At 35.0% G+C, this 288,358-nt stretch overlaps 2 protein-coding genes across 8 annotated transcripts in view; one reads left to right on the top strand and one right to left on the bottom strand.

The window, feature by feature from the left end:
• The window catches only part of LOC149800250 (uncharacterized), a 343,724-nt gene extending 307,462 nt beyond the window's left edge, over positions 1-36,262 (bottom strand). For both annotated transcript variants that reach the window (XM_089959830.1, XM_089959831.1), the window contains exons 1-2: positions 35,953-36,262; positions 10,299-10,447 (exon numbers count right to left, since the gene is read on the bottom strand). In XM_089959830.1, the coding sequence (XP_089815956.1) occupies positions 10,299-10,447; positions 35,953-36,153 (350 nt within the window). In that variant the 5' untranslated portion in view covers positions 36,154-36,262. The remainder of the gene's footprint in view (positions 1-10,298; positions 10,448-35,952) is intronic.
• A 12,232-nt stretch (positions 36,263-48,494) lies between these two features.
• On the top strand, positions 48,495-240,766 carry LOC149800249 (uncharacterized). Of its 6 annotated transcripts, XM_089959824.1 has the most exons (29): positions 48,495-48,859; positions 58,888-58,952; positions 62,485-62,570; positions 72,179-72,382; positions 76,336-76,405; positions 79,228-79,337; positions 82,396-82,486; positions 83,522-83,758; positions 86,035-86,111; positions 135,721-135,831; positions 139,068-139,182; positions 143,940-144,059; positions 145,408-145,605; positions 147,788-148,476; positions 150,437-150,546; positions 153,765-153,830; positions 155,082-155,194; positions 160,220-160,378; positions 162,512-162,526; positions 181,440-181,532; positions 186,231-186,302; positions 192,983-193,126; positions 197,896-198,230; positions 202,741-202,845; positions 203,854-203,984; positions 216,571-216,729; positions 226,038-226,181; positions 233,770-233,898; positions 239,872-240,766. In XM_089959824.1, exons 1-29 carry the CDS (start codon positions 48,679-48,681, stop codon positions 239,955-239,957), a joined length of 4,215 nt encoding a protein of 1,404 aa, XP_089815950.1. In that variant the 5' UTR covers positions 48,495-48,678; the 3' UTR covers positions 239,958-240,766. The 6 variants fall into 6 exon arrangements, with proteins under 6 accessions (XP_089815950.1, XP_089815951.1, XP_089815952.1 ...); XM_089959825.1 differs by lacking the exon at positions 162,512-162,526; XM_089959826.1 differs by lacking the exon at positions 186,231-186,302.
• The last annotated feature ends 47,592 nt before the right edge of the window (positions 240,767-288,358 follow it).

The raw sequence follows: 288,358 nt of genomic DNA, 5'->3' as shown, positions 1-288,358 counted from the left end.
TGATTAAGTTGAACCATCTGAAAATATTATTATTATTATTATTATCATTATTATTATTATTGTTATCAATGTTCTGTATAAGATTTACAGTCCTTCCAACAATGAATGTTTATTGTTATCAATGTTCTGTATAAGATTTACAGTCCTTCCAACAAAGAATGTTTATTGTTATCAATGTTCTGTATAAGATTTACAGTCCTTCCAATGTTTATTTTCTCTAATGGCTATGAATTATCTCAAAATAAGGGACATCAATATTTTTAGACGGTGCTGCAGGCAAGTAGGTCCCTTATCCGAACATTTTTGACTTTATCTCACATCGCAGGTCTAATGTTGTGCAGTAAGCATTTGACATTTGAATAACAAAAAGTATTAATTCATGCCTGAAACAACATGTGTCATGCCAAACTGTTTGCAGAACGGTGGGCATTATCATTCCTAGAAATAAAGATACAGGTAATTGAAATGCGTGGAAACACGCCACAAGGCATGGCAGCGCAGGACCTAAAAAGTGGTCACCACCATGCAAATTTAGCTACGTTTCTAGCAACATTTTACCAAAGACAACTATAAAACTGTAACCTATCATGGTAAGTTTATTTATTTCTGTTTCAATTATAATTTTTTTTATTATGTTGGTATTTGGATTCTAACAAAAGTTATCATCATGAACACGAAGCAGTGACCATAAATAATAATAATAATAATAATAATGGAAATAATAATGATGATGAAGATGATGATGATGAGAAGATGTTCTTACTGTTGTAGGGTTTAACACCATTTTTCAGCAAACAATAGGCTATACATGGTGGCCAGTATTAATGGTGGAGGAAGAACACGGGAAAACCCCGGAAAGAACCACTGACCCACGAGAAGCTACTGGCAAGTTTTCTCACATACCCACATTAGCTGAAACCGAGATTCGAACCCACGCAGACAGAGGTGAGATGGCAGCGATCCGTAACGGACAGCGCTTTAGACCACTTGGCCACTCGGGGCCCCATGAGAAGAATTAGAAGAAGAATAACAATAGCAAAAACAAACATTAACATGTGAAATTATGACAACAATACCAGGATTATTTGCAATAATAATAATAATAATAACAACAATATATGTACAAATAATAATAATATTATTATTATTGCTACTACTACTACTACTGCTACTATTACTGAAAAGATAATATAAGCACTGCAACAACATAACATTATTATCATTATTATTATTATTATTATTATTATTATTATTACTGAAAGGATACCAGAAGCACTGGAACAATAATAATGACAACAATAATATTAATATTAAGAACAACAACAACAACAACAACAACAACAATAATAATAATAATAATAATAATAATAATAATAATAATACATTGTATCTAGTGTAATTTCAATATCATCATGATGGTGGGTGTTGTTACAAAGCAGTACAAGAATACAATTACAAATCATCCATGTCAATATCTATAATTTAAAGTGATGTCTGGTTTATATCATGCATGTATACATAAAACACTGCAGACAGGAAGATAAATCACCAGTTCTGTTATTTACAACACTGTGCAAATAAAAGAGCATGAAAATTCCAAGATAGAAAATACACTATACAAATAGTCTTGAAAACATAAAAACACTAATTCTGGGCAAGTTATTATACCAATATATTTAAACACCATATTAACACTGTGACTGATCAATTTGCCCATATTAACACTGTGACTGATCAATTTGCCCATATTAACACTGTGACTGATCAATTTGCCCATTCTTTTCCAGGGAAATGTCTATAATACAGGTAACTTGCTTTTTCATTGAGGCAGGACAAGCAGGAGGCCATGAGTATCGGATGAACGACCTAGACCAAGTAGACCAGAAAAGTAAGAGACCTACTTGACTAAAGCACCGCCTTCAATATCTGGGAAAAGTAACTCACTGATGAGATCAGCAACAACTCTGAAATTATGATAAAAGCACCACAAACAGCACATTATATAGTAAATGGACCTAGAGATGTGAAATAGCAATGTGTCCCACTGTTCAGTCATGATGCATGACTGGTTTAAGTTTTATTAAAATATCTCCTGTGGTTCAAAAGTTATGCTCTAGACAAGGGTACATGTCAGTTACAGCTACCTTTGCTGCGACCTTCACCTTGAGGCAGAGGTTATGGCTACAGTACATGACACTTTGCCTATAATTATATAAATCTGACTAAAAAGTCATTAAAATATATTCTGGGGTACAAAACCTTTTCCAGACAAGAATACAAGTCACAAAATTAAATTCTGCTGTGTCCTGGACCTTGGTGAATGGGCATGGCTATAGAATATGTTATGATATTTAGTCAAAATACTTGGGCAAATTTGTATGCAAAGCTCTCTAACCACCACTAAGTTATGAGCCATACAAGAAAATGTTATCAGACAGACAGACAGACAGATGGATAGGTGCTCAATGGCATAAGATTGTATGCCATCTTTGTATATAACAAAAAGTTAAGTACTTCTTTAATGTTTCTGATTAAATTAAATTATTGCCAGTCATACTGAAAAGGCAAATACTCATAGAATATGTCAAAACTGGCAGGCAAATTTTAACTTCAGCTGGTAAATGCATTGTACCCAAAATAATTCAAGTGATATGACAGAGAATTCAAGGTTTCTCAATATAAATTAAAAAGGGATTCATGTTCAAGCAAATTGTGTTTACCTTGTGTAGCCTGGTGCAGGGTGCATCATCAAGCTGTAATAAATTTAAACTTATCCCAGTAAAACCCATTTGAAGTGAAGACATATAGCTGCATATGGTGTAGTTCTTCTGCACAATACATACCCTAATTCACCATCTCTAGACAATGTAGACCCTAATTCGACACCTCTAGAAAATGTATAATATAATTCATCAACTCTAGACAATGTAGACCCTAATTCACCACCTCTAGACAACTGAGACCCTCATTCACCACTTCTAGACAATGCAGACCCTAACTCACCACCTCTAGACAATGTAGACCATAATTCATCACCTCTAGACAATGCAGACCCTAATTCACCACCTCTAGACAATGTAGACCCTAATTCACCACCTCTAGACAATGTAGACTCTTATTCACCACCTCTAGACAATGTAGACCCTAATTCACCACCTCTAGACAATGCAGACCCTAATTCACCACCTCTAGACAATGTAGACCCTAATTCACCACCTCTAGACAATGTAGACCCTAATTCACCACCTCTAGACAATGTAGACCCTAATTCACCACCTCTAGATAATGTAGACCATAATTCACCACCTCTAGACAATTGAGACCCTCATTCACCACCTCTAGACAATGCATACCTAATTCACCACTTCTGAACAATGTAGACCTAACCTGCCATAAGCTTGTAAGAGATCTACACAATGTGCAATTATAGGCATGTTTTATACCAGAAAAAATTGATAGTCAATTCTTGCACCATAAAAAGATAGATTTTTTACTTAATGGATCTAAACTGCAGATAAATGCAGTACTCAAGACATCCCAAAATAATTTGCTTCAAAGCCTAATAGTCAAAAAATGTTTCAATACAGGGGAAATATTGTCCAGAAGATTAAAAGCATAGAATATATTGTGTTTACATTGTGGAGCATTTAAATATTTATTGATGACATTATTACACATTATATGTACATGCTTACATGCAATCTGTGAAGCAATAATACACCAGGTATTTATGGAAAGATTTATAATACGTAGCTCTTTCAAATGCAGATTTATACTTACATCTAACTTAATAATGAAATCCAAGAAGAAAAAAAACAACAACCCAGGAATGGTGAGCAAAATGCTCTCATTAATATACCCATGGGTCTCCCACATTCCATGCCAACACCCATGCTAAAAACATGTCTAATGCTGGTCTTCATCTAAATCTGTGAGGTTATTAGAAAGAATGGAAGGCAAGATGGAAGTATGTTGTTGTTGGTGGTGTTGTTGTTGTAGGGTTTAATGCCATTTTTCAGCACAAGATAGGCTATACATGGCAGCCAGTATAAATGGTGGAGGAAGAAACAGGGAAAACAACGGAAAGAACCACCAACCCACAAGAAGCTACAGGCAAGCCTTCTCATGTACCCATATTGGCCGAGCCCTAGACTCGAACCCACAAAGACGGAGGTGAGATGGTAGTGATCCATAACAGTGAGCACTTTAGACCACTCGGCCACTCGGGGCCCCAAAATGAAAGTGTGGATGGAAGGCAATAAAGAAGTATGGATGGAAGGTAAGATGGAAGGATGGAATGACACAATGAATCCGGTATATCATATCCCAGCATCATCCCAAAACATTCAAAAGATGAAAGGGTCAAAATGATAGCCACCATTTAAAGACATTGAATATATCATTCAGCAGTTCTATCATGATAAGACCAGAAGGACAGCATAATAAATTTGTCAAAAAGTAGGGCGGACAATGATATGCCCAGTAAGCAACTGACAAACTTTTTTTTAAATGTGGGATAGGCTTATCATTGAGCATGGGCTTATCATCAAGGATGGGCTTATCATTTAGGTTGGGCTTATCACTGAGCATGGGCTTAACATTGAGCATGGGCTTATCATCAGGGATGGGCTTATTATTGAGCATGGGCTTATCATTAAGTATGTGCTCATCATAAAGCATGGGCTTATCATTAGTATGGGCCAATCATCAAGCATGGAATTATCATCAAGCATGGGCTTATCAAGCAGGGGCTTATCATCATGGATGGGTTCAAACTCATAAAAAGGTCTCTGGGCCTAACTACACAATTCCCAATATGGAAGAAATATGTCCAGACTTGGGTTCAAACTCATTGCAGGTCTCTGTGCTGAACTCAATACCTGCCAAACAAATACCAGTACCATGGGAAAGTAATGGGATTGCTACATTCCACGCTAAACAGTATACCCACGAGCCACATGCAGACAAGCTAATATTCCAAACTAATTCATACAACAAACATCTGAATTATAACAGTAGTGTACATAAATACCTACAGCAAAGGCTACAGTGAAGAGCAGAAAAACTAGTAAGAATTATTTGGCATGAGTAAAGATATAATTCTTTTAGGCCACCACCCACCCACCCAAAAAAGTGTGTTTCATATGCACTGGTTTTAAAATTAAGGTATATAGGTATTTGTTTTTCTAAACATTAACTTAACAATAATTGGTATAAATATAATTTACTAAGCATTTCAAATTAATCAGTAAAACCAGCTTATTTAGATGCATTTCATGAATCTATTTTAACCTGGGCGAAAAAAATGCTAGGGTCAGCAATGAGAAACAGGGATAGCCGGCTGATCAGAAAGACATTTTTTTGCCTTATCAAAACTTTTTAAAACAAAAGATTCAAGTTTTAGAGAAGAACTACAATCTGTGTATTTTTGATCTTGTGCTGACTGTATCTCACTGACGGTTAAAACCCTCTTTTGTGTGCGTGTGTGATGGAATTTAACAAACTACAAAAGGTGTTTTTTTACAATAAAATGACACAAGGTAGATTTACATTTTTTTAAATGGACAAACAAAAATGCACAAAATTCAAAGTGCATCAAACTGACATTTAACAAATCTTAAAATATGACACCAGCATATTGACTTAATGGGTGAAAGGAACCAAAAATGACTTTTAAATAAAACAAAAAAATGTATTATTTAGGCAGGTGAACACCACTGAAAGTCGAAGGGTTTCTCTTTCATCTTCCAAGTAAAAGTAAGTGAATGTTTTAGTATCATCATGGGTTCTACTTAAGGTATTACCCTTTTATTGATCTGAATTGTTTATTACTGACTTGTACAATTTTCTAGTCACAGGCCAATGACCTAGAATTACTGTTTAAACTTGCTTATAAGACTATTCCAGCAGCAAAATGTACAGACCCAGATCAGCTGTCACATAATGCACCAGCAGGGCTGGGTCTGTGCAGTTTGTTGGAGCAATCAGTAGAACAAACAAAATAACATAGACCCTAATCTGCAATATGCTTCAGCAGATCTGGATCTTTTTTGAAGTCTGACTCAACTAATAAGTGAGTGAATATGGTATTCTAAATGATGAGAAAAAGAAGATAAAATTAAGATGCTACTAAATGCTACTTTACTGGTACCCTTTCATGTAGCCTGCTACAAGTCAAGCTGAATAGCTACAGTATATATTCGATTATAAATTTATTACCGTATATATTCGATTATAAATTTATTACTGTATATATTCGATTATAAATTTGTTACCGTATATATTCGATAATAAATTTATTACTGTATATATTCGATTATAAATTTATTACCGTATATATTCGATAATAAATTTATTACCGTATATATTCGATTATAAATTTATTACCGTATATATTCGATTATAAATTTATTACCGTATATATTCGATTATAAATTTATTACCGTATATATTCGATTACAAATTTATTACTGTATATATTCGATTATAAATTTATTACCGTATATATTCGATTAGAAATTTATTACCGTATATATTCGATTATAAATTTATTACCGTATATATTCGATTATAAATTTATTACCGTATATATTCGATTATAAACTACAAAGAACAAAGATGCTGATCTGCTGTATCATTATGCACAGATTTGATTCTGTTTTCCCTTTTCTACCGAGTACTCCTACCAAACTGCACAGAACCAGATCTGCTGACACATTTTGAGATGGCGGATCTGGGTCTGTGCAGTTTGTAGTTGGACTAGACTTGTAAGTGAGTAGAGATGGTAGGTTAAGTTTCAAAGTCAAAACCATGTGTGCATAAAAAGTTGCCAAATCGAGAAGATCGGTGTTAATTATCAGTTACTGAATAATAATACTGTTACTTTTCATGGGAAAATAGTGCCACTGCTCCGTCTAATCAGCATTGTCTCCCAACTTGACAAATTTAGGTCTGGGACTTCTGGGAAAATCAGTGACTATTCCTAATTTCTATGTCATTTTAATAAATCTGCAAACAATTCTTGATGTGCCAGTACACCATTTATACAAATGAAAACAGCATAGACCCAAACATGCCATTACAATGCACCAACTTATCTGGATCAATGTAGTTTCCTTAAGGAGCAATTAGCAGAACAATCAACATGGACCCTGATCAACTTGTACATTATGTGACTCGAGATCAAGGTCTATGTATGATGCAGCTGGACTCAAGTTAAAAGTGAATATATATGATATATAGTTTCAGTAAATTTGAATCTACAGAATCAGTTTGATCCTAGGACTGTATATACATGCATAACCAACTACAAGTTGCATAAACCCAGATCTGCCACTGCATAATGTGCCAGCAGACAGGGTCTATTTAGCTTGTAAGGCCCAATCAGATGAATAAGCAATGCGTACCCTAATGTGATAATATGGTCAATCAGGTTCTATGTTGCTTCCAGTTAAACTTTTATATAGAGGATTTTTTTTTCCAATGTTAATATTGGATATATTTCATCGTGTGCTACCAGATGCATGATACTTAATGACTGGAAAAGCCACAAGTTAAAATACATAGTTTTTGGTACAGCAAGTTAAAATGCATAGCTTTTGGTACAACAAGTTAAAATACACAGTTTTTGGTACAAGTTAAAATACATAGTTTTTGGTCCCACAAGTAAAAATACATAGTTTCTAGTCCCACAAGTTAAAATACATAGTTCTTGGTACCACCAGTTAAAATACATAGTTTTTGGTCCCACAAGTTAAAATACATAGTTTTTGGTACCACCAGTTAAAATACATAGTTCTTGGTACCACCAGTTAAAATACATAGTTCTTGGTACCACAAGTTAAAATACATAGTTCTTGGTACCACCAGTTAAAATACATAGTTTTTGGTACAGCAAGTTAAAATACATAGTTCTTGGTACCACCAGTTAAAATACATAGTTTTTGGTACCACAAGTTAAAATAACATTGGTCCCACAAGTTAAAATACATATTTTTTGGTCCCATAAGTTAAAATACATAGTTCTTGGTACCACCAGTTAAAATATATAGCTTTTGGTACCATAAGATGGAATATATCTGACATTAACATAAGAAAATAACATTTTCTTTTTACTGTACACCAAACTTGCTCCAGAATTTAAGTTTCGAAGATCAAAATCACTCTTCTGCATGACACACTAACCACTATCGACTTTTCATAAATTCACCTCAGTGTCACAGCCTGATCATATAAATATATGTGACTTAAGAAAATGGTTGACCATTGCTGTCACAGTGAATTAAATTTCTGTCATTTTGTATACAATGACTTAAGAAAATGGTTGACCATTGCTGTCACAGTGAATTAAATTTCTGTCATTTTGTATACAATGACTTAAGAAAATGGTTGACCATTGCTGTCACAGTGAATTAAATTTCTGTCATTTTGTATACAATGACTTAAGAAAATGGTTGACCATTGCTGTCACAGTGAATTAAATTTCTGTCATTTTGTATACAATGACTTAAGAAAATGGTTGACCATTGCTGTCACAGTGAATTAAATTTCTGTCATTTTGCATACAATGACTTAAGAAAACGGTTGACCCAATCTGTCACAGTGAATTAAATATCTGTCATTTTGTATACAATAACTTATGAAAATGGTTTATCCAATCTGTCACAGTGAATTAAATTTCTGTCATTTTGAATAAAATCTGACTCTATAAATAATGCAAGTCCAATTCAGCAATGCATCACAGTGGTTTTGTCTTTATTGTCAAGGAAGTAAGGGGAAATAACTTCAGAGATATGCAAACACTACCTAGTCATATCACCAATCCGATTTACTGGTAAAATCAGATCTCCTCTGTCCTACATGAAGATCTGACAGCGACTGCTTTGTGGTTATGTTCTGGTAACCTATCTTATTACCATAATTGGTCATTTTATCAACCAATGAAATGAAGTCATATATGTTCGTGTATGAAGATTTAATTCAAAGGTCACCAGAACATGACCCCTAAGCGGTCAACATCAGATCTTCACGTAGGACAGCGGAGATCTGGTTTTAATAAGACTGGTCATATTAATTTATCAGAGATTAATTTCCACATCCAAAATGTAAGTCATTTCTTTTTATCTGTTCTAGATTTAAAGACACTCATATTTGTTACTGTAGGTTTAACTTTTGTAGGCTGACACAATCAAGCACTGCATGGCATGATGGGAAATCTTACATTTTCAAGTGTGAAAATATAAGGATATATATGTCGCATGTGAAAATGTAGGAATGAAAAAAGATATCTAAAAATGTATTTCACCAAAAAGTCTCTCTATTTCACACTTAAGAATGAGTATACAGGGTATAAAATATTAAGCCATTAATCACAGTCATGTGACACTCACCCTTACTTATTGTCGCCTTTATGGATTTTCATCACAATTATGTTTTTTTCTTCTATTGTTTACATGTTTACTGTTCTGCAGACTCAATACAGCCATCCACACTAAAATACTTACTATTTCGACAATCATCAGATATCACTAAATTCCTTGGAAGAAAAATTTCATAATGAAGTGGTCTGTGGCGAATACTCCTATGTTTTTTTGTCTTGCTGTCAATGGTATTCAGAAAACTTTCTGGATAACAGTCAAGATTGTGTCTGCTGTGTTTGCTATCTGTGACATTACAAGTAATTTAGAATGTGTAGACTTGTATGAACTTTCCCAATGGGAACACAATTTCTTCTGTGCCTTATATTTTATCATGTAACCAGGGTGTATGTTAATTTTGTGAGATATCCCTTGAAAGGAATGTAAGTTCATGGCAGGGCAACATCCTATTAACAAACCAACCCCACCATGTCCCCACCCATAATCCTTTCATTCAAGCATCCATTTATACCTGTGGTTACCAAGGACTAATTGTCTTATTTGAGAGCATGACGGTTTCCCACTCTTGAACATCTGATCTCTGACTCATGACCATCTGGTCTCCGACTCACGACCATCTGGTCTCTAACTCATGACAATTTTGTCTCCAACTCATGACCATCTGGTCTCTAACTCATAACCATTTTTTCTCCGACTCATGACCATCTGGTCTCTGACTCATAACTATCTGGTCACCGACTCATGACCATCTGGTTCCAGACTCGAGACCATCTGGAGTCTTAATTACTTACTAGTGCTAACTGAAGAACATTCTTGTCACATTATGTCTCAATTTGTCTCATGCTTTTGAAATATAATGTTCACATATTAATTATTTGCAAAAATGTTTTCAGCCTCAACCATACAAGTACATGTACTTACCTCCATATCCGAAGAGTTAATGTGCGGAATGCACTTTGAATCAGCTGCAATGCTTCTGTATGGCAACCACATGTTACATCGTTCACAGACAGAATGTGGTCCCCAATTTTCAACTGGCCACACTGAGCTGCTTTACCTTCCGGAATCAGCTGGAAGAAGAAAAACAAGCACTGAATTATCTACAAAGCACTCAATGATTCAAACATTATTCGTGTAAACATTCATGTAAAATGAACATAAACTCTGAATAGACCAATCTACAAATTCTCCGAGCAGACATAAAAATGACCTTTGCGAGGCATACAAGGTCACCAAGGAAAATGTTTATTATGATTTTAAACAATTTTGGGAAATATTTGCTAAAATAAGCTAAATTCTATATATGGTTGTAAAAGTTTCTGTTTACCATAAAATGGGGACAAATTCTTTCATATTTTGTGTATTTATAAATTTTATAACACATCTGAACCCTATCAAGAGTTATGCACTGTTTTTCCCTATGACATCTGATGTTCAGCTCCTATTTTTGGGAGAACTGCTAAGAATGGGAAGGCACCTGGCAATGCAGATTAATGTTGCCTCTCACAAAATAAAGTTAACATACAATTACATGTCTTTCATCTATGTGGATTGACATTTATTTTTTCTCTTTTGGGAAACCACATGCTGTCTGAAGCTGACAGCTGAGAAAAATGACTTATTCTGTGAGCTAAAGAAATGTACTCGAAATAGAACAAAGTACACTTTAAAATACAGAAAAGAATTTTTGTAATGAATGCATTACTCTTTTCTGAAAATGCAATATGATATTTTTAAATATAAAAAAATAAAAAAATTTACTGCTTTAATTTTGAAGGCAGGGTTACAGTAGCAATCTTCTATGAGATGCACATCAGCAATTAGGTCAAGTAGTTTACTCTCAAACCCAAATCAACCCCTATATCCACATTACTCTCAAACCCAAATCAACCCCTATATCCACATTACTCTCAAACCCAAATCAACCCCTATATCCACATTACTCTCAAACCCAAATCAACCCCTATATCCAGAAATCTAAAGAAAGAATAGATTTTTAACCTCCCCATAGATTATATATTCGTGTTTTTATAACTAGGATTATCAGTGAAGAAAATCTTTATACTTTAAGGCAAAACCAAGTGGAACTGGAAATATTACAATGCGATGTAACTCTTACATAACCTTCAAGAATTAGTTGAATAGAGTATGACTTAAATAATGGTGCTAGGTGACCGTCTTTGACATAAGGGAAATTGAAAAACCCAAAGGATACCTCAATTTTGTCAGGGCAGCTACTTTTCCTTGCAAACATGGAAATGCGGTTGTACAAAATGACTACCTCCCCCAAACCCTAAATTACTTGTTGAACATTTGTCACAAAAATACATAGGCTTATGACAAACACTAAGTGAGAGAAGAATCATTTCTTTTTTCCAAATGTACTGACAATTTAATATCTCAGGTTCAATAAGGAAACAACATATTTGATTTGCCTAATATTAAGTAAAGAAACAAATTAGTTTTTAGAACACAGATGTAAAGCACCATAAAAGTTTTTTATTTTCCTTTCAAACTTGGTTTCACTTGCCCACTTCACACAAGCATCACGATTGCTGCAAGCTCAATCCAAGCTGTCCCTTTTGTTCAAAAGACAAAATGTTAATGCAGACCTCTAAAAGTAGGTCACTATGACCTATATCTTAAAGTGACAAGTTGAACTCAAGACATATTCTCCAATGTAGTTTCCTAGCTATTCGCAACTGACGTTTACTACGGGAGTGTGAAAAATCTCATTGTGACCTATAAAAAGCATCAATTATTATTACTCTAAATAATAGTACAAATCTCCCGCATTATAATGAAGCAGTCAGGGTCCATTACTGTGTTATCTACCAAACCATATTATGCTAAAAATGGCATTATCTATGGAATCATGATATACTGAGAACAGCGTAATATATAGAACTGTGGTATAGTGGGTACTATCAAAATGTTTCAAATAATGATGTTATGTAAAGGAAATGAAGATATAAACTAAGTTTCAACTTGTTTTCTTCCAACCAGATATATTGTTAAACATTGGTAAGATTTTGGTCTCGGGTTCCACAGTAGTACTGTTTTATATCCAGAATCGCATTATAAGGTGTATTATAATGGGGTGTATTATAATGGGGGAGATCTGCAACCTCCTTAAGAGTAAGACCCTCTTTTAGTTTATACTAGGCCATGAATTACTGGATTTTCCAAGTAAAATAATTTTTATAATTCACTAGACTGACTTGCAATAAATAATGTCACCACCATGTCGATAACAAGGTAACCATGAACTTCAAAGTTATTTTTAGATGTATAGGTGAGCAAGTGGAAATATGTCCACCTCTTGTTAAAGATGACTTAAGTTCAAATCAAGTAAGATGTGAATTTTTTTTTTTCTTTCTTAATGTGCTATTTTACTTTGAATTGGGATGGAGAATTATGTAACTGCTAATATTTTCTGTGTGAATAATTGCAAAATGCAGCAGAACATAAGCGGTAAACTGCTGACATCACAAAAGATCCATGTAAGAAATCTGCTACTTCAATCTGTTATAAAGAACATCTTGCTAGCCAATACATCTGAGCATCAGTAGAAAGAAAATTTACTTGAAACAAGTGAATAACAGATATATTTCACTCACTCTATGAAATATATGTAATTCACTCGTTTCTAGCAAATATCCAAGTATAATAAAGCATGTGATACATATAATGTTGCCATAATGAAATTAGATCACTGACCATATTCACATTATAACTGGAATTGCGTAAAAAAATTATTACAGAGGAGTGTTGTATTACCTTTTCTACTAGAGGCTACAGGCATGTCAATAATAGATGTAGAATTTTATTCCTTCAAACTCATTTCTTTTTCCATTTTGAGTATGTCACACACATGTGGGTGAAAAGGTTTTTCTTAAACTTAAATTTCTTATTCACAACTGAGAGAAATGAATCGCTAGATATAGTATGTCTTATTATAAAAGCTGATTAAGATTACAGTGCATTTAATTCCTGATTTATGATCACTGTTTTTTCTCGTGCTAAGATTCAGTTTATGTCACCTTCCAGATCAGTTCACCTTGATGCTTACCTGAGCATATACAAAACTATTGCAAACAAGCTGTTAACTGTAATGTGGGGATGGGGTTATGCTTACATGAAGAAAATAATGACACTAGATTAAATAGCAGACAGCAACTCCTGCCTACAATCACACCTAAAGACAAACCTTGCCAGAAAAATGTAAAAACCAATAGTTCCTTTTCTGTGCCTGATTCAATGAGGTTAATGCTTTTACAGGTAAAAGATTTGACAGTAATGCCAGTACAAAGCTATATTTGATAATTATAGCCTTAGTTTTGCCACCCCATTAAGCAGATTTATTGGGGGGAGCTGGGGAAAAGGAAGGGGTCAAATCTCATTGTAAAGTTTAATGTCCATTTTTTCAGTCAGGTTACTAACCAGATAGTGGCAAAGTACTGATGGTGCTTTTTATTGACTTTTGCTTAAGGTGTTTCATGTGACATACCAATGTACACTAAAGAAAAAGCTGGAAATGTAATCATATCCTGAAACTCCAAATTCAACAAATTTAAAAAAATACATTTTCTATTTCATGTAAAGTCTCGTATTAAATTTAGTTTCTATCAGGGATTCAGCCAACAAACAAGGATAGAATTCTGAAAAAAGAAAAAAAATGTAAACCTTTTATAAATTTATTTTGACACAATGGTGCAAATTAAACCCAACATAAAGCCTAATATAAACACCATTCATGATTCAATTATACTTGTATAATTTCAACAATCCAGCAATGGTTCGGAACTGGTTACAAGTGGACAGACAGACAAAGAGGCACATAATCACATAATACACACACACACACACACACACACACACACACACACATATGTACTTCATTTTTGTGGCTTTTAATTGTGACTTTTAACAAATTATTGACTACATCAAGGAAATGGGAGCTAAGTGATTTTCCAAAAGACACACAGAGGCAGCCAACCTGGATTGGCCTGGGCAAGTATAGAACCCACAACCCTTCAATTACTAGTCTAACCCTCAACCAGTTTTATAACCAAAATAACCTGGATTGGCCTGGGCAAGTATGGAACCCACAACCCTTCAATAACTAGTCTAACCCTTCAATAACTAGTCTGACCCTTCAATAACTAGTCTAACCCTTCAATTACTAGTCTAACCCTTCAATTACTAGTCTAACCCTTCAATAACTAATCTAACCCTTGCTAGGTACTGATGAATCAACTGACCTGCTTTAATCAGATGTTTACTTTCACAATATAGTTTTACATGTCCTAATTATTTTAATTATGTCAAATTATTTTGTCCCTTGAAACAATGAATGTCAGGTCATTTTTCAACTACGTATTAACCCATACCAACGAAGACCTAAAGTTCAGTAAAATCTCATTCCCCGGAAAGCAGATGGCTGGAACATCCATAGTCAACTATTTTTAGGACTCATCGGATTGTTTATACATGTACATGTACCAGACATACTATCAGAACCAAGAAAACCACATCGACTTGTTATCATTTAGTTTTTGTGTTTTCAACTGAAAAGTTCACTTGAAGTTATATTTATAATTGATACTTAGTGAAAATTTCGTGCAATTTGAATTAAGAATAATAAGGTTATAAAACGCTGAATTTATACATGTTACATCTGTACTGTATAAACATTGAAACTGTCCAGATGTCTAACCAGTGGGTAGCAGATGTATTCTTGGTCATTCAAATTGGTCATTCAAATTGGCACCTATGGCAGTACTCATTGCTGGAATACCCCATTTTAAAGCAAAAACACTTTAACTCCAAAAACGCAAACATATTTAGAAAAATCTGACAAATTTATATCGCTGTCCAAAACTCTAATGAGGCCATCAACATGTGCGCATAAATATGGGTATCAACAAAATTATCTACATCCAGTTGATTTTGCTTAATGATGCAAACAATGTTTTATGTATATATAAAAAAGTAAAATTCAAAAAGATTTTACAAAATATATTATAAATTTTAAAAGTTGCAGTAATGGCCTAAAGAGTCTAATGAGGTCAACCAGCCATGAGGACTAATTTTATTTATTTATGCAGAGTGACCTCTAAGCGATGATCTTGCTAATTTGCCTATTAGGACAGATGGACTGGTTGAGTGAAAGCTATCAAATCTTGTTAACAAGCCTGTTATGGCTGATAGACTGGTTCATTGACTTCTATCAAATCTTGTTAACACATTAACTCCTGGAAGGTTTGGCAATTTTTATCTGAAATTTTGAAAGCTATTTCTGAACACATCCTAAAACACCAACTTCCAATAACAAATTGCCTAGTTGTGTTAGAAACATGGTTTTCATTGGCTATTTGGCTCGCGCATGAGCAGAAGGGTAGAAGTTTTTTTTTTGCTTAACGAACCCATTATTTTCATATTGAGACCACTCTTTATTTCAAATGCCCATCTTATCCTACTTGTTGCAAAGGTTCATCTGTCTGTTTGCAGTTCATACTGGTCTGCCTTAGATCTGAGACCAAAAGGTCTAAAATCCATACACAAAATCAGATTCCAACCATGGGTAAATTTTGGGTAGAAAAAAAATCGGGTCCAAAAATTGAGATTTCTCCTTCTATATTTTGTAGTGCAACTAGAACTTCCAGATTATTTGGCATCATTGTAGAGCTACATCATCTACCTTTCTATAATTCCACCCATTTTAGTGTATCATACATGACCTCAACGCTACAGAGCTCGTCAGTAGGCTACTACCTCCTGCCATGTAAACTCATCACCAGGGTTAATGTGTTAATGAGCCTGTTAGGACAGATGGACTGGTTTCTAGTATATTCATACCCAAAAGGTTTCATACCCATGCAAGTGGTTTCATACCACATTCAAAGAGGTTTCATACCACATTCTAAGAGGTTTCATACCACAAAGTGGTTTCATACCATGTTCAAAGAAGTTTCATACCACATTCAAAAAGGTTTCATACCACAAAGTGGTTTCATACCACATTCAAAGAAGTTTCATACCACATTCAAAAAGGTTTCATACCACAAAGTGGTTTCATACCACATACAAATATGTTTCATGCCACATACAATAAGGTTTCATAAAAAAATCCAAAGAGGTTCAATAAAAAAAATTCAAAGAAGTTTCATACTACATACAAAGAGGTTTCATACCACAAAGTGGTTTCATACCACATGCATAAATGTTTCATGCCACATACAATGAGGTTTCATAAATAAATCCAAAGAGGTTTCATACCACATACAAAGAGGTTTCACAAAAAAATCCAAAGAGGTTTCATACCACATACAAAGAGCCAGCCAGAGGATTCATACCCTCCTAGAAAATATATATTTTTGTGTTTCTAGTTTCTTTGGCTGTTTTTTTTCATTCTGATATGAAAGGCAGATTGCAAATTCTAAATTAAACCATGGCTAATTTGACACGATGTTGGTATTATCATAATTTGAAGACAATAACAATGTTGATATTGTAACACAATGTACATTGCCCATCAATGAAAGATGGCCAACAAGAACAAAATACCATTAGAACAAAGTCACATCAGAATGAAAACAATATTGGTATCTTCACTTGATTTAACTAACGTTTTGTATTTGTTTCTCCACTTTAACTTAAAAATTGTATTTTGTTCCATATTTAACTTAAATCTTGTATTTTCCCCAGATTTAAATTTTTGTGAAAAACATTCAAAATAAATGCTTAAATTTGAAGTTTCGAATACAATTTATAAATCTTAAACCGTTTGCAACTTTTTGACATTTAAATCCAGCTTTGGATCGTTACACACAAGTTTTGCACTGTTATTCATAATGATTTTACATCAATATAATTTAAGTTTACCAGACTGACACAATCTTTTTGATCCAGTGCAATTTCAAGAGATTATTAGTGATGTGAGTTTTAAATAATTCCAGAAAAATCATATGATGAACCTTCCAATGCATGGGTACAAAATCACTTTCCTGAAAGTATGATACAATCATCCTTTGGGTACGAAACCTCCAATCCCTGGCATGTATGAACCTACTTGCAAATGGAAACACCTGCTACCAATGAAAACACCTACTACCAACGGAAACACCTGCTACCAATGGAAACACCTGCTACCAATCGACTGACATATGGATGCATGGCGTTAGGAACAGAACAAACAACACAGATCCTGATCTGCCAGCACATTTTGTGACAGAAAATTATGGACTATTTAGTTTGCTGTTGGAATAAACTAGTAAATTGGATAGTCTTGAAATGGAAACCAACAAATACCCTAAAGGGAAAATGCTATCATCTGGGTAGATATGCTGATAAGGTGTGGCCATTCCGCTTGGGAACAGAGCTATTTCAGAGTAGTACCCTTTTTACAAATATTTCTCATTATACAGTAACATGACAAGCTTGTTTATTTGTTGATAATCCATCAGGACTGAATGCCTTTCAGCCGAGTTTTTGGCCTTCAGTGTTTTGACTGCAAAGGGCGTCCAATATTGGCCAGACATCAGTTCACTTTCTACCTTCTTTTATCTAACATTATAAAAGCTTTTAGCATGATATGCACGTCATTACACTGCTGAAATGATTGACATTCCTTGGAAGGGTATATTTCAGGACAAATGATTGCAGTAGTCATGCTAATTCTTTAATAATATCGCTCTGAAAATTCAATCAAATGTGCAAAAGTCAGGTGATATATTTGCGAGCCCTACAATTTTTATATATATTTAAAAATCACTCATTTATTAGAAAATTTCCTCCTCTTCTTCAAAGAGACAGATGGTCGGGGGAAATTTCTACCCCAACTTTTCAATTCTAGAATATGCCTGCACTGTAGTTAAGTTTCACAATATAGAGGCATAACTAAATTCAATTCAAGCAGAAGATTACATCAATATGAAGTTTTCTTTGCAAGTAGTTAAATGGAATATACCTTAAATATTTCAATTAAGATGATTTTGGACCATATCAAACATCTTAATTTTAAGTCAAATGAATTTTATTTTTGATGGTTGTAAGTGAAATTAAATAAATGAACGTACAGTACAGTGTATCAACTGCAGGCTAATTTTTTCAGGATAAATTATTGGATGCACATCTCCATTACTATGGGATGCGTGTTAAAACTCTAAAGTTTTGCTGGGATACACATTTCTATGGAATATTGCCTAAAATTGGTCATGTGACTTACCTGGATACACATCTCTGTTACTATGGGATATTGCCTATTAAACTGGTTATGTGACTTACCTGCATATTCATCTCTGTTACTATGGGATATTCTCTAAAACTGGTCATGTGACTTACCTGGATACTCATCTCTTACTGTGGGATTGCCTAAAACTGGTCATGTGACTTACCTGGATACTCATCTCTTACTGTGGGATTGCCTAAAACTGTTCATGTGACTTGCTTTATTTGTCACAGTTCATAAGTTGAACCCAATGGCAAATTGCCCTGACCCAGATCTGCCATCACATAATAATGCACTGACCAATCTGAGCCCATGCAGCTTGTTAGGAATAATCAGTACAACAAATAACAAAGACCCTGAACTGAAAGCACCTTATGCAATGGCAGATCAGGCTCTGTGTTGTTTACAGTTAGACTTGATTTATAAGTGAAAATATATGATAAATCCTGTTCTACTGTTGGACACAAGTTTAAGAATTAGATGATATGAGCATGTAGGATGCTATGGAAAGCCATCTCCGACAAAAATACATCACTGAAATAATATACGTAAATTTAAAATAAACCAAGAAAACCAACAATAAAACAAACATGCTTGTAAAATAATAATAATAAATCTCAGACAATAAGATCAATACTCAAATAAAACAAACAATGCACAAACAAAGAAGACACATGTCAGCTGAAGCAAACAACATACCAATTAAACAAATTGGCGCCAAATTAAATAAACTGTATTTAATCAATAGTATCAATATTCAAACAAACGAGGCACAATCAAAATAGACATGTATCTATAAAAACAAACAACTTACCAATAAAACAAGCAAACTCCAAATGAAATAAATTATATTTAAACAATAAGATTAATAGTGAAATAAAATAAATGAGACACAAACAAAACAGACAAATGTCAACAAACAAAATATCAATGAAACATGCAAACGTCAAACGACGTAAACGGTATTTACATGAAAGAAACAAATACAAGCTGGATAAGCCTATGTGAAATGATACAAAGTAATAACAGACATGTCAATTAAAAAATGATACAAAGTAATAACAGATATGTCAATTAAAAAATGATACAAAGTAATAACAGACATGTCAATTAAAAAATGATACAAAGTAATAACAGATATGTCAATTAAAAAATGATACAAAGTAATAACAGACATGTCAATGAAAAAATGATACAAAGTAATAACAGACATGTCAATTAAAAATGATACAAAGTAATAACAGACATGTCAATTAAAAAACGATACAAAGTAATAACAGACATGTCAATTAAAAAATGATACAAAGTAATAACAGACATGTCAATTAAAAAACGATACAAAGTAATAACAGACATGTCAATTAGAAAATCCTCATACATATACAACACCCATGCAAAGACTGCTGGGAAATGAATGAAACACGATAATCAAATGATCAACTTTGTCGAAAGAATAGAGGACACCCCTGCAATGTAAGGGGGGTATTACAGCCAAGAGTGCAAAATATTTTAAAATGGCACATGATTTAGGAGAACAGGAGTTAACTAATGTTATAAGGCTTCTCAATGCAGCAACAAAGTTGTTTTCAAAAGGTAGGCTTTGTTTTGGTTGAAATTTGTGTGTATCCCTTGTTTTATTTGAATAATTATTTTACTGTCTGTGCCATAATTATTTTACAAGCATATTGGTATCAAGGTAGCTTTTCTTCATTTATTTTAAAGTTGCTTCAATTATTTCAATATATTTTTGTTGGCAACGACTTTCCATAGGATACTATATATAGTGTAAACTATACAGTGGGATATCATATATAGCACATACTGTACAGTGGGATATCATATATAGTGCATACTGTACAGTGGGATATCATATCTAGTGCATACTGTACAATGGAATATCATACATAGTTCATACTGTACAGTGGGGTATCATATATAGCACATGCTGTACAGTGGGATAATCATATATACCACATACTGTACAGTGGGTTATCATATATAGTTCATACTGTACAGTGGAATATCATATATAGTTCATACTGTACAGTGGAATATCATATATAGTGCATACTGTATAGTGGAATGTCATATATAGTTCATACTGTACAGTGGAATATCATATATAGTACATACTGTACAGTGGAATATCATACATAGTTCATACTGTACAGTGGGGTATCATATATAGCACATGCTGTACAGTGGGATAATCATATATACCACATACTGTACAGTGGGATATCATATATAGTTCATACTGTACAGTGGGTTATCATATATAGTTCATACTGTACAGTGGAATATCATATATAGTTCATACTGTACAGTGGAATATCATATATAGTGCATACTGTATAGTGGAATGTCATATATATAGTTCATACTGTACAGTGGAATATCATATATAGTACATACTGTACAGTGGAATATCATACATAGTTCATACTGTACAGTGGGGTATCATATATAGCACATGCTGTACAGTGGGATAATCATATATACCACATACTGTACAGTGGGATATCATATATAGTTCATACTGTACAGTGGAATATCATATATAGCACATGCTGTACAGTGGGATAATCATATATACCACATACTGTATGGTAGAATATCATATATAATTCATACTGTACAGTGGAATATCATATATACCACATACTGTACATGGGATATCATATATAGTTCATACTGTACAGTGGAATATCATATATAGTGCACATACACACACTATATATATATATATATATATATATATATATATATATATATATATATATATATATATATATATATATATATATATATATATCCACACCAATAAGAAATTGTCCTTGTAATCTGTGTAACTGTTTAATTATGCAGACCCGTTTTCCCATGCAACTTCCATTAAAATAGTTCTGAAATAGGAGTACATTGGTTTACAGTAGGTGGACTCACATATAGAGGTATACAATGCACCTTGACAACCACCATCAATCAAAGGCAGGATGAAGGCTTAGTGCTATCTAACAGAAAATCAACTATCCACCCACAATAAAAGCCAGTAACCTCCAGCTACCATTGATTGCAGTAATAAATATAAATTGAACAGTGAATAATGAAGTTTGACATACAGACCAACTGAGTTTTACAAATATCTGGTAATACACTTACAATACACTACATCATTACACTTGTTACACACATAATACACTGGTATGACACTGATAGTAACAATTACTATATATCATATTTTGGTATCCTTAGTAACATCGTCATGTTCTCACCATAAGATTTGTACACTCATATGGCTAATGATGTAAATAAACTTTTGGCAACTTTTGTTAGCTCACATACATCTAATTTGCCGGACCAAATATATACTCATAAGAACTGATTTCAGTAAGCAAGGCATTTACACATAATAAGAGTTTTTACATATTCATATATAATAGGAGATTATATATGTACATGTAACATTTTGTTTACACTGATGTCATGATTGTGTATGCAAATACCCACAATGCAATGCGCGCACACCTTGCACTGCCATTTTGAGTCACTAGCAAACCTTTGTCAACATTAGTCATCACGCATGTATGTGTGTCAGTGTGTGTGTGTGTATGTATGATTTGGATTTTTAACATAGCTTTAACACTGTTTCAGTCATATCGCTACGATGTCTGCAGTGTGACAGTTTTATAGTGATGTCTAGCACTGGGTCATCATGCCACAGTCTTGTAGCATGATGTCCCACCCAGTCACATTATCCTGACACCAGGCTGACCAGTCCTAACACTAACCTCTTAATGCTGAGCGCCAAGTGAGGCAGCTGTTAGTACCATTTTTGTAAGTCTTTCGTATGACTCGACCGGGGATCGAACCCACGACCTCCCGCGTCTGAGGCAGACACTCTAATAACTAGGCAACCGGAGCGGTAGTCATCATGTATATTCAAGATAAAAATCTGATTTAATTGGCAATAAGGATATTTACTTCATTGAAATGATACATAGATTATACTCGAAATTAAGTTCCTCGATAGCACAAAAGTAAAACTGAAGCTGGAAGCTCCCAGGCTTATATCGAAAGACAGAATAGTGAAGTTGAGCCATAATTATGCGATCAAACAGAAATGCAGTTATATCTGACAAACAGACAATATTGAGATTTTTTAAAAATATTTCGCATGTTGTCCCTAAGACTGTCATCTTGAAATTTAAATTTAATTGATCTTTATGATTGTCATCTTGAAATAATATTTCTGGACAATGATCTTTGGGATGCAATATCAGTTATGGAATTTTTATGTACAAATATGTTTTGCAAAAACAAGTACTTGTGCAAAAAGACAAGTGACAAACTAGTTTTAATTGGTACTGTCAAATACTATATTTGTGGTGGAGATGACAGACGTTGGATGATAATGAATGAAAGCGAGAACCGTTGAAGTTTCATCTTCACGAGCTTAACAGAACATGAATTTGTGTTGAATGTCAAAAGCGAGTATTCTTGAAAATGTTCTTAACAACCGGCTTTTTAACTTGAACGATAACCAAATAATTGTTATTAAAAACTGGCTTTTTAACTTGAACGATAACCAAATAATTGATTTCAACCCATGAAAATTGAAAACCATTACATGTTTTTACTTGTTTGTGTACCCATTTGTTTAGGTGTCTGTTTTATGGTGGATCTATTTGTTTATGAAAGAATAATAAAGATGTTGAAATTTCAATAGGGAGTTATTCATATATGTGCAGTATGGATTTATATATGTGTAATAGGCAATTATTCATGAGTAATAAACAATTATTCATGTGTAATAAGCAATTATTCATGTGTAATAAGCAAATATACATGTGTAATAAGTAATAAGGAGTTATACATGTATGTGTAATAAGCAATTATTCATGTGTAATAAGCAATTATACATGTGTAATAAATAATTTTAATTTAATATTATCTTCATCAAATCAAACAGAAAGATAATTTTATGTAAACTGATCAACACAATAATATTAGTCTCCATTATTCACATACCACTGCACAGATGGAAACTTATTATTTTTATTCAAGCATCCCAGAGGACATCACAAACCTGGCAAACAGGGGAAGGGGTGCTTATAACATCTATAGCAGGGTATTATTTGGACAGGAAATGAATCACTCCACACAGATGGATTGGTATGCATCTGAATAATAAACACCACAAATTTGAATTTTAAATAGTTATAAATCAAATCCCTTTGTACAAAATAAATTTTCTGTGTGCAGCATATCATACATATGTATCTACATGTTTACAAGTCATGTGATTTGGTTACAGGATAATTTTAATCAGCACTGCTAAGTATACGGGAAAGCAGACGACTTAAAATCAAATCCTGCAATTGGAGTACTTTATCTGCCATCATTACCACCTAGCTACCTACCAGATACTTCTCTCTGATTTAGGCTGTATAGATAGTATAGTCTATATCACCTGATATACAGAAAGGAATGCAGATTAACTATTTACTTTCCTAACTTATCCAAACACCTGCATGGCAAGAAATCAGAACCCTTAATTATTTAACATTAGTATCAAGATCTATCAAGTGAGTGTTGATATGAAGAAAACAAATAAATATTCTAAGAATCAAAAATGGGTATGGATAATTAACCATGTAGCTAGAGGATTGGGGGTGGGGTAAGAGGCAAGAAGTCATCAATTGCAAACATCATATTCTCGATTGCTGGACAGGACGTCTTTTACAACACATGAAGAATACATCAAATTGTACAGTTAAACAGGGCTTTAGATGAATACAGTCTACTCTCAATCATCTGTTCTTCAATTCATCTGACTACTACAGTGTAACAATATGACATATTTAATGAAGATCCTCTACTACAGTGTAACAATATGACATATTTAATGAAGGTCCTCTACTACAGTGTAACAATATGACATATTTAATGAAGGTCCTCTACTACAGTGTAACAATGACATATTTAATGAAGGTCCTCTACTACAGTGTAACAATATGGCATATTTAATGAAGGTCCTCTACTACAGTGTAATAATATGGCATATTTAATGAAGGTCCTCTACTAAAGTATAACAGAATGGCATATTTAATGAAGGTCCTCTACTACAGTGTAACAATATGACATATTTAATGAAGGTCCTCTACTACAGCATAACAATATGGCATATTTAATGAAGGTCCTCTACTACAGTGTAACAATATGACATATTTAATGAAGGTCCTCTACGAAAGTATAACAGAATGGCATATTTAATGAAGGTCCTCTACTACAGTATAACAATATGACATATTTAATGAAGGTCTTCTACTTTAGTGTAACAATATGACATATTTAATGAAGGTCCTCTACTACAGTGTAGCAATGTGACATATTTAATGAAGGTCCTCTCTAAATCTTACAATCCATCCTTAAGACAAGAAAGTTAATCCAAAATATGTTACAGGAAATGCTTCCATTAAAATGTTTCCAAGTGGGGGTAAAATTTATTTTAATTATGAAATACTGGGTGAAAAGAATTTCCAGCAATTCAAGATTTATTCCATTTTATTGTCAAGTCTTGAAACCATTTCTGATACTCATCAGCAATAACAACATTTTAAATAGCTGATGTTGTACACATTGGATGCGGGGACCCTACAGCAACAACAGCAATATTTTAAATAGCTGCTGTTGCACACATTGTATGCGGGGACCCTACAACAACAACAGCAACAACAACATTTTAAATAGCTGCCGTTGAACACATTGGATGCCAGCCTGGCACCATTTTTATTTAAGACAAAGTAGTAAAATTCTTTTGGTGAAAACCCCATGTCATAATGATTATCAGTTCAGGGTGAGCAGCGAAAACCCTGTGTCATAATGATTATCAGTTCAGGGTGATCAGGGAAAACCCCATGTCATAATGATTATCAGTTCAGGGTGAGCAGCGAAAACCCTGTGTCATAATGATTACCAGTTCAGGGGGAGTAGTGAAAACCACATGTCATAATGATTACCGGTTCAGGGTGATCAGTGAAAACCACATGTCATAATGATTATCAGTTATGGGGAGCAGTGAAAACCACATGTCATAATGATATCAGTTCAGCAGGAGCAGGGAAAACCCCTTGTCATAATGTTTATCAGTTCAGGGGGAGCTAGGAAAACCCCATGTCATAATGATTATCAGTTCAGGGGGAGCAGCGAAAACCCAGTGTCATAATGATTATCAGTTCAGGGGAACAGTGAAAACCACATGTCATAATGATTATCAGTTCAGCGGAAGCTGGGAAAACCCCGTGTCATAATGTTTATCAGTTCAGGGGGAGCAGGGAAAACCCCATGTCATAATGATTATCAGTTCAGGGGGAGCAGGGAAAATAAGATTTTTTTAAGACAGTTGTTAGGCCAGCAATATTTGTAGAACCAATTTCATTAGGAACAACAAGTTATCATAAGACGTCAACTGTTGATACAACCAAGGCATCATGGTGAAAACTCCATGTTGATACAGCCAAGGTATCATTGTGAAAACTCCATGTTGATACAGCCAAGGTATCATGGTGAAAACTCCATGTTGATACAGCCAAGGTATCATGGTGAAAACTCCATGTTAATACAGCCAACCATTTAGAGAGGAGTAGGGATAACAAGATTTTCAAGATATAACTTCCATTTAGAACTAGCAATAACAAACTTTTCAAGATGGCTTTTGAGGCAGCCATGATAGATATCAGATCAACACCATTTTTATTTTAAGACCAACTGGACATCATAAGAAGTCTTCATGTGAAGACCCCACATTAATATGACTTTCTGTTCAAGGAGAGTTGTGACTTCAAGATTTTTAAGACATGACTTTCCATTCAGGAGGAGCAGAAATAACAAAATGTCAAGATGGCTGCTTTGTTAAAACTCCCCTATATTATACAATTCTCCATTTTTCAAATGAAGTGCACATGTTACACTCCCCTTGCACCCACTTTTCATTTCAAAAACAGACATGGGCTTTCTGAGCTTTGAATGAATTAGGATTCAATGGCATGTCAGTACAATAAAAATAAAGGTAAAGTTTAAAACTCTGTCTTAATTTATGTATCAGCTAGAAGAAAAGAAGATGATTGCATGTTCAAGCGTGCATATTCAATGAAAGGAAAATGACAAAAATACATATCATTGTATATGACTATGCCACATTGCTCCTGCTTAGGGTTGGAAAGATGGCTTCAAATGTATTTGAAAGATCTGGATTTTTAAGATAGCTTTTCTTTTAAATTGAGTCATATCGCTATGATGTCTGCAGTGTGGCAGTTTACAGTGATGTCTAGCACTGGGGCATCGTGCCACAGACATGCAGCATGATGTCCCACCCAGTCACATTATCCTGACACCAGAACGACCAGTCCTAACACCAACACCTTAATGCTGAGAGCCAAGAGAGGCAGCTGCTAGTACCAATTATATATGTCTTTGGTGTGACTCAGCCTGGGTTTGAACTCGTGACCTCCTGCATCTGAGGTGGATGCTCTAGCCACGTTGTCCACTGGAGCAGTATGGTTTTAACTGATTTGATGTTTAATAACACATCAACACTTGAAAGGATATATTGTTCAAAGGCAATCAATGTTAAGTACACTTGCAAAAGACATACAATGGCAGCTGACCTGGTTTGGGCAAGATTTAAACTGGAGCACTTGTAGTTGCGAGTTTCGCATGCTAATCACTGTGATACTATAGTGCCTCCCAGGGTCTATTCTATGATGCAAAACTCCCAGGGTCTATGATGCCTCCCAGGGTCATTAGTGCCTGAGTCCCAGGTCTATTCTATGATGCAAACTTCCAGGGTCTATTCTATGATGCAAAACTCCCTGGGGTTTTTTTTATGATACAAAACTCCCAGGGTCTATTCTATGATGCAAAACTGCAAGAGCCAAGATAAACAAACTAACTGTGTGTGTCATATTTGCCAGCCTAACCTTTCTTAACTTTCAATTTTTTCTACATTTAAAAACTTCATTAATTTTTGTTTCAAATAAATTTTCTTCCCCACCCCAATTTTCAATTCCGGAATAAAAGGTGAATACCATGAATACAACGTTGTCGCTAATGAATTACAAAAATAAATGTATTTGTTGGATGTGCATGACGTAACAGCATGTAATTATAACCTTCATTCAGCTGGTGTGATGTTTAAAAGTACATCAACACATGAAAGGTTATACTGTACAACAACAGTCAGAGTAAAGTGTCTTGCTCAGAGGACACTCGAAGGCAGCCTGGTCTAGAATGGATTGAATTCTAATTAGCACACTAACCAATAAGCCACCACAAGTCCATCAAAAATCGACTACAGTTTGAATTTTCCATGAGTCCCTCATAAAGATCGAGCACAGTTTAAATTTCCCATTAAGTCCCTCATAAAAATCAACAACAATTTAAATTTACTACAAGTCCCTTATAAAGATTGACTGCAGTTTAAATGTCCCAAGTGCCCTTCATAAAGATTGTCTACAGTTTGAATTTTCCACGAGTCCTATACAAAGACTGCATATAGTTTAAATTTCTCAAGTCCCTCATAAAGATGGCCTACAGTTTAAATTTCTCAAGTCCCTCATAAAGATGGCCTACAGTTTAAATTTCTCAAGTCCCTCATCAAGATGGCCTACAGTTTGAATTAAGGTCAGAAAAAGAATCAGGTTCCTCATCCACTGACTTGACATTAAGAAGTTTCAAAAAAAGACTCTCCTAACCAAAGTACTACCGTAGGTCTGTGGAAAGAGAGTCTAAGATGTTGAATACTGGAACTGGAACTGATACATTAACAGAATGCAGCTGAACAGTTAACAGCACTGCCATGGTTAAGCATGCATCCTGTTTCTACATTCCAAGCAAATTCTATTATCCAACTAATTTTAAAACAATGTTCTCATTAGATAGTGTCAGAATAGCTCTTTTATCATTGGATGTATTGTGGGTTTTTTTTGTCTCTGGCGGCTTTGTGGAATTGTATGTGTTGTGGTTTTCTGTCTCAGGAGGCATTGTGGAATTGGATGTGTTGTTTTTTGTCTCTGGAGGCTTTGTGGAATTGGATGTGTTGTTTTTGTTTTTCTCTGGAGGCTTTGTGGAATTGGATGTATTGTGAGTTTTTGTCTCTGGAGGCTTTGTGGAATTGCATTTATTGCGGTTTTTTGTCTCTGGAGGTTTTGTGGAATTGATGTGGATGTTTGGTGTGGTTTATGTCTCTGGAGGCTTTGTGGAATTGCATGTGTTGTGGTTTTTTGTCTCTGGAGGCTTTGTGGAATTGGGAGTGTTGTGGTGTTTTGTCTCTGGAGGATTTGTGGAACTGGATGTGTTGTGGTTTTTTCTCTGAAGGCTTTGTGGAATTGGGAGTTTTGTGGTGTTTTGCCTCTGGAGGCTTTGTGGAATTGGGAGTGTTGTGGTGTTTTGTCTCTGGAGGCTTTGTGGAATTGCATTTGTTGTGGTTTTTTGTCTCTGAAGACTTTGTGGAATTGGGAGTGTTGTGGTGTTTTGTCTCTGGAGGCTTTGTGGAACTGCATGTGTTGTGGTGTTTTGTCTCTGGAGGCTTTGTGGAATTGTATGTGTTGTGGTTTTTTTTGTCTTTGAAGGCTTTGTGGAATTGGGAGTGTTGTGGTGTTTTGTCTCTAGAGGCTTCATGGAATTGCATGTGTTGTGGTTTTTTGTCTTTGGAGGTTTTGTGGAACTGGGAGTGTTGCGGTGTTTTGTCTCTGGAGGCTTTGTGGAATTGGGAACAGCAGAGATTACTCGTATGCAAAAGAGTTATATCTCAAGTTACAAGCCTCTACTCAACATAGACTACATGTGAGTTATTTATGGCCTCATCGTACAAATTCAGCTCTCCTATTAAACCCTTGGAAACATCATGACACCAAAATTTAATAACTTTAAAATTTCTAAATGCTCATGATCAAACCCATATTTACCAGTATCAATATATCCTTGATGCATGCTTCTGTATAGAGAAAACCATATGAGCCATGGCATTTTTGGATTTACATGTGTTTGAAACACGTTTTCAATTCTGCACCAAAGAGTCAGGTTTTTAATTTCAGTAATGGGTTTTCTTAGCTCATCTGGTAAGGGACTGAAATTCCATTGTCTCTTTTTTTTCAATTACAACTAGTTCTCAAATGATTTTGTTTACCAAAAAAAAATCATTATTTACCAGTCCTGGCCAGCCAAACCCATATACACTATTTTATGTTAACCCATTTGTAGATTGGTTCCCACTCTTCTATGTCATTAGACTACAATTCCTTATCTTCTCATCTCACACAGGTTCACAAGAGGTCATCAAAAACAATTCACTGTTACATATTTTTTGTTTGCTTTCCATTATTTATTTTAATATCATAAAATAGCCAATTAGTGAATTAAATTTACTGTGTATATCTAAAGTTTCAACTAACCATACAGATTGGCTACTGATTTTTTGCTCCAGTCTGCCATGAAATTAACTGGCATCAAACAAGCTGGCTGGTAGCAACAACCCCGGTGACCCTGATCTTTCATTGCATACAGTGCTGGAATCTCTGCATCTACGCAGTTTGTTGGGAGTAAACAACAAAACAAACAACACAGACCCTGATCTGCCATCATATTATGCTATGGCAAAACAAGGTCTATAGTTTCTTTTAAAGTTCAACGTGAATTTTAAGCAGGTATATACGGTATCTGCTATAAGACAAGTAATGAAGTAATGTTATCACAAGATAGCCTTCATTAACAACATACTTGTCTACCTGTACAAATAGGTATTTGTATAAAACCTGAAATCAAATTATCACACCACATACATGTACTGAAGTCCTCTCATCCATACAGCCTGATTCAATTTACATCAAGTTTGTAAAAAAACAAACAAGTTAGAAATCTTCTGAGATAAAGAATTTCATGGGTCATACAGGGCACTGTTAAAATACCATCTATTGGTTGTCGAGTGTTCAGAAAATATTAAGACGTTTTTAATACTCTATACATCTTGTGTATTCAAGTGTGATGAAACAGAAGAAGCCCCTTTCAACACTCCTTGGTTGTCATCAATACTACGCCAAAGCTGATAATGCTGGTTCAAACTGTAGCTAACCAGTCAAAAAACTATGTTATAAGGACCCAGTTCAAATTGTAACTAACCTAAACCAGTCAAACAAGGACCTGACTGTAACCAGTCAAAAAAAAATCTTTTAAGGACCTATTTCAAACTGTCACTAACCAGTCAAAAAAACTACATTACAAGGACCTGCTGCTAATAACCTATGCATTATATATAGAGTATATGCTCGTTTATGAGTTGAGTCAAACTGCAATTAACAATGATGATGATCTGTCAAATTTTAATGAAGCTGCTAATCACGGTCTATGTTCTTTGTTCTACTGATCACCCCTAACTAACTGCAACAACTCCGATTTTCTGCTGCATTATGTGACAGCAGATCTGGGTCTGTGTAGTTTGCAGTTGGACTTATGAGTACAGTCGGCTCCACTTAAATGCATATCGCTTAACTGCATAGATTGCTTAAGTGCATAGCAAACGTACAGTCCCATTTTATATTGTAAATACATGAATTCCGCTTAAATGCATACTCCGTTTATATGCATAGCTTGGGTCCGGTCCCGAGGCTACGCATATAAGTGGAGTTGACTGTAGTTGGACTTTTAAGCGAGTACATATGGTCAATTATGTTGTAAGGAAAACATTTTTAAGAACAAAAAAACTTATCAACTTTAAAAAGAAATTTTAAACAAATTTTGCCATACAGACCAAAGTGACATGCACTAACAATCTCATAGGATATCAAAAGGTTAAAGGTCATATTATTCATCTTGTGTTTTTCTTCCATAAGATGCATCCATTAAAACTTTCAAGTATTATTTCATGTCCATACTGTCAAGTATTATTTCACATCCATACTGTCAAGTATTATTTCATGTCCATACTTGTATGTATTATTTCATGCCCATACTTGTATGTATTATTTCATGTCCATACTGTCAAGTATTATTTCATGTCCATACTTGTATGTATTATTTCACGTCAATACTTGTATGTATTATTTCATGTCCATACTTGTATGTATTATTTCACGTCAATACTTGTATGTATTATTTCATGTCCATACTTGTATGTATTATTTCATGATCATACTGTCAAGTATTATTTCACATCCATACTGTCATGTATTATTTCATGTCCATACTTGTATGTATTATTTTATGTCCATACTGTCAAGTATTTTTTCATGTCCATATTGTCAAGTATTATTTCATGTCCATACTGTCAAGTATTATTTCTATACTGTCAATTATTATTTCATATCAATACTGTTAAGTATTATTTCATGCCCATACTTGTATGTATTATTTTATGTCCATACTGTCAAGTATTATTTCATGTCCATACTGTCAAGTATTATTTACTGTCCATACTGTCAAGTATTATTTCTATACTGTCAATTATTATTTCATATCAATACTGTTAAGTATTATTTCATGCCCATACTTGTATGTATTATTTTATGTCCATACTGTCAAGTATTATTTCATGTCCATATTGTCATGTATTATTTCATGTCCATACTGTCAAATATTATTTCATATCCATACTTGTATGTATTATTTCATGCCCATACTTGTATGTATTATTTCATGTCCATACTTGTATGTATTATTTCACATCCATACTGTCAAGTATTATTTCATGTCCATACTGTCAAATATTATTTCATGTCCATACTGTCAAATATTATTTCATGTCCATACTTGTATGTATTATTTCATGTCCATACTTGTATGTATTATTTCACATCCATACTGTCAAGTATTATTTCATGTCCATACTGTCAAGTATTATTTCATGTCCATACTTGTATGTATTATTTTATGTCCATACTGTCAAGTATTATTTCATGTCCATACTGTCAAGTATTATTTCATGTCCATACTGTCAAGTATTATTTCATGTCCATACTGTCAAATATTATTTCATATCCATACTTGTATGTATTATTTCATGCCCATACTTGTATGTATTATTTCATGTCCATACTTGTATGTATTATTTCACATCCATACTGTCAAGTATTATTTTATGTCCATACTAACAAGTATTATTTCATGTCCATACTGTCAAGTATTATTTCATGCCCATACTATCAAGTATTATTTTATGTCCATACTGTCAAGTAATATTTCAGGCCCATACTATCAAGTATTAATTCATGTCCATATTGTTAAATATTATTTCATGTCCATATTGTTAAATATTATTTTATGTCCATACTGTCAAGTATTATTTCATGTCCATACTGTCAAGTATTATTTCATGTACATACTGTCAAATATTATTTCATATCCAAACTTTCAAGCATTATTTCATGTTTATACTGTCAAGTATTATTTCATGTCCATATTGTCATGCCAAAACATGAGATTCAAGTCCATATCATGAAAAACCATTCAAACAAAGTTGTTAATTTTTACTGATTATTCACCATTACAAATAAGCTGAATTGCTAATGGCAGGTATGGTGCATCCTGCGAAGGCACTAAACACCTCAGCTCCAACTGTTCGGACATTATATCTACACATTTTGAAAGGCGTAAATCAAACCAAATCAAACCAGTGATAGTCTATAACAAATTATTGTGTTTATACTTGTAAATATTTCAATAGTGGTGTGATAATAATTTTAAAGAGGTACAAAGACTGACTGGTCAGACAAGTCAAATGACTGACTGGTCAGACAAGTCAAATGACTGACTGGTCAGACAAGTCAAATGACTGAGCATATAGTCATGACTTTCCATGACTGACTATACCCAAAGACAGTTTTACATTTTGAGATGAAATCCTCCAGGAAGAGTACATGTAAGAACATCTTCCAGTTAACAGTCATGTGTTGTTTGGTACAATACAATGAAGTGCCAACAACACAAACAAATGTGCCTGTCAAGACAATCATTTTCACTGTTTTAAAGTAGGCACCTGGGGATAAAAGTGGAAAAAATATAACAAATATTTCAAGGTAATTAAAAGTAATAGTTGATTGGTTATAATGAACCAATCATCAATCTTTTTTAATTTTCAACTGATTAAAACTGATTGTTGATTGGATATAATGAGCCAATCATCAATCTTTTAATTTTTGACTGAGAAAAACATATTGTTGATTGATAGTAATGAACCAATCAACAATGTTTAAATTTCCAAAATTACTAATCAGCGTCGAATCTGATTAAAATCAGATCTCCACTTTCCTAGGCAAACATCTAACAGCAACTGATTTGGAGTCATGTTCTGATGACCTTTGTATTAGCCACTACAAACACAACAATAAAAAACCTGAAAGTAAATCAAATCATTCAGAACACACTGAGGTGCTTCAGCCACACTGCTCAGTCTCCCAAATGCAGAGATATAAAACTTTATCTGATTGGCAGATAAAATTAGTGATTATGAACATAAAATAGGTCACCAGAACATAACCCCTAAACAGTTGCTGTCAAATCTTCACCGAGGAAATTGGAGATCTGATTTTAATCACACTGCATCAGTATGCATGCCATGTATATTTTCATGCAAGTCTGCGGATCAAACTGACGACTGTGAAGATCCATATCTGCTGTCAGATCATGCACCAGCAAATCCAAGTCTATGCAGTTTGTTAGGATTGATATGTGGAATAAACATAGACCCTGATCAGCTGGCACATTATGCAGTAGCAAATCAGGGTTTATTTTGTCTGCAGTTGGATCCAACATACATGTATAGGCAATTATACATAGAATGTATTTTTTTAAAACACAAACTCCTGCCTTTTACTTGTAAGATTTACTGTAAGCCTGCCATGTTAAGTGTTGCACTAATAAAACAAGACATAAATTTTCTGTGGCTAAAAACCTTCAAGGGACAAGTCCCATTTAGAGGAGAACATTCCAAGGGTTACATTCCTTTGTATCTCCCTGGGCAAACCAAGCACAATAACTACTGTACATTACAATAAAACAACATTTTCAAAAAGACAATTTATTAAGATTAATCACAAGCAAAACCCCGTATTAAGAGGCGAGTGTTTGGTCACCCTGCAAACAATGAAATGTGTTGGCTTGTGTTGGGGGATTTGGAAAAGAAAAGAAAATCTGGGTAGGAAGTGTTCTTGAGTGACAATTTTAGATACTCTCTTTCAATCTTGACGTAAATCATCAGTGAGTAATCCATATATATATATATATATATATATATATATATATATATATATATATATATATGGTACATGTAATATACACTTAAATTTTAACAAATCCTTATGTGGTGAAATAAAGATCAGACATATTAGATACAATGAAAACAAATTAATTCCGCTTTTAAAGGGTATCATTTGTCCAACAAATCAAACGCCTTTCAAGAATCATCAATTTATATAATGACAAACTACCCTCGTACTGGTACACAATAAAAAAAATTGCTACAATGGCCAATGCATATCTGTTTCATGTGCGACAAAGTTACCTTGCCTAGTGAAGATGGAAATGGGACACACCAAAAATATGACAAAATAGTGACTGAAGTAGTACTTCTAAAGAAGTGCTTCTATTAAATGTACTGCTAATATATTCAGTGCATCTTGTGATGATGATGATGATGATGATGATGATGACGACAACGATGATTACTGAAATGACTGAAGTCTTCATCGTTTTTGTTATTTGTTATAATTGTTGGAGATAAAAGAAAAATACATATAATATTTGCATGCAAATTCCCGTGTACAGAATGTTTAGGGTATTAATGATGAAAATTACTAAAAGCATCATTTTGGTGATAAAAGAAAATGAAAAAAGTGCCAGAGAACATCTTCGCTTTACTATTAGTATTAGAAATGATAACGTAAAAAAATAAACATCCATATTATTGTTGATGATGATGAGAGCGATGATGACAACCATTTCAGAAAATAAAAGTATCAAGTTGATAACTTTTCAGCTCATAAAACTGAGTATATTTTATAATTAAGCCTCCATTGTTTTATTAATATTATTATTATCATTATTTGCAAATATTTTTATGGGTTTAAAATCCTTGCCCATTTTTCAGGTGATATAAAAATAAAAAGTCCAGTGGTACAATAGTCTGAGAACAACTTGATGATGATGTTAATATAGTGATGATGGTAGCTTTGTTAGTGATTGGTCAAGCCATTAGTGGGTGATACAAGGACAATTCAAATTTAAAAAAAAACAAAATATACGGCCTCTATCTGGACAGTCATGATGAAGATATTAGGAACTGCATATAATAGTTACCTCTGATATCTGCACTGTGGGTCGCTCCTCAGACCCTCCACAAACAGTAAATCCCCACGGGCTCCCCCCTTTTAATACCACATCAAAAGTTTCAATCCTCATTGGGGCTTTCTGGGTTCTGTCTTCCCCATTTGGCGCCTCTTTCTCTTCATCGGAATCAGAACTTGTCTCCAAGTTAGAAATGTCCCCTTCTTCACTCATTTTGAATTGGCCTATCAGAGAAAACCTAACTTATCTTTCTTAATTTCCATCGTTCAGTAAAATTTCGTTTTGTCATTCAAGGTGTGCGAGTTACCCAGCGTGCTGTCGTACCTGCCGTGCAACAGGCGGAAGTTTATACTGAGGTATAATTTTGGACAGGGGTCTACCTATTATAGTCTGTTCCAACTAAATACTTATTTGGATATGGTCTTTATCCAACTGTTGGCAACGTGTGACATAAAGTTCAAGATTTCCAGTTGATCTGACGGTTGTAACGTGAATGTTATTTTATTTTGATTGGAAAGTGTTTGCTCGTAAACACGAATTCTCTTGCCGACAGAAACACATTAGGAGTAATTGACTCTGTGTGTGTGTGTGTGTGTGAGAGAGAGAGAGAGATTTGGATTTTTAACGTAGCTTCAACAAATTTTCAGTCATATCGCTACGATGTCTGCGGTGTTACAGTTTATAGTGACGTCTAGCATTGGGGCATCATGCCGCAGACACGTAGCATCATGTCCCACCCAGTCGCATTATCTTGACACCAGGCCGACCAGTCCTAGCGCAAACCTCAAAATGCTGAGTGACAAGCGAGGCAGATGCTAGTACCATTTTTATAAGTCTTTTGTATGACTATGCTGTGGTTCGAACCCGTGACCTCCCGTATCTGAGGCGGACGCTCAAACCACAAGGCCACCGGAGCGGTTGAGTAATTGACAGTATGCAGACCATGGTGCGGGCCGTGTTACTGGTCATGTGACTTACGCGCCTTGCATATACAGATGCAACACGACCACCCACACTGGGGCTGATCGTGACAGAATTTATACTCGTAAAGCACTGGTTGTGAGTGTAAGTTAACGAATGAGTCACTTTGTGGTGGAAGGAAATAATACTGCAACACGTGGTCATTAAGATGTACCAACATGCAAAGTTTCATCAGTGTGCATTACTGTTTGATTAGTCTAGAAGTAACATAGTTAAAGATACAGAAGCTGTAACAAACAAATGGCTGTCAATACATATTTCATTCGAGCGTAACAAATATGCCACAATGACCTGTATTTGTTATGATTAATTTACTCTTTTTCAGGGGTATCCACCTATAAATTTTCATTATTGTAGGTGAATAGGGTCAACAATATTGAATATGTAACAGACGAATAGCTAAAATAAATAAATATTGGGACAATTAGGTCACATTTACCTGGTTTTTATACAGTCGAGTTACTCCCCCGGAGATGTATTTACACAATTTTTTGTAATGATTGTAGACAAAGTTGAGGCCAAACTATTGACGTAATGGCCGAAATTCAGAAAGTAAAAAGTCGCCAAAAATAAGATCATTGTGACTTAGTTTGGGTACAGTCGAGTTATTTTCCTTAAGATTCGTCCACATATCAGTTTACATGAGTTTATTTGAAATGTGGTCAAAATATATTTAGAATGCGATAAACAAATAGCTTGAAAATGAAAAGTCACTTAAACTGAAAAAATTAGGTCACAGTTATTACTATCTTCAAAATTATCGAGAGTGTTACGGGCAAACAGTAGAAAATAACAAGTTTCTACACTGCAAAATTAGGTCACAGTTATTACTTTTTAGTATGGTTGTGTCAAAGCCCTTGAGATGCATCCACATACCAGTTATCATGCGTCTATGCAGTCTCGGTGAATCGCGGTAAAGCTCAAGCTCACCAACACAGACAATATACAGTTCTTCAGATAAAGGTTTCTCTGTTGTATGGATGGTTTTAAAACACTTGAAATCTTAATTCCAACAATATTTAAGTCTCAAAGTCAGTGGTCGTTCTCACAGTGACATTCTGAACGTATTCTTTCCCCAAGAAGTTTCAGAAATAGACACAGACAGCCAAACCATCAGTACAAAAAGACAGATATATTTTACATTTTCTGTAGAATGGCAAAAGTAGGCGTAATCTAAGTTGATGCAAAATTGGTTTTGTTTGTCATATGAACACAGGTCAAGTTTCGTGCACGGGAGAATCGAGCAACTATAGAATGTAGAACCATCATCAGCCACGGCGACAATGGAATTTGCATCTTTCTCTTGGTACAAAACTTGAAATATTTGTGATTGTTTTAATATACATGAACATCATACGGACTTGGGGTCGGCTTATTTGTATCATAGGGTATAATTTTCAAGATCTCTTATTTAGCCATCGTCCTGGAGGAAGTTGCAAACGCCTGATGTGTGCAAAGGATCTAAATGTTATTTGAAATCGCCATATTTATTTATTTAACTTTTCTTTATTAACAACCTTGGCATATATTGTGTTTCATATTTTCTTAAATAGATATTATATGAAAATTTACCGTATCATAATATTCATTTTCCAGTGTATTACTGCATTCTTAAGTAGATATTATATGAAAATTTACCGTATCATAAAATTCATATTCCAGTGTATTACTGCATTCTTAAATAGATATTATATGAAAATTTACCGTATCATAATATTCATATTTCAGTGTATTACTGCATTCTTAAATAGATATTATATGAAAATTTACCGTATCATAATATTCATTTTCCAGTGTACTACTGCATTCTTAAATAGATATTATATGAAAATTTACCGTATCATAAAATTCATATTCCAGTGTATTACTGCATTCTTAAATAGATATTATATGAAAATTCACCGTATCATAATATTCATATTTCAGTGTATTACTGCATTCTTAAATAGATATTATATGAAAATTTACCGTATCATAATATTCATATTTCAGTGTATTACTGCATTCTTAAATAGATATTATATGAAAATTTACCGTATCATAAAATTCATATTCCAGTGTATTACTGCATTCTTAAATAGATATTATATGAAAATTTACCGTATCATAATATTCATATTTCAGTGTATTACTGCATTCTTAAATAGATATTATATGAAAATTCACCGTATCATAATATTCATATTTCAGTGTATTACTGCATTCTTAAATAGATATTATATGAAAATTTACCGTATCATAAAATTCATATTCCAGTGTATTACTGCATTCTTAAATAGATATTATATGAAAATTTACCGTATCATAATATTCATATTTCAGTGAAAAGTACTTTGGTATTGACACCGGATATAACACCGCGGTAAACCGTTTTACCGCGCACCTGTAGTTCGCAGTTTTCATTCAGGAAATCCCAACATCCAGTTTTTTTTGGGGGGTGGGGTGGGGGTGGGTGGTCAATCTACGCTTTCAACCAAACGTAATCTTGAAAACAAATCAGTAATTTACATATTGTTCGCTTATTTTACAGTACAGCTAATCCAAACTTTAAACACAAAAGTGACACAACGCCAGAAATACTGTACTACATGCAATTCATGTTAAGAAACTCATGACTGTATTATAAATTCCTGGTGTTTTATTGTGTTAATATTAGGTACACGATGTTTTGGTTTAATAAGGCATATTTGCGTCCCCTGCATTAAGAGTTATCTTCTCAACGTTATAGATTGTATCGAACCTTGTCACCGCTCGCAACCCATCAAATAATGTAACATCTTATTCAGAATTTCTTCGATGGAATGGCACCTCTTATCTTCCCAATTAACTATGACGAAGATTTTTTTTTTTAAATTTTAATTTTACCATCGTTTCTACATTTTCACTGCTAGAGTTTATACTCAGATTCATTGGAATGCCGACATTGTTCTTAAATACTATTGTTATCATGAAGAAAGTTCGTAACATGAAACATGTAGAAGGGTTGTAAAAAGAAAACTTGCTTTTTTTAAATAGACATTTGCTTTTTCTCGATCGCCTAACCGCTGATAGGTTATGAAAATAATCTTTACTTACCTATCTATTCTATTTTCAAAACTGATTCTAAAGAAAACACGATATAAATAATACAAAATAACGATTATTGTTATTTACTATTGAAGTGAACACACGCGCGCGCGCGCACAACAACTCAAGTCTCTCTTTTTTTTACTCAGTAGCATGAGAATAGAGAAAAATTTTAGTAAAATGAAATCGAAGGAAATGCAGAAATGAGTAAGATTGATATAGTGAAGAAGAAAATAAATGAAAGTCAACCGAGTATGAAATAATAAAAATAAGGATAGATAACAGAATTTAAATTGGCATTTTATTGTATTATTTCTGTACAATGATAATTGATATCAACACAAAATTTTTATTTAAACCATTTTTTTCAAAACAAGTCACGTTCCGAGTGTTACGAGTATATGCTCTAAAAATAAGTAACAGAAAAAAGTGAAGAGAACATGCGTTGTAAAGTTCAACAAATAATATATTTCAAAGGCTACAAAGTAAAAAAAAAATAAGAAAAAAGAACTTACGGTATTGCGAATTTAATCTAAATTTTAATAAAAGAATTAAAACACAAGTCCTATCAATGAAAAGTTCTTTGTGACTCATAGTTCAAATCCCAATGGAATCCAAAATGGAATTCGATGACGTATGCAGTAGTCAGCAGTAGTCATTGTTGTACTGATGTGTCAACAGTCTCATGTTGAATCACAGAAAATATTATTCCAGTTTTTTTTAATTCCGTGTAAATTCTAGTAAAAGTTCCTTGTATAAGTTGTCTAGTTGTCCGAGAATTAACAGAGCACTTTAGTATTTCCAGGGAAAACAATCACTTGAAATTAAATAATTTGAAGAAAATAAAAATTCAGCCCCAAACTGGACACAACATAAAAAAAATAAAAAATAACGTCTCAAGTGTTAAGGCACGACTGATGGAATTCTTATCATAACATCAGTTATAAGACTAACTAAAACGCAAACAAAATTCCCGGATGGGGGTCAATAGTTCATCCTTCTGGGAAAAAAAATAGAAGTTTGTGTACGAATTAACACGTGCCTCACGTCACATAGTTCAGGTATGACCTTGACTCAACTGAATAAATCTTACTCTGAGAAAGAATTTTTTTTATTTAAAAACTTGATTACCAAAACTGTCACTGATTTTAAGGTCAGCGACTAGATACAACGTTTCTATTATTAAGTATTTACATAAATGAAATAAATTTTGAAGAGAAAAAAACAAGTTCTGTACAAATATTTCATTACAATAACATGTAATTGAATAAAAAATATTTAAAAACTAACAGAAGAACAATTAATTTAAATAGACATAACACCAGTAAAATTGTATACGAGTACATGAATTGCGTAAACACTGCATAAGAGAAAATTAGGTTTATGTACTCTATGATCAATGTGTAAGATAAACACAGGTTAATCTATTTAAAGCTTAATAAATCACACATATTATACGAGGAAATGAATTCCGTGATCATTAGGGGTACATAGGGATAATAATAATAATAATAATAACGAGGACTTTGTATAGCGCCTAATCTTTAGAAGCTCTAAGCGCTTAACAACATTAGACAACACCTATAACATAAAAAAAACCATATAATGATATTATTACAGAAAACAAACACCATGAAATTAGAAAACATAAAAACATGCTGTAAATATTTAAGGTAGGGAAGATTGTTAGGTCTTCAAGTTTGTCACACATCAGAAAGGAACCACTTTGTTAGGAACTAAAATATCCATTCTAGGGTTACATTAATTCTTATAATACATAAAACAACATTAATTTGCATTTTAAACGTACAGGGATGTCTGTTTTCATTATCACTGAATTAAACATTTGTATAATTCTGTGTTTCTTGTCACGACTATGGCGTTGGCTTACCAGCACGGGCAAAGGGAGGTAACCCATATATGGACAAATGATTGTAAATTCAACACAGCAACTCATTTTGGCGTTTTGCTGCACGAATTTAGCGATGAAACTATTGGAATAAAGTGCTTTGCCCAACGACACACACAATTAGCCGACCCAAACTTAATTGATGGTAGGATTCGAACCCGCAGCCTTTTGGTCTAGAATTCGACACGCTGTTTATTTATCTTTTTAAATCTTGTGTCAAAACATGAAAGGGCGGGTATATATTCTTAGCATCGAAAATGCTTTTTAATTACCAGTTACATAAGGATATAATTAAATGTATGTATGTATGTATGTATGTATGTATGTATGTATGTATGTATGTATGTATGTATGTATGTATGTATGTATGTATGTATGTATGTACTGTTACGGCTTTATGGTCTTACACTAAGTAACAGAAGAAGAGCGAAAACAAGTAAGTTTTCTCAAATTCAACAAATAATATACTTCTCTAGAATACAAAGTGAAATTGAACAAGTACTTATAGTACTGTGAAATAAATCTTCAAACGTGTTATCATCAGTCATAATGGAAAAAGCTCTAACTGAAATCCAATAGTGTTCCCAAAAATAGTTAAGCCAAAACCTATCTGTTTTATCACTGGTGCCAAGACGGAGGGCCTGTCGTGTACACTTCCCCATCGTCGACTTAACAACAACAACAACAACAACAACAACACAAATCTATATAAAAAAAACTCGGACACTCTGGGTCTGTCTCACACAGCGTCAACATGATGTCCCTTTATTCTCATCTTCCCGTCAAATTGCCTTGTACGGCATCATTTGCGGGGACAAAATCCACAAATACGCGCTCGTGCCTTAAAAGCCAGTTTCAAAGAAGTCTTACGATGGTTTACGGTGATAGCACGTCAATTACTGCAAGGCATCATTCATATTCCTCATCAAACCAAACGCTTTTTTGACAGAAACAATTAGCCTTGACGCAACTGGCTGATCCCCGCCTCGACACTCAAACCAAAAAGCAAATCATTTTGAAACCTGGAGGTAGCGGTTCTTTAGGAGGTGTCATCATTCGCTACCTCTTAAAATGGGATCATAATGCTCCCAAAGTCCTCCCCAAGAAAAATGCCGCTCCCAAAAAAGTCAAACGAACCCCAAAGAATAAAAAGCCCAGAGACGTCATCGATACCATTTGTGAATGTTGTTTGAATGTCTTGAAAAGCACGATAATTTTGTTTAAACACCAGACACAATTCTTAGCCAAACATCATCACGTTCTTCGCCAATTGGTTCAAAAGAAAATACACATTCGTCAAAAGAAAAAGACGTTGGTACAACGCGGAGGAATTTAGACCATGTTGTTAGGACCCTTGCTGAAAGGAGTATTGGGAACAATGTTGGAATGACTCATGGGAGCAGGATGAAAAGGACCAAGAAGTTAAAGGAATCTTTTGGGTCCAAAAATCTCAGACGTGACCATTGAAATCGAATGGAAGGACGAAAACTGGCTTTAATCCCTTACAAACGATGGATGGAATACCATCGTTGTCAAGAACAACGGACCCCGCATTTGCTTCCCAATCCTCATTTGACCGAGATGTCCCAGTTACAACACGAATTGCAATCGTTGACGGATCGCAGCGATTTGTCCTAAACAGAAAAATCGCAGAGATACGGTCAACTGTTGCAACGACTGCAACTCTTTCACTAGAAAGCTTTAGACGAAACAGCTCAGCCGACTCTGAAAGATTTTAAGACCCTGATGAAATGTGCATCACCACTACCCCCAGTGACCAAAGAGAAAAATTAGAAGAAGAAGAGTTTCAAACTCCACCAGAAAAAGTACTTAAGTAAACGGCACCAATAGAGAAAGTACGCAAGTTAACAACACCACCTACATCCAAAATTGGATGGATTAAAAAGATGATGGCCACCCCTTCTTCCTCAGAAGGAAAAAGGACAGAAGTGAAACAATAACCGATTGCCCTGTTCAGACATTCTCCTCCTCCACACCTATCGCTCGCATTACAAGCCAAGAAAATACCACACGACAAAAAATAGTAACAACAGTGAACAGTGGGTGACTTATTAAAAAAATGGAAAAGGTGTTAGCCAGCATTTACTACGATCCAGTTCATCTTGCAGGTTACGGAGGAGTTCAGAAATTGTATCGTGCTGTCTAACCCAACTAAAAAGTCTCCGTTTACCTCAAGTGCAACTATCGTTAGAAGAACAAGCCACGTACACTTTACACAAACCCATTCAACGACAATTTTCCATAAGTCTCATCCGAGTGGATAGCATCGATGATCAATGACAATCCGATTTAACCGAGGTCTCTCATTTGGCCACCTACAATCGTGGCTACAAATATTTGTTTTGTGTCATCTACGTCTTTTCCAAATGTTGCTGGGTCGTGTCTTTCACTTCCAAATCCAGCACTGAATTAGTGCGAGCCCTCAAACTGGTGTTGAAACAAAGTGGTCGTCATACTCTTCGATGGAAAACCGACAAAGGCACATAATTTCTGGACCAAGCTTTTCAAAAAGTATTCAAGAAACGTGGCATTAATTTTTTTCACCACCGAGAATCCCGAAACCAAAGCCAGAACGCGTGACCAAAAAATAAGAGGAAGTGTACAACATCGAAAGTATTCTCTAACGAAGAACCCGAAAAGTGGGAAAACGACGTGTCAAAGAAGTCAAAGTGCGCTGGAAAGGATATCCTCCCAGCTTTGATTCTTGGCTCGACTCATCGCAAGTCATCGACTATAGAAATAAGTGACCAACATGCCCTTCCACAAAACCTCAACCGCTACTACCGACGAAACCACACCTTCACCCAGTTCTTCTCTGCAAGATCTACAAAAGCAACCCTTGTGGGTGTTGTGTGGAGAACGTGTGCCTAAAACGAAAATCGTCTTTTTCTGTCAAATCTTTGTTGTTTATTGTGTCATCGGTGCTGCCGTTGCCAATTTGAGTTTTCAACAAGGAGACAAACAATTGTGGACCATTTTACTGAGTAGTTGAATCGATTACCTTCTTCCCAATCCTTCCCTGAAATACTCCTCTAACGGGAACAACGAGAGCCTTGCGTCCCACGTCAGTCGTCACCCCAACAACAACCACCACAACAATCTTTTAGATACTCCTCTGACTTCGAGAGACCCCTCGGACAGCAGCAGCTCTCTGGAATTATAAGCAACAACAACAACCAATTTTACTTGACGCTACCCAGTGACAGTTCCATGGAGATGTTTACCAACAATACTTGGTGTTGTTACACGGCCAAATCACCTTAGGCCATCCAATTAGATCACCAACCCACTGGGTAGTGGTTTTGTTGGAAATCATTCACCCTACACAAGTCCTAAATGTCATTCCAAATCAAGTGCAAATGTACTTGAATATGAATGTAGATTATAAAATGAGAACACAGAACTCACAAACTCAGAAGTGGACCTTTAACTTGATAATTCCCCCAGGCTATTATTTTAGCAGTCAACATTTGGTGAGCACGATTGCTACCAGATTTAATGCACTGTTTCTTAAAGCTTTGGAGAGGGACAAATAAGTGTCACCATTGAGTACTAGAATGTGGCTCGTCGATTATCGATGAAATTTTCGGAGGGTAAAGTGTTGTCCATTTTATTTCGTCCTGAATTGTTTGAGATTTTGCGCGGGGACATTGAGGGGAAGATGGCAATGATCAAGAAAAAAGAATGACCAGACTTTTCCGACAATGATTCTTTTACCAAGTTATTTTGTTCTCCGGTAGAACTGAATCAAGGACTCAATTTGATCTTTGTGTACTCCGATGTAGTGGAGTACAACATGGTGGGACACACCTTCGTACCGTTACTGCGTGTAATTCCTTTCAAAGTGGATTTTGCCACGGACGCTGAAGAGGAAGGTGGACATGCGGTCCATGTTTGCTTTGGGTTATGATATGGGTTTTTATATTTTTGGTATCAAGGGACGTTTTCCTTCACGTCCGTGCTTGACAAATATCAAAGGGAGCGCACGTCAGTCTGGCTGCCCATCTTTGATTCGTAAACTAAGAAGAATGAGTAACAGAATCACAAAACTCATGGAACTTCAGATGCACCTGGAGTATGCCAGGCACCTCTTAGACAAACTGGCTATGGAGGCCATAGAAGAAAGTGCGAGAATAGAAAAGGAGGAGGAGGAGAGGAAAAGAAGAAAGAGAAGGAAGAAAGATTCCTGCCTCACCTCATGCTGAGACCTCTGTGTGAGGTCAATCCTGATGTGAGGACGCTTCCACCACTACAACCAGCACGACAACCAGCACCACAACCACAACAACGTCAGCTACAGCCACCAGAACCAGTGTCAGAGATAAGGAGATATCATCATCCCCGACTGCAAAATAGAAGACAGAGGCAAGTCTTCACTATCCCACAAACTGAAGACTACGACGATGATGTCATTCAATCTGCCTTTGCGCTCCCAAGAACAAATGTAAATTGGGAGCAGGACTGGAGTTGACGTTGAGTGTGTGGGTCCAGGCCTGGGAGATGCCATAATTAGCCATGTGTATTTGATTTGGATTTGTTTTGAACGTAGCTTTAACAATTTTTCAGTCATATCGCTACGATGTCTCCAGTGTGACAGTTTATAGTGATGTCTTTTAGAAAGTAGGAGAAAAAATAAGAAGTTGACGGAGAAAAAGAAGAAATTAAAAGAACAAGAAGAAGAAAACCAAAGGCTTTTTTTCAGGGCCACTCATATGCCTCAAAAAGATATTTATTCTCTTTGCCTAAAAAAATTCCGGGTCTCGTGGGAACTTTCATCGCTGGACAGGGCCGTTGGCGAGTGGCGGGTAAATTTATAGTGACAGAGGAATCTTCCAGGTCCCGTAGGGACTGTCATCGGTAGAGAGTTCAGCCTCCCTGTATGCGTTACAATGGGTTTGAAGGTGATTTTCGTTCCTTTGTATTGTCTTCTCCTGACTATGAGTCAAGGCATATGGTTTATTTATTCAGTCAATATAGGCTAGCAGAGACAGAAGATACTCCGTCAGGTTTGGTCAAGAATATTTAAAGATGGTACAGGTTACGAACTTGCTGAACTTACTCGCCACCCGCTACCCACTATGCGCCACTCGATAGACCAGGTGAAGATACCTGCCACCCGCTACACGCTGAACTAGCTGAACTATATATATATATATATATATATATATATATATATATATATATATATATATATATATATATATATATATATATATATATATATATATATAGTTATGTATATTGGATTTAATTTATATTTGATTTTATTTAATTGCTTGTTTGTTAGTTTACAATTTTTTATATTATATTTTATTCCAGTAAATGCTACTGTAATGTAATATTGTTTACTGGATTTTATATTTTCCAGAAATTCAGTGTGTCGAAAACCTAATATCAGAACTTAGTACCTAAAAGCTGACCTAGTTCCTGACCTGATTTCATGATTGGAAGCAAATAACTTAAACAATTTTTAAAAAATTCTTTCTTAATGTGGGATTTATTGAGTGAAATCGAGGCTGCACTGGGAGTACGTGACTTTAAACATGTAAATAGCTTCTACATGTAAATAGCTTCCGGGTTTACCGGAATTTCGCAGTAACCAGATTTAATAGTGATGTTTTGCGATATAGTTTCAATTGGGCTTTTAAAGTTAAACAGTTATACGTCATGGCGTTTTTTTTTTTCTTTTCTGTTGTGACCAGTTGGAGTTATAGTTTTAATTTTTTTTCTTCCATTTATCTGGATTCTAAGAGATTAATTCTTTTCCATGCGAATATTTAAGTGCTCATATATAATTCTTGGACAAAGACATTTACTGAAATTTTATTTGGAATTCAAACACTGGATTATTATTTTCTTTGGTTCAACAAAGAACTGTTGACACTTGAGTACTATTACTGACTACGGCATACATTATCGCCTTCCATTTTGGATTCGTCGGGACTCGAACTCAAATTCATTACAACATTTTATTGTTAGGACTTCTAATTTTTAATTCTTGGATTATTCTTGTATATTTTTTTTTTTTATTTGATTCTTAAAACCGTAAGTTCTTTTTCTAATTTTTATCTTGTTCTTCTACGGAAATAAATTGTTTGTTAAATTTTATAAAGCTCGTTGTGTTTCTTGTTGCTGTGTATGAGAGCTTAACACGTAACTATATACATATATATATATATATATATATATATATATATATATATATATATATATATATATATATATATATATATATATATATATATATATATATATATATATATATATATATATATATATATATATATATGTATGTATGTATGTATGTATGTATGTATGTATGTGTGCGCCGTTGGCCTAAAATGCTTCATAACGTTTATATATATAGACACAAAATTTTATAACGGCGCACATTCATAACGGTTTATATATAACTGTGTGTGTGTGTGTGTAAAAACAAGTTATGAATTAAATGATGAACTATTTAAAACAAAAAGACACAGAAAAATATTTGCAAGAATTTATCATGGACCAAGGAATGAGATCGTAATCGACGTGCTAAGGGGACTAACCGTGGATTGGTATTAAGGGAGACAACCCTGATGGCCGCTCAAACGCAACTTCCTCTGAACCGCTGGATATGAAAACAGTTATATAGCTGTCAATCACACTGGATTATGCTTTGATCGTCAATTAATGTGTATTTCATGCTTCTTGTGGAATATATAATTCAATATTGACAATTTGACGAGGGCTGAATTGTGAGGTTTTAGTTTAGACTTATGGCTACATCGGCAGGGTCGTTAGCTTCCCAGTTCGGGGCAATTGGAGGGGGACATAGTCCAGCAAAAGTCCGGGAGTCACAGTTACGCACCACCTCATCCATTGACCTTGTGGAGCAGATCAGGAAGTTAGAGCTTGAAGGACTCAAGCTGCGCTCTGAACAACTGGGAGGAGGGGCAGGTAAGTTTCGGACGGCGTCTCCTTGTTGCCAGGTCATGACTGGGCATGTCTAAAGCTAATCCGCCAAGTTTAAAACTTGCTGCCCGATAAAATCAAATTTAGGATTGAGCTTTCTGATATTATTGATAACATTATGTTTTTTCATAACAACATATCCTCCAATAAAGTTATGAACTGTTTATACTGAGTTTTATGGCCCCCCCTCTCTCCACGGCCTGCCCGTCTAAAGACCCCAACGCTACCCCAAAACATCACAAGACTGTCCCAAAACACCCTCAACTACACTGGATGCATGCAAACAATTAATTAAAATTAAACCATAAAATAAAAACGGATCACTTTTGGTTTTTGATGATAAAACTAGTAAAATTCTGTAATAGTATAATTATCAAGCAGTATAGGTAGATTTTTTTTTCCATTGTCGGAATTAAACATTTTATTGTTGTTGAAATAATACAGACCAGGCAACAGATATGAGAAATTTAAAGAAACTACTGATTTGAAAAATCATATAGAAATACAATTACTATTCATGGCTGACACATTTACGATAACTTAATGAAATATGCAACTTTCACAGCTCTTTCTCTCTGTCTGTCTCTCTCTCAATGGATGGATGGATGGCAGATACATTCTAAGTAAACCACTTTTATATGACAAATAGTGGTACGCTTCATTAGCCAGTGTCATAGGTTGCCACATTAATATTTCTGAAATTCTTTAAAAGCAAATTAAATTTATCAGTAACAGAAGTGTTTGTTTTTATTTACTTGTGGCTGTGCAGTAAAGTTCTTAATTATCATGGTATCTCGATGTACTGCAAATGAAAGAAAGTCAGTATTTAGTTATTTTGCAGTGCCTTTGGTATTAATTTTTCCACCTGTAAAGGACACTCTTATTAAGTACTTCAAATCCAATGCACAAACGATAACTCTTCTGTCACTGTACGGGACTAGGCAATCAACTCAAAAGCATTTCTTCGATTTTTAGTTTACAAGTTTTGAATGTTAAATGATTTTTGTTCATTTGGAAAAAAGAATTTGAACAATGAAACATAATTTTAAGGTGATTCCAAGAGTCTTGGGGTATCTTGGGATGATAGTTCCCCTCCCCACCTCCCTCTTGCCCCATACCCAGCTGGTAATATAGAATAGTCACTATGCAACCTCCAGCTTGATGTAAGTAGTGATTAATGAAGGCAGAATTCATGAAAGCTGAGCTGTTAACATGCTAGGCTTGTAACAAGGATGGCACTTGGTTTGAATCCTACCATCTGATCTGAGATACTGCCGTTTGTCCATAGGCAAAGCACTTAAATTGCCATGCCAGTAATTAACATATTTGGTTTGCTGTGCAGTAATACACCAAGCACTGATACATATGTCCGAAGCATCTCAAATCTGATTTGAATAGAATTGTTTTGGATATTTTTTTTATCTGAGGCCATCAATATAAATCTACATCAAATGCAAACACACTGTTCTTTAGGGTCGTCTCTTCATGGATCAGGAATGTAGAATAGACCTGATGCCACCTCCCACATATTGTAAGAAGCAACTAACTGAGGCTGTAGTCACTTTTGTTCAGTGGCTAGTGTGCTGGACTCATGGCTGAAAGAGTGTATGTTTAATCCTGCCATTGAACTGGCCTGTGTTTGATCAGCCTGGTGCATCCATGGGCGAGGCACTTGTCTCCATTTTTCTCAGTTCTAAATAATGTACTGGTGTTGCTGTGTGATAAAAGATTACAGACAAAAACAAACCTTGATGCTCATTATTATCATACGTTAATAGTTGTATGGAGTTTTATTACATTTCATCTTCAGGTTTACTACAGTAAGATTTTATTATAAAAAGTACTTGCAAGGGATAATGCCCATTTTTCCTCTGATAAAGTATAGAGAATTATGCAATGGCAGATTAGGGTCTATATTGATTGTGTAATTTGATCCAACTTATGTGTAAGTATACATTGTAATTTATTCCACATGATGTAGGCATTGGAAATGGTTTAAGGAAATTATTTATTCTGCAAAAGTAAATGTCTGCAAATTTGTTATCTGAACTATGCATAAGTTTACATACAAAATATTGGACCTTCTTGAGAAGTTGGTAAGAGTTTATCTGTCAGATTACAAATATAAAAAAGTGTTTCGATGGATCTTTTGTTTAGACATCCATGGTAATACAACTCAGATCAGCCAGATGCATTCAAGGAGGAGTAAATTTTATATGCAGAATGTTTTGCAAGTTTGCCGCTCATCATCCCCCATAAAACTGACCCTGCCACTGTGTAAGAAACTTCATAGTCAACTAAATTATCTTAGTTAATACAGTTGTGATACTTCCCAATACTTTATCATAAGACAAGAAGCAAGCCAAATATTATTCTACAGTTATACTTAAAATTCCTATTAACAGTAAAATCTAATGTCCCTTTGATGTCAATATCAGTTACCACTAGTTTGTTTTTCGTTGATCAGATTTCATTTCCAGTGAATATTCATTCATTTTTTCTCATTCCTTTATTTTTTGTGAGTAGGCATGTTCAGCATTAGCCATATCCTTTGAGAGCCCCCCCCCCCCCATTATGACTTAATGATCTTGGCAAGATCATGAAAATTACATGAAGAGAGCAAAGTCTTTGCATGCAAGTGACCAGAAAATGTAACAAATAAAGATGATTGTGGACCTTCAATATGTCTAAAAGAAATAGAAAAAAACCATAGTAAAAAATGTGTGCATGTGTTTGGATTTTTAACATAGCATTGACAATTTGAGTCATATCATTATGGCGCCTGCATTGTGGCAGTTTATAGTGTGTCTAGCACAGGGACATCATTCTGCAGACATGTGACATCATGTCCAACCCAGTCACTTTATCCTGACACCAGGCCAACCAATCCTAACACTAACCAGTGTCAAAAAACTTTGTTAAAAAATGTCTCAGTGCACTTGATACCAAGAAAGCTACAGGACTTGATCAGATTGGTCCACGACTCATTAAATCTTCTGCCTTTGCTATTGTAGATAGCATAACATTCATAATTAATTTAAGTATTGTAACATCATCTGTCCCCAAAATATGGAAAACTGCAAAAGTAACTCCTATTCACAAATCTGGTTCTAAGGATGATGCTGATAACTACCAACCAATCTCAGTACTACCAAACTTGTCAAAATTGATTGAAAAACATGTCCATGTCTCATTCATGACATATTTAACCAAACACTTGCTGTTACACCCTAATCAATCAGGCTTTAGACAGAACCATTCCTGTGAGACTGCCTTGATCTCTCTAACTGATAAATGGCTTCAAGCACTTGACCAAGGTAGAATAATAGGAACTGTATTTGTAGATTTCAGGAAAGTTTTTTGACATGGTGGATCATGAAATCCTTTTGAAGAAACTGAAAATCTACGTGTGATGAAAGAACAATTAGATGGTTTACTTCGTACTTAAATGAGAGAACACAACATGTTTACATAAATAATGTTCTGTCTGAACCTGAAACAATTAGATATGGAGTACCACAAGGCTCAATTCTAGGTCATTACTATTCATTTTATTTATTAATGACCTACCACTTTTACTAAGAGACTCAATATCATCTACAGATCTCTATGCAGATGACACAACATTGTCAGACATCCAAAACACAAAGCATGAGCTCGAAATTTCTTTACAGCATGCTCTAAACAAACTGGAAGACTGGTGCACATGTAATGGCATGGTGGTAAATACTGGTAAAACTAAAATATTGCTTATCTTAACACGGCAAAGAAGGACAAATCTTGATAGTGATGAACTATGTCTGACATGGAAGGATACAAATCTGCAAATAGTCTGTCATGATAGGCTACTTGGTGTTCTGGTAGATAATAACCTATCATGGACTGAACATATCAAACATATCAGTAAAAAAGTCAATTCAGGTTTATGGCTTCTCAGTAGGATAAGACATTTTCTCCCTGAAGGCACAGAAAACTATTTTATAACAGTTACATACAACCCTATTTGGACTACTGTAGTACAGTATAGGGTAATTCAAATGATAAAAACATAGCAAAGCTGGCACATCTTCAAAAAAGAGCATTTGGGCTAATATCAATCCAGAAAGAAAGCAAGGAAAGTTTAGCTGGTAGGTTAAAAATATTACCTATTAAAGACTGAATCTGTTTGAGAAAAGCCAAATTAATGTACAGGATATCCAATAATAGTGCTCCTGAATATTTACAATCACTATTCCAGCATAGGCTACCTGGTAATACTCCCCAGCTGTGATCCATGTCTACCAAACAGTATAAAATTCCCAAACCAAATAAGGAGTTATTTAAAAAAAGTTTCCAATACTCTGGAACTCTGCTCTGGAATAGTATTCCAGTTGAGATTAGAAATGCCCACTCTATTTCCTTCTTCCAAACCCAATATATCCAGTGGCTTCAGAGATGCAGCTTAAATAAATGAATTCCTTTGTATGAGGGCCTCATGGTAGATTAGTTCTTAGCTAATTGTGTTACCCTCTTTAAATAAGGTCATTATTATTATTATTATTATTATTATTATTTTATTATTATTATTATTATTATTATTATTATATTATTATTATTATTATTATTATTATTATTATTATTATTATATTATTATTATTATTATTATTATTATTATTATTATTATATTATTATTATTATTATTATTATTTTTATTATTATATTATTATTATTATTATTATTATTATTATTATTATTATATTATTATTATTATTATTATTATTATTATTATATTATTATTATTATTATTATTATTAACCTCTTAATGCTGAGCACCAAGCAAGGCAACTGTTAGTACCATTTTTATTAGTCTTTGTTATGACTTGGCCGGAGTTCGAACTCACAACCTCCTGCATCTGTGGCAGAGGTTCTAATGACATAGGCCACCGGAGTGGTCACCATAGCGGTCAAGTAGCTTGCATTGTCAACTACGTAAATGCAGTTTTATGGTAAATTGTAGGCAATTTCAGAAACAACAATATCCATGAAGTTTCATGACTATGCACACAGCAGTGTCAGAGAAACCGAGCTACCTGCAAAAATCTAATGTTATTGAAGCATGAAAAGTAGTACCTTTTTTGCCAGTGAAGGCAAGTACTTTCCAGGATTAATACACCTATCGTGTTTCATAATGTACATGCAGCTGTGTCACAGAAACTGAACTAAATACAATGTTGAATGCCGACACCACCAACAACAGTGACAATACAATTGGAAAACCAATACCTTGTATTTATCTCATTCCTGTTTATGTGTGGTGTAGTTTGTCTTTGGGAGAAAGGTATGTGGGATCAGCAAAATATTCATTCCAGACCACAAATTTTGATCTTTTGATCTCACACCATTGCATAGGATTGATTTCACCTTTGCTTCACAGATGAGACAAAAACTAAAATCATTTACTTCCAAATCAGCAGAAAGAATGATTTTGAAATTGCTTTGGAATGCCATATGTACTTGCTTATAAGACATGTTGAACTGCAAACAGCACAGACCAAGATCTGCTGCCGCATCATGTGCTGGCAGATCTGGGTCTTTGTGGTTTGTTATAAGTAATCAGTAGAATAAACATCATAGATCCTGATTTGCAAGTGCATTATGCTACAGCAGATTTGGATCTTTGTTGTTTGCAGTTTGACTCCTATTGCAAGTGAATATTTTTTGGTAAGTCTTTGTTGTATTCATATGCCACTTAAGTCAAATTCTTTCTCTATTACAAAGAAAATATGAATACAGTATGAATGTGAACATGATTTTTCATTTATTACATAACCCCTTTTTCATGCTTCTATTTCTAGAACAACAGTCGGAATACAATTCAAAGGACATAGGACTTATTAAAATTTGATTCAGGAAAGCAAAACAAAATATTGAATGTGTGGACATTATTTGGATAAAATATAATTCTATTCTTGGTGTGTGATGTGCACCTTAGGACTAAATATCCATATCAAATGTCTTATTTTGTATGTAAAATTAAATGGGCATATAACATCAATATCAAATGCCATATTGTTGATGTGAGATTAAATTAATATACATGTATAAACATCCATCTCAAATGCCATATTGTTGATGTAAGATTAAATTAATATACATGTATAAACATTCATCTCAAATACTATATTGTTGATGTAAGATTAAATTAATATACATGTACATGTATAAACATCTATCTCAAATGCCATATTGTTGATGTAAGATTAAATTAATATACATGTATAAACATCCATCTCAAATGCCATATTGTTGATGTAAGATTAAATTAATATACATGTGTAAACATCCATCTCAAATACTGTTGATGTACGATTCAATCAGGATAATCAGACATGAAGAATTTAGTAAAAATGCTAGCTGGCTTGACTGAAATGTCCCAAAAATGTGTGGTTCTGGTAACACTGACAAAAAGGGTAGGAAGGTTGGTACTAAATTTTCTTAAATTACCTTTTCTTTTATCTGGGTCGTGTTAGTTCATATTACAGTATCCAATTTAAAGTTACCATTGCAGAGAAAAAATTGTGGGCAGTCTTTACTGATTTTTGTTGTTTTTGCATACATGATAACAATTATTGGAATAATGAATCATTGCCAACATTGTCAGTTTTGTTACTTGAGAAAGTCATTTGCATTGTGTCAGAAATTAAGATGGTAGGACAGTTCTCATAACAGTAATATTTATTTCAGGAAAATATGAAGCAGTAGTGTCAATATTCTTGCATTTTCTCCTATGACTTTAATTTACTGCATAGTGAAGTTATCAACAACAAATACAACTGTAGCCCAGACATCTCTTTCAATAATGGACTACCAACCCATCCATCCATTTCAGAATGAAGCATGATGTACCCAAAACCTATACATGCATAAGATTTTAAAGTTGCCAGTAGGCAAATTTTACTTGCTAGAAATGTGAATTATGTTACTGTTGTCATTCCAGGATTTGTAAACACTAAATTAAAATATAAAAAAAAACATGAAAGGAAAGGAGTATTTTTGTTTCATTTTGATTTTACCTTAGAAAATCAGGGCCCTATCTTTAATGAAATCCATTATACCAGATCAGAATTGCAACTGGGTTATTATTCCTTCCAAACCACTGTGAAGAGTTCAATATAGATCTATATATAGCCTACCTATGTTCCTATGGCGTCTTATGTTTTTGGACTGTGATGTAATACCATGCTTCGTGAAAACTTTTCTTTGCAAGTTTATTTTTATAAGAAATACCCAGGTACTGTTGTGAGTTCTACAGCATCAAACTGATGTGGTTTAGTTCAGTTTGTATGGTAAATCAGGAGACACTAATTAAATAAACAAAGCTGGACAAAATTTGTTACTTTATCTATAATGAGTGTGTGAAGTGAGTATAAACCTTGAACAGTTAATTATTGCCCAGGCTCCTCAGGTGACATGGATTTAATTTAAATAATTTTATACCAGAAAAACTGTGTCCCAGGACACTCCATTCATTGGCACAGCACATATTGTGTTATGTTTGTCATGCTTGCTGAAAAATACTGTCTACTGAGACAGCATAGCACTGGAAGTAGCCAATAAAACTTTTAAAGTAGCAGTGTATTTTCGGGGTGTTTTCGTAAAGTGGGAGCTAGGGAGAAGTCCAAATGTAGCCTGTTGCTATAGTGGATTTAGGTCTGTAAATTATCTGGTTATTGGCATTTAGGGAATGCAGTGGATACTCTACATATGGTTACTGGCACTTAGGGAATGCCCTGGATACTCTACATATGGTTACTGACACTTAGGGAATGCCCTGGATACTCTGCATATGATTACTGACACTTATGGAATGCCTTGGATACTCTGCATATGATTACTGGCACTTAGGGAATGCCCTGGATACATTACATATGGTTACTGGCACTTAGGGAATTCCCTGGATATTCTGCATATGGTTACTGGCACTTAGGGAATTCCCTGGATATTCTACATATGATTACTGGCACTTAGGGAATGCCCTGGATACATTACATATGGTTACTGGCACTTAGGGAATTCCCTGGATATTCTACATATGGTTACTGACACATAGGGAATGCCCTGGATACTCTACATATGGTTACTGGCACTTAGGGAATTCCCTGGATACTCTACATATGGTTACTGGCACTTAGGGAATGCCCTGGATACATTACATATGGTTACTGGCACTTAGGGAATTCCCTGGATACATTACATATGGTTACTGGCACTTAGGGAATTCCCTGGATATTCTACATATGGTTACTGGCACTTAGGGAATGCCCTGGATACATTACATATGGTTACTGGCACTTAGGGAATAAACTGGATATTCTACATATGGTACTGGCACTTAGGGAATGCCCTGGATGTATTACATATGGTTACTGGTGCTTAGGGAATGCCCTGGATACTCTACATATGGTTACTGGCACTTAGGGAATGCCCTGGATATTCTGTATATGGTTACTGACACTTAAGGAATTTGCTGGATACTCTACATATGATTACTGGCACTTAGGGAATGCCCTGGATACTCTACATATGGTTACTGGCACTTAGGGAATTCCCTGGATATTCTGCATATGGTTACTGGCACTTAGGGAATGCCCTGGATACATTACATATGGTTACTGGCACTTAGGGAATTCCTTGGATACTCTGCATATGATTACTGACACTTATGGAATGCCCTGGATATTCTTCATATGGTTTCTGGCACTTAGGAAATTCCCAAGATACTCTGCATATGATTACTGATACTTAGGGAATGCCCTGGATACTATACATATGGTTACTGGCACTTAGAGAATTCCCTGGATATTCTACATATGGTTACTGGCACTTAGGGAATGCCCTGGATACTCTATATATGGTTACTGATACTTAGGGAATGCCTTGGATACTCTGCACATGGTTACTGGCATTTAGGGAATGCCCTGGATACTCTACATATGGTTACTGGCATTTAGGGAATTCCCTGGATACTCTGCATATGATTACTGGCACTTAGGGAATGCCTTGGATACTCTACATATGGTTACTGGCACTTAGGGAATGCCCTGGATATTCTGCATATGGTTACTGGCACTTAGGGAATGTCCTGGATACTCTGCATATGATTACTGGCACTTAGGGAATGCCCTGGATACTCTAGATATGGTTACTGGCACTTAGGGAATGCCCTGGATACTCTACATATAGTTACTGGCACTTAGGGAAATGCCCTAGATACTCTACATATGGTTACTGGCACTTAGGGAATGCCCTGGATACATTACATATGGTTACTAGCACTTAGGGAATGCCCTGGATACTCTACATATGGTTACTGGCACTTAGGGAATGCCTTGGATATTCTACATATGGTTACTGGCACTTAGGGAATTCCCTGGATACTCTGCATATGATTACTGGCACTTAGGGAATGCCCTGGATACTCTAGATATGGTTACTGGCACTTAGGGAATGCCCTGGATACTCTACATATAGTTACTGGCACTTAGGGAAATGCCCTAGATGCTCTACATATGGTTACTGGCACTTAGGGAATGCCCTGGATACATTACATATAGTTACTGGCACTTAGGGAATGCCCTGGATACTTTACATATGGTTACTGGCACTTAGGGAATGCCTTAGATACTCTGCATATGGTTACTGGCACTTAGGGAATGCCCTGGATATTCTACATATGGTTACTGGCACTTAGGGAATGCCCTGGATATTCTATATATGGTTACTGACACTTACGGAATTCGCTGGATACTCTGCATATGATTACTGACACTTAGGGAATGCCCTGGATACTCTAAATATGATTTGCTACTCTGTTTCAGATTTGTTGTCATTTTAAAAAGTTTGGTAAGATGGAAAAGGTATATTGGAATGAATTGACCTAAAATTCCACCTATTTTTAAACTTTGGTATGCTTGATTTATTTGTAGCAAGGAGACTATATATGAATTGATGGAGATGTATGTATTATTTTTCAGGGATAACAGTAGGAAGTAATTTGGATGCTCTAGACCTTGGAATATCCAGTCCTGTGAAGACAGATGTAAGTTTTTTTTGGCAGAATTAACTGTGTGTGGTTTGGATTTTTAACATAGCTGTCATAATTTGTACAGTTATATCACTTCAGTGTCTGTAATAATTTTTACAGTTATATCACTACAGTGTCTGCAATGTGGCAGATTATAGTGATGTCTAGCACAGGAGCATCATGCCACAAAGATAGAGCATGATGTCTCTCCCAGTCACATTATCCTGACACCAGCCTGACCATTCCTCAAACTAACTTCATAATGCTGAGCGCCTAGCGAGGCAACTGATGGAACTATTTTTGTAAGTCTTTAATATGACTCAATCGGGGTTTGTACCTGTGACCTCCCACATCCAAGGTGGATGCTCTAACCACTTAGGCCACTGGAGCAGTCGACTTAACTCTAGTAATATGTCTATGTAGTCATCAGAAACTCTGATAATATGTCTATATAGTGTAATGTAACTCTAGTTGTATCTCTCTGTAGTACACTGTAACTGATAATATGTCTATTACCATGACTCTAGTTCTATCTCTCTGTAGCACACTGTAACTGATATGTCTATGTAGTGTACCATAACTCTAGTTGAATCTCTCTGTAGTACACTGTAACTCTGATAATATGTCTATGTAGTGTACCATAACTCTAGTTGTATCTCTCTGTAGTACACTGTAACTCTTATATGTCTATACAGTGTACCATAACTCTAGTTGTATCTCTGTAGTACACTGCAACTCTGATAATATGTCTATGCAGTGTACCATGTCTAGTATCTCTCTGTTGTACACTGTAACTCTGATAATATGTCTATGTGGTGTACCATAACTCTAGTTGTATCTTTCTGTAGTACACTGTAACTCTGATAATATGTCTATCTAGTGTACCATAACTCAAATTGTATCTCTCTGTAGTACACTGTAACTGATGATGTCTGTGTAGTGTACCATGGCTCTAGTTGTATCTCTCTGTAGTACACTGTAACTGATAATATGTCTGTGTAGTGTATTATAACTAGTTTTATCCCTCTGTAGTACACTGTAACTGATAATACGTCTATGTAGTGTACCATAACTCTAGTTGTATTTCTCTGTAGTATATTGTAACTCTGATGATATGCCTATGTAGTGTACCATAACTTCAGTTGTATCTCTCTTTACTACACGATAACTGATAATATATCTATGTAGTGTACCATAACTCTAGTTGCATCTCTCTGTAGTACACTGTAACTCTGATAATATGTCTAGTATGTAGAGTACCATAACTCTAGTTGTATTTCTCTGTAGTACACTGTAACTGATAATATATCTATGTAGTGTACCATAACTCTAGTTGCATCTCTCTGTAGTACACTGTAACTCTGATAATATGTCTAGTATGTAGTGTACCATAACTCTAGTTGTATCTCTCAGTAGTACACTGTAACTAATAATGTGTCTATGTAGTGTACCATATATCTATGTAATACACTGTAACTTGTGATAGGACATTGTCATTAACAATACTGTGAATATATTTTCACTTTGCAAATGAAAAAAATAAATTCTTTATTGAATTTTAATAAAATTGTTGGTTCCACTTCCTTCTGTTACATAGTTTAAGACCATTGAGTCATAACAACTGTAACTGGTAATGTGTCGATGTAGTTAATGTAACTGGTAATATGTTTGTGTAGTGTAATGTAACCATAGTAATGTCCTTAGTATACTATAACTTTACTAATACGTCTTTGTAGTGTACCGTAACTTTACTAATAGGGCTTTGTAGTGTAACTCTGATAATAAGTCAGTGCAGTCCATAATTCTTTTTTGGGGGGACAAGATTTCATCAGGTACTTCTATGAGAATGTACTCATCTTAAACTGTGGTACTGGTAATAGGAAACACAAGAACTAAAATAGATGGCAATTTTGACCTAATAATTACAAAGAACTGTTAAATGATATATATTACATATTATATTAAGATTCTCCTTCATTTTGACTTTTCATAAAACATTCTAGGGAATGAAAAGCATAGTCAGCTTGAGATTTTTCAGGAAAGAAGGTTTTTGTTTAGAATCTTTTTGTATACTCTCTAGTCTCTCTGCAAGTCCAGAGTACTTTTCTTTCCAATCTCACCAACTTAAGTCAGGGGTATTCAGATCTCTTTGGAATTCCTTTCACTAGATTTACCATCTTAAGTCATGGGCATTTGGAGCTCTGGGGGATTTTCTTCACTAGCTTTACCATTGTTAGTCATGGGCATTTGGATCACTGGGATTTTCACCACTAGCTTTACCAAGTCATGGGCGTATGGATCACTGGGATTTTCACCACTAGATTTACCATCTTAAGTCATGATCATTTGGAGCTCTGGGGGATTTTCTTCACTAGCTTTACCATTGTAAGTCATGGGCATTTGGATCACTGGGATTTTCACCACTAGCTTTACCACTGTAAGTCATGGGCATATGGATCACTGGGATTTTCACCACTAGCTTTACCACTGTAAGTCATGGGCATTTGGATCACTGGGATTTTCACCACTAGCTTTACCATTGTAAGTCATGGGCATTTGGATCACTGGGATTTTCACCACTAGCTTTACCATTGTAAGTCATGGGCATTTGGATCACTGGGATTTTCACCACTAGCTTTACCATTGTAAGTCATGGGCATTTGGATCACTGGGATTTTCACCACTAGCTTTACCATTGTAAGTCATAGGCATAAGAATCACTGGGATTTTCACCACTAGCTTTACCATTGTAAGTCACGGGCGTATGGATCACGGGGATTTTTTCCACTAGCTTTACCATTGTAAATCATGGGCATTTGGATCACTGGGATTTTCTCCACTAGCTTTACCATTGTAAGTCATGGGCATTTGGATCACTGGGATTTTCTCTACAAACTTTACCATTGTAAGTCATGGGTATATGGATCTCTGGGGGATTTTCACCACTAGCTTTACCATTGTAAGTCATGGGCATATGAATCACTGGGATTTCTCCACTAGCTTTACCATTGTAAGTCATGGTTATATGATCTCTGGTCAAGAATTGAAATATTGATTACTGATGAGTAGAAATAAATCCAGTCTAACAGTAATAAATGAGTAGAAATAAAACCTGTCTAATAAATAAAAGTAAATTTGCATCAGATTTATTCACTCTTTAAAAAAAATAAAAAATAATTCATAGAATGCTGGGATTTCAAAATGCTGGTTATCTCCCCTGTACTTTTTATTCTCGTATTTCAAAGTTAAGATCATCGATACATGACAGATATCACATAGACAATCCATCAAGATTATCAGTTTATCCAAACCACACCTGTGTCCATCGAATTTGCAAATTTTGTAAGTGTTCTGATTCATCTGTGTATCATTTTGTCTGAATATTTTTGTGTTGCACAGGAGTTAACCTAAACAAGAGTTACCATATAACAAGTTGCAGGCAGTGGGTAATGTGATAGGAGATTTCATACCATGTTGAACTGAAATTTTAAGCTCACACATTAACCGTAGGTATGTTATGTTTACTTTTAGTTTTTGTATTTTTCAGTCTCCAAAGTTTACATCCACGTCCCCCAGCTCCCTCTCAGCGCTAGTGGATATTGCTGCTGAGCAGAAGACCATCGATGAACTTCGGTCAGTCCAAATTAATCACAGTTTACTTTTTAGATGAGAAATATTGATGCAAAAGGAATGTTTCTGTTGGTTTCATTTTGCCCTTTTAGTAGACAATGTTAATATTCTAGGGTAGGAGATGAAGAATAATTTTTTGTGTGAAAATATTCACATTTTTATAACACTAATTGGTGACTCAGTTTTTACAGATTTCAGTTTTTAATCATGGATATTTAAAGTGTTTGCCTCTTGATGATGTGGTGTCTGCTAGATATATAAAATGTGATCTTGTTTGATTTTTTTATGAACCATTAAAATCCGGCATATTTTTTGTATCTTCGTCTGTACCTAACAAAGTCCTCTTGAAATCTCTTAGGTAAGTTATCAAAATATGAAATGATGATAAATTTATTGAAGTCGAGCAGATACGAGCAAATTTTCGGGATTTGGAAAATATCTACCATTTATACTCACCTATAAGTCAAGTCCAACGGAAAATGCATCATCATGGATCTGTAAGTCAAGTCCAATGGAAAATACATTGACATGGATCTGTAAGTCAAGTCCAATGGAAAATACATCGACATGGATCTGTAAGTCAAGTCCAATGGAAAATGCATCGACATGGATCTATAAGTCAAGTCCAATGGAAAATGCATCGACATGGATCTATAAGTCAAGTCCAATGGAAAATGCATCGACATGGATCTATAAGTCAAGTCCAATGGAAAATGCATCGACATGGATCTATAAGTCAAGTCCAACGGAAAATGCATCGACATGGATCTATAAGTCAAGTCCAACGGAAAATGCATCGACATGGATCTATAAGTCAAGTCCAACGGAAAATGCATCGACATGGATCTATAAGTCAAGTCCAATGGAAAATGCATCGACATGGATCTATAAGTCAAGTCCAATGGAAAATGCATCGACATGGATCTATAAGTCAAGTCCAATGGAAAATGCATCGACATGGATCTGCTGTTGCATAATACACTGGAAGATCAGGGTCTGGCTTGTTAAGAGCAATCATGAGATCAACAGCATAAACCCTGATCTGCCCAGTGCATTATGCAGTGGCAGACCAGGGTCTGTGTTGTCAGCACTTGAACCCAATACATAAGTGGGCATATATGATAGATTAGGAGTTTTGTATTTACTTTGGTGTTAACACCCACTAAATTATATAAAGCCTAGACCTATATCTACCATTTTATCATGGTCCAGAATGTCAAGGTCTAGAAGAGTTAATGCATGACTATGTATGTATGTAGAAAATACTGTCATCTGCTTCTGATTATTTGCAATCTCAAATTAAGTAAAGGAAAGAATGACAACTACAAATTTGTCTTTCACCTGGATTTAACAAGCAGTATAATTTCTATGTTTACGTGTGCAAAGGGATATAACTCTCAATCTTATGGTAATTTACGGAATTATTTGGCAGTTACTGAATAGGATGAACTGTGTCAGTCTGTTGTTGGAGGAAAATAGACTCAACCATAGTGTATGCAATATGGTGCAGTATTAGTAATGAAACCCCGTTTAGCATGAAATGCACAGACGATGCCAGTTTTAGGGCCACTCTGGTCACAGTCAGGTTAAAATTATAAATCAATGTACTGCAGACCTGCCAGCTCTTATGATTTTGCTGTAAGTCTTAAGAAAATTACCCTTCAAATACAGACTTATGGCATACTAGAAAAAACTACAGAAAATGATTGTTGCCAAAAAAATCGGGATAATTGGTTCATCCGTGTTTTATTTGGATCCGAGTTTCATCTTAGAATTAGTAAAATTAGTCAGGGAACCAGACTAACTTTACAGCAGCACCCCAGATGCTTTAAGTTGCACCTATTTGTTCATGCGAGGTGTCTGCATGATCAAACTGTTGATTATAGAATTTTTAAAAATTGCATCCAGAAAGTGATGCATGTTTGAGACAAAAGGGAAAATAAGCTTCTAGAAAAGTGTTAGTAATCAGCACAGAAGAATAAAAAGGAATATTCAGATTCTTGTGAATAAAAGCTGGCAAGGACACAATTACGTTTATTAGACATCACGTGCCGATTTGAGTATGTATTGTGGCAGGAGATATGATTGCTGTCATGTTAAATGTGAAAGAAGTTCTAAGAATTACATCAAGTTGAGAGATAGCAACAAGCACAAGCCATTGAGCTGCATAGGGTTTGGAATGAGAGTTTGTGCAACTGTACTAGTGGTAAATAAAGTCTACATGTCCTTTACAAACTTTTCAGTTGAACATAATGTATATCGTTGATGCGTCAAACTTTTAATTACATTTTCCAGCTTTACAATAGCAGTTATTGATATTTTGTTACACCTTACTGAAAACTGGTCACTCTTACGGTAAGAAATCAACTTCCTTACTGAAACGGACTTGTCAGGGTTGGCAGGTCTGGTACTGACTATGTTCAGTGCATATTTTATCACATTATAGATTTAAAATTGGTAGCGGGGGTACAAACAGATGGGGATTTATGTAAAAACTATACCTCATTTTGTAGTGGTAGATCTAGGTGTACACTGTTTGTAGTTGTTTATCACATATGTGTAAATATGGTAGAAAGATCAATTCCAATAACAAGGGCAGACAATTTTTGAAAATACTTGGTTTTCCATGGGCAACCAGCATTAAATAGCTGGTTGCCCAAGACATTTTTCTGGTTGCCCTGGAAGTTACTGCATCTGTTGATAAGACTGTTGTAATTATTCAACAACATCTGTCATATATATCCAGTCTTATTGTATGGACTAGACCATGACCTTCTGTCATATATATCCAGTCTTATTGCATGGTCTAGACTATGACCTTCTGTCATATATATCATCTTATTGCATGGTCTAGACCATGACCTTCTGTCATATATATCCAGTCTTATTGTATGGTCTAGACTATGACCTTCTGTCATATATATCCAGTCTTATTGTATGGTCTAGACTATGACTTTCTGTCATATATATCCAGTCTTACTGTATGGACTAGACCATGACCTTCTGTCATATATATCCAGTCTTACTGCATGGTCTAGACTATGACCTTCTGTCATATATATCCAGTCGTATTGTATGGTCTAGACCATGATCTTCTGTCATATATATCCAGTCTTATTGTATGGTCTTGACCATGACCTTCTGTCATATATATCCAGTCTTATTGCATGGTCTAGACTATGACCTTCTGTCATATATATCCAGTCTTACTGTATGGTCTAGACCATGATCTTCTGTCATATATATCGTCTTATTGCATGGTCTAGACTATGACCTTCTGTCATATATATCCAGTCTTATTGCATGGTCTAGACTATGACCTTCTGTCATATATATCCAGTCTTATTGCGTGGTCTAGACTATGACCTTCTGTCATATATATCCAGTCTTATTGTACAGACTAGACCATGACCTTCTGTCATATATATCCAGTCTTATTGCATGGTCTAGACTATGACCTTCTGTCATATATATCCAGTCTTATTGCATGGTCTAGACTATGACCTTCTGTCATATATATCCAGTCTTATTGCGTGGTCTAGACTATGACCTTCTGTCATATATATCCAGTCTTATTGTACAGACTAGACCATGACCTTCTGTCATATATATCCAGTCTTATTGTATGGACTAGACCATGAACTTCTGTCATATATATCCAGTCTTATTGTACGGACTAGACTATGACCTTCTGTCATATATATCCAGTCTTATTGCATGGTCTAGACTATGACCTTCTGTCATATATATCCAGTCTTATTGCATGGTCTAGACTATGACCTTCTGTCATATATATCCAGTCTTATTGCACGGTCTAGACTATGACCTTCTGTCATATATATCCAGTCTTATTGCACGGTCTAGACTATGACCTTCTGTCATATATATCCAGTCTTATTGTATGGACTAGACCATGAACTTCTGTCATATATATCCAGTCTTATTGCATGGTCTAGACTATGACCTTCTGTCATATATATCCAGTCTTATTGCATGGTCTAGACTATGACCTTCTGTCATGTATATCGTCTTATTGCATGGTCTAGACTATGACCTTCTGTCATATAAATCCAGTCTTATTGTATGGTCTAGACAATGACCTTCTGTCATATATATCCAGTCTTATTGTATGGTCTAGACCATGATCTTCTGTCATATATATCCAGTCTTATTGCATGGTCTAGACTATGACCTTCTGTCATATATATCCAGTCTTATTGCATGGTCTAGACTATGACCTTCTGTCATATATATCCAGTCTTATTGCACGGTCTAGACTATGACCTTCTGTCATATATATCCAGTCTTATTGTATGGACTAGACCATGAACTTCTGTCATATATATCCAGTCTTATTGCATGGTCTAGACTATGACCTTCTGTCATATATATCCAGTCTTATTGCATGGTCTAGACTATGACCTTCTGTCATGTATATCGTCTTATTGCATGGTCTAGACTATGACCTTCTGTCATATAAATCCAGTCTTATTGTATGGTCTAGACAATGACCTTCTGTCATATATATCCAGTCTTATTGTATGGTCTAGACCATGATCTTCTGTCATATATATCCAGTCTTATTGCATGGTCTAGACTATGACCTTCTGTCATATATATCCAGTCTTATTGCATGGTCTAGACTATGACCTTCTGTCATATATATCCAGTCTTATTGTATGGACTAGACCATGAACTTCTGTCATATATATCCAGTCTTATTGCATGGTCTAGACTATGACCTTCTGTCATATATATCCAGTCTTATTGCATGGTCTAGACTATGACCTTCTGTCATATATATCCAGTCTTATTGCATGGTCTAGACCATGACCTTCTGTCATATATATCCAGTCTTATTGCATGGTCTAGACTATGACCTTCTGTCATATATATCCAGTCTTATTGTACGGACTAGACCATGACCTTCTGTCATATATATCCAGTCTTATTGCATGGTCTAGACTATGACCTTCTGTCATATATATCCAGTCTTATTGCATGGTCTAGACTATGACCTTCTGTCATATATATCCAGTCTTATTGCATGGTCTAGACCATGACCTTCTGTCATATATATCCAGTCTTATTGCATGGTCTAGACTATGACCTTCTGTCATATATATCCAGTCTTATTGTACGGACTAGACCATGACCTTCTGTCATATATATCCAGTCTTATTGCATGGTCTAGACCATGACCTTCTGTCATATATATCCAGTCTTATTGTATGGACTAGACCATGAACTTCTGTCATATATATCCAGTCTTATTGCATGGTCTAGACCATGACCTTCTGTCATATATATCCAGTCTTATTGTACGGACTAGACCATGACCTTCTGTCATATATATCCAGTCTTATTGTACGGACTAGACGATGACCTTCTGTCATATATATCCAGTCTTACTGTATGGACTAGACTATGACCTTCTGTCATATATATCCAGTCTTATTGTATGGTCTAGACTATGACCTTCTGTCATATATATCCAGTCTTATTGCATGGTCTAGACTATGACCTTCTGTCATATATATCCAGTCTTATTGTACGGACTAGACCATGACCTTCTGTCATATATATCCAGTCTTATTGTACGGACTAGACCATGACCTTCTGTCATATATATCCAGTCTTATTGTACGGACTAGACTATGACCTTCTGTCATATATATCCAGTCTTACTGTATGGACTATACTATGACCTTCTGTCATATATATCCAGTCTTATTGTATGGTCTAGACTATGACCTTCTGTCATATATATCCAGTCTTATTGTACGGACTAGACTATGATCTTCTGTCATATATATCCAGTCTTATTGTATGGTCTAGACTATGACCTTCTGTCATATATATCCAGTCTTACTGTATGGACTAGACTATGACCTTCTGTCATATATATCCAGTCTTATTGCATGGTCTAGACTATGACCTTCTGTCATATATATCCAGTCTTATTGTACGGACTAGACTATGACCTTCTGTCATATATATCCAGTCTTACTGTATGGACTAGACTATGACCTTCTGTCATATATATCCAGTCTTATTGCATGGTCTAGACTATGACCTTCTGTCATATATATCCAGTCTTATTGTACGGACTAGACCATGACCTTCTGTCATATATATCCAGTCTTATTGCATGGTCTAGACTATGACCTTCTGTCATATATATCCAGTCTTATTGCATGGTCTAGACTATGACCTTCTGTCATATATATCCAGTCTTATTGTATGGTCTAGACCATGACCTTCTGTCATATATATCCAGTCTTATTGCATGGTCTAGACTATGACCTTCTGTCATATATATCCAGTCTTATTGTACGGACTAGACCATGACCTTCTGTCATATATATCCAGTCTTATTGTATGGACTAGACCATGAACTTCTGTCATATATATCCAGTCTTATTGCATGGTCTAGAATATGACCTTCTGTCATATATATCCAGTCTTATTGTACGGACTAGACCATGACCTTCTGTCATATATATCCAGTCTTATTGTACGGACTAGACTATGACCTTCTGTCATATATATCCAGTCTTACTGTATGGACTAGACTATGACCTTCTGTCATATATATCCAGTCTTATTGTATGGACTAGACCATGACCTTCTGTCATATATATCCAGTCTTATTGCATGGTCTAGACTATGACCTTCTGTCATATATATCCAGTCTTATTGTATGGACTAGACCATGAACTTCTGTCATATATATCCAGTCTTATTGTATGGTCTAGACTATGACCTTCTGTCATATATATCCAGTCTTATTGCATGGTCTAGACCATGACCTTCTGTCATATATATCCAGTCTTATTGTACGGTCTGGACCATGAACTTCTGTCATATATATCCAGTCTTATTGTATGGTCTGGACCATGAACTTCTGTCATATATATCCAGTCTTATTGTATGGTCTAGACCATGACCTTCTGTCATATATATCCAGTCTTATTGCATGGTCTAGACCATGACCTTCTGTCATATATATCCAGTCTTATTGTATGGACTAGACCATGACCTTCTGTCATATATATCCAGTCTTATTGCATGGTCTAGACTATGACCTTCTGTCATATATATCCAGTCTTATTGTATGGACTAGACCATGACCTTCTGTCATATATATCCAGTCTTATTGTACGGTCTGGACCATGAACTTCTGTCATATATATCCAGTCTTATTGCATGGTCTAGACTATGACCTTCTGTCACATATATCCAGTCTTATTGCATGGTCTAGACTATGACCTTCTGTCATATATATCCAGTCTTACTGTATGGACTAGACTATGACCTTCTGTCATATATATCCAGTCTTATTGTACGGTCTGGACCATGAACTTCTGACATATATATCCAGTCTTACTGTATGGTCTAGACTATGACCTTCTGTCATATATATCCAGTCTTATTGCATGGTCTAGACTATGACCTTCTGTCATATATATCCAGTCTTATTGTACGGTCTGGACCATGAACTTCTGTCATATATATCCAGTCTTATTGCATGGTCTAGACTATGACCTTCTGTCATATATATCCAGTCTTACTGCATAAAGTACATGTAACTTGTGATCAGTCCTGCAAATGAAAAGTGTCACACATGTTTACACACTTATTTAATCTATTTGAGATCAGCAAATAAAAAGATAAACAATTTCTTTTTTGTGGTGTGTTGTAGTCCAATGTTGTTGTTGTTCTAGGGTTTATGCCATTCTTCAGCATATGACAGGCTATACATGGCGGCCAGTATTAATGGTGGATGAAGAACCTGGGAAAACCCCAGAAAGAACCACTGACCCACGAGAAGTTACTGGCAAGCTTTCTCACATATCCACATTGGCATAATCTGAGACTCAAACCCATGCCGACAGAGGTGAGATGGCAGTGATCCGTAACGGTGAGTGCCCCATTGTAGTCCAATAAAACATTTCTCAGCGCTATGATGTCATCAGTCTGTAACCACCCATCAGTATGCATGTGGGTTTGGGAGCTGATTAATTACACTAGGTTTATCGTTGTCCATAGGCTTTCTAGTTGGCCATGCTAGTTCAGAAATTTATCTTAGTTTACCTCTTTACAGTTCACATTATTTTTAACCTGATATTATTCCTGCATCAAAACTACCAGGGAAATTTAAACTTCCCACATAGGATTTTTGCATAGCCAATAGCCATTATCCTACGAGCCAATATAGTATGTAAGAACAATTACAATTGGTTTCATTGTTACTACTGGCCATATTCCATTATCTAAAGTTAGCCAATGGAAACAACTGGCATATGCTCTATAGGAAGTTCCAGTTTCTTCAAATGTCCAATGGGAAAGAATACTATATAAATCATTGGCATTCAGTGTGTCAAGTCAAAGATGAAAGACACTACTATTTTATATTGCAGTGTTGACAAAAGACAAACATTCACAAGTCTTTTCTTTGAAGATTCACCCAGAAGTGCTGGTAGTACAGAGTGGTTACCTAATCAAATGATGAGTGGTTACCTAATCAAATGATGAGTAGCTGACACAGGTGGATTAGTGTGGCTACTTATCTGTAGACATAATCCAACACTCAAGTACACAATTATATAGAGATAATCCAGGTACCTTGTTATAGTTACCCACAGGGACAATTTAACATTCAAATGTTGTAAAAAAAATATATATAGGTTTTGGTTGCCTGATGGGTTTCATACTAAGAAAAATAGTTGCTTGGAAATCATTTTGTGTTGTCATGGGCAATGGATTTATCAGCCCCTGAACAGTAAGTTAATGACAGGAGGTCTGTTGTGTATATTCGTATTTGACAACTGTGCAAAGTATGTAGGTGTGGAATTCAACAAGTTTCAATGTACAGTACATGTACTCATTATAATCCTGTCCACAACAGCCATAAAGTACATGTATACCACCTTATAGTGAGAGTGCCTTATGATGAAGTACTTGATATAGTACTCAACTATAACACTCTCCATGGAAGCTATGGAGCATACCACCTTATAGTGAGACATATTGTAATGAAGTGCATGATACAGTGTTCCCTTATTATAATGCTGTTCACAGGAGCCATAGAGTATACCACCTTATAGTGAGACCATGTTATAATGAAGTGCATGATACAGTGTTCCCTTATTATAATGCTGTTCACAGGAGCCATAGAGTATACCACCTTATAGTGAGACATATTGTAATGAAGTACACGATACAGTACTCAACTATAACACTCTCCATGGAAGCTATGGAGCATACCACCTTATAGTGAGACATATTGTAATGAAGTACATGATACAGTGTTCCCTCATTATAATTGTTGTCCACAGGAGCCATAGAGTATACCACCTTAAAGTGAGACCATGTTATAATGAAGTGCATGATACAGTGTTCCCTTATTATAATGCTGTTCACAGGAGCCATAGAGTATACCACCTTATAGTGAGACCATGTTATAATGAAGTGCATGATATAGTTTTACCTCCACTTAATGAAATATAATCCATGACCATACATGTCTTATAATTATAATGAGAACTGTGCATTAATGAAGGCACGTATAAAGAGGGAGAACTATATTATTTACATTTTACTTGCAGACAACAGCTTGATGCTCAGCGGAGGGAATCTGAGCGTCTCCATCAGACTCTGCTTGGGGACAGATATTCCTCAGGTTCCTCCACGTCAGTACCTTTGTTTCGGATCTCTAGCAGCCCATCTCGCACTGGTTTCTCCACACTGCCTTCCACTGACTTGTTTTCCTCCAGACGAGGGACGCATTCAAATATAGAGACTGGACCGCCGTAAGTAGATGTCTGCACAACCAAGTGTTGAGTTTCAGGCGTGTTTCAAAACAGAAGTGAGAAGTAGATATCCCTTGTTATAACTTAATTTTGATCTAATAGTATGCTCCCCATGACCAAAATGATAACACTGTATAACAATAATGGTTGAAAGAAACAAGCTGAAGCTTAACATTATATCTTTAATTCGTTTGCAAAACATCATTTTTAAAAAAAACAATTGATATTTCCCACTGTACCCAATTTTGGTATATTACATTATTCTCATTATATCATGATTCCATGCATAATGCAGTTCTCACTACAACACAGTTCAGTACATAATGTAGAGAATGGTCTGCCAGCTCATTATAATACAGTTCAGTACATAATGTAGAGTCTGGTCTGCCAGCACATTATAACACAGTTCAGTACATCATGTAGAGTATGGTCTGCCAGCTCATTATAACACAGTTCAGTACATAATGTAGAGTCTGGTCTGCCAGTACATAATGTAGAGTCTGGTCTGCCAGCTCATTATAACACAGTTCAGTACATAATGTAGAGTCTGGTCTGCCAATACATAATGTAGAGTCTGTCTGCCAGTACATAATGTAGTCTGGTCTGCCAGCTCATTATAACACAGTTCAGTACATAAGGTAGAGTGTGGTCTCCCAGCACATTATAACACAGTTCAGTACATGATGTAGAGTCTGGTCTGCCAGCTCATTATAACACAGTTCAGTACATAATTTAGAGTTGTCTGCCAGTACATAATGTAGAGTCTGGTCTGCCAGCACATTATAACACAGTTCAGTACATGATGTAGAGTATGGTCTGCCAGCTCATTATAACACAGTTCAGTACATAATGTAGAGTCTGGTCTGCCAGTACATAATGTAGAGTCTGGTCTGCCAGCTCATTATAACACAGTTCAGTACATAATGTAGAGTCTGGTCTGCCAATACATAATGTAGAGTCTGTCTGCCAGTACATAATGTAGTCTGGTCTGCCAGCTCATTATAACACAGTTCAGTACATAAGGTAGAGTGTGGTCTCCCAGCACATTATAACACAGTTCAGTACATGATGTAGAGTCTGGTCTGCCAGCTCATTATAACACAGTTCAGTACATAATTTAGAGTCTGGTCTGCCAGTACATAATGTAGAGTCTGGTCTGCCAGCTCATTATAACACAGTTCAGTACATAATGTAGTGTCTGGTCTGCCAGCACATTATAACACAGTTCAGTACATAATGTAGAGTCTGCTCTGCCAGCTCATTATAACACAGTTCAGTACATAATGTAGAGTCTGGTCTGCCAGTAGATAATGTAGTCTGCCAGTACATAATGTAGAGTCTGGTCTGCCAGTACATAATGTAGCCTGCCAGTACATAATGTAGAGTCTGGTCTGCCAGCACATTATAACACAGTTCAGTACATAATGTAGAGTCTGGTCTGCCAGTACATAATGTAGTCTGGTTTGCCAGCTCATTATAACACAGTTCAGTACATAATGTAGAGTCTGGTCTGCCAGTTCATTATAACACAGTTCAGTACATAATGTAGAGTCTGATCTGCCAGCACATTATGTGAAGACGGGTCTGAATCTGTCCTGTTTACAGTTGGGAATATGTTATACACAAGACATTGTGTTAGATGTCTGCATCAGTACTGGTTGATATTGTCTGTCTGTCTGTCTGTCTGTCTGTACTTGAATGATGGATGCAGACGATATAGCATGATGAAAAACTTGTAGTGCACTATTTAAGATAAAGATTTTAAATCTTAAAATGCATTTTGGGTGCTTTGTATATATTTTCACTTTTTGGATTCTTGTGTTATAATGTCAAAGGCCTTATTGTATGCGGTTTTCTAGGTGCCACATTCCAAATAAGCTACAAACAGCACTAATTTCAAGTTTGTGCCAGTATAAAAAAAACCAACAATTGTTCCAGCTGGTCTGGATGTGACCAGTTTTGTCTAATGACACAAAAACCTAAAATTCTTTATATAAACTCAGGTACTTTGCCTTATGAGAAAGGGCAGGAATCATATACATCAATAACGGTTTGTTTTTAGCTGTACTTGATATACATCAATAATGGTTTGTTTTTAGCTGTACTTGATATACATCAATAATGGTTTGTTTTTAGCTGTACTTGATATACATCAATAACGGTTTGTTTTTAGCTGTACTTGATATACATCAATAACGGTTTGTTTTTAGCTGTACTTGATATACATCAATAATGGTTTGTTTTTAGCTGTACTTGATATACATCAATAATGGTTTGTTTTTAGCTGTACTTGATATACATCAATAACGGTTTGTTTTTAGCTGTACTTGATATACATTAATGATGGTTTGGTTTTAGCTGTACTGGTAATGGATCAGCACCGCTAATGGGATGGCCTGTTGTTTGTTCATTATTCAACATCTGTCCATCTGTTTGTACAAGTATGTTATCACTGGTCCTCTTAGTCTGCTTGGAAGATTGCAATGAAATTTTACACACACCTTTAATCTGAAGTAAAAATGGTTCTCCTTGATTGATCATATCAAGATAGGGTTTTCAGAAAAGAAATAAAAAGCTTTATATGATGTCTAGTTGGTCAAAAATGAAAATAGTGTTAATATGACATCCAATATGGCTGCCATGACAGCCATCTTTATAAGCTTGTTTTCTCCTACTCCTCGTGACTGGAAAATCATAAGGACTTGGCCACAGTGATGGCCATTATACAGATCTTGTTACTACTCAGTCCTGAAATGATGGCCATAATACAGATCTTGTTATTACTCAGTCCTGAAATGATGGTCATTAGGCATTATACAGATTTTGTTACTACTCAGTCCTGAAATGATAGCCATTATACAGATCTTGTTACTACTCAGTCCTGAATGATGGCCATAATACAGATCTTGTTACTACTCAGTCTTGAAATGATGGCCATTATACAGATCTCGTTACTACTCAGTCCTGAAATGATAGCCATTATACAGATCTTGTTACTACTCAGTCCTGAATGATGGCCATAATACAGATCTTGTTACTACTCAGTCCTGAAATGATGGCCATGATACAGATCTTGTTACTACTCAGTCCTGAAATGATGGCCATGATACAGATCTTGTTACTACTCAGTCCTGAAATGATGGCCATGATACAGATCTTGTTACTACTCAGTCCTGAAATGATGGCCATAATACAGATCTTGTTACCACTCAGTCCTGAAATGATGGCCATTATACAGATCTTGTTACTACTCAGTCCTGAAATGATGGCCATTATACATATCTTGTTACTACTCAGTCCTGAAATGATGGTCATTATACAGATCTTGTTACTACTCAGTCTTGAAATGATGGCCATTATACAGATCTCGTTACTACTCAGTCCTGAAATGATGGCCATTATACAGATCTCGTTACTACTCAGTCCTGAAATGATGGCCATTATACATATCTTGTTACTACTCAGTCCTGAAATGATGGTCATAATACAGATCTTGTTACTACTCAGTCCTGAAATGATGGCCATAATACAGATCTTGTTACTACTCAGTCCTGAAATGATGGCCATTATACAGATCTTGTTAGTACTCAGTCCTGAAATGATGGCCATGATACAGATTTTGGTACTACTCAGTCCTGAAATGATGGCCATGATACAGATTGTGTTACTACTCAGTCCTGAAATGATGGCCATAATACAGATCTTGTTACTACTCAGTTCTGAAATGATGGTCATTAGGCATTATACAGATCTTGTTATTACTCAGTAACAAGAAATATAAAAAATATTTAAAAAAATTACAAAAATTATATATATATATATATATATATATATATATATATATATATATATATATATATATATATATATATATATATATATATATTATTTTATAACAATACATCAATAGTTGGCTGATATATTTTGATGGTCTTCTATTTACCCTATTCCAGATCTCACTTGGAAAAGGCTTTGAAAGATTCTCAAGAACAAGTGACAGATCTACGCCGGAGGCTTGCAGAGGTTGGTTTTAAGTTTTTAAAGAAAGGTTTTGCAGGCTCCTTCATTTGATTAACTTTCATGCATGGTTTATGTCCTTGTTTGTTGTGACATATATGATATACAATCTATGTACCATGTATAGTGCATTCACTGTATGTACCATATAGAGCATTCATTGTATGTACCATATAGTGCATTCATTGTATGTACCATACAGAACATTCATTGTATGTACCATATAGAGCATTAATTGTATGTACCATATGGAGCATTCATTGTATGTATCATATAGAACATTCATTGTATATGCCATATAGTGCATTCATTGTATGTACCATATAGAGCATTCATTGTATGTACCATATAGTGCATACATTGTATGTACCATATAGTGCATACATTGTATGTACCATATAAAGCATTCATTGTGTGTACCATATAAAGCATTCATTGTATTTACCATATAGAGCATTGTATATACCATATAGTGCATTCATTGTATGTACCATATATAGCATTCATTGTATATACCATATATATATACATTGTATGTACCATATAGAGCATTAATTGTATGTACCATATGGAGCATTCATTTTATGTACCATATAGAGCATTCATTGTATATGCCATATAGTGCATTCATTGTATGTACCATATAGAGCATTCATTGTATGTACCATATAGTGCATACATTGTATGTACCATATAGTGCATACATTGTATGTACCATATAAAGCATTCATTGTATGTACCATATAAAGCATTCATTGTATGTACCATATAAAGCATTCATTGTATTTACCATATAGAGCATTCATTGTATATACCATATAGTGCATTCATTGTATGTACCATATAGAGCATTCATTGTATATACCATATAGTGCATTCATTGTATGTACCATATAGAGCATTCATCGTATGTACCATATAGTGCATTCATTGTATGCACCATATAGTACATTCATTGTATGTACCATATAGTGCATTCATTGTATGTACCATATAATGCATTCATTGTATGTACCATATAGTGCATTCATTTTATGTACCATATAGAGCATTCATTGTATGTACCATATAGAGCATTCAAGCATTCATTGTATATATATATATATATATATATATATATATATATATATATATATATATATATATATATATATATATATATATTGTATGAACCATTTATAGTACAGTAATACCTCGAACATTCGCGAGGTTAGGTTCCAGAAACAGTCGCGGATCAGGAGGAATCGCGAATGTTTGGTATGAGTCACTAAAAATGATAATAAATGCTTATTTCTAGGGTTTAAACCCTAAATATGACCCAAATCATGCTCCCAAAGCACTTTAATTTCATTTAAAAGTTAGCTTAATACATTACCCTTAAAAAGAGAAATAAATGGTTGACGTAAAAATAGAGTACAGTATTGCCTAATGGGTATTTGCCACACTAGCACATTTACAGTACGGTACATGTATACATGTATTAATTTTACCCCTATACTAATTCATTGGCTGCCGTTTTCTTTTGCACTCACAGTAAGGTAAAACCAAGTAATGAATGGGACTGTGAACTTAATGACTGACGTTTTCTTTGTCATTGTCAGGAAGGTAAACTAGGTAAACTTCATATGTCACAGAAGTCATATAACGAAGGTACAATTCAATAAAATAAAGAAAACATGTACGTAGGGGGTACCAATGAAAATTTCGTGAATCCGTGAATTTGCGAATCCAGAAACGCGAATGCACGAGGTATTACTGTACATACATTGTATTTACTATATATAGTGCATTCATTGTATGTACCATATATGGTATATTTTGTTGTATGTACTATATATTCTTTATTGTGGAATGTAGGTCTAGAGCAATGAGTAATAAGGATACTATTTGTTTTCTTTGTTATAGGTTATGCATTATGGATATATCTATGTAATTCATGGTACTTAATTGGAGGCCTTTGGTCTAAGACACTTGTCTTTATGCATCACTGACATATCACCTCTTTGTGGGTTTAAGTCTCTGGCTTGGCAAATGTTGGTATGGGCAATAGCTTGCCATTATCTTCCCATGGATGGTGGTTCTTCCTGGGGTTTTCCTGGATTCTTTCTCCACCTGTGTGTACCACCTGGATACACACATGATACAGGCCATGTTGTATAGCCTAAAATATGCTGTAAAATGACATTATGCCTATACCAAGAACAACAACGTCTGTTAGTTATTGTTTATTTCTTGTTTAGCTAGTGCAGATTTTTATATTAATCATGTCTATGGGCTGGATAAAACTTATTTATTATTCAAGTTTGTGGTATAAAAGTTCAGAATTTTTTCAACAGAAAATTTGTCCTTGAAGTTTACTTCAGCTATTATTTTCAGTTAACAGAATTATGTTTTATTTCTATTGGGTTACCTCCCATTACTGCATTTTACAGAAACTTTTGATAATTCCATGTTAAAACATTTGTCAGTACTTGATCGTTTCTAAATTGACCATTTCTACAGTCGCTTAGCATTGTGGGAAAGTATATTTTAAACAATATCACATGATTTATTTGGTCTCAATGACACTAGAGTAAAATGAGCCTAATTTTGCATTAAACAGAGGATACATTGCTTTTTGGAAGAAGACACACACACACACACACACACACACACACTTGTTAGGAAAGGTCTGAGTCTCATTTTAAGATACACACATGATACATTGCTTGTTTAGAATAGATTGATATTCACAAGTGTAAAAAGTGCTGTTACACCAGTGTAAAAAGTGTTGTTACACCAGCTGTAAATCTGAGTATGATAATTCAATATGTCTGCATGAATTGCAGTCCAATGAGATGAGTGAACAGCAGAAGAGACAATTCCGCCAGAACATTGAGGAACTGAAGGCAAAGTTGCAGGAATCATTCACCAACAGGGACTCACTGCTGGAGTTAAGGTAGGAGGGGCTGATTCTTCTCTGAGACACATTATATCATTTATACTCACTATTAAGTCCAACTGCAAACTGCAGAGACCCAGATCTACTATCACATAATGCACTGGTAGATCTAGGTCTTTGCAGATTGTTAGGAGTAATTGACAGTAGAACTAACAACATAGACAATGATCTTCCATCAAATTATGGTAGACCAGGGTCTGCGTTTTGCAGATGGACTCAGCTTGTAAGTGGGTATATATAGTAATCATTCTCAAATTCTGTATTAAGTTTTATCTCAACAGTACCAGATTTTATGCTTTTTTAAAATGGACAAATTTTGGTGTGTCATTAAGATGCATCTTCAAATTATTTTAAAGATTTTGTTTGGCTGCTTTTTTCATTTGGCATAAATTTTCTGTCAGTACTTGCAAGTTTAAACTATTGCCAAGTATTTGAGCTGGGTTTCATTCTTCTATTCCCCATATTTATCATCTCAGAAGAGTATTCTGTAAAGTTGAATCAGTTACTTTTGCATTTTTATGTCCTTGCATTTTTATAATCCTTGCATTTTTATGTCCTTGCATTTTTGTGTCCTTGCATTTTTATGTCCTTGCATTTTTGTGTCCTTGCATTTTTATAATCATTGCATTTTTATAATCCTTGCATTTTTATGTCCTTGCATTTTTATGTCCTTGCGTCCTTGCATTTTTATGTCCTTGCATTTTTGTGTCCTTGCATTTTTATGTCCTTGCATTTTTATAATCCTTGCATTTTTGTCCTTGCATTTTTATAATCCTTGCATTTCATTTTTATAATCCTTGCATTTTTATAATCCTTGCATTTTTGTGTCCTTGCATTTTTATGTACTTGCATTTTTATGTCCTTGCATTTTTATGTCCTTGCATTTTTATGTCCTTGCATTTTTATAATCCTTGCATTTTTATGTCCTTGCATTTTTATAATCCTTGCATTTTTGTGTCCTTGCATTTTTATAATCCTTGCATTTTTATGTACTTGCATTTTTATGTCCTTGCATTTTTGTGTCCTTGCATTTTTATGTCCTTGCATTTTTGTCCTTGCATTTTTATAATCCTTGCATTTTTATGTTCTTGCATTTTTGTGTCCTTGCATTTTTATAATCCTTGCATTTTTATGTCCTTGCATTTTTGTGTCCCTGCATTTTTATGTCCTTGCATTTTTATAATCCTTGCAATTTTATAATCCTTGCAAGCTGTTTGTAACTTTTGGATGAGATGATAATATGTGAGTCTTTATTAAAGATGTCAACAGGTACTTGCCCATTTATAATAACCCAGGTAATAAAATGGGCAACCAGGTACCTGGGTACATGCCCATTTATAATAACCCAGGTAATAAATTGGGCAGCCAGGTACCTGGATACTTGCCCATTTATAATAACCCAGATAATGAAATGGGCAACCAGGTACCTGGGTACTTGCCCAATTATAATAACCCAGGTAATAAAATGGGCAACCAGGTACCTGGGTACATGCCCATTTATAATAACCCAGGTAATAAAATGGGCAACCAGGTACCAGTTACAAATTTTAAAAAATGTTTCCAAGTTCAGATCAAAGAATCAAGAGCAAGCGAGACATATAATAACGATTACAGTTCAAGGCTCACGTCATGGGACTAATGGCTGCTGCACATTTATTCATCGTTAGACCTCCTTTTAACTTCCTTATTTTCTATTTATAATAACTGTACCACGTGTCACAGATTCATTCTATTTTGATACACACATATGCAGTGGACAATCTGATTTGAAAAAAAAAATGGCATCAGATATTAAGAGAAATGGGCTTTATTGATGTGACCCATGGATGTTATATGGACTTTATTGATGTGACCCATGGATGTTATATGGACTTTATTGATGTGACCCATTAATGTTATATGGACTTTATTGATGTCACTCATGGATGTTATATGGATTTTATTGATGTGACCCATGGATGTTATATGGACTTTATTGATGTGACCCATGGATGTTATATGGACTTTATTGATGTGACCCATTAATGTTATACAGACTTTATTGATGTGACCCATGGATGTTATATGACTGCAAAATGTTAGAGTTAAGGAATTTTGTTTAAACTTAAAAACATGTTGCATCTGGAAAAGGACAAATCAGTAGCACTTTACAGATTTTGAATTCGACAGTAATGTAATAATACATTCATAATTTGTGGACTTCATGACCATTTGCTAATATTAGACAAGTAGACAAGTTAAAGTGAATGTTATGCACGAATAATTTATAATTTATTAATTTGTTTTATTATGTACTCTCGTACCAACTATTAAGTACTAATCCACATGGATTTAGCCGATTTATGACAAGAATTTGAACTGCAGATCCAGGTAATTGCAAAAATAAATGTACATTTTTCATGCAGTTTTCGGTAAGTATGGCATGGTTGTTGTTCTAAAATTTAATACTAATATAGTCTATTCAGTTCTGGTTATTGACTGCTTGGGAGCTTAACTGTAATCAAGTAATTTCCAGGCAAAAATGATTGATTACTATGTACTTTTACAGTGGTGGCCAGGTACTAAACTGAATCAGTAAAAGATAATGTCGGGTGTAATGTAGGTAGGTGCAGATTTTTTCAGACAGGCTCAGCTTTCATTGTGACATGTGACATTCAGACTGGTTAAACTAGATCACATCTTTTGATTGACCTTATCCAAGTATGTCCATGTACTTTAACTATGATTTTTGTTGTATTTGTTTTTGGGGGCATGTAAATAATGACCTTCTAAAGGAATATGGATGTATTAGGATCCAAAAATAAAGTGAATAGTCACCATTTAAAGGTATGAATGTGTAATTAAATTCTAAAAAGTACACCCATTACTGAAATAGTACTGAATGCGTACATGACCTGCATGACTTTACTATAGAGACTGTTCTTCATACTGACTGACCTTTGCCTATACTGCCTTTTACTGTTACAATATTTGGTATTAACAAAATTTATATTAATGCACGGTTGATGTGAATGGTTGTGAAAACTAAAATATTTAAATTATATTTATTTCACAGACAAAAAGAATCTGCAAAACACGAGAGTCAGGTTGCTCAACTCCAGGCTTCATTGCAGCATCTTCAAGATAAATGTAGGGCACAGGAACAGGTAAGTACTTCATTAAGAAAAGAAAATGTAATAGCTGCATACTTTTAAGCTTTAGTTTGTCTTAGAGTACAGATAATGGTGATTCCAATGTTTGAACATTTGCCATAAATCTGTTATCAAATTGATCAAGCAAGTACTTTAGTATTCACTTGCAACTTTTTCAGATTCTCTATGACCTAAAACTGATATTAATAGTAAAAATAATCATTAAAAATAATGTGTCAGGTTTCATGCTAAAATCAGTTGGTTTGGTCACAATAAAAAAATTCTTTTATTCATTTTTGTTAACCTTCATTACTGAAATTAAGCATTTGTTGCATGTTATATTTTTTCCATGGAGAAAAGATCATGTCAGTATTATTCAACTGCATGATATTATCTATTCATAATTTCTTCAATAATTTGCATTTGGTCTGACATAACTTGCTGGGAGTTTGAAGCAATTAGCCAACAGTTCATAGTATAACCAATACTGAGAACCATGCTGTCTAGTCCGTTTCCAGCAGGAACTTGTAGATATTAGGAGAAATAGCATGCATCTTAATGAATATGATATCTATAACTGTTACCGATCAATGAAATGAAATTTGACTAGTCAAAATGTCAACAACCTGAATGTATTTTTCTAGGGGCAGAAAGTTTTGTAGGTATGGCTTGCAAGAAGGTATATATTGGGAAACCAAGCTATTTATTTTGTGGCCTTATTGTGTGTCAGTTTATTGTGAAATGTCTTTAGTCCTTATTTTTCATTAAGTTAGATATCTTTATCAACTAAATTCTCTCATAAAATGTTGTGATATCACAGTTTAATGTTGTACCATATGTTGGTTAATACCAAGATTTTTAATATTAATATTTTACTCTGCAGTGAGATGTCTGAAGTAACATAAGTTTTGTGCAACTTACATAGCAAATATTTACCTTTTGGAAACTTCCTTTTTGTGTCGGCTGAATGAAATGTTCAGTTGTATATCATGTTTGCATCTAATTAAAATGTACCAAAGAGTCTAAAGAAAACAAGCATCTAATTCACAGGCCTTGATAGAGGCAGGTAAGAAGGCAGATGGCTATCACAGGGAGAACTACATCACAGAGACAACCATCAACCAAATGAGGCTGATACTGGCTGACTGTGAACGACGCCGTAGCAAGCCCTATTTTGATAATGACCCAGTATCAGCACAGAATCCATCCATGTTGGTACACACCTTAGAACGATGCATCCAGGAACTGACAAGAGATGCAGAGGCAAGGAAAAGTCGTAGTGAAGAGGTTAGTTATCATCCTTATCCTTGCTGAAGAAAAAGGTGGAAACAAGGCATACCGCTGTGTGTGGATAGGATGAAAAAAATATCTGCTAAAATTAACAGTATTTGTTCCTCAAATTAGGGTGCTAAGTCCATGACACCTCTATTGATCATCAAGGATTGGAGCTTTCATCCTGACCACAGACATGTGGAAGGGTCTTTTCTTATCCCTTTACTTTTCGGAGAAGCAGTGGGAATTATATAATCTTGGCCATCCATGTTTGCATGTGTTAGTGTGCTTTTGTAATATCCCTAACTCCCCCTTGATCCTGGCTATCCATGTGTGCTTTTGTAATATCCCTAACTCCCCCTTGATCCTGGCCATCCATGTATGCTTTTGTAATATCCCTAACTCCCCCTTGATCCTGGCCATCCATGTATGCTTTTGTAATATCCCTAACTCCCCCTTGATCCTGGCCATCCATGCATGCTTTTGTAATATCCCTAACTCCCCCTTGATCCTGGCCATCCATGTGTGTTTTTGTAATATCCCTAACTCCCCCTTGATCCTGGCCATCCATGTGTGCTTTTGTAATATCCCTAACTCCCCCTTGATCCTGGCCATCCATGTATGCTTTTGTAATATCCCTAACTCCCCCTTGATCCTGGCCATCCATGTGTGCTTTTGTAATATCCCTAACTCCCCCTTGATCCTGGCCATCCATGTGTGCTTTGGTGTGTGTGCTTTTGCATTTTCCCTAAGTCCTCATATATAATGCAAAATAGAGACTTGAAACCATGGGACATGATTGGGGAGGGATCTGTACAAATGCATAAATGTTGGTAAAATTTTGGTCCACCCAATGGGGCAGGGCTTTGGGGTTCGGGTGGTTGTGATGGTTTTACATGAAGTTAAAATAATTTCTAAGTCCTACATATTTCAGATTTGGTATGTATGATCACTGACCAATATGTCAGCACATATCGGATGTGGTCTTGAAGGAGACCTAAGAGTCGTAACTTAGAACATTTGAGAGCCACACCCAATAACCAGAAATATACTTACTGAACATCAAATGACAAATTCAGATTTCCAATGGACTACTTAACTTTTGGCTTCTTCTTTACCCATCAGAAACTTAGCCCTTTGGGGGTGGGGTGGGTGGGGTTTGACAAAACAAGAAGTGCAGATATATGTGTTTTAGTATCAGTAATAAATGCAAGTTGCTATTGTGTAGTTGATAGTTTCCTGGATGCAAAATACCCCAACCATTTGACAAGAATTAGGGCAAACCAAAAGATTCTACAACACGAGATCACACTTGGTCCACCATGCCGATACCTTGCCCTTGCATATATATATGAACTGCCTTTGCTTCATGGGTTAATAATCAGTTTTGCTGCACTCCTTGTGTGTATTGTCTTCACAAATGTTTCAGTTTAAACCTAATCCAGAGTATTTCAGTTTTAATTGAATTCTTTTTCAATTTACTAATTGTTCTATGTTCAGCCTTGCATTTTTTCTAGGGTGTTAGCATACCAGTTTTGTTGTGAATTATTTTTAACTAGGGCAGGTGTTTTTTAAACAACATTCCTATCTTGGCCTTATTGAGTCTACCGACTAATTTTGATTCATTTTATTCGTCATAAAAAAAAATGCATACACTGGTCATAAAAAACTTGTACACATATGTGACGGTGTGTATTTGGCCCCAGGGTCAGGCCACACCCCAAGTGGCACAGCTGAGCAGAGGGTAATACAGTGGTGTGCCATTGACCTTGTTTTAGTTTTCAGTGTTCTCAACTTGATGGTGATCTATTAGATTTTAATTGTGCAAAAATGGAAGATATTACACACAGGGGTTTTAAACTGTCCAGCAAGACCAGGGCAGGTAAGATAAGATACTATTGTTTTCAGACCTGTCAGATAAAATAATCCAGCAAGTTGCTGACCATTCAGATGTATATTTAAGTGTTCTTTTCACTTCATCAGCTGGAGGGGAGCACCACAATGAAGTTAAACCTCCTGATATGTCCTACAATGCAGTTAAACCTCCTGATGTATCCCACAATGCAATTAAACCTCCTGATGTATCCCACAAAGCAATTAAACCTCCTGATATATCCCAAATCTTGTATTTTAATATTAAGTCAGCATTAATCATGTCTCCAAATGATACATGAATTTCCCCAAAATAACCATAATGTTGCATATATTTCTTCCTGACATATGTTGAGTACTAATTTATAATTGACACTATCCCAGTTAGTGAATATAAAATCAGGCATTTTATTTTGTAGTTGGAGAAGGAGCTAAAAGATCTGAAACAGGATATAAATAAGGACCAAGAGACGCTCACAAAAGAACACCAGCAAAAGTAAGTACTCAGTTATTGATACTGACCCGACATTAATTTGTTTATAGTACAGCATCCAACATCTTAATATGACCTTTGACCTTTTAATCATTCTACATGCAGTCTAGCAAGCATATTTCCTTGGATAAAAGTTTCATGTAAAGACAAAATGTTGGGGACATGATAAAATTCCAATGTTCAGTGAAGTGGATGTCTGATGTAGCATTTACGGCCATTCATTATCACCTGATTTTTTTAAAATACAGAATCTCATTGTGCAATAAGCCACGGGGGCCCTGAGTGGCCGAGTGGTCTAAAGCACTCACCATTCCAGATCACTGCCATCTCACCTCTGTCTGCATGGGTTCGAGTTCAAGGCTCGGCTAGTGTGGGTATGTGGGAAAGCCTGCCAGTAGCTTCTCATGGGTCGGTGGTTCTTCCCTGGGTTTTCCAGGGTTCTTCCTCCACCAGTTATACTAGCCGCCATGTATAGCCTATATTGTGCTGAAGAATGGCATTAAACCCTACAACAACAACAACAATAAGCCAGGTTTTTACTCAGACTTTCCATTTGTTTTGCACTTGTTTGTTTTTTTTGACCCTACACATCCAAATGCTTCACTTAATTTTCACTTTAAATGTGAAAAAGATTATCTTAATTCCATTCTTCTGAATATTTACTTTTTGTGTGATTGTTTTTTAATTATTTTCGTGATCATTATGAGATTAGAAATATGCCATTTGACTTAATTGTCCTTGATCCTCCTTTTAGAAATATGCCATTTGACTTCACTGTCCTTGATCCTCCTGTTAGAAATATGCCATTTGACTTAAGTGTCCTTGATCCTTCTGTTAGAAATATGCCATTTGACTTAAGTGTCCTTGATCCAACTGTTAGAAATATATTTGACTTCATTGTCCTTGATCCTCCTGATAGAAAAATGCCATTTGACTTCAGTGTTCTGGAAGCAAACTTATGACCCACATCCTAGTCATCTTATTGCATCTTAGATTTTTATATAAGGTTTTGATAAACAGAATTATTTATTTCCTCCTTTAAGTTCAGTCTCTTGATTATTTTTGCTGTTGTGTTCAGATATAACTTGAGGGGAATCATTCTTTTTAATAAACATTACTCATTGCAATTACAAAGCGCTCACTGATACTTTTGATTTTTGGGATTATTGTGATTTCATTTAATTACATTCTAGATTATATAATTATGACATATCAGGATTGTTGGCACAGCAACTTTTCCAATAATATTGACACATCAGCACATTCAATACTGGAATTCACTTAGAACACTATACTTTTGGACTTGTGATAGAACTTTTAAGATTATTTAGGACTTAATTCACAGTGTTTTAAGTTCCTTTAAAATTTTCAGTTTGTTACTTTTTAAGTTACTTAGTTTCAAACCATAGAGTTGTAACAGAAATTGAGAATTGTCTCAGATCTTAAACTTTTTAAAAACATTTCAGATATATTCAACGAGTGTTTTTTGAAATTTATATACACTTGGTTTCAGAATTTTCATTGACCTTGGTAAAGATGTTAATTTCACATAGTTGAGAAATTTTTAGTGAAACAACCAAGCTTTCACAAAAATGGAGAACTTTCTTAAATTCTATCCTGGAGTGTCTTGAGCTCGTCAGACATTATGCTCTTTCCGAAACGAAGGCTTCTTTAATGAAGCAAGAGTTAAGGAATGTTTTGGTTCAGTATTTGGTGGAAAAAATATCTTGGATGAAAGCATTTTTGGTTTGATTAGCAAGTCAGTAGTTTTCCTGAGCAGAAGCCCGTAAATAGTCTTAGATTCTGTCATTAATTCCTGGACAGAAGCCCATAAGTAGTGTTAGATTTTGTCATTAATTCCTGAGCAGAAGCCCGTAAGTAGTCTTAGATTCTGTCATTAATTCCTGGGCAGAAGCCCATAAGTAGTCTTAGATTTTGTCATTAATTCCTGAGCAGCAGTCCATAAGTAGTCTTAGATTTTGTCATTAATTCCTGAGCAACAACCCATAAACAATCTTAATTTTTTTCATTAATTCCTGAGCAGCAGCCCATAAGTAGTCTTAGATTCTGTCATTAATGCCCATCAGCATTCTTTGATTTTGAATCCACCAGTATACAAGTTTGTGACTTTTGTCACTCTTAACCACTGTTATGTCAAAATTCTCCCTTATGCAATTTCAGATCGTTGTCCTTTTCTGTGTCAAGAGTTGTGTTAGTACAGGGTAGCGTAGGGTAAGATGTCAACTCTGATGTTTACGTTTTGGTATCGCCGTCTTACTGCCTAAATAATGGCATTGTGTAGTGTATTCTGGAGTTGATTGACAATGGAATAAAAGGCTACATTTTAGGAAATATCTCACATACTACTGTAATTATCACTTAATTATTGATCTAATTGCTTCATTGTTTTGATAAAAAGTTAATTTCTCTCATTCTTTTTCTCCAAGTATCATATTTTCTATTCAAATGCTTGATTCGTTTGTAAATACTTTTCTTGCTGCCTATATTTGCTAGCATATATAACCAAGTATTGGCGAGATCGATGGCAGAAACCAGAGTGCTTTTAAAATAGTGGTATTCATCTAAATGACGAGGGACAATTTAACTTGTTCTATTTTGTGATTGCCTAAAACACTATTTGCAAACTTATTCTTTTGAGTTCATGCCATATAATACTTATTTATACAAATTGCTGTTCTAACAGGGGCTCTCATGCATAAATTATCAGAGGCTCTAATGCATAAATTATCAGAAATTTTACTTTGCTTTCATTTTCTGCTACATTCAAAATGTAGAAGAAATTTTGAATGAAGCTTGTGGTCAGTCTAATAAGACCCAAAATCGTATTTAAAGACGACCAAACTTCAATGTATATAGGGTTTTTATCATCTAAAAATAGAGCTTGATTATGTTGGACTTGACCTTGTCAAAAATTAAGCTCGTTTTCTACTTTACCTGAATCATTTATTTTTTTATAATATGTAAACAACTAATACATGGCTAAAATGTTCTCTATGAGTGTGGGTTAACTATTAGGATTATGTTCTTTGTCAGAGTCAATGACATTGTGTTTACCATGTTCTCTGGTAAACATCTGGAACCTGCTAGACAGAAATATTCCATTAGATAATATTTTATTTCAGAAAATGCTAATAGTGACCTCAGGTCAAATAGAGGACTATATAATTTTGTTTTACTAGAAATTACATATTCATGCTTTAAGATATGAGCAGGATCAATTGTATTATTGCTGTGTCCAGTAATTTATTTGGGCTAGAATTTATTTATTCAAACTATATATTCACTGGAAATACAAAGTGCTCATCAAAGTAACATTCATGGAAATAGAGACTTGAATTAATAGTGAGATTTCAAATAAGGATTTATTCTTGGATTGTATTATCAGGGATGGTCCTGGCTTTTAAAAAGCTGTCGCCAAAAAAATCGCCAACCTCAATATTTTGTTGCCAATTTTCAAAAAGTGTCGCCCAAAAAAGTAGTGTACATTTTTCCAAGTGTTAATTTAGTCTATTAATGTAACAGGCAATGAAAATTACAAAAGATGGATTAGTTAATACTTTAATTACAACAAGCATTAACAAAATGTTACAAACTGTTACATGAAGATCCGTCGCGATTTTAGGGCTGCCCACTTGTTGGATGCAGTTTCAAAGTCTAATTTTTCACATCTGTACATGCTAATTCTCATTAAATTCTTGAGAGATGAGATGCAGAGCTTATTTCTGATGTCAGTTTTTATGATTTTCATCTTACTGAATCCACGTTCACAGTCCTCAGTGCTGACATGTGACACCAGTAGCCTCTCAACAGCCCCCCCCCCCCTTTATGGCTAGCTTCACAAAGCTTGTAGCGAATTGCTTCCTAAATCCCAAGAATGATCACTGAATGCTGTATAAATTTTCTCGACAAGAAAAAAAAGGATCTCCATTCCCGCAAATGAAACTTACACGAGTCAACACCTGGCAATATTGGACCGTATATATAAGCGTAAATTCACACCCAATTTAGGGATTCTTTCACTCCTGTATTTTGAGAAATAAATAATTATTATTAATTATGCAAAACTGTTTTTTTTTTGCTATTTCTTGTTGCGGAGTTTAAGTCTCTGCAGCCGTAACACGGGACTGATGGCAAAAGGAAAAGATCAATGAGTAATATGCTGCACTGGCGACAGATGTAATTGTGATTGAGATTTTTTCCATTTGCTTTGTATTTATACACAGTAGTCGGTACTTCAAAGGTTATCAGTTTTCTATGAAGGTTCAGCAAAACTATTGTATTGGTATATGTATAAAAAAAACAGAAGGATTAGCCATACAATTAATTGTATCTGTTCTATTCGCGTCTTCAGAAGTTGGTCAGTTGTAGGTATAGTGCGGTAGCATGATTGACTGTGTCGCAGCATACAGTACTCAGCCCAGATGTCAGCATAAGCAGATTATGATGTAACAATGCACTGTAAAGATAGGGTTGTCAATAAGAACAAAGGATCGTTTGTGTAACAGATTGATTCCAATGCATTGCTTAGTCAAGTGTGGCTTCCTTTCGTTCTGGCTTTAAATTTATTCAGTCCAAATCCATGATTGTATGTACAAATTTAATAACCAAAAGGTATGTCGCCAAAAAAATCGCCAGATGGGATATTTTTGTCGCCAATAAGGAAAAAAAATCGCAATTTGCGACATTGGCGAAGCCCAGGACGATCCCTGTATTATTGTGATCCACGAAAAGGCTGTTGGTGCATCATCAGTACACGGGTAACCAGAGGCACATCAAAATTTCCAGCATTGCATTTATTGTTGTTGGGTTTAACAATATTTTTCAGCACAAGACAGGCTATACATGGTGGCCAGTATAACTGGTGGAGGAAGAACCCTGGAAAAGCCCAGGAAGAACCACCAACCACAAGAAGCTACTGGCAGGCTTTTCCCACCTACCCACATTAGCGCTTCTGTCTGTAATTATAGGATTATTTGCAATGCAATTCACAATACAATAGGTTCCTATTACATTTTTCACTTTTGTTTTCTAGGGGAATAAAATATTGTTTGAATTTAGAAAGTTTGCTGCTTCTTACTTTTTCTATTACTTAATTTAAGACCATAAGACCACAGAGACTTAATAAACCTAAGACATAAAGAACATGAGACAGGATGTTGATGCTTTCAGATCAATTTCTGTGATAATGAAAGGCTCTATACTGTTGTCAACATAATAATGTACTCTCTTTGAAGTAAAGCAGTTTTTATAAGCAATTTTAAAGTAGTGGATTAAGTGAGGAATTTATTGTGTAATTGGATAATAGGGGTAATCTCGAAGTGTTAAGGATTGAAAGTTTACATTATCACATTTGTTTCTTTCTCAAGGAAAAAGAAATTAAAAGGATGGGCTCTCTATCTGTGGATTTATATGGTAGACAAAAATACCCATATTATCAGTGCACTGTTTTTATGGTGCATGGGGTGGGGAGATGTGAAAACAAATGTGAATGCTTTGTTACAAAAAAATTGTATTAGATTGAAATCAGTGGAAAGAAATCTTGATTAAAAAAGCAGCATGTGGCATGAATTTGCTTTTATGTATTATCAACTTTATATTGCTATAGCTGCATGCACAGAAAATTAAAAATTCCATGACAATGGTGGCATGCACACATTTGGATAACTATTTCATATTGGCTGATAGCACAAGCATAAAAAGGAACTCTCTCAAAGTCTGTGAGTTTGATCTTGAAGATGGCACAATATAATGAGATGTGACACAGTAACGATGAGAGTACAACACATTGTATTGATGTGACACAGTAACAACGAGAGTACAACACGTTATATTGCTATGTATATCTATATTATGTACTTTCCATGATTACAAATTTTATTTAAGCTAATTGTCATGTGTAAATTAATGTTTAGGTAATTGATGTTTGTCCATGGTTGCAGGGTTGCACTTCAAGATAATATTTGTTAACAGTTTGACATGGCCCTTTGACCTTAGAAAGTTCAGGAAGTGAACTTATGAACCACATACTAATCATCTTATTATGAATTTTTTTATAAAGTACTCTTAAACAATAATTTCATTCCTCCTTTAAGTTCAGCCTCTGGATCTTTTTACTGTTGGGGCAATCCATTTAGTACGTATGCAGAAATCTGGCAAAGCTCCCCATATGCAAGCATATGCATCTGGGTTAACCCCCCTCCCCCTGTATGCATACATGCTAAATGGCTGGCCCCTTGTGTTTAGATATAATTTGAGAGGAATCATTTCTTAAAAAAATATTAATTGGAATTGCAAGATGCTCATTGATATTTTGGATTAAATTGCATTTTGGGGTTATTGTGATTTTATTTAATTACATGCCACATCAAAACTTTTGGCACAGCAGCTCATCCAAGACTATTGGCACATCAGCACATCCAAGACTGGACTTCATTTGGAATACTCAATACTTTTGGACTTGCGATAAAAACCTTTAAGATTACTTGGTATTTAATTCACAGTGCTGTAAGTTCCTTTTAAATTTTCAGACTGTAACTAAGAGAAATAAATTATTTATTGATTTTTAATAAACTTGTTGGTTTTGCTTTTTTGTGTCACTTGGTATAAGACCATTGAGTTGTAACAGATATCAGGGCTCATCTCAGACGTGAATTTGTATGAAAAAACATTTAAGATATATTCCAAAATTGTCTTTTGAAATTTTATTTGAATTCGTTTCAGAATTTTCATTGTCCCTGGTAAAGACTTTAATTTCACATATTTGAGAAATCTTTAGCGAAATGAAGAATCATTTACAATGTCATCTAAAATGGAGAACTCTGTTTTATCATCTAAAATGGTGAACTTTGTTTTAAATATCTATCCTGGAAGAGTTAGAATCTTTGAAGAAGGACAGGTTGCTTGAGCTTGTCAGATGTTATGCTCATTCTGAAACCAAGACTTCTTTAATGAAGCAAGAGTTAAAGAATATTTTGGTTCAGTACTTGGTGGAAAAAATATTTTGGATGAAAGCACTTGTAAATAACATTAATAAGTATGTGCTATTATGGGGAATTTTGAACCAGTCATGTTGAATGGTTATATATCATTCATTGGTGATTCTGCCACTCCAGTCCCAATTAAAATATTAATGACACAGGAGTTTGACAGTCTTTTATTATCAGTTATTTTACCTTTGTCAGTGAAGTCTTCTTCAAATGAAAGTGTTCTTGTACAGTGAATAGGATGAGGCTTTGTTAATGTTCCTTTCCATTGTGTCAGTTTGGAATCAGACTTTGACTCAAGACCTTTGACTGTCAGAAGAGGGAGTTCTTTACCCATTGAGATTATTCATTTAGTACTATGAAATGACCTAGCTGGAGATCACTTTGTGGTTAATTCACTTATGACTGACAAACATTATTTGGATCAGAAAGTTGATCCTGTTGAGATTGAAATCCCTGATTTATACCCAGCTTGTGCAGTTACTAGCACTATGGCAAAAAGAGCTCTTGAGAGCAATGTTGATCATTACATCATTATACTCCTGTGAGGTGGAAACATAAACAATTTTGTTATATAAATGTCTTAAAGGAGTATTTTGGTAGTGATAGCCCATTTAGCTATTCAGCCAATGTAATTGTGCCTCTCCTGCATAGTGAGGATATAAATGATGGAATGCAATCTGAATGTAGTGACTTGAGGTATGAACAATCATTGGAATTCAGAAACATTAAACAATCTGTTATCTGGACCACACAGAAATAATGAGCTAAAACAGCAGTGGTGTGAATATGAACACTTTTTCTGGATGTTCCAAGAAGAATAATCAAATGTACCATGATGTTGAGATGGTAAATTCTACGCCTGAAAAACGGCATCCATACAGGATGAGTCCTCTCAAGCAGGCATGTTTGAAAACAGAAAATCAGTATTTGCTGAAGAAAGATTTCATAGACCCAAGTAAAAATAACTGGAGTTCACAATGTATTCTGGTGTCTCAACCAGATAATACTTTCCGTATGTGTAAAAACTAAAGAAAAGTCAACAGTTACAAAAATGGATTGATTTCCAAAACCAGGAATTGATGACTGCATTGACAAAATTGGAAATGCAATATATCCCATATTTACCTTTTGAAAGGAATCAGACAAATTCTACCTCTGGAAAGAGGAAAAGAAACATTTGCAAGCCTGGATGAATTTTATCAATATAAAGTTATACTGTTTGGTATCTATAATGCTCTGTCAACATTACAGTATTTAATGAACATGATAAGCTAGATAATTGTGTTGCACATATCAATACATCATTAATTGCAATGATACCTTAGAAATCATTTGGAAAACATGAAAGTTTATCAGTTTAGGTAAAAGTGAGTTTTACTGTGCTGGTGTTAGATTTTTTAAAAATGTATTTGATTTTTAAGATATTGTATGAGATGGTCATGTTAAACCTGTGGAAGTTAAGGTCTAGGCTAGCTCAGAATTCCAAGTGCCTATCAGTTAAAAGAAAACTGAATGATTTTTTTTTTGGTATGACTTTAATTGCTGAATCTAACCAATGTACTGAGTGAGGAAACCAAGTTTCTTTAATCTGTCAAATGTCAAGGGACTTTGGATAAATTAAAGGTCATACTTAAGATGCACAAGTTTTACTTCAGAATTTCAGTCAGTTTAAAATGTATGTTCATGTCAGCAGTGTTGAAGGTTGGTGTATTATTGGTTCAAGAAGGCAAGGCTGGTGTGGATCATCTAGTGTGCTATATTTTTTAATATGAAAAAAGAAAACAAAAGACCACCAGACAAAAACTATTCCACATGAATGTTTAGTTGTGATATTGACTTTGTGATGCTTTGAAATGTATGTTAATTCAACTTCTCTGATTATTGTATTCAGTGATCACAACCCCCTTACATTTGTTAACAAGGTGAAAAACAAAAATTGTAAATTGTTGAGATGGAGTTCGATGTTGTAGGAATACATTGACATTAGGCACACAAAGGGTAAAGATAATTTGATTGCAGATGCACTTTTGGGTATATAGAAGTATTATATTGCTTTATTTTGTATAGAGATAATTTTAATTATTGTAGTAGATGTATGTTTGACTAATATGTAAAAGAAAGCTTTATTGTAAACATCTTTCTTTTTCTTAGAAGAGATGTATGTGTCTGCGTGTGTGTGTGTGTGTGTGTGTGTATATATAAGGCGAGGTATAAATATATCAATCTGGCATGCATAACTTTTATCCATGATCGTTGGTTGTTGTTTCCTTTTATGTTTTTTTGTATATATTTCTGCATTTAACTAGCTTGTACATGTAGTCACCTTGCAACAAATGGTTTTGGATGCGGGAGGTTGTGGGTTCGATCCATGGCTGAGTCATACCAAAGACTTACAAAAATGGTCTGTACATCTGGCACTCAGCATTAAGAGGTTAGTGTTAGGACTGGTTGGCCTGATGTCAGGATAATGTAACTGGGTGGGACATCATGCTACATGTCTGCGGCATGATGCCCCAGTGCAAGACATCACTATAAACTGTCATACTGCAGACATTGTAGCCATGTGACTGAGAAATTGCTAAAACTAAATTAAAAATCCAAACACACACACACAAATGGTTGTGTATTCACCCAAAGAAATACTTTTTTCTTATATGCTAATTAGGTGACAGTAACCTCTAGTTTATAAGCCTTTGGCACTGTTTACAATTTTGGTGGGAAACTTTCTTTAGGCTATGTTTTCAAACTTAATCTTGCTTTGACATCTCATGCTCCTGTGACTTGACAATGTTTGAACAGTGCTGATTTATTGTAATGTACTCCCCCTTTCCAGGGAATACATCTATACGACCACCAGGAACTATGACTATGTTTTCTAAACTGAAGCTTGCAGTGACTTCTCATGCCCATGAGACTGTAAAGTTTCAACAGATTGCTGTTAAACTCTCATATGCTCTCCCCGTCATAGGGAATATGTCTGTGTCATTACTAGAATCTATATTTGATGTACCATATGCTTTTCTATATTTGGTGTTTGCTGCATGTCAGTAAAGAAGCCCAATGTCTCTTGGATGCTCTTTTATGATTATTTAAAGTGTCATTTTTTATATTAAACTTTGAGATGCTTTCTCTCTTGGGGTATGAAATGTTTAAACCTTCTTCATCACAGTAATTGATGAAAATTACTTTCCTTGTCTTTAACTGTGATTCAGGGGCGTATTAACCATTAAGCAGACTAAGCACGTGTTTAGGGCATCAGGGCCAAAGGGGGCACCACAAAGTTGAGAAAAGGGTGAAAAGAAAAAAACGAATGAAGATTTGTAAAAAAAATAGTGATAAAACTAGTGCAAATTGATCATAATGTTCTATTTCTTGATCATGGTGCACCCTAGGGTTATCTTCCCAGGTGTACGTGGAAAGGAGGGGGGCACCAAGATTTGTCATTGCTTAGGGCACCAGTGAGCCTTAATCCACCCCTGCTGTGATTAGATGATTGAAGTTTGCATATTGAGAAAACGTGATGAGAGGACGAATCTAAAGGAGCCGACCTCATAATGTCCAGAATATGCCACTGTGACATACTTGTTCAGACCTCATAATGTCCAGAATAAGTCACTGTGACATACTTGTTCAGTTGCTCATGTTATTATTAATGTTTGTTTTAGCATCTCAGTCAGTGAGTAGAATATATGTTTGAAACTGAGAAAGAAATATTTTTGTTTTGGGTCAGATGCAAAATGCCAATTATTTCTTGTATAGTGTCTTTTATAATGGACATTGTAGTGACTTAAGAATTTTGTTCACATATATTAGGCTTACATTAATACCTTAGGTATACAGGGAATAGTTAATACCTTACATTAATACCTTAGGTATACAGGGAATAGTTAATACCTTACATTAATACCTTAGGTATACAGGGAACAGTTAATACCTTATAGTAATACCTTAGGTATACAGGGAACAGTTAATACACTATATTAATACCTTAGGTATACAGGGAACAGTTAATACCTTACATTAATACCTTAGGTATACAGGGAACAGTTAATACACTATATTAATACCTTAGGTATACAGGGAATAGTTAATACCTTACATTAATACCTTAGGTATACAGGGAACAGTTAATACACTATATTAATACCTTAGGTATACAGGGAACAGTTAATACCTTACATTAATACCTTAGGTATACAGGGAACAGTTAATACCTTACATTAATACCTTAGGTATACAGGGAACAGTTAATACACTATATTAATACCTTAGGTATACAGGGAATAGTTAATACCTTACATTAATACCTTAGGTATACAGGGAACAGTTAATACCTTACATTAATACCTTAGGTATACAGGGAACAGTTAATACCTTACATTAATACCTTAGGTATACAGGGAACAGTTAATACCTTACATTAATACCTTAGGTATACAGGGAACAGTTAATACCTTACATTAATACCTTAGGTATACAGGGAACAGTTAATACCTTACATTAATACCTTAGGTATACAGGGAATAGTTAATACCTTACATTAATACCTTAGGTATACAGGGAACAGTTAATACACTATATTAATACCTTAGGTATACAGGGAACAGTTAATACCTTATATTAATACTTTAGTATACAGGGAACAGTTAAAACCTTATAGTAATACCTTAGGTATACAGGGAACAGTTAAAACCTTATAGTAATACCTTAGGTATACAGGGAACAGTTAAAACCTTACATTAATACCTTAGGTATACAGGGAACAGTTAATACCTTACATTAATACCTTAGGTATACAGGGAACAGTTAATACCTTACATTAATACCTTAGGTATACAGGGAGTAATACCTTAGGTATACAGGGAACAGTTAAAACCTTACATTAATACCTTAGGTATACAGGGAACAGTTAATACCTTACATTAATACCTTAGGTATACAGGGAACAGTTAATACCTTACATTAATACCTTAGGTATACAGGGAACAGTTAATACCTTATAGTAATACCTTAGGTATACAGGGAACAGTTAATACCTTATATTAATACCTTAGGTATACAGGGAATAGTTAATACCTTACATTAATACCTTAGGTATACAGGGAACAGTTAAAACCTTACATTAATACCTTAGGTATACAGGGAATAGTTAATACCTTACATTAATACCTTAGGTATACAGGGAACAGTTAATACATTATATTAATACCTTAGTATACAGGGAACAGTTAAACATGGGAAAGGCTAAACTGGTCTTTTTGATGACCGGTTTGAAGGCAACTTTGGAACATAATATCTTATAAATATATGAAGGAGAAGAAGGAAAAAACTTGTGAAACATCCATTCGCTTTTGCCTTCGTCTGTTTTGTTTGCATGATTGTATACAATATGCATGTTCATTAGTAAAAATCATCATTTATGCTCTGATCATCGTTTACAGGTTGTGGTAGGGTCTCTGGAAAATGCATAAACGAAAAGAAAATTTTTGTAAAGTAAAACATTTTGTGTGCTGCAATAAATGTACCAGAAATGTAACACTTTCAATGATCTAAAGATTGGCTTATCATTTTTTTCAATAAATGTATTTGATTTCTGTCACTACATAGAAATTCCGAAATCGTAATTTTTCTTTGGATATAGTCTTCGTAGCCATTTTGTTTTAGGGAAGGTCAATGTTGACAAATTCTGATAACTGTTATACATGTATATATAAGTGCGTCAGGTGGCCAGTCTAAGATTTACTGCTGGAAAGAGTTTTTCCCCTTGGTAGTACCGTCTGAAAAGAATATTACAAATTATAACGTTAGATTTGATTCTAAGGTATTTCGGAAAAACTTTTCTCTTTTCCACAATAGAAATAAAGTTGACAACTGTTGTGATCAAGAACCCATTTGGTTTCTATGACAGAGCTAATATTAATTTAAAATATCATAATCATATATTTGCAATAGGCCCACACCTGCAAATGGATATAAATATTATTTACAAATTGCAACTTTATGAGTTTAGATTAAAGTTCTATTAAAGTCCAAAAAAGAAATAATCTTTAGATGGAAAACGGGGCGGCGTTCCCTGTTTCCATTAATCATGAAATATTTAAGTGTGTTAAGAGTTGTATTAAGGTGGAAAATTTAATAATCAATCAGCGATCAGTCTTGATATCTAAATAGTTTTGTTTAACACTTACCTGTGAAAGATATTTCTGCGGTATGTCTACTGGATATAATGGAAGAAAAAAAAACTACTACTAGGCAGATTATACCCCCCGCCCCATTTTAAACTCGGAAAGGGGTGGGGGTACAAACAAACAGGGAGGTATATTCCGAATGCCAATATTATATGTTCATATCTGTCTCCGTGAATTTTAAATTGTCGCAATAGTACTGTATACTGAACACGTTCTTTTGGCATGTACGTCACTTGTGCCTAAAGATAATAGAGTGTATTAGGAACTACTTTGTAAACGAACCATGCTCGCTCGTGTATTATACGCTTTAGGGTTTGGTTGATTAAATTTGTGAATGAACTATATAGTACAACTCACATAGCTCATGTACACTTTTTTGCAGCTATATGTGTCATTTTGGAGAATTTGGTTACATATAAATGATAGCTTTATATGACTTTTATTCACTTTATTTTGCGCTATGTCCATCAAAATCCCATTGAAGATTATTGTGTAAATTCCTCGAAAAGTGCTTAAAGGAAAATCAGTGATAACTTCGACATTTTTAGGTTCAGTCAAACAAGCGAGGTGATCCCGTTTAAAGTGGTTTTGGTCGCGCGCTATGATGTAAGACGGAACGCGCCTGCGGTTGGGGAGAAGTTGCACTACAAACAAACAGAAACACGAATATGTCATTAAAAAGAAAGCCTGGGGAAACATTGGCAGGAAGAAGTAAAAAAACGACCCCCAGTCCCCACAGAAAACATTAAAAAAACGGCATACAGATCCAATAAATTAGAGGCAATTTTGCAACTTCGTATGTATCTTCTGTATGGCTTGGAATGTCTTTAATTTAAATTCATACGTCATACCTATTTTTCCCATACAAATATGTGTTGGCATACACGTAAAAGATAGTAGAAACACGTCTGTCAATTCAGAATTATTTTAATTAATTTCCTTTTTCGTTCTCTTCTTTTTTCATTTTTTCATTCCACTCTCATTCTTATTCTGTCTTCTTCGTGCTCCGAGTCCTCCTTTACTTTTTTTTCCAGCAGCCCTCAATCTTTCCTTCGTTGTTGTTGTTGTGGGGTTTAACGCCATTTTTCAGCACACGATAGGCTATGCATGGCGGCCAGTATAAATGGTGGAGGAAGAACCCGGGAAAACCTCGGGAAGAACCACCGACCCACGAAAAGCTACTGGCAAGCTTTCTCACATACCCACATTAGCCGAATCCTAGACTCGAACCCACGCAGACAGAGGTGAGATAGCAGTGATCAGTAACGGAGAGCGCTTTAGACCACTCGGCCACTTGGGGCCCCTCTTTCCTTCGTCTTCTTTATATTGTTTTTCTCTATCTTGGCTCTGTGAATAGTACAGACACTTCAGTTTCATGATAAATTCCTCCACCATCCCAAAGTCGTCTATAACCTCTTGTTTTCCAAACCGCTACGGTGGCCTAGTGGTTAAAGCGTCCGCCTCGGATGCGGGAGGTCGTGGGTTCGATCCCCGGCCGAGTCATACCAAAGACTTACAAAAATGGTACTAACAGCGGCCTCGCTTGGCGCTCATCATTAAGAGGTTAGTGTTAGGACTGGTTGGTCTGGTGTCAGGATAATGTCACTGGGTGGGACATCATGCTACATGTTTGCGGCATCTTGCCCCGGTGCTAGACATCACTATAAACTGCCGGTTTGTTTTGAGTAAGAAAACCAAGTTTGATCTATTTTTGTCCACACGATTGTAAACATTAGTCATGTCCCTTCGTAAAAATTAATTAAAATAGTGTTAAGTAAAATAATCTATGTATGGCAGTAGATAATAGCTGAATTGTAGCACTTTCAACGTGCTATGAAGCTACTTAGAGTAGAGAAATATAACAGAACCGAGTTTTATTTCTAATCCAGAACGAAAATTCTTTTACAATTGTTCCAGAACTTATTTGTCTTTTTTAACACATTTCCTCAGTAAAATAGTTGAAATACTAAACGATGCAACGTGAAAGCTAAACCATTTACCATTCACTTACCATTATGACAGGGGACCAGTCTGTGATTATTGATGAAAGGAGTTTTTCCCCTTAGTAATGACATCTATAAAGAATATTACAGAAGAGAACTTTATATATGATTGGAAATTATTTCATCTTAAACTGATTCTTCTCTTCTATAGAAATAAGATTCATATATATTTTGGGGAAATTTTTCTTTAGATTTTATGATAGGTAGAATTTTAATTTAAAATTTAATTATTTTCTCTTTCGAATAAGCCCACACCTTTAAATGGATAGAAATGTTGTTTACAAAGTATATTGCTGGTGTGTATTTCTTTAATCGAGTTCGATCCCGATGAATGTAAAACAATTTTTAAATGGGATAGGGCGGCGTTCCTATTTCCAGATTTTTCGCCAGAAAGAAAAAGAAAAATTAGGCTAAGGCGAAAATTAGTAACATGAAAGATGCCCTTAACTTGACAAGTTTATGAGAGATTCTGTGAAGTGTAGATGCATGTTATCAATATAAAGTGATATTTGGTATGTTGTTGTTGGGTTTAACGCCATTTTTCAGCACACGATAGACTATACATGGCGGCCGGTATTAATGGTGGAAGAAGAACCCCGGAAAGAACCACAGACCCACGAGAAGCTACTGGCACACTTTCTCACATACCCATATGGTATGAAAAATTATTTCAACATGTTAAGTTTATTGAACACGATAAGATCTGGTCGAGATAATTGTGATTCGTATATCTACAATCAAATGAGTTATGCGACTTTATAAATTAGGTGGAAGTTAGTTTGCTGTGCTTGTGTTAGATTTTGTTTTAGGATGCATTGTGGGACATGGTCATGTTATAACCCTGCAAAAGCTAAGGTCAAAACTAGCTCTGAATTCCCAGTGCCTATCAGTAAAAAGCTGATGCAGTTTTAGGATGTGACTGGTTACTATCGGAATTTATTGTCAATCTTTTCTTTAATTGCTGAAACTATGCCCAATTTATTCAGTAAGAAAATCAAGTTTTGGGGCTGGTGGAGTATTGATTCAAGAAGACAAGGCTGTTGTGGGTCATGCAGTGTGCTATATTCGAAATAAAAAATAAACTAAACCAGCACAAGAGAAATTGTTCCATAACTGAGAAGGGATGTTTGGCTTGGATACAGACTTGGCAACACTTTGAAGTGTATGTTAATTCAGCTCCATCGCCAATTATTGTATATAGTAGTCACAGACCCTTACAAAATGAAAAACAAAATTAAGACATTGTTTAGATTTGCTTGATGAAACAGGATTTTACATGTAATTTGATTGCAGAATTTATGTGTAATTAATATACTTACTGTGCTGTCTTTATCCTAGCGGAATGAAAATAAGACACTAGGAAATGGACGCATTTTCATGTTCCGTTGACATACATTTGAATTTGTTGCAATGCGACGGTTGTCGTTGTGTGCCGAAGTAAGTTTAAGTAGGTTCATGTGGCGGATATGTTTCTTGAACGAAACGAAACGTTGCTTTACAGTTCCAATAGGCATAATATATCATTGACTTTTCTGCGTTTTACCAAACTGAAGTTACAGGCTCCGAAACGTGCGATTTTCGCTAATTTTGTCTCTTGGGACAAGTGTGAGCACATGTGGCAACCGGTGAAAAGACATACATGTACCATGTTTGCAGCTCTACGATACACCCCTTCTTTAATTACAGAACAGTGGTAGATGCAAGGGTAAGTTTTTACTTACCAATATCTCGATTAAACTTTAGGAAATATCAGAAGGAAAATCGAGAGTCATGGGTGGAAAGAAGTATCTGGAATTTACGTACCTTCCCTCTTATATAGTATGATAGAGAGGGTCCTATTTCAGAACGGGTCATGGGGGTGGGGGTAATCTAAGGTATTTTTATCACCCTGTATGATTTTTTTCCTTCAGATTATTGTGTGTTTTTTTCCATCTCAACATCAAACTCGCGTCGAGCACCTGTGATATATATGCCCCGAATTTTGGCTCTAAGAAAAACGAATTCTTTAATACCTTGTACCTAATTTTAGCTTGAGATTTTAACTGTGTCACAAATTCCAAATTAGATAGAATAAGATGTTTAGACAAATATAACGACCTTGCAATTCGAAATTTGAAACCATAATTTCTGAATTCCATCTTACTGATACTTTTCGCCACCTCTATCCGTCGTAAAAAACATATACATGGTATAAATTCTCTAAAGACACATCCCTCTCTACCTTAGCCAGTAGGATTGATCGATTTTATCAAAAAGAATCAAAGATTATATTTTGACACGAATTGTCTCATTTTACCAATACGATCATGACGCAGTTTTTCTATCCTTGTTTTGTAATTCTTCAATCAGCTTCGGCGGAAAAGGTTACTGGAAATGCAATAATTCACTTCAAAAACACACTGCTTTGCGAACTTTCATCTCCCAAGTGTCTGAGAGAGTTCAGGTTTCATACCTTTTCTTTAACGTTTTGGGATGAACTAAAAGCAAAAATTAAAGACGAACTTATTCGTTATTCCAAAGACTATTCAAAGCTCAAATATTCAGAGATAAAATTATTGAAGAAAACTTATTATTCTTTGAGAAATGAATATAATACGAACAATAGCCCCGACTGTCTCAACCAACTACTCGAACTATCTATGAGTATGAAATAATCCATAATGAATATTACCAAGGTTCTATTATCCGAAGCAAAGCCAAAATCCTTGACAATAACGAAAAACCCAGTAAATTCTTCAATCAAACTGAAAATAAACGAGGCATTAATGAGACTGAACATAACAACATTTCGTATAAGTCTAGTTCAGACATTTTTGTCATGGTTTCAACAGTTTTATTCTGAATTATTTACCAACGAACCAATCGATGAAACTGTTTGATGAATTTCTTCTTGACTTACCACGTATAACTGAAGCTTAAAATGAACTCTTTGTAGGACCCATCACTAAAGACGAAATATGGCTATCCATTAATGGCATGAAGAACGATAAATCTCCCGGACCAGACGGTCTGTCAAAAGAGTTTTATGTCACCTTTTTTGACATCCTTGGCGAGAATTTCGCAAAGCTTTATGATATGATAGTTGATACTGGTACTTTATCAGATTCTCAGAAGCTGTCTTATATCACTGTTCTTTGTAAAGACCCTCAAAACCCGACCAATACGAAAAACTGGAGACCTATCTGACTACTTAACTTGGACTATAAGATTATCAGTAATCGCCTTAGTAAAGTAATGTCAACAATTATCCATTTAGATCAAACCTGTGGGATGAAAGGTCATTCTATATTTGACAACCGCCATTTAATCCGAAATATTTGTGATTATTTAGACCAGAAACAACTACAATGCGCATTTATTTGCCTTGACTCCTTCATGATGAAAACCTTAGAATCCTTTGGATTTCACACTGATTTTATCAAATGGATTTCTATATTTTACACTGGAACCTTTCTCTATTTTACAAGGAGTTAGACAAGGCTGTAGCCTCTCTCCCCCTCTCTATGTGCTAATTTATAAGCCTTTTTCAGTCGAAATTCGGTCGAATAATGAAATTATAGGAAACAATATACCAGGTACAACGGAAACCTGTAAAATCTCCCTTCATGCCGATGACAGTACAGGATTTTGTTGTACCGACAAATCCATTGAAACGTATCTCTTCTGGGCAGAAACGTATTCAAAAGCTTCCGGAGCCAAAATCAATTTCAGTAAATCAAATGGAATGTTTTTAGGAAAATGGAAAGCTCGCAGTGATCACCCTTTCGGCATATCCTGGATTTAGAAACAAAATATGGTTGGTTTTCTTTTTGGACGCAATTTAACACATGATGATTATTGGCATACCAGCTCCAAAATACCTTGCACCTTTATAAAAGCCGAAAATTATCCATTGTTTCGAAGTCTAATATTGTCAGTCTTCTTTCTTGCAGTAAAATTTGGTACACTGCCACTGTAGTAGATTTGTCCAAACATTATATTACTCTCATGAATAGAAATATATTCACTTATTTGTGGGACTCTACTTTCAAGCCACTTGCACGTTCTGCCTGTTATAACCCCTTGAAAAAAGGCGGGTTAAACATCACAGATATAGAATGCAAATTAAGAGCTCTAAGACTACAACACATGCAAAAATTACTTGATGACAACTACAACGCCAAGGGTAAGCATTTTTCAAGATATTGGATCTGATTACAATTAAGGGCGTGTAACCCAAAATTAAGTTTAAACAAATATACACACACTCTGTATGTTCCCCAATTTTATAAAAATTGTTTAAATAGTTTTAAAGACTTTACAGAAAAGAACCCCAGTTTTACTTTTGGTACTGTCTCCACCAAAACCTTTTATCAATCAGACCTGAAAAACTTCGTTCTAGAACCAAAAATTCACAAAATTTACACTATCGATTTCACTATGGTGCGGAAAAATTTACACAATAAATTCCTTGACCCAATCACCAGAGATGTGTGTTTTAAAACCATCCACGATATTCTACCAGTAAACTATAACATGTTCCTCAAAAACATTTCCAAGTCCAAATTGTGTACGTTTTGTGGCGACAATGAAACAACAGATCATTTATTTTTTGGAAATTGATTTAGTGTTCCCTCTACAACGCTTTGTAATTAAATGGCTTAAACAGCTCTCACGAAACTCATTCAATACCTTTTACTCATTCTTAAAATTCGGTGTTCCCCCACAGGAGGCTTTGTTCCCGGAGCCGAAATTTGAGAATCTTTGCCTCCTCAGCCGAATAAAAATATGCCATCTGGAGCAAACGTGTTCGTGTCTATTTTTTTTCAAAGAAACTGTCACATTTAACACCCTTCTCGACTTTTTCCTTAACCGACTAAAGTGTAGAACACGAGCCGATTTTCAGAGATATCATGTCGACGAATTCCTCGACAGATGGTGTCTGGCCTTTTCTGTTCGCTATACAATTTTGAACTAGTTATTTATTTAAAGCTGATGAACGTCAACCACTATTCTTCTTCTTAGTTCCATGTGTTTTTACATGTCCGTTCAATACTTACCTCTCATTTATAACAATATATAAACATATTGAATCATTTTCAACACTTACCTTAAGCATTCCATGTCACACCACTCTCCAAATATGTAAATTTATCAACTGTTATGTATATTTAATTTAATTATATATGATTTAATATATATTTATTTCAGTTGAATTGTTTGTCAGTTTTGAATTTTGTTTTCATTATATGATATTGTAATGTAAATTTATTCACAGGATGATACTTTTTTCAGAAAATAGTTTGACTTTGACTGTTAGTTTATAAACACCAGGTGTTGATCTAATTCCTGACCTTGTTTCAAAATGTGTAGCGTTCACGTAAACAAGTTTTATTTTATTTTAAAATGATTGTTTGTTGTCGATGTCATGATGGGACTTAGGGTATAAGCTGTAAAAAATTATTTTTTATTTCTTATAGTAAAATGATTGGTTTTCGTCAGGGTCACACTGGGTGTACGTGACCATTAACACGTACGAAGTTTCTATACGCTTCGAGATGATGATCACGTGACCCCTTGTTTACGTTTAGAATAGGATATAACCTATGTTTTGGAGAATTATTCTCAGTAGAAGCTGGGCTGTTAAGCTGGAAGTTGTATGTTGTGCTGTTTGGAGTTATTTCAAATTACTTTGATTCAGAAGGATTAATTATGTTATTTTTCTGGAAAGTACATGTGCTTATGTGAAATTCTTAATCAAAGACAGTTCTTATAAAAAAAATTATTTTGATTTCCAAAACCGGTGTGATAATTCTTGTTTCTACAAGGAACTGTAGACTTCAGCACTGCAGATTGCAGCATACGCCATCGTCTTCCATCTTGTATTACTCTTCGGGATTCGAACTTGAAATCAGTCGGACATTTTGTTATTAGCCTAAACACGTGACACAATACATCAAATGCTTATAATTTCTATTTTCCTCAAGTATGTATAATTGATTCATGCTTAAAACGCGTATAATTGTTACAATTTTACGGAAAATATGGTTGTACAAAACTTTCAATATCTCTATTGTATCCTCTTTTCTAACGTATTTTAAAAAAATCTGTTTTGACATTATATTAGTGCGCCAGGAAGTGTGTTTGTGTGTATGAGTAAGCGTTCGTCCAACACTTACTTTTTATTTATTTATTGTATAATATGATACATGTCATTACTTGTACCTTTTGCCATTAATATTTATGAATAAACATTTATGAAAATTTAAAAAAATTTATCTTTAAATGGAAAAGGGCGGCGTTCCTATTTTCCAGTAAGAAGCGAAAATGTATGACGAGTTATATGACGCAGAAGTTATTTACATGGACGGATGGTTGATGTGTGTTGCTATTTAGAATTATTACCTGAAATAGAATTGCCAAGATTAGAATTATTACCTGAAATAGAATTGCCAAGATTAGAATTATCACCTAAAATAGAATTGCCAAGATTAGAATTATTACCTGAAATAGAATTGCCAAGATTTGAATTATCACCTGAAATAGAATTGCCAAGATTAGAATTATTACCTGAAATAGAATTGCCAAGATTAGAATTGTTACCTGAAATAGAATTGCCAAGATTAGAATTATTACCTGAAATAGAATTGCCAAGATTAGAATTATTACCTGAAATAGAATTGCCAAGATTAGAATTGTTACCTGAAATAGAATTGCCAAGATTATAATTATCACCTGAAATAGAATTGCCAAGATTAGAATTATCACCTGAAATAGAATTTGCCAAGATTAGAATTATTACCTGAAATAGAATTGCCAAAATAAGTAAAACTGAGTGTTTATGAGTGTAGCTATGGGGCAGTTCAGTCTTAAGCGGGGTGTGGATGGGTTAGAGCGGTATTTGCAGTCGTATGTTTTCTTTCATTGTTTATTTAAAAGATGGCACAGTCGATAAATACAAATATTTCTAATATTTGTCTGCCACTTTGACCAGCCTTCTTAGCTGAACCAACCTATCAAATAATTGTTCGTTTTCTCTTGCAAATTCAACATGGGTCTGTCCAGTTTCTTCCTTCCTTTCTTTCTTTCTCTTTTATTATTGTTTTGTTTACTGTTACCAAACCTTTGCCGATATGCCTCAGGTACCAAATCATAACTGTTCAAGATAGATTCCTTAACCTTATAATAATCATCACTTTGTTATACTGATAGTGAATTATATTATATACTTCACGAGCTTTGCTAGTAAATACACTTTGTAATAATAGGGCCCAATGCTGTCTTGGCCATTTCAGTTTTTCAGCAATTTATTTTAAAAGAAGAAAATAGTTTTTTATTTCTTTTTCCTTGAAATGGGGTACAAACCTAATATTTGTAGTAACATCAAAACCTGAATTTGTAACGTGGGGATGTGCATTTCACTTGTCAGCTCTAATTCCTTTAATCAAAATTGGAATTTTCTTTCTTCCTTTTCTTTTTCTCTCTGCTTCTGCATTTCTCTTTCTTCCTTTTCTCTTTCCTTTTTTATTTGCAGTAGCCTATATTAAGGGACACATGAGCTTCGCCGTCTTTTATTACCAGGTACTTTACCTTTGTCTGAGAAGTATTCTTCTAGTGAAAGAGTTCTTATTCAGGGGGTAGAGAGTTCTTTGTTAATGATCGTCTCAGTTGTGTCAGTTTGGCATCAGACTTTGTCTCAATACCCGTGACTGTGGGAATAGTGCTCTTATTACACACTGAGGGTATTCCTTTTATTGCTAGACAATGACCTAGCGTGATAATAAGTTGTGGTCAATCCTTTTTTAACTGACAGGCCTTGTTTGGATCAAAAAATTGATGCGGATGAGTTTGAAATCTCTGATTGATACCCTGCTTGTGCAGTTTCCAGAGCTATGACAGAATAGCTCTTGAGAATGATGTTGATCAGGAAATTATTCCCTTAGCTGATACATTTATTGGTCAGTCTCGTGATGAGGCCATTTTTGCTCCATGTATTTATCAAATCAAGAAGTATTTATCACAGAGATCCTTTTTTTTACTACACATTCTCTCTATTCTAATCAGGGTGACAAAAGACAATCACTCGTTGTCGAACAGGAACAAGGTTCTGAGATCTCATGGGGTTTTATTACTTCAGAGGACTAAGTTAACTTGAGGCAGACAAGTCCAAGTTTGTTATTTTGTGAAAAATATGTTGTGTTTATGACTACGCTAGGTACATGTGATGAGCAGTCATCTAATTATCCAAGTGTTGGTCCAAAGTCTTGTTGACAGGATATTCTTAGTCTAGTCCATCAAACTCCTTGTCAAGTCATTTAGGAATCAGTAAGACTTTTAACATGATATTATGTAAATTTTATTGGCCGAAAATTAAGAGTAATTTAGATTTACCGTAGATTTTGTCACACTTGTCAAAGGTAGGAAAACCCAATCATAGTGTACCTAAGGTTAATCTGCAACAAATTCCTTCATCTGACGAACGATTTAGTTGATGTATGTTGGATTGTGTCGGTTCCTTACCTAAGACCAAGGTAGCAAAGCATACTTGTTGACCCCAACGTATGCATCCACAAGATTTCCAGAGGCAATTCCTCTGAGAAATATCGAAACTAACACAATAGTAAAAAAAGTTGACAAAGTTCTTGACACATTTTGGCCTTCCCAAATCTGTCCAATCTGATCAAGGGTAAACTTTTATGTCTGGTATTCTCCATCCAGCTTTGAATGAATTATGTATACAACATTTTATTACCATGAAAATTAAGGGTCTTTAGAAAGATTTCATCAAACTTTGAGCAATATGATTCGATCGTATTGCTTTGGTACTGGAAATGATTGGAATGATTGGTATAAGGGCGTTCGTTTGCTTTTGGTTGTTGTCAGGGAATCAGTTAAAGAATCATTTGGTTTTAGTCCATTTGAACTAGGTTTTGGACATACTGACCGTGAACCGTTGAACTTATTAAATTAGAAACTTCTTTCAACCGAAGATTCAGACATTAATTTTTTTTTTGACTGTTTCTGATTTCAAATATAAGTTATCAAAGGGTTGTGAAGTAGCAATAACTAATCGTCACACTGTGTACTAAAAAATGACAGTAAGGTATGACAGAAATTCAAAGAAAAGGGTTTTCAGCCTCGTGATAGAGTTCTGTCTGTTTTGTCCCTACTTCAAGGTCCTCTCGATTATATACAATTGAAAAGTAAGCAAATGATATAATAACATTATTAGTAAGCAGAAGGCAGAAACAGAAACAACTGTTTGCAGTAGATATGTTAAAGGAGTATTTTCGTTGATATTGCCTAGTTAATCATTCAATCAATTTAGTTGTGCCCCTCCTACACAGCGAGGATGGAATCTGACTGTAGTTACTTCGGTATTCAGAAAAACTAATCAATCTGGACCGACCCGACACTTTCACATCTACAACCATTAAAAAATTCCAGTGAACTGAAACAGCTATTATGAGAATATGAGCACTTGTTTCCAGATGTTCCAACATGAACAAATAAAATCTACCATGACACTGAGAGAGTAGATTCTATGCCCGAAAAACCGCATACTCATAGGATGAATCCTCTCAAGCAGGACAATTGTTGTTGTTGTTGTTGTTGTAGGGTTTAACGGCATTTTTCAGCACAAGATAGGCTATACATGGCGGTCAGTAATAATGGTGGAGGAAGAATCCGGGAAAACCCTGGAAAGAACCACCGACCCGTGAGAAGCTACCGGCAAGCTTTCTCACATACCCACATTGGCTGAATCCTAGACTCGAACCCAAGCAGACAAAGGTGAGATGGCAGTGATCCGTAACGGAGAGCGCCTTAGACAACTTGGCCACTCGGGGCCCCTTCTCATGCAGGACAAAGAAATTCAGTATTTGCTGGAGAATGATTTCATAGAACCATGTAAAATTAACTGGAGTTCACCTTGTATTCTCGTGCCTCAACCAGGTAATCCTGTCCGTATGTGTACAAAACTCAAAACAAAAGTCAACAGTGTTACAAAAAGGGATTCATTTCCAATATTGAGAATTGATGACCGCATTGACAAAATTGGAAATGCATATATGTCACCATGTTTATCTTTTGAAAGATGAATTCTAGTCCTGGAAAGAAGAAAATAAATTTCATCGTTTGCAAATCCAGATGGACGTTACGAATATATAGAAATGCTTTTTGGTATGAAGAATTATGTGAACATTGTTGCGTTTATTGAACATGATAAGATCTGATCAAGGTGATTGTGATGCACACTTGGACGACGACATCCGTTACAACGATACAGGTGGCGCTCACCAGATAATATGTACTTTTGAGAGAGTGACGTATGTAAAGTGAAGTAGTTCGCATTTAAAACATGCACAGTGGAGAGAACGTTTGCATACCTCTATGCTACATTAATGTAATGTGGATGATATTTCTTTTGGATATTGTACTTTTGGAAATTTTACATGATTTAAGCACACTGCTAACTAAAATGACTGCTCCCTTGTGTTAAAAAATCAGTCTGAATTAGTCTAAAGTACACTATACATAGCAGCTATTAAAATAGGGAAAATGAATTTTGCCAGACTAGACAATACCAGCTTCTGAAAGTGCAATGAATGAATTACCAAATATATAAAATGTAAAAAAAGTTATCGGCTCTTTTTTATACAATTGACCTCTGAAGTTCAGGAAGTGAAAATGACCAAGTAGAGCTAGCACTTTTTTGAGAGGTGCACATTTGAAGTAAGGCCAAGCTGTATACTCTATAACCCATAGTACACCCATCAATCATACACCAAAATAAAGGGAATTAAAGGTTCTTTGCATTATACCTAAGATATACAAGGTCTTTTTTAAATAGCCAGTATAACCAGTGAGGAAAGCCGGGGACATTCTTTTTCTTTAAATTCCTAACCCTATGCAAAATGCGAAACTGTATAGCGCCACCACATGGAAAGATCACTTGGAAACCATTCGGAAGTTCTTCGATCGAATCAGTTTAGGTGAAATTGAGATTTGTCGTGATTGTGTTAGACTGAGTTTCTAGAACAGATTGTTTGACACGGTCATGTTAATCCTGTCGAAGTTAAGGTCAGATATATCTGTGAATTCCCAGTGCCTATTAGTAAAAAGCAACTTATGCGATTTTTTGGTGTGGCTGGTTATTGAAAATTTTGTTCAATCTTTTCTTTAATAGCTGAAACTGACCTATTTATTGAGTAAGAAAATCAAGTTTGATCTATTTTGGTCACATGATTGTAAACATTAGTCCTGTCTCTTCGTAAAAAATTTATTAACATAGTGTGAAGTAAAATAGTTCGTGTATGGCAGTAGATAATACGTATTTGTTGCACTTTCAACGTGCTATGAAGCTACTTAGAGTAGATAAATGTAACAGAACCGAGTTTTATTTCTAATCCAGAACGAAAATTCTTTTACAATTGTTCCAGAACTTATTTCTTTTTGAACACATAACACATTCCCTCAGTAAAATAGTTGAAATACTAAACGATGCAACGTTTGAATTTAAGTTTCACTTATTATTTTTTTACTTTAAGTTTTAGGTACGTGGACCGTGGCTTCATGTTGTTGTTGTTTTTATTTAGTTATTTATTTATTTATTTATTTTTAATGATAGATCGACGTTGAGAATTCTCAGAACTGTCATAGTTATATGTAAAATTATGACAGGGGACCAGTCTGAGATGACTGGTGCAAGGAGTTTTTCCCCTTAGTAATGACATCTACAAAGTTTACAGAAGAAATCTTTATATTTGATTGGAAAATATTTCATCGTTAAACTTACTCTTTTCTTCTATAGAAATAAGGTTGAGAAACATTGTAGACAATTTTCCTCTCAGTTTCTATGACAGTACGAAATTTAATTTAAAATTTTATTATTTTCTCTCTGGAATAAGCACACACCTTTATGGATAGAACTGTTGTTTACAAAGGATGTAGCCGGTTTGTCGAATCGAAATCTGAATAAATTTCGTATAAAATGTAAAATGGTGGTATGAAAAATTCTGACAACATGTTTATTTAACACTATAAGATATGGTCGAAATAATTGTATTTGTATATCGAAGACTTCGTCAGCTACAAACCTGGTACGATCACTTGGAAACCATTCGGAAGTTCTACAATCAGAGGAGTTATGCGACTTTATAAATTAGGTGGAAGTTAGTTTTATCGTACTTGTGTTAGATTTTGTTTTAGGATGCATTGTGGGACATGTCATGTTATAACCCTGCTCTGAATTCCCAGTGCTTTTCTGTAAAAAGCAACGGAGGCGATTTTTGGGTGTGGCTGGTTATTTGGATTTTTTTTCTTCTCAATCTTTTCTGTAATTGCTGAAACGTACCAGTTAATTGAGTAATTTTGTTTGATTGCTTGTTGTGGGGTTTAACGCTTTACATGGTGGCCAGTATTAATGGTGGAGAAAGAACCAGGGAAACCCCCGGAAAGAACCACCGACCCACGAAAAGCTACTGGCAAGCTTTCTCGTATACCCACGTAGGCCGAACCCGAGACTTGAACCCACGCAGACGGAGGTGAGATGGCAGTGATCCGTAACGGTGAGCGCTTTAGACACTCGGCCACCTTTATTGATTAGGAAAACCATGTTTGATCTATTTTTGTCCACACGATTGTAAACATTAGTCCTGTCCCTTCGTAAAAATTAATTTAAATGGTGTTAAGTAAAATAGTTTGTGTATGGCAGTAGATAATAGCTATTTGTAGCACTTTCAACGTGCTATGAAGCTACTTAGAGTAGGTAAATATAACAGAACCGAGTTTTATTTCTAAACCCGAACGCAAATTCTTTTACAATTGTTCCAGAACTTATTTGTCTTTTTTAGCACATTCCCTCAGTAAAATAGTTGAACTACTCAACGATACAACGTTTGAATTAAAGTTTCACTTATCATTATTTTGTACTTTAACTTTAGGTACAGGGACCGTGGCTCGTTATTGTAGTTGCTGTTTTTATTTTGTTTTGTTTTTGTTTGATTTTTTTAATTATTTTATTTTTACGATGGTTCGACTTTGAGAATTCTCACAACTGTCATAGTTATATTTAAAATTATGACAGCGGACCAGTCTGAGACTACCGTTGCAAGGATTATTTCCCCTTAGTAATGACATCTACAAAGATTATTACAGGGAGAAAAAAATATATATTTGATTGTTAAGTATTTCGTCGTTAAACTTACTCTTTCTTTAATAGAAATAAGGTTGAGATATATTGTTATTAATTTTCCTTAGTTTCTTTGACAATAAGAATTTTAATTTAAAATTTCTTTATTTGTCTCATTGGAATAAGCCAACACCTTTAAATGGATAGAACTGTTGTTTACAAAAGGCCGTGGCTGGTGTCTCGTTATCAAATCCAAATAATTCAAGAATTTAAAATAATCTTTAAATGGAAGTGGGCGGCGTTCCCTAATTCCAGATTTCTGCAATTAAAAAAATTAAAACAAGGGTTGTACTGGACGAAATTATCGATGTTTAACATGCCGTAAACTTTGATTAATTTACGGAAGATTCTGGCATATGCAGGTGTAGATACACGTTATCAGTATAAAGCATTATTTAATACGATAAGATCTGGTCGAGATAATTGTGATTCATATATCGAAGACTTCATCAACTACAAACCTGGTAAGATCACTTGGAAACCATTCGAAGTTCTTACAGTCGAATAATTTATGCAGAATTTACAGTTTAGGTGGAAGTTAGTTTTGCTGTGCTTGTGTTAGATTTTGTTTTAGGATATATTGTGGGGCATGGTCATGTTATAACCCTGCAGAAGTCAAGGTCGAGACTAGCTCTGAATTCCCAGTGCCTATCAGTAAAAAGCTGAATCAGTTTTAGGACGTGACTGGTTATTATCGGAATTTTTTGTCAATCTTTTCTTTAATTGCTGAAACTATGCCCAATTTATTGAGTAAGAAAATCAAGTTTTGGGGCTGGTGGAATATTGATTCAAGGAGACAAGGCTGTTGTGGGTCATGCAGTGTGCTATTTTTCGAAGAAAAAATAAAAGAAAACTTAAACTAAACCAGCACAAGAGAAATTGTTCCATAACTGAGAAGCGATGTTTGGCTTGGATACAGACTTGGCAACACTTTGAAGTGTATGCTAATTCAGCTCCTACGCCAATTATTGTATTTAGTGGTCACAGCCCCTTACAAAATGAAAAACAAAATTCAGAGATTTTTTAGATGTGCTTGATGTAACAGGATTTTACATATAGTTTGATTGTAGATGCATTTTCAGGTGTATAGAAGTACTATATGGCTTCTTTTAGTATATGTTTGTGTCTCAGTATCTTACTATGTAATTGCAATTAGTGTGGTATATATATGTGAGTAAGATGTACAAGAAAGCTTTATTGTATAAATCTTTCTTTTTCTTGATTGAGGGATTTGTATATGTATTTATTGAGTGTTTTGATTTTTATCGTTGAGTGTAGGTTGATGTTTGATTTTTGTATACGAGTGGAGATGTTTTAATTTTTATCTGTGAGTGTATGTTGATGTTTAAGTTAATTGTTGTTTGCTGATTGTTCTACATCTAACAGGCTTGTACATGTAGTCACTTTAAAAAATGGTTGTGTATCCACCCAAAGAAATACTTTTTTTCTTATATCCCAAGTAGGTGACAGCATTGTATTTAGTGGTCAGAGCCCTGTTGGTAAGCCTTTGGCAATGTTTCATTTTTGTTGGCTGGAAATTTTTTTTTAAAGACTACTGTTTTGAAATCTCTATCCTGCATGGACCTGTCATACCTATGTGACTTGAGAACATTCAAGCAAGTTTGAACAGGGTTCTGATTCATTGTAATGTGTTCCCCCTTCACAGAGAATACACCTATACGACCCCCAGGGACTTTTGGCTTGTTTCCTAAACTGAAGTTAAGCTTGCAGTGACTTCTCATTCCCATGTGACTCTAAAGTCTGAATAGATTCACTTCGATCTACCTTTCCTAAATTGCGATTATTGAAAGCGTCAATTTTTATGTTTAATTTTGCATTCTTTATTTGGGTATGTTTAGGCCTTCAATAATTCATGCAAATTACCTTTACTAATATGAACTACTTGAACAGTTGATTCTAGATGACAGAAGTTTTCTTGATGAGAGTATGCCTCAGTGGGAGCACACCTCATAATGTCCAGAATAAGCCAGTGTCACATACTCAATGGGAGCACACCTCAATGGGAGCACACCTCATAATGTCCAGAATAAGCCAGTGTCAAATACTCAGTGGGAGCACACCTCATAATGTCCAGAATAAGCCAGTGTCACATACTCAGTGGGAGCACACCTCATAATGTCCAGAATAAGCCAGTGTCACATACTCAGTGGGAGCACACCTCAATGGGAGCACACCTCATAATGTCCAGAATAAGCCAGTGTCACATACTCAGTGGGAGCACACCTCAATGGGAGCACACCTCATAATGTCCAGAATAAGCCAGTGTCACATACTCAGTGGGAGCACACCTCATAATGTCCAGAATAAGCCAGTGTCACATACTCAGTGGGAGCACACCTCATAATGTCCAGAATAAGCCAGTGTCACATACTCAGTGGGAGCACACCTCAGTGGGAGCACACCTCATAATGTCCAGAATAAGCCAGTGTCACATACTCAGTGGGAGCACACCTCATAATGTCCAGAATAAGCCAGTGTCACATACTTTGTCCAATTGCTAGTATTATTATCAATATTTATTTTCATTTTTTAGTCGATCAAAACAATTATACAGATACTTAATGTTTGAGACTGAAAAAGAAATGGGGGGAGGGCAGAGTCAGAAACAACATTATTTCTTGCTTAGTTTCTTTTATATTGGACTTCATAGTGAGTTTGCACATATTGTTCAATTATAGTACATAATACCTTATGTATACAGGAACAGTTACGGTCAGCAAAGGCTAATACTGAATTTTTTCACTTCATATCATTTGGTAAATGAACTGTACGAAGGCAACTTTGGAACATAATCTGCTGTTCACATATGAAGAAAAAAGGTGTAAAGCCAGCGGCATCACTAGTGGGTTGCGGAGCACACCGGTTGACACCATCAGAAGGGGTGACACCAAAATGACTGTATAAAATTTTCAATTTTTGTGCTGGAAGGAGGTCCATGGGGGTGACACCATGAGTTACTGCACTGGATGAAATGAACCCTAGTGATGCCACTGTGTAAAGCATATATTCTTAGTTTGCCTTGATCTATTTATATCCAAATGATTGTGAACATGATACATGTCCCTTTGTAAAAATCATCGTCGATGTTCATTGTGGGGTAGAAGTGGTTGCAGATACATGAAATATTCTGTTAAGTAGAATATTTTGTGTAGAGCAGTAAATAATAGCTGAAATGTGGCAAGCTACTTTGAGTAGGTAAATACAACAGTACCAAATTTTGTCTTTTTAACACATTCCCACACTAAAACAGTTAAATTATGAAACGATGGAACATTATGTCTAAAGTTTCACTCATCATTTTCTCCAGTAGATGTATTTCACTTAAGTGAGTACTTAGAAATTCCTGAATGGTAATTCTGTTTATTTTAGATGCAGTGTCTGTCACCATTGTTTTTTTATATTTTAGATGCAGTGTCTGCCACCATTGTTTTTTTTCTTCTTTCATTTTTTGTTATTTTTTTTCTTCTTATACAGAAGATTAAAGTTTACAAATGCTCTTTTACAAATGCCCCTCCCCCTTGAAATTAGCATTTTGACTTGAGATATGCTAAGGCATATGACTACAGCAAAACAAAATACATATACACACATATATCAACATGCATACTTATATATGTATGTAAAAAACAACTTATACATATATGCACACATAAACACACAAACCAGCATTTAGACACCTTATTTAAGTTTTTATTTTTGGCTTAAGAATCCATTTCAAATTATGACTTACTTAGATAAGTATTGAACTCTGGATGAACTAACTTAGATAAAGTCAGTCCTTACAACAACATCACAACATTGCACTCAAACCAACATAAAACAATGACTGATTATGGCTCCTCACTTTCAGCTCTTATGTAGTCTTCTAAGGTGCACGGGAAAAGAAACTTCCACTTTGACAAAGTGTCCAAAGTAGAGGGTTACTATCCCAGGTTCTCAGTGAAGGGAGAAACGTGGAACCTGGCCCATTATCTACCCGGGGCAAAGAGAAGAGAGTACAGTTTCACCTGGAGCTTTTGGGATAAAAAAGCTATAAAACATTTGACAGAACAGAATAAAGAATAACCTTGACTAAATTCTTTATTAATACAATATTATTTTTAAACAAACCCTTAAATATAACATGGGAGGACAGGGAGACGAGCACTAAAACATGGGTTTAGAACACAGGGCGTCATTTCTAAGTTTTAACCAGCCATAGATGCTGGGATGAGGCTAAGAGGTACCAACATAACAAAAGTGTGTCACTAGGTTTCAGGCAAAGGTGTATTATGCTAAGGGATGATTTATTTGTGGAATTTTTTACCAGCAAAATGTTGCCAGGATAAATAAAGCTGTGTATGCAACAAAAATATTTCTGGATTTGGTTTTTGGAGTCCTTCAGTGTTAAACATTGGGTGGGTGGGTGGGTGGGGTTTTTTCTTTCAAATTCGATGTTTTCTTTCATTGTTCATTTAAAAGATGGTACATTTGATAGATACAATTATTTTTGAACATCCATTTTGATTTATTCACGCTCTGTATCTCTCTTTGAAACTGGATTTTTTCCTCCCACAAATTAAGATTTTACTTCCTTTATACTATGGGATATTGCTTCCTTTATACTATGGGATATTACTTCCTTTATACTATGGGATATTGCTTCCTTTATACTATGGGATATTACTTCCTTTATACTATGGGATATTACTTCCTTTATACTATGGGATATTGCTTCCTTTATACTATGGGATATTACTTCCTTTATACTATGGGATAGTATGATAAATACAAGCTGTTGATTAGACATATTCAGAGTCTTCGTTTTATATTTTTGTTGTATGTGTACATACTGCCAGGATGCCACTCAAAAGTAATTGGAGTAATATTAATTAAATAAACCACATTCAGTAATCTGAAGCCAAGGACATTTTAATAATTGAACACATTATTTGGTAATGTTTTAATTAGAACAAATAATACTATAATTATCAATTTATTATTATTCTAATTACTTCTTCATTGTTTTGATTAAAAATTAATTTCCTTTTATCTTTTTTTTTTCTGAATACCATATTTTCTAATTCGGATCTGTTTGATTCCTTTGTAAACACTTTCTTGCTGCCTAACAGCCTGTACACTTGCTGTCACATATAACCAAGTATTTGAGACATCGATGGCAGAACCCAGAGTCCATTGAAAATAATGGTATTTACCTAAATGAATAGTCTGAGTTTCCTCTGACCCTTCCCATCCCATTGTATTTATTTAGCATTTCAGTTGGGGTGTGGGACCTGAGCCAATTGCTTGTTGTAAAGATGGTGGCAGTATAAAGTGGCCACTTATTAAAATGTGCCTGGCAACCTTTATTGATGTTACATTCAGTCATTCCTGCATGAAATTGATAGGAAAATGATTTAATGTTTAAGAAATTGCAATTATTATATTTATTTGGTGTTTAAACTTTAATCCAGACAGGTGAGATCAATCTACATTGTTGATGAAATTTTTGACCTGGTACTCTTCATTTGCATTTCTAGTCACTTGACTACTCAGATCTCATGACCTACATGTCTATGACATGAGAGGTCGAACAGTCCTATGATATCAACAATATACCCCTTTCTAGTGTTGCTGGACAAAGAAACAAAATGAAAATTTTAAATCAAAGTCACATACAGTTTGTAAAAGAAAATTCTCAACATGACTATTACAGGAATGACAAGAAACCTATTGCAGTAACTTGGACAGATTCATCAAGCATAGAGCAAGTGCCAGCAGTGGTTTTATTGTATCATGTGACTATTACATTGCCATCTCTCAGATCAACCCTGTGACAAGAGCGCATTTTTACAGGATTGCTGATAGCTACTGTTACATATGACATACTGGCTGAGGTCCTTGTGTCATTTTTGAGGGCCATGTAATTATTATCTTTGTTGACAATGAGGGAGAGCCAACCCTCAGAAAGGGACACATCCTAGAGTATTCATGAGGCAAGGTCTGTGACAGGGTTGACCATACTCTTGATGGGAACCTAAATCAGATCTTGCCTTTATGCCTCCATGCAAAGATGGAACAATGTAAACTGCTTAGCCAGTGAGAAAGTCTGAAGCAACAATACTCCATCCAAGGGGATAGCAGGAGGGTCAGCTGATAAGGTGGCGAGCACACCCACATTCATGATCCTGGAATGTGGCCATAGCTATCATGGTACCAATTGTTTTTCCATAGACCTTAATGCTGATGTTTGGAGAAATAAATATATTTTCTATCCTACTTTAGCATGCATGGCACACACTTTTCTAGACAGCAGTGTTAGATTGTCAATTTGACAAGGACAAAACCAGGTACTCCATTGCATTTAAGAGAGATAACTCTGCTGGAACTAGACAGGGGTAAGAGTTATCTAGTCACAACAGACACAGTTTCAGACATGTGTACCACATTTTAAAAAAAATCATAAAAAATACAAAATATCATCTAGATAGGAATTAACATAATCTCACATGTTGCCAGGAGGCACAAGTTTTATTTAACCCTAACAGAAAGTACAACTTTTACATAATGCACCAATCACAGCTAGTTTTGTTGTTTATTTCAAAATACAGTGTTCCCTACACCTTAAGCCACGCCCACCTGGACTTGCGCAATTGGTACCGTTATACCCATAGTGCTAGATGCTACTGCATTACTACATGTATTTATGAATTTGAACATTCTCCTATACATTTTTTCCTCAGCCTTGATATTGCCATTCTTTTCAGGTAGTAGTTACGGGGGTCTCTTTGGGGGTCAAACTGGGAAGAGAGGGATACATCATGATACAAGTTTGAAGATGTATCTAGATTTTTTAGGTGATATCATCAATAAGCATGTTAACACTAATGAGCACATCTCGCCTTGATATAGTCTGCACCATTCCAATAAAATAGATAGGGTAATGAGGACTGACATATGAAATAATTGGTTATCAGCTGCACTTACCTTTATAGAAGCACCCACTGGACCTTTGGGGTCACAGTCCACTGTATGTAAAGAAAGGTGAATATCAAATTGTCTACCTTTGGTACTTCCTACAGGGTTTCCTGAAACTGTAAAATCATATAGTGCAGATTTTGCCTCCTAGCTTTCGCTCACATGGACATTTACAGTTGTAATATGGCCACGTTCCTTAACAGTAAATGTGGTCTAATGTCTTATGCAAAAGTCTCCATAGCCATTAAAAAGATTGTTAAGTTGCTGCATCAACATAGACCATAGTAGCCACGTTTTGATGAGTAGAAGGCTATCACATGCCTCTAGTTTTATTCTTTTTGAGGTTTAGGGGATTAACCATGGTATCACTAGAAAGAGCTATTGTATTCATCTGGGTCTCAACTCCATCAGCCTTACCATTTGCTTATCTCCATACATCATTGTTTTTTTTGATAATTATAGTCTTTGATTGTCATGCCTTGTGGCTCATTAGGGTTAACAAAGAATTGTATTACATTATGCTATGGACATATACAAAAATTCTACCTGCATCCAAGGGATCAGTCTTGCTATCTTTGTTTTTTGAAACCTTTCCTTTGTCTTGCCTTTATCAGCATAAGATTACTGTAAGTTCATACTAGCCTGTGGTAGTTACAACTTGAGAACCTTCAGACTTGCCCACAGATATGATTATAACTGAGGTGATACCAAATGTGTGCCATGGGTTGGCCATTTAAATTGAGCTGCATTGTCAAAATTGCTAGGGAATCTCTATTGTCAAAATTACTAGGGAATCTCAATTGTCAAAATTGCTAGGGCATCTCTATTGTCAAAATTGCTAGGGCATCTCTATTGTCACGGAATATTTTATAGATTATACAATGGTGTAGGATAGAAAAATTTCAAATGAAGATTGGAATTTTATGTCATACTTAAGGCTTTGACGATATTTATCCAGAGGGTAAAATTTTCCTTTCGTTCATAGAAGCATAAGGAAGGATTGATTGTTTTTACATTTCTGAACTTAAAATGAGGGTCAAAGTTAAAATGGCATATTGTGAATGCTGACAGTTTTCAAATAGCAAAGCACTCATTAATAATTTCCATTACTTTAAGACAGAGTGTTTTTTTTTCATGTTACACTGAATAAAAAAACAGAGTAAACTTTTAATGATATTTAAACAAATTGTAGTTTTCAAAGGACAGTGGTTGAAACAGCTATGGTGTTAGCAATACACAGCATCAAAATTGTGTACTGCAGATTAACTGAGACACAAAATAAGGAAAACTGCTTTTCTTCAATGTCATGATTGTGTACACAAATGCACACATACGGTATTCTGCCCCAAATTTTTCTTCCCCAGCAAACCTTTGTCAGCATGATATGCATTAGAGATTTTAAAAAATCGTTGATAAGGGTATTTACTTACTTGAAATAATAAATAGATATCATCAGATTTATTGGTAAACTTCATAACCTGGTTGTGTTATAGCAGGGATCTCAAACTCAAACCACCCAGAGGGCTGCATATATGCATTTTCGAGTGCCCAAGGGCTACACCACCTTTGTTATCACTCATTACACCTTGTGATGCCAATCATTTTGTGGGCAACAGGATATGGCTTGGCAGGCTGCATGCAGCCTGTGGGTCACATGTTTGAGACCTCTGTTTATAACCTGGTGATTTGATAACCAGGATGTTTCTTGCCTGGTCATTTTGTAATTGGTCGTCTTACAAATGTTACTGCTTTATAACTGTTATTTTTGACATATTTATATATTTTTGCATAAATATAAACCAAATAACAAGAAGTTAGTACCAGATATTATACTGTTGCCTTGCTTATGCGATGTGGATGCCCCCTTGCCTAGAGTCATTTTGAAAAATGCGTCAAAGATTTAAAAATTATATATATTTAGAATATTATTGACTACTGAACATATTATATATCATTATAGTCTTAAAAAATGACACATGCAGATATTTAATTTATTTTATTAATTGAAATAAACAGTTAAAAAAACTTTCATCCTGAATTATATTGTTGGATATATTTGTAATAAAAATTAAACAAGACAAAAGCAGAACTCATTTACTTTCATTATAAAATATTAGAACATTACATTTTGAAACAATCAATAATTAAAAAGACAATTTACTTTGAAAATTTAGCTTTAATTATAAGTTGTTGAATTGATGCAAAAAATATAAATTTTGACCCCCTCCCCTCCAAGTAAAACTTGTAATAATTAAGATGGATGTGGGAAGGAAATTATGCCAGGTAGCAGAGGCCTGGCTAGGTTAGTTTTTACTGGGTCGGGTTTCTCCACTCCCATTTTGTCCAGTTTTCCCACCACCCCATTTTTGTGAACCATAATACAATGGTTTTATTTTTATTCCTGCCTGTGGGTGGGGGAACCTGACAAGATTAAATTTTTTCTTAAAACCCCATCAGGCCAGGTATTTCCAGGTAGTGCAGAACCTGGCCAGGTACCTGCCCATCCCAGATAGTAAAACTTATTGTCCTTGTTGGTAGTGATAACACAAATATTCATCACATTCAAGGACTCACTTTGATGTTGTTTGAAGTAGGAGCCAGTTCTAATTGGAAATGTTTACACTGGCATAGATCTTGTTTTAGTTTATTTTTTCTTCATGAAAAATCCTAGTGTAATCACTTTCATGAACACTGGAACACTCTGTACATTTGGACTTGTTATAGAACTTTCAGGATTATTTGGGATTTAATTCAGAATACTTTATGTTCCTTTTAAATTTTCACTTTGTATTTTAGGGAAGTAAATTATTTCTCAAATTGTACTAAAATTGTTCAGTTTGGTTTTTCTGTTACTTAATTTATCACATGGTCCGAGTTTCCTCTGACCCTTGTCACCCCATACACCCCAACATAAATATCCACATATCAAAAATGGGATGACAAGGGTCATAGGAAACTCTGACTATTTATCACAGAGTCATACCAGCAAGTACTATGCAATAAATGCACTGCCAAATAAATTTATTCCAATATATATATATGGTTTGCACATGTAGTCACTATGCAACTGGCTTGCACATGCAGTCACTATCCATTGTGTATACTTTTCTATTACACCTCAGAACTTAAGTTAGCATTGACTTTTCATGCCCCTGTGTGACTAGATTTGAACAGAATGCTGATTCACTGTAATGTGCTCACCCTTTCCACCAGAATCTGTGACTGTCATTCCTCAAATGTAGTGACATCTCATGCCCCTATGACTGTGAAACTTTGAGGAGAGTATTGTCCATGCAAGTCACTGTTATTAATATTCAGCTGTTGATTCTAGATGATTTAAGTTTGAGGAAACTTGATGAGAGGATTCTCCTAGAGGATTCTAGATGATTTATGTTTGAGGAAACTTGACAAGAGGATTCTCCTGGTGGATTCTAGAGGATTGAAGTTTGAGGAAACTTGATGAGAGGATTCTCCTAGAGGATTCTAGATGATTTAAGTTTAAGAAGACTTGAGGAGAGGATTCCTCTAGAGGATTGAAGTTTGAGGAAACTTGATGAAAGGATTCCTCTGGAGGAGCATAATATCAAGATATGTCACTGTGACACACTTTGCCCAATTATTATCAATGTTTATTTTCACATCTCGGTCAGTCAACACAGGGGCCCTGAGTGGCCGAGTCGCCTAAAGAAAGCGTTCTCCATTATGGATCACTTCCATCTCACCTCTGTCTGCGTGGGTTCGAGTCTCGGATTTGGCTAATGTGGGTATTGAGAAAGCTTGCCAGTAGCTTCTCGTGGGTCGGTGGTTCTTTCCAGGGTTTTTCTGGGTTCTTCCTCCACCATTAATACTGGCCGCCATGTATAGCCTATTGTGTGCTGAAAAATAGTGTTAAACCCTACAACAACAACAACAACAACAGTCAACACAATTATAGAGTCACTAAATGTATGAAACTGAAAAAGAAATTTAAAAAATTTTAGTCAGGGGCAAAAGGAACATTGTTTTCCTTAGTTTCTTGTTTACTGGATTTCATGGTTACTTTAGAATTTGTTAACATATAGTACTTTAATCCTTCAGGTATACTGGGAACATACAATACTTCAGGTATAGTGGGAACATGTAGTACTTCAATACTTAAGGTATACTGGGAACAGTTAAGCTTGGCAAAGGCTATACTGACTTTTTAAATTCTATATCATTTTGTAAATCAGCTGTATGAAGCCAACCTCAGAGCATAATCGGCTATATACGTTGTTAAAAAATATGTAAAACAACATTTTTTCTTGATCTACTATACATGTCTGTAAAAATAATCGTCTATGTTCATTGTTTACAGTTTGGGGCAGGGATGGTGGTGGATGGATAAAACAAACGATTTCTGTTAAGTACAACATTTTGTGTGCTTCAGTAGAATAATGTTGCTGAAATTTTGCACTTTCAGCATGTGATCAATCTACTGTTAGCACATAAATACAACGGAACCGTTTTTTTTCTCTCTCTCTCATCTCGAACGCCAGTTCTTTTATCCATTATACCAGTGCAGCTGTTCATTTTAACAGTCCCGCAACAAAACGGTTAAAACACGAAAATGTGCAACATTAGATCATAAGTTTTGCTTATCATTTTCTCCAATAAATGTATCTGATCTATATCAGCACGTAGAAATTCCCCAATCGACCGCACATCGGCCACTTTATTGACATTAGATACAGTGTCTATTGCCAGTTAGTTTTAGGAAAAGTTAAGGTTGAGAAATGCCTTTTTATACCTGTCGTAATTATATGTATAAGCGTGATCGGATACCAGTCTAAGCTTACTGGTGCAAATAGTTACTTCCCCTTAGTAAACCGTCTACATTGAATATTTCATGAATATTATTTTTTATTTGATTCGAAAGTAATTCATCATTGATGTTGATTTTCAATGCAAATAAAGATGAAAAATATTGAGAACACTTAACGCTTTTATTATGGAAAAATTTAATTTAAATTTTCTTATTCTTTTTTTATTGTATAGGGACACACCTTTATATAGATAGAAATATTCTTTACAAATTGTACAGGTTTTTAACACTTAATCATGTGCTGAAAATAATCTTTTTAGGAAACGCACGGTGATCACCGTTAAGTTTCCAAACTTTTCAAAATACAAAAGAAAATAATGTACATGTTAGCGAAGCAAATTGCTGAGCAAGAAGAGTTTAATTGTAGTATCTGGTGGACTCGTTATATTACCAACGCGAACATGTCATGTATATGTAAGATATGCCCAACTGAATAATTTAAATGCATTTCTGGATTTAGTTCGTGGGGTAGTAGATAAGCAATTTTAAGGGTGGGGGTATTTTTCATTCTTTCATTATTTACAATACAAGATGACACAATCAATAAAGACAATTAACTTAAAATACTTATTTCATTTGTTTTCTCAATCAATTTTGAAAATCTGTTAACTTCATATTCCCTAATATTTCGTCATGCATATTTTTTTTTTTTAATTTCCACAATTTAAGATTTTCTTTAATTTTTCTTCTATTGGATGGCACGATAAATACAAGCAGTTGTGAATGCCTACGCTCATGACACTTGTTTAATTATTTAATTTCAAAAGTGCATTTTCACACACACACACACTGCTACAGAGCTATTCAACTTCGTACATCAGAGAGTCTGACGTCATCAATTATTATTCGACTCTGTCACGCCAATCCATGAAATGCCAGATATTGGTACCCACATATTCACCATGGGTTACCAGAATTTAAAACACATGAAAGTACAGACAAGAATTTAAAACATGCTAAAGTTCTGATGAGAAAGATGTGATCATACTCTAAGTAAGGCTTACTTCTGTACAATGGAAAATTCCTTAAAACTGGAAAATTCAATAATACTTCAAAAGTTTGGTTGGAAGATAATTTCATTGAACCTGTATTATGTACAAGATAATGCAAAGCTCATGTCACTGGTCAGCTTTTAGAGAGGTCAGAGGATACAAAATGTAGTGAGACCAGGATGGTGGGTGTGCATGTGATCACTAAGGGTATTACAGTTTTAATGAAATTATCAAACTTTGACTTGTTAAATAAATATCTCATCATTTTCTGATTTCATTCAACATTTTGTTTAGTGTGTATGCAGATTTTTTAGAAAAAGTAGCTACTCTCATGTCAGAAATCATGAAAATTTATTATGCAGAAAAATTCAACTGAACTAGGTAAATGCATGCATTGAATTGACTAGCAATGGGATGGAGCTGATTCAAACACCTTTTCACTGAATCTCAAGTCAGATATTAGAGGTTTCTGATAATATTTCAAGAATGTTTAGTCATTGCTCCAACTAGCAGTTTTTAATATTTTAGCCACAGGTACCTTGTCAGAGAAAGCAGCACAGATCAATGCCATACTTGTACTGTGTGGGGTAAAAATGTCAGTACCGATGCAGGCAGCCTGCAAAATGGATTTTTGCCATCTTGAAATAGTGTCCCTGCTCACTGCCTGAAAAGGGGCCTAATAACTAAGATAAATTTGGTTTCATTATTCCTAATACTTTTTATCCTTGCTATATATTATAGACAGAAGATGACAAAGTCATCTGTCTGGTGCATGAAATGCTGTATGAATTTCTCCAATTGATTTTCTGCACATAATTGCATTAAGATCACTGATTCTAAATATAACTATTCTTCTCATTTGCATTTAAGTTTCTAAGATCTAAATATGCAGAGGTTGCCGTCTATGCCTAGAAAGCAGTGCCAGAATCATAACCAATTTATGTGAGAAATTTCAAGGAAAGTTTGTGAACAGGCAAAAGAGAGTGCAGATATGCTAGCACATAATCCACATCCCATGCGACTGCATTCTTAGGCAAAGTAGGTCTCTTGTTAAACATTCCTCTCATAAAACATTGTAACAATGGGTGTTGAGAAGAATGGATCCATGTCCCAAAAGTAGAAATGACACTAGCAGATTTGGTTCTATTTATAGCACTGTATTCTATTCCGTTATGAAGCTGCATGACAACACATTCCAAACCAAAATTTACTGTTAAGCAGAATGTATTAATCTGTTTTCTGTCACAAAAGCACTTCCAGTGCTGGAGACATGTAAACTCTTATAACTGTGTTAAATCGGTTACAAGGATGATAAATATCTTGAAGGAAACAAAACTATCTAAACACTTTCTTCAGTATTAGTATATTTTTATTTTTTTCGGTAAAGAAACATACTTCAACTTTATCCAGTTTTGGTATTCCCAGCTTCAGTTGCATCCCTGCCAGGCTAATTTTACTTCAGAGTAACCTAAAAACATGTCTCTTTGCTTCTGTAAGAATTTGAATTTACTGGAAAAAATATATCAGTGTAAGTAAAGTCAGACCAAAGCATTATGGCTTTAATTTATAGATTGTCTCTTGTTATGTATATCTATATTTATTGTAACTCCTGGTACATGATTTTATCTAATGTTTGTAATTTTTATTCATGGCTGTAAATTTTACTGATTTTCTTTAGGTAAACTTTGCCTATGTGACAGGGTCCGTTAAGAGCATATGTGTTGACAGTTACTAATAATAATCTTAATAATAAGACTTAATGATAATTTTGGGTTAATTTCTCATTGGCTGATGGGGTTTTGACAGTTCTGGAAGAATTCAGTAGGTTCCTATTGGTTGGGCTAGGTCCCATGAATAGGTAAGTTCAAGATAAAATGAGTAGTAAGATCCATCACATGGGGTATGTTGTGAAATATGGTCGTAATAGAAGGTGTAAATAAGGAGAGAACTGAACAGTCATGTTGATTCCTATTTTGGAGTCATCCTTGTTTATTGTATTCCTGTTGTTTGTTTGCAGATGTGTTTTATATTGTATTTAGATATTATTCAAGAGAAAAAAAATTGTTTGGATTGTTCAGTGGAAATATAAAGTGCTCACTATTTGGACTATAATATTTTTCTGCAACTATAGTGAGTTATTCAGTGGAGTTCTGGATGATGCCATGACAAGAGAACCAGTGAGGAAATCCTGGGAAATTCTTTTCTTTAAAAATCTAACCCTATGCAAAATGTGAAACTGTAGAGTGCCACCATAGCCTTGGATGGTTACATCTTGAGAACCTTCATGCTTGCCAGCGCACAATTTATTTGAGGTCAAGTCCAAGGGGACAGTCATGATTTGCCAGCTTGCTGGTCCCGACAGGTCCCCAGTTGTGTCTTTATCCTGTCTCATTAGCAATTTTGATGAAGAGATCACTTGCAAAATTAACCACTTCACTAGAGCATTTGTTGCTGCATAAAATAAACTCAAGGAGTCATTAATTTGGTTGTGTTCTATATTTAAAGCGAGAGTCATGCTGGCATCACTTTTTGAAACTTTTTTATCAGATTACATTTTAACAGCCTCGTTTTAGAGGTCTTTTCCAACTGGAGGCAGAATTTGCAGCCCATACATTATTGTAACATGTCTATGCTTTGGTTGCCTCATCTAGAGCACCTAATGGTTACCCATGTCAACGACCTTAAACAAACTCATATTCGTAATATCGCCTGCCGTATTCACCCTTCTGGTAATGCGATGCTGATGATTCTGTTAGCATCCAGGGCAGCCATTGTTATCTCAAATACTGGAAAACAACAGAGTCAGGAATCATTTCCCCATTGAGGGCTTCTACCACTATGGGTTTATCCTTTCTCACTTCCAGAGTAATAATGGATTCAAGATCCTCTCAGGATCATTTTGGATGCAGATTATTCCGTTTTGATATAATAGATGCCCAATTCTTGTGGTGCATGTGCAACCAAAATTGTTACAGACTTTTTTCACCCAGACTGGTAACATAACTCACCACATGTGGAGTGAAAGTATTTATCTAGGGCTTTGGCATGGTTATACGATGATCATCATCTCTCCAATTAACAAGTTTTGAAGTAGAAATGTTGTGTCCACCAACTGGTGTGGTCCCATTAAAATAATATGTCAAAGGAGGTCATCCATGAAAGATAACAACAAAGGCTGGGTGTAAATGGAGAACCATTTGGCACCAGTATGTCTGACACAGAAGTTTTTATTTTTCCATTGATGATAGACTTGTTTATTGAAAAGGTGAATAAAGTTATTGGAAAACTGCCTGTGGTTGTTTTATAGATCCTGCTTAGTGGTCAGATTGATAGAAACCACAGGGTTTCTTTCATCGGAAATTTTACAGCCTCCCATTGATACTGCCTTTCAAAGAGGGGCACTCTTGAAAGTGATAATAATTTCTCAGGACTCTACTGATCTCTTTGGTCACATCCAGATAGCCTTATGCAGCTAGAGCCATTACAGTTTGTTATCTCAAGCATGATGGAAGAATTTAATAGATTCACTGGGCTACACTGTGTAAGACATAGTTCATGAAACGTTTGGCTTGAGTAAAGTACATTAATATCAAATAGAACCTGCAATAGCATATTAGCATGAGAGTCTTGTCTTATTAATTCTAAATTAATGTGGTGCTGACCTGACATCGACAACATGGCCACTATCTAGCCACTCCTTTTCAATGGGAGGTCGTTTTGACATGGGCTTGTTCCTAAATGAAAATAATCATTTTGACATGGGGTTTGTCCTAAATGAAAATGGAAGGTCGTTTTGACATGGGGCCGGTCCTAAATGGAAATGGTCGTTTTGACATGGGGTTGGTTCAAAATGAAAACGGAAGGTCGTTCTGACATGGGGCTGGTTCTAAATGAAAATGGAAGGTTGTTTTGACATGGGGTTGGTCCTAAATGAAAATGGAAGGTCGTTTTGACATGGGGTTGGTCCTAAATGAAAATGGTTGTTTTGACATGGGGCTGGTCCTAAATGAAAATGGTCATTTTGACATGGGGTTGGTCCTAAATGAAAATGGTTGTTTTGATATGGGGTTGGTCCTAAATGAAAATGGTCATTTTGACATGGGGTTGGTCCTAAATGAAAATGGTCGTTTTGACATGGGGTTGGTCCTAAATGAAAATGGTCGTTTTGACATGGGGTTGGTCCTAATTGAAAATGGAAGGTCATTTTGACATGGGGCTGGTCCTAAATGAAAATGGTCGTTCTGACATGAGGTTAGTCCTAAATGAAAATGGTGCAAATCTTACATCTGATATGTCAATAAAATCTTGCTGTTGATACTTCCACTAAATAGATGGTCATATTGACCTGTTGTTTTCACCAACACACTTCTAATCATGTCTACTCCTAAATGAAAAATGGTGCCAATCTGGTATACACTGTGTCCCCATACAGCAGATAACTTGAAATTCTTTTTATGTCTGAAGAATATTAAAGATGTTTCCAATACTAAACAGTTACAAGGAAGAAATGGTCTAATATTGAATTCTTGGAAATTTGTTTTATCCAGTAGTGTCAGTCCATTCTAAAGACTCATTTCTTGTTATATAAAAATGATATGCATGTAATTGGATTACCCAATAAATATATGACATATGAAATCATACTACCAGTAAGCTATACTGTGCTTAACTAATGAATGTGAATATGCAATAAAAATTGTACAATATGTTTTGCTGTTAAAGTTAATTGAAAAGAAATATGCCAGAATAAAAAAATGCTGACAGTGATGTTTAAATATTTACTCCTCCTTTTTATATTAACATCTCACAGTACATGTATTTGGCACCGTTATATGTAATAGTACCATAGAACCTACCTTGAAAGACCACACCTTCTGTCAAAAAATTTTATTCTTACAAGACAGGTGGTTTCTTATTACAGGTTGTAGCAGTATATAATCAATAAATCAATGCATTGAAAATATGATTTCTTAACACAGGGTCTGTAGTGACTGGTCTTTCAAGACAGGTTTTACTGTTTTTTGTAATTGTTGTTTATTACACTCTTCACCTTTAAATCACCTGTTACTTTGCACCTGAAATATACCTTTGCACCTGAAATATACCTTTCCTACACAGAGAGGAGGAGAATGTTGGCCTGTTAAGGAGGTAAGGATAGAACAAACATTTAATCCTTTAACAAGTTTAATATTTTTTGTTTGGTTTGTTTCTCACCTGTAGCACTGAATACACTTGCTGATAATGTTGCTTTTGTTCGCAAGAGAATTAGTAGCTGATGTTTCACCATTAACTATTTTGATGTCTTATAATATTAACCATCGAAATCAATTCTTGCAAGTAGACATTTATTGATTGTCTGTATGGTTGTTGAGTGCTCTAGCTAACTTTACAATTTAAGTTTTTTAAATGCTAACCTCCAAGCTTTTGAAAAGAATTTGAACCAAGGCACATTGAAATAAAGAAAGATGGGGTAACTTGTGAACCTGTAAATCTCATATGGACTGGCATGAAATGGAGATTAGTATAACAGAGGTTTAATTGCTGGTTGATAAAATTTCATATTCATTGAAACAAAGGTCTGATATTTTTGTTATTACATATTTTAGAGAGAAAAAAATACAATTTGATTTGTTTAGAATTGTACAAAATGTCATTTCAAGTGTATGGCATCAGGACATGAAACAGGATTTATCCCAATAATCCACAGGATCACCATAATAAAATTGTATTGTTCCTGCTGAAATTGAATGATCCAGTGAAAATAATATAGTCAGTTCAGTTTGTAACTCAACATTTTGTATTCATTAATATAAATTCAAAACAGTAACAACTGTATTTAACAAACAAGACTCACTGAAAATTTTGTAAGTTCATATTCATTTTCTGAATATGATTCATTGCCAGATCTAGATCTATAAGGCCTAGTCTCTGGCCTTCTGCTTCATGGTCAGATCTAGATCCATAAGGCCTAGTCTCTGGTCTTTTGCTTCATCATCAGATCTAGATCTATAAGGCCTAGTCTCTGGCCTTCTGATTCATCATCAGATCTTGATTTATAAAGCCTAGTCTCTGGCCTTCTGTTTCATGGTCAGATCTAGATCCATAAGGCCTAGTCTCTGGCCTTCTGCTTGATCATCAGATCTAGATCTATAAGGCCTAGTCTCTGACCTTTTGCTTGATCATCAGATCTAGATCTATAAGGCCTAGTCTCTGACCTTTTGCTTGATCATCAGATCTAGATCTATTAGGTCTAGTCTCTGGCCTTTTGCTTGATCATCAGATCTAGATCTATAAGGCATAGTCTGTGGCCATCTGCTTGATCATCAAATCTAGATCTATAAGGCCTAATCTCTGGCCTTCTGCTTGATCATCATATCTAGATCTATAAGGCCTAGTCTCTGGCCTTCTGCTTGATCATCAGATCATGATCTATAAGGCCTAGTCTTTGACCTTCTGATTCATCATCAGATCTTGATCCATGATGCCTAATCTCAGGTCTGCTGTTTCTTGGATCAGTAGCATGCCACAGCCTGATGGCTTGTTTTGCATCTGGCAAGTTATGAAACACCACTATCAGTGTGATTCAACAAACAGTTTATAAAAAATTTACACCCATCAAAAATTCATACTGAAGTACACCACACACTTTCATATAATATTTTGGAATACTAGTGCAGAAAGTGCAAACATCACATCTTTCTTTCCTGTTATACTTCATCCATCCATATCCATTTTACCATAAGTTTTGGTGTTTTCTAAATATCTTCTTTCTTGTGTCATGCTTCATCCATTCATATCCATTTTAGCATAAGTTTTGGTGTTTTCTAAATGTCTTCTTTCTTGTGTCATACTTCATCCATTCATATCCATTTTAGCATAAGTTTTGGTGTTTTCTAAATGTCTTCTTTCTTGTGTCATACTTCATCCATTCATATCCATTTTAGCATAAGTTTTGGTGCTTTGTAAATCTCTTCCCCTGATCATATTTATGACCATGCTCTCTTGTCGTCTAATTTCTAATGTTTAGTGGCAGCTGTTCACCTTGCAAAAACTCAAACTTTGTTTTTTTTAACTTTACCTTTAATTGGCACTATATAGCCATTATTGTGCTGAGCTATTACAAACATGTATGCATACTTTTTAATTTTCACATCATGACATTTCAATGAATTTTTATAAACAATAATATAAATATTAAAATGTGTAATTCTGGATAAAACTTGACTTGACCAAAATGACATTTTATAATCAGCAGGTATACTAGTCTGCTGCCCTGTGTCATTTTTTTATCTTCCATATTGAAATCAGTGTTTGCAGCCAGTGCACCAGGCTTGTACCATGTATATGAATTCTGTTTTGACAATAATCACTAAAATTTGCTTGAAGTATGGGATAACACCAGTCTGTTTCTGCCAAGTGATTTATTATATTTTGCGAAGTGTAGGATGTTAGTAGGTATTTGGTTAACATAATTTACAGATAAATTAACCATCAAAGGGAATAGTGACTCACATTTTAGTTAATACATTTGACACAAGACCAATTGCCAAATGCTGTGATAGCAACTGGCAGAAATTCTCTGTGGATTAGTGATGGCTGGGATCTTAGTGATCCATTGGCAAAATCACTGATCTCAGGTTAGTGGATTAGTGTTAATTTCTAGGCCAGTGGCACTAAAAACTTGATGCTATGATGTTACAAAAAATCACTGACATCATGACCATGAGACATGAGAACTGATCATGTGACATATCACATGACCTCATTCCATCCAGTGAAAAACCATCTCTCATTAGAATGATGTAATAGTATGTTTTTATATCTAGTGAGTAAAGTTTAATAAAAAGTAAAAACTTTGAAGAATGGGCCTACATTTTCTTATCAGGTAATTGTATGGTTGCTAAATAAGGCGAGCCAAATGTTCCATAATTCTTGCCATTAGTGTGCAAAAAAAATTATAAATGTGCTAGGTCTGAGCCCTGTGGTTGGATAAATCAATTAAATGGATTTAGCAGTATTCAGCAAAGGATTTTGAACTCTGATAGAAATCACAAAGCCAGTCAATAAAAGGGAACCCTGCTTTTGTAAGACTTTAGTTTGTGTACAGTACCTTAATGTCATCCATTGTCAGAAGTCCTAGAAACATGCCAGGAGATTTATCCATATGCATCTTAACTTCATTATGAATACATTGTTAGTAAAACTGGCATGTTAGATCAGCAGGCTTCTATCGAGGAATTCATGTTTAAAAATTATTTAAAATAATAAATAAAAACCAGGTTGGATTTCATAATAATCTAATCACAGACAATCCTTTTAATAAGGTGATCATTGATGGTTCTTTAATCATCCCAGAACATTTTCTTGTTTCCATGACAATGAATTACTGAACGGCAGTTGTATATGAAAAGTTATTTTTTATCATTCCAGGATAGCTCAGATGACAACAGAGAATGATCGACAGCTACAGGCAGCCAATGAGAGAGCCAGTAATGCCCGTAAACAGGCAGCAAACCTTCAGTCTCAACTTGCCATGCTGCAGTAAGTACCTATGGTATTTAGTACTCACTCTTTGTGATCTACCACTACACTGTGATTAAAAATCATTAGATATACATATACCTTATGTTTCTTTGTGTCATCGCTACTATGACAGTTGGTTCTATGTCATAGTGTGTCGTATATTATTTATGGCATTACATTATAATGATAATAAATGTGATTGTTAGGTGGTAAAATTGAATGCATAATAAACACAAAATTTGTTTATTTAAATATCAAGCTTTTGTGAAAGCTAGCATATTTTGGAAAAGTTATGTATGGGTTTATTCTTATGTATCAGAGCTTGGAAATTGAACCCAGAATATTTGAGGAGCAAAGTATAAGTGTTAGCACTGCTATATCTTTTCATGTTTGAAAATAAGTGCTATTATAATCTTCATAGAATTGATTCTGTGTATGGCATGGATAAAGAAAGTTAACAGTTTTAATGTTTCGGCTTCCAGTTAGTGTTTAGGATGACAGAGAGTGTTAGTGTTTAGGATGACAGATAATGTTTAGGATGACAGAGAGTGTTAGTGTTTAGGATGACAGATAATGTTTAGGATGACAGAGAGTGTTAGTGTTTAGGATGACAGATAATGTTTAGGATGACAGATAATGTTTACGATGACAGAGAGTGTTAGTGTTTAGGATGACAGATAATGTTTAGGATGACAGAGAGTGTTAGTGTTTAGGATGACAGATAATGTTTAGGATGACAGAGAGTGTTAGTGTTTAGGATGACAGATAATGTTTAGGATGACAGAGAGTGTTAGTGTTTAGGATGACAGATAATGTTTAGGATGACAGAGTGTTACTGTTTAGGATGACAGATAGTGTTTAGGATGACAGATAATGTTTAGGATGACAGAGAGTGTTAGTGTTTAGGATGACAGATAATGTTTAGGATGACAGAGAGTGTTAGTGTTTAGGATGACAGATAGTGTTTAGGATGACAGATAATGTTTAGGATGACAGTGTTTAGAATGACGGTTTGCATTATGAGGGTCTTAAGACCCTATGAGTGTTATGTTATTGCAGTCTGTTCAAATCAGTACAAACTGACATATCTTTTCTGTCCAATAGCATTATGAATCTGTGTTACATTCATACATTTAATGTCTTTCTGTTATTGGGAAAATTAGGAATATATATGTTATATTCATACATGTAATGTCTTTCTGTTACTGGGGGAATTATGGATATATGTGTTATATTCATACATGTAATGTCTTTCTGTTACTGGGGGAATTATGAATATATGTGTTATATTCATACATGTAATGTCTTTCTGTTACGGGGGGAATTATGAATATATGTGTTATATTCATACATGCAATGTCTTTCTGTTACTGGGGGAATTATGAATATATGTGTTATATTCGTACATGTAATGTCTTTCTGTTATTGGGGGAATTATGGATATATGTGTTATATTCATACATGTAATGTCTTTCTGTTATTGGGGGAATTATGAATATATGTTTTATATTCATACATGTAATGTCTTTCTGTTATTGGGGGAATTATGGATATATGTGTTATATTCATACATGTAATGTCTTTCTGTTATTGGGGGAATTATGGATATATGTGTTATATTCATACATGTAATGTCTTTCTGTTATTGGGGGAATTATGGATATATGTGTTATATTCATACATGTGATGTCTTTCTGTTATGGAGAGCATTATGAATATACATGTTCATGCAGTTCATCTTTCTGTCACAGAGGGCGTGATGAATATACATGTTCATACAATTCATCTTTCTGTTACAGAGAGCATGATGAATATGCGTGTTCATACAATTCATCTTTCAGTTACAGAAGGCATTATGAATATATTTGTTGCACTCATACATTTTATGTCTTTCAGTTACATAGGGCAATATGAATATATATATATATATATATATATATATATATATATATATATATATATATATATATATATATATATTTATGTTATGTCTTTCTGTTAGAGGACATTATGAAAATATGCAGCATATTCATACATTTTATTTCTTTCTGTTACAGAGCGCAGCATGAAAATATGTATTACATTCATACATGTTATGTCCTTCTGTTTGAGAGGACATTATGAAATATATGTGTTAAATTCATTTTATGTCTTTCTGTTACAGAGGGTATTATGAATATATGTTATATTCATACATTTTATTTCTTTCTGTTACAGAAGACAGTATGAATATATGTTACATTCACACTTTTGTTTTACACAGCAGTATGAATATGTGTTACATTCCTACATTTTGTCTTTCTATTACAGAGGGCATTATGAATATACATGTATGTTACATTCACACATTCAATGACTTTCTGTTACAGAAGACAGCATGAATATATGTTACATTAATACTTTTGTTTCATACATCAGTACGAATATGTGTTACATTCCTACATTTTGTCTTTCTATTACAGAGGGCATTATAAATATACATGTATGTTACATTCACACATTCAGTGACTTTCTGTTACAGAGGGCAGTATGAATATGTTAGATTCACACAGTTAATATCTTTCTGTTACAGAGGGCAGTATGGGTATATGTATTACATTCACACATTTCATGTCTTTCTGTTACAGAGAACACTATCATGGATATATGTATTATATTCACACATTTAATGTCTTTCTGTTGCAGAGGGCAGTATGGATATATGTATGACATTCACACATTTAATGTCTTTCTGTTACAGAGAGCAGCATAGATTCACACATTTAATGTCTTTCTGTTACAGGGGGCAGTATGAATATATGTTACATTCACACATTTAATGTCTTTCTGTTACAGAGGGCAGTATGGATATGTGTATTACATTCACACATTTAATGTCTTTCTGTTACAGACAGTAGCATAGATTCACACATTTAATGTCTTTCTGTTACAGAGGGCAGTATGAAAATATGTGATATATTCATACATTTAATGTCTTTCTGTTACAGAGGGCATTATGAAAATGTGTGTTATATTCATACATTTAATGTCTTTCTGTTACAGAGGGCAGTATGAAAAAATGTGTTATATTCATACATTTAATGTCTTTCTGTTACAGAGGGCAGTATGAAAATATGTGTTATATTCATATATATAATGTATTTCTATTACAGAGGGCATTATGAAAATGTGTGTTACATTCATACATTTAATATCTTTTACAGAGGGCAGTATGAAAATATTTGTTACATTCATACATTTAATGTCTTTTACAGGGGGCAGTATGAGCAGCAGACGAAGATAAAAGAAGAAATGGTAAACGACCTTGAGAATAAGGTCAGACATTTACGTAATGAGCATTCAGAAGACCGAGTCAAGTGGCAGGAACAGGTATGGCAGTGTTGATGTCCAAATTTATCTGTTTGCCATTTAACCTATTTTACAAAAAATGTACATGTATAGGAAATACTAGACATTTTCTGGTATAACTCAAAGCTAATATTTCATGTTGATTCCATAGCTTTGTTAAAAAGTGTCAGTCACTTAGAAATTTTCGAGGTTTGGGGGGCGTTTTGAAAGTTGAAATTTATTTATGAATAAATATTTTGTTATTAGTTATAAAAAATGTTGATAATAACAGTGTTTTCTATTGTTAAGAAGTTCTTGTTATTGAAATAGGTTGATCGCACACAGCTGAAGTGGTTGAATTATGCATATTTTTGTTGTTCATCACACTAGTATCCAAGGTCAAAATGATTCATTGATGCATATATACTTATCAATAATTGTACCTTTATGATACATTGATGCACATATGTTTATCAATAATTGTACCTTCATGATACACACATTGATGCACATATGCTTATCAATAACTGTACCTTCATGATACATTGATGTATACATGCTTATCAATAACTGTACCTTCATGATACACACATTGATGCATATATGCTTATCAATAACTGTACCTTCATGATACATTGATGTATACATACTTATCAATAACTGTACCTTCATGATACACACAGTGATGCACATATGCTTATCAATAACTGTACCTTCATGATACATTGATGTATACATACTTATCAATAACTGTACCTTCATGATACACACAGTGATGCACATATGCTTATCAATAACTGTACCTTTATGATACATTGATGTATACATGCTTATCAATAATTGTACCTTCATGATACACACATTGATGCATATATGCTTATCAATAACTGTACCTTCATGATACACACATTGATGTATACATACTTATCAATAACTGTACCTTCATGATACATTGATGTATACATGCTTATCAATAATTGTACCTTTATGATACACACAGTGATGCACATATGCTTATCAATAACTGTACCTTCATGATACATTGATGTATACATGCTTATCAATAACTGTACCTTCATGATACACACATTGATGCATATATGCTTATCAATAACTGTACCTTCATGATACATTGATGCATATATGCTTATCAATAACTGTACCTTCATGATACACACATTGATGCACATATGCTTATCAGTAACTGTACCTTCATGATACATTGATGTATATATGCTTATCAATAATTGTACCTTCATGATACACACATGGATGCAAAAGGCTGAGAATCAATGCAAATTTTACTTGCCTTATACAAGTTATTTGAAATTTTCATCAGCATAATTTTTTTCCTCTTTACTTGTTATAGTGTATAAATATACTGTAATGTAGATTGTGTAGTGTCATACATATTTATAACTTGTCACAGACATATTGTTCACCCTGCTAGTATTCATTTTTTTTGTAAATATGAGTAAGAGATCACCATATTATAATATGACAAAGAGATCACCATATTATAATATGTCAAAGAGATTACCATATTATAATATGACAAAGAGATCACCATATTATAATTGACAAAGAGATTACCAGATTATAATATGACAAAGAGATCACCATATTATAATTGACAAAGAGATTACCATATTATAATATGACAAAGAGATCACCATATTATAATAAGACAAAGAGATCACAATATTATATGACAGAGATCACCATATTATAATATGACAGAGATCACAATGTTATAATATGACAAAGAGATTACCATATTATAATAAGACAAAGAGATCACCATATTATAATATGAGCAAGAGCTCACCATATTATAATATGACAAAGAGCTCACCATATTATAATATGTCAAAGAGATTACCATATTATAATATGACAAAGAGATCACCATATTATAATAAGACAAAGAGATCATCATATTATAATATGACAGAGATCACAATGTTATAATAAGACAAAGAGATCACAATATTATAATATGAGAGAGATCACCATATTATAATATGACAAAGAGATCACAATATTATAATATGATAAAGAGATTACCATATTATAATATGACAGTTATGTTTTAATTCGTGAAATCTTCTACTCATTAGAGTTATTAACCATTCATTTTTTTTGTTACTGAATAACTTTTTAAGATGGAAATTTTCTACTGTACAGCATTCCATCATTGCAATATGGTAGTTGGCAGTAATAATTTTTTCTGTTTTAAAGCAGATTTCTACTTTTTTGTTGGACTGAATCCCATTTTCCTTAGTATTATCTGTTGTTTTCTATCATTGCTGATCTGGTTTTTAAATAAAGTCTGTCCAGCCCCATTCACAGTAATTTAACCATCTCAAGATTATCCTTGAAATATTATTCATTCTGCTTGCTATTTAATAGACAATAGCTGTAAGTAAAATGTTCTGAAATTATTGATAGACACAAGGGCACAAAACATTTGGGTAATGGTTTGAAAAATGTGTGGAAATAGGAATGGCTTGAATGCAAAGTTGATGTAAACTTTATAAAGTTAATAAATCTGTAAGATAAATGAGTTACAGAGGACTAGCATTTAGTGATCTTGGCCAGAAAGACTTGAACTCCTATTGCTCTCTCTACAATCTAATGTGTTGAATGAGAAGGACTAGTATAAACTGAAGTTAGAAGATTACAGACTGATACCCTTCCTGAATTTATAAGGGACAATGTATAGATCACTGATAGGGAAGTGATGACATTGTTGCCAGATATCCTTGTCTGTCATTCATGGATTGTCTTTACTGAGTTGTTTTCATGGGCCACAAGTAGATTCATCCTTCTGTGTTAGGAATGATATTAAATCAGATCAGGGAAAATAAATATAGAAATCTACAGCTTGGTACATAACATCAAATATGGTTTGAAGGCATCAGGAAAATTGCAATATTTTAAGAAACATTTCTTACATGAGAGGACAGATGCAACCCTGTATGAAAATAGGTGAAATGCAAGTAGTCAATTTTAGGAGGAGCGTAAAAGGAAAAAACCCTCTTGTTGAGAAAGAAAGGAAAAAATTTAACATTGAGCTCCAAAATTAACACTGAGCCTCAAAATTAACATTTACAAAACAGAAAGCAAAATAAATCTTTTCGAGTCTGAAAAACATTAAGACTTTCACATCAGTATGAACAGGTTGTGTCTGATGGGGAAAAGACAAGTAAAGTTATGTCTATATTTTTATATATTTGATGTATATTTAAAAACTTTTACTCATAAAGCAAAAATTAACAAATTATTGTGACTGAATTATTGTGTGAACACTGTCATGCACATGTAATAACTTCAGCACTAATAATATTGGAGAACAAGTTGATGTGACAATGAACACTGTGAAATTCTGCAAGTGCTATTTGAAGTTATTTGTTATTTTTTTAATGATTTTTGTGTGTGTTTTAATAAAGTAAAAACTTTACAGAATGTTATGATAATAAGGGACACCAGAAGCAGTTTTGTTTTCTCTAACATCCACCATCACATTTTCTGGTGGGTTTTCTTTAAAAAAAATGGTGTGATCAAAAACCAGAATCATTCTGGGTTGGAATCTGTTAGTGCTCACCACATTATTTACCATTTCATGGTATAGTGGGAACAGTGTTATGTACCATAATCATGTTATATTGAAAACAGCATTGCATATGAAATTGTGATATAGTGAGATAATCAAACTTTGTAAAAAGGAAATAAAGGCATGATACTAAACTTCATGCAGTTTTCTTTCAACTCGTATTGTTATACTATGATGTGATTTCAGGGTCCATAGAGGTAATATGTGTTATAATGAAGTGTGTTTTAACAAAAGCAGAGCTTTACTTATGTTTGGGAGCCATGGTAGCTTCGTTGGTAGAATAATTGACTTGTAATCCAAGGGTTGCAGGTTTGATACCTGCCCAGACCAGCCTGTGGACTGTCTGTGTGTCCGTATAAAGGCACATGGTTTCCATTTCCTCAGCATGATGTAGCCAGTAGTATGATAAAAGTGTTTTTAAAACAACAGCAGCCTTTATTAACTTGGTTTTTATGTGTGTGAAAATATGTACATAGGGTGGGATGATGTAAATAAAACTGAAAATATTAACTTACTAGATAAGTATCGAATATTTTCAGTTAATAGTTTTAGGTTTCAGTCATATCAGTAAGTAAGAATGCTGTAAAATCAGTTTCAATGCATCTCAGCCAGTTTGAATTTTATACATCACGGACATTTTTAGGTCATAATCTCTGTGATGATGCTAACACATTTTCAAGAGAAAGAGGTTAAAGCATATCCATTTGATGTAAGCAAACTGCAAGGTGACAATTCTCTGTATAGATTCACTGAAGTGTTGAACCCCACCACTGAATAAACATCATGTTAATTAAGTCATCTGGTACACAAAAACATTGGTCATATAAATAATCCTGAAATTGCAAAATTACACTGTAAGTCCAGTATTATCAAAGCCATGGATAATTAGGAGTGATCTTTCACAAATTTTACCAGTTTGGGCTGCTTTCGTCCACTACACATCAAAGGTTACCAGCCTTCTGATTGCCCAGTCCATAAACTGTGACAAGTCCCTTTAGTGCCATGCAGTATCTGTAAATTTTTCTATGTATAACTCACCGCATTTGGTGAATGACATGTGACAGAAATGGACCAGGTGGTCCACCTCATATTTTATGGACTGATTGAGTTACATGAGATAAAGAAGAAACTTAAACATATGAAGTATAAGATGTACAGATATGTCTGTTTGTGCTTGTTACAGAAAGAGACCCTTGAGAAGTCCTTAGAACAGTTGCAGAAGGAGCTGACCCTCTTGAGAAGCAACAGAGATGAGACCTTAAGGAGCCAGGCAGCACTGGAAACCAAACTGGCAGAGCTACAGGTACTAACTAGTAACCAACCACAAAATGATGGTGAGGTCAAAGGTTAAATAGATGAGTCCATAACATGCATTCAGGCATGCAGAGAGTACATTCATCCTTGTGGTATTGATTTAAGCAAAAAAATCAAATAATGAACTGTTCTATGTGGTTAGCTTGGTGTCCTTGTTATAAACACCTCAGTATTAAAATTGATGAAAAGACATCAAATCAGAAGTCATAAACCTGGTAAAATATCAACATTATCAAATCTGTTCATTAACCCTTCTTTTTTCAGCCTTCGTAGCCCTTCATTTTGTCATTTAAATTTATATTTTGTGTAAACACACCTAGGATTATATCCCACCTGATTGAGCACTCCAAATAAAGACAAGAAGGTAACTGTCACTCTGAATAATCACATCTTAATGGACAAAAATAAAAAGTAAATACAGGTAAATTCCCTTTTCATGGACATAATAGAGCAGCTGGAGTGCTCATGACTTAATGAACAAAAGTAAGTCAGGGTAAAGTGTCTTTTCATGGCCACAAGAGAGCATTTGAAGAACTGGATTAATGGACAAAAGTAAGTCGGTTTAAAGTGTCTTTTCATGGCTACAAGAGAGCATCTGAAGTACTGGACTAATGGACAAAAGTAAGTCGGTTTAGAGTGTCTTTTCATGGTCACAAGAGAGCATCTAAAGTACTGGATTAATGGACAAAAGTAAGTCGGTTTAGAGTGTCTTTTCGTGGCCACAAGAGAGCATCTGAAGTACTGGATTAATGGACAAAAGTAAGTCGGGGTAAAGTGTCTTTTCATGGTCACAAGAGAGCATCTGAAGTACTGGATTAATGGACAAAAGTAAGTCAGGGTAAAGTGTCTTTTGATGGACACAGCAGAACATCTGGAGTGGATTTGAAATTTATGCCTGTCCATCTCATAGAAAATGATTAGCAAAAAGAATATGTGGTTATGGAAACTCATTTTAAATGAAACAATATTTGTTGTAGTTAGCACTTATACACATTCTGAAGTCAAGTAATGTGGCAGTAAAACTTAAGTGCACACCATTTACCCTCCATTTTGCACCACTCAAGCTGTCAGAAGTACCAGTTATACTGGAATTGAATGAAATGAAGACATTCTTTGGTATTTCCAGCTCAAGTTCATAATTTATTCAGGAATTATAAGCACGGGCTAAATGTTTTATAATGTGTTAGAAAATCCTTTTCGTGCAGCATACAAAATTTGTAAGAACTTTCCATGGAAAATGTTTAACATTCATCCAATATATGTACTACAGTGACATAAATCTGAACAATAATTAGACCTTTATGTTGATATACATGTTACAAGCCATCTTTCATCAGGGTGCATACGGCAAAGCAAGCCAGGAACTCGAGGAAGAGAAGAAGAATGTAAGCAAACACTGGGAACGGGAGGGTGAACTACGACTACGTCAGACAGACCTGGAGTCACGGCTGGAAGAGAAACACAGGGACATTGAGAGGCTTGAGAAAATGCTGAATATGGTTAGACAAGAGTGTAATGCTACAGTCTCGGAGAAAGTGAGCCTTTACAGGAAAATTTATTTTGTTTTCTGTTTCATGGAAGTGTTTTATTAGGCCTTGCTCAATGAAAGTGCAAAAGCTTTATAGTGATCTCAGTAATTATGCCTTACCATCCATTAGTCCATCTTACCATCCATCAGTCCATCGTTGCTTCGATCAGTCCATCTTACCATCCATCAGTCCATCTTTGCATGCATCAGTCCATCTTACCATCCATCAGTCCATCTTACCATTCATCAGTCCTTCTTTGCATGCATTAGTCCATCTTACCATCCATCAGTCCATCTTTGCATGCATCAGTACATCTTACCATCCATCAGTCCATCTTTGCATCCATCAGTCCATCTTTGCATGCATTAGTCCATCTTACCATCTATCAGTCCATCTTTACGTGCATTAGTCCATTTTACCATCTATCAGTCCATCTTACCATCCATCAGTCCATCTTTGCATCCATCAGTCCATCTTTGCATTCATCAGTCCATCTTACCATCAATCAGTCCATCTTTGCATGCATCAGTCCATCTTACCACCTATCAGTCCATCTTTGCATGCATTAATCCATCTTACCATCCATCAGTCCATCTGTACATCCATCAGTCCATCTTTACATCCATCAGTCCATCTGTACATCCATCAGCAATTTGATTTTGCAAGATAAATATACTGGGAATTGTTGGAGTTTGACCAGAATTGTTTTGTCTCTTTATTTCAATGAGACTTCAAATGAGTTTTTGATTTTGAACCTTCTAAGTCATTATTTAGAAGAGTTATGGCCCCTGATTGACCACCTCATAACTTTTGTTTCCACAAGATAACTTTACTGGACATGGTTTGATTTCAAGTAAGTTTGGCATGAAAATTTATATTCATGAGACCGAAACAAATTCCACATTATGTGTCAGCATGTACAGGATGTCTTTTCTTACAGCATTATATTGCTAGGGAATATTTTACATGCAGATGAGATGCCACTGAATGTTTTATTTTTGAGTTCTAGAACATAATTTTACTATGGATTGTTTGATTTCAATTAAATTTGGCTTGCAACTTGATATGCATGAAACCTTGAGTGACTTAGGTGATCAGTTTACCATGCCATGATTTACAGGAGTTATGGCCCTTGATTGTACATTTTCTCAACTTTAGTTTGCCCAAATTAACTTTACTAAGGATTTTTTATATTTTAAAAAAATTAGGCAAGCAGCTAATTGTGAAACCTTGAAATTCATTTAACTTGCAGTTTTATGGACCTCAGGTGACTGAGTAGTCCATGGTGCATGCTTTTTACAGATCCCTCACAAGTCATCTCTGTCTATGGGGATCAGATCTTGGTTTGACCAATGCAAGTATGTTAGAAACCTTGCCGTTACCTTCCTATGGGTCTGTGACCCTTCCTCTGATCTTTCTGGAGTTTTTCTTTACCAAATATATTGGCTGCCTTGTATACAGATGTTGCCAATTTTTTGATCCTGATTTTGGTTTTTGCAGAGGATCATCCAGAAATTCAAGCTTATTTTTTTAAGCAGCTTAAAATTATTGGAGTCTTGAACAGATTTTATTGCCAGAATTTTACATTATTATTACATAGAGTTAAGGCCCTTTACTCATAGAAATCCCGCATCCATACCAAACCCCACCACTATCACCAAGCAGTGCTATTTGCCTTGTACCTATTACTGTTACCTCTTTTTGTTTTCGGTATGTCATTTGATTTTCTGACAACAGACTTATCTAATTTTGAAGTAGCTAATAATGAGCTCTAAAGAAAAGAAGTACCTTTGTTAATGATCCTAAAGAAACAAACACAATTCATCATTGGAATGCTTACAAAGTACATGAAGTAAATAACAGATCTGCTCCAGAGATCAAAAGTGTACGCTCCAAAAGTCATAGAAGGTAATACAAAATTGGTATAATAGACCTTTTAGTAGTGACAGAAAAGAAATTATACAGGAGCATAGTGACTTGTACTTTATTAATCTGAATTTTCAATCTCAAGTTTTAAAATGTTTTTATTAGTAAACTCTACATGAAGGAACTTCTTATACTCTACTTAGGTTTATTTAAGTAATTGTTAACTGCTTTTAATTATATATGTTAATAAATTCTGATATTTAATTTTGATGCATCAAGTAAACCAGATGGATATTACTTCATCATAGAATATTTTTTGCAGGTTTCTAATATAGAGAAGCAAGAAAGAGAGCGACACTTGGAAAAGATAAGCACTTTAACAGCACAGCTCAGCGAGGCCAGTGAGAAATGCAACCGGCAAACTTTGGCGGCAGAAAAGGCACAAATGGAGCTGACAAATCTCAAACAACAAATGCGTGAACTTAGCGACAAATTTGAAACAACTAGAATTCAGTATGAAGCTGCAGCGGCAGAAAAGAAACATCTAACGGACATGCTTAGCGCGAAGACCTCAGATTATGATAGGTTGTCTCAAGAGAGAGACTATTATTTCAGTTTAATAGAACAGAAAAACAGTGAAATCACCCAGCTTCAAGCTCAGCGTGAGAGATTGACAGTTCAACTTGAGGAAAAGGAGAAAAACCTATTGCTACTGAAGCAGCAATCAGACAACTTCTCGCAGCTTGTGGAGGCCAACTCTCGGTCCAGTGATACCATTCGTGAGGAGAGGGAGCTTTTGACCAAGAAGCTTAAGGAGACAACTGATGCATTAGAAGAGCTCAGAACATCACGGGAAGTAATGTCCAAGAAGATGAAGTTACGGGAGAAGAGGATTAAAGACTTAGAAGAGGAGAAACACAAGGTGATTGAGGAGGTGGATCTGAGGAAGCAGGAGATGGCCATTCTAAAGGAGGAGAAGGACACACTCTTCAAGGAGCTCAAAGAGAGCAGGTTAGAGTGAAAAAATTTGTCTTTGTTTTTTATTCTGATGATACAGTTTTCTGATCTTCCAGTGGTTCATAAGGTCAGGTTCTGTATTCTTCAAAACTTGTTAAAGTCCAAAATTTGTATGGTCACTAACTATAATTAAAATAAATTCAGAATCATTGAACTTTTAGAAGTTTTCATCACCTGGGTGTCTTCTTGGCTGCTAAATGTCCTTGGCAACCGTGCGTCACATCAGTTTTTTGTTTTGAGTTTCATGCTCAAAAAGTGACTTAGAGCACACAGTTTCCCCTAAATGGGATGCCAGTCCAGTCTATCTGTGAAATGAATTATCAATGTATCAAAGATTTTTTTCAAAATCACCACTCCTCACCAGTTCTGTGTTAATTTCTAGCTCGACTGGTCATAGACCAGTGGCACTAATAGGATGGTCTGGTATCAATCATCATCTGTCATCTTTCCATCCATTAACACAAGATTGTTATCACTGCTCTTCTTAAACTGCTTGGAAAATTGCATGAAACTTGACAGATACATTTATCTTATGGTCCAGTTGGACATCTAATATGGCCACCACAGTGGCCATCTTGAAAATCTTGTTATGGCTACTTCTCTTAATGAATGATCATATCAGCATGGGGTTTTCCCCGAATAACTCCTTTCGATTCCTAGTTGGTCCTAAATAAAAATGGTGCTGCCTTGAAAATCTTCATGGGACTACTCCCGCTGAATAATAATAATGATGATGATGATATAATAATAATGATGATGATGATGATGATAATAATGATGATGTGATGATGATGATAATAATAATAACAATAATAATAATAATAATAATAATAAAGACTTTATTGAGAAAAGGTAACTCAATTAATCACAGAACTAATCTACCTTGAGGCCTTCTAGCTGTTATGTACAATAATATACAGTATATACAACATGATGTGAAGAATTGGGCTTAACACTAAATAATTAAGTGATTCTAAACATTAGAATATCAATCCTGCATTGAAACATTCAGCTGTGAAAATAATGCAGAATTACAGAAAATTAGGTGGTATTTATATTACTAGAACTGTTCAATTGTCTAAAGATTTCATCCATTTGAGACATTGATTATGAAAAGAAGAAATGCTAGGAGCCTGCCTTATGTCACTGGGAATGTTGTTCCATACCAGTTGACCTGTATATTGAAAACTTTTCTTTTAAAACAATTCCTTCTTTGGCCTTGGTATAATGTAATTTTTACTTCTTATGGACCTAAAATTTGTAGTACCATCATCATCTCTTTGGTGAAAGATATTGCTTAGATAGACAGGAATGGCTTTTCTGGATACTTTATACATCAATTTGGCCTTTCTAAGATATATTCTTTCATGTATTGTTAAAATCTTTATATTATTTATTGCATTCTGATAAATGTATATACATTGATCTAGAATTAAATGGCATGCCCTCTTCTGGAGTCTTTAAAGGTTTGATATGTTTGAATTAGAGGTATTACCCCAAATTACATTACAGTAGTCCAGATATGGCTGAATATAACTTTTACAAAAGATGACCCTATACTGAAGAGGAATATATGTTTTGATTTTCCTCAGTAGCAGAGATAAGAATTAACCTTTTTAGAAACATGTTTAATATGAATAGACCAAGTAAGATTGTTATCTATGAATACACCAAGAATTTTATCATGAGAGGTCATATTAAGGCTCACATTGTCAAATAGAACCTGGAGTTTGTCGCTTATTGCTCATTTTTATTGCATTGTATCCATTTGTATCCAGTTGTATCCAGTTATATCCAACTGTAAACCTTTTATGCAGTCACATTAAGATCAGTTAGTCATCAAGAAAAAAGCCCCAAAGGACATGACCCCAAACTAATTTGTACCTAATGTCAATTTGTTAACACTCACCAATCACTTTAATTACTATACCACAAAGTTACATATAATTTGTAGGTATGAAGTGGCCAGCTTGACAGAGGAGAGAGACACACTCAAGAGAAATGTGGCAAATCAGAAATACAACCTGGAGAAAGAGATAGAGAGATACAAGGAGAAGTTTAAAGGTGACATAATTACAGTAAAATCCATCCCCATTTTAAAACCACCCTGCTAAAACAATCATAATTCAGAGAACCAGATTTTCTCCACAGTATTTAGTAGACCTCATTAGTGAAGTAACCCCATCCCTATAATAAGATGTTGCTATATATATATATATATATATATATATATATATATATATATATATATATATATATATATATATATGTTTTAAATACTGTATATCACTATACATTAGTATGTTTAAAGGTTTAAAACTCTAGCAACTTACTGATGGGCCATAAATAAATAGAGGATATTTTCTTTTCCTAGGTCAATACTGGATTTATTTCATCATGTTCAAAAAATGTTATAGTTTAATGAATAGCAAAGTCATAAGTTAACTTGGCAGGAATATATCCAGTATTTATGTCGGTAAAGAAAAGAGGAATATATCCAGTATTTATGTCGGTAAAGAAAAGAGGAATATATCCAGTATTTATGTCAGTAAAGAAAAGAGGAATATATCCAGTATTTATGTAGGTAAAGAAAAGAGGAATATATCCAGTATTTATGTAGGTAAAGACAATTTATTTTTATCATATACCTTTCTTTCTGAATTAAAACTTCCAGAATACTACCCTACCCAACTTTTTGGAAGTTCACCTCGATTTTAATCACATGTAATGATCTTAACAAATATCATTGATTTTAGAAAATGATATGTTTGGGATAACATTATCTGTTGCAAGAAATTAAATTTGTGATATTTTGTCAACTACTTCACCCTTTGTGACTACAATAGCAAACCCAATTGAGCAATCCAGCAGACACAATTTTTTAAATGCAGTTATCATGGTTGTTAAAGGGACATAACTTCATTTAAAAACTAATGGACATGAGTCAGATATCTGAAGAAAGAAATAATTTCCATGCGATGCCTAAAAGGTAATGCAGTTTCTATTTTATGCTTAAGCTGACATAATGCTTGTATTGGTTGCTGCAGGTATAACTTCTATTGGCACACACAATCAAGCAATGCATGGTGTAATGGGAAATATTGTATTTTCATGCTTGAAAATGTAAGGATGCATATGGTGTGTCCCAGTACAAGGTACATTACTCCAGTTGCCTTGGGACTAAATAGTTTCATGTGGTGCTGTGCTTTAAAACACAAGCCCAGACTAAATGTTAAATTATGTCAACAAAAATAAAATTAAGTGTGGTCCCTATATTCCAGCAAAGATAAAATTAAGTGTAGTCCCTTTATTCCAACAAAGATAAAATTAAGTGTAGTCCCTATATTCCAACAAAGATAAAATTAAGTGTAGTCCCTTTATTCCAACAAAGATAAAATTAAGTGTAGTCCCAATATTCCAGCATGAGAATTATTTTATCATTATAAAATTCAATGAAACGTGAATCACTGCCAATAAGGAGAGATGTTTAAGTTTTTATTAAAACATTAATCAGAATGTTGACATAACAAACTGTTGGAATAAGTAGACATGTACATTATAATGTCATTCAATCACTTGATTTTAGCAAGGATACAGTTTAGTTTTTGGCAGTATTTTTATGTTTTAAATATTGTTACATATGTGTTAGTATTGTTTGTTAATGAGAAAAAAACTTCATAGATAAAATTGTTTGAGGATGCAATGGGTTTTTTAAACTTATGTTGCAAACTGCCGCGAAGGTGCAGTCATGAAACTTTGACCAGTGTATTCTCCTTCCCACTTTATGTATGCTCTTTGCAAAACAGACCAAGTGAACTTTTCTCAGATAATGGGATCTGATCGCATATTTCCTTTAATTGTCATTCCCTATGGAGAGTGGATTTGCTGTCTGGTTTTTGTTTTGATCATTTTTGGGGCTTTTTTTAGCAGTGGCTGCAGAACATTTAATCATAATCTGAGTGTTTACAAATTGAACAAAATCTCTCTCTCTCTCTTTCTCTAAATGTTTTACGTTTACCTGCATAAAGCATTACAAATTGAACAAAATCTCTCTCTCTTTCTAAATGTTTTACGTTTACCTGCATAAAGCATTACAAATTGAACAAAATCTCTCTCTCTTTCTAAATGTTTTAGATTTACCTGCATAAAGCATTACAAATTGAACAAAATCTCTCTCTCTCTCTCTGTTTTAGATTTACCTGCATAAAGCATTACAAATTGAACAAAATCTCTCTCTCTCTCTCTCTCTCTGTTTCAGATTTACCTGCATAAAGCATTACAAATTGAACAAAATCTCTCTCTCTCTCTCTAAATGTTTTAGATTTACCTGCATAAGGCATTACAAATTGAACAAAATCTCTCTCTCTCTGTTTTAGATTTACCTGCATAAAGCATTACAAATTGAACAAAATCTCTCTCTCTCTAAATGTTTTAGATTTACCTGCATAAAGCATTACAAATTGAACAAAATCTCTCTCTCTCTAAATGTTTTAGATTTACCTGCATAAAGCATTACAAATTGAACAAAATCTCTCTCTCTCTCTCTCTCTCTCTCTAAATGTTTTAGATTTACCTGCATAAAGCATTACAAATTGAACAAAATCTCTCTCTCTCTCTCTGAATGTTTTAGATTTACCTGCATAAAGCATTACAAATTGAACAAAACCTCTCTCTCTCACCAAATATTTTTAGATTTACCTGCAGGCAAGTAAACTACAAACTTAACTTGCTCAAGCTGAATTTGAGTTTATCCCAGGCATCAAGCAAGTGGATTTGTAGAGCTCAGGCCAATCACTCGTTTAATATATATTTACAAAAAATGGTATTTCTTATAAACTTTGTATAAGTCTTGGTTTATTTTTCTACAAAATCTTCCTGAAAAATGGCTGGTTATACTTTTGGTAAGTAGTATGTTCTGGACTGTGAGTTGAAAAGTTTAATTATATTTTGACTTTGTTTTAGTAAAAATAGCAGATCTTGTTCTTAGAAAATATCATCATCACAGACTAACTTAATTGGTGTTCTAATCAGAAAGGTATTGATGAAATATAGGTATGTAGGCTTAAAAGTGTATGTCTAACTAGTAACTTGACACAGCCCCAACCAGCAAACCCATTCCCAGTGATTTAAAAGTTTTATGTACAATCTTGACTTTTGTATGAATATAAATTGAAGGTAATTGATTCCCCTCTATGACATTCAACTATATTCCCCTTCCTCATGTATATAATAATGTACATTCTTCCAGAAACATCAAACATATTGAAACTTTTACATTTCAGCAATCGATCATGACATGAAATTGACACAAAAGGCCTTCAAGAGACAGGAAGCTGTCGATAACAGAGGCAAGCCTTTATAATATTTTATTTTCTAGTTCTTATGTATAAATGGTTCTTAAAATAGTTTAAAAAATTGGTTTTCATTATCATCCACCTGCTAGCTAAGTTGGTAGCAGATGTAACATCTTCCCCATTCATTGATGATATGTAGGACTGTTTATAAGTCAGGTCAGACTGTGATCTGGCAGCACATTTTGCAGTGAAAGATCAGGATCTATGTTGTTTGTTCTAATGTTTAAACTTATCAGACTGCATAGACCCAGATTTGTTAGGTCATTATATAACAACAGATCTGGGTCTATTCAGTTTGTGGTGAGATCTGACTTATCATTGAGTGTATACAATATATCGGCTGTTGCTGCTATGCAATGATCAGAAATAGTCATAAAATCCATTCCTGCAATAGGAAGAAACTCAATTCAGTTTTCTTCATTTTGGCTGGTTACAGATTCAGACTAGTGTATTAATACGCTGTCACTGGTGTAACAAAGTAGTAAGTTTTCTTCATTTTGGCTGGTTACAGATTCAGACTAGTGTATTAATATGCTGTCACTGGTGTAACAAGGTAGTAAGTTTTCTTCATTTTAGCTGGTTACAGATTCAGACTAGTGTATTGATACACTGACACTGGTGTAACAAGATAGTAAGTTTTCTTCATTTTGGCTGGTTACAGATTCAGACTAGTGTCTTAATACTCTGTCACTGGTGTAACAAGGTAGCAAGTTTTCTTCATTTTGGCTGGTTACAGATTCAGACTAGTGTCTTAATACTCTGTCACTGGTGTAACAAGGTAGCAAGTTTTCTTCATTTTGGCTGGTTACAGATTCAGACTAGTGTCTTAATACTCTGTCACTGATGTAACAAGGTAGCAAGTTTTCTTCATTTTAGCTGGTTACAGATTCAGACTAGTGTATTGATATGCTGTCACTGGTGTAACAAGGTAGTAGGTATGACAGAGACAAATGTTATAGTTATTTCAGAATGATAGTTCATTTGGTAATGTGTGTTCATTCGATAATGTGTGCATTCAGAGCTTTTCATTTATTAGATATACTGAATATTATCAAAACTAAATACTTGGTTTTTTATTATTATTAAATTTGTCAAATATCAGGTGCACAGTAATTTCACCTTCCATAGTAAAGCATTTACATGGATGATTAAAAAAACATATAAGAAATATATTTATGAAGCTTTTTATATAAATCACCTCCTATTTTAAGTTTTATGTATTTTCTTCTTTAATACACTGTGTAGCTGTGAAGGTTGCAGACAAGATGCAGAAGGAGATAACAGCCAAGAGAGGTCAAATTGACTCACTTCAGTCCAAGGTCAGGTGGCTTGAGGAGAAAATTGACTCACAGTCCAGGGTAAATAATAAAATAGCATTTCATACCATGTTTTTTTGGGGTTATATAGTAATCCTTGTGTCCATCCATCCTGGACAATCTCGTTAGAACAACAGCCCACAGTGTTTCATTGATTGCCTTCAATCTAAGTAAGTAATATGGTGATTGAAGAAGATGCATATATCAACAAATTATAATGTTCCCACAAGTTTTATTACTGTCCTTTATTTGTCTTGTGGCTGTATGTAGTGTATGATACAATTTATTAGCACAACTATTCCTGCAGTTTTTGATGGATTGCCATGAATATTGGTAAATATTTTTGTCACCGCCTAAACACACAAAAGCCAGAAAATCACATTATTTCTGCCATTTTTATTTTTTACCTTGCAGCTGAATGCACTGTAAGACAGAATCTTGTGAATACAACACATTTCATTTAATGGATTGCTGTGAATTTGGCACATAGTATAATCGTCATGTAAAGATATACATGTACCATTCTTTGTGCTTCCTTGAATTTTGTTAGAGTTATTGCCCTTTCTGACTTACTGCTGGATGCATTGTGCAACATAGTTTTAAAAAGGCATCAGTTTTTAATGCATTGCTATGAAACTTATTGTATTTTAGTGTCATTCACAAAACATATGCATATTGACCAAAAACAATATATTGAAACTATTTTTGCAAGAGTTACACCCTTTTCTGAATATAGACTTGTCTCCATCATGGGTTTGGAGTGCAGTGTGGAGAGGTGGGCATTTATTTATGTGAGCAATTTACTCCCTATTCCACTTGTTTGTAATTTTTTTCTGCCAGATTCAATGAGTGGTTCCTAATTCCTGACATTTCAAGTTGTCTTGTTATAGCTTACTGAAGTTGTTGTTAATTGGATACAAGATAATACATTTTGGAGATTAATTAATTCATTAACTTATACATGTTTAAGTTTAGAAATATCTTAACTTTAATATTATGAAACTAGGAAGGTAATTAGATTGAAGATTTATATTGAACTAGGCATAGATGATTTAAAAGTGGTAATGCATTCATTCAGTACAGTTGAGTTCTAAAGTTCAGCCCTGAGTCATGGTGATGGAGTTTCTAATATGTTTATTTATGTTTTTTATTAATAAGCCAGTCAAGCTTAAGCAGAATTACTTGTGAAGTGTTTAGATAAAATGTATTAATTTGAAGGCAATAGTACTGGGTGTATGTATAGTTATTGATGCTGTCTTCAAGCAATAGTACTGGATGTATTTATAGTTATTGATGCTGTCTTCAAGCAATAGTACTGGTTGTATTTATAGTTATTGATGCTGTCTTCAAGCAATAGTACTGGGTGTATTTATAGTTATTGATGCTGTCTTCTAATGTTGAGCACATGTTTTGTTAATTAAAAGAAAGAAAGAAAATGAGTAATTCTTAATGGCATTCATCATGAGTACATGTTCATAGCATATATCATGAATCAGTCTCAGGTAGCATTCATCATGAATCAGTGTCAGGTAGCATTCATCATGAACAAGTGTTCATAACATTCATCATGAATAAGTGTTCATAGAATTAATCATGAGTATTTATAGCATTCATCATGAATTAGTGTCAGCATTTATCATGAATTATTGTTCATAGCATTCATCATGAATTAGAGTTCATAGCATTTATCATGAATTAGAGTTCATAGCATTTATCATGAATTATTGTTCATAGCATTCATCATGAATTATTGTTCATAGCATTCATCATGAATTAGAGTTCATAGCAATTATCATGAATTAGAGTTCATAGCATTCATCATGAATTAGAGTTCATAGCATTTATCATGAATCAGAGTTCATAGCATTCATCATGAATTATTGTTCATAGCATTCATCATGAATTATTGTTCATAGCATTCATCATGAATTATTGTTCATAGCATTCATCATGAATTATTGTTCATAACATTCATCATGAATTATTGTTCATAGCATTCATCATGAATTATTGTTCATAGCATTCATCATGAATTATTGTTCATAACATTCATCATGAACTATTGTTCATAGCATTCATCATGAATTATTGTGCATAGCATTCATCATGAATTATTGTTCATAACATTCATCATGAATTATTGTTCATAGCATTCATCTTGAATTATTGTTCATAGCATTCATCATGAATTATTCTTCATAACATTCATCATGAATTATTCTTCATAGCATTCATCATGAATTATTCTTCATAGCATTCATCATGAATTATTGTTCATAGCACTGATCATGAATTATTCTTCATAGCATTCATCATGAATTATTGTTCGTAGCATTTATCATGAATTATTGTTCATAGCATTCATCATGAATTATTGTTCATAGCATTCATCGTGAATTATTGTTCATAGCATTCATCATGAATTATTGTTCATAGCATTCATCGTGAATTATTGTTCATAGCATTCATCATGAATTAGAGTTCATAGCATTCATCATGAATTATTGTTCATAGCATTCATCATGAATTATTGTTCATAGCATTCATCATGAATTATTGTTCATAACATTCATCATGAATTATTGTTCATAGCATTCATCATGAATTATTGTTCATAGCATTCATCATGAATTATTGTTCATAGCATTTATCATGAATTATTGTTCATAGCATTTATCATGAATTATTGTTCATAGCATTCATCATGAATTATTGTTCATAGCATTCATCATGAATTATTGTTCATAGCATTCATCATTAATTATTGTTCATAGCATTCATCATGAATTATTGTTCATAGCATTCATCATGAATTATTGTTCATAGCATTCATCATGAATTATTGTTCATAGCATTCACCTTGAGTAAGTGGTCATATCATTCACCTTGAGTAAGTGGTCATAGTATTCACCTTGAGTAAGTAGTCATAGCATTCACCTTGAGTAAGTGGTCATATCATTCACCATGAGTAAGTGGTCATAGCATTCACCATGAGTAAGTGGTCATAGTATTCACCATGAGTAAGTGGTCATAGTATTCACCTTGAGTAAGTGGTCATAGTATTCACCTTGAGTAAGTGGTCATAGTATTCACCTTGAGTAAGTGGTCATAGCATTCACCATGAGTAAGTGGTCATATCATTCACCATGAGTAAGTGGTCATATCATAGCATTCATAATTAATAAATGATAAGTGGTCATAGCATTCATCATGAGTAAGTGCTCATAACATGAGCAAGTGTTGACAGCATTCATTATGAGTAGACCACTCCAGTGTTCTAGTGGTTAGAGCATCCACCTCGGCTGCAGGAGGTCGTGGGTTTGATCCCCGACCAAGTCATACCATACACTTACAAAAATGGTACTAACAGCTGCCTCGCTTTTCACTCAGCATTAAGAGGTTAGTGTTAGTACTGGTTGGCCTGGTGTCAGGATAATGTGACTGGGTGGGACATCATGCTACATGCCTGCGACATGTTACCCCAGTGCAAGGCATCACTATAAACTGCCACACTGCAGACGTCATAGCAATATGACTGAACAATGTTCAAAATCCAAATCACACACTCACACATTATGAGTAAGTGTTGACAACATTCATCATATTTGTTCTCAGTCATAGGAATGATCCCATGCTAAAAGTTGCCATGATTTATACTCTTACAAATTCAGTGCTAATATAACAGTTTCTTGCAATTCAGAGGTATTATTCAATACAGTCTAAGAACACTCATACAACACATTGCATCACATCTCCATAACAACACATTGCATCACATCTCCATAAAACACATTGCATCACATCTCCATAACAACACATTGCATCACATCTCCATAACAACACATTGCATCACATCTCCATAAAACACATTGCATCACATCTCCATAACAACACATTGCATCACATCTCCATAAAACACATTGCATCACATCTCCATAACAACACATTGCATCACATCTACATAACAACACATTGCATCACATCTCCATACCAACACATTGCATCACATCTCCATAACAACACATTGCATCACATCTCCATAACAACACTTTGCATCACATCTCCATAACAACACATTGCATCACATCTCCATAACAACACATTGCATCACATCTCCATAACAACACTTTGCATCACATCTCCATAACAACACATTGCATCACATCTCCATAAAACACATTGCATCACATCTCCATAACAACACATTGCATCACATCTCCATAAAACACATTGCATCACATCTCCATAACAACACATTGCATCACATCTACATAACAACACATTGCATCACATCTCCATACCAACACATTGCATCACATCTCCATAACAACACATTGCATCACATCTCCATAACAACACTTTGCATCACATCTCCATAACAACACATTGCATCACATCTCCATAAAACACATTGCATCACATCTCCATAACAACACATTGCATCACATCTCCATAACAACACTTTGCATCACATCTCCATAACAACACATTGCATCACATCTCCATAACAACACATTGCATCACATCTCCATACCAACACATTGCATCACATCTCCATAACAACACATTGCATCACATCTCCATAAAACACATTGCATCACATCTCCATAACAACACTTTGCATCACATCTCCATAACAACACATTGCATCACATCTCCATAACAACACATTGCATCCCATCTCCATAACAACACATTGCATCACATCTCCATAACAACACATTGCATCACGTCTCCATAACAACACATTGCATCACATCTCCATAACAACACTTTGCATCACATCTCCATAACAAGACATTGCATCATATCTCCATAACAACACATTGCATCACATCTCCATAACAACACTTTGCATCACATCTCCATAACACCATGCAACATCATTCTGGACATATTTGTCCTGCAAGCATCACTCACTCTAAGGTTTTAACTATTTCATAGATAAATTGCTGTTAAATAAGACAAAGAAGAAAGAAACAAAATAGTGAAGAAAAAGATAAATAATCAACCTAAAGGTCGGCATAATAAAAAATATCATCCATGCAATATTTATTCATCTTCCAGACTAGAGTCAGCCTGGAGACAGACAAGGAGAGACTGAAAACCAGTCTGAATAAAGCATTACTTCAGAACCAGGAGCTGTCTGCAGATCTGGAAGTTGCAAATAGCAGGTGTGATGATCTGCGTGCCCAGGTCAAGAAACTGGAGACATCTCTCGAAAAGGTAGGGTACTGAGATCTGAAGATAGTTGTCATATCCGGTCCTAAGCTTTCTTAATTGCCCTCAGCAGAATCACTGTCATCTGTCCTATGGGTTCCCCAACACTGTCCATCAGACAATCTGTGACAGAAATAGATTTGAAGAAAATATTAACGAAACATAGAAATTCTAAGTGTCTTATGAAATCATGATAAAACATAATAAATATATGGAATGTCCTCAGTTCTGTGCATTTCACCATTAAGTATTCCAAACGGAACGTCATCAGTACTGTGCATTTCACCATTATGTATTCCAGATGGAATGTCCTCAGTTCTGTTCATTTCACCATTAAGTATTCCAAATGGAATGTCCTCAGTTCTGTGCATTTCACCATTAAGTATTCCAAATGGAGCATCCTCAGTTCTATGTATTTCACCATTAAGTATTCCAAATGGAACATCCTCAGTTCTATGTATTTCACCATTAAGTATTCCAAATGGAACGTCCTCAGTTCTGTGCATTTCACCATTAAGTATTCCAAATGGAACGTCCTCAATTTTATGTATTTCACCATTAAGTGTTCCAGATGGAACATCCTCAGTTTTACATATTTCACCATTCCAAATGGAACATCCTCAGCTCTAAGTATTCACCTTTCAAAATGGAACATCTTCAGCTCTATGCATTCACCATTGAGTATTCCAAATGGAACATTCTCAGTTCTATGCATTCACCATTAAGTATTCCAAATGGAACATCCTCAGTTCTATGTATTTCACCATTAGTATTCCAAATTGAACATCCTCAGTTCTATGTATTCACCATTAAGTATTCCAAATTGAACATCCTCAGTTTTATGTATTTTATCATTAGTATTCCAAATGGAACATCTTCAGTTCTATGTATTCACCATCAAGTATTCCAATGGAACATCCTGAATTCCATGTATTCACCATTAAGTATTCAAAATAGAAAATCCTCAGTTCTATGTATTCACCATTAAGTATTCCAAATGGAACATCCTCAGTTTCATGTATTTCACCATTTGGTATTCTGAATGGAACATCTTCAGATTGTAATGAATAAATGAGAAAACTATTCCCCCACATATGTTTTATATAATTTAAATTCATATAGTTTCAAATATATCATTATTTGTGGTGTTGCAGAAAAAAGATATTTTTGTTAGCACTAATATTTAAAAATATGTCTATTCTAAACATTTTGAAGGTTACATCATTTTATTGTTGGATGTTTACATTCATTATTTGTTACAACCAAAAGGTCAAAAAGTATTTGTACCCCTTTAATAATTGAAAATTCTCAGTAGATTCTCCCTCTCCCCATCTCACCATCACCATCCCCACTCAGATTTTCATGTTCATCTGCGTACCACGCACAAAACCCCAGTCATTTCCTAATATTTTAAGGTTGCCATATCAACACTGGAGTGTTTCCATATTTGACACACATTAACATGCACAGAGATGTGAAATTGCATAGCTGCTTTGGTTTTCTTGCTTATTTTTTACACAAAGGAATAACTTGACCAAATTCCATTTTTGCAAATAATATTAGCAACTGTGTGGAGAATAAAGGGTCTTGTATTTTGATCAGTTACAGAAATAAATAAATGAGGAAGCTAGCAGCACCATATTAGTGCAGATGTACTATAGATGTATGGTAGAAGTGTAGAATTGTCATTTTGCAGTACAGATGTACATGTATGGTAGAAGTGTAGAATTGTCATTTTGCAGTACAGATGTACATAGATGTATGGTAGAAGTGTAGAATTGTCATTAGTGCAGTACAGATGTACATAGATGTATGGTAGAAGTGTAGAATTGTCATATTGCAGTACAGATGTACTATAGATGTATGGTAGAAGTGTAGAATTGTCATTTTGCAGTACAGATGTACATAGATGTATGGTAGAAGTGTAGAATTGTCATTTTGCAGTACAGATGTACATGTATGGTAGAAGTGTAGAATTGTCATTTTGCAGTACAGATGTACATAGATGTATGGTAGAAGTGTAGAATTGTCATTTTGCAGAACAGATGTACCATAGATGTATGGCACAAGTGTAGAATTGTCATTTTGCTTGCATATTAGCATTTTACATTTTTCTACCATTAGGATTTATGCTTCCAGGTTAAGAGTTACAATGTAAGTATGATGATGATGTTGATGAAGAGCTTACTTTAAAATAGATACCTTGAGGACTTCCTTAGTACTTAGTATTTCTTTACCTATCAAATGTCATTCATAGATTATAGTATGATCTGTCCTTGCTGTTTTTCAGGAATGTGTATTTCTTGCTCTCATTGTATCAGCCTAAATCTGGTGTATCATCAGGATCCATCAGAAAATTATAAACTTCTGTTTGGTATGTCGCAATACCTAAATATCTGATAAGGGTTATATTTGTGCAGCTTGCAAGTAGCTTGAGGGGCCACGACTGGTATGAAGTTTTTGAAACTTGAATGTAGGAATAGGTTGGACCACCTTTTCAAATGTCAACTTCGTCTCAAACAGCCCTCATTAATTTTCAGCCTCTTGTGTATACCCCTATCCTCACTAGATACATGCTAGATAAATAATGATCTTGTATGACAGCATGATACATAATAGTAAATCCTGACCAGATCATACAACTCTTCAGCTTGAGATTTTATTTTGACCAATCACAAATTTTCTTTTTGGAAGGTAGTTTCTGATTGGCTGATAGTGGAAACTCAATCACAAACTCAAACTCAGAGATTTATGATTTTCAGGCCTAATGTCTGATCATGACTGTGTACTTATTGACTTGCCTGTGGTAATTTCTTTTCATTACTGTGTATTTATTGTCTTGCTTGTGGTAATTTTGTAATTACTATGTATTTATTGTCTTGCCTGTGGTAATATCTTGTCACTGCTGTGTATTTATTGTCTTGCCTGTGGTAATATCTTGTCATTACTGTTTATTTATTGTCTTGTCTGTTGTAATTTCTTGTCACTATTGTGTATTTATTGCCTTGCCTGTGCTAATTTCTTGTCACTACTGTATATTTATTGTCTTGCCTGTGATAATTTCTCATCACTACTGTGTATTTATTGTCTTGCCTGTGATAATTTCTCATAACTACTGTGTATTTATTGTCTTGTCTGTTGTAATTTCCTGTCACTACTGTGTATTTATTGTCTTGCCTGTGGTAATTTCTCATAACTGCTGTGTATTTATTGTCTTGTCTGTTGTAATTTCTTGTCACTACTTTGTATTTATTGTCTTGTCTGTGGTAATATCTTGTCACTACTTTGTATTTATTATCTTGTCGGTGGTAATATCTTGTCACTACTTTGTATTTATTGTCTTGTCTGTGGTAATATCTTGTCACTACTTTGTATTTATTGTCTTGCCTGTGGTAATTTCTCATAACTGCTGTGTATTTATTGTCTTGTCTGTTGTAATATCTTGTCACTACTTTGTATTTATTGTCTTGTCTGTGGTAATATCTTGTCACTACTTTGTATTTATTGTCTTGCCTGTGGTAATTTCTCATAACTGCTGTGCATTTATTTTCTTGTCTATGGTAATATCTTGTCACTACTTTGTATTTAATGTCCTACCTTTGGTAATATTTTGTCACTACTGTGTATTGTCTTATCTGTGGTAGCAGACTGAGAGACATGGTGTCACTTTCCAACCACAGTGACAGTCACATTGTCCTCATCAACATGGTTATGATTTCATGCTTGTCAGGATTTCAGGCTCTGCATGCCTTGTGGTATAGTATCCATTCCTTTTTAGCAACCATAGCGTAATGCTAAAACTATCAACAAACCTTTATGATCTTACTGCAGGTACTAACAGAGTGAAGTTCCACTTGTCTTTCAGTCCATTTTTTATATTTCAAGGGAGGCAGCTCAGATTTAGACTTTTTTTCCATACATCATAGGTATATAGAACAATTACCGGCAACAGTTGCAAATGCTCCTGACTTGGAACCTCACAAGCAGCAGGTTTCCATGATCATTTTCAAACGCAGTCCTTAGCTACAAGTAAAGCCTAGTGATTCTTAGAGATGTACTGGTGGAGGTACATTTATCTCTTCACTCCCCCGGTCATTGGGTGGCCTGAGTATGAAGAGACAAAATGTAGACTGACACTCTTTCACTTTTTTTCTACCTTTCCTATTATTTCTTGTACCTGTCTTTTTCACTGCCATGTTTCCTATTATCTTGACAGGGCACCACCTGTTGTTTAATAGTCAAGTGTGAATGCATGAAGTAGGTATAGATAGGCAAATAATTATATCCTATCTTTTTTGGATATTATTTCACAGATGGTAATACTTGAAACATTAGTAGAAAATCCAGCATTTCCTCCAGTAATGTTTCAGATGTTAATATAAATTCTCATGCGACCTAAAAAAACATATTTAAAAAAATATAAAAATTATTTAGTTTTGTATTTTTATGATAGTCAAAACAAACACAAACCACAGTATCTCCAGAGTTATGTTCTTTCATTTGATCTTATGCAGATGTGTATGACTTGAACCCACCAATTTGTTAATATTTTCAAATCTTTGATGTACTTGAAGTATTTCTCTTACCTACAACAACTGTGGTAGGGACATTTAGTGTTACCCATGTCTGTACAGGAATTTTGGTTGGGACATTTAGTGTTACCCATGTCCATACAGGAATTTTGATTTTGACATTTAGTGTTACCCATGTCCGTACAGGAATTTTGGTTGGGGCATTTAGTGTTACCCATGTCCATACAGGAATTTTGGTTTTGACATTTAGTGTTACCCATGTCCATACAGGAATTTTGATTGGGACATTTAGTGTTACCTGTGTCCATACAGGAATTTTGGTTGGGATGTTTAGTGTTACTCATGTCCATACAAGAATTTTGGTTGGAACATTTACTGTTACCCATGTCCGTACAGGAATTTTGGTTGGGACATTTAGTGTTACCCATCTCCATGCAGGATGTTTGGTTGGGGCATTTAGTGTTACCCTTGTTCATACAGGAATTTTGGTTGGGGCATTTAGTATTACCCATGTTGATACTGGTGTTTTGGTTGGGACATTTAGTGTTACCTGTGTCCTTACAGGAATTTTGGTTGGGACATTTAGTCTTACTCATGTCCATACAGGAATTTTGGTTGGGACATTTAGTGTTACCCATGTCGATACAGGAATTTTGGTTGGGACATTTAGTGTTACCCATGTCGATACTGGTGTTGTCACCTATGTCCATACAGGAATTTTGGTTGGGACATTTAGTGTTACCCATGTCGATACAGGAATTTTGGTTGGGACATTTAGTGTTACCCATGTCAATACAGGAATTTTGGTTGGGACATTTAGTGTTACCCATGTCGATACAGGAATTTTGGTTGGGACATTTAGTGTTACCCATGTCGATACTGGTGTTGTCACCTATGTCCATACAGGAATTTTGGTTGGGACATTTAGTCTTACTCATGTCCATACAGGAATTTTGGTTGGGACATTTAGTGTTACCCATGTCCATACAAGAATTTTGGTTGGGACATTTAGTGTTACCCATGTCCATACATTAGTTTTGGTTGGAACATTTAGTGTTACCCATGTCAATACAGGAATTTTAGTGGGGACATTTAGTGCTACCCATGTCCATACAGGAATTTTGGTTGGGATATTTAGTGTTACCATGTCCATACAGGAATTTCGGTTGGGACATTCATGTTCCATGTACACATTTCTTGTTTTTAAAGTCATACCCAAGCTTGGTTTACAGCTGAGACATTGCTCCTCAGATCCCTAATTCTTATGTATTTACGCTACTCATTATCAAGACAGAAGAAATTGTTGTGTATGGTACAGAATACATGTGGCTTTGCTTAAAAACATGGGGGGGGAATTGAAATTTGCTAAAAATGATATTTCACCCTCCTCCATCAGGAAGCTCTAGTGCAGATACAGCGTAGAATGAATTATTCTACCAATATTTCTTCTTCGCGATCACTTAGAACAGCAAAGTATCCCTTGTATTCAGTATTTCTTTGATACAAATTTATAAATTATACAGACAGCTAATTATGTGGACAAAATCCATATCTCCCAGTGGATTTGGATATTAATCAAGATTTGACTCATTGACATATCAACAAGCAGGAAAGAGTTATTGTATAGACAACTTCTGCATAGCTAATACTTGCATTTTTCTGTGATAATTTCATTCCTATGTTAATGTTTGCATCAGTCAAATAGGTTTACATTTTGTAACCTTAAACTAAAAGTATGTAAATGCTAAATTTGGTTCTACTAAAATATTGTTTGTTAGTATCTGTGAGGTTTTATAATGGCAATTAGGCACCATTTCTGCAGAACAAGCCTTCATAGACTGATTCCATACATACTGTTTTGCTCAAACTAAGTTTTGAATTTATTACTAAATGAACAGGAATTAAAGAACCAGTCTGTGAGATAGCAAATATGGCAGCTGATTATCAAAATAAAACATCAGAGACTGTCAGACACTGTCTTAGCACCACTAAACTTTGAATATATATATACATATATATATATATATATATATATATATATATATATATATATATATATATATATATGTTTTTTCTTTGCAGATAGAAATGGCAGCCTATTTGATTCTTTTGTATCTTGTTTATTGTTCAAACATTATCATATTTACAAAATTATCAGGGAAAAATTATTGTGTTAGCTAATTGTAAGCTTACTCATATGGTGTGTACTTGTACACAATAAGAAAACAGGAATTATTATATTTTCAAAAAGAGGAGAAATCAGATATCGCCAACAATCCTGTAGACTCCATTATGTAACACTAAGGTTTCACAAGACTTCTAGACTTAGAAAGTTTGAAAATTTCAGTTAGTATGATTCTCTTTTTAAAATTACTTACTTTTTTCTTGCTACTTTCAGCATTCTGAGATAAAATTCTGTTTCTTTAGACATAGACATGGATAAGATAACATTCAAAGGTTATCCAATCATTCTCTTGAAGACATTCACAGGTTATCCAATGATTCCCTTGAAGACAATCACAGGTTATCTAATCATTCCCTTGGAGACGTTCACAGGTTATCCAGTCATTCCCTTGGAGACATTCAAAGGTTATCCAATCATTCCCTTGAAGACATTCACAGGTTATCCAATCATTCCCTTGAAGACATTCACAGGTTATCCAATCATTCCCTTGAAGACATTCACAGGTTATCTAATCATTCCCTTAAAGACATTCACAGGTTATCCAATCATTCCCTTGAAGGCATTCACAGGTTATCCAATCATTCCCTTGAAGACATTCACAGGTTATCCAATCATTCCCTTGAAGACATTCACAGGTTATCCAATCATTCCCTTGAAGACATTCACAGGTTATCCAATCATTCCCTTGAAGACATTCACAGGTTATCCAATCATTCCCTTGAAGACATTCCCAGGTTATCTAATCATTGCAAGGAAAACAGAAAACATGATTCTGTCTGATTTTATTGTCTTTATTTTCTAAAAGCTCATAATATAACCTGTTTGGTTTATATAATGATGTTTGAATAGAACCTGAGGAAGACTGCAGTCGATGGTGACTATATTTCTAGTAAATACACATGTAAGTTTAATACACATTAGTGTTATTTAAAACAGTGAGATTCGTTTGACAGTGTATGAAATGAAATGTTGATATTTACATGTTTATTATTAATATCATTATCTTGTAAATCAATCTGTTTACATTATTAGTTATAAATATGACAATAACTGTTTACATTATTAGTTATAAATATGACAATAACTGTCTACATTATTAGTTATAAATATGACAATAACTGTATGACAATAACTGTCTGCATTATTAGCTATAAATATGACAATAACTGTCTGCATTATTAGCTATAAATATGACAATAACTGTTTACATTATTAATTATAAATATGACAATAACTGTTTACATTATTAGTTATAAATATGACAATAACTGTCTACATTATTAGTTATAAATATGACAATAACTGTATGACAATAACTGTCTACATTATTGGTTATAAATATGACAATAACTGTCTGCATTATTAGTTATAAATTTGACAATAACTGTCTACATTATTAGTTATAAATATGACAATAACTGTCTGCATTATTAGTTATAAATATGACAATAACTGTCTACATTATTAGTTATAAATATGACAATAACTGTCTACATTATTAATTATAAATATGACAATAACTGTATGACAATAACTGTCTACATTATTAGTTATAAATATGACAATAACTGTACATTATTAGCACTTAAACTTTAACTGTTGCATTTCTGGCAAAATATGTCAAATCATTTATTAGTTACAATGCTGAGAAATGTTGCTTATCAAACTTTTCAGGTTTAGAAAGAATACTAATTTAGTAAAGGTGCATTTAATTGTCTAACACATTCATGTCTCCATTCCACAGTTTCAGCCCATTGAGAAGATACTTCACAAAGCTATTTTCAAGAAGGTATATGTGCACCTGTCATCACATCCCGTTTTTGTTACCATGGTTACACTGGGAAATGGTCATGGTCATGTCTTTGACCTTGTATTATTGTTTGATGTATAGTCTTTAGTGCACGTTGATATTTTTCTGTCCACTTGAGGGCCACCATTCTCGAGTATTTTTCTGATTCACTTGAGGGCCACCTCTCCTAAGTATTTTTCTGATCCACTTGAGGGACACCACTCTTAAGTATTTCTCAGTTTGGTAGGGCACAGTACATACTAACATCGGTGCAGTATAATGCCAGCTTGGTAAAACACTACATACTAACATCTATATTGTACACTGCTGGCTTGGTAAAACACTACATACTAACATATATGCAGTACACTGCCATCTTGGTAAAACACTACATACTAACATCTATGCAGTACACTTCTGGCTTGGTAAAACACTACATACTAACATATATGCAGTACACTGCCATCTTGGTAAAACACTACATACTAATGAACAAATCTGCACTAATATCCAACTAATAATCACATACTAGAAACGGTGACCTTCCTACCCAAGATAAACACATGTATGTGTATAAGAAAATAAGATGTAAATCAGGTCTTCATTCATAAACCCTTTTCGTTGTTCTATTTTGTTGACTTTGGTTGATAAGCATAAATATAGAAACTTCAAAATCTACTTGTCCTGATAAGTTTCACATTCACATATTTAACAGATGCACATGCTATCCTCACTAGTTTTAAAAAGGAACTTTATTCATATATTTAACAGATGCACATGCTATCCTCACTAGTTTTAAAAAGGAACTGTATTCACATATTTAACAGATGCACATGCTATCCTCACTAGTTTTAAAAAAGAACTGTATTCACATATTTAACAGATGCACATGCTATCATCACTAGTTTTAAAAAGGAACTATATTTACATATTTAACAGATGCACATGCTATCCTCACTAGTTTTAAAAAGGAACTGTATTCACATATTTAACAGATGCACATGCTAACCTCACTAGTTTTAAAAAGGAACTGTATTCACATATTTAACAGATGCACATGCTATCCTCACTAGATTTAAAAAGGAACTATATTCACATATTTAACACATGCTATCCTCACTAGTTTTAAAAAGGAACTGTATTCACATATTTAACAGATGCACATGCTATCCTCACTAGTTTTAAAAAGGAACTGTATTCACATATTTAACAGATGCACATGCTATCATCACTAGTTTTAAAAAGGAACTATATTTACATATTTAACAGATGCACATGCTATCCTCACTAGTTTTAAAAAGGAACTGTATTCACATATTTAATAGATGCACATGCTATCCTCACTAGTTTTAAAAAGGAACTGTATTCACATATTTAACAGATGCACATGCTATCCTCACTAGTTTTAAAAAGGAACTGTATTCACATATTTAACAGATGCACATGCTATCCTCACTAGTTTTAAAAAGGAACTGTATTCACATATTTAACAGATGCACATGCAATCCTCACTAGTTTTAAAAAGGAACTGTATTCACGTATTATCTACATGTTATAATATATTAAGAAATTTGGGTATGAGACTAAAAAGGAAATATTCCAGAATCTTGATAAATAATTTTAAGGTTTTTCTGTATGACCTTCACATTTTGTCTACAAGAAACTAAAAAATAAATCCCCCATTTAACAGTACAATGTTAATAGCCTATATTAGCCAGTGTATAATGTTCTGGCAGATCAGGTTCTATATTGCTTTGGTAAACTGATTAGTCCTTACAAACTGCATAGAGCCAGATCTGCTGGCACATTATGCAGTTTGTTAGGACTAATCAATTTACCAAAACAATATAGACCCTGATCTGCCAGAACATTATACACTGGCAGATCTGGGTCCATTTTGTAAAGGGTCATAGACATGGTACAACAACTTAGACAAAATTCCAGGGGCCTACAATGTTCAGGGGGCTTACCACTGAAGAGAAGAAAATTTGTAATTCAGAGGGGCCTACTGGAGAATTTTTCCTAGGGCAGACAAATCCTGTCCATGCCCCTGATGGCATACCAGGGTCTATGTTGTTTGCAGTTGTGTCAGACTTATGAGTGCTTATGGTACTCATATGGGATAGTTTGATGTGTCAGTCACTGATTTTGATGTGTCAATCACTGATTTTGATGTGTCAATCACTGATTTTGATGTGTCATTCACTGATTTTGATGTGTCATTCACTGATTTTGATGTGAAAGTCACTGATTTTGATATGTCAGTTACTGATTGTTTATGTGTCAACTGCTGATTTTGGTTCACCTTTGCAATAAACATTGTTTTCTATGCATATTATATGTTTGAAACATCAATGTCAGTATGAAAGTATATGTCCAAGGCAAACACTGGCAGTTAGAAAGTGTCTGTTGGCACACACCATCAGTCAGTGCTGATTACTGTGAACTACTACAATGAGTTTATGCCCTGGAAAGCTCTCATTTACTTTCAACAACAATTTTTTTTTTATTAATCAAAACAATGGTCATGAGAAATTATCAGAACATTTATAAAAGCTGAAAATATGTAAATTAGATTAAAATTTTCAAGGAAAATAAATGCACCGTTATATGAAACTTTTCTGTATAAATTGACCAATCATTTGAACTGCAAACAATCTAATACATAGCAAATGTTATATCATTACATATGCAGGTCCAGGGAATAAGGCATCTCTGTATGAACTGAGCAAGACTATTGGGAAGAAATAATGCAATACGAGCCCCCTTAGACAAGAAAAATAACAAAATTTAATCAACAACAGTTAATAGCGGCAACTCTAATTCAATCTAAGTTATGTCAACAGAATTTAATACCAGTGTCTAATTTGGATTTATTTCATCATAATAACAAGTGGTGAAAAGAGCTCAATGTTCATGACTCATTGCGTCACCTTCCTCTCGTGAACTGTGTATCATGTCTTCCTATTCTCTAGTCTTCCTATTCTGAATGCTTCATCTCTTCCTGGACTTCCTAGACTTTTATTCTGAACACGTCATCTATTTCTGGACTTTTGACTTATGTCTTTGGACTGTCCTGTCTCTCCCAGAAATCTGTTTCCTTAAAGGACAAAATTACCCCTAAATCTCTCTACATATCACTTTCTATACATACATAAAATTCCCTCACTTACATTACTCAGAAGCATAACTAGCTATCCAAACACTGCATAAATTCTGACCTAATTCAATAGATCATCACTCTCACTTCCCAGCGACAGACAATAAATTAACATGTGAGTGGTGTATCTTACATTACCATATCTCTTTACCTACACTACCACATGCTCAATTACTATTGCATACACATTCACAAAATTCTAGCTCACAGCAATCCCTAACCTAAAAGATTATTCAGACATTGCAGAATCAGATATAAACATGTGATTATCATTAACTCACGATAATCATTATCATCCTAACAGACAAAGGAAATTATTTCATATAACCCTATGAAATCCTGAACATATGAAAATTTGAATCACAATGACACATGCAATCCGTCAATTCTATGAATGAACTTACTAGTAACTGTAAAATCAAATAAATTGCATAACAACTCTAGCATCAACAGATTTCCAAGAAATGGAATAAACAATACATAATATGGACTCTATTCATATCAAACACATTTGCACAAACAAACAATAAAAAATAGAAAATCACATGAAAAATTAAAATTGCCTACCTTAATACTGTTCTCTTTCAGAAATTGTGCATCCTAGCACTAAACACCTGTCTTTTCTTACAAGACTGCCACCTGGTCCCCTTTTCTTGTTTAACGAGGAAAGCACTATTCTTTTTAGGCTTCCTCAAAGCCAAACTTCTCCTGTCTGAGAAATTTTGGACTAAAGAATTTCGACCAAGGTCTTCACTTTAAAAATTCACAAAGTGTATGCATTAATTTACTCTGACCAATCGTACGCAGTGGTTCCTAAATTTTTCCCAAGATAATTATTTCTTTTGTCAGATTTTGGAGACCCTAGAATTCCTGAACTATGTTGCAATCAACTTCCCTTTGAAAATGACTATTTGACATGGGTTCCTATCAAACGGTTATGGTTGTTAGCTCAAATGTTTACTTTCTCAGGACAGCATTGTGATGCCCTGGTCAAATCTCAATGAGTTGTAAATGCTTGCCTTTCAAGTTTAACACTGCATTCAACTTTAAGGTTCAATACTTATTTAAAATTCGACACTTTACAGTACTTGAGTCTAAAATTAAAATGGAGATTTTAAAATCACAAGAACAGTATTATTGTTATTGTTATTTTCAAAAGATTCTCATTAATTACGATTTATTTATTTATTTTCTTGACCGCTCTGGTGGCCCAGTGGTTAGAGTGTCTGCCTCGGAAATGGGAGGTCATGGGTTCGAACCCAGCCAAGTCATATCAAAGACTTACAAAAATGGTACTAACAGCTACCTCACTTGGCTCTCAGCATTAAGAGGTCAGTGTTAGGACTGGTCGGCCTGGTGTCAGGATAATGTGACTGGGTGGGACATCATGCTACGTGTCTGTGGCATGATGTCCCAGTGCTAGACATCTCTATAAACTGCCACACTGAAGACATTGTAGTGATAAGACTGAAAAATTGTTAAAGCTACGTTAAAAATCCTTATCACACACACACATTTATTTTCTTCAGCTTTGGATCAGGCAATGGGCAATCCAACTGCCCTCTCCAATTTGATTCCTTTAATTGATTGGACATTGTATTTCCCATGGTATACTAACGAAATGTCTTTTGAAAAATCAGTTTTTCCCATCACATGCTGGTTTTGCAGATTGTATTGGCAAATAATCCTTGACCTTTTTATAAACTATAAATCATATTTTAATTTGATTCCATTTTCATTAATTTATTGTAACCAGCATACTAATGAATTGAAATTCTGATGAGCTTTTTATTGGGCAGTTTGCATGTTGTGTTTTTATTAATGTAAATATAAAATGTGGAATTGAAGTTTCTCACTAAATTCACAAAAGTTCCCAAACATTTTACGATTTACTTATTTTCAACTCGGCAAACCTTTCATGATAAATTTATTAAATATGTTGTCCTTTTTAGTTTTCAAATATTTCCCATAAGTGGATTAAAAACAGGGTTTCTCTCACACTTCTAGGAAGAAAAAAATTTAGAATGCTGACCTTAACAAATGAGGTCTTCTTCCAAAATTAAGAGTCCCAGTTTTAAAAATATGGATCACATTTGAACTGAAGAATCTATTTCAGCAAATTTCTTTTAGAATTTTGCAGATCTGTTACAGATTCCTGTTGATGTGAAGTCATGCTAAATATGAGACAAATGCCCAAAAATCAACATTTAAAAATGAAAAGAAAAATTGGCATATTTTAGAATTACTTTTGATATCCTGCCAGCAAAAGATGAAGGGTATTATAGTTTTACCATTGTTTGTGTGGGTAGGTAGGTGAGCATTAGTGTTGGCTTCCAGATGAGAATGTAAGTTCTGTATTACAGATGTCAATGCAGCATAATGCATGTATCCTCTTTTGCCTAAGGAATTACCCTCTTTATTTTGGGATCGGTAGCTTAGAGGTCAAGGTAATTGTTGCTCAAATAGATTTTGTCTGTGATGATATCTTAAGTTCCACATAACATTAAATTCAGCAAAATTTACAACATTTGTTTCTCTTAGCACTGGATAAATTCTTGTTTGGAGGGGGGCTGGGGTGGCAGTCATTAGCTTCAAGGTCAAGGTAACTGTTGCTTAAAATAGATTTTGACTAAGCATTTCATTTTGAAGATAGTAACTTACGTTTCACATAACAGAATTCATTAATAGTTTACCTTAGCCTCGGAAAAACTAATGATTTTGGAGGGTTATTATCTTCAACATCTAGGTTACTGTCACTAAATATAGATTTGGCCATTGAATTTTATTTCCAGTAATAACTACAGCATACATAATGCATCTGCATGAAACTTTGTGCCTTCTGACCAGAAAAAACTTGCATTTCTGTGTGTGTTTTCAAGGTCAAGGTCACTATTACTAAAGGTAGATTTGGCCATTGCATTTCATTTGGGATCAAATCTTAAGTCCTTTTAACCAACTTAGCAAAACTTGGTACATGCATTGTAGTCCTTTTACCTAAGAAATAGCCCTATTGATTTGGAGTCTGAAACATTAAGTTCAAGGTTAATGCTATTAAAAATAGATTTACTCCTGCATTTCATTTCTGGGAAAAATTGAATTTGTCTCTAAATGATTTCGAGGAAATTGGTATGTATGTTTGTCTTAGCCCGAAACAAATTGTGTAAAAAGCAAGTAGCCTCATATTGGTGGTATCATGTGCCATTTTTGGTCCTCATGTTGATATTTCATGTATTTCAGCATTGCATTATTTTGATTTTTTTGTTGTTGTTGTTGTAGGGTTTAACGCCCTTTTTCAGCACACGATAGGCTATACATGACAGCCAGTATTAATGGTGGAGGAAGAAACCGGAAAATCCCCGGAAAGAACCACCGACCCTCAAGAAGCTACTGGCAAGCTTTCTCACATATCCACATTGGCTGAATCCGAGACTCGAACCCACGCAGACAGAGGTGAGATGACAGTGATCCGTAACAGAGAGCGCTTTAGACCACTCGGCCACTCGGGGCCCCTCCATTATTTTGATTGAAAACATCAATTAGATTCTTTGACACCAAAGGAAATAGTTTTGCCTTGGTATACAGCAGAATGCAATTATATATCCTAGACCTACTTTAAAAAAAAAATTAATGGAGATCATTTTCCAATATCTTGTTAAACAATAACAATCTAAAAAAATTGGTTCCTAACCAAAATGATAGAATGGAAGTCCTCGTAGGCATCAATTCCTTGTTGTGGGTAAAGGAAGCCTTTTTTATACAAGTGTAGTGTAGTTAACAAAATTATTTCATTTAGTTTCAATTTCATTCAGTTTTTAACATTATTTTTCTTATCTTTTGATTTCATTTGTCACTTGAAAGTTTTTTTTATGTGATCTTGTTTTCATAATTGATTTTATTCCACCCTGTTGGATTTCAATCAAATTTAGTTTGTAAATTTATGCTGATGAGATGGAGAATGAGTTTGATTTCTAGAATTCAGCATCATTTAAAAGAGTTATTTCCCTTTTGATTGCCTGTCCTCCCAATGTTGTTCTCACCTGGCATAACTTCATGAATGAATGTTTGATTTCAATTGAAGTCCTTGAACGAGTTTGATTTCTAACATTCTGCAGAATCATTTACAGGATTATTGCCCCTGATTGCTCGTCCTCCTAGCTTTAGTTTCTACAGCATAACTGTAACACGGATTGTTAGATTTAAAACAAAATGTGGCATAGTGGATTATTGCCCCTGACTGCCCATACTTCTGATGTTTATTTCTGTAGATTCACTTTACCTAACATTGTTGGATTTCAACCAGATTTGGTATTCGGTTCTATATCAGTGGGATTTGGAATGAGCTTCCAGCTTTTGATGACTTAATTTATTATCATTATGTTTCCCAATTGCCCATCCACCTGACTTTGCTTTCTGTATATTTTTAAGCAAGGTTTGTTTAAGTTAGCCAAATTTATTTTGTGATGTTACACTGAAGAGGCTTTGAAAAGTTTGATTTCCAATGTTCCACAATATCGTTTAATATAGATTTGCTGTCCTACTGACTTTGATTTCTGCTGCATTACTTTGTAACGGATTGTTGGATTTAAACCAGATTTGGGTGTTATGTTTATGTGGCCATGAATGAATTTCATCTCCAGCATTTTACATTTTGATTTAAAAGAATTATGATTCTGATCTCCCAACCTCCTGACCTTAGTGTCTGCAGCATTACTCAACCAATGATCCTTGGATTTTCACCAGATTTGACATGACATTATATACTGAAGAGGACCTGAATGCATGTACCCAGGGAAGAACCACCAATCCATGGGGGCCTACTGGAAGCAGGATGAGTTATGACCCCTGAATGCCTACCATGTACCCATGTTTAAGGTCCGGCCAAGCAAACTGTAGTTCAGTTGTAAACCCGAATCACTAATAGCTTCATGTCCATGTGAATTATGGTGTTTATCCAAAAGCAGAGAGATTGAGCCCCATTACTCAAGAAATTAGTAATACTTTTGAGGGATAATCTTATGTTAGATTCATTAATTCACTCTTTTGTTAGTTATCAGTATTACAAGCATTAATTTAGAATAATCAGTATTACCAATGTGAATTTAGAATAATCAGTATTACCAGCATGAATTTAGAATAATTAGTATTACCAGCATGAATTTAGAATAATTAGTATTACCAGCATGAATTTAGAATAATCAGTATTACCAGCATGAATTTAGAATAATCAGTATTACCAGCATGAATTTAGAATAATTAGTATTACCAGAATGAATTTAGAATAATCAGTATTATCAGCATGAATTTAGAATAATCAGTATTACCAGCATGATTTAGAATAATTAGTATTACCAGCATGAATTTAGAATAATTAGTATTACCAGCATGAATTTAGAATAATTAGTATTACCAGCATGAATTTAGAATAATTAGTATTACCAGCATGAATTTATAATACTGTGGATGTTATACTTTAGATCATATTAAACTACCTCACAAATCTGACACTATTTCAGCACTATGACCTTAGGAGTAAAACAGTGAAGTTCTATGTTGAACTGCAGAAAACTAATCTTTGCAAGTTACTATACTTTGCCATTTTAAAAAATACAGGAACTAATTTCAGGCAATGGATAATAAAGGTGTGTGTCTGTGCTTCATAGGAGCTGTGGCTGTGCTGTATTGCTGGGATCCAGAGGTTTTCTCTTTCATGTGTTAAAACCTAGTACATGTAAATGTGTTTCAAGGATGTAGGACTTCAATCCAGAAAGCAACCCTGTGAAAATGTATATTGTATCACATCACTAATTTCATTAAGTGTGGCATATCACAAGATAGGATGCACTGTTTTTCACAGCATGTCAGTATGTAGTAAATTATACTAGTATTTTATCATAGCAAAACACTGAACCACATGATTTCAAGAGTTGTTGACGAAATAAAGCCAATGCAAAATATGTGTCCATAAATGAGTTTCCTTTTACACTACATATGCAGATGTCATCAGTCAACATTATGAAGTGTCATCTGCTACATTGCAATTCACCTATTTTTATGTCCCTGCCATATCGCTGCTGGGGTATATAGTGTTCACCATATCTGTAAGTCCTGTTCCTTCATGTCTCATCATGGCCTGTCCTATTTCATTCATCACAATTTTTTATTTCCACTTAGTTAATTTCATGGATTTCTTGGTCAATTTTTGCAGTTTTTTTTGGTCAAACATGTACAGAGTTATGGCCCCTGTTTGACTTAGAACTTTACCCTTCAGTTTCCATCATTTTCTTGTATAGTATTTCATAGTTTGTAATTAGCTTCTTTTGGAATCTTTACACAAAGAAGACCCAAGTAAAATTAAATTTTCACTATTTTATGGCAAAATTTTAAGAGACATGGCTGCTGTTTGATTTAAGACTTTGGCCTTTAATTTCATTATTGCTCAGTAACTTTTGATGGAGTTCGTGGATTGAAATCAAATAGGCTTTGGATCAAGAATATCCAATTCAGCATTGATTTTTACTGTTTCCTGGCAAAGTTTTAAAAATGTATGGTCCCAGTTTGTCTTTGAACTTTGTCCTTCAGTTTCTAATCATTACCTTTTGAAGCACATCATGGATTGATACCAGCTTTGTTATATTTTATATTAAGAAGAAGATAACATGGTGTAAATATTTTCTATTTTCCAGCAAAACTTTATGAAGTTATGGCTTATGTTTTCTAAGAATCTGGCCCCTTAATTGTGTCATATTGATAGATAGGCATCCATGGCATATGGGCACATTTCTAGTTTCTAACAGACTGTTTATTCATCTACACATACCTGCTTGGGTCATAGTCATCACTTACTTGACAATTGTGCCTCCTATCAAATAAACAGTGATTGCTACAGTGTTCTGTGTTAAGTAATTTTGTTTTATGTTAAGTAACCAGTTGCCACCTTTTTTCAAAAGACTTTTCAGTTAACGTTTTCATGTTTTCAAATGTTCTAGGTCAACAACATGGGCATGTGTAGTCTGTAACAGTAGAGAGGTCTGTTGCTGAAAATAATTCACTGATATCTCACTTTTAAATACATCAGTGCAACACAGCTCCCAAAATAACATGGGTATAGTCATGAAACTCACTATAAAATACCTCATTACAACACTGTCTCCAATATAACATGGGTATAATCATGAATCTCACTATAAAATAACTCATTGCAACAGGGTCCCAATATAACTTGGGTATAGTCATGGAACTCATTATAAAATACCTCAATACAACACAGTCCCAATGTAACATGGCTATAGTGATGGATCTCACATTAAACACCATAGTACAACTCAATCCTCAATATAACATGGGTTTTGTCATTAATCTCACTATAAAACACCTTATTACAACACTGTCCCCAATATAATATGGGTATAATCATGAATCTCACTATAAAATACCTTAGTAAAACATAGTCCCAATATAACGGGTATAATCATGGAACTCATTATAAAATACCTCAGTACAACACAGTCCCCAATATAATATGGGTATAATCATGGAACTCATTATAAAATACCTCAGTATAACACAGTCCCAATATAACATGGGTATAATCATGGAACTCACTATAAACTACCTCAGTACAATGCAGTCCCAGTTTAACATGGGTATAATCATGGATCTCACTATAAAATACCTCAGTACAACACAGACCCCAATACAACATGGCTATAGTCATGGTATTTTTTTGGTACCAGATGAATTGCTTTCATGTACCCCAGTATAAGTTGATAACATTTATCATGGCACACTTTCTTGGCTCCCTTGAATAGCATTGTTGTAAGGAACTATTGTACTCACCTTCTGTTTATTTTTTAGATATGTCCTTGCAAATCAGAGAATTCAGCACTCAATAATAATGATCTTGCATAAAGCAAAAGAGAATCTTCTCAGTTGTTGTATTTCCTTGAATCAAACTACCAACAAAGACTTCATTTTTGACAAAGTCAAGAAGATTGATTCATATAAAAAATAAATGAATTCACTGTTTTACAGAAGTTCCAAATAAATCCATTCATTATATTTTGTTCATATCTCAATTAGTTATGTCTTATTAATTAGTCATGAGTAAAACATGTATATCTATTGCGCCAAAACCCATTTGTCATTGTCACCTGTCCCAATTTGTCATTGTCACCTGTCTGCACCTGTTTTACTTGAGAAACAGACCAGATGCTTAAGCAGTATTACAATGCTACATATCCCAATCCGATTCCCGGCAGCATCCAGTAATTTGAAATATTAAATTCTTCTGTAATGTGGGTCTGAAACACTTTTGTTGACCAGTTGACAAAGTGTACAATCCAGTAACGGACAAGTTGCTGTGAACTCATTTAATTCATTTAGTACCATTTTTCAGGGATTTTATTATTCCTATTACATGTATCTATAAATTTCAGAACTTGATAAAAAATTATTCACATGTGAAGTAAAATCAACCTCCATTACCATTAGTGTCATGTGCATGCATTAAAGTGCCATCTAATCAATGACATGTGCATGTATTATTATAGTACCAATTAATCAGTGACATGTCCATGTATTAAAAGTCACTAATCAGTGACATGTCCATGTATTAAAAGTCACTAATCAGTGACATGTCCATGTATTAAAGGCCAATTAATAAGTGACATGTCCATGTATTAAAGTGCCACCTAATCAGTATTAAAGGCCAACTAATAGGTGACATGTCCATGTAGTAAAGGTCACTAATCAGTGTCATGTCCATGTATTAAAGGCCAATTAATAAGTAACATGTCCATGTATTAAAGTGCCACCTAATCAGTGACATGTCCTTGTATTAAAGTGCCAGCTGATCAGTGACATGCCCTTGTATTAAAGTGCCAACTAATAAGTGACATGCCTTTGTATTAAAGTGCCAACTAATAAGTGACATGCCATTGTATTAAAGTGCCAACTAATAAGTGACATGCCTTTGTATTAAAGTGCCAACTAATAAGTGACATGCCATTGTATTAAAGCGCCAACTAATCATTGACATGGCCTTGTATTAAAGTGCCAGCTGAAACTTTGTTTTTGACAGAACCACAAAGCTTGATATTCACAAAATAAATAAATTCATGGTATTAAGCCCATAACTAGTGCATTAAATTATTATTGTTTTGACTCGTCAGTGAATTGTAAGTATCACTTTTATGGTGGAGGTACATGTAGCTGCAGCAGCAGCAACCATATGGTGGCAGCATCAACGAAAGTTTGGTAAAATGTTACTGTGTGTCAAAAGTTTGTGCCTATGTGTGAATTCAGGTCCTGCCCTGCCAATCTAAGCCATATAATAATAATGTTGTGGCACAACAATATTTTAACTATAAATTATTTATATTCTAATTTTGTATTGTTTCTAGGCAACAGTCAGACAGGCTAGTTCCCAGGCTCAGCTAGAGCAGTTTGAACAGGAGTTGACTCGCCTGAAGTTAAAGCACCAGTTAGATGTTAAGGTAATAATAATAATAATGAGGACTTTGTATAACACCTAATCTTTAGAAGCTCTAAGCGCTTTACAACATTAAACAACACCTATAACATAAAAAAGCCAAAAGAAACCCATATATAATGATATTATTGCAAAAAAACAAACACCATGAAATTAAAAAACATAAAAAACATGCTGAAAATATTTAAGGTAGAGAACATTATTAGGTCTTTAAGTTTGTTCTTGCATTCAAAATAAGTGAGTTTAAGAGCACTGTTGAATGGGCTCACTGTCTTTGTGTCTAAGATCAGTGGGCAATTCATTCCATGTTGCTGGGCCCTGGTATGCAAAAGAACGTTGTCCATATGACTTCGTTTTCATAGTGGGAATAATGAGTAAACGATTGTCAGAAGAGGAGCATAATATCTTGCTGGTGTGTACACATGGGTTAGGTCAGATAGGTATGTTGGACTGGAGTCTGTCAGTGAAACATAGCACAGAGAACAGATTTTGTGTTTGATTCTGGATTGAATGGATAGCCAGTGTAGGGTACAGAGCAGCGGGGAGGTGTGCTCTGATCGTGGTACTCTAAGTATGATCTGGGGTTCTTCCTCCACCATTAATACTGGCGCCATGTATAGCCTATCGTGTGCTGAAAAATGGCGTTAAACCCCACAACAACAATATGTATGATCTGAGCAGCTGTGTTTTGAACTTTTTGAAGTTTCTGAACTAGATATTGAGATGAACCAGACAGAATTAAGTTACAATAGTCCATTCTTGAATGTACTAATAAACATACAAGTGTTTTAGTGGCGTCAGCTGAAAGATATTTGCGAATGGAGCTGCTGCATCTCAGCTCAAGATATGCAGTCTTGCATATGTTCATGACATGTTGGTGCAATGTGAGAGTACTGTCCAGAGTGACACCTACGTTTTGAACTGACTCTGTGAATTTAATGTTGGTGTTGGTAGCTATTTTACATTCTTCAGATTGAGAAATATTACAAGTCTCTTAGATAATATCATTATTCTCATTGGTTCAAATTTGAAACTTAATTTACCACCTGAAATCTTTGTGTTTGTGTGTGTGTGTGCATGCATGTATGATTTTGCTTAAAGAGAGGGACACAGTTAATTAGAGAACTAAAAATCTACCTTGAGCCTCTCAAACAAAGGAACTATTTATAAATATGCACATACACTCACACACAGACACACCTTTGATAACATGTGCTCATTGGGGTCCCGAAACAATGACTGCAGCAAGAGTGAGAACATTAGTTACAAAGGTACCTTTGAAAAATTAAGAAAGGAATGGACATCAGCAGCAGGAAATGGGCATTTAATAGTTGAATATGTGCATTATAATTATATTGAGAATAATGCATTATAATTATATTGTTAATAATGCATTATAATTATATTATTAATAATGCATTATAATTATATTGGGAATAATGCATTAAAATTATATTGAGAATAATGCATTATAGTTGTATTGGGAATAATGCATTATAATTATATTGAGAATAATGCATTATAATTATATTGGGAATAATGCATTAAAATTATATTGGGAATAATGCATTATAATTATATTGGGAATAAAGTATTATAATTATATTAGGAATAAAGCATAATTATATTGGGAATAATGCATTATAATTATATTGGGAATGATGCATTATGATTATATTGGGAATAATGCATTATAATTATATTGGGAATGATGCATTATGATTATATTGGGAATAATGCATTATAATTATATTGGGAATGATGCATTATGATTATATTGGGAATGATGCATTATGATTATATTGGGAATGATGCATTATGATTATATTGGGAATAATGCATTATAATTATATTGGGAATGATGCATTATGATTATATTGGGAATAATGCATTATAATTATATTGGGAATGATGCATTATGATTATATTGGGAATGATGCATTATGATTATATTGGGAATGATGCATTATAATTATATTGGGAATGATGCATTATGATTATATTGGGAATGATGCATTATAATTATATTGGGAATGATGCATTATGATTATATTGGGAATGATGCATTATGATTATATTGGGAATAATGCATTATAATTATATTGGGAATGATGCATTATGATTATATTGGGAATAATGCATTATAATTATATTGGGAATGATGCATTATGATTATATTGGGAATGATGCATTATGATTATATTGGGAATGATGCATTATAATTATATTGGGAATGATGCATTATGATTATATTGGGAATGATGCATTATAATTATATTGGGAATGATGCATTATGATTATATTGGGAATGATGCATTATGATTATATTGGGAATAATGCATTATAATTATATTGGGAATGATGCATTATGATTATATTGGGATTAATGCATTATAATTATATTGGGAATGATACATTATGATTATATTGGGAAAAGTGCATCATAGATTTTATTTTGTAATAATACATTATAATTATATTGGGAATTGGCATTTGAATCTCATGTCTGTGTATGAAATATAATGTACCTGGCATTTGAATATTTCACTTCTGTGTGTTAAATAGAATGTAACTGAACATTTTCAGTACAGTTATTGCTACCTTTTTTGTGTGTTAAATAGAATGTAACTGAACATTTTCAGTACAGTTATTGCTACCTTTTTTGTGTGTTAAATAGAATGTAACTGAACATTTTCAGTACAGTTATTGCTACCTTTTTTGTGCAGTTTATGAGGAAAACATTTGAGTTTGAAATTTCTGTTTAAGGTTTGCATTATATAAATAACACGGTAGAGATTGAGTTTGAGGTTTTGTTTACTGGTTGTAGGAAGAACTATGATTTTGAATTTTCTCTGTATGATTTAACTTGTGCCTTTGCTGCTGCATGTTAAATAGCATGTTCTTGACCTGCTGTGTGTTAAACAGCATGTGCCTGACAGTGTCTGTGTGAATTAACATGACCCTGACCTTCATTGTGTTAAATAGCATGTTCTTGACCTGCTGTGTGTTAAACAGCATGTGCCTGACAGTGTCTGTGTGAATTAACATGACCCTGACCTTCATTGTGTTAAATAGCATGTCCCTGACCTTCATTGCGTTAACTATCTTGCCCCAGACCTTCAGTGTTTTAAAAAGCATGTACATGATTTTCAGTGTGATAAATATCTTGTCCCTGATGTTATGTGTGTTACATATCTTGTCCCTGATGTTATGTGTGTTAAATATCTAGTCCTTGATGTTGTGTGTGATAAATATCTTGTCCCTGATGTTTTATGTGTTAAATATCTTGTCCCTGATGTTATATGTGATAAATATCTTGTCCCTGATGTTATGTGTATTAAATATCTTGTCCCTGACGTTACGTGTGATAAATATCTTGTCCCTGATGTTATCTGTGTTAAATATCTTGTCCCTGATGTTATGTGTGTTAAATATCTTGTCCCTGACCATCTGTGCTAAATAGTTTGTCCCTCACCTTCAGTGTGTTAAATAATGTCCCCGAACTAAATTAATACTGTTTTAACCCAGTTTCACTGATAATTTTGCAAATTATGGGAAATGTTTAACATGAAAGTTTGCGAGTCAGTTCAGAAATATTTTATTTTCAAAACTTTTTTAAAAGAATTGGGCTATAGGTTCTCACAATTCAGAAAAATGCCCTTTCCCTACAAAATACATGGATAGCAGCAAAAGAGTATTACCATATGATATTATGGAAAGACAGACAGAGGCAGAGATGGGGAGAGAGAGAATGTTACAGTGTGAAAGTAACATACATTATTGAGACTGTCAGTGCTAGAGCTAGAAGACTCTTTAAGGATTTAAAAGGGGAAAGAAGACAAAAATATAGTGAACATTTTCTGAACAGTCAGGTAAAATGCTTGGTTTCTTTTTATATGAGTCTGAAATACATAAAATGAATGCAGGTTTTCATTCACATACCAATCCTCTGTAGGGAGTTTACTGCAATAAATTTTACTGAAGTAACAGAGCTTGTGAAATTTACACCAGTTTGTTTATATAGGCCAGCTGGTGGTTTTCATGTATATATTTTGTGCAGATGTACCTCTTATCAGACCAATCACAATTCTCAATTTGCTGACTTTGTAGGCAGTCACTCTGGCACTAGTGTGGTCCATATTTAAGTAAGCACCTTCTTCCAAGAGAGTCCTTTTTTTGGTATGAATACCATCTGGTGAAGTATGCGAGATAGTGTCACTGTTATGACTGACAGCACAGTCACAATTGATGTCATTATATAGGTCGCATGTACAAACTGTGACAAGTCAGTAAGGTCACATGTTGAGAGCAAATTAAAGTTTGCATGTAAGTTTGTAGTTATCAACATATGCAGTACCTGTGCATTTAAATTTCACTTCTGTCTATCATTAAGCATTATCTGGTTTTGTGTTTTTGCATATTAATATAATTTTATGCTTTTTATTACAGTTTATAGTGAAAAGTATGAATATCATAGTTCTGTCTTAAAGTTGCTGAATCGTTTAAAGGTTTTAAAATCCTTTTTTGCATATTTGAAGCCAAGTTTTTGATTTGGTTTCAGAGGACAGGAACTATTCTTATATGATTCCCAATAAGAACGAAAGGGCACATAGTGCTAACCTTGTCAGCCTGCCCATCCTATCTTTCCATCTCTCAATCATTCCTTTGTTTAGTTTTGCATTGGTTTAGGTCAATTTTTCAGGCACTCTCAGTTTTAGGGTCTTGTAATTTTTTGTGTGGATCCAGATTGGGAAAACGGCACACCCTGAAACAGGTAAATTTTCAAAATCTGTATTTTGCATTTGAAATGTTTTTGCAGTTCATTTCCTTTGTTTTGCATTCGTGTTTGCATTTCAGCTTTCACTTCATCATTTTTCATGTTGCTTACTTCCTTTCATATTTGTTCCTCATTGCCTTTCATTTTTGTTCATTTGGAACAAAATGGGTTTTCCATTGTTGAGAGTGTTCAAAGGAGAGAACTATTGATTTCACATCTTGTCCTGTTCAAAGTATGCCTTAATAAAATAGCATATGCATAAAATGCAAACAGCAGTACATGTATGAGTTTATAATAAATATAAACCATCACAACTGCAATAAATGTTTGACCTCCAAAAGTGGCACGGCATGAAACATGTATACTGAAACAGACTGGGCTGTCCATATGACGTTTTTTTTGACTGGCCAGATTACAAGAGATAAGGACAGAACATAAATGTGTGAGATATGATTTTAAAACTAAAACATTTAATGTCATCAAAATTATTTTGTATTTCATATTTTGTTCAAACACTGGTGATGATGTTGTAATAATAAGGAAAATTGTTTGTTTATGCCATGACAAGAAGAATGTGAGGATTAAAAATCGTCATTTTATGAAATCTGGATCATGCGTTTGTCTGAAAAATCAGTAGCAGCTTGAATCAGTGAAATGAAATACATTCACATGCTGCTTTCATTTATCATGCAGTGCTTTTGCATTTTGCATTTTCTGGTTTCTTTTAGATGCATTCATTAGTTTGTGTTCTTTCCGCATTTCGTTTGCATTTATTCATTTTTCATGTTTGCTCCATATTCCATGTCACTTAGTAAAATGACATGTTTCAGGGCCAGTATGCCAGAATTATCTCATCATATCCTATATTTCATGCTTCAGTGACTTTCATGTCTGGCATTTAGCAAGTTTGTCTATGAACACATAATAACGAAAACAATGGAGGTTAAGTAACTTATAACGGGAGAGTATATTTTTTATTTTACCATGTTTACCTGTATCCATTTGGTGACATATCAATTAAATAATGCCTTGTTAATTTGGTTTTAACTTAAGTACTCAGTAAATCGCATTTGACTCATTACTGAGGGAGAACATTTTGCCTGTATGCAGGGTGAAAAAAATTACACAGAAGAAAAAAAAATGTACAGTAAATACACACTTTACAAAATAATTATGGCGTGTATTTCATGTGTATGTGCTGGATGGCATATTTGAAGGCATTCAGACTGGGAGCTATCACTGCTCATTCGGGGGGGGGGGTTACAGTAAGCAACTGTCAAAGAAAAATGAATGCTGGTTAACATTAACGAATGCTGGTAAACATTAACCCATGCACATGTATACAATGCATTTCTGTGGGTGGTTTTCCTATGTCGATGTTATTGATGCTGGGGTTGGGTGGTAGTTGCCTGGTACAGCTACAGTCTTGTAGATGTTACTGTTGCTAGGGTTGGGTGCAAGGTGCCTTGTACCACTACAATTTTGTAGATGTTACTGTTGCTGGGGTTGGGTGCTAGGTGCCTTGTACTGCTACAATATTGTAGATGTTACTGTTGCTGGGGTTGAGTGCTAGGTGCCTTGTACCACTATAATATTGTAGATGTTACTGTTGCTGGGGTTGGGTGCTAGGTGCCTTGTACCACTACAATATTGTAGATATTACAGTTGCTGGGGTTGGGTGCTAGGTGCCTTGTACCACTACAATATTGTAGATGTTACTGTTGCTGGGGTTGGATGCTAGATGCCTGGTACAGCTACAATCTTGTAGATGTTACTGTTGCTGGGGTTGGATGCTAGATGCCTGGTACAGCTACAGTCTTGTAGATGTTACTGTTGCTGGGGTTGGATGCTAGATGCCTGGTACAGCTACAGTCTTGTAGATGTTACTGTTGCTGGGGTTGGATGCTAGATGCCTGGTACAGCTACAGTCTTGTAGATGTTACTGTTGCTGGGGTTGGATGCTAGATGCCTGGTACAGCTACAATCTTGTAGATGTTACTGTTGCTGGGGTTGGATGCTAGATGCCTGGTACAGCTACAATCTTGTAGATGTTACTGTTGCTGGGGTTGGATGCTAGATGCCTGGTACAGCTACAGTCTTGTAGATGTTACTACTGATGGTAGAGCCGAGGTATGTGAACTGACTGACTACCTCAAGTTTGTAGTTGTTGATGATGATGCTTGGAGTTGTTGATGATGATGCTTGGAGTTGTTGATGATGATGCTTGGAGTTGTTGATGATGATGCTTGGAGTTGTTGATGATGATGCTTGGAGTTGTTGATGATGATGCTTTGGGTTCCATCATATTTGTTTTCTTTAGACTGATGGTCAACCCAAACTCATTGCATGCTTTAGCAAAGCAGTTCATCAGATGCTGTAGCTCAGCTTCTGTATGAGTGACTAGAGCAGCATTGTCTGCGAAGAGCATGTCCCTGATGGTTGATTCTCACACATTGCTCTTTGCCTTCAGTCATGCCAGGTTGAACAGTCTGCTGTCTGATCGCATGTGCAGGTAGATCCCTTCTGTGGATGTCCCAAAGGCATGCATGAGCAAGACTTCAAAGAAGATGCCGAAAAGCATGGGGGCAAGGACACAGCCCTGTTTCCTTCCACTGCAGATGTTAAAGGGGTTGGACATTGAGCCATTGTACTGCACTGTGCCTTTTATGTCATCGTGGAAGGACTGGATCATGCTTAGCAGCTTTGGAGGGCATCCAATCTTTGCCAGGATTGTGTAGAGTCCATCTCTGCTGATGAGATCAAATGCCTTGGTGAGATCTATAAAGGCCAGGAAGAGGGGTCTGTGTTGTTCTCTGAATTTCTCCTGCGGTTACCTGACAGAGAAGATCATGTCAATTGTGGACCTCTCTGCGCGGAACATGCACTGCGACTCTGGATACACTCTGTCAACAAGTGTCTACAGTCTGTTCAGGATGACCTATGTGAAGACTTTACCCACGATGCTGAGAAAGGATATGCCCCTGTAGTTGTTGCAATCACTTCTGTCGCCTTTGTTCACATACAGGGTTATGATGTTGGCATCTCTCATGCCCTGAGGCACTGCACCCTCATTCCAGCACTGGCAGAGGAGGTCATGCAGGTGAATGAGTAGCATGCTGACTTGATGACTTCTGCTGGGATGCCATCCTTCCCTGGGGCTTTACCTAAGGATGGTGCTGTACAACATAAAAATAGAACTTGGACTTCCATGATGAAACCCTGTATGACTGCACATTTCTTGGTGTTACCCAGTATGTGTGATACCATTTAACCAAGATACTACGGTAGTTGTTGATCTGTGGGTACACTATGCAATCATCAGCAAAGAGGTAGGCATTTGCATGTAGGATGTTACCAATGTAATTTCAATCATCAGCAAAGAGGTAGGCATTTGCATGTAGGATGTTACCAATGTAATTTCAATCATTAGCAAAGAGGTTGGCATTTGCATGTAGGATGTTGGCAATGTCATATCAATCATCAGCAAAGAGGTTGGCATTTGCATTTAGGATGTTACCAATGTAATTTCAATCATCAGCAAAGAGGTAGGCATTTGCATGTGAAATGTTGGCAATGTCATATTAATCATCAGCAAAGAGGTTGGCATTTGCATGTTGGATGTTACCAATGTCATTTCATTTATCAGCAAAGAGGTTGGCATTTGCATGTAGGATGTTGGCAATGTCATTTCAGTCATCAGTAAAGAGGTTGGCATTTGCATGTAGAATATTGGCAATGTCATTTCAGTCATCAGCAAAGAGGTTGGCATTTGCATGTAGATGTTGGCAATGTCATTTCAGTCATCAGCAAAGAGGTTGGCATTTGCATGTAGGATGTTGGCAATGTCATTTCAGTCATCAGCAAAGAGGTAGGCATTTGCATGTAGGATGTTACCAATGTCATTTCATTTATCAGCAAAGAGGCTGGCATTTGCATGTAGGATGTTGGCATTGTCATTTCAGTCATCAGCAAAGAGGTTGGCATTTGCACTTTAAAATGTCATTAAACCCAACAAAACAAAATAAAACAAAACAAAAATCTTTCTCCAAACTTCTTGTAGTGTGTTATACTGTAGTGGTCATTAGGACCTATTAGCTCTAAGTCCATGCTGCCATTTTTATTTTCATATGCTATGCTCATGGTGTCTTGTTTTATAGATTTCCAAAGTAATCAGAGTTAATATTTGATTTGGAATCCAGAAGGTTGTTTGGATGGCTGTTTGAAGATGTGCAATTCCTTTCTAAACAGTGATCTTGAAATTTTGTCCTCAGAGTTGTTCTTCTAACTTCTTTTGTATTATCTGTTTTTCTTCTTTATTAGGTTTTTGATATCTGTTATGGTATATCTGAATTTATCTTAATTTGTTCTTTAGGATATATTCATCAATACTTTGGAAGATGGCACTTCTAGACTAGTCCAGTTATCCCTGAAAAAAGACAAGTCTTTTCTGATTTTATCCCACTTTGCCAGTTTGTAATTAAAAAACATTCTTTTGGAATTTTGCTTTTAAATTGGTTTAAGTATTGACAGATGCTCATAGTTTATCATGATCGCTCATTGCAACTGAGGGCAGATGAAGTGTAATTTTGTAAGTCCTGGACATGGTGTAATTTTTAAATCAAGTAGTTGTCCCTGTTTGGTAGGTGATCTGTTTAATCAAGTAGTTGTCCCTGTTTGGTAGGTGATCTGTTTAATCAAGTAGTTGTCCCTGTTTGGTAGGTGATCTGTTTATTTAAGTAGTTGTCCCTGTTTGGTAGGTGATCTGTTTATTCAAGTAGTTGTCCCTGTTTGTTAGGTGATATGTTTAATCAAGTAGTTGTCCCTGTTTGGTAGGTGATATGTTTAATCAAGTAGTTGTCCCTGTTTGGTAGGTGATATGTTTAATCAAGTAGTTGTTCCTGTTTGGTAGGTGATCTGTTTAATCAAGTAGTTGTCCCTGTTTGGTAGGTGATCTGTTTAATCAAGTAGTTGTCCCTGTTTGGTAGGTGATATGTTTAATCAAGTAGTTGTCCCTGTTTGGTAGGTGATATGTTTAATCAAGTAGTTGTCCCTGTTTAGTAGGTGATCTGTCTAATCAAGTAGTTGTCCCTGTTTGGTAGGTGATCTGTTTAATCAAGTAGTTGTCCCTGTTTGGTAGGTGATCTGTTTATCTGTTAAAGAAAAAATGATTTCAGGAGATCTGAAATGATTTACATGTAACTTATTGATGGCACCATGGACAGCGCTGTGGATAACTCAGTTTATGTCACCTAGGATGAGATCTCCTCCTAATATGATTTTGGCATTTTTGTACTTTTGAGATTAAGTAATTTTCTAAATTGTGCCAAAAGGCAGGCTGTGGAATCAAAACATTGATTAGGAAAAAAGTTAAGAAGTAATTATACCACAAGCTAGAAATGTCTTAGAGAATGGAACAGTTTGGTCTTCATCGAATGAAACCTGTTAGCTTTGGTATACAACAGGCTATGCTGTCTTCTGACAGCTTTGGTGTACAACAGTCTATGCTGTCTTCTGACAGCTTTGGTGTACAACAGGTTATGCTGTCTTCTGACAGCTTTGCTGTACAACAGGTTATGTTGTCTTCTGACAGCTTTGGTGTACAACAGGCTATTCTGTCTTCTGACAGCTTTGTTGTACAACAGGCTATGCTGTCTTCTGATGCCTTTTGTGTACAACAGGCTATGCTGTCTTCTGACAGCTTAGGTGTACAACAGTCTATGCTGTCTTCTGACAGCTTTGGTGTACAACAGGCAATGCTGGCTTCTGACAGCTTTGGTGTACAACATGCTGTGTTGTCTTCTGGAGGCTTTGATGTACAACAGGCAATGCTGGCTTTTGACGGTTTTGGTGTACAACAGGCATTGCTGTCTTCTGATGGCTTTGGTATACAACAGGCAATGCTGGCTTCTGGACGATTACTGAAGCTACCTTAGCCACACAGAATGACATTGTTTGAAAATTGTGTGGTCTGTTTACTCACAAAAATACATTAAATTCAATAAAAGTGTATGGTTTGTTTATATAATAGAAACCAGTTTACTTTCTTGTGGAATAATGTCATTGTTTTAATTTGTTTTTAATTTTATTCAGAATTTCTACTTGTCCACATACAGTTGAAATGTGACACTTTACATATCCAGCAGTGTCATTGGACAAGTCAGGTATCATATTTCTACATCCCCACCTAGGGTATCATTATAGGACAAGTCAGGCATCATATTTCTACATCCCCACCTAGGGTATCATTTTATTCAGATTTGAGTATCTATCAGGAAATTCATCACATAATAAATACCATATATACTCGCTTATAAGTCAAGTCCAACAGCAAACTGCACAGACCCAAATCTAACATCGCATAATGTGCCAGCAGGTATGTGTCTGTGCAGTTTGTTAGGAGTAATCGGTAGAACAGACGCCATTAACCCTGATATGCAGACACATTATGCAACAGCAGATCAATCTCTTTCTTGTTTGCAGTTTGACTCGACTTATAAGCAAATATATATCTTATGTCTTGGTCAATTTGTTGACACCCACAGCTCTTTGATCTATTTTGCGACAGGTATTTTAAACCAAATATTAAGATTAATTTCAAACCTGCCTCTGAATGAAATTCTTGTCTCATTTATATGCAGGAAGCTGTTCAATGAAATTCTTGTCTCATTTATACGCAGGAAGCTGTTCAGAAAGTGAATAGAACCCTTTCAGAAGGTGGACGTTATCCCCAGATATTCTCTACAGAACCAACTACATCTAGTCAAGTTCAGCAGGCCACTGAGACCACTCCACTCCAGGCCTCACCAAGGAAGGTAACCCAGGTGAGAGATTGTACTGATATACAGACTTGGTTTTGAATAAAAAATCTCTATATTTAAGCTGACAATTATCTCTCCTCACTTACCTTATTCAACATAATAGCTTCACATACCTGTTTTGCAGATAATAATTATAACAGTAGTAATAATAAAGCTTTTATTATTATTATTATTATTATTATTACTGTAAATTCTGCTGCAAGAGATGACCGTTCTGCAATTGTAAAAGGTCTTTGAAGATAAATTGTCTTGATAGAGGTCATTATTGAACGATGTATCAAAATTGATCCCACTACACCTCTCCCTCGATAAATTACAAGAAGTGGCATCCATAAACATCAAACACAGCATAGGTGAATGCATGAGATAGCAAGGGAAACAATGTGTGGTTGACACTGTGTTGGGTGGGGGGATCCTACTTAATTTTGTTGATTCAAGAAAATTAAAATCTCCATTGTCCTAAACCATCGATTCCCAACCGTCGTGTCACAATGCTGATTTGGGTCATGAGGACATTCTGGAGGGTCACCATGATTTCTTTTGTGAGAGTGGCAAAACTTAACAAATATTGAAATGGATCGTGAGACTCAGAATTGTTTATTTAGGGTCACAGCCAAACATCTGTATAATGGCTTCTAATATATTAAGTGGATGCTAGATCATAAGTCAGATAAGGTTTAATAAAATAATGACAGACTTTTAGTATAGAGTTTGCATGCAATACTTGTAGATTCATGAATCAGTTAAATTTGAGTTGCCTACCTTAGTATTCATCAAAACATAATCATGTTTCATCAGTAGGATATGGCAATGAATGAATAAGACGCCGCGATGTTTTGTACCATTAAACATAGGTGGCATATTGCTGTATCCAATCGATTTTTCAAAAATAAGAATAAGACTTGAAAGAGATAAAAAAGTCAGAAATATGTATATTTTATTAGAATTTTAAAGTTATTTCAAATTTATAATTTCAGTGTTTAAAAAACTGTGCAGGTTTGGCAAGTTCAAAAACGTAGTTGTCTACAGTATGTGCTTTTAACAAGAACTAATACTGATTTACACTTTGGTGTTGCTGTGATCCCTCCATATGCTGTAATCAGCTGGAAACAATTAATTGGACAGTTAGCTTGTTTCTTGTTGTTGAAGGACCATTAAGATCTGAACAGTTGTCCTAATACAGTCAGCTTTTCCACCGAATAAGTGCTTAATTAGGTTCTTGCAGAAACATTTGAGGCATTGACATGACAGTGGATTGTCTCTTTTCACATTTGAATAGATGATTGCATTAAAACGCAATGAAAAGATCCAATTAAAACATGAATTTCATTTAGCAATACTTAATTAAATTTATTTTATACATCATTTCCAATAGTAGCAATTCCAACTTTTTCATTTACCAATATTTTCTTCATTAAGTGTGTAATTTTTTCAGAAAATATATTTTTAGGCAAATATTTCAAAATCTACGATGTCCCATTAAAATGTCATGTAAACAATGCCAACTTTCCATGCACTAACCAACATTTTCGATGACAAAGCACATCAGTGTATGAAAGTTTCATTGATTTTTTAAATGTCAAGCAAATAAAAGCCTGATTTTGGAATTTTATAATAAAAAAAATGGAATCCATGCTTGCATTCACATTGTGAGTGGGGTTTTGAGTTATCTGGGTCAGCTAAAATGAGGTAGCAGTGTATTAAGAACACAGTCTTAAATATCATTGATAATAATAATAATAATAATAATGACTTTGTATAGCACCTAATCTTTAGAAGCTCTAAGCGCTTTACAACATTAGACAACACCTATAAGATAAAAAACATATAATGCTATGATTACAAAAACAAACACCATGAAATTAGAAAACATTAAAAACCATGCTGAGAATATTTAAGGTAGGAAATATTATTAGGTCTTTAAGTTTGTTCTTGCAGTCGAAATAAGTGAGTTTTGAGAGCACTCTTGAATGTGATAACTGTGTCTTTGTGTCTAATTTCAGTAGGTAATTCATTCCAAGTTGCTGGGCCCTGGTATGCAAAAGAACGCTGTCCATATGACTTTGAAAATATATTTTTAGGCAAATATTTCAAAGTCTACAATGTCCCATTAAAATGTCATGTAAACAATGCCAACTTTCCATGCACTAACCAACATTTTCGATGACAAAGCATGTCAGTGTATCAAAGTTTCATTGACCAGTTGTTATCATAATGTTTTAAATGTCAAGCAAATAAAAGCCTGATTTTGGAATTTTATAATAAAAAAAATGGAATCCATGCTTGCATTCACATTGTGAGTGGGGTTTTGAGTTATCTGGGTGAGCTAAAATGAGGTAGCAGTGTATAAGAACCCAGTCTTAAATATCAGTGATCTGAATCAGTTGTCTTTCAATACCGGTGTTACTGTGTTATTATGATTATTATTATTATTATTATTATTATGCAAAAAGAAATCTTTGTGTTTCCTATTGCAGTGGTGTTAACATTAGGTAGACATGTCATTTGTTTCCTTTCTTTTCTCCCTTTATTTTACCATGGGAGAAAAATGCTTAAGGGCAGCAATGAGAAACAGGGAAACATAATTTTTTGGGGTCTTACATTTTATATGGTACAGTACAGTAGGATTTTTCACTATTGAATAAGAACATATGACCTATACTAATTACAAAATTAAGCATGATACATTATATTAGATACTGATACAATAAACAATTCTCTCATTTTTAAAGAAAAACTAATGAATTGGAATGTGCAAAATTCAATGTAAGCTCTTGGATACTGTTTTCAGGTCCACAAATTTTGTAGATTTACACAGTATGTTACAACTAGTGCTGTTGCCAGTGATTGTGAACATGGCTGTTTCAAAGTTGTCAGTTTGTGTTTTTATCCCCTGCCAAAAATGGAATATTGTGTTACTCTTATCTTTTCATCATTTTTTAATATCTAGTGGGCCAGTCATGTTCCATGAATACACATTTCAATTTTAACAATTATTGAGACTTCATAGAAACCATGCTATGATCATGATTTATTGGAATAATTACAATTTTCTGCCAAACTTTTGATTGCTTAAAATCGCATCACATGACACCAAAACTTCAAAGTTATTTGTTCTTTTCTTAACACCAGAAAGGAACTACTTATGGATTCATGCACCCTTCTTGTATGCTTTGACAGTATTTGGAGACAATATTTGAAATAAAGATATGTTACTTATTTCATGAGATTTGTTATTATTTATATTTCAATATACAAGTAGATAAGCAGTGCATCCTAACAGTCCTGTATGTAAAATCCCATTACAGACCAATTGTCAACCTTGGTAAAATCCCATTACAAACCAATTGTCAGCCTGGTAAAATCCCATTACAGACCAATTGTCAGCCTGGTAAAATCCCATTACAGACCAATTGTCAGCCTGGTAAAATCCCATTACAGACCAATTGTCAGCCTGGTAAAATCCCATTACAGACCAATCGTCAGCCTGGTAAAATCCCATTACAGACCAATTGTCAGCCTATTAAAATCCCATTACAGACCAATTGTCAGCCTGGTAAAATCCCATTACAAACCAATTGTCAGCCTGGTAAAATCCCATTACAGACCATTTGTCAGCCTGGTAAAATCCCATTACAAACCAATTGTTAGCCTGGTAAAATCCCATTACAGACCAATTGTCAGCCTGGTAAAATCCCATTACAGACCAATTGTCAGCCTGGTAAAATCCCATTACAAACCAATTGTCAGCCTGGTAAAATCCCATTACAGACCAATCGTCAGCCTGGTAAAATCCCATTACAGACCAATTGTCAGCCTATTAAAATCCCATTACAGACCAATTGTCAGCCTGGTAAAATCCCATTACAAACCAATTGTCAGCCTGGTAAAATCCCATTACAGACCATTTGTCAGCCTGGTAAAATCCCATTACAAACCAATTGTTAGCCTGGTAAAATCCCATTACAGACCAATTGTCAGCCTGGTAAAATCCCATTACAGACCAATTGTCAGCCTGGTAAAATCCCATTACAGACCAATTGTCAGCCTGGTAAAATCCCATCACAGACCAATTGTCAGCCTGGTAAAATCCCATTACAGAGCAATTGTCAGCCTGGTAAAATCCCATTACAGACCAATTTTCAGCCTGGTAAAATCCCATTACAGACCAATTGTCAGCCTGGTATTGATCATATGTAATTTTCATTAATCCGCCCACCTGTTTTCTGGGGTTGCTTGTGTTATGTGTGTATAGGAAAACATAACCATTTTGCTGAAGTGTACATAAATGTGACATATTTTTGTAGCACATTTTCAGTGATAGAAGGAAATAAAACCCCACAAAGACAAATGCAAGACATTATGTTTAAAGTATAGGAAGAATAAGACTAGTTATAGTTATAAGAATTAACTTCATATTTTACTGGATTCATGAAGATATAAATGTTGTGAATGGATTATACATGATGCATTAATGTCCTTTGCTATGGCCATTCATGTAGTGTGTAATTGATTATACATGATGCGTTAATGTCCTTTGCTATGGTCATTCATGTAGTGTGTAATTGATTTTCAGGATTCTACACTTCATGAATCCTGTAAAATATAAAGTTCAGTTCATTAAAACAATGGTTGTTTTCTTTGCTTTTTTATGTCCTGTGTTTTCTTCATTGACACATCAGCAAATCATTTTCAAGCTTTTTTTTCAACCAGTTTACATTTATTTTTATGTCACATTGTATTAGTAACAGCCAATACATATTTTACTGCAGTCTACCGAAGAATATAAAGAAATCGGCCATGAATTGAAGAATTTATTGCAAGAATTGAAAGGTGTGCTTTCTGACAAAAAGGACAACAACCACAGACCAACTGGTCAATTTACAGGTGGGCCAGTTCGTCAGGAGAACGTTAGGCTGGAGTATGAAGATAGTGAAAGACCAGTGGAAAGAGAAATATCATGGCCATCAATCAAAAAGGAAACAATTAGTCAGCCATCAGCAGTGTTACTTCGGCCTGTACTTCAGTCTTCATATGCTCCACCCAGTTATCCATCCCAACCAACTCGTCCAATGCAGTCCAATTATCAGTCACCAAATTATCATAGGTAAGTCAACCCCTATGCTTTCACAAACAACAGTCATCATTTGATCCACCCTGTTATCCATCCCAACCAACTCATCCAGCCCAGCTCAGTTGTCTACTTCCAAATTATCATAGGAGGGTCAGCCCCATGCTTCTACATACTCTTCCAGTCATCATTTGCTCCACCTTGTTTTCCATCCCAACCAACTCATCCAACCAAGCTAATTTATCAGCCTTTAAACCATCATTGGTAAGTCAGCCCACACCTTCAGTAATCATTTGCTTCACCTTGTTACCAAAAGCTCAACCAACTGGTCAAGCCCAGCTCAGTTATTAATCTGAAGATTATCGCAAGTAAGTAAACCCTATGCTTCTACACACCTCAGTCATCATTAGCTCCACCTAATTACACAACCCAACCAAATCATCCTGATCAGCTTATTGAAGGATCTTAGCCAATTATCTTTCTAATTTGTGGAGCCACAGAAAAATATGGTCCCAGTATTTGGTCCCTCCTCAAACTGTATCAATTACTCGAACAAATTTTAAAATTTTTTTATCCCTAAGAATACGTGATGCATAATACACATATAAATGAAAACAAAAAATGTCTTCTTCATTTTGAGGTGAATCAGGAAATATACTATATTTGCACTTGAAGACACTAACATTGCCAAATGGCTATATATTTTAGTTAATGAAACAGTATATCTGAATTATTTTGGACTTATTCTGTTCAAATTAAGTGCCAACCTAATATATATCAAACTTTGATGTTATTAACTTCATTTTCTTATCTACTGTTTTTATTAGGATAATGAAGTCCCAAATTCGTCATTATCCTCTCTATACATTACCTGGTATGAGTTGAAGAGCTGTGAAACCAAATTAAATAAAATTCAGTGAGTTCATACATGTATGGACTTAATATCAAATCAATACACGCATTGTAAATAAGACATAGCTTTCATAATAATGATTTGTTGTTGTTGTTGTTGTAGGGTTTAACGCCATTTTTCAGCACACAATAGGCTATACATGGCGGCCAGTATTAGTGGTGGAGGAAGAACCCAGGAAAACCCCGGAAAGAACCACCAACCCACGAGAAGCTACTGGCAAGCTTTCTCACATTCCCACATTGGCCAAATCCGAGACTCAAACCCATGCAGACAGAGGTGAGATGGCAGTTATCCGTAACAGTGAGCGCTTTAGACCACTCAGCCAGTCGGGGCCCCCATAATAATGATAATAATACTCTGACAGTCTTCATAACAAATATAATAATAATCTGACAGTCTTCTTAATAAAGATAATATTACTCTGATATTCTTCATAGGTGGCACTCTACAGTTTCATATTTTGCATAGGGTTAGAATTTTAAAGAAAAAGAATTTCCCTGGCTTTCCACACTGGTTATACTGGCTATTTAATAAAGACCTTATATATCTTAGGTATAATTCAAAAAACCTTTAATTCCCTTTATTTTGGTGTACGATTGATGGGTGTAACATGGATTATAGAGTAATATACAGCTTGGCCTTACTCCAGATGTGCACCTTTCAAAAAAGTGCTAGCTCCACTTGGTCATTTTCACTTCCTGAACTTCAGAGGTAAATTGTATAAAAAAAGAGCCAATAACTTTTTTACATTTTATATATTTGGTAATTCATTCATTGCACTTTAGGAAGCTGGTATTGTCTAGTCTGGCAAAATTCATTGTCCCTATTTTAATAGCTGCTACGGATAGTGTACTTTAGACTACTTCAGGCTGATTTTTTAGCACAAGGGAGCAGTCATTTTAGTTAGCAGTGTGCTTAGGTCATATACAATTTCCAAAAGTACAATATCCAAAGAAATATCATCCAGATTACATTAATGTAGCATAGAGGTATGCCACCATTCTCTCCATTGTGCATGTTTTAAATGCAAACAACTTCACCTTACATACGTCACTCTCTCAAAAAAGTACATAATAACTGGTGAGCACCCCCATAATAAAAATAATAATACTCGGTCTTCTTAATAGAGATAATAATACTTCGATAGTCTTCATATTAAAAATAATAATACCCTGATAGTCTTCATATTAAAAATAATAATACTCTCACAGTCTTCATAGTAAAGATAATAATACTATGATAGTCTTCATATTAAAAATAATAATACTCTGATAGTCTTCATATTAAAAATAATAATACTCTCACAGTCTTCATAGTAAAGATAATAATACTATGATAGTCTTCATATTAAAAATAATACTCATATATACTTCATAATGCAGATAATAATACTCTGACAGTCTTCATAATACAGATAATAATATTCTGATAGTCTTCATAATACAGATAATAATATTCTGATAGTCTTCATAATACAGATAATAATATTCTGATAGTCTTCATAATAAAAGTAATATTCAGATATGCTTCATAATACAGATAATAATACTCTGACAGTCTTTATAATACAGATAATAATACTCTGACAGTCTTCATAATACAGATAATAATACTCTGACAGTCTTCATAATACAGATAATAATATTCTGATAGTCTTTATAATACAGATAATAATATTCTGACAGTCTTTATAATACAGATAATAATACTCTGACAGTCTTTATAATACAGATAATAATACTCTGACAGTCTTTATAATACAGATAATAATATTCTGACAGTCTTTATAATACAGATAATAATACTCTGACAGTCTTCATAATACAGATAATAATATTCTGACAGTCTTCATAATACAGATAATAATACTCTGACAGTCTTTATAATACAGATAATAATACTCTGATAGTCTTCATATAATAAAGATTTTAGTACTCTGCTTGTCCTAACATAAAACTATTTTCAAAATTTCAGCTAAATCCACCAGTAACAATATAAAATTTAGTAATCAATAAGTAAAAGAAATCTCTGTACAGAGAGGACATCTTGTAGTAAATAGCAAGCTATCACTGTCACTTTCATCAGTGTTTGATACATTAGAGCAGTGCTGTCCAACCCACGGCCCGCAGGCCAAGTGGGCCCACAGGCTGCATGCGGCCTGCGGGCTGATTTTAAATAGCCCACCAGAGCTCAAGCAGCTATATAGTTGTTGCTTTTCAGTTTTCTGCTGTGGCCCTTGGCTTCAAGAAAAACATTCTTCAGTGGCCCATGGTGTCAAAAGGTTGGACAGCACTGCATTAGAGACAAAGAAACTGTAAAAAAAAGAAGATAAACATTTAATTACAAGTGAATAATTTCATGAAAATTAAGGTGTGTATAAAAACTTTATTGCACCACCCTCTAAACAGTTCTTCTCTACAAATTGTTGAATGGTATGTGGATTATTAATTGTGTGAAAATAAAGTATATTTCCATCTTTTAGGCAGATATCAACAACAATATTCTTAATATTTTCTTATCAATTGATTAACTCCAAATAACATGGTTCCCAGTTTGTTTAAAACTCCTCTGAGTGACAATAAAATCCATGATCTGTATGATTGGAGACTCATATTTAAACAAGATGAAAATGTCATTGATTCTTTGTTTCTTTGTAAAGCAGGAAGTAAACCAGAAGTAAAGTTGGACTGTTTTGTTCCATGCTGCCACCTATCCAATTCAGCCAACTACTGGCTTTGACTTCTTCCTTCAGATTATGAGCCCTATGCTTCTACCCTTCTCAGTCACCATATTTTCTACCTAATTATCCAACCCAACCAACAATTATTAACATCTGTGTTGTAATAGGTAATGGAGCCAATGTTTCTACCCTACCCATATTTTCTACCTAATTATCCAACCCAACCAATAATTATTAACCTCTGTCATGTAATAGGTAAGGGAGCCTATGTTTCTACCTTACCCATATTTTCTACCTAATTATCCATCCCAACCAACAATTATTAACCTCTGTGTTGTATTAGGTAAGGGAGCCTATGCTTCTACTCTACCCATATTTTATACCTAATAATCCAACCCAACCAACAATTATTAACCTCTGTGTTGTATTAGGTAAGGGAGCCTATGCTTCTACCCTAACTATATTTTCTACCTAATTATCCAACCCAACCAACAATTACTAACCTCTGTGATGTAATAGGTAATGGAGCCTATACTTCTACCCTACCCATATTTTCTACCTAATTATCCAACCCAACCAACAATTATTAACCTCTGTGTTGTAATAGGTAAGGGAGCCTATGCTTCTACACCCCCCACAGTCATTATCATTTGCTACATCTCATTCAGGATTACAGATCGTAGCTCTAATTTATGCTGATAGCTACCATTTGGATAGCCTTGGCTATTTATGAAACAAGGATTGATCAAGATGTTATGACTGCATCCAACTGTTTTTACATATGAAATTTGTTATTCAATTCTTTGGTCAATCCAATAGTACAAATAACTCAAGGTTGTCCAAAGAGACATCTGCATCTTTTTTTTGTGAAAAAATTTCTGATGAACATAATGTATGATTTTTCTGCAAATCAGTATGCCAACATAAATCTGAGGCTTATATTTGTTTTATAGCAATAGCCATGTTGGTCCAAATGAGTCATCATACTCCCCATCAAGTTACACAAACCAACCAATTTGTTCAGTCCAGTCCAATTACCAACTTCCAAATTATCATAGGTGAGTCAGCCCTATGCTTCTATGCACCTTGGTCTTATTTGCTTCACCTATGCCCATTTTAACCAACTCATCCAACCCAGTTCAATTATGAACCTTCAGATAATCACAGGTAAATGAGTCTTATCATTCTACACACCTCACAGTCATCATTTTCTCCACCTAGTTAGCACAGTTCAATTATGAACCTTCAAATTATAATCCGTAATTGAGACCTATTCTGCTATACATGTGTCATCATTTGTTCTAACTCATTGAGTACAGTTCAGTTATCAAAGCCCAAATTATAACCCGTAATTGAGACCTATTTTACAAACATCACAGTCATCATTTGCTCTAACTCATTCAGCACAGTTCAATTATCAAAGCCCAAATTATAACAAGTAAGTGAGCCCTATTTTACACACATCACAGTCATAATTTGCTCTAACTCATTCAGCACAGTTCAATTATCAAAGCCCAAATTATAACAAGTGAGCCCTATTTTACACACATCACACTCATCATTTGCTCAGCCTAGCAATACATCCTGACCAAGTTGTCTAGCACATTTCAATTATCAAACTCCAATTATCATAGGTAAGTGAGTCCTATGTTTCTAGACAAAGCAAATTTATCTTTGCTCTCACAGTTGTATTTTTAAGAAAAAAAAGGAAAAGTAATAAAATGAAAGTTGATCATTATGGTGTTACCCCTGTTTATTAAGTATTTGCTTAAAATAAAAAGTTGTAAATAGGTCAAACAATGGCCTTATCCAGTGGGAGTTGTTATTCAGGTGAGGTCTCATTTGGTAGTTGTGCGAAGGAGTTCTCATTCCTTAATATGAGGGTTTTTATTTTGGGGCAATGGTTGAAATGAGATATTTACTAAATTCTGATTTTCAGGATCTGAAGAATCAACATTAAATTGATATTATTTGTTAGCTATTTAGAGACACTTTGTACAACAAAAATAGTCATTTTCATATAAATGTATTTTGTATTTACATATTTTTCCCCCTCCCTTTTTCAGGTTTTTGAGTTCAACAGCCATCACCCGTGAGCTAAATTACCACACAGATCTTGACATGGATCAGAGACAAAGGAGGACCCGGTCCAAATCCATGGCAGCTGCGGACCTGTCTGATCTGTCTGGACACAGAGGTAAGACAACTTTATGTAAGCACTCTTTGACTTCTGCAGTACTGCAAAGCAGTGCTAAAATTTGGAGGTTTCTGCAATGAAATTAATGGCCGAGAGTTTACATTGCAAATATGGGATTTTATGAATTAATATGTAAGTAAAACATTGTATCCCCATACTCCGCTACATGTTCCACTCACCCCAAAAATCAGTGTCCCTAGGGTCTAGTCCCCATGCATAAGAATAAATCTGTTGCATTTGTGTGTGTGTGTATGTGTGTGTGTGTATATATATATATATATATATATATATATATTAAAAACTGTTGTGCATATTCACACAGCCTCCAATCTTATCCTAAGGCTTGAAATTTCTAACATCACCATACATGCATAACCAGACAGGTGGATTATGCAATTCCAGACATGTCTTTAAATTAACAAGGATTTATATATGGCACTGATTCTTTTTCAATAATGTGTATGAAATGAAATGAGCATCAAATCTGAGTTAGTACTATGCATTATTCACTGCTACATGGACATCAGACTTAGAAAAGAACATGTATCTTATATTCTAACTGATGTAATCAGTATTGTGACTCACAATTGTGTGAATCCTACTAAAATTAAACTGCCCTCCCATTAAAAATAAGTGCATAAAATAAAATTGCACAGCTGATTTGCCATGTATGCAATGAAACCTGTAGCCTTCATTAATATAAACAAACTGCAGTATGTGATAATAGTTATCTTGTGTAGCTCATATACTTTATTCTAGATAATATGATTACTGTACATTTACTTTATTCTAGATAATATGATTACTGTACATTTATTTTATTCTAGATAATATGATTACTGTACAGTTACTTTATTCTAGATAATGATTACTGTACAGTTACTTTATTCTAGATAATATGATTACTGTACAGTTACTTTATTCTAGATAATGATTACTGTACAGTTACTTTATTCTAGATAATATGATTACTGTACAGTTACTTTATTCTAGATAATATGATTACTGTACAGTTACTTTATTCTAGATAATATGTTTACTGTACAGTTACTTTATTCTAGATAATATGTTTACTGTACAGTTACTTTATTCTAGATAATATGTTTACTGTACAGTTACTTTGTTCTAGATAATATGTTTACTGTACAGTTACTTTATTCTAGATAATATGATTACTGTACAGTTACTTTATTCTAGATAATATGTTTACTGTACAGTTACTTTATTCTAGATAATATGATTACTGTACATTTACTTTATTCTAGATAATATGTTTACTGTACAGTTACTTTATTCTATATAATATGATTACTGTACAGCTTAGTACATCTTCATCCTGTGTGAGACGAGATTTTGGCTCAACAGTTCGTCATTAATAAATAATGGTTTTATTGTTATTGAAAGCATTTTTACCAAATGCATTTGGCAATAATGTTCAATGGCTTTTGGTATTGGGTGGTTATGTCTCTGTTGTTACATGTAATTCTGATGCATATGACATAATACTATTGTCATAACATACAATTGCTGCCACTCTACCAATAATGAAGGTAAACAACTGTTTTTCTTTTCATATTATTACTTCACTCAACAATGTTGACAGAACCCTAGAGTAACCACAGCCATCTAATTGTCCATCACTGATTTGGTGTCTGCCAGAGAACTTTACTGGGGAATTGTCAGATTATAACTATATTTGCTATGCAGATTTTTTTTTCCTGCCTTCACTATCATTTACTGGAGTTATAGCCCCTTATTGCTATTGCACTATCATTTCTGCAGCTTAACTTTCCCAAGGATTGTTGGACTTTGACATACAGCTCCATATTGATGAAACCATTAATGAAGTTTATTCCAGTGTTCCACAAGTTCATATACAGGAGTTATGCCCCCTGATTACCAGTTCCTCTGTCTTTAGTTTCAGCAGAATAATTTTACCAAACGTTGTTGGATTTTAATCAGATTTTGGTATGCAGCATTATATTGTTTAAGATTTTGAATGAGTTTGATTTCCAGCATTCCCCATCATCATTTACAGAAGTTATGCCTCCTGATTTCCTATTCTCCTGATTTGGGCTTCTGCAGCATTTACCAAGGCTTTATTTGATTTCAACCTTTGACATGCAGCTTTATAACATGAGACCTTGGTTGAATTTAATTTCTAGTGTTCCACATTATCACTTAGAAGAGTTATGGCCCTTGAGTGCCTGTCCTTGCTGGTTACCACAGTTGAATTTTACAAAGGAATGTGAGATTTCAGTTATACACCTTTGTATTAATCAGACCTAGCATCAGCTGGACTTCCATGGAGCCTAACTTCCATTTCTCCTAACTTTTCTTTCCTAACACAAATCTGTTAAAGGTCCTAAAAAATATTTGGAGAACAGGGATCTTTGTGATGCACTCATTGCTAACAGCTCTCGTTCTTACTTTTGTTCTGCAGAAGTGCAGATAATTAGGCAGATATAATGATTCTGACCACATTTTATCATTAGGTCACATGCAGATAATTAGGCAGATATAATGATTCTGACCACATTTTATCATTAGGTCACATGCAGATAATTAGGCAGATATAATGATTCTGACCACATTTTATCATTAGGTCACATGCAGATAATTAGGCAGATATAATGATTCTGACCACATTTTATCATTAGGTCACATGCAGATAATTAGGCAGATATAATGATTCTGACCACATTTTATCATTAGGTCACATGCAGATGATTAGGCAAATAGAATGATTCTGACCACATTTTATCATTAGGTCACATGCAGATAATTAGGCAAATAGAATGATTCTGACCACATTTTATCATTAGGTCACATGCAGATAATTAGGCAAATAGAATGATTCTGACCACATTTTATCGTTAGGTCACATGCAGATAATTAGACAAATAGAATGATTCTGACCACATTTTATCATTAGGTCACATGCAGATAATTAGGCAAATATAATGATTCTGACCACATTTTATCATTAGGTCACATTTTGGGGTTTCTTAAAATCCATTTGTTTTTCTAGAAATTTAATTAATTTAAATCTGATTAATGAACATCTATAGGAATTATGGTTTTTATTTCAGCACACAGAAAAATTACTGAGTAGTCAGAGAATTTGTAAATCCTTTCTTCTAGCTCTGACATTATAATCTTATAGTACACACAATTTTTATATCAAAATGGCATAAGTTGATCATATGCATTATGTTTGCAGATGTGAACTTTACTTTCATTTATTACTAAATTTTAAATGAAATTTTATATTAAAGTATTAAGTAACAGTTTGTGTGCTCTGCCTTTTCAAATAAAAGTAGGTGACATTGTAACTTTAAAAACTTTTGAGATTAATAGCTAGAACTTGGTGTTCACATTAAAGTATACTACATACCACACTGGAAGTCCTATCTTAAATGTCAAGGCCATGGCCCAGTGTTTTATGTTTTCATTACATGTTACCTTCCATTATAATGGCCCAATGTTTTATGTTTTCATTACATGTTACCTTCCATTATAATGGCCCAGTGTTTTATGTTTTCATTACATGTTACCTTCCATTATAATGGCCCAATGTTTTATGTTTTCATCACATGTTACCTTCCATTATAATGGCCCAATGTTTTATGTTTTCATTACATGTTACCTTCCATTATAATGGCCCAGTGTTTTATGTTTTCATTACATGTTACCTTCCATTATAATGTTAAAGCCATTTGAGATTAAGGTATAGATACGCATCATGACCAGAAAGTGTTTGACATACCACATTAGTGGTGATACATTCAACATCAAGATCATAACTTGTTATTTTACATTTCTGTCACACTTTCTATTCCACTCTGTAAATTTGAAAACTGTTAGAGATGAAACTTAGTACACTTAAACATCATCACTAGGAAGCAATTTCAGATTCAGAGATTATTCTTTTTGGTATACTTATGCAGTATGACTAGTGTTATGTGTTTAAGCTCTCAAAACAGAAACAGGAAAAGAGTGAAGACATCAAGCTTTGTAAATTTAACAAATAATTTATTTCCCTAGAAAAACAAGGTAAAAATGAAAAAAAAGAACTTATGATTTTAAGAATCAAATCCAAAACTAATCCAAGAATTAAAAATTAGAAGTCCTAGTAATAAAATGTTCTAATGAATCTAAGTTCAAGTCCCGATAAAATCCAGAATGGAAGGTGATGATGTATACTGTAGTCAGTATATCACTGAAGTGTCAACATTTCTTTGTTGAACCACAGAAAATAATCCAGTGTTTGAATTCCGAATAAAATTTCAGTAAATGTCTTTGTCCAAGAATTCTGTATGAGCACTTAAATATTTTCCAGGGAAATGAAATAATCTTTTAGAATCCAGATAATCTGAAGAAAAATTAAAATGTAACTCCAGCTGGTCACAACAGAAAAAAACACCACATTTGTTATGCAAATTTAATTTGTATTGTTTGTTGGCTTTTCTTAATGACTGCATGTTACATATATCTGTATTTTGTACATGACTGTCTCCAAAATCAAGTTCACTGTGTACCTGGCCAGAGACATTTGTTTTGTAAACAACATAATACATTCCTAATATTTCTTCATGATTGTGGATTAAATGTTCAGATCATTGTTACTGTAAACATGTTTACTTGAATTTGAGTTATAAGATACTGCCTTGATTCTGACCTTAGAATCTTCTACAATGGAAAATTTCATTAAGTGACATAGTATTTTCAGAAAATGGAAATTGAGACCTAGATCAAGTAGAGGGGTATATAATCTTGTTTACCTAAGAATTATTCAATCTGGCCTTAACATCTGAAGCAGAATCAATCTTAATGTTGTGTTCAGTTTTACATTTTGGTGGATTAATTTATTCAAATTATTTTTCACAGGAAATACATTCTGTTCATCAATAATATTCTTTGACTGTAACATTAATTTGGAATTATAGTGAATTTAGATAAAGACATTTTTGGATTATGTTATTGTGATATATCAAAAGACCTTATAGGCCACAGGCACATTAGCATATTCAAGACTACATGCACATCAACTCATTCAGTACATGTATTGGAATTTATTTGGAATAACACACAAATTCAGTTAGAACTTCCTCCATTTCGACTTGTGTCAGAACTTCTGGGACTGTTAACATAATGTACTGGCAGATCAGGGCCTGTACTGTTTGTTCTGCTGATTAGTCCTAACAATCTGCATCAACCCAGATCTACTGGTGCATTATGCAATGGCAAATCATGGTCCTTGCAGTTTGCAGTTGGGTCCAACTCATGTTTCTTCCAGAGCCGTTTATTGTGATGGTCCCAATTGTCATTTGAACCTTCAGTGCTTTTGAACTTCCCAATAAGTATTGCAGGCTAACCAGTGCCAATATGCTATTATGTTTTCCACTAATTATTCTGTTAAATAGACATTCAATGACTTAAATCCAAGCCCTGTCACTGAAATGACACCTATTGTTAACGATAATTGAGTATCATCACCAGTTAAGATAATCCAGTATAATTACTCACACTCCTTGCCATTATTTTTTGTCCTACTGTCACAATATTGGAAAACACACGACAGTTTTGATCGTTGAGGAATTTGTCCTGGTAATTTACATAATTAAGGTTCAGATATGTTTTTTTTCCTTTTATACATGAATGAATAAACATTTTATTTTTTCTTGCGATTGTACTTTGTCATTTCCAACAATGAACAAGATCAGATTTGTTTTAAGAAACAGGCTTTCAGAGAAGGTACTCATCTATTGTGTAACAATATTGCTTGTAACAATCAGCACAGAAGGTACTCAACTATCTTGTACCAAGATTGCTTGTAACAATCAGCAGTGTCAGAAGGTATTCAGTTATCTTGTAACAAGATTGCTTGTAACAATCAGCTCAGAAGGTACTCAACTACCTTGTTATAAGATTGCTTGTAACAATCAGCACAGAAAGAATTTGTCTTCAAGACTTTAGTTTCTGTGTAGCAGTCAAAACATATGGGGAAATGAATAGAAGAAATGTTTGTTTAAATTTGAAGACTACTGAGTTTTGTCATTAAATCATGATATAACTTAGAGAAATAAAAATACTATAGAACTAATATACTTCTTTTTTATATCGATTTTACTTTTATGATGGGACATTGTTAAAACACTTTTTATGATGCAATAGTGCACAACCCTGACACTATCAAAATTTTCTGGTGAGACTATTGCAACTTACAAGCAAGTACTGCATTTACTTGCTTACGAGTTGAGTTAAACTGCAAATAACAAAGATCCTGATCTGCTATAGCATAACATGCCTGCAGATCTGGGTCTGTCTTGTCTACTGATTACTCCAAAAAAACTGCACAGACCCGGAGCTGTCAGTGCATTATGCGACAGCAGATCTGCAGTTTGCAGTTGGACTTTACTTATAAGCAAGTATATATGGTATAGATATTATATAGTTTGAAGTATAGTGGGATAGCTCAACAAGGTTGCTGGTTTTCATAAACAAGAGCTATACAGTTGGATGAATAGGTATAAGTTAGGCAACATTTTCTGTTCTGGTCGTGACTCTAACCTTCGATACTGATGTTTATTTTAACATTCAAGGTGACACATCACAGTGTTGGGATTTGTTTTTGTCGGTTATTTATCACACTAATAATGGATTCTATAAATAAAATTGAAATTTCATCACTTTATTGATGTAATTCTGCATCACTGTAAATTATTAACTTGTATCAGCTGTTAAATGAATACCTTGAAATGCCCGACTAGTCTTTCAGTTTTGCAATGTAAATGATGACTGTTACAGATAGCATTTTGTATTGGTGACATTTCATATTATTAGTGTAAATGATCCATTTAGATATTTTTCTTTTTTTTATGCCTTCATTTGCATGTTCATCTTGAGATAACATTATCCTGCTTTTTATAAAATGGTAGTGTCTCTTTGATAATCTACTCATCTGTAACCTGCAAAAATTATAGAAAGAATATTAGGACTTGAATAATGTTGTACAACAGAATGGTTGTAACATTGGAATTATAGAATGTTGTACAACAGAATGTTTGTAACATTGGAATTATAGAATGTTGTACAAAAGGATGGTGATAACATTGGAATTATATAATGTTGTACAACAGAATGGTTGTAGCATTGGAATTATATAATGTTGTACAACAGAATGGTTGTAACATTGGAAATGTAGAATGCTGTACAAAAGGATGGTGATAACATTGGAATTATATAATGTTGTACAACAGAATGGTTGTAACATTGGAATTATAGAATGTTGTACAAAAGGATGGTGATAACATTGGAATTATATAATGTTGTACAACAGAATGGTTGTAACATTGGAATTATATAATATTGTACAACAGAATGGTTGTAACATTGGAAATGTAGAATGCTGTACAAAAGGATGGTGATAACATTGGAATTATAGAATGCTGTACAACAGAATGGTTGTAACATTGGAATTATATAATGTTGTACAACAGATTGGTTATAACATTGGAATTATAGAATGTTGTACAACAGATTGGTTGTAACATTGGAATTATAGAATGCTGTACAACAGATTGGTTATAACATTGGAATTATATAATGTTGTACAACAGATTGGTTATAACATTGGAATTATAGAATGTTGTACAACAGATTGGTTATAACATTGGAATTATAGAATGTTGTACAACAGAATGGTTATAACATTGGAATTATAGAATGCTGTACAACAGAATGGTCATAACATTGGAATTATAGAATGTTGTACAACAGAATGGTTATAACATTGGAATTATAGAATTTTGTACAATTGTAAAATGTTATACAACAGGATGGTCATAACACTGGAATTATAGAATGTTGTACAACAGAATTGTTATAACATTGTAAAATTCTATTTAAAATTAAAGTCCACTATTTAAGCACATACTGAAGATTGCATATTTTAATGAGACGTTGAGCAAGGACTTTAATAATGTTCTTCATAAAATACTTATTTTTGGTGATGGTGATTACAGAGTGCTAGAAGACTGGTAGAACACATGATAAGCTGTGAAAAATAAATAAATAAATTAATAATAATAATAAAAATAATAATAATAAATAAGAAAAAGATTATTGCTTAACCTTTAGAACTTAGTGAGTGCCAAATTTGTCTCCTTTTTAGACCTTGTCAACAATCTTCATAAGTTCTACATGTACATATAATATGGAAGAAAGTGAAAGATAGAAGGTTCTGTAATGTAAGATGCATGTTGCATTTCTCAAGATTATCATGAATGTTTTGGGGGTAATGTTGTGTGGTGGAGAAAACAGTATTGATTCATAGATTAGTATAGTAAAACCTCCAAATTAACATGAATGTTTTGGAGGTAATGTTGTGTGGTGGAGAAAACGGTATTGATTCATAGATTAGTATAGTAAAACCTCCAAATTAACATGAATGTTTTGGGGGTGATGTTGTGTGGTGGAGAAAATAGTATTGATTCATAGATTAGTATAGTAAAACCTCCAAATTAACACCAGACTGGTGAAAAAGTCTTAATTGGAGGTGATCTTATTTTAAAGGATAAGTTCTTTTTTATCTCATATCTGGTTTGATTTTGGGTGTGGTGTTTGTTTGAAGATGGACACAGTCGAAGGTTTTGCTATATTAGGAGTTTTAATCCATGTTGAAACAGAAACAAACAACCTCACAAAGCCTGGATGGTAATATGCCTGTAATGGATTATTTTTAGAGATGGAAATGGCCAATTCCTTGCTTAAACATCACATACTTAGCTAATTATTTTTCATTTTTAAACACTTTTCCATAAATATTCATGAAGTGTCCAAATAATGTTGAATACCCTAGTGTAATTCTTTTTATACATCTGAATAAAGTTGAGAATTTTGTTGTCTATCTGTCCCTCTGTTCATTATTCTGTGTCTGCCTAATAACTCAAGTTCTCCAACATGTACTATTACCAAACTTTGTGGATAGCTTGCATATTTTGGCAAGGAAGAAACCTATTTATTTTGGGTTCAAAGGTCAAGGTCACTGACAAAAAAAAATAGAAAGATGGTTGAGCACAGTAACATTAGTTCTACATCACAGACCAGGACCAAGCTTTCTGGATAGCTTGCATTTATGGTAAGAAAGAAGCCTATCAGTTTTGTGGTTGAAAGGTCATATGTCAAAGGTTGCTGTGACTGAAAGAAGTATGCCAAGCTTAATGAATAGCTTGCATTTGAGGTAAGGAGGAAGCCTATTTATTTTGGGTCAAAAGGTCAAGGATTTGTGCTTAAGGTATGGAGGAAGATTGTTATTCTGGGTTCTAATGGTTAATGGTCAGGGCCATTGTAACTCAAATAAAACTGGGTTTTAGAGAATGACGTTTGTTTTAGAGTAACTTCATTGACAGAATTTTGTGTATGGCACACACATAGGGTAAGAAAGAATATTTGGGTCTCGGGGTCAAAGGTCATGGTCAAGATATTTGATTCTACAGAGTAATTTCAGTTCAAGATTGCATACTGTAGCCAAATGTTGTTGTCATTGAGACCCATTGGTTATTGATCTTCGGAGTCAGCAAAGCCCTACTGATGCTTTGATAGAGGAGTATTAAATACATGTGGGCATACAATCAGGGCCTTCCATTAGAATTAAAGTTAGAGGGTGATTTGCTAAAGTAAATGGGGGTATTTGGGAAACCTTCTCCGATGGGAATACAGCTTTTTTTTAAGTAGCTGGATGCAAAGTAAAAGTAGCTAGTAAATTAACCAGCTCATGGCTGGTAAGGAAAGCCTGTGCTGCTATACTGAAATTCTGTAGAAATTAAGGTAGCATGCTACACTTTTTCAAATATGCAGCAGTGTATAATGAAAACTCTTGTTGAATTAAGGTAGCATGTTTTTGTACATCAACACTTACTGCACACATTAAAAGGTTGTGACGACCTCATTGATATGACATAATATTTTTATAGATGTATCAAAAAAGAGTGAATGTTGGGAAAGATTGGGTGTAAAATGGTGTGGTTATGACAGAAATGAAGTAGTTGTGACTTCTATTTCTTATTACAAAATGAAAATGAAAAAATGGTTGTACAGTTTTAATAATTGAAATAACAGACCTTTGAAAGAATATGATAAAGTCAATGAAAAGACAGTGATCAAGTCAATGATAAAGTCAATGATAAAGTCATTGATAAAGTCAATGATAAAGTCAATGATAAAGTCAATGATAAAGTCATTGATAAAGTCAATGATAAAGTAATTGATAAAGTCATTGATAAAGTCAGTGAAAAGTCAATGAAAAGTCAATGATAAAGTCAATGATAAAGTCATTGATAAAGTCATGGATAAAGTCAGCGAAAAGTCAATGAAAAGTCAATGATAAAGTCATTGATAAAGTCATTGATAAAGTCAGTGAAAAGTCAATGAAAAGTCATGATAAAGTCAACAAAAGTCAATAATAAAGTCAGTGAAAAGTCTATTAAAAGTGAATGACTAAGTCTGAAAAGTCATTGATAAAGTCAATGAAAAGTCAGTGATAAAGTCAACAGAAGTCTATGAAAAGTCAATGATAAAGTCAATGAAAAACATACTAAGAGAAATGTAATAAAATGCACAAACATTGGGAAATCTTGAAGGTTTACAAGCAGCCATAAATCAGCTGCACATGGTATGGAAAACCAGTAATTGTCTCATAGTGAAATAATTCACTAGTATACACTTATATTTGTGTTATGAAAAACTGGTAATTGTCTCATAGTGAAATAATTCACTAGTATACACTTATATTTGTGTTATGGAAAACCGGTAATTGTCTCATAGTGAAATAATTCACTAGTATACACTTATATTTGTGTTATGGAAAACTGGTAATTGTCTCATAGTGAAATAATTCACTAGTATACACTTATATTTGTATTATGGAAAACCAGTAATTGTCTCATAGTGAACTAATTCACTATTATACACTTATATTTGTGTTATGGAAGTGAAATAATTCACTAGTATACACTTATATTTGTGTTATGGAAAACCAGTAATTGTCTGATAGTGAAATAATTCACTAGTATACACTTATATTTGTGTTATGGAAAACTGGTAATTGTCTCATAGTGAAATAATTCACTAGTATACACTTATATCTGTGTTTGATAAGCTCACTTTACCAATGTTTCAATATTCTTTCTTTTTAAGAAAAAACTCCATTATCTTAATGGAAAATTACCAAACTGTAAACAGTGTAGGTCTGTTTCTTACATTTTAGCAAATCAGTTTAACAAACATCAGGTAGACCATGTTTTTTTTCCAAGGGCAAACCAATGTCCTAACTAAGATCCAAGTAAACATGCTGCTTTCAAATGATCATTATCTTAAAATATAATCTACAATCATGGACAGATATTAGCTATTAAATATAACGTTTACAAATGATCATTACAATCTACAATCACATTCAAAAGTTGAACACACAATATACCAGTAGAAATACACAACAATGCTACATTCCTAATCTCTGGATTCACACTGTATTTTTGTACAAATGATAACCTCTGGATTCACACTGCATTATGTACAAATGATAACCTCTGGATTCACACTGTATTTTGTATAAATGATAACCTCTGGATTCACACTGTATTTTGTACAAATGATGACCTCTGGATTCACACTATTTTGTACAAATGATGACCTCTGGATTCACACTGTATTTTGTATAAATGATAACCTCTGGATTCACACTGTATTTTGTACAAATGATGACCTCTGGATTCACACTTTATTTTGTACAAATGATAACCTCTGGATTCACACTGTATTTTGTACAAATGATGACCTCTGGATTCACACTGTATTTTGTATAAATGATAACCTCTGGATTCACACTTTATTTTGTATAAATGATAACCTCTGGATTCACACTGTATTTTGTACAAATGATGACCTCTGGATTCACACTTTATTTTGTACAAATGATAACCTCTGGATTCACACTGTATTTTGTACAAATGATAACCTCTGGATTCACACTGTATTTTGTATAAATGATGACCTCTGGATTCACACTTTATTTTGTATAAATGATAACCTCTGGATTCACACTGTATTTTGTACAAATGATGACCTCTGGATTCACACTGTATTTTGTATAAATGATAACCTCTGGATTCACACTTTATTTTGTATAAATGATAACCTCTGGATTCACACTGTATTTTGTACAAATGATAACCTCTGGATTCACACTGTATTTTGTACAAATGATAACCTCTGGATTCACACTTTATTTTGTATAAATGATAACCTCTGGATTCACACTGTATTTTGTACAAATGATGACCTCTGGATTCACACTTTATTTTGTACAAATGATAACCTCTGGATTCACACTGTATTTTGTACAAATGATGACCTCTGGATTCACACTGTATTTTGTACAAATGATAACCTCTGGATTCACACTGTATTTTATACAGATGATAACCTCTGGATTCACACTGTATTTTGTACAAAAGATAACCTCCAGATTCATACTGTATTTTGTCTAGACTTTAGTGTACAAATGAATTGCTTCTTCCTTCAGACACCAGGCCCAGATCAGCTTCACCAGTACAACAAAGACAGAGAAGCAGATCTGCAGAAATCTCCCTGGTATTGCCTAAAAGTGGGACTTTTTTGACAAATGGTGATAAATTAGCATCAGAAATGTCTGAAGACTTTCTTTCCACCTATGTGCCCTCAGGTGAGAAACTATTTTGAGATTCAAGTTTAAATAATTTCATTATTGATAATTTTCCATTCTTGTGTTTTGTTATTACTATGATTAGAAAATGTTTATTACCTTTATTCATGTTTTCTTATTTTCAGTTGTGTATGGCTTTATGCCATATGTTTTTCATTGTCTTTTCTCCTAGGTTTTCTGTGTCATTTATAAAAGGTCATTCAAGGTCACATAGTAGAGAATGTTTACAGTTTGACCTTTGCGTGATCATGGGTATTTTTGTGATTAATGTTTGAGTTAAAGAAGTTTTACTGTATATAAAAAAAAATATTTTTCATATGACATAGTATGCTTTCATTATAATCTCATATGGAATCGCAGTTTACTGTTATATGCAGAAATGCAAAAGATATTCGACTGTATACAAATTCGACGATTTTCATCATGGGAAAAAATATTTTGGTGATTCTGTCCAAAGATATGTGTAATATAGACTGTATTTATGTGCCCAGCTCTTTCAATATATAATGAATTACCACTCATGTCAAGACAAATACACAGAAAAGTTGACCGCCAAAATGGTGGGCAGTTTTTCAAGGGGAGATAAATTTGACTTGAACTGAAAGCTAGTTATACTCTGCATTTTTTCTGTAATCAAGCTTTGCGTGATACTTGTGCATAATGTCCTTTAAATTAATGGATGTTGTATTTGGCACAGCAAAGCCTGTTGTACAATTAATTTTTCCGTTTTCGAGACTCAGATAAAGAGAAGGATATTTGAGAAACCACACAAAAGTAACCCATATTATGGGATGTTTATTGATTTACCACTAAGTGTGTTTGCACTTACTGGTGAGCAGATGACAGGTTATAATATTATATAATCAATAAATCTGTTCATGGAGAAACTGGTCTCTGAAGACAAGTGGTCTTTCATAGCAGTGGTCTTACAGGCTTTACTGTATTGACTTTTGCTTTGCATTGGACTGGTTAATAAAACTTATATTGAACTGAAAATAAGGCCAATAATATTATTTTGGTTTATTAAAAAATAGCCTGCTAAATCACCAGTCTGACTTATTAATAAGTTACAATGGCAACACTCTTCCCATTTCACAGTATGTGTGACACCTGCAGTGGACATCATTTATTGCAACAAAATGGACAGAAAGTTTCAATAATTATATTTTAATAAAAGTGTGTGAATTGTTGCAGACTTTGCTGTCTGTGTGTGATTAGGATTTGTAATGTAGCTTTAACAACTCTTCAGTCATATCACTATGATGTCTTCAGTTTGGCAGTTTATAGTGATTTCTAGCACTTGGGCATCATGCCACAGACATGTAGCATGATGTCCCACCTAGTCACATTATCCTGACACCAGGCTGACCAGTCCTAACACTAACCTCTTAATGCTGAGTGCCAAACGAGGCAGCTGTTAGTACCATTTTTGTAAGTCTTTGGTATGACTTGGCTGGGGTTCTAACCCATGACCTCCCACTTCCAAGGCGGATGCTCTAACCACTAGACCACCGGAGCGGTGCCACAGCAGACGTTGCTGATAAATGAACACAATTAAAATATAAAATAATAGGTATATATTTTTTAATCAACATTTTGGATATTTACCGTCAACTAGGTAAAGTAAGTAAATCTGTCCTACTGTAAAAATACATATAAAATATTGTAAAATTACATATAAAATTACATATAAAATATTGTAAAATTACTGTTCTGAGTGTTTTTAGTTAATTATGGTGCAATATTTTTTTCACTATTATTTCATTATTTTTCATTGAATCAATACATGTTTTTGTAATTTATAATAACTGACCAATGTCATTAATGCCATTCAACAGACTGTGTTACCATTATCAACACGGATCAAAGTTAATGGTGAGAATAAATCACATAGTTTATGCATTAATTTCCATAACAACATGTTATGCATTAATTTCCATAACAACATGTTGAGCCAGTGTAAATGAATCTGAAAAGTTTTACTTGTGTAAACATGTTACACCATACACATCTTTATGATGTTGAGTGAATATGGAGTTCATTATTTCTGTAAATTTAAAAAAAATTGATAATTGCATTTTCATTCAAGTTCAAGCTGTAAAAGAATGAAATAAAAAAGGGACTTTTTATTATATTTTTTAATTTCAAATATTCTTAAAAATTCTATGGATCTGGGACAATTACACTTTAGTCTTTAACACACTTTTCAATTTTGGATGGTAAAAATATTTCAGGTAAACTCAGGAGTTGGTTTTAATTGCACTTTTAACACATTATGGGCTATATAATGCTGATGACATCAGAGCCAAGTGTCTTCCCCAAGGACCCACCACAACAACAACTCAGACTGGCCTGAGTGTGTATTGAACTGCATTACTTGGATTACAAGATCAAAACTCAACCAACTGAGCTACTGCAGCACCCCCACCCCCAAACTTTGTAGAGGATGCTTCTAACTCTCTGTCCACTAGAAATAGAAAATTAAAGATTAGCACACAACAAGGTATACAATCTGTCAAGATGTCATTCAAAAGAATATCATTTTGTGTCATTCACAGTGACAATAATTCAATCTTTTTGAAATCAGATCCTAACACTTCATCGTAAGAACCTTAAACAGTCTTTTCAGAGAACATTGTTCAAATGACTGATTAAAATTATGGCGTCAAAGTTTCAACTGTGAATAAAGAGGGGCCCAGCAAGGGGTCAGAGAAGGATGCCCTGTGTTTAACTTAAACTCCATTTAATCCATTAAATTATAATAAAGTTTCCATGGATATCATGTACATAATTCAAAGCATTTCAGTTGAATTAATTAATGTTCTTGAAAAATATTTTAATTGGTTGAAATATTTGAATATGAATTAATACTTGACCTATTCATTATTCAGTAAATACTGTATAAGGCTCTGATTTTATCAACCTGGTAAAAAAAAATAATTGAAAGTAATAAATTAGGATTTATTGCATATTTGCATATGTTTGCAATAAAATTTTACATTATACATTTTTTAAAGCAATACTAAGAACACCAGGAAATCAGAATAATAAAATATTTGCTCTTATGACGGTATGTTTTAGAATCAATATTAAAACGAAGTGCAATTTTATGTGCTTGAATACCATATATAATCACTTATAACTCAAGTCCAAATGCAAACACCTTAGACCCTGATATGCCATTGCATTATGCACTGGCAGATCAGGGTCTATGGTGTTTGTTCTACTGATTACTTGAAACAAACTACATTGACCCGGAACTGCCACCATATTGCATCAGGAACATTACGTGACAAAGAAGCTGGTATATACGGTAGCATGGCACTTACAGAGCTGAAATAAAGCCCTGCAAATTCCTGTATCGGTCCGATAAATGGTAAACATTGACTGCTTCACAAAATGATTTGAATTAACATGGATGTGCTGATGCATTGTGATTAGCTTATGTTGGGAAATTGGAAATGTTGCATTAACATAAATCGGTGAAAATGCCAAAAGATTGTGGTAATAGGCATATGTATTTCAATATTGACCCTCAGACATGAACAAATTATGTTCCACAGCTACACAAATACATTATTCTGCAACTTTGCTATTCTTAGGAGCCATAAAAGTGATGTGTTGTAAAGTGAGGGAACTTTGTACTTAGAGATGTTTCAATAAGATTGAGTTAGAACATTGTGTAAGAGCAAATAAAATAGGGTATTTACTGAAGTGAAATCACAGAATTTATTCATTAGCAAAGAACTAATAGTAAGTGAAGTAGTTTAAGTAACAATGATATAAAAAAAATTTTTTTTTTAAAGAATTCAAGACAACAAATGTGTTTTAAAAAGGGTGGTGGTATAATGAGAGGCAATATAGTGAGGGAGTACTGTTTATTCTAATACAGACATAGTGGAATATAGTATACAGAATCAGACAGGCTTTGCTGTGTTAATGGTTTTGCCAGATAATGAGGAAAGGTTTTGAGACTGGTTTATAATCATTCCTGAGTTTGACAGACATTGATGTTTCTCAGATTCATAATTTTCAAAAAATGAAACATTATTTACTAAAAAAACACATTTTGTAGCAAGATTTTGTTCAGAAGATAAACCACTGCAAATTATGTAAGCCCCAGTTTTTGTTTCAAATTGTCATTATAGATCTTAAGCAATGATGCTATTGCCGTACTGAGTTACAAGACATTCAGAAACAAATGAGACCAGTTCATTATGGTTCATAAATTCATTGAATTAATTGGCAAGGAACTGTTTACTTAAACAAAATTAATTTTAAAGTATTGAAATATGTTTATCAGGTGATTTGACTAATACTGTTTGATTTGACTAATTAATTTTAAAGTATTGAAATATGTTTATCAGGTGATTTGACTAATACTGTTTGATTTGACTAATTAATTTTAAAGTTTGAAATATGTTTATCAGGTGATTTGACTAATACTGTTTGATTTGACTAATTAATTTTAAAGTATTGAAATATGTTTATCAGGTGATTTGACTAATACTGTTTGATTTGACTAATTAATTTTAAAGTATTGAAATATGTTTATCAGGTGATTTGACTAATACTGTTTGATTTGACTAATTAATTTTAAAGTATTGAAATATGTTTATCAGGTGATTTGACTAATACTGTTTGATTTGACTAATTAATTTTAAAATATTGAAATATGTTTATCAGGTGATTTGACTAATACTGTTTTTGATACCAGATTACTTAAAGTACAAGTAGCTTTAGTATGTATGTTCAACCAGTTGCCATATATACTGACTTATAAATCTGATCCAGCTGCAAACTGCATGGAACTATACCTGCATGGAACCATACCTGCTGTTGCATAATGTATAGGCAGATATGGGTCCATACAGTTTGTAAAAACTAATCATAAGAGCAAACAACATTAGTAATGACACTGATCTGCCATCACACGATGCACCGGCAGATTAGGGTTTTTTTTGGGGGGTTTTTTTTAAACTCCTTTATTCAGTGTTTGGTATATGTGGTAAAAATTCAAACAGGTTATACAAAATATGATTGTTTTAGCTCTTCATATTTGTGTAAATTGCCCTTTTTATAAAATTGTCTCTTTAAATGTGATGGCAGATTAGGGTTACATTGTTTGCAGTTGGGTCTTAGAGTCTGGTTGAACAAGACTTGGGAAGAGTTTGAGTCCAAGGGTCCTTTCCAGAGTTCTGCAGCAAATTATTTGCACACAGCAAACTATACACATATTATTATTATTATTATTATTATTATTATTATTATTACATGCACTAATAAATACATAAAATATGTACCAAAAATAATTTTTCACACAGTAATCCCTCATTACCATTAACTTACCATCATGCACACCTGGTGTCTCATTACCATTAACTTGCTATCATGCACACCTGGTGTCTCATTACCATTAACTTACCTTAATGCACACCTGGTGTCATTACCAGTCAACTTACCTTATTGCACACCTGGTGTCTCATTACCAGCAAACTTACCTTAATGCGCACTTTGTGCCTTATTACCAGTCAACTTACCTTATTGCACACCTGGTGTCTCATTACCAGCAAACTTACCTTAATGCGCACTTTGTGCCTCATTACCAGTCAACTTACCTTATTGCACACCTGGTGTCTCATTACCAGCAAACTTACATTAATGCACACTTTGTGCCTGATTACTAGTTAACTTACCTTAATGCACACGTGGTGTCTCATTACCATTTAACTTATTATCATGCACGATACAGTATAAAGCTTATAATAAAGGCCAATATCAGTTAGCCCAGAATCAGCAGAATATGAATTAACCCAGTATCAGTTAGCCCAATATCATTACTAAGTAGCACAAATTACATGTTGGGGACATGTTTAAGGTACTACTTTCTTAAGAAAAATTAATGAAAGCACACTATGATGATTTGTAGTGTAGCAATAGAGTGTCAGTTAAATTCATATGAATTTCACTGAACATTCTTTGTCAATTACTTTTATTTCTAGCAGTTAAAAAAGGTATGTTATAAACCTGGCTTATATTATGGTCAGGGTTGGTATGTGTTGTAATTCTTTTATTAAACGATGTTGTGACATGTGTTATAACAAACCAATTCTTGTTTTTCTGTTTACAGGAATATTCCTTCCAACAAAACATGTCCATATAATGTTGTTTATTTATTTCTCTGTTTGTGTTGTAACCATGATTTCAGAAGAGGAATTTTTATTGCATTGATTTACTTTTTGTTCATGTCAGTTCTTTCATTCATGTTCTACCATATGTACTTGCTTAAAAGCCCAGACAACTGCATACTGCAAAGACTCAGATCTCCTGCTTTATAATGTGCTGGCAGATCTGGGTGTATATTGTTGCTTAGGAGTATTCATTAGAACAAAGAACATAGACCTTGTTCTGCCAGTGCATGGTGTATTGGTAAATGAATGTCTGTGTTGTGTGATGTTGGACCCGATTCATTAGCAAGTATATGCAGTATATAGGTGCACTCTGAGTGTGAAATCTGTACTCAAATAGTGGCTGATAATGAAAACTATCCTGAACTCAAGCTCCCTGGTCTACCATCTCCAGGTCCAATCTGGGTTTGCATTTGGTTTTACAAAGATACATTTAGTAATACGAGTTACAGTTCTGTTTCATTTAACAATGACAATATATTGCATTTGGTACTACCTCACTATAAATACCCTCGTTATACCACTACCTTCTTATAACACCTGTATGGTTATGGGATTCATAAAATGCTTGAATTTTGTTGTGTCACTTCTTTTTTAATTAATATCCAAATTGTAGCTATAGGCAAATGAGAGCCACTTATGTGATTTATCATCAATAAATCCCAGATTTTGGTGGGTTTTTTTTGCACTATTATGTACAGTCATGTTAAAATGTCACTCAGTATGAAGCTTGCTCAATTACAGTGTGGGTAACTTTTACGAATCGTTTGAATTAGTTATAAAGAGGTAACTCTGTTTTTTGCAATATTGCAATATTGTAGTAAGAAACTTATCCTGACGATCTAGTCTTTTTAGAATAATAATTTTGTCACAATTATGCCATGCAGTCATTTACCATTGTGATGTACATAATTGTAAGGAAGCTTATAATTAATATTTTGCCATGATATTACTCTGTTATTGTTTATTGTTATCTTAATACTATGTGTGATATATTGGACTTGTTTTATCATGAGAGGCCTTTTAATCCTGCATTTCCTAGAGAGAATTCTGCCTGTTTTGTTATGGCCTAATCCTAAATCTTGCAAATTTGCTCCTGCAGAAGTAGATCACTGTGACCTACATTTAAATTGGTGATTAGTACCCTTCAAGATAAATAATCCATCAAATTTCATGACTGTACCAACAAGAATATCAGAGTAACTGAGCTTAATGCCAAAAAACTTAAAATAATCACTGTTGCAAGAGAAGTTGGTCACTGTGACCTTATTTTCCCAGCAGTGACTTGCAACCAGCCAGATGAATACGTCCTTCAAGTTTAAAATACTGACCTAAATATAAAGCATTTTGAGACAACAGTGCCATGAGAAAATGTATCACTATATCACTCATATGCTTTTTGCACAAGATAAAAACAATGCTGTACAAAGAAAGAGATGGACAAGATTCATTACTGAAGCAAGACATGTATAGAAGGTTTTAATGCTTGGTATATATATTTTATATTTCATTTGTTCATGACAGGGGAATTGTCATTTTTACAGTGAGACAGATTTTGGCAGATTACCATCTTCTATATAGAATACTTGCATTTGGCAATATTGTATACCATGTGTATTTGCTAATAAGTCGATTCCAACTGCAAACAACATATATCCTGATCTGCCATAGCATATTACACCTGCAGATCAGGGTCTATGTTATTTGTTCTACTGATTACTCATAAAAAACTGCACAGATCCAAATCTGCTGGTGCCTTATATGATGGCAGATCTGGGTCTGTGCAGTTTGCAGTTGGATTTGACTTATAAGCAAGTATTAATGGTAGTTTCAGAGGTCTAGTTTCCTAGCACAGTTTGTTTTGTAACAGAATTGATTTGTTCTGGGTTGTTCCTTATTTGTTCTGCCATTCAGCAGTTACTTGGAGATATCACAGGTCATCCTGATTACAAAAACATCTGTACATTTTCTTTTCATAGCTTTGTTTTATGGTGCAGGATTATTGGTTTTATATTAATGAATATTAATTTGCATTATTTATGGATTTTTTAATTTTGCTTTGTTATATATCTAACCCTGTCAGTGTCATAGATGCTTTTTTTATCATTTCTTCCTGGGGTTACCAACAAACAAACACTTGCTTCATTTGCAGCTGCCATTGTTCAGAATTGACACTGACAGTAGAAACAGGATGTACAGATATCATGCTTTTACGTGTTTTTTTTTTAAAGTTCTCAATCTTTTGAACAGAGTATCTGTGTCTGCCAGTGACTATGTTAGGCACATGTCTAATGTGGATTGGGATACTCGATTTTGCAGTGTTCTTTTTCCTCTGTCAGTTTATATGTTTCTTATTATTAAGGAAATATGCCTTGTATGTTGTAGATAACTACATATTGGCACTTAAAGAAATTCCAGGACATACACACACACACGAAATGGTTGATGCCATAGCTCTATGACACTGTAGGGGTTAACATAACCATATGTTCAGTTGTATGCTTTGTTGATGGGAGCGGTAATATATTGTTAGCAATAATCTTTTAGCATTAAGATGGTAAGAGTTAATTATCATTAATTAACCAATTTGCGTGTACACAACATTTGTCCCACAAGAACATCAATTTGTCCCAACCAGTGGATTTTTTCTGCACAGTGAGGGGTATTCAGTGTTTCTTTGGGATGGTAATGGACTTGGCATTCTTTTAAAGATATTATTTTGGGACCACCTAAACATTTCTTATTACATTTGTAAAAAGAGCACCATTTTCGTGCTGTCAATGCAATGCTTTTTAAGTAAATGTTGTCATACATCGAAAGAAAATTCATATCTGAAAGTTGACAGAATAAATCTGTTTAAAAGAAATGATAAAACAAGTCTTTTGGAAAAAGAGCTATTTGCCCAAAAGTTTGACATTTCAAATTTTTACCCATACTTTTTGGGACTTACACATCACTCTTTTAGCCACTATCAGCTCTCTGAACAACTTACAATGCAGAAAAATTCTGTGTCTCTCAATAGGTTTGGATATTGGATTTTAACAGTATGTTGTACTGTCATGTAGTCATGTTTGTTTTCTTCTGTAACCCGAGTTTTTACTTTGTCCTTTTGTGTGCCAGAATTTGATATGAAGGAAGAGAGCTACTCTACTGGATATGGTAAAAATGGTAGCCATGGTCCAACTGAACCAAACTCTCTCCCTGACAACTCCAACTTTTCTACCTCCCTTGGTCTCAGCTCTCATGTAGAGGAAAACACAAAAGGTATACATAACATAGTTGACAGAGCTAGCATAGCTACCAAGTCAATGTACACACATGCACAATCTAGTAGCTCACTTGGCTTTAGGGCTTTTAGTATGGCTCTTCATTTATCATTCATCACTAGTTACCTTTATATTCATTATCACAATTATATATGACTTAATATCCATTTCCAAATGATGAGTATAGCTACAATAGGGGTGGGTTTCCATAGCAACAGTATAATATTGGCAAATTATTTCCTGATGTTTCTACTCTTTCTTTTTGTATGATGCCATGAAATGTTCTTTAACAGGAAGAATTTCAAAATAGATACATTAACTTAAAACAAATATCCCCAGTGTCAAGTAAAATTACCAGTTGAGTTTTCTTTAATTATTTTGCAGGAGACCATCATATAAGCAGTGTTACATCTTGAGTGAGCCCAGGGGACATTTTTCCACCCCACCCCACCCCCACAAAACAAATCCAAATATCTTGATGATTACAGTGGGACAGAGATGCTTAAAATGTCCCCATAACAGCTTAACAAAAGTGTAGCACTTAAATATGTTTACGCTTTGATCATACAAACTCTGTACCAATAACGTGGTGGTATGGTTAGCTAGTTATATTTACAGGAATTTAGTTAATCATATTTGCAGGAAAGACAAATGATGCACATCCTGTGCAAATAATTTTCTGAAGATAGATGAAAAGCCAGAATTGTATTATTTTAAATAATTTGATCTGATATCTTTTGCAAATAATCTAAACTTGGGGAGGAAAAAGTGAAATTAAAACCTACTCCAGCTAAAGTTGTTTACTAAATTTCTTCGGCACAATTATGACCATATTATAAGCAACATCATATGACATGCTAGATGAAGCTCAAATCTTGTGTATAATCAGCATTGTATAAGCTATCATCTGCATGGCTTCCTTTGCAACATATTTCTTTTTAATTTTATTTTTTGTATCACAAAAACTACTTGCAGCATTTTATTTTATATTTAAGTTAGACTGAATGAAATCTTAACTATTTTAGCCCTTAAAAACAATCCAGTACATGTTCAAACTTGTAACGCTTAAATACAGCAATAACAAGTTTCAGATGAAATTGAAAATCAGCATAAACTCATCATTAATCAAAGTGAGTGATATTAGGCACACACTGGACTCTTGTTAACTTCGAAAATGGCAGCAGCTGTTTTTATTAGTGTTGGCAAAAATCCTTGCATGTAGCATACCTTAAACTATCCTTGAAATTGATCTGAAAGTGTTTCCAATTTGCAAAACACTTCACTAACTTGATATCATTGTTTTGGAATACATAATTTCAAATTAATGTATGCCATGAAACTTTTCTACATTTATTGAACTAGGTCAGGAATGAGGACTGCTATTTTAAAGCATTTCATAGCACAATTTATTGTGAGAACACAGTTCTAACATTCTGAAGCAATACATATACATAGTTATTTGTAATGTAAGAAAGTGTTAACAGCAGACAGTGGAAATGTATGCTTTCTCTAACACTAACAGCAGACAGTGGCAATGTATGCTTTCTCTAACACTAACAGCAGACAGTGGAAATGTATGCTTTCTCTAACACTAACAGCAGACAGTGGAAATGTATGCTTTCTCTAACACTAACAGCAGACAGTGGCAATGTATGCTTTCTCTAACACTAACAGCAGACAGTGGCAATGTATGCTTTCTCTAACACTAACAGCAGACAGTGGAAATGTATACTTTCTCTAACACTAACAGCAGACAGTGGCAATGTATGCTTTCTCTAACACTAACAGCAGTGGAAATGTATGCTTTCTCTAACAATAACAGCAGACAGTGGCCATGTATGCTTTCTCTAACACTAACAGCAGACAGTGGAAATGTATGCTTTCTCTAACACTAACAGCAGACAGTGGAAATGTATGCTTTCTCTAACACTAACAGCAGACAGTGGAAATGTATGCTTTCTCTAACACTAACAGCAGACAGTGGCAATGTATGCTTTCTCTAACACTAACAGCAGACAGTGGAAATGTATGCTTTCTCTAACACTAACAGCAGACAGTGGCAATGTATGCTTTCTCTAACACTAACAGCAGACAGTGGCAATGTATGCTTTCTCTAACACTAACAGCAGACAGTGGAAATGTATGCTTTCTCAAACTCTAACAGTACAAGTACCTGTCTTTGTTTCTTTTTTTTTTTGTTGAATGATTGCATTCGTCTTTAGTTGATGTGACGCAATTGATTCTTTTGTATGATGGATCCCCTTTCTGTCAGTGTGTGTGTGTGTGTGTGTGTGTGTGTGTGTGTGTGTGCCCTTTTATCAGTGAATACCTCCCCAAATGAGATATTTTGCAAAACATTTTCATTTTGAAAACATGCAAAAACTTGACTCATTTTGTTACAGCTAATAGCAGTTAATGATACCCAAAAATATTGTTTTATTTCTATTTTATAAATATATTATTTGAGAGATATTTTTTTGAAATCAGTTTAAACTTAAAAAAAATAATCATTTGGATACAGTATGGTAAAATGCCCTAATTAGGAAGGTTGTGTTGCACTTTGTATTTCGGTATTTCTCAGTTTTGTCTCTTGCTTTTCAATCTGATGAAGTCAAACAAAGTTGGTTACGCAACACAATGAAGCATACACTATGCTGCACCCATTTGTTTTTTGTATTACGTTGTAGATGGAACAGAAGTCTAGCAATCAGACTTTAAAAACCTGTCCCTTGGCAATAATACAAGACCAAGCACGTACAATGAATGCATACACTAATGCACACCACGTATTGAAGAGGACACTGTAATGTACCTGACTCATATTAACCTTAATGACTAAGGTCATCAGCGATTCAAAACTCACTGAACAGGGAAGTATGTAAAGAAACTTACCTAACAGGGTTTGTACCTGAATGGACCGGGGAAATATAGCAAAGAAACCAAAATTTAGATAAATAAGGAACAAGAGAAAATACAAATGGGAAATAAGAGCAATCTCATCTCAAATTCTTTTTTCAAAATTCTTTTATGCATTTTGGGGGTAAATAACAGACATAAAAACCTTTGATTTTAGATAATTAGAATGGAGAGCTCTAAACTTCCAGCTAACAGCATGTGCTTGGATGGGGCTTAAAGATGTCACAAATAATATGGTTTCTCTTCACAATTAATAGATCTTTTCCTCTAGTTTGTTTACATGGTAAGGACCATTCCATGAGTGTTTGCATGGTGAAGGACCATTCCATGATTGTTTACATGGTAAAGGACCATTCCATGAGTCAGCAAAAACCAAAAGCCATGTAGACAAAATACATTAGAGGACACAGCCCAACCGAACCAGTTGTTGTGCAGGTGTTGAGACAGACATAATAACTTTGAACAGTACTTAACAGTTTATCCTATCAATACATCTTCATTTGCACATTGAACATGTTGATGCATTGTGCACCAAGACTTTAAGGGGCATTAACATAATTTGTCTGGGTTAAATTGTGTTTATTAAAAGTTAAAATTAATTATTACCATGAACGATAATGTTAAGCCCTCCACCACCTTGACAAAATGGAGGTCGATCCGGGTGAAGTCTGGCACAGCTTGAAAAAGATATTAGCTTGAAGATAATTAGCAAAACTACAATTTGGGGGGAAAATCCAACTAATCATTGGCACCAGTTTCTGCTTTGCATGGACAAAGCACTAGCAGATATACTTAATATTCAGCTATGACCCACCCCAACCACCCATTGAAAGAGGGTTGGGGGAGATTAGATAACTTGTGCAAATATTGATTTTTCTTACAGCGTTATTATTGTTGTCAATGTACTTGGGGTAAAACCTTTCAAAATTGTGAACTTTGAATAAAATTCAAAATTGTGAACTTTGAATAAAATTCAAAATTGTGAACTTTGAATAAAATTCAAAATAGAGAATATGGCCAGTAATTTTAATTTCCTGTTCATTTTTTGCACTTGAGTTAATTTCTCAGACAAAATTGGATGTAGTTATGAAAGTTAATAGTCATGTTCAAGTGACCATGAGAAGTGGGTCACAGTGGCCTACTTTTGATATTCCAGTGATAATATAAACTGTTACAATTAGCTTCATATCTAAGGCCTCTTGTGCTAATACATTCATGAAATAATTGGTGGATTTTTTTCTCAAACAGATACCCACACTACTAAACAAAGGTCATAGTAACCCAATTTCAGATAGACATTATATATTTGACATCAGGTAATACACTGCATTCTTCACAATTCTGACTTCATTTTCAGCATTAAAGATAGCTTTATATGCTTAATATTCACAAAAGTACAATCAGTGTTTGTTTGACCTTGTTTTTATTTGCTTTTATGACATTATTATTGTTATTTATGTTATTGCCATATATATATATATATAATGAGAAATAACACCTGACAAATAGCATCATAAAGTCATGCATGACAACCAAGGCATCCAGATTTATTTCAAAAATTAATTAATTGTACCAGACACCATTTTGCAGTTTGAACAAAAAAATACATATTTTGATCATATGATAAATGGAATCTTACATTTGTGCTCATTTCAAATGAAGTTTATAAACCCATGGTATAATTGCAAGATTTTCCTTGCCATGGCTATGATATTGTTCTACTCATTTCATATTTTCACTTGAAATGAGTACTCGGATGTAGAATCTTCTGTTTCTTCATTTCATAGTCTGATAATAATCCAAGAAATGAGACCTAAGATTCAAAGCAGTTATTGAAATCCGTTGGGAAATTTCAAAAGAGAATTTGATAGAGAATATTTTCCAACAAAGTGATTATATCCATTCTAATGTATAAGTAATTATCGTCAGGGGAATTTGTTTTTGTCATTCCGTTTATTTGCTGATAATAGCAGTTAAATTCAGCTGCAACTCTGATAATAGCAGTCCATTATAAATCACAGTGGTATCAAGCATGCAGTGTGGATGACAGTGAAAAATCAACAACCTGTTTAACGTTTTTAGGACACTGGCATACAATAACATATGCCATATATATTTACTTTTAAGTAGGGTCCAACTCTGAACTGCAGACACAGATATGTTGTGGCATAAGGCAATGACAGATCTGGATCTATGCAGTTTGTTTGTAGTAATAAGTAAAATAAACAACACAGACCCTGATCTGATGGTACATTATGCAGTGGCCGATAAGGGTCTGTATTGTTTGCAGGTAGATCCATCTTATAAGCAATTACATAGAGCAGTGCTGTCAAACCTTTTTGACACTATGGGCCACTGAAAAAACGTTTTCTTGAAGCCGAGGGCCGCAGCAGAAAACTGAAAAGCAATGACGATATAACTGCTCAAGCTCTGGCGAGCCATTTAAAATCGCCTGTGGGCCGCAGGTTGGACAGCACTGACATAGAGTCTATTGCTCTGAAAAGTTTTGGTCATAACCCTTTGGCCGTGTCAGATTCATTGTTAGGATTGCCATGCATATCTCTTGTGTCTTTTCATTGTTTGCCTGTGTAGAAATTTCTCTTGTGTCTTTTCATTTGTATGCCTGTGTAGAAATTTCTAGTGTCTTTTCGTTGTGTGCCTGTGTAGAAATTTCTCTTGTCTTTACACTGTATGCTTGTGTAGAAATCTCTTGTCATTGCATTGCATGGAAATTTTTTTTGTGTCTTTACATTGTATGCCTGTGTAGAAATCTCTTATGTCTTTAAATTGTATGCCTGTGTAGAATTTTCTCTTGTATTTTTACATTGTATGCCTGTGTAGAATTCTCACTTGTCTTTACACCATATGCCAGTGTAGAAATTTCTCATGTCTTTACATTGTATGCCTGTGTAGAAATCTCTTATGTCTTTAAATTGTATGCCTTTGTAGAATTTTCTCTTGTACTTTTACATTGTATGCCCATGTAGAATTTTCACTTGTGTCTTTACACCAGATGCCAGTGTAGAAATTTCTCTTATGTCTTTTCATTATATGCTTGTGTAGAAATTTCTTTTGTGTTTTTACATTGTATACCTGTACGTAAATCTCTCTTGTGTCTTTACACCATGTGCTTGTGTAGAAATTTCTCAGTATTAGCAGAAAATGCCTCTGTATTGAAGTTGTATGAATTTAATGCAGTTGTACACATTTGTCCTATTGACCTCCCCTTGTGCACAGATTCAAAATATGAGTCAATCTCGTGCCTGAGTAATGCATGTTATAATGCCAAGGGTATCAGTGATGATTTATAAACTTTTAATAATTGAGTTCAAATAATCAATTTTATTATTTACCCACTAAATGATTGATACCTCTATGTCCTAACTGATCTTCATTCCTAATTCAGTGTCCCACACTCAGACCAGAACAATTCAAGTTTTACGTCCCACACTCAGACCAAAACAATTCAGGTGTTTTTACATCCCACACTCAGACCAAAACAATTCAGGTGTTTTTACAGACATTTGCATGTCAGTATCCTTCAAAAGCATTACATAAAACATTGATAAATCACTTTGTTTTGAATTCCATTTTTACTGAATCACACAAATTATTTGGAAAGTGTAAAAGTGGGGGTTTGTAACAAGTCCAAAACTGTATTTGTACCGAGTCAGGTAAAGAACTACTTTCATATGGTGTATGAATACATCTTAGCCTAAGTACCTTAATGTATTTCAATGCGATATCAAACTAGTTCCCTCTGACAACTTGGAACAAAATGACTGTGAAGATGTAATTGTTTTCAGTGTATAAATTAGAACAGTAGAAATACATTTACACCAAGACTAATTGAATAAAATGTCATTATCACTTCTTTATGGCAGTTGGTAGTGATTACGAATAAATCTTGTAAATTTATTGAGATTTTTTTGGTGTAAAATAATGAACACTGTTATTATATCCTAGTAATTTTGGTTCTATTTTAAGATTAATCTTGGTTGATTTTAAACAAGTACAGTTTTAGATAAGTTGATAACTTGATCTAAAATATTTTATGAAGCATACAAGTAAAAACTATTATGCTCTTTTATCCTCTTTTATGAATAATTTGTAATGTTTGTAATCGTTTAAAAAAAATAATTTAGGATTACTTTCATGAATATTTGTTAATATTTACAGTTAGAATAATTTGTAATGTTTACAGTTAGAATAATTTGTAATATTTACAGTTAGAATAATTGTAATGTTTACAATTAAAAAAGCCATTGGTTTTAATATTTCATTCAGTAGCTTCAAAACAGGTACAATTTCAGACTGTTTCAAGTTTTATTTGTAATAGACAAGTAAAAACTGTTATGCCTTGTTTTTCATTTTGTTTTGAATAATTTATAATACTTGATGAAAGCAATGTCATTATACATTAGAGAATGTTGCTTTGAGACAGATACACTTTCATGTCAATTTAAAATTTTGTTTTAAGATTTACATGCAAAATGCCATTAAGATTGTCATGTCATTTTCCTTAGCTTTATGGTATAATTCTTAATACTACTTACAAAATTATCTGCTAGTTATGTTCATTATATTTACGGAATTCAGTTGTAATATGTTTTTTATGCATAAGTTTGATATTTTTATTTTAAAAAATAGATCTTTTCATATTTTCCCAGGAATCTGTGATGCTGAACCAGTGTCCCCAGCAAAAAGGGTCCCAGACACTCATGAACTTTGCCGAAGACTTGAAGAAAAGATACTTCATCTCTCCAAAATGGGCAACACCCTACAGAAAGAAAACAAAGGTACAAATGCCTACTATTTCTTAGTGACCAGTCTGAAACAGAATGTATCATCTTAGTGACCAGTCTGAAACAGAATGTACCATCTTAGTGACCTGTCTGAAACAGAATGTACCATCTTAGTGACCAGTCTGAAACAGAATGTACCATCTTAGTGACCAGTCTTGAACAGAATGTACCATCTTAGTGACCAGTCTGAAACAGAATGTACCATCTTAGTGACCAGTCTGAAACAAAATGTACCATCTTAGTGACCAGTCTGAAACAAAATGTACCATCATTAACCCCAATATCCAGATATTAATTACTTTTAGACTGTCTGGATAATCCAGGTACCAATACAAATTATAAATTTTCCAAAAACATTTGTCCAGAAAATTAATACCTTTCATATCACAAGTGTGTTGCTGTGATGTCCATGCCAACAATGTTGATGGTTGACAACATGATCTGTGTAGGTAAAATAGGTTACATTATATCTTTGCTTGCAAGTAAAGAACAGCTGCTTGTTAGCTATTTTGTTTTGGGTCTAACACCATTTTTCAGTGCATGATAGCTATGTATGGCAGCCAGTAATATTTGGTGGAGGACAAACATGGTAAAACCCTCGTAAGAACCACTGACCCACGGGAAGCTACTGGCAAGCTTTATTACATGCACACATTGGCCAAGTTTGAGACTTGAACCCCTTGAACAGAGGTGAGATGACAGTGATTGGTAAAGGCAAACGCTTTAGACCACTGGGCCACCTGGGACATTAGACCACTGGGCCACCTGGGGTCCCTAGTTCTACTTTGTAAAGAGATGTTTAGTATTTATCTCATTCATTGTTTCATTTCGGGTGTTGTTTTTTCTGTTCATTGTGTACATTTACTGCCATTGCTTATAGTGGTAAGTCTCTCTAGAAACCTGTGTTTGAACATTATCAATAATTGATATTGTTTCCTAATGTAAAGATTGTTTTGACAACAAAATACACAATTAAAATAACATAGAGTACATCATATTATTGTACCTATGAAAAATTGAAAGATAGTCCATGTTTTTCTTCAAAAATGCATAAAGAGATTCTGGCATTACATATCAAATATGGCAAAATGTGTAGACTGGTTCAGGAATTTAATTGTTGATTAACATTACTTGCACAGAACTTGTATTGTCAGTGTAAAGTCGAAAATGATTATGACCAAATATGGTAAAACATGTAGACTGGTTTAGGAATTTAATTGTGGTTTACCATTATATATCCAGTACTTGTATTATGAGTGTAAACCCTAAACTGTCCAAATTGACGTTATGAACTACAAAGGCAAATCTACAGTTGAATAAAACTGAAACTACAAGAATTTGCAAAACTTGCATTTCTGAGATATTGACCGCTACATCACAGATAAATGTAAACCATATTTTTTGCAAGAAAAGGGAAAACAAAGATAAGACCCTGTTTATATGTTTAAAGACTATAATTTACACAATCCACTTTAATGGGAATATAAATTGTCTAGATCAAGTCCTCAGGTTTGAAGCTTTCAAACCTTTCTTCATCATCAATATTGGAGCATCACAGAGTGATTCTCATGTGCATTTTTACTGAATAAATGCTACTCTCTTTCAGTAAATGCTACTCTCTTTCAGTAAATGCTTAGCTAATACCACACAAGTTGAAACTTGACCTCACCATGTTGGTGTACATGAGTAAATCATGCCAGACATAAACAATCCAGTCTACTACTTGGATGAAGAGGGTATCCACTGGGATGTGTCCTTACCCTTTTTTTTCAGAAAGCTTCTGCATCTCATCTTGCATGTAAGACAGACAGACAGACAGAAGAACATCTTATTGGCATAATCATCAAGAAGCTGCCCATGAAATGAGTCCAATACAAGCAGTAAGGGCATTCTCTATGAAATGAGTCCAACACAAGCAGTAATGGCATTCTCCATGAAATGAGTCCAACACAAGCAGTAAGGGCATTCTCCATGAAATGAGTCCAACACAAGCAGTAAGGGCATTCTCCATGAAATGAGTCCAACACAAGCAGTAAGGGCATTTTCCATGAAATGAGTCCAACACAAGCAGTATGGGCATTCTCCATGAAATGAGCCAACACAAGCAGTAAGGGCATTCTCCATGAAATGAATCCAATACAAGCAGTAAGGGCATTCTCCATGAAATGAGTCCAACACAAGCAGTAAGGGCATTCTCCATGAAATGAGTCCAACACAAGCAGTATGGGCATTCTCCATGAAATGAGCCAACACAAGCAGTAAGGGCATTCTCAATGAAATGAGTCCAACACAAGCAGTAAGGGCATTCTCTTAATGCGCCTTCTCCATATTTCTGTTTGGTACAGTTCCATAAGGTCCTTGTTCATCCAGCCTTTCTTTTAAACTTGGACACTCAAACCGTTAGGATATTTCAACTCAAGGGATTTTTTATCTAAAAGATGATGGGGGGGGACGCATGTGGGGAGAAGATTGACACTGCTGTACTTGCCAAAGCCACAGCTAAGTGTCACTTTTCTCCACCTGTGGATGGAACTCAGACCTCTCATGTCTCCACTTCTATATTCCCTATGAGTTTCTTAGGGAGCTTTTGAGAAACTGAAGTGCTAGACCTAAGTGAGAGTTCATTTTTCTTAGAAAACTTGTGACCCCATCCTTGTGAGGCCATAAAGTTTGAACAATCTTCTTTGATTAGTGTCAGATCATAGTTTTGCATCATTTTTATTGTTATAGGAAATGGTGATCTCACATGTTTAGAATCCATACCATACTTTCTCGTTCTCTTTCCACCAGATAGCTCAGTGGGGTCACAATACCAGGTACCTTACAAGTTTGCTGAATAGACAGAGAAAATATCTATATTTGTCCAGTAATGGGGGATGCTTTTGAAAACTATACTTTAAAGCAGTTGGTCTTGTGCCAACCAACATTACCTCCTTCATAATCTCACTTTATTGATATTGTCCTTATATTTTTCCGGTTTGTGTTAACATCCACAATTTTTGGTGATTTTCCGATTACAAATATCCTGGGTATAGTATAAGTGTCAATTTCTGAAGGATTTACAGGAATGGCAATGTCACATTCAAGCACTGGGGCTTTTCTTGATTGACCCAGTTAGTGGGATTTTTTGCCACTTTTTGGTCAATCAAACGAGGGCTTAGCTGGTGCCAGAACATAGACTTCTCTCAAAAGTATTGGCAGAACATAGACTTGTCTTGAAGGGATTGGCAGAACATGAACTTCTTTCATAGGGATTGGCAGAACATAGACTTCTCACTAAGGGAATGCAGAACATAGACTTCTCTCTAAGGGAGTGGCACAACATAGACTTGGCTCAAAATGAATGGCAGAACATGGACTTCTCACTAAGGGAATGGCAGAACATAGACTTGTCTCAAAGGGAATGGCAGAACATAGACTTCTCCCGAAGGGGTTGGCAGAACATAGACTTCTCTCAAAAGGATTGGCAGAACATAGACTTGTCTTGAAGCGATTGGCAGAACATGAACTTCTCTCAAAAGGATTGGCAGAACATGGACTTCTCTCCAAGGGATTGGCAGAATATAGATTTCTCCCTTGAAAAATGGCAGAATATAGACTTCTCCCTTGGGAAATGGCAGAACATAGACTTCTCTCGAAGGGAATGGCAGAACATAGACTTTCTCTAAGGGAGTGGCACAACATAGAATTCTCATGAAGGGATTGGCAGAATATAGATTTCTCCCTGGGAGTGGCAGAAAGAACTTGTAGTGCATTAGTCATGATATATATATATATATATATATATATATATATATATATATATATATATATATATATATATATATAAAAGCTGGTTGATACTTGAGTAATAAATTGCATGCTGTCTCTATACTGTACTGAGCAAGAGTGAGTTTATCCTTAACTATATTTCAAACCAATAAATATACAGAGGATGGGAATATCTACCTACTGTTATAACAACATTGCTTAAATAAAGTTTATTAACACTAATTTATAGACAGTTATAATTAATTAATTACATGTAGTAACTTGTTAATGCTTTCATTTGATAGTACTCAAAATTTGTCCAATTTAATGCACACTGCTGCTGTGTCTCCCTTTGTTTGATCTCCAATGGTAAAAATAAAAGAAAGCCTGCAATCACATCTTGGTTCTATGTAATACCGATGACCAATAGTTTTACAGTTATCAAAATAATTTTCTTATCGTTAACTTTAACAAGCTTTGCACCTGGCTTTATTAGCGAACTGCTTGATCACAAGTCATGGAGCATGTCAGCTGGGGTTTTTTCTGCAAATTGACAACACCTGCAGGGGCTCCAACAACAACAACAACAAGAACACCTGCAGTTAATTCTTGATGATAATTAGGTTGATCAAGCAGTTTCACAGCCTCAAGTTTTAATCCTCCTTTTTTAGAACAGGTTAACCTTTAGCATACATTCCAACTTGAATTTGTTTATTTTACTTTTTATTGATATTTTTAATATTCGTTTGATTTAAAATTATTATATATTTTAATAATATGGTGTATGGAAATTTGGATTGTCCCATTATTTAGGTAATAACTGTAGCAAATCTGCTTGCCTTTCCTGTGTAATCATGGCTCCACCCATTTCCAACATCTGCAGAGATCAGCCCCGACTTTAGGAGTGGATTAAAACACTTACGCTGCTCTTTGTATCTTAAGACAAGTAACCATAATATTTCACAGTTTGAAGTTTAGTGTCTCCAAAAAATAAAAAGATTTAAATGTTTTTTAACTTTAATATCTAATTGTTAGTATTTGTAACTTTTAATAAGGATTTCTTCCTATTTCAAGGATATTTCACAAAATCAATAAAAGAAATTGGGGTTACAAATTAGTAATTATTTTCACACAGAGTATACGTCTAATTAAAAAGAATAAAAGTTTTATTATTACACCCGCACACTTATCTGGATGCCTTGGGTGACCAACTGTTCTCAGGCACTTGCCTTTATGGATCACTCACATCTCACCCTGGGTGGCCAAGTGTTCTCAGGCACTTGTCTTTATAGATCATTCACATCTCATCCTGGGTGGCCAATTGTTCTCAGGCACTTGCCTTTATGTATCATTCACAACTCACCCTGGGTGGCCAAGTGTTTTCAAGCACTTGCCTTTATGGATCATTAACATCTCACCATGGGTTAGCCAAGTTTTCTCAGGCTCTCGCCTATATGGATCATTCACATCTCACCCTGGGTTGGCCCAGTGTTCGCAGGCACTCGCCTTTATGGATCATTCACATTTCACTCTGGGTGGCCAAGTGTTCTCATGCACTTTCCTTTATGGATCATTCAAATTTCATCTCATTCTGCGTGAGTTTGAGTCTTGGCTCGTCCAACATGGATATGTGAGAAGCATGCCAATAGTTTCCCTTTTACTAAGTATACTGGCCATCAGGTCCAGCCTGTCATGTAAATGGTGTTAAACCTCACCAAGCCAAACCAAACCTTTGTACTAACCATGCATATCAAGGAATTCTTTTCATTGATTTAATGATAGCAAATACAGTATGATACTATCATTCAGATGAAAACATTTCTGTTCCCATAAAAAGATATTTGTTAAGTTTGATTTAAATTGGTATCTTATTATAAGTAGATCTGACAGGTGCCCACATAGTGACCTAAGTGGTTAGAGCATCCACTTCGGATGTGGGGGGTCATGGGTTCAAACTCTGGCCAAGTCATACCAAAGAGTTATAAAAATGATAATAGCAGCTGCATCACTTGCTGCTCAGCATTAGGAGTTGCCTACTATGGACTTGATTGTACATGATACGGACCAAAGTGCATAATAGGGACCAGACCATGCATAATATGGGAATAGAATGTGCATAATAGGGACTTGACTGTGCATGATAGGGACTAGAATGTGCATAGTAGGGACTGAACCATGCATAATTGGGACTATATCGTATTAATTTATTTTCTTCAGATATGGCTGATATTATCAAGGATCAGGGGAAGAAGCTGAAGAAGGTCAAGGAAACTGAGAAGAAATTTAGGAAACCAACAAGATGATGTCAGCTAGAGAACACAGAAACTTAGGATGTCAGACTGTATATTGATGATGTCAGCTAGAGAACACAGATTTCTAATGTCAAACTGTATATAGATACTGTCAACTAGAGAACTTAGAGACTTAGGATGTCAGACTGTATATTGATGATGTCAGCTAGATAACATAAAGAGTTCTGATGTCAAACTGTATATAGATACTGTCAGCTAGAGAACATAGACTTAGGATGTCAGACTGTATATTGATGATGTCAGCTAGATAACATTGGGACTTCTGATGTAACACTGTATATTGTTGATGTCACTGTATATTGGTGATGTCAGATAGATAACATAGGAATGTATGATGTAAAACTGTACATTGCTGATGTAAAGTAGATAACAGAAGGAATTTTTTTATGTCAGACTTTAAATTGTTAATGTCAGCATAGTATGAAACTTATAACATCTTGTTATATTGTATCACTATCCTGATGTGAGACATACATTGATATTAACCTATGGTCATTTCAGGTTTTTATGTCATGAAATTTGAAATAGTAGGGTCATTTGTCCACTTTTTGATATTTTGGTACAGGTATGTTATGGTTCAAGGTATTCTTATATAGAGGTGTTAACTTGCTGATCTCAGACTTTTGATGTATTATCATTCATGAATCAGACTCCAAGATTCCACAGAAATTTTTATGGCCAGCATACAAAGATAACACTTAATAGTCATGATTAAGAATACACATTATGGAAAAAAAATGCATTTGTTTTAAGTTTCCTTAAAAACATGTAAAATGTATGTCAATAAAAAATCCACTGGTTTAGAAGTCTTATCTACTAATTATACTGGTTCCGTCACATGATACCATTATGTAAAAACTGCCCTGTGTCATATCCAGCAGGGATAATAGCTTTAGAAGGGAACCCTAATTAGAGTTATGTTGAGGTATGTAAGGAACCCAAATCTGAGTTATAATGACATCAGGATGAGAACCCTAATTAGAGTTATGTTGAGGTATGTAAGGAACCCAAATCTGAGTTATAATGACATCAGTATGAGAACCCTAATTAGAGTTATGGTGAGGTATGTAAGGAACCCAAATCTGAGTTATAATGACATCAGGATGAGAACCCTAATTAGAGTTATGGTGAGGTATGTAAGGAACCCAAATCTGAGTTATAATGACATCAATATGAGAACCTTAATTAGAGTTATGTTGAGGTATGTAAGGAACCCAAATCTGAGTTATAATGACATCAGGATGAGAACCCTAATTAGAGTTATGGTGAGGTATGTAAGGAACCCAAATCTGAGTTATAATGACATCAGGATGAGAACCCTAATTAGAGTTATGGTGAGGTATCTAAGGAACCCAAATCTGAGTTATAATGACATCAGGATGAGAACCCTAATTAGAGTTATGGTGAGGTATCTAAGGAACCCAAATCTGAGTTATAATGACATCAGGATGAGAACCCTAATTATAGTTATGGTGAGGTATGTAAGGAACCCAAATCTGAGTTATAATGACATCAATATGAGAACCTTAATTAGAGCTTTAATGGGGTCAATACAGAAATCTTAATTTATGTTGTGGTCATTATGGAAACCCTAATTAGAGTTATTGTGTGGTCAATAAGGGATCCTTAGTTAGAGTTATCGTGAGGTCAGTAAGGTAACCCTAAATAAAGCTATGGTGAGGTCAGTAAGGGAACCCTAATCAGAGTTGTGTTGAGGTCAATATGGGAACCCTAATCAGAGTTGTGTTGAGGTCAGTAAGGGCACCCTAATCAGAGTTGTGTTGAGGTCAATATGGGAACCCTAATCAGAGTTGTGTTGAGGTCAGTAAGGGAACCCTAATCAGAGTTGTGTTGAGGTCAGTAAGGGAACCCAAATTAGAGTTGTGTTGAGGTCAATAAGGGAACCCTAATCAGAGTTGTGTTGAGGTCAATATGGGAACCCTAATCAGAGTTGTGTTGAGGTCAGTAAGGGAACCCTAATCAGAGTTGTGTTGAGGTCAGTAAGGGAACCCAAATTAGAGTTGTGTTGAGGTCAATAAGGGAACCCTAATCAGAGTTGTGTTGAGGTCAATATGGGAACCCTAATCAGAGTTGTGTTGAGGTCAATAAGGGAACCCTAATCAGAGTTGTGTTGAGGTCAGTAAGGGAACCCTAATTAGAGTTGTGTTGAGGTCAATAAGGGAACCCTAATCAGAGTTGTGTTGAGGTCAGTAAGGGAACCCTAATCAGAGTTGTGTTGAGGTCAGTAAGGGAACCCTAATCAGAGTTGTGTTGAGGTCAATATGGGAACCCTAATCAGAGTTGTGTTGAGGTCAGTAAGGGAACCCTAATCAGAGTTGTGTTGAGGTCAGTAAGGGAACCCTAATCAGAGTTGTGTTGAGGTCAATATGGGAACCCTAATCAGAGTTGTGTTGAGGTCAGTAAGGGAACCCTAATCAGAGTTGTGTTGAGGTCAATAAGGGAACCCTAATCAGAGTTGTGTTGAGGTCAATATGGGAACCCTAATCAGAGTTGTGTTGAGGTCAGTAAGGGAACCCTAATCAGAGTTGTGTTGAGGTCAGTAAGGGAACCCTAATTAGAGTTGTGTTGAGGTCAATAAGGGAACCCTAATCAGAGTTGTGTTGAGGTCAGTAATGGAACCCTAATCAGAATTGTGTTGAGGTCAGTAAGGGAACCCTAATCAGAGTTGTGTTGAGGTCAATATGGGAACCCTAATCAGAGTTGTGTTGAGGTCAGTAAGGGAACCCTAATCAGAGTTGTGTTGAGGTCAGTAAGGGAACCCTAATCAGAGTTGTGTTGAGGTCAGTAAGGGAACCCTAATCAGAGTTGTGTTGAGGTCAATAAGGGAACCCTAATCAGAGTTGTGTTGAGGTCAATATGGGAACCCTAATCAGATTTGTGTTGAGGTCAGTAAGGGAACCCTAATCAGAGTTGTGTTGAGGTCAGTAAGGGAACCCTAATCAGAGTTGTGTTGAGGTCAGTAAGGGAACCCTAATCAGAGTTGTGTTGAGGTCAATATGGGAACCCTAATCAGAGTTGTGTTGAGGTCAGTAAGGGCACCCTAATCAGAGTTGTGTTGAGGTCAGTAAGGGAACCCTAATCAGATTTGTGTTGAGGTCAATAAGGGAACCCTAATCAGAGTTGTGTTGAGGTCAATATGGGAACCCTAATCAGAGTTGTGTTGAGGTCAATAAGGGAACCCTAATCAGAGTTGTGTTGAGGTCAGTAAGGGAACCCTAATTACAGTTGTTTTCGAGGTCAGTATGGGAACCCTAATCAGAGTTGTGTTGAGGTCAGTATGGGAACCCTAATCAGAGTTGTGTTGAGGTCAATATGGGAACCCTAACTGGAGTTATGGTCAGGTCAACAGTATTGACCTGTGGTCTGTCTAGACAAGAATGAAACATTTTCTGGCTTCATTGGAAACATGAAGTTCCCTTTTTCATGGATGATGAAGGGACATTTATATCTTATATGTGTATCTAAAATTAATTTTTGTACTTTTAGATTATGTTGACATTTACGCAAAATTTCATGTCAGTTTCTGATTACTTTTTTGTAGCTCTTAAACAAAACATGCACGCACAAACACACACATAGTTTGTTTTAAATGATACTGATAATTAGGCAAAATTTATGTCAAATTCATGACTGTCTCATTGAACAGATTGGTTTTTTTAAGATGCATACCACAAATATTTATTCTATAACTGGTACATTAGATCTGTAAAAATATGAGAACCAGTAATAAACTTTAGAATCAAACAAAGGACTAATTTGGATGTCTCATATTTTAAAATTGAACTTTCATGTTTCACACCTGCTGTTAAATCTATTTTCTGTAAATAATAGTAAATGTTGGAGATTCCATTATCAATGTATTCTCTCATTAAAACACTGTTAACAAGATCCATTGGATATACCTCATATTGGGGCTGTCGTATAATGATTTACATGGTACAGTAATCCCTCATTAAAACACTGTTAATGGGATCCATTGGATATACCTTATTATACTGAGACTGTCGTATAATGATTTGCATGGTACATTATTCCCTCATTATAACACCAACTGTGGGAGCCATAGGGTATTGCTCCTTATAGTGAGGCTACCTTATAATGATGAACATTATGCATTATGCTGTCCTTGAGAACCATACATTACACATCCTTATTGTGATAATTTACTATAATGATGTACATAATAGAGCAATCCCTCTTTACAACACTGTTCATGGGAGCCATTGAGTATACCTTGTAGTGAGACTGTCTTAATGATATAAATGATAGTGTTCCCTCATTGTGACACTGTTCAAGGGAGCCATTGAGCATACATTATAGTGAGACTGTCTTAATGATATAAATGATAGTGTTCCCTCATTATGACACTGTTCAAGGGAGCCATTGAGCATACCTTGTAGTGAGACTGTCTTAACGATATAAATGATAGTGTTCCCTCATTGTGACACTGTTCAAGGGAGCCATTGAGCATACATTATAGTGAGACTGTCTTAATGATATAAATGATAGTGTTCCCTCATTATGACAACGTTCATGGGAGCCACTGAGCATACCTTGTAGTGAGACTGTCTGAATGATATAAATGATAGTGTTCCCTCATTATAACACTGTTCATTGGAGCCTTTGAGTATACTTCTTTACAGTGGGACTTGGTTGTAGTACATATAATTATAATACCACTTGATGAAATGGAATCCATGACCATACTAATCATATAGCAGGCTTTGTGTTATAATGAGGGGCCTTATAATGAGTAAGTGATGTAAATGATTTCTACCCCTCTCCCATCTGTCTTCAGTACAAGTTAGACTTTTATAGGACAGTCTGTAATTACTTAATTTCCTGATGACAGGAATTCACAATATCATTGATTTATACAAGATTATCATTATAAAATTAATTTTTCCTGACAATTTATTGAGGTAATGCAAACCAGGCAATCAAACAGTTTATTTATTTGATGGGAAATTGATTAGTGAAGTTATTTTTATTACATTGCTTAATAAATTTGCCACAAGGTTTTGCAAAGGAATATTTTGCAAAGGAATATTTTCTCACCTGGAACAAAAACAGGAAAATGTTTTCGTACAGTTATGAGCCAAGCATTGTACAGAAGAAATGAAAACAACACCCTCGGTCATGATGTTTATTTAGTGTCAACGATACAAGACAAAAGAAAAACAGGAGAAATAAACATACAGTGAAACAGAAATACTTAACATACGATACTAAAACAGAACAGAACAAATACTATACACAACCTGCACGCCAGTATATCAGTATATAGCAACATGGCAATATAAAAATGACTCTGAACATCCGCTATCACAATTCTTGTGAATTGCATTCATAATAATAGGTGTAGACGATGAAAAATGTGTCGTTAGTCCAGAGATGATATGACGAGCACCTAGGGCATTTATTAAATGCATGGCACTCGACGTTATCATCCCCTTTATGTACCTCATGCACTGATCAATCACTCATGCACTCACTCATGACAAACACACACCTGGGTCACACAATCAATGAAAGTTCCTAATTATTATTAAAAAACCAAACTATGATTTGACAGGTTGCAGTAAACAGATTAGGGTGACCAACAAAACTTGGAAGGAATTGTGAAGTTAGAATTAGTGACAGTATAAAAATCCAATAACTTAATGGGTTTTTTGTAACTTATTCTGCTGTCATAGTGGATTGGTAAAGATCTGTTGATACTCCCCCTCCTGTGCATTGGTTTATATTTAATCATCAGTCACTATAATTCCGACTGAGAGATGGCCTTGTGTGATATTTCTATTTTAGAACACAGTGGAGTTCTGTCCTTTTCTAATCCAATTAGACAATTACGTTACAATCAGCATACCATTTTTTGGTAACGTGCTCAAACCTCAATGTCATTGCTTGGACCATTTATTAGTGTAATCTATTTCTGTGTATATAGTCTGTAGTACAAAACAAATTACAAAGAAAATCAACAGTTGCTGATGTAATTAGATCGTGAAATGTAACAGCAGAAATGACTTGTTGATTTGTAGTAGCAGTTAACAATTGAATTAGTATCAGCCAATCAAAATGTTTATAACAGCATGCTGATTTGTAAGATCTTGCTGTTTTATTTGATTATATGAAAACCCATAATGATGCCATTATCAAAAATAGATTCCTATTAGGTAGTTGCCAGTTTAGATACAGACAGATGCTGATGAGAATATATTCACTACTTTGTTTGCAAGGGAACTACAGTTTAGTTGTACTATATCAAGCTAACTTATACAGGTCATACCGAAATCATTCCCTGAAAACACCTGTTGTACCTAGACATCTTTGATGTAGTTATGTAGGTCATACCGAAATCATTCCCTGAAAACACCTGTTGTACCTAGACATCTTTGATGTAGTTATGCAGGTCATACCAAAATCATTCCCTGAAAACACCGGTTGTAACTAGACATATTTGATGTAGTTATGCAGGTCATACCGAAATCATTCCCTGAAAACACCTATTGTAACCAGACATCTTTGATTTAGTTATGCATGTCATACCAAAATCATTCCCTGAAATCTTTGATGTAGTTATGCAGGTCATACCAAAATCTTTCCCTGAAAACACCTGTTGTAACTAGTCATCTTTGATGTAGTTATGCAGGTCATACCAAAATCTTTCCCTGAAAACACCTGCTGCAACTAGACATCTGTGATGTAATTATAAAGACTATACCTGAATCTTTCTCTGTAAACACCTACAGTGGTTAAACATCTGTGATGTAATTATACAGCTCATATATAAATCTTTCCCTGTAAACACCTGTAACAACTCGACATCTGTGATATAATTGTACAGCTCAAATCTAAATTTTCCAATGTAAACACCTGTAATAACTCGACATCTGTGATGTAATTGCACAGCTCATGCCTAAATCTTTCCCTGTAAACACTAGTAACAACTCGACATCTGTGATGTAATTGCACAGCTCACGCCTAAATCTTTCCCTGTAAACACCTGTAATAACTCGACATCTGTGATGTAATTGCACAGCTCATGCCTAAATCTTTCCCTGTAAACACTAGTAACAACTCAACATCTGTGATGTAATTGCACAGCTCATGCCTAAATCTTTCCCTGTAAACACTAGTAACAACTCGACATCTGAGATGTAATTGTACAGCTCGTATATAAATTTTCCCCTGTAAACACCTGTAACAACTTGACATCTGTGATGTAATTGCACAGCTCATGCCTAAATCTTTCCCTGTAAACACTAGTAACAACTCGACATCTGTGATGTAATGTACAGCTCATATATAAATTTTCCCCTGTAAACACCTGTAACAACTTGACATCTGTGATGTAATTGCACAGCTCATGCCTAAATCTTTCCCTGTAAACACTAGTAACAACTCGACATCTGTGATATAATTGTACAGCTCATATATAAATTTCCCCTGTAAACACCTGTAATAACTTCACATCTGTGATGTAATTGTACAGCTCATGCCTAAATCTTTCCCTGTAAACACTAGTAACAACTCAACATATGTGATGTAATTGTACAGCTCATATCTAAATCTTTCCCTGTAAACACTAGTAACAACTAGACATATGTGATGTAATTGTACAGCTCATGCCTAAATCTTTCCCTGTAAACACTAGTAACAACTCAACATATGTGATGTAATTGCACAGCTCATGCCTAAATCTTTCCCTGTAAACACTAGTAACAACTCAACATATGTGATATAATTCCACAGCTCATGCCTAAATCTTTCCCTGTAAACACTAGTAACAACTCAACATCTGTGATGTAATTGTACAGCTCATATCTAAATCTTTCCCTGTAAACACTAGTAACAACTCGACATATGTGATGTAATTGTACAGCTCATGCCTAAATCTTTCCCTGTAAACACTAGTAACAACTCGACATATGTGATGTAATTGTACAGCTCATATCTAAATCTTTCCCTGTAAACACTAGTAACAACTTGACATATGTGATGTAATTGCACAGCTCATGCCTAAATCTTTCCCTGTAAACACTAGTAACAACTCGACATATGTGACGTAATTTTACAGCTCATATCTAAATCTTTCCCTTTAAACACTAGTAACAACTCGACATCCGTGATGTTATTGCACAGCTCATGCCTAAATCTTTCCCTGTAAACACTAGTAACAACTCGACATATGTGATGTAATTCCACAGCTCATGCCTAAATCTTTCCCTGTAAACACTAGTAACAACTCGACATATGTGATGTAATTGTACAGCTCATATCTAAATCTTTCCCTGTAAACACTAGTAACAACTCGACATATGTGATGTAATTGTACAGCTCATATATAAATCTTTCCCTGTAAACACCTGTAACAACTCGACATATGTGATGTAATTGTACAGCTCATATATAAATCTTTCCCTGTAAACACCTGTAACAACTCAACATATGTGATGTAATTGTACAGCTCGTATCTAAATCTTTCCCTGTAAACACTAGTAACAACTCGACATATGTGATGTAATTGCACAGCTCATGCCTAAATCGTTCCCTGTAAACACTAGTAACAACTCGACATCTGTGATGTTATTGCACAGCTCATGCCTAAATCTTTCCCTGTAAACACTAGTAACAACTCGACATATGTGATGTAATTGCACAGCTCATGCCTAAATCTTTCCCTGTAAACACTAGTAACAACTCGACATCTGTGATGTAATTGCACAGCTCATGCCTAAATCTTTCCCTGTAAACACTAGTAACAACTCAACATATGTGATGTAATTATCCAGCTCATGCCTAAATCTTTCCCTGTAAACACTAGTAACAACTCAACATATGTGATGTAATTGTACAGCTCATGCCTTAATCTTTCCCTGTAAACACTAGTAACAACTCGACATCTGTGATGTAATTGCACAGCTCATATCTAAATCTTTCCCTGTAAACACTAGTAACAACTCGACATATGTGATGTAATTGCACAGCTCATGCCTAAATCTTTCCCTGTAAACACTAGTAACAACTCGACATTTGTGATGTTATTGCACAGCTCATGCCTAAATCTTTCCCTGTAAACACTAGTAACAACTCGACATATGTGATGTAATTGCACAGGTCATGCCTAAGTCTTTCCCTGTAAACACTAGTAACAACTCAACATCTGTGATGTAATTGCACAGCTCATGCCTAAATCTTTCCCTGTAAACACTAGTAACAACTCAACATATGTGATGTAATTATCCAGCTCATGCCTAAATCTTTCCCTGTAAACACTAGTAACAACTCAACATATGTGATGTAATTGTACAGCTCATGCCTTAATCTTTCCCTGTAAACACTAGTAACAACTCGACATCTGTGATGTAATTGTACAGCTCATATCTAAATCTTTCCCTGTAAACACTAGTAACAACTCGACATATGTGATGTAATTGTACAGCTCATGCCTAAATCTTTCCCTGTAAACACTAGTAACAACTCGACATATGTGATGTAATTGTACAGCTCATGCCTAAATCTTTCCCTGTAAACACTAGTAACAACTCAACATATGTGATATAATTCCACAGCTCATGCCTAAGTCTTTCCCTGTAAACACTAGTAACAACTCGACATCTGTGATGTAATTGTACAGCTCATATCTAAATCTTTCCCTGTAAACACTAGTAACAACTTGACATATGTGATGTAATTGCACAGCTCATGCCTAAATCTTTCCCTGTAAACACTAGTAACAACTCGACATATGTGATGTAATTGTACAGCTCATATCTAAATCTTTCCCTTTAAACACTAGTAACAACTCGACATCCGTGATGTTATTGCACAGCTCATGCCTAAATCTTTCCCTGTAAACACTAGTAACAACTCGACATATGTGATGTAATTCCACAGCTCATGCCTAAATCTTTCCCTGTAAACACTAGTAACAACTCAACATATGTGATGTAATTGTACAGCTCATATCTAAGTCTTTCCCTGTAAACACTCGTAACAACTCGACATATGTGATGTAATTGTACAGCTCATATATAAATCTTTCCCTGTAAACACCTGTAACAACTCGACATATGTGATGTAATTGTACAGCTCATGCCTAAATCTTTCCCTGTAAACACTAGTAACAACTTGACATATGTGATGTAATTGCACAGCTCATGCCTAAATCTTTCCCTGTAAACACTAGTAACAACTCGACATATGTGATGTAATTGTACAGCTCATATCTAAATCTTTCCCTTTAAACACTAGTCACAACTCGACATCCGTGATGTTATTGCACAGCTCATGCCTAAATCTTTCCCTGTAAACACTAGCAACAACTCGACATATGTGATGTAATTCCACAGCTCATGCCTAAATCTTTCCCTGTAAACACTAGTAACAACTCGACATATGTGATGTAATTGTACAACTCATATATAAATCTTTCCCTGTAAACACCTGTAACAACTCGACATATGTGATGTAATTGTACAGCTCATATATAAATCTTTCCCTGTAAACACCTGTAACAACTCAACATATGTGATGTAATTGTACAGCTCATATCTAAATCTTTCCCTGTAAACACTAGTAACAACTCGACATATGTGATGTAATTGCACAGCTCATGCCTAAATCGTTCCCTGTAAACACTAGTAACAACTCGACATCTGTGATGTTATTGCACAGCTCATGCCTAAATCTTTCCCTGTAAACACTAGTAACAACTCGACATATGTGATGTAATTGCACAGCTCATGCCTAAATCTTTCCCTGTAAACACTAGTAACAACTCGACATCTGTGATGTAATTGCACAGCTCATGCCTAAATCTTTCCCTGTAAACACTAGTAACAACTCAACATATGTGATGTAATTATCCAGCTCATGCCTAAATCTTTCCCTGTAAACACTAGTAACAACTCAACATATGTGATGTAATTGTACAGCTCATGCCTTAATCTTTCCCTGTAAACACTAGTAACAACTCGACATCTGTGATGTAATTGCACAGCTCATATCTAAATCTTTCCCTGTAAACACTAGTAACAACTCGACATATGTGATGTAATTGCACAGTTCATGCCTAAATCTTTCCCTGTAAACACTAGTAACAACTCGACATTTGTGATGTTATTGCACAGCTCATGCCTAAATCTTTCCCTGTAAACACTAGTAACAACTCGACATGTGATGTAATTGCACAGGTCATGCCTAAGTCTTTCCCTGTAAACACTAGTAACAACTCAACATCTGTGATGTAATTGCACAGCTCATGCCTAAATCTTTCCCTGTAAACACTAGTAACAACTCAACATATGTGATGTAATTATCCAGCTCATGCCTAAATCTTTCCCTGTAAACACTAGTAACAACTCAACATATGTGATGTAATTGTACAGCTCATGCCTTAATCTTTCCCTGTAAACACTAGTAACAACTCGACATCTGTGATGTAATTGTACAGCTGATATCTAAATCTTTCCCTGTAAACACTAGTAACAACTCGACATATGTGATGTAATTGTACAGCTCATGCCTAAATCTTTCCCTGTAAACACTAGTAACAACTCGACATATGTGATGTAATTGTACAGCTCATGCCTAAATCTTTCCCTGTAAACACTAGTAACAACTCAACATATGTGATATAATTCCACAGCTCATGCCTAAGTCTTTCCCTGTAAACACTAGTAACAACTCGACATCTGTGATGTAATTGTACAGCTCATATCTAAATCTTTCCCTGTAAACACTAGTAACAACTTGACATATGTGATGTAATTGCACAGCTCATGCCTTAATCTTTCCCTGTAAACACTAGTAACAACTCAACATATGTGATGTAATTGTACAGCTCATATCTAAATCTTTCCCTTTAAACACTAGTAACAACTCGACATCCGTGATGTTATTGCACAGCTCATGCCTAAATCTTTCCCTGTAAACACTAGTAACAACTCGACATATGTGATGTAATTCCACAGCTCATGCCTAAATCTTTCCCTGTAAACACTAGTAACAACTCGACATATGTGATGTAATTGTACAGCTCATATCTAAATCTTTCCCTGTAAACACTAGTAACAACTCAACATATGTGATGTAATTGTACAGCTCATATATAAATCTTTCCCTGTAAACACCTGTAACAACTCGACATATGTGATGTAATTGTACAGCTCATGCCTAAATCTTTCCCTGTAAACACTAGTAACAACTTGACATATGTGATGTAATTGTACAGCTCATATCTAAATCTTTCCCTGTAAACACTAGTAACAACTTGACATATGTGATGTAATTGCACAGCTCATGCCTAAATCTTTCCCTGTAAACACTAGTAACAACTCGACATATGTGATGTAATTGTACAGCTCATATCTAAATCTTTCCCCTTAAACACTAGTAACAACTCGACATCCGTGATGTTATTGCACAGCTCATGCCTAAATCTTTCCCTGTAAACACTAGTAACAACTCGACATATGTGATGTAATTCCACAGCTCATGCCTAAATCTTTCCCTGTAAACACTAGTAACAACTCGACATATGTGATGTAATTGTACAGCTCATATATAAATCTTTCCCTGTAAACACCTGTAACAACTCGACATATGTGATGTAATTGTACAGCTCATATATAAATCTTTCCCTGTAAACACCTGTAACAACTCAACATATGTGATGTAATTGTACAGCTCATATCTAAATCTTTCCCTGTAAACACTAGTAACAACTCGACATATGTGATGTAATTGCACAGCTCATGCCTAAATCTTTCCCTGTAAACACTAGTAACAACTCGACATATGTGATGTAATTGCACAGCTCATGCCTAAGTCTTTCCCTGTAAACACTAGTAACAACTCGACATCTGTGATGTAATTGCACAGCTCATGCCTAAATCTTTCCCTGTAAACACTAGTAACAACTCAACATATGTGATGTAATTATCCAGCTCATGCCTAAATCTTTCCCTGTAAACACTAGTAACAACTCGACATCTGTGATGTAATTGCACAGCTCGTATCTAAATCTTTCCCTGTAAACACTAGTAACAACTCAACATATGTGATGTAATTATCCAGCTCATGCCTAAATCTTTCCCTGTAAACACTAGTAACAACTCGACATCTGTGATGTAATTGCACAGCTCGTATCTAAATCTTTCCCTGTAAACACTAGTAACAACTCAACATATGTGATGTAATTATCCAGCTCATGCCTTAATCTTTCCCTGTAAACACTAGTAACAACTCGACATCTGTGATGTAATTGCACAGCTCGTATCTAAATCTTTCCCTGTAAACACTAGTAACAACTCGACATATGTGATGTAATTGCACAGCTCATGCCTAAATCTTTCCCTGTAAACACTAGTAACAACTCGACATTTGTGATGTTATTGCACAGCTCATGCCTAAATCTTTCCCTGTAAACACTAGTAACAACTCAACATATGTGATGTAATTATCCAGCTCATGCCTAAATCTTTCCCTGTAAACACTAGTAACAACTCAACATATGTGATGTAATTGTACAGCTCATGCCTTAATCTTTCCCTGTAAACACTAGTAACAACTCGACATATGTGATGTAATTGCACAGCTCATGCCTAAATCTTTCCCTGTAAACACTAGTAACAACTCGACATCTGTGATGTTATTGCACAGCTCATGCCTAAATCTTTCCCTGTAAACACTAGTAACAACTCGACATATGTGATGTAATTGCACAGCTCATGCCTAAGTCTTTCCCTGTAAACACTAGTAACAACTCGACATCTGTGATGTAATTGCACAGCTCATGCCTAAATCTTTCCCTGTAAACACTAGTAACAACTCAACATATGTGATGCAATTATCCAGCTCATGCCTAAATCTTTCCCTGTAAACACTAGTAACAACTCAACATATGTGATGTAATTGTACAGCTCATGCCTTAATCTTTCCCTGTAAACACTAGTAACAACTCGACATCTGTGATGTAATTGCACAGCTCATATCTAAATCTTTCCCTGTAAACACTAGTAACAACTCGACATATGTGATGTAATTGCACAGCTCATGCCTAAATCTTTCCCTGTAAACACTAGTAACAACTCGACATTTGTGATGTTATTGCACAGCTCATGCCTAAATCTTTCCCTGTAAACACTAGTAACAACTCGACATGTGATGTAATTGCACAGGTCATGCCTAAGTCTTTCCCTGTAAACACTAGTAACAACTCAACATCTGTGATGTAATTGCACAGCTCATGCCTAAATCTTTCCCTGTAAACACTAGTAACAACTCAACATATGTGATGTAATTATCCAGCTCATGCCTAAATCTTTCCCTGTAAACACTAGTAACAACTCAACATATGTGATGTAATTGTACAGCTCATGCCTTAATCTTTCCCTGTAAACACTAGTAACAACTCGACATATGTGATGTAATTGCACAGCTCATGCCTAAATCTTTCCCTGTAAACACTAGTAACAACTTGACATATGTGATGTAATTGCACAGCTCATGCCTAAATCTTTCCCTTTAAACACTAGTAACAACTCGACATATGTGATGTAATTGCACAGCACATGCCTACATCTTTCCCTGTAAACACTAGCAACAACTCGACATATGTGATGTAATTGCACAGCTCATATATAAATCTTTCCCTGTAAACACCTGTAATAACTTGATATCTGTGATGTAATTGCACAGCTCATGCCTAAATCTTTCCCTGTAAACACCTGTAACAACTCAACATCTGTGATGTAATTATACAGCTCATGCCTAAATATTTTCATTAATCACCTTTTGTAACTAGACATCTGTGATCTGATTATACAGACCATACATCAATCATTCTCTGTAAACATCAGTGATACAGTTATTTTTATTCATACCTCAATCTTTCCCTGTGAACACCCAACTGGAGACCTGTGATATAATTCAACACATCATATCTAAATCTCTCCATTAATACCTATAGCAACTGAACATTTTGCAGATCACACCTCAGTCTTAAAGTTAATACCTGTAAAAACTAAACAGATCATTCCTGATTATACAGATCATACCAGAATCATTACCTGTTAACACCTGTATCATCTAGATCAAGCTTTCTTGAATTTTTCCCACAGACACCTGTAACTATTGGAGATCTGATGTAATTATACAATCATACCTGGATCTTTCAGTGGCAAACACCTGTAACAACCAGATAACAGTGATAGACAGACCATACCTCAATTTTCTGTTAACATGGTGGTATAATTTGTACCTCAGTCTTTTGCTGAAAACACTGTAACAACTAGAGATCTGTGATGTAATTCTACAGATCATACTTCAGTCTTTCCCTGTTATCACATATAACAACTCTACCTCTGTGATATAATTATGAAATGATACCTCAAATTTTCCTTCTATATATTAACCAGCTTACATCTAAAATGTAGTTAAAAAGTTAAGAAGTTAAAAATGTTATTTTGGGGGGGAGCTATAATTCATTTTGATTTGATAGGCCAATTACAATCCCATCTCTTATATCTGGCATCAGTTTATCTGACAATCACTTTATTACATGCCCATTTAAGTAGATTGGTCGATCAATCATTCAGTATGAATGTCCTGTCTTTACGTCCATGTCTTACACCCAGAAATGAAGTATGTGTTTTCTCTGACATTCACTCATCAATATTTTTAGATGCACCAAATCAAACTTGTATAAATCCAGTTCCTTTGGAATTCATTCAGATATGGAAGCTCAGATTTGTCTTGTTTTGAGCTGGTGGAATTAACTCCTTGGATTTTTGGTTTATGAATACATCTGAATCAGAAAACTTTTTCGCCAGCTCAGAACTAAACATGTATTTTCTTTTGTGTATTTTTTATGACAGAACAAATCAGTAGAGTTTCTTAAAATTGTTGACTATGTAAATTGACTGTGTGACTCTGAAAATCTTTCTTATCCAGCAGTTTTTACTGTAGTATTTTGGCCTACCTTGGATAATTTGTATTTATTGTTACTGTAGTGTTTTGGCATACCTTGGATAATTTGTATTTGTTGTTACTGTAGTGTTTTGGCCTACCTTGGATAATTTGTATTTATTGTGACTGTAGTGTTTTGGCATACCTTGGATGATTTGTATTTATGGAGCCAAAGCATGCCATGTCAAGAATTCTGTTGGAGATACACACATGTAATTTAAAAAATATCTTCAGATATATATGGTGAATGTATTTCTTTGACCAAACATTTTTGAATAAAATTATAGTTCAAAAAATTTAATGGAAGAAATAAAATTGTGAGTATTGTAACAAACTGTTGAGACATTTTGACATTAAATAGTCTGTACAGAATTTATATATGCATTTAGAGTGATGTTCCAGTCTCAGAGACAAACATAATTTACTGTACACTTGAGTAACCTTTCCTCATTGTCCATATTGTCTGATCTGTGTGGTATTATGTTTTACCAAGCTTTATGGTCTGACCATTGAAATTGTCTGGTCTGTGTGGTAATATGTATTACCATGCATTATGGTTTGGCCATTGAAATTGTCTGGTCTGTGTGGTAATATGTATTACCATGCATTATGGTCTGGCCATTGAAATTGTCTGGTCTGTGTGGTAATATTTATTACAATGCATTATGGTCTGACCATTGAAATTGTCTGGTCTGTGTGGTAATATGTATTACCATGCATTATGATCTGACCATTGAAATTGTCTGGTCTGTGTGGTAATATGTATTACCATGCATTATGATCTGACCATTGAAATATTGGGTCTGGGTGGTAATATGTCAATCAGATTAAAATCAGATCTACACTGTCCTACATGAAGCTCTTACAGCAATCACTTAGAGGTCAGTTCTGGTGACCTATGTTATTACCATAATCACTAATTTTATCAGCCAATCAGATTGAAGTCTTATACATTTGCATTTGGGAGACTGAGCAATATTGCTTAAGAGCACCAGTGTGTGCCAAATGATTTGATTCACTTTCAAATTTTTCAAAGCTGCATTTTCACTGGCTAATTAAAAGGGTACTAGACATGACCCCTATGCAGTCACTGTCAGATGTTTAAATAGGACAGTGGAGATCTGATTTTAATCAGATTTGTCATCTGTATTACTAAGCATTATGCTATTATCATTATCTAAATTGTCTGGTCTATTTTGTGATATGCATTACTAAGCATTACCATTATATAAATTGTGTGGTCTGATTTGTAATATGTATTACTAAGCATTACCATTATATAAATTGTGTGGTCTGATTTGTAATATGTATTACTAAGCATTACCATTATATAAATTGTGTGGTCTGATTGTAATATGTATTACTAAGCATTACCATTATATAAATTGTGTGGTCTGATTGTAATATGTATTACTAAGCATTACCATTATATAAATTGTGTGGTCTATTTTGTAATATGTATTACTAAGCATTACCATTATATAAATTGTCTGGTCTGATTGTAATATGTATTACTAAGCATTACCATTATATAAATTGTGTGGTCTGATTTGTAATATGTATTACTAAGCATTACCATTATATAAATTGTCTGGTCTGATTGTAATATGTATTACTAAGCATTACCATTATATAAATTGTGTGGTCTGATTGTAATATGTATTACTAAGCATTACCATTATATAAATTGTGTGGTCTATTTTGTAATATGTATTACTAAGCATTACCATTATATAAATTGTCTGGTCTGATTGTAATATGTATTACTAAGCATTACCATTATATAAATTGTCTGGTCTGATTTGTAATATGTATTACTAAGCATTACCATTATATAAATTGTCTGGTCTGATTGTAATATGTATTACTAAGCATTACCATTATATAAATTGTCTGGTCTGATTGTAATATGTATTACTAAGCATTACCATTATATAAATTATCTGGTCTGATTTGTAATATGTATTACTAAGCATTACCATTATATAAATTATCTGGTCTGATTTGTAATATGTATTACTAAGCATTACCATTATATAAATTGTCTGATCTGATTGTAATATGTATTACTAAGCATTACCATTATATAAATTGTCTGGTCTGATTGTAATATGTATTACTAAGCATTACCATTATATAAATTGTGTGGTCTGATTTGTAATATGTGTTACTAAGCATTACCATTATATAAATTGTGTGGTCTGATTGTAATATGTATTACTAAGCATTACCATTATATAAATTGTGTGGTCTATTTTGTAATATGTATTACTAAGCATTATCATTATATAAATTGTCTGGTCTGATTGTAATATGTATTACTAAGCATTACCATTATATAAATTGTGTGGTCTGATTTGTAATATGTATTACTAAGCATTACCATTATATAAATTGTCTGGTCTGATTGTAATATGTATTACTAAGCATTACCATTATATAAATTGTGTGGTCTGATTTGTAATATGTATTACTAAGCATTACCATTATATAAATTGTCTGGTCTGATTGTAATATGTATTACTAAGCATTACCATTATATAAATTGTCTGGTCTGATTGTAATATGTATTACTAAGCATTACCATTATATAAATTGTCTGGTCTGATTGTAATATGTATTACTAAGCATTACCATTATATAAATTATCTGGTCTGATTTGTAATATGTATTACTAAGCATTACCATTATATAAATGATCTGGTCTGATTTGTAATATGTATTACTAAGCATTACCATTATATAAATTGTCTGGTCTGATTGTAATATGTATTACTAAGCATTACCATTATATAAATTGTCTGGTCTGATTGTAATATGTATTACTAAGCATTACCATTATATAAATTGTGTGGTCTGATTGTAATATGTATTACTAAGCATTACCATTATATAAATTGTGTGGTCTATTTTGTAATATGTATTACTAAGCATTACCATTATATAAATTGTGTGGTCTGATTGTAATATGTATTACTAAGCATTACCATTATATAAATTGTGTGGTCTGATTTGTAATATGTATTACTAAGCATTACCATTATATAAATTGTCTGGTCTGATTGTAATATGTATTACTAAGCATTACCATTATATAAATTATCTGGTCTGATTTGTAATATGTATTACTAAGCATTACCATTATATAAATTGTGTGGTCTGATTTGTAATATGTATTACTAAGCATTACCATTATATAAATTGTCTGGTCTATTTTGTAATATGTATTACTAAGCATTACCATTATATAAATTGTCTGGTCTATTTTGTAATATGTATTACAAAGCATATACGACGATTGAAATTGCTGGAAATTAGAACATATTTACTCATGTATAAATCAGGTCCAACTAAAGACCCAGATCTACCATCACATAATGCACCGGCAGATCTGATCCTGTGCAGTTAGTTAGGACTAATCAGCTGAACAAACAATATTGACTCTAATCTGCCAGCACATTATATAATGGGAGACCAGTGTTGTCTGCAGTTGATATTGACTTATATACAAGCAAATTATTGTACAGTACTGTCTGTTCATTTCATAATTAGACCCTATCAGATGTTAATAGTACAGTACAGTTTAATACACAGTACAGTTTATTACACAGTACAGTTTAATAGCATCACTGTGTCAGGAAAATGGAGGTGATACATTGTATTCAGATCTGATATTTATGATGCTGACTTTATTGTCATCAGAATATTACATTCTTTTAAAGTTTGTGTTGATCTTAGTGTGTATGTGTGTGTGTGTTTTTTTATTTTTAATGTAGCTTTAAAAATTTGAGTCATATTTCTACAGTCTTAGTGTGGCAGTTTATAGTGACGTCTAGCACTGGGGCATCATGCCTCAGACATAGTGCATCATGTCCCACCCAGTCACATTATCCTGACACCAGGCTGACCAGTCCTAACACTAACCACTTAATGCTGAGTTCCAAGTAAGGCAACTGCTGGTACCATTTTGATAAGTCTTTGTTATGACTCAACCAGGATTAAAACCCGCAATGAGGTGGACACTCTTAAAGTGTAGAAATATGAGTAGACTTACATAAACTACATGTAACTTGACAACTTTATGCATCTTGTTATTGCAGATGAGAGTCAGGTGGAGAAAGCATAGATTAATTATTGTCTTTGTTTGATTTTTGAGACTTTTGTTAATCACCCAAAAATGTTGTCCCTAACAAAATAGGGGAGGTTAATTATTTATTGCTTACTTTATCAGAGAAAAAAGAAAATGTTTTATTTGTTCTCTGTGTTATATACTGACATGGCTATAATCAGAGTGGTTGATTGTAAAATTGGTATGAAGTTTAATAGCAATGATATTGCACTGATTTTCCTAGGTATGTCATGAGTAGTGAGGTCTATTGCTTATGATATTGCAATGTTTTTCCCAGGCTTATAAGCTGCAGTGAGGTCAATAACATATAATATTGCAGTGTTTTTCCCAGGCCTGTAAGCTATAATGAGGCCACTAGCATATGATATTGAAATGTTTTTCCCAGGCTTCTAACCTGCAGTGAGGTCAATAACATATAATATTGCAGTGTTTTTCCCAGGCCTGTAAGCTATAACACTGCCTTGGACAAATGGTATCAGATGTTCAATGCAGCCTTAGACAAGCATGCCCCAATTAAAACAAAAAGGGTTAAACACCAAATTACACCCAAGTGGATCACCCCTGAGATCAATGAGGCTAGGCACCTAAGAGATAATTTCCACAAGAAAAAAGACATGAAAAGCTATAGAAAGTGGAGAAATAAAACTAAGCACCTGATAGATAAGGCAAAAGAGAACTACTATAAACAGGCTATTAATGAAAGTAAGAGTACCAAAACATTGTGGAAGCATCTAAAAGAGCTGAACCCACGCAAGAACAGTTGTCTTCCCCCTAGACTTAAGCAAAATGATGATATAGCAACATCTGTACAAGACATTGTGGAAATGTTCAACAATTTCTTCATAAGCATCTCCAGTAAGAGTATTCAGAACCAGACTAATATCTCAACTGAACTTGATGCTCTTCTATTATTTATAAAAGCTAAAATTCCTGATGAAAATTATTTTTCAATAGCTAATGTTAGTGAAGCTGATGTTTTTGATATGCTAATTAAGGTTAATATTAATAAATCCTCTGGATTGGATGGTATTGGTCCACGAATTCTTAAAATTGCCGCACCAGTAATAACAAAGTCACTAACGCATATCATAAATTTAAGTATAATGAGTGGTAATTTTCCAGAAACACTGAAATGTGCAAAGGTTACACCTATCTTTAAGAAAGGAGAAAAGGAGGATCCAGGAAATTACAGACCAATATCAATTCTACCTGTATTGTCAAAACTATTTGAAAAGCATGTAGCCGTTCAGGTCTATAAATTTTTCGAAACATACTCTCTATTTCATAAAGCTCAATCAGGATTTAGAAAGTACCACTTGTGCCAAACAGAACTTACCAAATTAATTGATCTTTGGCTGAAGGAAATGGATAATGGACATATGACTGGGATTGTTTTCCTTGACTTCAAGAAAGCCTTTGATCTTGTTGATCATGAAATTCTGCTGCAAAAGTTGAACTGTTACAGATTTGACAATCCTTCTTTAAACTGGTTTAGATCATACCTAAACCAAAGGTCTCAACAAGTAAGCATTGGCAATATTAGCTCTCAAACTAGCACTATTCATTCAAGAGTCCCTCAAGGCTGTTTTGGGCCCTCTCCTCTTCCTTATCTATATCAATGATCTACCATTAAATAATGAATCCACAAACACAGATTTGTTTGCAGATGATGCAACTTTGTATACATCTAGTTCTGATACTGAAGTTATCCAAATGAAATTAAACTCAGACCTTATCAGAGTCCAAAACTGGGCACAACAAAATAGGATGGTAATTAATGAAGGTAAAACAAAATGTATGATTTTGGGGACATCACAAAAGCTACACAAATCAGGGAACCCAAAACTGTCTCTTGCAATAAATAATCATCCATTAGAAAATGTCAAACATGAAAGGCTTGTAGGTGTGTCTGTAGATAATAATTTATTATGGAATGACCATATTGATAAGCTTTGTAAAACACTGTCATCCAAAATTGCCCTTCTCAGCAGAATCAAGAAATATTTACCTATGGAAACTTGCAGTCTATGCTACAAGTCATATATTCTTCCAACAATGGATTATTGTTCTAATGTATGGGGAAACTGTGCCAAATCTGAGCTTGACAGGATTTATAAACTTCAGAAACGAGCAGCACGTGTAATTTTAGATGCATCTGTTGATCATCCCTCAAAAGCATTATTTACAGAACTCAAATGGTTCACAATATATGACAGGATAGATTTTCACAAGGCAGTTCTTTTATATAAATGTCTACATGGAACTGCACCAGAGTATCTTCAAGACTTATTCAGGCCTTTTTCAGCACAATACCAGTTGAGATCAATATCACATGGAAACCTTCTAATACCAAAACCAAGAACAGAGCAATTTAAAAAGAGTTTTCAATACTCTGGTACAGTTCTGTGGAATAAGCTTCCACTACATGTAAAATCTGCTGAAAATATTAGAGTATTTAAGAAAAGATATCATGAGCATGTATGTGTTTCTAACAGATAATGGAATTTAGTATTTTAACACTAAACATGTTAAAATAAACAGTAATTATTGCCATCTTCATATAATGTGCATTGTTATACTCTCCTTAAGAGGGCCTCAAGGGAGAATAGTCCTTGACTAATGAGTCACCCTCTATAAATAAAGCATTATTATTATTATTATTATTATTATTATAATGAGGCCACTAGCATATGATATTGAAGTGTTTTTCCAAGGCCTATAAGCTGCAGTGAGGCCAATATCATATGATATTGCAGTGTTTTCTCCAGGCATATAAGCTGCAGTAAGGCCAATAGCATATGATACTGCAGTGTTCTTTTTAGACCTGTAAGCTGTAGTGAGGCCACTAGCATATGATATTGCAGTGTTCTTCTAAGGCCTGTAAGCTATAGTGAGGTCACTAGCATATGATGTTGAAGTGTTTTTCCCAGGCCTATAAGCTGCAGTGAAGCCACTAGCATATGATATTGAAGTGTTTTTCCCAGGCCTGTAAGCTATAGTGAGGCCACTAGCATATGATACTGCAGTGTTTTTTCCAGGCCTATAAGCTGCAGTGAAATCAATAGCATATGATATTGCAGTGTTTTTCCCTGCAGTGAGATCAGTAACATATTCTATTGCAGTGTTCTTCTAAGGCCTGTAAGCTATAGTGAGACCACTAGCATATGATATTGCATTGTTTTTCCCAGGCTTATAAGCTGCAGTGAGACCAATAGCATATGATATTGCAGTGTTCTTCTAAGGCCTATAAGCTATAGTGAGGTCACTAGCATATGATATTGCATTGTTTTTCCCAGGCTTATAAGCTGCAGTGAGACCAATAGCATATGATACTGCAGTGTTTTTCCCTGCAGTGAGATCAATAGCATATCATATTGCAGTGTTCTTCTAAGGCCTATAAACTATAGTCAGGCCACTAGCATATGATATTGCATTGTTTTTCCCAGGCTTATAAGCTGCAGTGAGGTCACTAGTATATGGTATTGCAGTGTTCTTCTTTGGCATGTAAGCTGTAATGAGACCACTAGCATATGATCTTGCAGTGGGTTTTTTTCCAGTCCTGTAAGCTGTACACTTTATTTATCCCATTACAATTTATTTGTCCCACTACACCTTCATTGGTGCTACCATTGCAGCCTTATCTCACCATTTGAAAGTTCTGTCGCAGCAGAATGCTTACCATACATTTCTAAATTAAGGATAACAATGTTAACAAATGATTCAAATGAATATTATTGTTGACTCTGTCATATAGTGGAGAGGAAGTACAATGTTGCCTATGTCTGTCTGTCTGTTAATCGATTTGTATGGCCCTTACATCACACATTTTGTTTCTTTTTGTCTGATAACTTTTGAAGGTCTTCATTGGTTCAGACCAGATGTGGCCAAATGGTCTAAGGCACTCACCTTTACAGATGACTGATGTCTCACCTCTGTCATCATGGGTTCGAGTCTCGGGCTTGGCCAGCATAGTATTTGAAGAAGCTAGCCAGCAATTTCCTATGGTCAATGGTTCTCCCCAGATTTTCCTCCAAAATTATACCAGCTACCATGTATAGTCAGTGATGTGCTGAAAAATGACATTAAACCTATAACAACCTACCAAATGTGTACAAGACTTTATAGGCATTAAACCTATAATAACCTACCGTATGTGTACAGGACTTCATAAGCATTAAACCTATAATAACCTACGAAACGTGTACAGGACTTCATAAGCATTAAACCTGTAACAACCTACGAAATGTGTACAGGACTTCATAAGCATTAAACCTGTAACAACCTACCAAATGTGTACAGGACTTCATAAGCATTAAACCTGTAACAACCTACCAAACGTGTACAGGACTTCATAAGCATTAAACCTATAACAACCTACCAAATGTGTACAGGACTTCAATGGCATTAAACCTATAACAACCAACCAAATGTGTACAGGACTTCAATGGCATTAAACCTATAACAACCAACCAAATGTGTACAGGACTTCATAGGCATTAAACCTATAACCAACCAAATGTGTACAGGACTTCATATGAACAAGAAATAAATCACAATTTGACAGAGCTATGGATCCAGTTAGACCGAAGATTACATTTACATCTTAAAATGAGTTTCTTTAGAAAAATATTTTTCATATTAGTGACAACATCGTGTCCTCTTCTGGTTTCCCATTTTTTCTGCAAGTGTAAAGTGGACTTGTTTTGGTAACAATATTCAGTTTGTATGCTTGCTGTTGTGTTGGTAACAATATTAAGTTTGTATGCTTGCCATTGTGTTGGTAACAATATATTCAGTTTGGTATGCTCACCATTGTGTTGGTAACAATATTCAGTTAGTATGGTTACCATTACACCACTTTATACATACATGGAAGAACTCTGTTGTTTTAATAGTTTACTGCTGCCATATTTCCGTAGCATCAAAGCATTTTCTTATAGAATCCAAATGCACAAAGAGGGGGCATGACCAGGATGTGTCTCTTTACTATCACTGGATATTTAAGATAGAATCACTGAAAGTTATCCTTTGTATGCAGTCAATTAGATACAGTCAAAACTGTCTTAAAGGTTACCTTTATTAAGCAAGCACCTGCCATAAACACTTTTTCATAGTCTCATAAACCACTTTATTGTAGAAATAAACTTCTGAAAGCAGCACCTGCATTTGATGTCTAATTTTCTCAATTAGAGATGACTGTTTAAGACAGATTTGAATGCACACAAAAGTTCATTTTTCCCCTATGTGGTAAACGATTATAAAAACCTTACTGAAATCTATGGTTGATTCCCCTCATCAACTAGTTTTATACTGTGCATGTATGTCCTTGGGTGTTACCTTGAATTGAAAATGATGCTGAACTTGAATAATTTGAAACTGAGAAATATTGTCTGATTCTAGTCTAATTGCATACTGTGTTACTAGTTGGAAAAGTCAACAGGAAACCAGTCATATCCTCCAGCTTTAACACTGGATACATCAGAACCTTGTTCCACTGTAAAATTCATCCCACCTGCATCAGAACAACGAGTCTTTTAAATCAAGTATTCACATATTACCAATAACCTGATTTTAGCATAGATGTTTTTTTACAGTGACTGTTCCAGTTTAAGCAGTCATTACATGAATATTGTTAAAGTAAAATCCATTACTCCTTGATACTGTCTATACTCGCCATGACAGTTTATCTCTTTATTGGTACTGTCTGTACTTGCCATGACAGTTTATCTCTTTATTGGTACTGTCTATACTCGCTCATAAGTCAGTTAAAACTGAAAACAAAAAATATCCTGATCTGCTGTATTATAATGATCAAGGACTATATTGCTTTTTCTACTCCACAAACTGCACAGACCCAGATCAGCCAGGACATTATGCGATGGCAAATCTGTGTCTGTGCAGTTTGCAGCTGTACTCGTCTTATAAGCGAGTTTAAATGGTACTTTACATCCTTCATTGTGTCAACTTAACCAAATCCTTGCATGTTATCAAATAACTGATTAAGTAATATTCCATACAAGTTGTTAATTCCATGTAATTTTGTGTAAGCATAAGGTGTGAGTGTCGAGTAAATAACAGCAACCAATAATTTGTAATCAATATTTACATGCTGATTTCATGTAATCTTTAATTTTAAATTGCAAGGGCAATTGCAAATAAACACGTTTAACTTCAACTTTCTTCAATGTACCTTGCCTCCACCCCCACCCCCATTAGGTGGAACTTAATATATCTTATGTCACAATGTCTATCTGTCTGTAACCAAATTTTGTTTCCACACAATAACTCCATTTGTCCATCATATGTAGATAGTGTCGATGGCTTGTATTTTTGCATATGGTAGGACCATATCTATATCAGGGTCAAATACCAAATGCTCAAAGGTCAAGATCACTGACTCAAAGAGGAAAATGCTTCTGCACTGTAACTCGAGTTCTCCGCCATTTACTCTTATCAAACTTTGTGGATGGCTTGCACTTTGGGTAAGGAAGAACCACATCGACTTGAAGTCAAAAGGTCAAATTTCAAGGTCACTGAGGCTGAAAGAAGATAAATGGTTTCTGCACAATAACTCGAGTACTCCGTCATTTATGGTAACTAATCTTTACTGCTAGCTTGCAGGAAGAACCCCATCAATTTGGGGTATACAGGTCAAATGTCAGGGTCACTGAAGACAAAAATATTTCCTAACAATAACTTCAGTTCTTCATTATGTACAGTTACCAGACTTTGTGGATGGCTTGCACTTGGGGTGAGGAGAAAGCATGTCAACTTAGGTCAAAAGGTCAATGTCACTGCGATCTTCTTTCCATTACGTTTGAATTGATGACCTCTATTTGACATCGAATTTCGTATTTGCCTCATGATATGCATATCTGTTCAATAATATAAGGACTAATTTGGTATTAATCATCGTTAAAGATATCTAGGTCAAGTTGTTTTGTCACTGTTCTATTTAAAACTACCACTGAGTTATGGCCCAGTTTACTTGGAAGTTTGCCAATACATCAAGTGTTTTTTGTTTGAGCTTGATAATGTTCGAAAGAATGCATTTAGTATTTGCATTCGGGTTAAGAAGATCATAGCTAAGGGATATTTGTCCCTTTTAACGTCAAAATTTGAACCAGCTATTGATTATTTTGGACTCTTGTTTGCGATTCCATCTTGAACTTTATTTTTTATGCATTCTTTCTTTATGACTGGAACATCAGTTTCATTTTAATGCATTTCTGTATTCCTTTTCTATCCACCTGGAAAGTTATAACCCATATAAGTAAATGCATTCCCTTAAAATCCACCTTGAAAGTTATGTATGACCGAAATAAGCAAACGTATTCTATTGAAATCCTCCTTAAAAGCAATAGCCTAAGTAAGTAAAAGTATTCCCTTCAAATCCACCTTGAGTGTCATAGCCATATACACGTAAGTAAATGCATTCCCTTAACATTCATCTCGAACGTCATAGCCATATACACGTAAGTAAATGCATTCCCTTAAGAGTCATCTCGAACGTCATAGCCGTATACACGTAAGTAAATGCATTCCCTTAAGATTCATCTCGAACGTCATAGCCGTATACACGTAAGTAAATGCATTCCCTTGACATTCATCTCGAACGTCATAGCCATATACACGTAAGTAAATGCATTCCCTTGACATTCATCTCGAACGTCATAGCCATATACACGTAAGTAAATGCATTCCCTTAACATTCATCTCGAACGTCATAGCCATATACACGTAAAAATAAATGCATTCCCTTAACATTCATCTCGAACGTCATAGCCGTATACACGTAAGTAAGTGCATTCCCTTAACATTCATCTCGAACGTCATAGCCGTATACACGTAAGTAAATGCATTCCCTTAACATTCATCTCGAACGTCATAGCCGTATACACGTAAGTAAATGCATTCCCTTGACATTCATCTCGAACGTCATAGCCATATACACGTAAGTAAATGCATTCTCTTGACATTCATCTCGAACGTCATAGCCATATACACGTAAGTAAATGCATTCCCTTGACATTCATCTCGAACGTCATAGCCATATGCACGTAAGTAAATGCATTCCCTTGACATTCATCTCGAACGTCATAGCCATATGCACGTAAGTAAATGCATTCCCTTAACATTCATCTCGAACGTCATAGCCATATACACGTAAGTAAATGCATTCCCTTGACATTCATCTCGAACGTCATAGCCATATGCACGTAAGTAAATGCATTCCCTTAACATTCATCTCGAACGTCATAGCCGTATACGCGTAAGTAAATGCATTCCCTTAACATTCATCTCGAACGTCATAGCCATATACACGTAAGTAAATGCATTCCCTTAAGATTCATCTCGAACGTCATAGCCGTATACACGTAAGTAAATGCATTCCCTTAAGATTCATCTCGAACGTCATAGCCGTATACACGTAAGTAAATGCATTCCCTTAAGATTCATCTCGAACGTCATAGCCGTATACACGTAAGTAAATGCATTCCCTTAAGATTCATCTCGAACGTCATAGCCGTATACACGTAAGTAAATGCATTCCCTTAAGATTCATCTCGAACGTCATAGCCGTATACACGTAAGTAAATGCATTCCCTTAAGATTCATCTCGAACGTCATAGCCATATACACGTAAATAAATGCATTCCCTTAACATTCATCTTTAACGTCATAGCCATATACACGTAAGTAAATGATATCCCGTATATGTAAATGCATTCCCTTCAAATCCACATTGAATGTCATAGCCTAAACAAGTAAATATATACCCTTAAAATCCACATTGAATGTCATAGCCCAAACAAATAAATATATATCTTTAAAATCCACATTGAATGTCATAGCCCAAACAAATAAATATATACCCTTAAAATCCATCTTGAAAGTTAAAGCCCAAATAAGTAAATATATACCCGTAAATTCCATCTTGAAAGTTGTAGCCCATATAAGTAAATATATACATGTAAAATCCACATTCAATGTGCATATAATATAAAGCCAATATATCAACTATTTGACAGTCAGGGAAAATTAGGAAGGTAATGCCAACATAACATATCCACTTCTTAATCTAAAGGAATAATTAAATTTTGATTATTTCGTGTTTCTTTTTGGTCATCTCCAGACACCATTCTAATGGATCTGTTCATTCATACAGTCTTTTAAAATCTTTTAATGTACTTAAAACAAGTGTGGGATGTTTTGTATTTTTTATTTGTTCGAATTTTATGAGAAATTCGCAAAAAATGACTTTAAAGCGCAAGTCCGCCGAAAAAAATAAAATTCCACAAAGCAAATATTCATTATTTGTGGCCGGCTTGTATCCATAAAATGTTTCAGATTTGCATTTTATTTGGACAAAAGGCATTGTCCATCTAGTACTCAGATATATCTGGGTCAGCAAATATAGTATTAACCCGGAGCTCTAAGGAAATTCATCTCTTGCTAGTAAAGACACTAGTTTATACAATATCCCTATCGTTATAAGATCTTCATAATTAATGCTCATCGATCGTTTCCAGTAATTAGTTTGTCAGTCTCCCTGGGCGCTCTCTAACCTTCAATTTATATGCCATTCGTTGTTATTAGAGGTCTCACAAAGCAATCTCATCATGATAACGTTATCCATCCATCCATCCATCTCTCTCTCTCTCTCTCTCTCTTCATACCTCTCTACTTAGTTACTTATCCAATTTTCTTTTATTTATTTGTATTCATACCTGACTACTTTGTACATGTATGTATGTATGTATGTATGTATGTATGTATGTATGTATGTGCGTGCGTGCGTGCGTGTCTGTGTGTGTGTGTGTGTGTGTAATACCTCTGTTTTTAGCTAACGGTACATACTATGTAGAACCAGTGCCAGTCATATAAAGGAAAATAACTGTTAGCAAAGAAACGGTAAGTTATTTTTAAATAAAGCTCTGGCAGTATAATGAGATAATGTAGGTACAACACCTACCATACAGAAACCGACACTGGTAAATCACTTTGTATGACGTTTCCTTCCACGACATATATGAGGGACTGAGGGGAGGGTGGCGCAGGATCATTACTATATGCAGTGCTATGAAAGAAAACCACAGCTTCACTGATATTCAACCTCATTTTAAGCTTTCTTTGTTCGAATTCAAGTTTAATAAATCGTCCTCTCGGGCGTTGGACATTTCCGATTCTACGATTGGTGGTGTGCGTCTCTTTGTACAACTAACAACTCCATATCACAGGTGCTCGACGCGAGCGCGATCTTGAGAAGAAGAAAAAAATCTGAAGGAAAAAATCATAGAGTGACAAAAATACCTTAGATTACCCCCATGACCCGTTTTGACATAGGACCCTCTCTATCATACTATATAAGAGAGAAGGTACGTAACTTCCAAATACTTTTTTTCCACCTATGACTATCGGGTTCCTTCTGCTATTTCCGTCTTTAAAGGTACACGGCCATACCCTATGGCTTAGTTTAGTCCTGAGATATTTTTCTATTCATCAAGCCATCATTGACTTTTCTACGTTGTACCAAACTGAAGTTACAGGCTCCGAAACGTGCGATTTTTGCGAATTTTGCCTGCCGAGACAACGCCGTGCTCATGTGACAACCGGTGAAAAGAGCTACATATATCATGTTTGCGACTCTACGATACATCCCTTCTTTAATTACAGAACAGTGGTAGATGCAGACGTAACTGTTTACTTAACATTAAATCGATTCAACTTTAGGAATCCTGTTCCATGAAAGAATTAGATATTGTCTTCTTCACTGCACACATCGTATGCAAGCGACTATCATTTTCAAAACATATACACTATGTGGCACACACGTCAACGGTGAAATATGATTGTCTCAAAAGGTTATACTTAAATAACATCCATGCATCAGAGAACCGTTTCACGATGTAGACTATTTGTACCCTAGTTTCTATTTGTTAGTGTAATTGTATTGCTTATGAGTCGACTGCAATCACAAACATAGACCGGATGTGCCATAATGCGTAGGCAGATCAAGGTCTATGTTGTTTGTTCAACTAATTACTCATAACAAACCTCATAGACCTAGATATGCATGCACATTATGCGACGGTATATCTGGGTATGTGCAGTTGGATTCGACTTATAAGCGACTACAAACGGTTAATCGTACAAGCGCTAAAAGTAGTGTAGTGAGATACTTTACGGACAATGGGACTTTAATGTTAAATGCGGGGGGTTGTACCCTACGGACAAGATTTATACGGACAAAAGGAAGGTTGGGGCTATATACGGGCAAGGGAAAGTTAGGTTTGTATAGGGTCTATAGGAATGGAACAGGTAGGGTGACGTCACGGTACTGGACATTGGCAACAATGTTGCAAGGGCTAAGCTCAATCGGGCGAAACAGTGGAACAAAAAGCTAGAACACTTGGTGGGGTAAGACATATAACACATACATAGATTTATGAACATAAATCTATCACACAAAAAATTTAAAATTGACCAAAAAACGTTTTTAGGCAAGAGAGCAAATCTTTTCGAGGCAACGAAGGGGTCCTGTAAAGGGCCTTTGGGTTCCTTCTCCTTTGTCTATTAATTTCTTCTCTTCATCCACCAACTTCTTATTTTCTGACCTACATTCTTCTTCTTCTTTTTCTTCTCCTCTTTCTCCTTCTCCTCCTCCTCTTTTTTCCTCTTCTCGTTCTCCTCTTCTTTTTCTTTTTTTCGTTCTAGGCTCTCATTCTCTTTTTTCCTCTTCGTCGTCCTTCTCCTTTTTTTGTTTCAATAGCTCTCTCAGTCTATCTTTGGTCTTCTTTACATTGTTTATCTCCATCTGGAGACCGTGGAGACTATATCCACCATACTCCATTCTCATTAAAAGTTCCTCCACCATCCCCTTGCCATCTATTGCCTCTTGCAACATCTTCACAATATCAATGTGATTTGATGCCATGTTTGTATTCAATGTTGAATGGCACGAATGACGAACACTGCACCTTATATACTTCAAGCACGGACGTGAAGGAAAACATCCATTACAATAAATTTACATATTATCTACTATCAACACAAAAGGGAAGAACATACCCCAATATCTACTATCAACACAGATGGGAAGAAAACACCCATTTTATACTATCCACATAGTGTAGAGACCAGTTTTTTGGTTAAGATAAAAAACAAACACATGCACACAAACGTACGATTGCACACCAACACAAATACACACACAAACGTACTCGCGCACAGCAACACATATAACACACACACACACATCAGTAAAGGAGTTAGTGTTAGTTACTCCACATTCACACCAATTGGCAACTTGAATAGTCTCTTTTCTAGAGATCTTGTTAGCACTGAGAAGGGCTTTCTTTAGAACTCCAGATGCACCTCTTAATGCAAGCACCTCCCAGTCCGGATCCCAAACACGCAACGTCGGCTCCAGTCCTGCTCCCAATTGACGCGCATGGTTGAGAGCGCAAATGCTGGTTAAGTGGCCTCGTCATTCCAATCTTCACTTTGTGGGATAGTAAAACTTCCCTGTTTTCTTCTTCTATGCTACATCCGGAGATGATGAGGTCTCAGCGGCTTTCGCTGCTGTCTTTGTATCTCCTCCTTCCAGTTTTCAGTCTAGGGAAGCACAGGTCTTTGTACCGGTGGTAGAGGCTGTGGTGCTGGTAGTGGCTGTGGTGCTGGTACTGGCCGTGGAGGTGTCCTCACCTCAGCCTTCTCCGCACACAAAAGTCTAAGCATGAGGTGAGACAGGATTCTTTCTTCCTTCTCTTTCTTCTTTTTCCTGTCCTCTTCTTTTTCTTCTATCCTGGCATACTCCAGGTGCATTTGGGGTTCAATCAATTTAGCTATTCTACTCAATTTGTTACTGTTGAATGGTCAACGCTGGGTAACCAGACTGACGAACTCTCCGAGTTATATGTCTGAAGCACTAACGTGAAGGAAAACATCCCGTGACACAAAAACTCAAAATGCCCATATCATAACCAAAAAATATGGAACGCGCGGACGTAAAAGAAACACTCACTCACTTTTTTTAACCTATAATCACTAACTACAAACACACTATCTTACAAGCTCTGGAAACGAAGTGCTTATAGACAGACTTCTAACTTTTTCACATAAAACGAAGTGTTTATAGGCACACTTCTATTTTTTTAAACGTACACACAAACACACAAATACAGACACATATGATAGGCAATTTGATTAGTATCTCTTTTCTAGATGGTTGGATAGCCCTGAAAAGGGCTGTCTTGTTGACGGGGAGTTATGGCAGTCTGTAATCGTCTAAGATTGCGTCCCCGTCTGGCAGCAGGCTTTCCCACAGGTCTGCTTCTGAGGAAAGAGGAGAACTCTTTAGTGTTCACACGGAAGTCTACAAAACCTCTGTCTGGATCCTGCTACTGTTGCTACTTTTTCTGCTGCTGTTGTCTCTGCGTCTTTTGAGGTCTGTGCTTCTCCGTCCATTCTTCTTGCTTATTCTTGATTTGCTCTCTGAAGACCTCTTCTATCAGGTCTTTGGTTACTTTCAACATCCTGACATTTTCAATCTCATCAGGCTTGGGTATCAGGTGTTGCCTAGCACGATGCAAATTCACGTAAGCTTCGTACAACTTGGCTAGTCTTGAACACACTTTCATAGGAGAATGAGTCAACAATGTATGGTCAGACTGGAGACTGCCTCGCTTTATATGGCTCAAGCGCGGGCGCGATAGAAACATCCCTGCGGTTTTGATGGGTCGGAACGCTATAGAGCTTATCTTTAGGGTGAGGGATAGAGAGAAGTCAAAGAGCACATATTCACAGTGTTTTATGAAAACAAACCATCAAGACTTTTTTAAAAACACAACATTTTTATTCTAACAACCATTAACCAACATATAACAACATATTTTTTCCAACAAACAAATCATGTTAAATTTCCACAAATGAAAGTCATTGGGCCATTGATGGACACTACGTTTCCTAGCTAAAGACAAATGGTAACCATAATGGTCACAAAACCATCGATCTACTTTGTCATTCTTTCTATATGAGTTACGATAAAAATAAGTCACTAAATGTTCTAAGAGATATCAAAGACTGCGTAGATGAAGAAAATGCACACAATATCGTCCACACACCATGTCATCCTTTCTAGATGAGTTACGATAAAAATAAGTCACTACATCTTCTAAGGGATATCCAAGACTGCGTTGATGAAGAAAATGCACACAATATCGTCCACACACCATGGAATCGGTGCCTTGTAATTTCACATTATTGAATCGTGTCACCTTGGCATTTCTTCTCATAAAGTCGCTGATCTCGTCTTCCAAAGGTAGCAATCCATACGAATCAAAATACTCTACACACCCACCTTTAGGGAAATAGACGGCTACCCAGCGGGTTCCTGAGAGATGAATGTCGGCCGTGTTGATGACATAAGCTTGATGGTCTTTAGGTTTGCGACGAGGAAGTTCATCTTTAGCACACACGACAGGATTCCAAGAAGCAGTATACGAATTGTTGTTCAAAGAGTAATAAAGTTCCAAAGTATCCATTTTTTTCTCCTGTTTTTTTTTTTCTCTCACAGATAATGATAAGTCAGCAATTCAATCCTGACTTTTTGTTTGAAAATCTCTGACAAGTATCAGTTTCTTTGCTTCTTCTCCGCACTCTGAGCCAGGAGAGCTTCGATGTGATGGATCTCCAGAGCCATCAGCGGAGGAGAGGAATGATCACGCAAGTCTTTATACCACTGATGCAACACTGCTTCTTCCAAGATCAGACCCCAAGCGTCCTCCAGATACTCGTCCAATTTTTCTTCTTGGCTCATCATCATACATTTATCGTGTTGAATTTGACTGGGATGATCGTTTTGACATCCATAGCAATCTTTCTTGATCAATTCCGTAATTTTATCTGCCAGTTGTTTGGAAAAACAGGAGACTAAATGTTGTTCTTGTTCTGGTCATCTGGACCACATCACTATGTCCTCCTTTGTCTTCCACGACATTCACGATAGCCTCCCATTCCATTTCCAAAGATTCTCCGCCTTTCAAAGAGGGATAAGAGTCTTCCATAGTTTTTAATAGTCTAGAATGACTTCTCTCAAACTGTTAATTTCTATGGTATTGTCAAATTCGGCATGCAAGATGAAGATCACCGTGTGGTCAGCGGGTATAAGTTCTGCAAACTGAAGTTCAACACGAATCAGACCGGATTTTATAGGGTGGAAATGTCCCTGGCAGCTACCTTGGTCTGGAATGAAATCAAAGGCCCACAAAGCCTAACTTCCTGCAAAACTGTCGTACCAAATGCCGTGACTGGTGTTGGTCCCTAACTGTCCGGTAGGTTCGTACAGGGACAAGTACGATCTCAAATAGTTCTTCTGGGTAAAGTCAGGTTCGAAAGGTCTGGTACATAAGGTCTTGTCATCTCGACTGGCTTCAATCTTTTTTTACTTTGCAGTGCTTAAACTCGAAAGGATTTTCGTGGTAGGATGAGTTAAAGGCTGACCTTTTAAAGATACCAATGATTAAACGTTCGGGTCAATGTCCTTGAAGCAGATGATCTTCAGTCTTGGAATGGAGTCCAGTGGCAATGGTGAAAGTTTTCACTTCCACGTGTCGTATTGGATACTTGGCTGTTTTTCTGCTCAAAGTGTGACTAATGTCGTTTCCCCCTTTAGGTAACACTTCCACGAGTCACACGTAAAGTCTGGCTTCCTTGATGTTAGTTTTAAAAGCGGCAGCATCTGCAGCCATCAAATGGAAAGCGGCACTACTTCGATTCAGTCTCAGGCGGACATCCACGCTGTTCAGCATGTACCTTTCTTGCAACCACATGTCCAAACGCAAGCGATCCATCTGTTCTAAACTACGGCTTTTTATTTTCTCTTTACGTTTTGCAAATCCCTTATTGCTGTTATCCAGCTTGTTGAACTTGTTCGCTGCGTCAGGTTTCCATACCACGCAGGCATCCAGATGAGTCTCTTTGGGTTCTTTCCCGTACGTCAAGAGGTTTTCTAGTTACGCCAGATACGGGTAAGTATCCATGCGACGGCTGACCAGTTTGTTATTCAAGTACAAATCCACCTCACTGAACAAGGAATGCATGAAATTGTTGATGTGTGCTACTGGCTCATCGTCTTCTAATTCGGGACCGTATGCACTGTTCACTTCGATCACTTTCACTTTCAGGTAAAAGTCACTGCTATTCAGATCAATGTAATCTTCGGGCTGTCCTTTGATTTTAAATTTGATGGGAGATGATGCTGTCAAAGAGGAGACGGGATGAAATTCTACCCATTGGGATTCTTGCATCATCATCATGGTGGGTGGCATGGCAAACAGATCCAGTTCCGGCTTGGAACAGGTGCAAGACTATGTGCATCATCTTTTTTCTATCTCTCTGTGATTTAATAATCAAAAACATCTATGTCTCGGACGGTTCTTCTTTTCTTGGTCTTTCTAGCTCTGGGTGTGTGAAGGCCTCTGGAAGCGTGTCTTCGTCGTCTCTTTCTGCCTTGTCCTTGCTGTGGAGTCTTTAAAAATGTCTTTACCCGTTTCAAGCAATACATTTTTGCCTACTCTCAAGAAAGCTTATTTGGGGGTTTGCTTGTCAATGACGAATTTGTTTAGAAATTCTTTACTTTGGTAAAAGCGGCATCTTTGAAGGCGTGGAATCCTTGTGTCACCATCGGTTTCAACACAGGGGCCACCGAACGAAACGCTGATTTCAGCAAAATCCGTAAATCATGTCATCGCTGTCGAGCGACTCCTCGGTACACTGGATGCATGACTTACAAGACGCTAGAGGATCGTTTTCGAAAATGGAGTTTCACCGTCACTTTCCCTTTGGTGAATGACATATTTTGTCCCAGATCTCCTTTTATAGCAATGTTGACAGTGTCGAAATGGTGAGGATGTACAAATTTGCGGTGAACGCGATAGGTGTTTCCACCTCCCTCGGCAGCTTTCGTGACAGAATCCGCTTTGAAAGGAATGAAACGCAGTAACGGTACGGAGGTGTATCCCATCAAATTGTACTCCACAACATTGGAGTACACAAAAAATCATTTTTACTCCTTGGTTCAGTTCTACAAGGGAACGAAACAACTTTCCAAATCCGAGTTGGTGGAAATGACTGATAATTCCTTTCTCTTGATCATCGCCATCCTCACCTCAACGTCCTCACCCAAAATCTCAAACAATTCATTACAAAATAAAAATGACAGCAATTTGGCCTCCGAATATTTCATTAGCAGGCGAGGAGCCCCTTTATGATACTCAATGCTGTCACTTTTTCTGACACTCTTCAAGGCTTTGCCAAACACGACATTGAACCTGGTAGCAATCGTGTTCACCAGATGTTGACCAATAAAATAATAGCATGGGGAAATTATAAGTTATAGGTCTATAGGGATCCTTTGTTTTATTATCATATTTTACACTGGTATCCAAGTAGTTTTGCACTTGCTCGTCACGAACTTCAACCATAAATATTTTTTATTTGGAACAGGTGCAAGACTATTATTTATTTATTTTTTATTTTTATTTTTTATTTTATTAGGACTTGTGTAGGGTGAATCATGTCGGGAAAAGCTACTTTCCAATCGGCTTCTTCATTTAATTGGATGCCATGATTTAATTTGGCCGTGAAACAGCTTAATGTGATTTTGGAAACACATACATGGAACTGTCACTGGGTAACGTTAAGTAAAATTGGTTATTCATAATTCCAGAGTTCTGCTGTCCGAAGGGTCATTGTAGGCCAGAGGAGTTCGAGAATACTTTCGATGTCGTACGCTTCGTCTTCTTTTTTGGTCACGCGTTGTAACTCAGGAAAGTAAAACATTTCTTTTAACACTTCCCCGTTCATGTCTTCCAATTTATAGACGGCAGGATGACGACCACGCACTCGTCCAGTGACACGAAACAATTCGCTTTTAAATCGGTGATGAGAAAATTGTCGTTGGATTGTTGCACGATGACTTTGGAAGATGTCGATTCTGATGGGCTGCTAAACTCGATCCAAACGGGGACTTCAAACTGTCGTGATAAAGGGAACGTCTCAAGCGATCGTCTTCCTCAAGCGATCGTCTTCTTTGGCATCGCATTCACTCTTTTGCTTTCTTTACCGGTACGTCGGACTTGAAATCTGTAAACTTCACCGTGTCCGTCTAGGCAGTGGTTCTAAATTTTCTAGAGGAGCGTTTATCCGTCTCTCGAATGTGGTATTACTTATCAGGGGTTACTGGTGGTATACTTAGGTTTGGTGTAGACTCTCTGGGCCTGCATTCTGGCTCACTCATGTCATCTTCAAAATCGCCAGCATGGATTTGAGCCAAGACTTCAGCAACTGTGCGAGGCGATACGTCACATATCTGACTCTTACTTTCTTCTCCTTTCTCCACGAAATTGTGCGATCATTTCATCTTGACTGCAAAAGGTCAAATTACTACACTGTAAACGCCACAGACCCTTATATCAATGTCAGACCAGTGTCTTCCCTATATAAAGGGCCAATGTCTTCCCTCCCAGTATTCATTTCTTTCTGAAGCCTACCAGAAAGATGAAAGAGCACACACAGATCGAACTTATGATCAGAGCTTTGAGAAGTGTCATACAAAGGTTTTCTTCAGAGAAGCTGACTCCTCCTTTTTTAATTCAAGATACTTGCTATGTCTGTCAGAAGAAAGAACATTGGTCTTGTGAATGTCCGCAAAGTCAAAGCAAGACAGGTGTCAGAAGAGACAAAAGTCAAGATACCTGTATTCATTGTCAAGAGAAATGACATTGGTCTTCAGACTGCCCTAAGAAACAACAGGAGCAGGATGAAGAGATGGGTTAAAAACAGGAAGAAGAGGTACCATCCCAAAAGGAAAAACCCAAACATGACAAGAAAGAGAAGAAAGAAGACGAGAACAAAGCGATGAAGAAGATGAGGAAAAATCTGTGAAAGTGAAGAAATAAAAAAAAAAAACAGAGAAAGTGAAAAGACAGAAGAAGATAATGAACTTTTTAAAGTGTTGTGTTGTGACATTGGATTGTAAATTTATACCAGAATGGACCAGAAAGAAAAATGTGTTTCTTAGTATTGATTTTTTAGAATAAAGACCTACACTAGTAGTATATGGGGTCACCCTAGCGTCAAGTGGACTTACCATGCAAAAACAGTCGATTCACTCTGGCGTCAATGGGAATTTAACATGGGAAATTTTAACATGGATGGAACTGTAGAGCGTCGAGGGGAATTGAACATGGAAATTGAACAGGACCGGTACTTTAACGTCAATGGGACTTTAACGTTAAAATATGGGGTTTGCACTTTGTCGTAAATGGAAATTGAACATGGGAATGTCACCTGGATGTCAATGGGAATTGAACTTTGGGTGACGTCATGAGGTTTATAGGGTCAAAACATTTTATAGGGATTTTAATGTATTTGTAAGGACAAAAGGTAGATAGGGACAAACATACAAATACACATTTAAACACACAGAAAAGACGACAGAAATGTTCTAAAACAAACCTCACAGAGAGAATAATGGCTCAAAAAAGAAAAGTCTATTGTATGGGTTCAAAACATTTATTCAAGTATATACATGGGCTCTCTGGCCTGTGCTTTGGTCTAAGCACTATCCATTTAATACATAAACATTTCTACATCAAACAAACCTATTTACTAGTTATTTAGTTCTTGGCTCTAGTAAACCTGTTTACATTTAATGTTCATTTATAAGAAAAAGCTAACACAAAACAAGTAACATGCAATCAAATAGGACAAAGTTCATGTTTCTCTCTCTCTATTCGTCTCACATGTTGTTAAAAATCTGGTCAGCTAGCACTTGTGTCCCAGCGTAGATATTTCCCATCACTTAATCCGTTTCATTCATAAATCGGCTGTTATATCCATCGTGCTAGGTACACTTATCAGTAAGCAGATCAAGTGCAGTCATCGTCTTCTTCCCATGGAGGTACAATGTATACCATATGAATGGTTACTTTCCTTCGTTGATGTCAAGTTTTCCTCTCATCGACTGCACGTCTTCAATAGCCCTAAAAAGTTTGGACGAAGTTATTTCTGCAGGTGTGCTAAATCCGAGACATACAGGTGAGTTCCAACTGTCGCGATACATAGATAGGCTCAAACGACCTCGATCTTTGACTTGGCAATGACATTTGAGTTCCTCTAACAGTGAGTCAAGTAGGTCCGTAATGAAACCTGCTACTTCCTCGGCTGAAATGTCAGACGCGAAGTCTCTAAATTTCACCGTGTAGGTGTAAGTTGTCGTTCTAAATTTTCTTGAGGTCACTGTCTGAGTCATTTGGATGCTAAAATACTCCTGTAGGTCTACTGAATCCTTTCCCTTCTTGGACGCACTTTGCTGTGACGGTATGGTAGTGAAAGAGGTCAGTGATGTTTGTCCCTTCTCTTTTTTCATCTGCGTAGAGTGATTCATCTTTCTCGTTGCTTGTCCTCGCAATGAAGTGTCGTTCTTGGAAGTCGTCCCTTTTTATACTGGGTGATATCAGTATGTCCATAAGGTAAAGTTTTGTGGTCTGGAAGTTTCACTAGCTGCACGTAGTTTGTCATGGCGTTAGTACATAAATAACTAAGATGTGTTACTGCATTGGTGATGTGATAGTGAGGCAAAGAATCACACCCGAGTTTCTCGTTGGACTTGAGTCTTACGCTCTATACTTGCTGTTTGAAGGGATTCATTTTTTCTCAATTGGTCTTAGTAGTGACAATGAACTGTTGGTCTTGGACGTTGTCCTTTTTTATATGCTGACCAATATTGATGTGACCGTACGGCAAAGTAAAGTGGTTGGGAAGTCGCACTCGCTTCTGGTACACGATTTGATAGACTTTTTCCAAGGGTCGACTGACGATGTGGTGAGTGGGTAAACGTACAATCTTGTTCGGCTGGTAGGTGGTCACTTTAAAGTTTGCATCCTCTCCAGACTGCAATGCTTCTTTCAATACGCCAAAGTTGACCACACGACTGGTACGATAATTCAGAGTCAATCCTTTCACTTTACACTCTGTGTGCACTTCTCCTTGTGGGTCCCGGTATTCGTAGCCGTAATTTTTAGGACCGCCACTCGCGAAACTTAAAATCTTGTCGTCAGGATGTTCGTCTGTCCAGGCTCCTAAACGGTCTCCTTCGATGTTAGGGTGTTGCTGACCCGGTCGATCGATGTAGATGCAACTGTCCGTGTCAAAGTACAGGACGCGATCCCCTAACAGTTCTAAAGCTTCGTACAATTTTAAGCGAGCATGAGCTGTCACGTAAGCCGCAATGATGACATTTCCAAAAGGGTCGTCTTGTACAAAGTCCAGATCTTCTTCGTAATTGACCAAGATTAAATTCTCTCGAACGACGTCCACGTGTTTCATGTATTTGGTTTTGTCGTGAATCATCTGGAAGTAGCGGGAAGGTTCTGTCAAATATTCCGTCTTGGGTAAACACGGTCGTTGTGCCATTTTACCCCACAAGCAATTTAACATCACTTTGGCAAACGATCGCCTGCCTTCGTTTTTCTCGATGTGGTCTAAAGTGATGCCTTCTTGTTCGTAGTATTTCTCTTTGAATTGTATTTGGTCTTCGGGAGTGTGACACCAGGAAGGATAGCCGCTGGCTTCTTGCTTCAGTTTCAAAAAGGCATCCACGTAGTCGGCGAAAATGCCTTTCTGACTGGGGTCACCCTTGTGGTATTGTTGTGTCTTGGGAAAGTGACAAATTTCGTACACTTCTAACAGTTGGTATCCCATGTCCAAAGCTTTGAACAATTCTATGCTGACCCAGGTTCCCGTCAAGGCCCGTTCTTCCTGGCTGTGCTGACAAGCTTGGTCTTGGTTGCACGTTTCGGCACAAGTACGGCACAAGGGAAACATCAGTTTGCCTTGACAATGGTGAGGTAAGACGGGATGGTAGAGGTTCGTGGGAGGCAAAACTTTACACTTGATCAAGCCTTCGTATTGTCGAATGTTTTTCAGGTCGATGTGTTCCGTCAGCAATTGTGGGTGCCCTACGGGAAAGCGACAATATTTGCACACGTAGGGATACAGCGAACACACGTCCAAGTATTTGATTTCTTCTCCTTTCTCTTCGTCGGCTTGGTACAGCAAACAGGTGGCATTGGTCCTTCCTCCGTACAAACTATCCCTCGGGTTCAGCGGGTCCATGAACTGGTAACTTTCCACGAGGCGTTTAAACTCGGGATCGGTTTTAATACGGTGATCGTACTCGTGTTCCCACATTTCCACCACTTGGTATCCTTCCTGTTCTAACTTTAGGCGCCGCTGACAAGTGTCCTGGTACAAGTCTTCCATGGTTCGTTGTAAAAACTGATTTTTAGTACCACGGTCAGGGTAACAGACCGGACATCCGTGAAATAAGCAACCGTTAAACTCGTACACGATCTTGGGGTTTTCTAAGTCCCAGCCATCGACCGAATACGTTCCGATGGTCTTTTCACCCCCTCCGTTGCGGGCATGCTGAATCCATTTGTCTTCCTTGTCGCACAAGTAATGTAACCAACGTAGGGCTTTGACCGAATATTGACGTTTGACAAAGTTGGTCGTTTGAGGGCTGATGACAGCCACGGTGTTTTCAGGCATGAATCGTTGTCGATACACTAAGGAACACGCTTTGGCAATGGTGCAAGCTTCTTTCAAAGGATCGACCCCTCCGTGTTCCGTGAACAGTTCTCGAAATTTTCCACAGCAACGTCGTAAAATGTCCACGTCGGAACGACAATACTTTAACATTTCTTCCTGAAAGTCGAAGGGGTCAGAGGCATGAGCCTGGTACCAAGCGTAGAAATCTTCTCGTTGTTCGGTACGCATGTTGTCGGGGTCGTAATAGTGAGCCTCAGGCAAATGGGGTAGAACGGCATGTTGATTGGCTTCCGTATTGAAAAAGTGTGGAAAGTACCCTTTAGCCATTTCTGTCATTCCAAACGTTTTAGGCATTCGACTCAAAGGCATGGCCAAGTAACTCATCGAATCTTTAAACTGCACTTGTCCCACTTGCATGAAAATGATTTTGGCTCCGTTCAAAGTGACTTTAGGACGTTCGGTGCCATGTTCCGTATAGTACGTCAAAAGAAACTGTCCATCGTATCCGGAGAAATTGTGAGCCATCACTGTGGCATGGCGATGACAATCTCGGTAACGTTCGATGTCCTCTTTGCTCCATGTCTTGTCGATGGGGTCTAAGACCCATTTGGCAAAATCGTCTAGCGTCTTTGGTCCTCGAAAGATTTTTTCACGCCCTCCAGGAATTTTGCTGCAGTGAGGGCAATAACTGAAGATAGGTTCTTGAATACACTTCTCGCACGCTCGATGAGCCACGCAGAAATTAGGAATGTGAATGCCAGTCTCTTGCATGCATTCGAAATCGAAAAAGATGAAATTGCCTTTCTTCTTGTGACCGTCCTCTTTCTCTGGTGGGGGTTGGTATTTTTGCACGTAACATTGGTGTTCCAAGTCCACGATGTGGTGACAAATGTGACATTTTTTCTTTCCTGAACATACGTGTGCCTTGACACTATTGGTACGTATGCCTTGTCCACACGCGGGGCACAATCTCAGCAGTTGACAAGCGCATTTCTTCTGTGAACCTTGCGTCTTCAAATGTTGTTGGTAACAGGTAGGGCTGACAAACGTGCGCAGACAAGTTGAACAAGGCACTGGTTCTTCGCTCAGACAGGGTTGAGAGGCCAAACATCCTGAGCATTTCCATCCACAATGTTTGTGTTGCTCTCGATTATTATAACCATAGTCACATTTCTCACAATAATAAACATATCCCAGGAATCCAGTGACACTGGTAATGGTATCGAAATGTTCATCGTGATGATAAAGGTGAATGTATTTTCCGTCCTTAAAATGTTGGCCTCGAAACAACAGAGGCCCGCGCATTTCTTGAGGGTGCACTTTCAAGGTGTAGCGTGGAGCTAGGGCATCTTGCAATTTTTGCATCTCAGGAATGCCACAGGGTGTGTCTTTGGACAGTCCGGCTTGTTGTAACAGGAGTTCTGCTTCATTTCGTTGTTTGGCTCGGTCGGATTGTTGAATAGTTTTCCAGGTTCTTTTCCATTCTACCGTGTCGTTCTTGTTGGCATAGGTTCGTCCCACCACGATGGCACGGGCTAAACACATCTGGTCATGAGGGTTGTTAATTCGGACGAGACTTGTTTTGGTGTTGCGAAGGTCGTCCACCAATAAGACCTTTTTGCGTCCTGTCCCTTGAGGAAGAGAGACGTGAGCCATTTTCAGTGTGGCTTTACCATCGGTGATGTCAAACTTGTCATTGGATTGTTGCACCTGTTGTATCTTGTCCATGACTTTGGAAGGGGTCAGTTCTGCGGGTCTGCTAAACTCGATCCAAAACAGGGGATTTCAAGCTGTCGTGTTGTATGGATAGTGTCAAGCGATCGTCTTCTTTGGGTTGACATTGTCGCTTGAGTGTGGTGAGCAAAGAATCCCACATCTCGGTGATGAACCCTTCTGCTTTCTCCAACGGTACGTCGGACTTGAAACCTTTAAACTTCACCGTGTAGGTGTAAGCCGTGGTTCTAAATTTTCTAGAGGAGCGCTTTTCCGTCTCTCGAATGTGATAGTACTTTTCAGGGTTGACTGGTGAACTTTGGTTTGGAGTAGACTCTCTCTGTCTGGTCGCAGACGTGGAAGGTGTTGGTTCAGGTTCGCTCATGTCTCCTATTTGAGCGAACACTTCTTTTCGTGTGTGAGGCGGTACGTCACTTCGCTGCCTCTTACGTTCTTCTTCTCTCTCACTGAAATCGTGCGATCGTTTCATCTCGATTGCTGATTCAGAAATGATTTAACCAAGTTCATTCTTTCCATATATACCCTCTCTACCTCTCGTTGTGACAATGACGGTATATTTCACAAGGCAAGTGAAAGCCAAGCATATAGGAACCCAACGACAGCGTTGCGTCTTAAACACCTCATGCATCTTGACGACCCTTCGATTCAAACCCTACCACGAAAGAAAATAGTTGCAAGAAAAATAAAACAGACAGTTGGTGTCTTCAAGAGAGCTAGAGACGGCACTGTGTCGCTGGGACACGTACGTACGTACTCCAGAAAACTACGCTACTCGACAACGTGAGTGTGCTTGTCAAAATGTTTGAATAAGATTAAAAATGTTTGTCAGTTTCAAAACGCGAACCAGTACTGTGTCCGTTTAATATTTGATGTGGCAAGAAGAAATGGTACAATACGCAACAAAGGGTTTGTACGTTTACACTCCAATCTGTCTGTACTGCAATGGTAACAGCGCTCTTGCGTTGGCATTATTTTGCCACACTACCTTTTAAATAAAACAATGCATCACTCATCATAAACGATTTCATTGGCTATACTTATTTTCTTACCGCTTTCGCTTCGAATTGACTTCAGTACCTTTTCGCACAGCGACAAGATCGGACGTGTTTTTTTATTCTGCGTCTGGTCGCTACACTACTTGCCCTGAATTTACAACCAAACAATGTGTTACACATTGTAATTGACTTCATTGGCTAACCGATATTTTACACTTCTGTCTCTGTTGATGTGAGTGTGCTTGTCAAAATGTTTGAGTAAGATTAAAAATGTTTGTTAGTTTCAAAACGCGAACCAGTACTGTGGCCGTTTAATATTTGATGTGGCAAGAAGAAATGGTACAATACGCAACAAAGGGTTTGTACGTTTACACTCCAATCTGTCTGTACTGCAATGGTAACAGCGCTCTTGCGTTGGCATTATTTTGCCACACTACCTTTTAAATAAAACAATGCATCACTCATCATAAACGATTTCATTGGCTATACTTATTTTCTTACCGCTTTCGCTTCGAATTGACTTCAGTACCTTTTCGCACAGCGACAAGATCGGACGTGTTTTTTTATTCTGTGTCTGGTCGCTACACTACTTGCCCTGAATTTACAACCAAACAATGTGTTACACATTGTAATTGACTTCATTGGCTAACCGATATTTTACACTTCTGTCTCTGTTGATGTGAGTGTGCTTGTCAAAATGTTTGAGTAAGATTAAAAATGTTTGTTAGTTTCAAAACGCGAACCAGTACTGTGGCCGTTTAATATTTGATGTGGCAAGAAGAAATGGTACAATACGCAACAAAGGGTTTGTACGTTTACACTCCAATCTGTCTGTACTGCAATGGTAACAGCGCTCTTGCGTTGGCATTATTTTGCCACACTACCTTAAAAAAAACCCCAATGCATCACTCATCATAAACGATTTCATTGGCTAAACTTATTTTCTTACCGCTTTCGCTTCGAATTGACTTCAGTACCTTTTTGCACAGCGACAAGATCGGACGTGTTTTTTTTTATTCTGCGGCTGGTCGCTACACTACTGTCAACAAGCCCTGAATTTACAACCAAACAATGTGTTACACATTGTAAGTGACTTCATTGGCTAACCGATATTTTACAATTCTGTCTCTATTGATGTGAGTGTGCTTGTCGAAATGTTTGAGTAAGATTAAAATGTTTGTCAGTTTCAAAACGCGAACCAGTACTGTGGCCGTTTAATATTTGACGTGGCAAGAAGAAATGGTACAATACGCAACAAAGGGTTTGTACGTTTACACTCCAATCTGTCTGCACTGCAATGGTAATAGCACACTTGCGTTGGTATTATTTTGCCACACTACCTTTAATAAAACCCCAATGCATCACTCATCATAAACGATTTCATTGGCTATACTTATTTTCTTACCGCTTTCGCTTCGAATTGACTTCAGTACCTTTTCGCACAGCGACAAGATCGGACGTGTTTTTTTATTCTGCGTCTGGTCGCTACACTACTTGCCCTGAATTTACAACCAAACAATGTGTTACACATTGTAATTGACTTCATTGGCTAACCGATATTTTACACTTCTGTCTCTGTTGATGTGAGTGTGCTTGTCAAAATGTTTGAGTAAGATTAAAAATGTTTGTTAGTTTCAAAACGCGAACCAGTACTGTGGCCGTTTAATATTTGATGTGGCAAGAAGAAATGGTACAATACGCAACAAAGGGTTTGTATGTTTACACTCCAATCTGTCTGTACTGCAATGGTAACAGCGCTCTTGCGTTGGCATTATTTTGCCACACTACCTTAAAAAAAACCCCAATGCATCACTCATCATAAACGATTTCATTGGCTAAACTTATTTTCTTACCGCTTTCGCTTCGAATTGGCTTCAGTACCTTTTTGCACAGCGACAAGATCGGACGTGTTTTTTTTTTATTCTGCGGCTGGTCGCTACACTACTGTCAACAAGCCCTGAATTTACAACCAAACAATGTGTTACACATTGTAAGTGACTTCATTGGCTAACCGATATTTTACAATTCTGTCTCTATTGATGTGAGTGTGCTTGTCGAAATGTTTGAGTAAGATTAAAAATGTTTGTCAGTTTCAAAACGCGAACCAGTACTGTGGCCGTTTAATATCACTGGACAACAAATTTTTACAAAAGTCATGTTACTGAAATAAAATTAGTCAATTCTTATCAATTTTTATGTGCTGAACACGAATATGACAGTCAAATTGCAAAATTGGCTCTAGTTTTTTTGTAATCTGCAAGAAATTAATGTTTACATAACGAAATGCATTCCAATAGTAAAAGGTCAACTGTAATAGCCTACCTATAAAAAATCAAGTCATTGACTACATCTTAGATTTCTTCGCCTGTCTCTTGTACAGCTGTTCGGGAGCATCTCTGAGGAGTGTCCAGCAGTAGTCAGCCAGCATTGTAGTGGACCATTTTCCCTGGTATCTTTGTTCCATTGTTGCGATATCTTGATGAAAACGTTCGCCGTGTTCATCACTAACAATACCACAGTTGCTAGGAAAGAAATCCAAATGGGAATGAAGGAAGTGAATCTTTAGAGACATATTGCAGCCAAGTTTCTTATACTTCATCAACATGTCTTCTACTAGTTCCTTATAGTTTTCTGCCCTAACATTTCCGAGGAAGTTTGTAGAAACTAGGCGAAAAGCATTCCATGCTTGTTTCGCGTCACCTTCCAGCAAGTTGTTGAACCGGTCATCTTTGAAAAGCTCTCGAATCTGAGGACCCACAAAAACTCCCTCTTTAATCTTTGCTTTGCTGAGTCGAGGGAATTTTTCATGCAGGTATCGGAATGCTGGCAAAGTCCGGTCAATGGCTTTCACAAAGTTCTTCATCAAACCTAGTTTGATGTGAAGGGGTGGTAGCAAGATTTTCTGAGCCTCAACCAGAGCT

The sequence above is a fragment of the Sinohyriopsis cumingii genome, chromosome 5, assembly GCF_028554795.1.
Source record: "Sinohyriopsis cumingii isolate HCF-2022 chromosome 5, ASM2855479v2, whole genome shotgun sequence".
NCBI lineage: Eukaryota > Metazoa > Mollusca > Bivalvia > Unionida > Unionidae > Sinohyriopsis > Sinohyriopsis cumingii.
Note: the sequence above shows the minus strand (reverse complement) of the source record. Positions and strands in the feature narration are given on the sequence as shown.

Bases quoted from the DNA above. Each gene is read 5' to 3' on its own strand.
- LOC149800249 (XM_089959824.1), top strand. From the start codon at position 48,679: ATGGCTACATCGGCAGGGTCGTTAGCTTCCCAGTTCGGGGCAATTGGA. The intron at 145,606-147,787 runs GTGAGCCTTTAC...TATTTTTTGCAG, and splicing joins ATGCTACAGTCTCGGAGAAA to GTTTCTAATATAGAGAAGCA. The intron at 202,846-203,853 runs GTGAGTCAGCCC...TCCCTTTTTCAG, and splicing joins CAACTTCCAAATTATCATAG to GTTTTTGAGTTCAACAGCCA.